The sequence below is a fragment of the Cyprinus carpio genome, chromosome A19, assembly GCF_018340385.1.
Source record: "Cyprinus carpio isolate SPL01 chromosome A19, ASM1834038v1, whole genome shotgun sequence".
In the NCBI taxonomy this organism is placed as follows: Eukaryota; Metazoa; Chordata; class Actinopteri; order Cypriniformes; family Cyprinidae; genus Cyprinus; species Cyprinus carpio.
This window is the reverse complement of record NC_056590.1, coordinates 20,587,998-20,837,027: the sequence shown is the minus strand read 5'-3', so window position 1 is coordinate 20,837,027 and position 249,030 is coordinate 20,587,998. Positions and strand designations below refer to the sequence as shown.

Here is a 249,030-nt window from a genome sequence, read left to right as displayed (position 1 = left end):
CATTTTGAATGTTTCTGAATCTGACACACTCAGTTCAGTTCATGGATCTCTCTTCTAATGAGCTGATGATCTGAATCAGGTGCGATAAATAAGGGAGACAAACAAAATGTGCAGAGCAGTGGGTCCCGAGGACTGGAGTTGAGAACCACTGTTCTAAGTGATCAAGGGCTTAGGACCTTCCAGTTCAGCCCACTGCAAGGGTTCCGCCAGAAGTAGGCACTCAATGACGTAGGCTACATCCGAGTAAAAGAGACGGAGGGAAGTTTGCCAGTGAAGGGCATTAAAAACTTGACTGGAATTCAGCCAAGGCCTAATTCGTGGATTAATCATTTGGTGCGATTTGCAAACCGATTTAAAAGGTTCATTGAAAAGAATCCATTCGTTCTTGAATCAGACACCACTTCTGCATGTCGGAGCACGTGATATATTAAGGAGTAAAGATATGTTTTATGAAATGTAGTGAAGTAAAAAGTATGATCTTATGCTTTGGAATGTAGTGAAGTACAAGTAAAAGTTACTCAAAATAAAACTACTCCAGTAAAGTACTAATACTTGAAAAATGTACTTAAGTACAGTAACAAAATAGAACTACTTCGTTACTGTCCACCACTGGCTATACGTATGCAAGTAGGCTCGATTGACCTGACCGGACCGACTGCAATGATTGGATGAACATTTTATAATCCTGAGAATTCCACAGAAGATTATACAATTTAAAATAGCTGTTTTACATTTTAACATATATTTAATTTTATATATTTATATTTGTTGTTTTCTGTGATGGGGTGCATAACAAGAATGATAAAGTTGTAAAAACACTAGGCTTGCTGCGGTAGTCAGTGATACACAGTGTTTGGTTGTACAATGATTACATTACTTGCCCACCCAAGTTTATAGCCCAATTCCATAAAAAATGCTGACTTGGCAACCCTGCATCCAACACGAGTTAGAGAGAGGAGTCAGATGTGACTGATCATGGGTCGAGTGTAAGGAGAGGTGACTGACAATGGTGGATGATTTGCTGCTCAACAACAGATCCTGAGCTCACTGACAAATATCAGATCTTTTAAGGTCTGCTCCCTTTACACAGAGTGCGCGTGACCGCAAAATCGAAAGTGAAAGTGAACAGCGAACAGCAAGCGCTCATTCAACAGTAATTTAATAATCCGAATATTTATAGTGTCTCCCTGAAATATCACGGGAGCAAAACACATACGTTGCAGGGCTCTAATATAAAAATGCACACAATGAATGGCACACGAAATGTAGAAAGCAAAAGATGAATCCTGGACATTTTGGGCGATTTAGAAATCCCTGCCGGGCGCATTTTTTAGGTCCAAAAAGAGGACATGTCCGGGAATAAGAGGACGTATGGTTATCATATCTAATATGCTGATTTGCTGCTCAGTTGAAAACACAATGACACTTTTTTTCAGAATTATTTGATGAATAGAATGTGCAAAAATATATATTAAGTAACATTTATTATCAGTGTTAAAGACAGTTTTTCCTGCTTATATATATAAAGCAGGAAAAACTGTCTTTAACAATGATAATAAATGTTACTTAATCACACCAAATCAGCATAGGATGATTTCTGAAGGATCATGTGACACTGAAGACTGGAGTAGCCAAATGATGCTGAAAATTCAGCTTTGCCATCACAGAAATAAATTGCATTTCAAAATGTTTTTATATAAAGAACAGTCATTTTAAATTGTAATATTACTATTTTTTTTTTTATCAAATGTAGGCTTGGTGAGCATTAGAAACTTCTTTCAAAAACATTACAATTCAAACTTTTGACTGGTATGTAATCACTAATACAAATATATAATAAGTATGCTAGAATAGAAATTGCAAACAAATCTAATAAACAAAGCAGCTAAATAATTTGGAAACCAGCTGGTTCTAACTAAAAACTCTTTGGGACTTGAATAATACTACAAAAAGAAGACTTTGCCTCCCACTGCCAGCAGCTTACATACCGGAGACAGGAAAACAACTCGGAAAATTCCTCCTGTTGAATATACTTGTTGCATGAACTGCTGCAAACTTCTACAAAGGATTGTGGTTCTTGAAACAAAGTTACTTGCTGGACTTCCAAAACAGGCGGAACACTCAGCAGACCGTCGTCATGGACCCTCTCAGCATACAGCCTTCTGAATCTCAACAGTTTATACCAAGTGTAGAGGAACAAGTCGAAACTGATCTCCACACTAATCAATGGCACAAACAGAGAGCGAGACCCAAAGGAACACGAGACATCAGATTGTCACAAGTTTCTCGTATTGCTGCCGTAGCATCCTCTACCCCAGATTCGACTATGACAAGGCTTGTGAATACTGGTATTCTGCCACCCCCTATACATCTTGAGAACAGATTTGAAGCATTAATGAATGATGGTGAGGAATCCCCAAATGTGATTAAACATGTATCGGATCAGCCAGCAGCTAACACTGCTACTAACAGGCACTCAAGGTCGAGCAGACAGCGGCATTCAGCTCAGAGAGCAGCCGAGCCCAGGACTCTGATAGTGGGTGACTCTATTATCAGAAACGTCAGTAGCAGGACTACAAAAACATGTTGCCTTCCTCAAGCAATGGTCTCTGATGTGAACAAGGAACTTCAGAACATTCTGATGAAGCACAAGTCTGCAAATCGAATCATCATCCATGTGGGGAAAAATGATATTCGGAAAGAGCAGTCAGAACTCCTTAAGAAGGACTTCAGTGAACTCTTTGAAACACTTCGAAGATTCAAAGTTCAGTCGTTCATCAGTGGACCACTCCCAGCAAGGGGAACAAATATGTTTTCACGGTTGCTTGGGCTGAACACATGGCTACAAAGATCTTGCAATATAAAAGGAGTGACAACTTCAATCTTTTCTGGGGCCATAGACAACTGCTTAAACCAGATGGCCTCCACCCAAACAAACATGGTGCTAGAGTGCTTAAGGACAATATCTACTTTTCCCTCCGTCATCCTTCAGCAGAGTGTGTCAAATCATTCAGCACACACACACCAGGTCCGAGTCATCATGTGGTTGACATGTCCCACAAGGACACTGATAACACCATGCAGCCACAACAAGCACTGCTGATGGACACTATCCCGGCTGAGCCCTGCTCACAGAGCTCCTCTCAGACAGACTGTGATGTATCAAAACAGCTACAAGACTCAGCACCCAAGGACTACTTTCTGGAAAACAGCCAGGGAAGCCAGGACAACATATCACAGTCACTGGAAACACCAGAGACACAGCCCCACTCACCGGGCACATTATCCCTCTCTCCAGCATCTCTACTTCTGTGCTTCTCACAGAAAATGGAGGAATTGGTGTATGCTGGGACTAAACTCTCCCACTCATTCGCTGCAAACCCGCAGATATCAACAAAAAAAAAACGGCGGGCCCACAACCACCAAAGCCTGTGGGCCCTGCTCCTGTGAGAGCTCTCCGACCGCTGCCACAACGCCAGGGCCCAAACCCTCCATCTGCTGTAGGTGAACCAAAAACAACTGATAGCAGCTCTCAGTGATATGTGTCGGGTCCCCGCTATAATAGCAGCAACATTCACAAATGTTTACAGAACAAGGGGGAACCCAGTGTGCCTGTAGCTTTCTCTATTTCTGTTTTATCACATGATAGAAAGTCTAAGGCCTTTTCAAGCCAAAGGGCAAACTCATCTAATCTGCGACCTATTATGCATCAAACTAAGATTGATGTAAAGACACAAAGCACTGCCATCAAGTTAGCATTTTTAAACATTCGATCTCACTAAAAAATAAATTATTTCTAATCAATGACTTTATAACCACAAACAATCTGGATTTTATGTTTCTAAATGAAACATGGCTAGAAGACAGCTGCAGTGCAACAGCCCCTCCTAACTTTACATTCATGAGTGTCTGAAGGACTGTTAGGAGAGGTGGAGGTGTAGCTGCTCTATTTAAAGATGTCTATCAATGCAAGCAAGTGTCATTTGGTCAGTACTTGTCTTTTGAATATCTAGGCATTGTGCTGAAAGGTGCTCCACGCATTCTGTTTATCATTATTTACAGGCCTCCAAAATACTCTCCAGCCTTTGTTGAAGAGGTCACAGAAATGTTATCAATGATTTCCTCAGAGTTTGACTATTTTGCTATTGCAGGGGATTTTAATATTCACATTGATAATGCAGAAAACAAAACTACAAAAGAAATTATAATGGTTCTAAACACTTTTGACCTGATTCAGCATGTACGTGGACCCACACACAAAGGTGGACACACTCTAGATTTAATCATCAGTAGGGGTCTAAACATTTCATCCATTGTTATTAAGGACATAGCACTATCTGATCACTTCTGTATTTTCTTTGATATATTGATCTCTGCTACCACTGAATCTAGATCTGTCTCTGTCAGAAGGAGATGCATTAACGAGAACACTAGTGTGCTGTTTATGGAGGCTATATCTTTAACACCAAGCATTTCTGCAGACTTTGTTGATATTCTCTTTGATTCCTTTAACTCAAAAGTTAAGAATGTTATTGATGATATTGCTCCAATAATAGTCAGTAAAAAAACAGAGAGAGACTGACAAACCCCCTAAGTCAGATTCCCAGTGAAATGCTCTCAGACAGAAGATCATCAATATCAGGAAGGCGATTAGCACATGCTCAAGCAATACAGAGGTCAGACAGATTTGGCCGCAATATCAAAAAGATACTATGTCTATTTTTGAAGCAATTGATAGCAACATTTTGGAAGAAATAGTGCAGCACCTAAAATCGTCAACCTGCTATCTTGACACACTTCCCACATCTTTTTTCAAAAGTGTGCTTAACTGTTTAGAAGCAGATCTCTTAGAAGTTGTGAACGCCTCACTTCTTTCTGGGATATTTCCAAACTCCCTGAAAACTGCAGTTGTTAAGCCCCACCTGAAAAAGAGCAATCTTGATGACACCATTTAGAGCAATTATAGACCAATATCTAATCTTCATTTTATAGGCAAAATTATAGAAAAGGTAGTTTTTAATAAGCTGAACAAATACTTAAACTCAAATGGATACCTGGACAATTTTCAATCTGGTTTCCAACTCTATCACAGCGCAGAGACAGCGCTCATGAAGATAATAAATGATATTCGCTTAAATTCTGACTCTGGCAAAATATCAGTGCTGGTATTGCTATAGATCTCAGTGCTGTGTTTGACACCGTTGATCATAACATACTACTAGAGAGACTGGAAAACTGGGTCGGGCTTTCTGGGATGGTACTCAAATAGTTCAGGTCATACTTGGAAGGGAAAGGCTATTATGTGAGTCTAGGAGAGCATAAGTCTAAGTGGACGTCCATGACATGCAGAGTCCCACAAGGCTCAATTTTCACGCATTCGTAACATCACGACTAGACTACTGTAATTCACTTTACTTTGGTCTATCTCAGTCTTCTCTTTCTCGCCTACAGCTAGTGCAAAACGCAGCAGCTAGACTCCTCACTGGGACACGCAAGTATGAGTCGATCACCCCTATTTTATTTAAACTCCATTGGCTACCTGTTAAATTTAGAATTGATTTTAAAATTTTACTTTTTGTGTATAAAGCTCTTAACAATTTGGCCCCTCAGTACTTGACTGATCTGCTCTGTCCGTACACTCCTTCTCGTACTTTGAGATCCAGCGATCACTGCCTTCTCATCGTGCCTAGATCCAGGCTTAAAAAACGAGGTGACCGTGCTTTTGCGGCTGCTGGTCCAAAACTTTGGAACAGTCTGCCTCTCTATTTCAGACTGGCTCTCTCAGTTTCCATCTTCAAATCTTCTTTAAAGACTTTTTTTGTTTTCTCTTGCTTTTCATGCTTATTGACTTTGATACGATTACTGCTTATTTTTTCTTTTGTTTTACTTTTTTAGTTGTTTCTTTTGTCCTGTACTGCTCTGCATTTTATTCTCTGCTATGTACAGCACTTTGGTCAGCCTTGGTTGTTTTTAAATGTGCTTTATAAATAAATAAATATTGTATTGTATTGTATTGTATTGTATTGTATTGTAATTCTTGCACCACTCTTGTTTAGCCTGTATATGCTCCCACCAAGTCAAATAATGAGTAAGAACCAAAGAACCTAGCCTTGTCGCCAAATGACTACAACCCCATTGACTCCCTCTGCCAATGTATTGATGAAATTAATAGTTGGATGTGCCAGAACTTTCTTCAGTTAAACAAGGAAAAAACTGAAGTTATTGCATTTGGAAACAAAGATGAAGTTTTCGAGGTGAATGCATACCTTGACTCTGGGGGACAAACAACTAAAAATCCAGTTAGGAATCTTGGTGTGATTCTGGAGACAGACCTTAGTTTCAGTGGTCATGTCAAAGCAGTACCTAAATCAGCATACTATCATCTAAAAAACATTGCAAGAATTAGATGTTTTGTTTCCAGTCAAGACTTGGAGAAACTTGTTCATGCCTTTATCACCAGCAGGGGCGGCGGACTTACCCATTAGGCAAAGGTAGGCGACTGCCTTGGGCCCCCAAAAGCCAAGGGCCCCCTAATGCTTTTCATATAGGAGATGCGCATTAAGCGCGGACACGCGAACGGTTGCTGTTTACGGTGTTTATGCACGACAATCGTCTGCGCGTCCGAGTTGAACGTGCTTCTTGTGTATCCAGCTTGTAGCAAAATAAATTTTTATGCATCTAAAGCTGACTGCCGCACGAGCGCGAGGTCCCTCTTTCCCAGCGCGCGCACACTTCTCTCTCTGCGTTCAGCGCGCGGCTGAAAGGAGCTGCGCTTTCAGTTAAAACACTGATATGTTGCTTCTCTAATTTTACATATAAGTATAGCTGAAATCACAGCACAGCTATTGTCTTCAAGCTATTCTGTAGCCTATTTGATTTTTTATCAGACGACGGCACGATTATATATTTTTGTGCAGATTAACTTCTCGGAAGGGAGAGCTGGTTAGTCTTAATGGGTCGCGTTTCAGTTACTATTTCATATTCATCCCGTTGTCTGACAACAAACAGTCAAATGTATCAATGAAAACAGTTTTGAGAATTTAGCTGCATCAAAATACAGTATGTGGCACAGAGAGGCAAACAAATGTAATAATAAATAATAAATGTACATTTTGCATGTTCAGAAGTGAGCTGCCCTGTCATGAGAAAATGCAAACAGGTTTGTGTAAAGTGCTCAGTGCAAAGAAAGAGAAGTAATAGGAAGCTAGTATTTCTGTTTTGTTTTTTTTTCATGTGTCTAATAGACATGAACAAGTTCTTTGAAAAACATCTATGACCTATGAAACATGTCTACTCTTCATGCTCTGTTAACTGGTTTCACTAATAATAAACATTTATTGCATAAATTAATTTTTGCATTACAAAAATGCCTTAAAAGAAAGTGTTACAGGTGTGCATATTGACACAGAACAATGAGTTTTAAGATATGTCAGAGCAAGATAATTTTCAGTTGAGACAGCTCAAACATGCATTTTAGTCTGGGACTAGCTTAAGCCTTGTCTGTGCAACCATGGGGAAAATATTCATTTAAGGTACATTTAGAACAGATAAAAATGTGCAATTAAGTTGCGATTATTCACAAGTTAACTCATGACAATCATGCCATTAATCGTGATTATATATTTTAATTGATTGACAGCCCTAAGTTAAAATGACTAAAATAAAATGTAGGCTTACGCTGGTAACTCACATTTTCATTTTACCTGATAAAGTACCATTTATGAGCTGAGCTGTTTTGTTTAGAGCTGTTATCCGGGGAAACCACTATATTTCTGACTCCAAAAGCACCTCCTACTGGCAGAGAATGAATGTGCATTTTCAATAATCCAGTCTGCAGTTTTTGTTCAGACCAATGCGAATATTCACTCACATAAATCTGTTTTAAATAATATTATAATTTATACTTCTGACTCATCCCAGAAATATAAAGTTTCAGTTGTGAGGTTTATCATTTTATAATTTATTTTTGTTTTATGTGAAAAAAAAAAAAAAAACGGTAAATCAATTGCTACTTCGTGGTCTACAACATGACATAATAAAAGTATCTGCTAAATGAATAAATGTAAATTAAAGAATCCCATTAGAACATGTACATAAAAAATGTGCAGCAGCAAGCATCACGACAAAAAAGGACCTCGAGGGTTGATCTAGGTAAATGTGTGCAAATGTATAGGGCCCCATTCCTATATTTGCCTGGGGCCCCCAATTCACTAAATCCGCCCCTGATCACCAGCAGGGTGGACTATTGTAATGGTCTCCTCACCGGCCTTCCCAAAAAGACCATTAGACAGCTGCAGCTCATCCAGAATGCTGCTGCCAGGATTCTGACTAGAACCAGAAAATCTGAGCATATCACACCAGTCCTCAGGTCCTTACACTGGCTTCCAGTTACATTTAGAATTGATTTTAAAGTACTTTTACTTGTCTATAAATCACTCAATGACCTAGAAACAAAATATATTGCAGATATGTTCACTGAATATAAACCTAACAGACCACTCAGATCATTAGGATCGAGTCAGTTAGAAATACCAAGGGTTCACACAAAACAAGGGGAGTCCACCTTTAGTTACTATTCCACCCACAGTTGGAATCAGCTTCCAGAAGAGATCAGATGTGCTAAAACATTAGTCACATTAAATCTAGACTCAAAACTCATCTGTTTAACTGTGGATTTATTGAATGAGCACTGTGCGATGTCCGAACTGATTGCACTGTATTTTACGTATTCACTGTATTTTATGTAAAATAATTTTCTATTTTTAACTGTTTTAAATTCATTTTAAATAAGCCCATTTTTAAATAATTTCCAAAGTTTTTAAATTGCTTGTTTTATTTATGTTATTATTTTTCTTCATGATTATTTTACTTTCTTTTATGTAAAACACTTTAAATTACCATTGTGTACGAAATGTGCTATATAAATAAACTTGCCTTGCCTAACTGACCACACTAATTCAGTTTGTATTAAAAAGTGAAGTGTACGGGCTGCCAGTTAGTGTTGAAATCTTGTAAGGAAGCTATAAATTTTGCATAATATGTCTTTCAAGAGCTTTAATGGCAAATTCTTATTCCTATTTATGGGGAAAAAAATTAAAAAAGTATAAATGTTGAACTGATCAATTTATTGAATGGATGAAGTCAGAAAGATAATGGGGTTTCACAACCAGATCCTTATAAAATGTTATGTTTAATTCCCAAACATAAGCACTGTTGGATCGTACAAGTACATTAACAAATATTATTAATCATTCGATATTTCAATATTTTTATTCATACGTATTTTCCCTGGGAGACATTTAATTATATACTTATAAAAATATAAGTTTCGGGTCAGGAAGAAGAAGATGAATGATGATGATGATGATGATGAAGAAGAAAGAAAGAAAGAATCAAAAGATAAATTATACAAAATAACACTTTTATTCAGCAGAGACAATTAAATTGATATAAAGTGACAGAGAAGATGTTATGCTGATATTTTGTTGATATAATATTATACAATGTTACAGAGATTTCTGTTTCAAACAAAAGCTTTTCTTTTGAACTTTCTATTTATCAAAGAATCCTTAAAAAAATTATCACAGTTCTACCAATATATTAAGCAGCACAACTGTTTTTAACAGATATTAATAAGAAATCTTTCAGCATCTTTCAGCAAATAATTTTTTGAAAAAATGCATTTTAAAAACTAAATGACATTTATTTAAATTGATATATAATCACATAAAGTCAGCATTGCTATAGGCATGAGATACATTGGAAACATGGGGGGGGGGGGGGTCTTACTGAGTTTGCAGGACCAAATAATCTTGAGTGTTAAAGGTAAACAAAAGTTAAAGTGTTAGTTCACCCAAAATATAATATAACTTATATAACTTAATTTAATATAACTCTGATTGGATTCGTCTAAAAGAAGAAAGTCACATAAATCTAGGATGTTTTGAGGGTGAGTAAAACACAGGCTAATTTTCATTTTTGGGGGATCTAACCCTGGGGTCAAGTTTCAAGTTTCAAGTTTGTATTTATTTATATAGCACATTTAAGAACAGCAAGCAGGGCTGACCAAAGTGCTGAACAATACACAAGATTAAAAAAGAAGACATTTAAAACTTTCATGACATGATATCACAATGAACTAAAAGCTATAGAAAAAATTTAAAAACAGTTAGAGATTGAGCCATTCGGATGTAAGCCGGAAGGCTGTTCCACAGCCTAGGCCCAGCAATCGCAAAGGCTCTGTCTCCTCTTTTCTTTAGCCGTGATCTGGGGACAGCCAAAAGTCTCTGATCACCAGACCTCAGGTTTCGTGTGGGATTGTGTGGACAGAGAAGCTCGGACAAATAGATGCTGGGTCATATGATGCTGCTACAAAGAACATTATTTTGTGTATTTGGTGTAATGAAATGTGTTTATGTGGTTTAAGGTTCAAAAAACACATTATTGTCCACATACTGTACATTATTGTTTCTCCTCTATGGCCCGCCTTTCTAAAACGTGTTGTTTTTTACAAAGCTCATCGATGTGAAAAGCGAGGTGTGCTCTGATTGGCCAGCTATCCAGTGCTTTTTGATTGGCTGAATACCTCAAGCGTGTGACGGAATGATGCGTGTCCCGGTCAGAACACCGGTACGACAAGACAAAAACAATAAAACCAATTACAAACGAGCCATTTGTTGCATCCAGTGGGGTCATAATTACAGATTATAATGACTTATAGTGTGTTTTTACGCATTGCGTTACATTGTCTGCATTATCTGCATTTGTGATCGGAGAAACAACAAACAACAAGTGTTACTCTACACCAGCGGTTCTCAATTCCAGTCCTCGACAACCCCCAGCTCTGCATATTTTGCATGTCTCTCTTTGACATTCAACAAGGACTCCGTAAACAATGAAAAACACCCTGATTCAGATAATCAGCTCATTAAACAGTGAGCTCCGTGCATGAACTGTGTTCCCATTGACATGGTCCCTACACAGTGATGGCTCCCCTTCATTGCTCCCTGGACCCTCCCTGAGCAGGGGAAATCTGTTGAAGTTTACCTCACTTCGGAACATTCAGGTTTCACAGATCTTTGTGCTGCCAGGGTAACGTCTTCACACACGGACAAGTGTGACATCATATACCTCTGACAAGGGCACCGCCTCGGGAAAATAAATACAATTCCGGAACTGTAAATAAATACAGTTTTGGAATTTAGTTGGTTTGCTCTACACGGCTCAAAACTCGTGTTTGAATCATCAGTGTCAAATCCTTTACATATGTAAACGTACTTACAGACTGTGAGTCAGAAGAGCCGGCATTGTAGTCTTCTCTCCCAGGATCAGGATCAGACCAAACAAGTTTCGTTTTCACAATAAAACAGCATCTCCACAACATGGCACCTGCGGCAACAGCGAGAATCAAAGTTATGCATCTCCACAACATGGCACCTGGCAACGGGCACCGCCTTCTTTTTTTTTCGGGCACCGCCTCGGCAACGGGCACCGCCTCGGCAAACGGGCCACCGCCACTTTGACATTGCATCGGAACCTTTCTTTTTTTTTGGCGGCGTTATGCAAATCTTCCCACATCGTGACGTAGACATGTGGGGGCGTGTTTAAATGAGGTGTCTTAGGAGGGCGTGGACAAGTCTTAACTTTTATAAAGAATATCTCTTTGGGTTTGAGACTTTAGTCTTTGCATTTTTAGGGATCTTATCTATTCACGAACAGCTTGTAACACTCCAAAGAGAAAGGAAAGCTTGAAATCGTATGACCCCTTTAATCCTCTTTGCTGTATGCAGTGGTGAGACACTAGAGCTGTAGTCAAGTCCAGGTTTGTTGAGTCCAAGTCAAGTCCAAGTCCAGGACTAGTCGAGACCGAGTCAAGACCAAATCCAAAGAGGTTCGAGTCCAAGTCAAGTCCAAGTCCAAAAGTTTCGAGTCCAAGTCAAGACCGAGTCCAAATGAGAGAAAAAAGGATCCTCTTCAAGACCACATACTTAACTACTGATAATGTATGTGATTCTAGAGACAGCATATCTTCTATTCTAAGAAAATAATTTTACATTATTATTTGTAATTATCAAAAAGCATGTGCAAAGTAACAACTCTATAGGACAAGGGTCTCCAGACTAGATCCTGGAGGGCCAATGCCCTGCAGAGTTTAGCTCCAACTGGCCTTAACACACCTATCTGGAAGTTTCTAGTGTGTCTAGTTAGAGCTTGATTAGCTGGTTCAAGTATGTTTAATTAGGGTTGGAGCTAAACTCTGATTAGCTGGTTCAAGTGACAGTGACGTGACATACAGCCAAGTATGGTTGGTGACGCTGCGTACTCAAAATCGTTGTGCTCTGCATTTAACCCATCCACAAGTGCACACACACAGAGCATCAGGTGACCAAACAACACACACACACTGTGCAACACACACGTGAACCGGAGCAAGTCGGGCAGCCATTTATGTCTGCGGCGCCGGGGAGCAGTCTTTTGGGGGTCCGATGCCTTGCTCAAGGGCACCCCCTTTAACTCTTTGCTCATGGTATTGAAGGTGGAGAGAGTGAGTCCAACTGTACATGACACTCCCCCCACCCACAATTCCTGCCGGCCCGAGACTCGAAAAAAGGAACTGATAATGTATGTCACAACCCTTCGATTGGGAGTCCAACTCTCTAACCATTAGGCCACGACTTCCCTAGTTGGACCACTGGCCCTCTAGAACCGAGTTTGGAGCTGTAGGTTTGGAGCTGTAGGGTCAAATTATTTTTATGTACTTTATTTACATTTTATTTACTTTATAATGCTGCTGTTGCTGACATTATGTCTGTGGTCAAAAATTAAAATGACTGATGCCTTGGCACAGCGCACACGGACGCAAAGCTCGGGATATGACAAATGCGCGCGGTTAAGGCTAGAAGGGATACGTTTGGCTCTACAGGGCATGCGCACATAAATACAGCGAAATTTTTTGTTATATACTGTACTAGGGCTTGCATAGACTAGTCGAGCGCTGTCGGAAACAATCGACTACTCGAGCATGTATTAACCATAATGCATACAAAGAGTTTGCAAGTACGACCTGAATTTTAGTATATATATTTTAGGAATTTTAGGACAATATTGCGTGGAGCTGTTACTTTCTATGACCTTATCTATGTTGCATGTAAAAATAAAATATGTAGGCTAATGTAATAATTAGGGTTGTGCCTGAAGCCGAATACCTTATTTGGAATCGCACGGATAATGGCTTCAAAAACGAAAAACGGACAAGGAATAATTCTCCCTGAGTGGCTGAAGCTGGCACAGTCTGATGTTTGCTAGATAACAGCTGAGCCAGGGGATCAGATTCAGCGCAATATTATACACAGACCTCTAAAGTCACGCGATAGAGTGAATGTAACTTTATGAACGAAAAGAGCGCAAATCAAACACCGCATTGCTGTTGCCTCTCCGTGCATCTCTCTGAAATCAGAGCATTGCAAGAGTAATTTCACCTATAATAATACATCATACGCGTTATATTATTTGTATATATTTAAAAGGCAATGATTTAAAGGTTAGGCTACGATATGAAACGAATAAATGGAATAAGCACAGCGCGCTCACCAATCAAACAGCCGCGTTGCGCGTCTCACAAAAACCAAACCAGTTCTCTCTCAAGAGTAGGCTAATAATCAGCTTAGATACAGATATATTTTTTACTTGTCCTACATGTTTGCATCTTTACCTTTTGCTAGTTTGCGCGGCACACGCACATTTGTTAGGTAAAGTTCACTAAACATTAAGACTCGCTTAAAGAGTTCTGCGTAATGAAAATGTGTGCATTAAATTGATTCAGTCGTGTTCAAATTACTAAACGTTTATGACATCTCTCTGCTTGCATGATAAATATTATTTTAGAAATTAATAATTATTTTAGTTTAACACGACATACTTGTTCAGTGATAACTACAAAAAAAAAAAAAAAGATAAAAAGTCATAACGGTCTTGTCTAACTGTACGACGTTGTATCCGAATGGAGATACGAAAAATGTTGTGATTGTTACAGATACAAATACTGGCTGTTACATGAAAATTTAAATATGTAATGTCATAATTATAAAGTTTTTAAAATTTACATATGTAATTGTTGCATAAGGCTATACATTAAAGAGAGAGAGAGAGAGAGAGACCGGACTCGAGTAGAACAGCCCTATGAGACGCTACGATTGAGACTTCATTTAAGCTGTGTTTGGATTAATAATAGACAAAGATTAAACATATGGCAGAAAAATCTTAAATAAATTTTGCACTTGATGTACATGAGGTTGCTTGACAGACTGACAACCTCAAGACAGTAACCATGGAAAACTAAAGGTTTAAAATACCCTCTATGTGTCATATGTCCCTGTATAGAAGTCAAAGAAAAAACAACAACAACTACAATCTGCATTAAAAAAGCAAAGTTAAAGTGTAGGCAGTTGGTGTGGCTTTGAAATATATGTTTATATTCCAAACATTACACAATAAGAGAATGGTAACCTCGGTTTAAAAATATCCGGTTTGCAAATGTTGTGTCAGAGCTGGGGAAATTTTATTTTAGAAATCATTTTAATGCAATCTTCTCAACTGCCTTAGCATAAATGCAAAATAAATATTTGTTCAGTATTTTCTTGCTAGGACATTTTAATAAAACCTGGAATTTTATGACACATGCAAACATATCTCAGGATCAAATACTATATGATGCCAAGGTAATGGAAACAATGCAACCAGTAACACAACCTATCATGTTATAATGACCTGCATACTTGTACTGTACATACTTATTTAAAAAAATCTGATTGCATTTTAACTTACACCATATGATTTAATCTCATTTTCCGGCTGTATTAAAACATGATCGAATATTTTCAAGCTGCAAATAAACAGTGTACAATAAAAAAGCATATGACAATTATTTTAAACAGAAAAAATAGGTTCAAAACACTCCATGGCATGTTCTCGATTACAGTAAAGTCATTTCAATTTCTCCCAAAAAGAAACAATAAATCCAACTGAACATGTATTTCACCAGCTGAAGAAGAAACTATAAGCAGGAACTCCCCAAAACATGCAACATTTGAAAATGGCTGAATTTAATTTTTTTCTAAGGATGAGACCAAGAACTTGGTGATATCTATGGGTCATAGAGTCACTGCTGTGATTGCATGCAAGGGATTTGCAGCTAAATACTAGCTTTCAAACTTTTGCTTTAAGTTAAATTGTCCCGATAATTATGATCATAAGACAGAGGAATGAAACTCTAAAAGTGCCTTTCTTCTTGTTAAAACAAGTATAAGCTGAAATAGCCAATAATAAAACATCACATTCTGTAGTTTTGCCTAATTTTTTTATCATATTTACTGTTGTCTTGACTCCACAGCAAAAAGAACAATTTTGCCTTCACTGTCCCAATACTTTTGGAGGGCACTGCAGATATAGATATTAATGATTGTAAATTAAATATACAAAAAACTCAGATCTGTCACTTTATTTTTTATTTTTTTAAAGAATTTAATACTTCTTTCAGCAAAGAAACATTAATTTTTGACAAAATGATTAGAATTATTTCTGAAGAATCATGTGACATTGAAGACTGAAATAATGGCTGCTGAAAATTCAGGAGTAAGCACAGGAATAAGTTACATGAAAAATATTAAACAGTTATTTAATTGTAATATACATGTTTAATTGATTGATTGATGTTAATTACTAATAACAAATACATTTTTAAATATATGTGCTTGGATGTGAGGAAGTGATCCTCTCACTACCTCTGTAAGGTTCTGCCTTACTCTCATTCCCTTTCTTTCATATCTGATTACATTATGATCATGCAAAAAACTTCTGTATGTTCAAAAATTCAGAAAGTGGTATCTAAATGTCCTGGTTAAAATCTGACTGAACATATTTCCTGTATTTACAGTAGGAGGAGCCATGCGTACATATATAAGAGGTACAGTCAGAACATCACAGGACATTACAGCCAGCAGCAAAACAATCCACACCAGAGGAGACCCAGACAGCAAGGTACATGTTCTTATTCTTACTGTCAGGGAAAAAGAAAGAAAGAAAAAAAAGCTATAATAATATAATATTAAAAAAAAATCCTTTCATGTTTTCAGATGGTTCCAGTGTTGATGTTACTCATGGCAGCTCTTGTAGCTGCAGATGAACCGATGATGGATCTCTCAGGCCCATTAGAGTCTGATAGTCCCTCTGTTTCTGTGGTTTTCTGTGATGCTGGGATTACATGCCCTTCCGGAACGACATGCTGTCGGAGTCCTTTTGGTGTGTGGTACTGTTGCCCATTCTTAATGGTCAGTGAATCACAGTAAAATGCATAACTCTTTTATACTCTATTAAGTTTATTATGTTTCATATTTAACCTTTGCTCATTATTCCCACTCTTTCAGGGTCAGTGCTGCAGAGATGGACGTCATTGCTGTCGTCATGGTTATCACTGCGATTCGACATCAACCCTTTGTTTGAGGGGGTGGTTGAGACTGCCATCTTCTGCTGAGCCGGCCACCAAAGCTATCCAGAAAACTCAGGTGAGTCAGCACTCTGTATATGACGCTAAAATAATGCAAACTATGCAACCAGTAACTTAAAATATGCGACTAGTAATGCAACCCATCACAAAAACAGTGGTTTTCAATCCTGGTCCTGGGGACCCACCGCTCTGCATATTTTGTATGCCTCTCTTATCTGACATACTCAGTGCAGTTTATGGAGTTCTCATCTAATGAACTAATGATCTGAATGAGGTGTGGTAAATAAGGGAGACACACAAAATGTGCAGAGCGGTGGGACCCCAGGACCAACATTGAAAACCACTGTGTTACAATGACCTATATGAATGACAGACAAAGACTTCATATTATATTATATTATATTATATTATATTATTATTATATTATATTATATGATTCAAACATATTTATTTGAGCTGCATATTTATTTATCTTTGTTGCAGTCTGTGCCCTTTGACCAGGCTCTTAAATGGCAGAGCCAGACTGAGACAGTTCATTGTGATGGAAATCTCTACTGCTCAACTGAGCAGTTCTGTTGCAAGACAGCAGCAGGCCAGTGGGGGTGCTGCAGCGGGAAAACATACTTTATGTTGCTATCATAATCATGACGTGTATATAAATTTAGACAAACATAAGGTTTTAATATAACCCATAAATATAATTAAAACTCATGCAATGTAAAGTTTTGTGTTTGCTCATGTTATTATTTGTATTTCTTTCTTTTATAGAGATGGTGTAAGTGAACAACCCCCGTGACTTGGGTGCAGCTCTTGTTAAAGACTTACAAAGTGCAAGAGGCTTTTGTCACATTTTCACTCCACATGTGCTTTTGTTTTCAGTCAGCACCATTTTCCCTTTGTTAGTTTGTTGTTATGGACACTCATTAGTGTCAGCTGTCTACTATCAGTCATTTCATTATCACCCCATTTGCTCATGTATTTAAATTTCACTGTTTCACTTCTTGGTTGTCAGGTCTTGTCTCTACTTGTTACCCTTCTACGTTGCATTTAGCCTGTTTGGATTATTAAAAACTGCCTGAATCATCATGTGTGTTTATTCTAACCAAGTGTGACAACTTTCAGATGTCAATTACTGTTGAGGGAAAGGATTTATATACATTCAAGCTGAATTAATGCAAAATAAAACTTTAAAGAACTGCAGTCAAATGTCATTGTCATTTAATAGCTGAACCGTTTGTTTTTGAGTGTTTTTTTATTTGTTTGTACTTTTTATAATTTATCATTAATGAATCAGTGTTTATGACTGAATCTTTTAAGGGGACAAATGTTGCTGTAGCATGTAGTATGTATATATGAATAATATGCATCTTTTCTGTATGCATAAAACATAAAAATAACGCAATAGTAGTGGAATAAGCTCATGTGACCAAACACTTATCCATTCTTGGTGATTCTGTGACTCGCTCAACACACAACACTCTCACTGGTCACCACGTAGTGGATCTTAAAACAAATAATACTACTGCATTATAAGGCTAAAAATGTAACAAAAATACATGTATGGCGTTCAGGTCTACCTGGGTTGAAATCATCATGGGCCCCCCAAAAACCAGGGTCCTCAATAATCGCCACCACCTTTCTCCCTTCTAGCAATGGCCCTGATGGCATTGAACTTTTTTGAGGTAATTTTATCAGTTGAATAATAACATAGTAATAACATAGTATATTAGATCGTCCCACATTAGTCAAAACATTCTGTCGCACTTTTGAAACAACCTTTTCTAAAGTGGCATGACAAAGATTGCTTCAAATAGAAAATATGCTTAACACATTTAATATTATTGCAAATTTTGATGAACAAATATATCACATATATAATTTGATCATTTAGAACATTGTTTTATTTATAACTGATTTATATTCTTAACATTAATTTAGTCTAAATCTATGCCACTGACCACTGAGTCGACTTCACAAGAGGTACTTCCTGTTTGAGGATTTTCATAGCCACATTTATGGCATAATTTCCAGAAAGTCCAGTAATTTCAAATTGACACACCTGCTTGAATTCAGCACCAATCCTGTTAACTGTAATGTTGTAAAAGAAGATATAAATGCACTGAAGCTCAGATGTCCCACGTTATGGGGAAGTGGTGGCCTAATGGTTAGAGTGTTGGACTTGCAATCCAAGGGTTGTGAGTTTGAGTCTCGGGCCGGCAGGAATTGTAGGTGGGGGGAGTGAATGTACAGCGCTCTCTCCACCTTCAATACCATGACTGAGGTGTCCTTGAGCAAGGCACCGAACCCCCAACTGCTCCCTGGGCACCGCAGCATAAATGGCTGCCCACTGCTCCGGGTGTGTGTTCACGGTGTGTGTGTTCTCTGCTGTGTGTGTGCACATTAGATGGGTTAAAAGCAGATCACGAATTCCGAGTATGGGTCACCATACTTGGCCGTATGTCACGTCACATTAGCCAGTATCCCACATTACACTAATCCACCCTCCCTGCCCCCACAATAATCAGATATGCTGAAGTTGTCCCTCTAGTATTTAATATTTTTGATTCTGCTCTGCTGCGTTCCATTAAATTCTGCTGTGTGTTGTTAAGATGAAAAAAAGTTTAAAAAGTAAAATTTCTAGGCTGGTCTGCCTAAGTGGTAAATTCATCATCCTCAGACGTAAAATAGAACATGGTAAAAACAAGTGTCTTTGACAACTGTTTAATTAAAGCTTGTGGTTAAGACAGTCATTTAGCCTATTAAAATAAAAATATTTGCAAATAGATCAAATGCATTAAGGCCCGTTCACACCAAGAAGGATAACTATAAAGATAACTATAAAGATAATATTAGTGTCCACACCAGCAAACAATATCTTCTATTTATTCTAAGCGCATGCTCGTCTGCCACTTTAAATTCTCGAGCTCGTTACAGCAGGATGGATTCTGATTGGCTGTCAATTTTTTATCGTTCATCAGCTGAAAAAAAAAATAGTTTTGAAAGTGATTCCAACGATATTGTTTTTCTTTGTCTTTATCGTTATAGTTGTGATGTGGACTCTGCTTTTCTTTAATACTGAAAACGATTTTTAGAACTATATCTTTATCGTTATCTTAATAGTTATCGTCCTTGGTGTGAACGGGCCTTTAGATTGCAACAAATTGTAGTTATTTAGCTACTTTTCTTTGTTCATCTCCTCATAATGTCTTCCTGTATGATCTGCAGGCCACTGTCCTCCAGTTCAGCCACTAGAAGAAATTGCAGTCCAAACTGAATTTAAAGTGATGTTACAGCGTCGTCATCAATGACTAATATTTGACATCAAATTAACATCAAGGTGCCGATGGGAAACACCTTGTGTAAGGTTATGGCTAGAAGGGATACAGCAAAAACTACTGGGCAGGCGCACATCAATATAGCATAATTTTTCTTACACTGTAGAACAATAATTACTGTTTTTGCATTGTAAGGGGTAGGTTTAGGTTTGGGGTAGGTGTATACGTTAATAAAACACAATCTAATAGGTAGAAAATTCAATTTATTGTTAGCTTCCGGTTTTAGAGGATACGATGTAAATCAGCTTCCATGTGTTTAGCTGTGTCATCTCCTATACAGTATATGGTCATCTCGTGCCTACTGGCCTCCTCACAACCCTGTTTTTATCCACCTTTTTCTTCAACGTGGAAGTAAGCCTATGGGTGAGACTTCCGGTTCATTAGCCGCTATAGGTAAATAATGAGGAGAATAACAACGTGCAGTAAACGGTAAAATTGTTTGCACTACAACCCAGTGTGTTCATAATTAAGATACATTAAAATAATATGGCAAGACACATCAACTTTCAATATCAAGCAGCAAAACGAATTTGAACTATTATAGGTCACAACCTATAATTATAGGCAGCAACCTCCCGCTCTTTCTCGTGAAGCCCATACGGAAGTGACTTAAACTGCAATTCATCGACAGGCCGCTAGAGGCTGGCTGCAAAAGGGAGTCAATCCCATAGACTTCACATACCCAACTTTGCAGCACAAAAAATACGTTTACAGCCTGGTTCAAAAAATGATTTTGTTCTATATAGCTAATTTTGCCCTTAATGGCAACTGTGAGGGGGGTGAACTATTTTATAACTAATCGTTTAAATTTTATTAAGCATTAAAGTTCTGCATAATTAAGGGCGCGCAATGTCACAATGAACAGGAAATTAATCCAAAACCTCACTGACACTTTATGCAAGCAATTCGAACATTGTACGTTATCTGCTAATTAATGTGTTTTTTTCCCTTCTAAAATGTCAGTTAATATTATTATTTATAATATTATTCTCATAAAACATTTGCTAGCAGATATTAGTTCATTACCCGACTGTTTTCTGCATTAAAAATCTGAAGAAAATGCCTGTTTAGTGACTGTTTGTTCATTTGACAATAACTGTGCTCATGCTGTAGTTGATAAAAGAGAGACGGAGTGTCTAATAAGGCTGTTCAGCGGTCTGCTGGAGGGCAGACAGAGAGAAGAGCGGCTCATGGACTGAACACCGGGTCAGGTTTAGAAATAAACTGCACAACACATTCGGCATGACCGAAGATATGATGATGGACAGCGGTACGTTTCTGATTTGGATGAGGACGATTATAAACCTAGTAGTCAGGTCTGAGTATTGAACCCTAGAGACAACCAATAAAATAATACTTAAGTGGACAGTACAGTCGTGGCCAAAAGTTTTGAGAATTACATAAATATTGGAAATTGGAAAAGTTGCTGCTTAAGTTTTTATAATAGCAATTTGCATATACTCCAGAATGTTATGAAGAGTGATCAGATGAATTGCATAGTCCTTCTTTGCCATGAAAATTAACTTAATCCCCAAAAAATCCTTTCCACTGCATTTTATTGCTGTCATTAAAGGACCTGCATGAGATCATTTCAGTAATCATCTTGTTAACTCAGGTGAGAATGTTGACGAGCACAAGGCTGGAGATCATTATGTCAGGCTGATTGGGTTAAAATGGCAGACTTGACATGTTAAAAGGAGGGTGATGCTTGAAATCATTGTTCTTCCATTGTGAACCATAGTGACCTGCAAAGAAACGCGTGCAGCTATCATTGTGTTGCATAAAAATGGCTTCACAGGCAAGGATATTGTGGCTACTAAGATTGCACCTAAAGCAACAATTTATAGGTTCACTCAAGAACTTCAAGGAAAGGGGTTCAATTCTTGTAAAGAAGGCTTCAGGGTGTCCAAGAAAGTCCAGCGAGCGCCAGGATCGTCTCCTAAAGAGGATTCAGCTGCGGGATCGGAGTGCCACCAGTGCAGAGCTTGCTCAAGCGGGAGTGCTCAGTGGAGCATACGAAGCGCAGGTTGGGGGTTCGATTCCCCAGGAACACATGATAGGTAAAAATTGATAGCTTGAATGCACTGTAAGTCGCTTTGGATAAAAGCGTCTGCTAAATGCATAAATAAAAAATAAAAATGGCAGCAGGCAGGTGTGAGCGCATCTGCATGCACAGTGAGGCGAAGACTTTTGGAAGATGGCCTGGTGTCAAGAAGGGCAGCAAAGAAGCCACTTCTCTCCAAAAAAAAACATCAGGGACAGATTGATCTTCTGCAGAAAGTATAGTGAATGGACTGCTGAGGACTGGGGCAAAGTCATATTCTCCGATGAAGCCCCTTTCCGATTGTTTGGGGCATCTGGAAAAAAGGCTTGTCCGGAGAAGAAAAGGTGAGCGCTACCATCAGTCCTGTGTCATGCCAACAGTAAAGCATCTTGACACCATTCATGTGTGGGGTTGCTTCTCATCCAAGGGAGTGGGCTCACTCACAATTCTGCCCAAAAACACAGCCATGAATAAAGAATGGTACCAAAACACCCTCCAACAGCAACTTCTTCCAACAACCCAACAACCAGTTTGGTGAAGAACAATGCATTTTCCAGCACGATGGAGCACCGGCCATAAGGCAAAAGTGATAACTAAGTGGCTCGGGGACCAGAATGTTGAAATTTTGGGTCCATGGCCTGGAAACTCCCCAGATATTAATCCCATTGAGAACTTGTGGTCAATCCTCAAGAGGCGGGTGGACAAACAAAAACCCACTAATTCTGACAAACTCCAAGAAGTTATTATGAAAGAATGGGTTGCTATCAGTCAGGATTTGGCCCAGAAGTTGATTGAGAGCATGCCCAGTCGAATTGCAGAGGTCCTGAAAAAGAAGGGCCCAACACTGCAAATACTGACTCTTTGCATAAATGTCATGTAATTGTCAATAAAAGCCTTTGAAACGTATGAAGTGCTTGTGATTATATTTCAGTACATCACAGAAACAACTGAAACAAAGATCTAAAAGCAGTTTAGCAGCAAACTTTTTGAAAACTAATATTTATGTAATTCTCAAAACTTTTGGCCACGACTGTACAGTATATAGAGAAGCCTGTTAAATACAAATACATACACACATATAAACACATTTATATGATATGTAGATTTATATGATGTTTGCAGAGTAATAAATATGATGATATAGTAAATGACTAAGAGTTGTGTCAATTTAATGTGGTGATCATGACTATAGGTCCTTCTCAAAAAATTAGCATATTGTGAAAAAGTTCATTATTTTCCATAATGTAATGATAAAAATTAAACTTTCATATATTTTAGATTCATTGCACACCAACTGAAATATTTCAGGTCTTTTATTGTTTTAATACTGATGATTTTGGCATACAGCTCATGAAAACCCAAAAAAATCTCAAAAAATTGTAGTGCAAACAATTTTACCGTTTACTGCACGTTGTTATTCTCCTCAAAAAATCTCAAAAAAAATCCTCAAAAAATCTCAAAAAATTAGCATATCATGAAAAGGTTCTCTAAACGAGCTATTAACCTAATCATCTGAATCAACTTATTAACTCTAAACACCTGCAAAAGATTCCTGAGGCTTTTAAAAACTCCCAGCCTGGTTCATTACTCAAAACCACAATCATGGGTAAGACTGCCGCCTGACTGCTGTCCAGAAGGCCATCATTGACACCCTCAAGCGAGAGGGTAAGACACAGAAAGAAATTTCTGAACGAATAGGCTGTTCCCAGAGTGCTGTATCAAGGCACCTCAGTGGGAAGTCTGTGGGAAGGAAAAAGTGTGGTAAAAAACGCTGCACAACGAGAAGAGGTGACCGGACCCTGAGGAAGATTGTGGAGAAGGACCGATTCCAGACCTTGGGGGACCTGCGGAAGCAGTGGACTGAGTCTGGAGTAGAAAGATCCAGAGCCACCGTGCACAGGCGTGTGCTTTTGAACCAGAAACAGCGGCAGAAAGTGCCTGACCTGGGCTACAGAGAAGCAGCACTGGACTGTTGCTCAGTGGTCCAAAGTACTTTTTTTCGGATGAAAGCAAATTTTGCATGTCATTCGGAAATCAAGGTGCCAGAGTCTGGAGGAAGACTGGGGAGAAGGAAATGCCAAAATGCCTGAAGTCCAGTGTCAAGTACCCACAGTCAGTGATGGTCTGGGGTGCCATGTCAGCTGCTGGTGTTGGTCCACTGTGTTTTATCAAGGGCAGGGTCAATGCAGCTAGCTATCAGGAGATTTTGGAGCACTTCATGCTTCCATCTGCTGAAAAGCTTTATGGAGATGAAGATTTCGTTTTTCAGCACGACCTGGCACCTGCTCACAGTGCCAAAACCACTGGTAAATGGTTTACTGACCATGGTATTACTGTGCTCAATTGGCCTGCCAACTCTCCTGACCTGAACCCCATAGAGAATCTGTGGGATATTGTGAAGAGAAAGTTGAGAGACGCAAGACCCAACACTCTGGATGAGCTTAAGGCCGCTATCGAAGCATCCTGGGCCTCCAGAACACCTCAGCAGTGCCACAGGCTGATTGCCTCCATGCCATGCCGCATTAAAGCAGTCATTTCTGCAAAAGGATTCCCGACCAAGTATGGAGTGCATAACTGAACATAATTATTTGAAGGTTGACTTTTTTTGTATTAAAAACACTTTTCTTTTAATTGGTCGGATGAAATATGCTAATTTTTTGAAATAGGAATTTTGGGTTTTCATGAGCTGTATGCCAAAATCATCAGTATTAAAACAATAAAAGACCTGAAATATATCTGTTGGTGTGCAATGAATCTAAAATATATGAAAGTTTAATTTTTATCATTACATTATGGAAAATAATGAACTTTTTCACAATATGCTATTTTTTTTAGAAGGACCTGTATTATGTAGATGATATTTATATACTAACATACATATATAGTCTGTTTTGATGTATACAACCTGCATACAACCGAGGAGATGTTACAAATGCTGAAAGACAACCTCAAAAGACAACCCACTGAAGAGGATCCCGATGAGGGCAATAAAGATATTGTGGAGATCGCCTTGAAGAAAATGGTACTGCTATTTGTGATAAAGCTTACATTATTTTACCATGGTTAAGTATAAAATACATGTATTCTTTTTTCAGGATTATGATCATGATGGGAGAGTTTCTTATTCTGATTTTGAGAAGACAGTCAAAGTCAACTTTTTACTAGAAGCTTTTGGCAACAGCCTACCAGATGCAAAGGTAGAAATCACAAGCAACTATATAAAAATTTATTGTAATTTTAAATGACAAACTCTCAAATTGTTCTTTCATTGTTTGGCAGAGCATACTGGCATTTGAGCAACATGCATTCCAGGAACTACATGGACATTGAAAAGAATCACTTAATTTTTTTTATGAAAAAAAAAAGTTAAACAAATTTTTTTGGGTGAAACTGAAATAAATATCTAAAATATTGTTCAATGTGAGACCATGATTGTCTTATTAAATTCTTCTGCGTGGCTTTGCAGTAAGGGTCTTTACTTGTACAGGTTTGACATCTGGAACAGATGCAACCTAAGAAAAGAAAAGAAACCACATTTTAACAACATATCACAATATACCATGATGAAATATATGTATATTATTATTAAATGTTTTATTTTCAGTTTTAGTTATTTTAGTACATTAAATTAAACTAAATTACAACAAGGTGAAAAAAAGTTTATATATATCTTATTTTAGTTAATATTTATTTTATGTCATGTAATGAAAATGTTATATATATATATATATATATTTTTAGTTTCAGTATTTCCATTTTTTTTTAGTTTAATTTATGTATATATACACATTTTTTTTTAGTTTCAGTTTCCATTATGATATTTACAACAGGAATGAAACAGACAAACTAACCTTACTCATAGTTTGACGGATCAAACTGGCGGTTACATTAAGCGACTGATCCTCCATATCCACTTTGGGCAGCTCTGGTAATTTTGGACCAATCAGAGTCTCAGTTTCGGATGCTTCATTCAAAAAGAATGTTTGTCCCTCCAACTTTCTTTTTCTACTCTCTAAATGTGTAGTCCTCGGCATAAATCTAACAGAAGGTGAAAGGTTCTTCTGCACATGACTCAAATCTCTCTCTTTAACACTTGAAGATGAGCAGGATGCACTCTGCTTTGATGTTTCTGGGACAGGAGGGATGGAATTATGTAGAGAGCCCATCTTATCCTCTGTGGGTAATGTTGTATTGGTGGTCCACTGCAACTGTAATGGCTGTGCAAAACCATGAATTCTATAAGAAACATCCTCCACTGGGAGTGAAGGAAGCACAGGAAAGCCCATGTCGTCAGAGTTTACATTCTTCATTCTGGCCTTTTCAGAGTCTTTCTGGACCTCAGGAGCTGCAGCTGCTCGTGTGTCTCTGCTTGATGACTCTCTGCTTTCTTCTGGTTTCTGATTGTGATGTTTTGCTACAACAAAAAACAAGTTATGTCGATTTTCTACAGATGTAACTTATTAGGAGACAATTGATATGATTTAAAATACCTGTATTTTGGCTTGCTCTGTTAACAAATCTTCTCCTGTCCTGTAACTTTTGCCTTGTATCTTCCACAGTTTCATACTCGGGGGCATAGCAGACATGTAACTGACCCCCAAAGAAGCTCCTTTCATCAGTGTGCCGTTTAGCTACCCTGCAAAATTCCACATTGTAACATATGCAAGTCACTCCATGAAAAAAAAAAAAAAGTGTCCTTTGAGTCTCTCAAGAAAAAATTCTGACACCCTCTTTTTAAAAAGTTTTATTATAGGCATAAAAAAAAATCGTGCCATTTTTACAGAATTTTCAATTTTAGATAAAATAAACTTTAGCATAAAATTCTCTTTATAATAATCATCTTGCAGTGTCATGACCTTGAGCAAAAAAAAAAAAAACAACCTTGTAAATTGCTTAAATGAGCTTGTCAAATAAGCCTTACATTGTACATTATGAATATTGCTGGCTTCTTGACAAATTGCTTTTAGAAGTCGCTTTGCATAAAAGCATCTGCTAAATGTGTACATGTAAATTAAACTGTTTATATATTTCTTTTTAACAGACGTTTGATGCTTATTTAAAAAGGGACATATTAAACTACTGAAAACTGACATTAAAGATATTTACAATATAACAAAAAAAAAAATTACATTTCTACTTTGTATTCATTATGTGTCAGTTTCCACAAAAATGTATAAAGGAACAAGTGTTTAAAACACTGATAATGATAAGAAATATTACTTGAGCAGCTAATCAGCATGTTGAAATGATTTTTGAAGAATCATGTGACACTGATGACTGGAGTAATGGCTGCTGACAATTCATCTTAGCTATCACAGGAATAAGTTATATTTTAAAATACATTATTTTAAATTGTAATAATGTCACATTATAACTGTTTTAGTGTCTTTTTTTCTGATGAAATAAATGCATAAGAGACTTCTTTCAAAAACATGAAAAAAAATTAAAGGGATACTCCACCCCAAAATGAAAATTTTGTCATTAATCACTTACCCCCATGTCGTTCCAAACCTGTAAAAGCTTTGTTAGTCTTCAGAACACAATTTAAGATATTTTGGATGAAAACCGGGAGGCCTGTGACTCTCCCATAGACTGCCAAGTAAATTACACTGTCAAGGTTCATAAATGGTATGAAAGTCATCGTCAGAATACTCCATCTGCCATCAGACGTGCAATCTGGGTTATATGAAGCAACGGGAACACTTTTTGTAAGCGAAGAAAACCAAAATAACGACTTCATTTAACAATTCCTCTGTCAACAGTCTCCTCTGTGTGTCTCCATATCACCGTATGCTCTTCTGCATCATCTGCGCCAAAATTTTCATTTTGGGGTGGAGTATCCCTTTAAGTGTGGCACAAGCTCACTTTAAACATGTTTACCTTGCACTCGTCAGCTTCTGGAATTGAATTAAGTAGACTTCAGTGAACTGCTCAGCCGGGTATTCATCCAGCGCCCTGTACTCCTCGATCACTCCGTAGAGAGCAAAGAGCTGCACCAGCTCTGTCATCACTCCAATAGCGGGCACTCCTTGAACTATCAGGAACCGAGACTCCAAGTTGATGGTATACACCTGAAATCAGAGATTCAGTCAAAAATATTATTTACTTTGGCTGTGGCTCAAAACCTAGAGAGGTGACTTAGTATATAACATCTTCGTGCACAAGGCGCACTAGTTCGACATGCTTGAATACGGTGCTCACATACACTAAAACATTTTTTAAAATAAGCCCACCTTGACAGCTTTGAGGCGTCTTCCCTCCCTGTATTTAGGACGTGTTTGGGCAACATTTTGTTGCTCGTGGTGCTTATACACTTTTTGTGTGTCCCACACAGAAGGATTAGCGACCGAACGGTCCATTTGTGAGGTGAAGTCAGCGACCAAAGAAAACAATTCATTGGTTTTCAAAATACAAGTCTCGTTTTTTTAAACGAACATTTTAATTGTTATTGTGGTGGTTTGCAATTGCACAGTTAATTTGACATATTAATTTATAATTAAGCAGGTTATGCACCAAAATTAATGTCATTTTATTGAAAATTTAATAAAGATAACTAAAATGTAATTTAAAATATAATTAAAAGTTTTATTAAATTAACTTATTCAGCCACTCAGGTTTTCTCGTCTAATTGTGTTTCCAATCATTTAAATTTTGTACTTCACTGGAATGGTATGAATGAGGAAAAAAAAAAAGAATCTACAGACAAATGTGATTCCCAAATTAACAAAAACAAAAGGTTAATGTAATACATATAATATCTAGCCTATGAATATACATTTAGCAGTGAACTGCAATATTGCATTTATGCTGTTATTGATTAATTTGTCAAAGATCACAGGACTGTTTAACTTGACTTAATTTAAACCTAAATATAAGATGATTCCCTTGGCAAAAAATGGACCAACTCAGAGAGGTCCTGCAGTTCAAAACATGTAGGCTATAGCTACCCGTCTTTAATATACTTCACATATATATTTCACAAGATAATGAAGTTCCACTTTTCAATAACTTCTCATAATTTGCTGATACAAGCATTGAGAAGCATCCTTTCTGAATCAAAGAGAAAAATGTCTTAAGACGTTGTATATACTCTGAGGTCATATTGTGAAGCAAAACAAAGTTGACAAGAATGATCCAAATGAGTTTCATTTAGTTGAGTTTTCATTGAGGGCGTTTTTCTACTCCTATATCCTCACATAACAGCATTTTTGCAGATGTACCTGTTCAAGTGAAGAGTGGCACGATGTTGTGATATTCTTATGAAATCATGGTATCGTTGGCACATTAATAAAAGGGTCCCACACGCAGCGCTGGGTGCAAAGCATTACTAAACATTTAATTACAGTAATTTAATTACTCTTCCCTTGAAAAAGTAAATGAAGGGATTACTCTTATTTATTTATTTTTTTGTAATTAGTTACTTCTGATGTAATTGCATTAAATACTGTAAAGGCTACGGAACAATTCTGTATAAAACAATTAAATATGTTGTGATTTAGCACAGTGAAACACTCTCTGCTATCAAATCTTGTTGATTCTTCTCGAGCTCATAAAAGACCAAACCTTGCTGAGACTGTGTTCGACTGGTAGACTACTGATGTTGTTCTGTACTCTCCTCACACTTTAGATACAGAGAAAAAGCTTGAAGATCTTGACAAAATACGCTGAACGAAACTTAACAGGTAATGACTCTTAAACCGAATTTAAAACGGATAAAATCACGCATTATGAATATACATACAAAGTTTCGTTGATTTCAAACAGCATTTTCAGTGGCGCTTCAAGACATGCTTCACTGAAGGACAGACAGTGGTGAGTGAATATTACACAACTTTTGTCACCATGAAAGATGTAACGTTAACGAATTTATCTTTCAAATGCAATAAACCTATAGCGTGTCCAAAGGACTGGGAGTATCATGCGGGAAAATGTTACCTTTTCTCCACAAATGAACTAAACTGGACTGATAGTCGAGATTCCTGTATAGATGGCGGTCATCTGCTGATCATAAACAGCAGAAACGAACAGGTTTGTCCATGTATTTACCAATAAATAAATAAAATAAATAAAAAAATAAATTTGCCCATCAGCCTGTTCCTGATGGGCATTTTAAAAAACCAAATATAACGATTTCTTCTGAATCGGTCTGAAAGATGAGAAGTAAGAGGCTCGATGGCCATGAGTAGACAACACCAAACTTGATGAAGATATAAGGTATTTACACTCTTAGCACTCAAAATGTTTCATTTATGGTTCTTAAAACCTAAACCGTAAATATTTGACCCTTTTGACAAGTGTTGAGAAAATTCGCACAATTACTTGATTAACTTTTTTAAGTTACTGAACTGCAAAGGAACCAGATAACTGGACAGGACATGAAAGAGTACTCCAGTGGAGAGAACTGTGCTCACATATATAAAACATCCAGGAACTTAATTCCTGGTTTATTGTAGTCTGCAATAATGCACTCAGAAGAATATGTAGGACCAGATCCTCCAGACAGACAAAGTGGCCGTTAAGTAATGTCAACAAATTATTTGGAAATAGAAATGTGGCTTATGCGTTAGTCCTGTATATCTACTTAAGGCCTGGGTATACTTCACTCTCTGCATTCTGTTCCTGTGTCTAAGCCATGAAAAGAGGTTATATTTTAAATGTACCACACCACTTCTTTTCAGTCTGATGTATGTCAAAGTCTTTAAAAGATGTATGATGCTCCAAACCATTTTTCTCAGTAAAAAGGTAAAACAACTGATGTAGCATCTATAACAGAGTTTTTCTAATTATTTGTGAAACGCACTAGCAATTTCTGAGTGAAAACGGTTTCAAAGTAAATTTTACACCAATTGTTTTCAGTGTGAATATATTTGCTGCAGCATAAAATCTATTTTGCTTGCCAAGTAGAAAATTAATTAGAAAGAAACCGTACAAAATGCTTTTTTCCTACCTTTTCAGTCTTTTCTAATTATATTGACATGGTTATAGTTATAAGTACATTATTTCTAAAATCACCACCTGGTTGTCATGACAAAAAACATGCAGGTTTATGCATCAAGTGTTTCTGTGCAAGTAAAAAGGTGATGTTTGTACCTCTTTTCAGACAATAAAGATGAAAGACTTGCAGAATCTTTTTTATCTATAAAAAAATAAATCAAGAGTCAATTTCAGGAACATTCCATCTATTTGGACCAACATGGCTTGCAATGAAAAACAACAATTTCAAAACCTTTTTTTGGAATGATGCTGTCAATGTCATTAGTGTTTAAATATAATACAAAGGTGGCGACTTACAATAATCCCACTGTAATGTTGTATCTCCTTGTAACTAAAAGAAGATTGAAAATGAAAAGGAAAAAAAATATTGACAAACCACTTGCTTTCCAGCATTCAGAACAACAGTCAAAATCCCAGAGGATGCATTCAGGTTTTCTCATTATTGCGGTACTAATACGGTGTGAAGTCCGAGTCACTGTCTGAATCGCTCTCATTGGGTGATTGGTCTCTCTCCAGGTGCAGCTCTCTGACAGTAAGGATTCGTGTAAGCATGCTCTCCAGAGCCTCATCACTCAGCGAAGTGGTTGAGAACCATGTGGGACTGCTGGGTACACAGGAGCGCTCGGGGCTCAGGTAAAGCTGGGTTGTGTCGTGTCTTATGCCAGGTGAACTGGAAGAAACAACATAGTATGACAACCAAATACACCAGGACTCGTTTTATTAAACAAAATGCTGACGTACCATTTTGAGAGATAGAACTCGTACAGTCTGACAGGACAGTGGAAGGGATTGTCTGAATTCTGCCGTATTTTTAGCACCCTTTGCCGTTCATCTTCCTTCTTCTTTAGAGGGACACCGTCTAAAATTAGACAAAACGACTAAGTAGAAAAATAATTAACAAAAAACACACTATGAAAGGTATAAGTGACCACTGACCTGTGCTTGCATCCTCTTTTGTGGGATAGAAACGCAGGAAGGACACTTTGTTGTTGGCCTGTCCTCGAGAGTAGCGTTTGATGTGGCCAAAAGAGAGGCGGCGGTGCTGCTCCGCTGTCTTGTAGTTGAAGTACTTGGTGAAATAGAGCAGCGTGTTGAGCAGCACACCAGGTGAAAACGCCCCCAGCTGCTTACAGTCCCATAGATGATACTCCTCCACACGAGAATGAACGTAACCTGAGCAAACAAACACACACAAACGTTTGTGGAGCAGCAGCAAAACAAGCTAGTCACACATTTGTGTTTTAAATTGCTCACCACTGGGCAAAATAGTTGGTTTCCACCCTCTGAGTAGGTTGCTCAGTTCCTGGCAGAATTTGGTGTAGAAGACGTCTGCGAAGATGTTCTCCATCCGATTGTTCTCAAACAGGTACTACAAAAATGAACGACATGAGATAAAATAAACTATGTATAATGAATGAATGTATTCAGTTTGTGTGGTTTCTTTTCCATTTACCTTCTGGATTCCCAAGCAGAGATAAAAGATGCTGTCAGGGCTGTATTTCTCTCCGTTGGGTCGACGGACTTCAGAAATGAACTTGCAGAGGCCGTAGCTTAGTTCAGCTGTGCAACACTTCAACAAGTCCTCCTTTAGTGTCATACTGCGCGCTAATGATGATGAAGTAGTGTTTAATGCTTAAATGGCACAAAATCGGTCTCATAATTAAAAATGACTAATTAATCCAAATTTTTATTGTTGATTTATTTGATTATTCATTTTACCCAAGATAATGTAGTACAATATTGCTTCTGAATAAAATATTTTAAAACACAGAACTTGTTTTTGGGATGAAATGCTGGATAAAATGTAAACTGAGGCTTACAGCCAAATTTGAGAGTCTCCATGTTGGGTTGAGCGTTGCTCCAGCGTACCCACTTCTTCCAGGCTTTGACTCCGTATTCATGTTGCAGTTTGGAGAGGCTGTTTAGAGGCTCTGATGCACACTTACTGCCCTACATTCCAACAAAACACGCAATAATCAGAAACTTAGCTTTCCATAATGATATGATACGTTTAGAGTTGGGTTGGTGGTCAGGAATAATTCTGCTTGAATTCTTACTTGTTTCTTCTCAGAGAAGCCAACGTGTCCTCTCTTGCGTGATCTCTGTTTGCCAGAATTGATCTCCTTTTGCATTTGCTTTTTGAAAAGTTCAATGCTTTCTGAAATGTGAAAGGATAAAGATGCATGAAATATAAATGGAAGATGATAAATAACCTGTTGGTGTATTTTGACCTCTTAGCCACAGCAGAAGCTCTTACCGATTGGGAAATCAGCCTCCAAGTCCATCTGTGGCTCTTCTGCTGCGGTGGAGACAGGGGTCAGTGTGGCAGATCGGGACGGAGGCTGCCTCTCAGGCTCTGGAGTTTGATCCCATGTCTGGGCAGACGACACAGAGTCCTCCTCCCAACTCAGATTGCTAGACAGATCTTCCAAATCAAGGCCCTCCATTATGCTACCAGTCTGATCTGAGCAACAAAACAGGTGGCTTTGTGACCAAAACAATTAAATGTGCATTTGCAGATGTATTATACAGCCTAAAGAGCATGACCCTAAAATTGTCCATGATTTACCACTAGAGATGATTTGTTTCTCCTCCTCTGCATCCTCAGCCACCATCTCTGCCATCATGATGAGGTCGGCCTCCAGAGGGTCATCAGGGATCTTCTCTTTGATGTCCTGAATGGTCTTCACAATGTGCTCTGCATTGTCCAGAGTTGTAGGGAAGAACAAGGGCACCGGAACCTGCATAGAAGCTATAATTACATCATAGACTACAAAACTAGATTGAGCCAGAGAGGCAACTGTCTACATATCTACTTTTAACCAGTTTAAAGGAATATTCAAAGCTAAATACACTTTTGTGATATGCTGTTAACACAGAAAATAATTCTGACTCTAAAAGTGAGGAGGAGGAAGGGTAGACAGTAGATTTACCGGAAGTGGAAGCCCCACAGACTGTGGAATGTATTGAGTGTAGAGATGCATGGGAACTGGCACATACACTGGCACTGGCACTGGTAGCACTATAACTTTAGGAGTTCCATCTGCAGGATTAAAAAAAAAAGAAAGAAAAAAGAAAGTGTCAGGATATGCAACAGTATTTGTTTACTAAAGGGAGAAACCCAAATTGGGAAGATATGTCCAGAACAAGGTTGCTAAAAAGTAAAGTCATTGTCACACTGGAGCTGGTTAGTACCTATTTGTGTCTCAGCATCACAGATTTGGGGTTTACAGGACGTGGCTTTGTTTTTGCTTATGGATTTATATGGCAAGTCCTTGTCATTCCGGGTTTTGGATGGTGAGACAGGAGCTTTCACAGCACGTTTCTGGGAGCAGAGCAAAGAACAAGATATTTGTTTACAGCAAATCAGACTGATACAAACCAGAAAGCACTAATGAGAAAAAAAAAAGAAACACCAGAATTTTGAATCCAGATTCTTCTTTCAATAAGTATAGAATTATTTTAGTTTTTAGACTGTGGGTATAAATACGATTTTTCCTGAACTCACATTTCTTGTGACTTTTTCAGAAACGGAGCCTGAGGAAACACAGGGTTCAATATGAATGATTTGAGCAACAAACAACACATCTAAGTCTTCAATCATATGCATAAGTGTTTTGTTCAGGTTGACATGAGGGTTTAGATAGTTGATGCTTCTGAGTATAATCACCTTTTGGATTTGTGCTTCCCAAAACACCTGGCTGTTCGTTGGATGTGCCCTCTTTAGTGCTTTGAGGAACTGCAGAGGATACTGGGGTCACACCTGTGGAGACAGTGACAGCACAGGACTCCAGAATAAAGAAATTGAAACTTTTAGGATGTAATAACCCTAGCCAGCCAATTACAGAATCTATAGAACAAAGACAATACACCCAAATATCTGTATGAAGACATACCGTGTGTGGATTTACTTGTAGCTTTGATAACGGCTCCAGTGATGCCCTGCAGACTGCAGAAGAACATCAGGCACCGCACGCTGCAGAAATGCTTCATCTCACCCAGCCATTCCACAGTCTCAGTCATCTTCTTCATCTGCCTGCACATTGAGCACTTTATTACCTGTCAAATTTGTGCAGCAGGAACATTTACTGTTACTTTCAGAAGCCACATCTGCATTATGCCTAAATAACTAAACAGCTTCAACTACATAAGTTAACAACTAAATAAAACATTACCTGACGGATCAATAAATTATGTTTTAACAAGCAATCCTTCCCACAGAACTCCTCTTGCTTGCCATCAAAGACATCAGTCACTACAGTCTTAGAAGTGCTGTTACAGTAGAAGCAGTTGCAACAGTGTTTCTTTCCCCAGCGTTTGAAGAGGCTATTCTCAAAGAGTGTCTTGCATCCTGAACAGAAAGGAAAACCACAAACACAGGGTCACATATACAAATTGATATGTTATTAATTTCATATTAAAATACCGCCAAGCAAAATAATAACAAGGTCCTAATTATGCTTATAGCTTACTCTCGCTGCAGAAAGAACGGTCAACCTTGTTTATCCTTCTCACTATTTTTACAATTTTATCAAGCTTGCAGTATTCACAGCGAGCCTCCATGCGGTAGATCCTTTTGAACTCTTCAATACAAGTGTTACCACAGAGAGCGTACATTTTCCTCTGAAAGATCAGATAAAAAAAAATATGTTACAAGCATGTACTCAACCAGGACCTCAGGCAACTGAAAATAAAACTGTAGGTTGGTTAAGAGTAATAAGGAGAAACAAAAACAAAGTATTTGTAATGGGGCTAATAAAACAAGTAGGTCTAGTGAACAGGAGTACCCTAAACTCCAGCAGCTGTGGTCTGTGAAAGAACGAGTTCAGACACTGAGAGCAGGGGATCTTGGTGAATGTCTGCACCGGACCACTGGAAGTGCTAGTCTTCACTGATGAGCTGGAGTCTGAGGAAGCAGGTTTGGGGGTAGATGTGTTGTTGCTTGTAGAGGTTACAGTTTTTACTGGCATGTTAGGTTTCGTCTTACTGAAGGACTCCTGAACCAAGCAAAACAAAAACCAACACAAACTGACATCATTCAAATCAATCAATATGTATGACTACTATAATATTTTAAAGAAGATCAGTGGCAGACATGACAGAACTGTACCTGATATGCTAGTACACAGGAATAAGAGCAGAAGTTCTGAACAGATCCATCAAACATGGATATGTGGTATTGAGGCACTAGTTTCAGCTTGCAGTTGTTGCATTCCACTGCAACATCGTTTGCATGCAGATAATAAAGACATTCAAGTATCATTTTCCAAACAGAACAAAATGAAACAGTTCTGAATAAATGCATAACACTTTATTTTAGAGACCAATCCTCACTATTAACTAGTTGCTTATTAGCACGCATATGACTAGCATATTGGCTATTTATTAGTACTTACAAGGCAAATATTAATGCCTTATTCTGCATGACTATATTGTACATCGTTCCAAACCTGCATGACTTTCTTTTGTCTGTGGAACACAAAAGAAGATATTTAGAGAAATGTGTAAGTGTTGTTTGTTTATACAATTAATGTCAATGGGGTTTGATATTTTCTGTTGTGTTCCACAGAAATAAAAAAAATCATACAGGTTTGAAATGATATGAGAGTGAGCAATGATGAATTTTCTTTTTTAGTTAACATTTCATTTATATTATATACATACATACATTATATATATATATATATATATATATATATATATATATATATATATATATACACACACACATGTATATATATATATATATATATATATATATATTATATATATATATATATATATATATATATATATATATATTCAAATTCAACTTTGCCAACACACAAATAAATTACTTTTTAAAATAGATTAAAATAGAAAACATTTATTTTACCACACACTTTTGGATGGTAGTTTATGTATTGGCTAATGTCTAAAAAAAGTACTTGTACTCATACTCTGACTCTAAACCTTGTACCTGCGCTTCACTACAATTAAATACACTGGGTTGTGTTGCAAATGTGATCACGGTACCTGACGAACTGCCAGTCTGGACTTTACTTGCCATGACACAGGAAGTGGAGCAGAAAAGCTCCCTGACGCCCTCTGAGTTTGGACTGTCCACTGCATCTGCAGCTGGGCGCAGGGCATGACACATTTTGCAGGTGACAAGTTTCAGACTCCTCTATAAGTAAAGATGAGTTTATCCAATTTATTTATTTATACTTATAATTCACCTTAAAAAAGATATTTAAAAAAAAATGCTTTATATCTTAATGAGTATTATTACTATTGATTTACCGTCACCTTTTTGTAGGCTGTGAGGCAGTTTTGACTGCAGAACTTCATAACTCTGTCCTCCATCCGCAGAGATGGACACTGACCATCTGTGCCATAACAATATCCTCCACAGTTCACACAGCTGTTCATGTTCAGCTTATGCGAGAAGCGGAACTGGCTGAAGCAGCTGTCACTGCACAGCTTATGGATAGAGCCCATGTAATTCACCTCATGACTATGAGTCTATGAGAAACAACAATTTTGGATCTTTAAAAACTCAGACAATTACAGCAACAAAATATGCATTTATAATTTCTGACTGAGCACACAAGAATATTCTTCAGCACAGATAGAGATGTCTACTCACCAGTCCTGTCTTCTGACACACACTGCATTTGAAGTTTAAAGCACCGCGGCATTTCTGACTGCAGAACTCCTTTACAGTTCCTGACATGTCTACCAGGGCAATGTTGATATTCTCATCACAAATCTCTCTGAAAAGAAAGAACATACATTAATTCAAACCATTCCAGTAACATACAACTATAACCGAATGAAATGTCATAAACATACTTCAGGCAGCAGTGACATGTTTTCTTCTTGGAGCCGCAGAGACATTGAGGTGAGCAGTAGAGTTTAGAAGAGCCACTACGCTGAAATGCTGTATGTCCCTTCAGCATGACTTTATTACAGGCTGTGCACAACACACCATGTCGTTTTAAAGGTGGAATGGATTTTGCTGGGTTTGATGCTGCCTTTTCTGTGTCATGAAGATGATGTAAGAATGCAAAAACTGATTTCAGACACTTAAAAGAACAGCTCGCCCATAAGGTGTTTAAAGGATGGTTACTATGAACTGTACGACAGAAAGTCATACAGGTTTGGAACAAATGTATTTAAAAAATATAATGCTTACGACCACCATAATGCTTATACCGATGGATGCAGCATTTACTCCAACTTAAAACGCACCTTTTATCCTGACATCATCTGGTGTTTGGTCAAAATCCTGAAAGCATGAACATATTGGGATAATCAATAATTTTTCATTTACAGAAATGTGTGTAATAAACAGTGATGGATAATATATGGTCGACATCAGGGAACAAATAAGGAAAACTAAAGTTCATATAGTTCACATACTTTTTACTCTAATTAATTGCTATATATGCTTTGTCACATCTTTTATAAAATATACACTACCATTCAAATGTTTTGGAAAGAAGTCCATGTAATTTAATCATGTGATGGCAAAGCAATTTTTTCAGCAGCCATTACTCCAGACTTCAATGTCACATGATCCTTCAGAAATCACGCAAATATGCTGACTGCTGCTCAACCATGATACATTTTTTTTTATGGATTATTTGATGAAAAGAAATTTCAAGAGGGGGAAAACAAACAATTTACTGACTCCAAACTTCGGAACAGTATTTTATGTTGTATATATTATGTAATTTATTGACCAAAAAAAAAAAAAAGTACTTTAACTTATCATTTGGTTAATTTAAATTTCAGTACAGTTCAGTAACTTCTTCAGAAAGCACCTCATCATCCTTAATGTTTCCCGTCTGGGAATGTTGTGCTTTCTTGCACTCCTCGTCCATAGGTTCATCCTTGATCTTTAAAGGCATTATGACAGAGGGCTGTGTTGCTTTAACTCTTTTGTCAACAGCCTGGATAGAAGAAAGAGATATTATTTTTAGAAGTGTATTGCTCTGTGGGTTTGCGAACAAACTCAAACTCGTTTGCCTTTAGTGGTGAACTTAAAACGGTGCTGTGCTCACCATTACAGCAGACGATTCCATAGTCCTGCTTTTTATGTCTTTGGCTCTCTGTGTTTCTGTACAACACAAATAAACATTATCATTATTATTGTGAATTTACTAATATTGTTTGATGTATAGATAAAAGGAACAGAATTTTGAATCAACTACCAGCAAAGTCCAGGCTAAACAGCAAAATTGTGACCCCTTTGATTAGGACAGAGTGTTAAGTACACTGTTTTACGAAGAACACCGGTTCAATTACCTGAATCTTCTGGTCCATCTACTTCCGTCATCCCAATGTAATCCTCATTCTGGTCCAGTGCCATTTCATTAGTGTCCTCAACTTTAGTGATCACAAGCTCTTCTGAACACTGGGCCATGTCCTCCCCCTGGTACACGTCCTGATATCCTTCGGAATCCTCACTGGCCATAAAGACACCTGCTGCCGACATAGAGCCCAGCCCAGAGTTTTCACCTGAAAGTCGGAAATGATGACATTTATCCATTTCAAATATGAAATTTAGGTTACCAGACACAGAAAAATAAGTTATGTTCTAACAATAATTTCTAAATGAGAACTCATAATATTTCAATATAAAACACAATTCACATAACAGTCTAAACTCGAAGGAAATGGAAGACAGGCAGTTACTTTATGTCTACTTCACCATCAGGATACAGGATGGCAGCTAAATTTGGAGAGGCTAAACTCACAGGAACAAAACTAAAATCCTTCTTGCCTTCTGAATAAGCAACAGAATCCATGTTGGCGTTTACATCATAACATTCTTCCATTTGTAGCACAGCCTCAGCAGGATCATTCTGTCAGAAAACATTTAGTGGAGCTATGATTTAGAAGTAAAACGGCAAAACATGTTCATTTTCAAATTGTGTGACAAACTATTTGAGGACTTGCCATTTGGTAGTGCCGTGTGGGTGGAAGAGCATCGTAGGACCCAAAAGTAGATTGATATGTAGATGGTTCTGTAGTTGGATTTGTAACATTCAAAATGAGTTGTTCATGTTGTTCAGGGCAGGTTCTGGGGTTCTTTTGCTTTCCTGAAGTTGACTCAAAATCATCTGCATAATACACCTCATCATCTTCCTCTATATCCCAACTGTTGTCTGCTGACAGGGCGTCTGGTTCAGTCACAGTCTCCTAAAACAGGAGCAGACAGTATTAAAGGAATCGTTCACCAAAAAATGAAAGCTTGCTGAATGTGTTTGTTTCATTATCAGAGCATTATGAGAAATTTAGCATTACATTGTTTCCTTACCAGTGGATCTTCTGCTGTAAATGGGCGCTGTCAAGAGTGAGAGTTCGAACGGCTGACAAAAACATCACAATCAATCAATTAACATTTTGTGAAGTGGAAAGCTGTGTGTATGTAATAAATTCAACATTAGGATTAAGAACCATCTTTCTTTCTTTTTTTTTCTTCAACTTCAACCATTGCGTTCAGCTATAACACAATAATACTGCTCTCTCCAGTAAAAAAGTCACCTCATCTGAATCAGGAGAGAAATATGCACACAATCAATCAAGCACCGTTTACAAACAAAAACAATCCAAAAAATTTATAAACTAATGCTGATATAAGAGGACAACAGGAAAGAGTTTTTACTGGAGGAAGCACTATTATTTCACTTCACAAGACACTGATGAATTGTGGGTTTGTGCGATGCTTTTATCAGCTGTTTGGCCTCATTCACTGGCACCCATTCACTGCAGAGGATCCATTGGTGAGAAAATGCCTAGATCTTGGATACCCTGAGGGTCAGTAAATTAAAATTTTGGGGTTGAACTATTCCTTTTGAAATAATAGTTCATCTAAATACAAAAAAAATTCATTATTTACATACTTTCTCATGCCGTTTCAAAACTGTATGCTTTTATTACAGCCACTGAACACAAAAGAATAATTTATTTTCCATACAACGGGGAAGTCATGGCCTAATGGTTAGAGAGTCGGACTCATAACCCAAAGGTTGCGGGTTCGAGTCTCGTACCGGCAGGGACTGTAGGTACAGTGCTGTCTCCTACCTTCAATACCATGACTGAGGTGCCCTTGAGAAAGGCACTGAACTCCCAACCTCTCACCAGGCGCCACAGCATAAATGGCTGCCCACTGCTCCGGGTGTGTGTTCACGGTGTGTGTGTTCACTGCTGTGTATGTGCACTTTGGATGGGATAAATGCAGAGCACTAATTCCGAGTGTGGGTCACCATACTTGGCCACGTCACGTCACTTTCACTATCAAAATATGTAAGAATAGTCTGTGATGACCACGGAGTCTGTTAAACGTTCAAAATGACTGAACAAAGTAGGTAGTCCATATGACTTATGCACTGTATTCCAAAACTTCTGTAGCCATAGTACATGTTTATGAGACAGGTCATTCTTCACTGATGATCGTCACCTCTGCTGCAGCTGGACAGCATCTTACACTCGCAAATCAGATATTGACTTTTGACCCTACATGACAGAATTTAATTTTGTGTGAACTATCCATTTAAATTGATAAGATAATTCCGAATGCAAATGATTAGAAGAATAATAAAATCAATATGCAATAAGCAGCATAACAATAATTTTTTAATTGTGAACATTAAACCAATGTAAATGTTTGAGAGCGAGCAGCCACAGCTTCAGCCTCTCTGGAACATGCAACGGTAATGTGTGGAAAGTCAAACTTTCCTCCTGTGATGATAAAGCTGGACGGAGTCGTTCCCTGATTGCCGCTAAATCGCCATCACCTGCTTTCAAATGGAGCGGCATTTAATAGACAGAGCCGTAGATCATTGACAAGCTACGCAATATCGCATTCATTATCGAAGGCGATTCATCTTCGATAATGAACGCGATATTGCGTACCTTGTCAGTGAACTATGGCTCTGTCTATTAAATGCCGCTCCATTTGAAAGCAGGTGATGGCGATTTAGCGCTAATCAGGGAACCGGCTTTACTGACTAGATACGCATGATCATATTGTTCGATATATCGCCCAGCCCTAAAAAATATATATACCTCAATGATCTACCCATGGCTTCCACTCAAACTTCTGCGTTTTGTAAAAACAGGTTGCGCACAGCTGTTGATTTAAGAAATCGTCGTGTTCCTTGACCCGGCGTTCTGACAATTTGTGCTGACGATTTGTGCTACCCTGTCAGATTTTGCTACCTCCCATTAAAACAGATGGTAGCATAATTCGATAGTGAAAAGTGCTACCTATCAGATTTTGCTTCCAGCATGATATTAATATGGTGTGAGGCTTTATTAACATGTACACCTACCCCAACCCTAACCCTACCCTTACAGTACGATAAATACAGTGTTAATCTGATAGGTAGCATTATTTGTCAGAACACCGGTTTGAAGTCGTCTGGTGAAAAATGATCACTGCACAACCTCATTAGCTTAACGTATCGAAGCAGTAAATCAAAATCCCGCTGAACAGCCAGCAGCCATAGCTTCAGTCGCTCGGAATTGTTTACTGGGAAAGAATGAAAGGTAAGCCTTTCATCCGTCTGCGTTGGTAATGCGCTTTTATGTACTCTCACTGGTTTCTCACAATTCGGGCATCCAGGAATTGCACATTTTTTATTACCATTTTAAAGACTACTCCAAGACCTAAAGCACAATCAAAGTAGAATTCAGTAGCTTGCATACAGCGGTCCTGTCCCAAATCGCACCCTAAACCGTCGCGGCCTTCCTCAGAGTCTACACTTTCGTGACGTAATGCCGCTTTGACTGTCTATGACAAGATGGCGGCGCGAACACATCGCGAGGCTCAGCGTCTTACCAGATTTCCGATAATAGTGTTAATTTACCTGGTTATTTCATTCGTGTTCGCGCGATTCAGTTATGCGAACTACAGCTATAGTAAACAGTCACTTTTGGACATCAACAAACGGTGTTCCAACGTAGTTTTAGACCATCCTTTCGACTTCAGCGAACTTCCGCCGGAGCTACTGAGATCACCGCGGACAAGCGGATCACTCGCACCGACCGGAAGTGCTCGCCGTCGGCGTCGGCGTCGAGACCGTAAACAAAGACGGGGAAAGCTTGGAGGGCTGCGTGCTAAGCTAAGGCTAAATCCACATCGACCAGCTCTGCCCAGCATCTTCCTTGCCAATGTACGGTCTCTGATGAACAAGATGGACGAACTAAAGATCTGGACCCGTCACACAGAAATGGCTTATGGACTGTAATGTTATGTTTTTCACTGAAACATGGCTCTGCAACGATGTCCCAAACAGCGTGGTGCATATGGATGGTCGCTCTTTCTTCAGGGCTGACAGAGTAGCAGCAACCTCTGGTAAAAACAAGGGTGGTGGAGTATGCATTTATGTAAACAAATCATGGTGCACAGACTCTGTCATTGTTGATACCTACTGCTCTGCTGATCTGGAGTTCCTGATTATCAAGTGCAGGCCATTCTATCTACCACGTGAGTTTACTTGCATTGTTGCTGCTGCAGTTTATGTACCTCTGGATGCTAATGCTAACGTGGCTATGAAAGAACTTCGTGCTGCTATTAGCAAGTTACAAACCCTGCACCCGGATGGAGCCTTTATTGTTGCTGGGGACTTCAATCACTGCACTTTAAGATCTGTTCTCCCTAAATTTCACCAAAATGTCTCCTGCACTACAAGGGGACATAAAACATTGGACCCACGTTTATACTAATGTGACTGATGCCTACAAAGTCACACCCCTCCCCCACCTGGGTCAGTCTGACCACCTCTCTTTGTTCCTGCTCCCCAAGTATACCCCCGGTCATCAAATGTGTGAAACCTACAATAAGGACTGTTAAAATCTGGCTGGAAGGGTGCTGACTCCACTCTTCAACATCAATTCCAGCACACAGACTGGATGTGAGTTTGCTGCCCAGGCCACCACAGACTCTCAGATTAACATTGACACTTACACTAACTCTGTCTTGGAGCACATCAACAGATGTGTGGGCAGAGTGACCACACACAAAAAAATAAAAATTTTCCCCAATCAGAAGCCCTGGATGAACAGAGAGGTTCACCTCCTGCTCAAAGCAAGAGATGCAGCCTTCAGGTCTGGAGACCGGAGGCTTACAGCTCAGCCAGAGCCAACCTGAGGAAGGGTATCTGCCAGGCCAAACTCGCATCATAAACAGAGGATTGAAGAACACTTCAATTCTTCAGACCCCTGGCGTATGTGGCAAGGCACACAATCTATCACAGATTACAAACCACCTAACACTGTGCCACCCTCCAGCTCTGCCTCCCTCCCTGATGAGCTCAATCACTTTTATGCTCGTTTTGATAAAAATAATAAGGAGATCTCACTCAAAGCTGTGCATCAATCCAGTGAACTGCCTCTCACACTCTCCACCTCAGCTGTTTACTCCACTCTGTGTAAGGTGAATGCACGGAAGGCAGCTGGCCCTGACGGAATACCTGGTCGTGTGCTTAAAGCCTGTGCGGAGCAACTGGCTGAGGTCTTCACGGACATTTTCAATCTGTCCCTGGCCCAAACAACTGTCCCAACTATCTTCAAAACCTCCACCATCGTACCAGTACCGAAACACTCCACTGCCTCGGTCCCTAACGACTTCCGTCCTGTTGCACTTACCCCCATCATTGCCAAGTTCTTTGAAAGGCTGATTGCATCCCACTTAAAATCCTGTCTCCCTGCTACACTAGACCCATTTCAATTTGCCTATCGCCGCAATAGATCAACAGAGGACGCCATCTCAACGCCACTTCACTCTGCCCTCACCCACCTGGACAATCAAAACACACATGTGAGAATGCTGTTCATTGATTTCAGTTCTGCTTTTAATACTGTAATCCCTCCCAAGCTGATCTCCAAGCTCAGCCAGCTTGAAATCAGCACATCCATCTGCAACTGGATTCTTGACTTTTTGACTAACAGACCTCAGTCTGTTAAATTAGATAACCTCTCCTCCTCCATCATCACCCTGAACACCGGCGTGCCACAGGGCTGTGTACTGAGCCCTCTCCTGTACTCCCTATTCACCCATGACTGCGTTCCTGTTTATGGCTCCAACACCATAATCAAATTTGCAGATGACACCACGGTGGTAGGTCTGATCAAGGATGACGATGAGTCAGCCTACAGGGATGAGGTGCAGCACCTAGCTGTGTGGTGTGCCACCAACAATCTAGAACTAAACACCCAGAAGACAAAGGAGATCATTGTGGACTTCAGGCGGACTAGGAGTCATGCACACACACCCATCTACATCAACGGAGCTGTAGTGGAGCGTGTGTCGAGTTTCAAGTTCCTTGGCATCCACATCTCTGATGACCTCACCTGGTCCCATAACACCTCCACCCTGGTCAAAAAGGCACAGCAGCGCCTTTACTTCTTAGTGGCCTTAAGAAAGTTCACTTGAATCCCAGGATCCTTGTGGAATTCTACCGCTGTACCATTGAGAGCATACTCACAAACTGCATCTCAGTATGGTACAGCAATTGATCCTCATCTGACCGCAAAGCACTCCAGCGAGTGGTGAAAACTGCTCAACGGATCACCGGCACCCAGTTAACTTCCATTGAGAACATCAATCACAAGCGCTGTCTGGGCAGGGCAAGGAACATCATCAAGGATGCCTCTCACCCTAACCATGGACTTTTCACTCTCCTTCCATCCGGCAGACGTTACAGAAGCCTACGCTCTCGGACTAGCAGGCTCAGGAAGAGCTTCTTCCCCGAGGCCGTGACCCTTCTGAACGCCACACCACCAATCTAACCGGCACCTACTTTATTACTGCACTGGTCAAAGTACTTTATATACATGTATTTGCACTACCCATATTTTGCACATACTGCACGCTGTTCTAGTTATCGCACTGTAAACTAAGTTGTTACTGTACAAAGCACAGTAAACTATTCTATAAAAATATAATTGCACTACTGTTAATTCATTTTAACAATACTTTTGCACATTCATCCAACTGTATTTATTACCAGTGTTCTCACGTTGCTGCTGTTCATAATGTGTATATATAATCCTACATTGCTCTGTTCATAATGTACATACAATCCTACACTGCATTCCTATTTATTTTCTGTATAAACTCTGCTCAATACTGTTTATAGAGAATGCTTTGTTAATTCTGTAAATCATAGCTTCACTTATTCTGCACTTTTATGTATATAAAACACTATATTCTTGCACTTCTGGTTAGATGCTAACTGCATTTCATTAGCTCTGTACTTGTACTCTGCATAATGACAACAAAGTTGAATCTAAAAAAAAAAAAGTCTGCCGTGGAGCTCGCCTCAGTGCGCATTGAAATAGATGTACATATTCTTCTATTAAATCATATTGATATTCACAATAGCATTTAATGCCACAGTTTAATGGATACATGAACTTATAAGAGATAGAAATTCAACAAACACACACACAAACACTCCAGGGTTTATTTGTGCACTTAAAGGGTTAGTTCAGCCGAATATTAAAATTATGTCATTAATGACACCCTCATGTCGTTCCAAACCCGTAAGACCTCCGTTCATCTTCAGAACACAGTATAAGATATTTTAGATTTAGTCCGAGAGCTTTCTGTCCCTCCATTGAAAATGTATTTACAGTATGCTGTCCATGTCCAGAAAGGTAATAAAAACATCATCAAAGTAGTCCATGTGACATCAGAGGGTCCGTTAGAATTTATTGAAGCATCGAAAATACTATGGACTACTTTGATGATGTTTTTATTACCTTTCTGGACGTGGACAGTATACCGTACATACATGTTCAATGGATCTTACTAAATCTAAAATATCTTAAACTGTGTTCCGAAGATGAACGGAGGTCTTACGGGTTTGGAACAACATGAGGGTGAGTCATTAATGACATAATTTTAATTTTTGGCTGAACTAACCCTTTAACATGAATCGATCTATGGAATGTGTGGCTGGTTCTTCCCATTCTTTCACAGGCTTTTGGCTGCTTAATTTTTTTTTTTACTAACCACCAGATGGCACTGTTAACATGACGTTAGAACATCTATTGAATAATGCAAAGGAATAAACGTTAGATTTGCTTTGTTAAATTCTAGAAGATACAAGAAAATATATAAGAATATAAAGACAATTGTTTATTTTTTTGTTTAATTACTTTAGTAATTTCATTAGTATGAATTTTCACTGTAAAGTGTATGTAATTATGTATTGTCTATAATACACTTCTGCATCGGACATACGCCGTAGGATGTGCGTCAGTTTTCATTTACACTTCTGCGTCGTTGTCCGCGTCGACGTGCAGTACACATGCAAACCGCTAGTCTGCAGTGTCCACGGGCATGTTCCTTGTGTAACCCGCAGACCACGGCAAAAGATGAAGAAGAAGCTTGTCTGAGAAGCATCAGCCGTGATGGTGGCAAGTAAATATCAAAGAACAGATAATTTATTTAAAAAGAAACTTGTTCTTTGCTTTGTTTTATTTTGTAACATTAAAATATATTAAAGTGCAAAACACAAAACTCAAATACATACGGAGGGAGGGGTACTAGCAGACCAATCACAGTGCTTGCAGTCTGCCTAGATTTGACATACTGTGTCATTTTTGGAGAGGTGCACGTCAGGCTACGCCACATACTACGCACAACCTATGGCGTAGCTACGGCTAATAAGATAGTCTGCCAACCACCAATAAACAGTAAAAGAAGAAGATGCCACTGTTTTGACACTCTCGAAGCTTTGACTCTTTTCCTGGAACAGTCAGAGGAAAGCCTCAGTGCTTCACGAGGCTTCATTTGTCCATCATTAGAAGACATTCTTGAATAAAGTCTTTTTTTTTTCTTCTTCGTGCACAAAAAGTATTCTCATAGCTTTGTAAAAGTATGGTTGAACCACTGATGTCACATTGACTATTTTAACGATGTCCAAGCTCTCGGATTTCATAAAAAAAAAATCTTGATTTGTGTTCCATAGATGAATGAAGGTCTTACAGGCTTGCAACGACATGAGGGTTAGTAATTAATTACAGCATTTTCATTTTTGGATGAACTAACATTTTTTACAATGATTTTAAATGAAACTAAAAACAAAAAAAATAAGCCAAAACAACTAAAACAAAAAGCATTTCTTTCCTATCTAAATCACCCCACAACAATTTTTATATTATTTATTTAGTTATTTTTTTTTTATCTTGCCTTGAAAAATCAATTTTAGTAAGTGTGATTTCTAGACCTGGAAAATTAGGTGAACTATCTCTATCAGACCCAGTTGTTACAAATAAATTACAAATTCAATATATACTCTTGATTGCCTTGTTAGTTGAAGGAATAGTTCACCCCAAAATTAACATTTTCTGTTATTTTCACTTTATCAAGAGTCTGCGAGGTAGCAAAATCACGCGTGAACTGACGCGTTTCGCTCCTGACCCAGCTGCTGATGATCTGTCAGGTTTACATACCTCAGCTCGTTGTGAAACAAACATGGGCACCGCTGATGATTTGAGTAAGACTTGATTCCCGCTGATGGCTTTGAAATCATCAGAGGAAAAATGTTCACTGCAGACCCTCCATACTTTGAGTAACCTCATGGGTGTGTTAATATCCATCTGAAGAGCAAGCAACCATAAATGCAGTCGATCTGGCTCAAACGTTGGGAATCGGTGAAAAGTCAATTTTCCAGTTTGAGTTGACGCGCGTAGTCTTACGCTTTTAAATAGGTTGCGGCATCCAGGATAAGCACACGTAAGCACCATTTTGAGGAACAATACAATTAACGTTACAAAAAAATTACTAAAAACAAGCCACCTTCTGCACAAGCCTCCTCCCTCTCTGTAAACAACAATGGCGTCAGTTCACGCGAGATTTTGCTATCGCGCATACGTAATCATGCGACAGAAAGCTTGAGCGCCAGACTCTTGTGAACGCAAAGTTTTGTGAAGATGTCTTTCTGCAAAGAGGGAAACGAGAACATTCTTAGTTCTTTATCCACAATTATAAATGGTAATTGAAAAAAAATCCTAATTTTACTGTATAAATCAAAAGAAATGAGAAATATTTTTTTTTACCTTTAGATTTAAAATATGAATGATTATAATGCACCAAAATGTATATTACCTGATTAGAAATATGATTTTTTAAATCTTTTCTTTATTTTTCCATTTTTATTTTTAATATTATTGTATTTTTTTCCCCTAGTAGAGTTGAGTAACTGATTTGTTATTATTGCCTTTCAATGTTCATTGTTTTTTTTTTTTTTTTTTTTAAAGACTCTTGGGAATGCACACAGGACCATTTGCCTGAGTCTGTTGATTACAGTAATGGTATAGATCAGTGTGACTGTAAGGGCCCCCTGGGCTTTGCCTCGAGTCTTGAAGGGCCCTTCATCCACCAGAACTACAGCCTACATTCACTCAGTCTTTATAATCACAAAGCACAAGTTATCAGCCTTTAATTTTGCAGTAATAAATGCCTAAAAAAAAAAAAAAACATCCAAACCTATAATAGGTCTGCCATATAAAATATACACAACCATCACTGCATGAACTACACATATTCACAGTCAGACATATTACACAGATATCTACATATAAAAACGTGTAGCATTAAATTGTGCGTTAATGTTGGTTAAATGCATTAACATTAAATAAAAAATAAGTTAGTCAAAGTAAGTCTACACCTTTACAAAACATTCTATGCACATTGATTCACGCCTTCACAAATATGTCTTTCTGATTGTGGATCTTTCTATTGGGCTGGCAAGTTCTTTTTCACAAATCTTACTCTACACATACAATTTTTGAAATCACTAATTTATTTTAATTAAACTGAAATAATTGATCAAAAGAAAGAAATAAGTATAAAATAAGTATCAAAACCAAGTTACAAATCAAATTGAGAAAACTCCAAATCTGAATCTAAATAAATCCAAACCTGGGCCAAACAAAAAGAGTCAACTAAACAAAGAAATCATAACCTTACAAGCATAACACCCCAAATGAAACACAAGTGACATTTATACAGGTCCTTCTCAAAAAATTAGCATATTGTGATAAAAGTTCATTATTTTCCATAATGTAATGATAAAATTAAACTTTCATATATTTTAGATTCATTGCACACCAACTGAAATATGTCAGGTCTTTTATTGTTTTAATACTGATGATTTTGGCATACAGCTCATGAAAACCCAAAATTCCTATCTCAAAAAATTAGCATATTTCATCCGACCAATAAAAGAAAAAGTGTTTTTAATACAAAAAAAGTCAACCTTCAAATAATTATGTTCAGTGATGCACTCAATACTTGGTCGGGAATCCTTTTGCAGAAATGACTGCTTCAATGCGGCGTGGCATGGAGGCAATCAGCCTGTGGCACTGCTGAGGTGTTATGGAGGCCCAGGATGCTTCGATAGCGGCCTTAAGCTCATCCAGAGTGTTGGGTCTTGCGTCTCTCAACTTTCTCTTCACAATATTCCACAGATTCTCTATGGGGTTCAGGTCAGGAGAGTTGGCAGGCCAATTGAGCACAGTAATACCATGGTCAGTAAACCATTTACCAGTGGTTTTGGCACTGTGAGCAGGTGCCAGGTCGTGCTGAAAAACAAAATCTTCATCTCCATAAAGCTTTTCAGCAGATGGACGCATGAATGCTCCAGAATCTCCTGATAGCTAGCTGTATTGACCCTGCCCTTGATAAAACACAGTGGACCAACACCAGCAGCTGACATGGCACCCCAGACCATCACTGACTGTGGGTACTTGACACTGGACTTCAGGCATTTTGGCATTTCCTTCTCCCCAGTCTTCCTCCAGACTCTGGCACCTTGATTTCTGAATGACATGCAAAATTTGCTTTCATACGAAAAAAAGTACTTTGGACCACTGAGCAACAGTCCAGTGCTGCTTCTCTGTAGCCCAGGTCAGGCGCTTCTGCCGCTGTTTCTGGTTCAAAAGCACACGCCTGTGCACGGTGGCTCTGGATGTTTCTACTCCAGACTCAGTCCACTGCTTCCGCAGGTCCCCCAAGGTCTGGAATCGGTCCTTCTCCACAATCTTCCTCAGGGTCCGGTCACCTTTTCTCGTTGTGCAGCATTTTTTGCCACACTTTTTCCTTCCCACAGACTTCCCACTGAGGTGCCTTGATACAGCACTCTGGGAACAGCCTATTCGTTCAGAAATTTCTTTCTGTGTCTTACCCTCTCACTTGAGGGTGTGAATGATGGCCTTCTGGACAGCAGTCAGGTCGGCAGTCTTACCCATGATTGCGGTTTTGAGTAATGAACCAGGCTGGGAGTTTTTAAAAGCCTCAGGAATCTTTTGCAGGTGTTTAGAGTTAATTAGTTGATTCAGATGATTAGGTTAATAGCTCGTTTAGAGAACCTTTTCATGATATGCTAATTTTTTGAGATAGGAATTTTGGGTTTTCATGAGCTGTATGCCAAAATCATCAGTATTACAACAATAAAAGACCTGAAATATTTCAGTTGGTGTGCAATGAATCTAAAATATATGAAAGTTTAATTTTATCATTACATTATGGAAAATAATGAACTTTTATCACAATATGCTAATTTTTTGAGAAGGACCTGTATATGCTACAAGGACTAGTCCATTACACACACAGGGGGCAACACAAAACACATTATTTAACACAGTTAAAATTTATCAGTTAACTCCATTTAAGAAAAGAGTAATCACAACACACACACACAAATCTGAAAGAAAATAAACAGTATCAAATGCATAAAATAATAACAAACAAATAAACAAGCAAACAATTCTACGCCCTGATGAAATCCTTCGCGGCCTGACAAAACTTACCAATTCGCAAAACTAACATAATGCATAGCTGATATAAAAAACTGAATGACTAGTGATTTCCTACTGCTAAACTCTGAAAAACAAAACAGAGGTGTTAATTATCGGACCAAAGTTGAGTGAATTATGGGGTAATTTTCATTTTTGGGTGAACTATTCCTTTAATTCATGCGTTCATGACATCAAGGTTAGATTATTGTAATGCTTTATTTGGTGGTTGCTCTGCGGGCTGCTTAAACTCCAGCTGGTCCAAAATGCAGTAGCTAGAGTTCTTACTAGAACCAGGAAGTATGACCATATTAGCCCGGTTCTGTCAACACTGCACTGGCTCCCTTTGGAACTTCATATACATCTTGCTAATAACTTATAAAGCCTTGAATAATTTAGCTCCTAAGTACTCGAGCGAGCTCATATCACACTATAGTCCTTAACATCCACTGTGATCTCAAAACTCTGTCCAACTGATAATACCTAGAATATCAAAATTAACTGCGGGTGGCAGATCCTTTTCCTATTTAGCACTAAAACTCTGAAACAGATTGTTGTTCGGGAGGCAGACACACTCTGTCAGTTTAAATCTCGATTAAAGACCCATCTCTTTAACCTGGCATACTCAAAACACACAATCACTTTTCTATAATTCAGATCCGTTAAAGGATTGTTAGGCTGGATTAATTAGGTCAACCGGAACTGGGAACATTTCCCATAACACCTGATGTACTTGTTACTACGTAAGAAGAATGGCATCAATGCTAATATTAGTCCGTTTCATTTTTATTCCGAGGTCAGCTTAGCCATCTACACCGCTTTTCCACTGGGACTGGTGCCGGAGCCCAATTGATCTATCCGTAAGCCCCTCCCCTCGAATGCAAATGAGACAATGGCAGTTGAGTATCAGTTGCATGGGGAGTGGAACTTGGACATCTTTAGGTTTCAGCGCCATAGAGAAACACTGGAAGCTGTTATGCTACAAAAATGGAAAAACGATGTGCACTTGTAACACTGATTCCAGGTATCCTGAGAGGATGGGCAATGGAATTTATTTTATTCCATTTCCTAAACCCAAACAAAACAGAGCAAATGTTCAACCCCAATCCCAATGAAAAATCGTTCATTTTCTGGTTGTCATGCTCTCATGACTAAGTTACAATTTTCAACTGCTCAAGCACAACATACTGTGTGTTTCCAGATCCCTACTATCACTACCACTCGCAAACAACGCATCACACACTGTAGGCAGCGCAATCCTAACAACCTGCACACTTTGCCTATGTCTGCTAATACACTACTTTCTTTTTCTATTGGTCTCTGGAATTGCAAGTCTGCTGTAAACAAAGCCGATTTCATTACTTCTATTATTACGCATTCAAAGCTACATCTCATGGCCCAAACCAGAGGACACTGCTACACCTGCAGCACTCTCCAATAATTTCTCATTTTCCCACTCCCCTCGTTTGACTGGAAGAGGTGGAGGTACTGGTCTGCTTATCTCTAATGATTGGAAATTCAATCCTTTACCTTCTTTGGGTATCAACAGCTCCTTTGATTCTCATTCAGTTGCTGTTACCTACCCTCTTAAAATCCATTTTGTAGTTGTTTATTGACCCCCAGGACCACTAGGTAACTTTTTGGATGAATTAGATGTGCTGATCTCAACCTTTCCCGAGGATGGTACAGCCCTAGTTATGTTTGGAGACTTTAACATCCACCTAGAGAAACCTCAATCTGCAGATTTCCACACTCTGCTTGCCTCTTTTGATCTCAACCAAGTGTCAACTACTGCTACTCACAAATCAGGCAACCAACTGGACCTTATTTACACACGACACTGCTCCACTGATCATGTACTGGTTACTCCACTGCACACCTTGGATCACTTTCTCCTCACTCTTAACCTCAACATGGTCCCTGACACATCACTTACCCCTCCACATGTCATCTTTCGACGTAACCTATGCTCACTCTCACCCTCTCGGCTATCTGCTATGGTTTCATCTTCGCTTTCTTCCCCTAAACTGTTAACATCTTTTGATGCTAACAGTGCTACTGATACTTTCTGCTCTACTCTTACATCTTGTTTAGACACTATTTGCCCCTTGTCTTCCAGGCCAGCCCGTACCACCCCTTCTGCCCCTTGGTTATCTGATGTTCTATGCGAACATCTTTCTAAGCTTAGAGCTGCTGAAAGGGTGTGGCACAAATCCAAAAAATACTACTGACCTTAATGTGTATCAGTCACTCCTCTCTTCCTTCTCTGCTAATGTCTCCACTGCTAAAAGAACATACTATCATAACAAAATTAACAATTCGTCTAACTCTGGCATGCTTTTTAAAACATTTTCCTTGCTCCTTTGTCCCCCTCTTTCCCCTCCTGCATCAACTCTAATAGCTGATGACTTTGCCATGATTTTCATTAATAAATTTATAAACATCAGTGCACAATTTTTTCCACACCCCAATCCATCAAGCACATCTTACCAGCAAACATACACTCATTCACATCCTTCTCTTCACTCACTGAGGCAGAAGTCTCCAAACTCATCCTTTCTAATCATCCTACTTCTTGTCCACTTGATCCTATTCCATCTCATCTCCTTCAAGCCATTTCTCCTGCAGTTGTACCTGCACTCACTCACATCATTAACATATCCCTCCACACTGGTATTTTTCCCTCAACAGTTAGACAGGCTCGTATAACTCCACTACTTAAGAAACCCACCCTCAAACCATTTCTTTTAGAGAACTACAGACCAGTTTCCCTTCTTCCTTTCATTGCAAAAACACTTGAACGAGCTGTGTTTCTCAGTCTCTGCCTTTCTCACACAGAACAACCTCCTTGACAGCAACCAATCTGGCTTCAGAAGTGTACATTCAACTGAGTATGCCTTGCTCTCAATTGTTTAAGCCCTAAGACTGGCAAGAGCGGAATCCAAATCTTCAATACTTATCTTGCTTGATCTGTCCGCTGCTTTTGACATGGACAGATCAACCACCAGATCCTCCTGTCATCCCTACTGGCAAAGGGCATCTCAGGAACCGCACTCCAGTGGTTTGAGTCTTACCTATCAGATAGGTCCTTCAAAGTATCTTGGAGAGGTGAGTTGTCCAAGTCGCAACATCTAACTACTTGGGGTGCCTCAGGGCTCAGTTCTTGGACCACTTCTCTTCTTTGTCTACATGGCATCATTAGGTTCTGTCATTCAGAAACATGGCTTTTCATACCACTGCTATGCTGATGACACTCAATTCTACCTCTCATTCCATCCTGATGATTCGACAGTAGCTGCTCGCATCTCAGCTTGTCTAACAGACATTTCTTGCTGGATGAATGACCATCACCTTCAACTCAACCTTGCCAAGACAGAACTGCTTGTGGTTTCAACAAACACATCGTTTCATCACAATTTCACCATCCAGTTAGGCACATCAACCATAACTCCTTCAAAAACAGCCAGAAACATTGGAGTTATGATGGATGATCAGCTGACTTTCTCAGACCACATTGCTAAAACTGTCCGGTCCTGCACATTTGCTTTATTCAACATCAAGAAGATCAGGCCCTTTCTTTCGGAACATGCTGCACAACTCCTTGTTCAAGCTCTTTTTCTGTCCAGGCTGGACTATTGCAATGCTCTCTTGGCAGGTCTTCCAGCCAGTTCCATCAAACGTTTACAATTAATCCAGAACGCGGCAGAAAGATTAATTTTTAATGAGCTGAAAAGAATACACATCACACTTCTGTTTATCAATTTGCACTGGCTACCAATAGCTGCTCGCATAAAATTCAAGGCATTGATGTTTGCCTATAACCACCACTGGCAAGTGAACGTTGCTTGATTGTGCCATCCCAAAGAAGCACAAAGTCACTTTTACAGACTTTTAAATTAAATGTTCCCTCCTGGTGGAATGACCTGCCCAACTCAATCTGAGCAGCTGAGTCCTTAGCCATCTTCAAGAATCGGCTAAAATCACATCTCTTCCATCTTTATTTGACCCTCTAACTTTAGCACTCACTATTCAAATTCTATTCTTAAAAAAAAATCTAACTAGCTTTCTAATCTTTTTGTATTCTATGCGTTTTCTTTTCATTTATTCTACAATTAATAAAAAAAAGACCTCTAACACTAGCTTGCTCTATTCTTTTTCTATTCTATCAGTTTTATTTTTATTTATTTTATTTAAAAGCCCTTGCTATGTGCACTGCGTTAAGCTAACTGAGACTTGTTATAGCACTTGTATATCATTGCTCTTTTGTTGATTTTGATTGCTTCCATTGTCCTCATTTGCAAGTCGCTTTGGATAAAAGCATCTGCTAAATGACTAAATGAAAACCTTAATGTCATCATGTGCTGCAAGGTATCTCTGGCTAAAACTAGGTAACGTTAAAGTTAGTGAGTCCATGCTAATGTACAAATCTAAATAGCTAACTGTTCTTATGTCATGTAGTGTAGGTAAAAACACATAAATGAAGGTCTACATTTCAGTGCCTCTCCATATCAAACTGGTTAAATGTAAATTAGTTTAATCTTACCCTGTGGTACATAAATCCAAGATGCTGTCATCTGTGATCGTGACAACCATAAATAGGCTTCTCCCGCTTGCATTGTGATCTGTAAAACCTTGCTTCCAAATTAATCATCTTGTTACCTACCATATTTATTTTAAAATATTTTACCTCAATCCCTCCATGTTATATTTAAGTCCCACTTGAATGGAGGTCCTTCTGTGTCCAAAATTCATCAAAAGCATCTTGGGACAAGGTTTTCACATTGACAGCTGTCATTGTAAGACAGTTAGCAACTCCGCTTGTTTGTCCAAGTAAGCAACAGTAACTAAGGGGGGCGGAGCTTACCGATAGGTCAATTGGGAACTGGGCCATGCTTTTCCACTCAAAAAAAATCTAGGTTCCGAACCAGCCCTGAAACCTTGCTGGTCTCGAACAAGGGAACCTATGACATCAGTAGACTGAGCTTCCACTACAGACAGCAGTTTGAAAAGAAACCATTAGGCTTGTTCGAGATGTACCGGTGATGCACAGATCGATCAGCATATGAAATCAAAGTACTGCAAGAGCAACTAGAGAGCAGATGACTCTTTATGCTTTTGAATTGCTCTCGTGGTACTTTGATGTCATACACAGACGTGCCGATGCATCTCGAACAAGCCTATATTTAAAAGTTAACAAGCGATTCCGGTCAAAGGTTGGTAACGTAGAGGGTTTTGCTCCCTGATCCAGTCCATATCCAGATTATATGGTCACTGCAGTTACCCAGATCCAGCCTCTATCTAGACCAGATGGTGGATCAGCACCTGGAGATGACCTCTACAGCCATGACACCATGTCAACTAGATGAGCCCCAGAGACAGATCCACTGCGAAGACCTTGTCAACTAGACGCCCATTGGGACAATACCAAGGGAACCAGACGAGTCCTCTGCTCAATCCGACATATGTTGCAGCCTAAAATTAAACCACACCATGCTGGTTATGTCTGGCTAGAGGAGGACTGGCCCACACCACCAGTGACACACAGCGACAGACACATAATCCCATTAATTTCCAATGGAGAGCTGGCGACTTCCGGCCACACGAGCAACAGTGACCGTTGGCGAAGTAATGTGGGCGTGTCAAGTGATGCGAATCAAGTGACAAAAGTTCAGAATTCTTCAACTTTATGCAAATAAGCAGCGAATTTCGCGAGAGACAACCAATGGGAGTGAAGTCAGTAGAGAGCATGTCTCTCATCTACTGTAGTAGAGAGTTACAGAGTAACTAGGCAACCAGTAGTGAGAACGCCCAGTGGCCACAAGCGACAAGCAGTGAAAAAGTTGCTGGCGGTGTGAACGGGGCTTCAGTGTAGACCGAGTGGCAACCTCCTGCTCTCTCTCGTGAAGCCAATAAGGAAGTGACTAAAACTGTAATTCATCGACTGGCCACTAGAGGCTGGCTGCAGAAGGGAGTCAATCCCGTAGACTCCCCATGTTAAAATGGCCAACTCTACAGCAGAAAAAAAAAAACATGTTTACAGCCTGGTGCAAAAATTTTTTTTTGGTTTATATAGCTAATTTTGGCCTTCATGACAACTGTGAGGGGGGTGAATTTTTTTATAACTCATCCGTTTAAATTATATTAAGCCTTAAAGTTCTGCATTATTAAGGGTGTGGCCACGTGAGTGACAGGTGGATTGATGCTGCTGACAATGCCGTCGCGCTAGGTGGGCGTTGCTTCAGCAAACAGCTCCTGCCTTTTTGCCCATTTTTGATTATCCGGGAGAGTCGCGCGGTGACGCGCTGCCAAGATGGCGACGGCCCGCTCTGCACACTTTGAGCTTCAAAACCGTTCTTCAGGAGTCTATGGGTGACGTCACGAACACTACGTCCATGTTTTTATACAGTCTATGGTGTAGACCAGGGGTCACCAAACTCGGTCCTAGAGGGCCGGTGTCCTGCAGAGTTTAGCTCCAACTTGCCTAAACACATCTGCCTGGAGGTTTCAAGTACAGGTGCTGGTCATATAATTAGAATATCATCAAAAAGTTGATTTCACTAATTCCATTCAAAAAGTGAAACTTGTATATTATATTTATTCATTACAGACAGACTGATAGATTTCAAGTGTTTATTTCTTTTAATTTTGATGTTTATAACTGACAACTAAGGAAAATCCCAAATTCAGTATATCTGAATAGGTTCAAAATTGAAGACACATGGTGCCACACTCTAATCAGTTTATTAACTCAAAAGACTTGCAAACCCTTTAAATGGTCTCTCAGTCTAGTTCTGTAGGCTACAGAATCATGGGGAAGACTGCTGAATTGACAGTTGTCCAAAAGACGACAGTTAACACCTTGCACAAGGAGGGCAAGACACAACAGGTCATTGCAAAGGAGGCTGGCTGTTCACAGAGCTCTGTGTCCAAGCACATTAATAGAGAGGCGAAGGGAAGGAAAAGATGTGGTAGAAAAAAAAGTGTACAAGCAATAGGGATAACCGCACCCTGGAGAAGATTGTGAAACAAAACCCATTCAAAAATGTGAGGGAGATTCACAAAAAGTGGACTGCAGCTGGAGTAAGTGCTTCAAGAACCACTACACAAGGACGTGCAAGACGTGGGTTTCAGCTGTCGCATTCCTTGTGTCAAGCCACTCTTGAACAACAGACAGCGTCAGAAGCGTCTCGTTTCAAAAAGGACTGGACTGCTGCTGAGTAGTCCAAAATTATGTGCTCTGATGAAAGTAAATTTTGCATTTCCTTTGGATATCAGGGTCCCAGAGTCTGGAGGAAGAGAGGAGAGGCACACAATCCACATTGTTTGAGGTCTAGTGTAAAGTTTCCACAGTCAGTGTTGGTTTGCTGTGCCATGTCATCTGCTGGTGTTGGTCCACTGTGTTTTCTGAGGTCCAAGGTCAACACAGCCGTATAGCAGGGAAGTTTTAGAGCACTTCATGCTTCCTGCTTCTGACCAACTTTATGGAGATGCAGATTTCATTTTCCAACAGGATTTGGCACCTGCACACACTGTGCCAAAGCTTCCAGTACCTGGTTTAAGGACCATGGTATCCCTGTTCTTAATTGGCCAGCAAACTCGCCTGACCTTAACCCCATAGAAAAATCTATGGGGTATTGTGAAGAGGAAGATGTGATATGCCAGACCCAACAATGCAGAAGAGCTGAAGGCCACTATAAGAGCAACCTGGGCTCTCATAACACCTGAGCAGTGCCACAGACTGATTGACTCCATGCCACGCCGCATTGCTGCAGTATTTCAGGCAAAAGGAGCCCCAACTAAGTATTGAGTGCTGTACATGCTCATACTTTTCATTTTATACTTTTCAGTTGGCCAAGATTTCTAAAAATCCTTTCTTTGTATTGGTCTTAAGTTATATTCTAATTTTCTGAATACTGAATTTGGGATTTTCCTTAGTTGTCAGTTATGATCATCAAAATTAAAAGAAATAAACATTTGAAATTTATCAGTCTGTCTGTAATGAATAAATATAATATACAAGTTTCACTTTTTGAATGGAATTAATAAAATAAATCAACTTTTTGATGATATTCTAATTATATGACCAGCACCTGTATACCTAGTTAGAGTTTGATCAGCTGGTTCAGGTGTGTTTAATTAGGGTTGGAACTAAACTCTGCAGGACACCGGCCCTCCAGGACCGAGTTTGGTGACCCCTGGTGTAGACATAAGCTGTTTGAAAGAGAATACCCAAGAAGTGTCACTCACAGAAAATCTATAAAATCGACCCATATTTTTTAAAAACAAACACAGGGTTATGCTTTAAATAAATACTATACTTTTGACATCCTTTTTCTTAATAAAGTTTTTTATTATTTAATAAGAACATTTAAAAAAAAAATTTAAAAACTGTACTTGGGGGACGTTTATGTAAATTAAGTACTAAGCAATAAGAAAAATTTTCATTGGAGCATTATCTTTAGTATTATAATACAAAACAAAACAATCGTCCCATCCCCTACATTGAGAGAAGTGCCACCACAAAGAGATTGTAAGTCTGTGGGAAAACACTAAGGATCCCTTGTGTACAACAATCCACCATATAGTTGCAAATTTTAAATTGCGTTTAGAGATTAAAAAAATAATTTAAAAAAGACTTACAATCGTTACATAAGCGTTTACTTCAAAACTTAATATAACAATCATATTACAGTATGGTTGCATGTATTATAGCATACCTCATTTGGCTGAAACAACACCGCAGGCAGCGGCACAGCTGATGATTTCAGCCGCCTTGACTTTCCCTTCTCTTCTTGATAATCCTCGGAACTGAAATGTTCACTGCACAGCACGCGTCTAGTGACTTTTTCCATGGGTGTATTTACATCCCAGCGAATAGCCAGCAGCCATAACTTCAATCGCTCAGGATTATTGATAGGGAATGTGTGAAATGATAAAGGTTTATCTCCCTTTAATGTCCGCGCACGTAATCTTAAGGGTTTAGCTATGTTGAAGCATCCCGGATATACACACGAAAACACCATTTTAGGACTAATAAAATGTAGAGGATAGCTAAAAAAACAATTCTCTTCTTCACGAGGTTTTCCTTTGCTTTAAACCAGAGCCACTGAGAGATAGCGAGAGCGCCAACGGAAGTTCAAAATGCTGGATCGTCACGTGTTTCACGTAGACTTCAAGGGACAGTTCATCCAAAAATTACACTTACACCATGATTTACTCACCCTCAAGCCATCCTAGGTGTATATGACGTTCTTTTTTCAGACGAATCCAATAGGAGTTATATTAAAACATGTCCTGGCTTTTCCAAGCTTTATAACGGCAGTGAATGGGGGTTGAGATTCAGTCCAATAGAAGTCCAATAAAGTGTGTCCATCCATCTTAAAAAAAGTCCTCCACATGGCTCTGGGGGGTTAATAAAGGCCCCCTGAAGCCAAAGCTAGAGATAATGGTTTATAAGGTTTTAAATATGGATGTTTTCTTACAAAAACACAAAGATTCGCTTAAGAAGGCCTTTATTAACCCCCAAGAGCCACGTGGAGTAGCCTACTTTTTTTATGATGAATGGACACACTTTATTGGACTTATACTGGACTATTGAATCTCAACCCCCATTCACTGCTATTATAAAGCTTGGAAGAGCCAGGGCATTTTTAATATTACTCAGACTGTATTCGTCTGAAAGATGATATTCATATACACCTAGCATGGTTTGAGGGCGAGTAAATCAAGGGGTAATTTTCATTTTTTGGGGGAATTATCCCTTTCAGATGGTTACAGGAAGTTCACGATGAGCAGTTGGAATACACTGACAGGACTGCAATTTTTGGTAGTTAGTGGTCAATAAATGCCTTTATTTACAATATTTATAAAAAACATCAACATGTATATGTAGTTATATCAATGCTGTTTTTAAAAGAGAAAACAAGCTAATATTTGAGGATTAATGTGGTCAACTATCATTACCTGCCTTAACATATTTTAGGCTGAAGTCACCTTGGGTAAAGAACGTTCAAATCATGCAGTTAGTTAACATCATGTATTCAGCAGAAACAATGAACACATGAAAGCAATGATTACATGATGTGATCATCATCATAACAATGCAAGGAAAATTTGAAAGTTTTGTATATTTATTCAGAATTGGCATCATCTTAAATCCTCTCAAGGGTTGGCGTCATCTCTTGACAGGTGTTGGGTCATCTGAAGACTTCGTAAGTGGCTTGATATAGTCAGCAGAAGCAAACTAAATATAGCTGTAAATTACAACAACAAAATGTGATGTAATCATACTTGGGCACTTTTTCACAAAGAACTGGGAAAGACCCAGTGAGCGGACACTCATTGTGTGATGCCTCATCACAGGTAATCTTCAGTTAGCTCTGATTCTGAAAGTGAGATAAAGAAGATGAAAAACTCAGGAGAAATGGTTAATTGATGCTCCATCACATCAGTCCTGTGACATCACTGCTCCTCCACCACACAGTGCTTCTACAGTAGCTAACAAGTACAGGTTTACTGCAATTACTTCTATAATAAAGTAGTGGTATATAATACATTTTTGATAATTAGTAAGTTTCAACATTTAGTCAAGTATGATTCTGAAATGAAAACTGCTCGCCTATTTTAAACTTTTCATTCTCACATAGGTCCATCATCTCAAAGAGAATTGGTAACATCCCCTAAATCTAGCTGTTTTAATGCACATGGTAATTTGATTAGCTGTGCTGATAATGTACAATTTTATTCTATAATTGTCTTACCTTTTGAAAGTTCATCACAACAGTCTCTTCTGCTTCTCCTGAACACGCGCAAAACAGCTAGATTACTGTTTATAAAGTTGTAAATATGGACATTTTTCTTACACAAATGCATCTCTACACATCAGAAGGCCTTTATTAACCCCCCAGAGCTGTGTATAGTAAATGTTTTATGATGGATGGATGTACTTTTTTGGGCTTTAAAATCTCAAGTCCCATTCACTGCCTTTATGAAGCTTGGAAGAGCCAGGGCATTTTTTTTATATATATATTTATTTAAGGCATTTTTTGCCTTTATTACAACAGGACAGATAGACAACAGAAGGTGAAGTGGAAGAAAGAGAGGAGGGACGGGATCTGGAAAATTTCATTAGCCAGGACTTAAACTGCCTACGAGGCTTTCAGTGCTGACACAAGGACATTTTTTAATATAACTCCTATTGTTTTCATCTAAAAGATGAAAGTCATGTACACCTAGGATGGCTTGAGGGTGAGTAAATCATGGGGTGATTTTGATTTTTGGGTGAACTATCCCTTCAATTTCTCTTCAGCTAAAATTCAGTAATATATTTCTTTAATGGCCTGGGGGCAAAGGAATGAAGAGAAAATTTCTTTTTTGAGTGCACTGTTCCGTTAAATTGTATCTATGAATTTTGTGAACAATTTTTTTATTTTTTTTGTCCATGTTTGGCTTTATGTAAAAACCATGTAGTTACTACCATTGAATACATTAACATGAAATTTGTATGTTTTATTTGCTAATAAGTAAAATATAATTTTATTTTATTCTGTAACCCTTATTCATTTATGCGTTACAAATGACAGTACTTGTACAGCATTAAAACAAAAACATTAAAATAATGTTTTAAGGTCTTTGATTCAGATCTCATCTAATCTCTTACCAAGTACTTGTTCTGAGTTAAGTGTTTGTTTACTTATAATACATATAAACAGAATATCAATGTGACTATAACTATTTCATTTACATTTACTTATTTTTTTTTTTTTAGATATTTTAAAGCGAGACTGCATGCACAATTTATTTATTTTTTTTGTGCAAAATGCATATTTTAACTGATTGTTTATTTTATATCTCATATTAATATACAACTTAGTATATTTAAAAAAAACAAAAAAGGACTCACAGATAGTTTCATTGTCTTTTTATATCCAAAGAAATGCAGCCCTGTCCATACAAGAATTAAATCCTGCAGTGGTCAGGTTGCAAAAAGAAAAGAAAAACCTTCAAAATTAATTTTAATGGGTACATACACCAACCATTGTTTTAAATGCCTGTTTCACAAAGATGCCGTCAATGTCATTAGTGTTTCATTTTGATACAAAGAATGTGCAGAAACCCTGTTAAATATTACTTGTGTGTAATGTGGCATTGCATAAACCTCCGCATTGTCCTCCGAACAAAATCCATACAGCCATATGCACCTTTTGAAATGGTTTTTTTTTTTGACATCAGCTCCTTTTGTCAAATATTGTTTTTCCATACACTTGATCACAAAAACAATATACAGCCTCATAACTACAATCCAATTAAACAAGAAAAATACACTGACAAAACATTTGCTTTCCATCCATTGGAATCACTATCAATATTCTTAAGGCCTATTTAATGGCATCCAGATTTTGTCAGCTTCGGAGAAATACTCAGAGAACCATCTAGGAGAAACCCGAGATACCTTCTTCACTCTGCAAATTTGGTGTGCGCTTATGCTGTACGTCTCATTTCAAAGTCAGGGCCTGAAGTCCGAGTCACTGTCTGAATCGCTCTCATTGGGTGATTGTTCTCTCTCCAGGTGCAGCTCTCTGACAGTAAGGATACGCGTGAGCATGCTGTCCAGAGCCTCATCACTCAGCGAAGTGGTTGAGAACCACATGGGACTGTTGGGAACACAGGAGCGCTCGGGGCTCAGGTAAAAGTCGGTTGTGCATTGCCTCACACTGGATGAGCTGGATGGAATGCATTTATGAAACTTTTTAAAATAGAACATCACATTTATTGAGCAAGAATGCATTAAATTGATCAATAGTGACAGCAAAAAATTTATAAAGTTCAAATTTTAGTTTCAAATAAATGAGGTTCAAAACGGTTATCACGGGAAGCTCAAACAAACATACCATTTTGAGAGATAGAACTCATACAGCCTGACAGGACAGCAAAGAGGATTATCTGTATTCTCCTTTATCTCATATACAGTGTCACTGTCATCCTCTTCCTTCCTTTTCTTTGCAGGGACACCATCTGAAGTAAACAAAACAAACAAGTGATGCAACAAGAACTCAAACACAGTCAAGCTAAGACCGTATAACTGACCACTGACCTGTGCTGGTGTCCTCTTTGGGGGGATAGAAACGCAAACAGGCCACTTTTGTGTTGCCCTTGCTCTGAGAGCAGCGTACAATGTGGCCAAAAGAGAGGCGGCGGTGCTGCTCCGCTGTCTTGTAGTTGAAGTACTTGGTGAAGAAATAGAGCAGCGTGTTGAGCAGCACACCAGGTGAAAACGCCCCCAGCTGCTTACAGTCCCACAGATGATACTCCTCCACACGAGAATGAACGTAACCTGAGCGAGCAAACAAACACACACACACGTTTGTGGAGCAGCAGCAAAACAAGCTAGTCACACATTTGTGTTTTAAATTGCTCACCACTGGGCAAAATAGTTGGTTTCCACCCTCTGAGTAGGTTGCTCAGTTCCTGGCAGAACTTGGTGTAGAAGACGTCTGCGAAGATGTTCTCCATCCGATTGTTCTCAAACAGGTACTACAAAAATGAACGACATGAGATAAAACAAATAAACTACATAACATGAATGAATGTATTCAGTTTGTGTGGTTTCTTCTCAATTTACCTTCTGGATTCCCAAGCAGAGATAAAAGATGCTGTCAGGGCTGTATTTCTCTCCGTTGGGTCGACGGACTTCAGAAATGAACTTGCAGAGGCCGTAGCTTAGTTCAGCTGTGCAACACTTCAACAAGTCCTCCTTTAGTGTCATACTGCGCGCTAATGATGAAGAGGAAGTGTTTAATGCTTAAATAGCATGTTAAAGATTCTGTAGTTTAATTAGTAGAGCATGATGCATACATAAGGCTAATGCTCAGTTCCCTGTGAATGCATATACTCAAAATCTATGCCTTGAAAAACACAATAAAGGAATAGTTTACCCCAAAATGAAAATTTACTGAAAATATACTAGACCAGAGTTTGTTTCTTCATTGGGACAGATTTGGAAAAATGTATCATTACATCACTTGTTCATCAATGGATTCTCTGCAGTGAGAATGAGAGCCCAACAGCTGATAAAAAAAAAAAATCATCACAATCCACAAGCAATGTGTTTGCAAGTAACAAATCCCTCATTAGGAATTAATCCATCATTGATTCATAACATCTGAATCAGGAGATAAATATATGTAGGGATTACCGTTTACAAGCTAAGAGTCCAAAACAGTCTTGATATGTTGGTGGATTTTTGTGAAGGAAACAGGGGATGGACTTTTTCAATGGAGGAAGCATTATTATGGATTATGGACTTGTATTTATTTGGCTTAAAATGTTCAATTGATGGCTTTGTTGCATACAAAATGCAGCTTGTAACTTCACAATATGCACAATTGATGGACTGGACTAATGTGCATCACTTATGGATAATTGTGGTGTATCAGCTGTTTGGACTCATTCTGATGGCACCCATTTACTGCACAGCATCCATTGGTGAGCGAATCTGTTTCAATGAGTAAACAAGGTTAATTTTATAATTTCATGTATAATTATTCATTTTATATGGTGGAACTTTCTTTTAGGAAGAAATACTGGATAGAGAGAGACCTACAGCCAAATTTGGGGGTCTCCATGTTGGGTTGGACGTTCCTCCAGCGTACCCATTCCTTCCAAGCATTTACAGCGTACTCGTGTTGCAGTGTTGAGAGGTTAGAGAGGTTGTTTAATGCTGATTTGACTGGAACAACAGCTGCACTCTTATGGCCCTACACGACAACAAAAAACAATCCACAAAAATATAAATCAGGAAAACTGTTTTCAACAGTTTTAAAGCAATCACATGACAGTATTGATGTTTGAGCTCATGCATTACGATAGTAACAGTTTGCATAACTGTCTCTAAGTCTCTAAAGAGATTTTTAATGAAAGACAAAATCAGGTTTTCAAATTTAGCATTTAATCAATTAAATAAAAATATTTAGATGCTGTATACTGGTTTTGTCTTATAATTTGAAAGCTTGTGGCCAACAATGTTTCTTGGTGAGTATAAGAACTCATTGACTATCTTTGATACGTTTTCATTCACTGTTGGTTATGGGATGGAACCTCAGAGAAACAGTCTTAATGATAAAGTGCCATAGTTTCAAAGGCAGTTCAATACCCAGTTGGTATTGGACACCCACTCCTTATACTTCTTCTGGGGAAAAACAGCACGGAACAGCAAGCAACCATAGTCATCTGGCTGCCTCCGACTCTGCGCAAATAGGAGCTCCAGCTCCTTTGAGGAAGCGTAAAACTAAAGATCAGGATGTCAACATAGATCTATTTGCTGACTGCCTGCATTGCTAGTCTGGGCAACAGCATCATCGCTCTTACAGTCCATTGCTGGGATTTGTGCGGAGTCAAGATTGCTCCTCAAAGTCTGTTTTCACCTGTGCCTCTCTCAGTTGCAAACTGACAGCCTTGTGGGCCTCAATAAGCCCCTTGTGAGTGCTTTCCAAATCTAATAGAGCAGCCTTGGTGTCATCATAAACCTACTTGCAGTGAAGCTTTAGCCCTTCAATCATGCATCTCAGTGCCATAATGAAAGCTTGAGTAAGGGGATGCACTTAGTAGAGTGTCAGTTCTAACACACTTATTTATAACAAGTGCCTCCTCTCATTTTCACCTTTGTGATGCTTGATGGACACCTTGCTGCTCCACCTGTCCTCTGAAAATGACATTTTGGCTAAATGCAAAATCACAGGAACATTCCTACCATGTAGTGCCATTTTGCATACCAATAAAATGCTTTTAAAAAGCAGTAGAAAAAAATAAACTGGTTTATATCACAAAACAGGAATATGATATATAATATAATATAATATGAATGATATCCCATATTCCAAAAGTAAAAGTGTTATATAGTGGACATTATGGTGGCAAGTCAATAATAATTCTGCTTTAGCTGTCCTTACCCGTTTCTTCTGAGGGAAGCCATCATGTTTTCTCTTGCGAGACTTCCGTTTGCCAGAATCTGTTGTCTCCTTTTGTGTTTGCTCTCTGAAAAGTTCAATGCTCTCTAAAATATGAAAGGATAAAGATTCATGAAATATGAATGGAAGACATTGTGTTGGTATGTTTAGACCTCTTAACCACAGCAGAAGCTCTTACCAATTGGGAAATCTGCCTCCAAGTCCATCTGTGGCTCTTCTGCTGCAGTGGAGAGGGGGGTCAGTGTGGCAGCTCTGGACAGAGGAGGCCTCTCAGGCTCTGGGTTTTGATCCCATGTCTGGGCAGGAGATACAGAGTCCTCCTCCCAACTAAGATTGTTGGATAGGGCTTCCAGATCAAGGTCATCCATTATGTTACTAGTTGGATCTGATAACAGAAAAGGAGGCTAGTAAACAAAACAAAAACATGTGTGTGTGCACCTGCAATATTATTATATCTCCCAAAGTATAAAGCCTGTACAATGTCCAAACACCAAACTCAGTTTTGTTCAATCAGTGTGTTAACTAAAAATATAAGAAGCTTCAGCAATATTAAAAAGCTACCAATTGTCCCTAATTTACCAGGAACAGTGATGCTTTTCTCCTTCTCTGCATCCTCAGCCACCATCTCTGCCATCATGATGAGGTCAGCCTCCAGAGGGTCATCAGGGATCTTTTCTTTGATTTCCTGAATGGTCTTCACAATGCGCTCAGCACTGTCCAGAGTGGTGGGGAAGAACAATGGCACCGGAACCTGCATAAACAGACAGAGACCCATGATGGTGCAAGTACATACTAATGGTGTAATTAGGAGAGTCTTCGGGATGCCTGTGAATCTAATCTATGATCCGCAATTCATTTGAAATGATTTGATTGATTCAAGATTATAATACTTTATACGTGTAGTTTTATTTTCATTTGGACTTGGTTACATTAGCTTTCACTACTTTCCTGAGTTTTCTAGTTTCAGATTTTAGTTTTTGTTTTAATGAGTTATCATTTAAAAATGTATTATGGTGTTAAATTTCTAAGTCTTATTTTAGTCATGATACTAGTATTTTAGTTTATTTAAAATTTTGAGTGATACATATTTGTTTAGAGTTCTGTGTTAGTTTTTCCATTTTAGTTCAGACTTTCATTAACAATAAAAATATTGTAACACTCATTAATATATTAACATACTGATTCTGATAGCAAATATGTACATAGCTTTAATCGCTTCAATAATCAAAGATGAAGATAAGGACAAGCAGGGAATAATAATGAAGACAGAAAGCGGTAGATATACACACCGGAAGGGGAAGCCCAACAGACTTCGGAGTGTACTGGGTGTAGAGGTTCATGGGAAGTGGAACATAGATTGGCACTGGCACAGGCAGCACTATCACAGGAGGTCCATCTAGAGGACAAAAACATCCAAAACATTTATAACAAGTGCCTCCTCTCATTTTCACCTTTGTGATGTTTGATGGACACCTTGCTGTCCCACCTTCATTCTCCACCAGTCCTCTGAAAATGACATTATGGCTAATTGCAAAGTGACTGGAACATTCCTACAATGTAGTGCCATTTTGCATACCAATAGAAATGCTTTCTAAATAAAGCAGTAGAAAAAAAACTGGTTTATAACAAAACCCTAATATGATAATATAAATGTATCCTCAGGGCTCAATTCTTGGACCACTTCTCTTCTCTGTCTACATGGCATCATTAGGTTCTGTCATTCAGAAACATGGCTTTTCATACCACTGCTATGCTGATGACACTCAACTCCATCCTGATGATCTGACGGTAGCTGCTCGCATCTCAGCTTATCTAACAGACATTTCTTGCTGGATGAAGGACCATCACCTTCAACTCAACCTTGCCAAGACAGAAATGCTTGTGGTTCCAGCAAACCCATGGTTTCATCACAATTTCACCATCCAGTTAGACACATCAACCATAACTCCTTCAAAAACAGCCAGAAACCTTGAAGTTTTGATGGATGATCAGCTGACTTTCTCAGACCACATTGCTAAAACTGTCCAGTCCTGCAGATTTGCTTTATTCAATATCAAGAAGATCAGGCCCTTTCTTTCGGAACATGATGCACAACTCCTTGTTCAAGCTCTTGTTCTGTCCAGGCTGGACTATTGCAATGCTCTCTTGGCAGGTCTTCCAGCCAGTTCTATCAAACCCTTTACAATGAATCCAGGCCAATTAAATGCCAATTAAAACGTGACAGCAAGATTAATTTTTAATAAGCCGAAAATAATACACTCCACACCACTGTTCATCAATTTGCACTGGCTACCAATAGCTGGACGCATAAAATTCAAGGCATTGATGTTTGCCTATAAAACCACCACCGGCTCTGCACCCCTTTACCTAAATTCATTACTTCAGACTCGTGTGCCCTCACAAAGCTTGCGTTCTGCAAGTGAACGTCACTTGATTGTGCCATCCCAAAGAAGCACAAAGTCACTTTTACGGACTTTTAAATTAAATGTTCCCTCCTGGTGGAATGACCTGCCCAACTCAGTCCGAGTAGCTGAGTCCTTAGCCATCTTCAAGGATCGGCTTAAAACACATCTCTTCCATCTTTATTTGACCCTCTAACTTTAGCACTCACTATTCTAAAAAAAAAAACTAGCTTTCTAATCTTTTTGCATTCTATCTGTTTTCTTTTCATTTATTATACAATTAACAAAAGCAAAAAAAAAAAAAAAAAAAAAAACCTAACACTAGATTGCTCTGTAGATGTCTAGATGTGTACTAGATGTCTGCTAAATGACTAAATGTATTCCAAAATTTAAAGAGTTATATAGTGGACATTATGGTGACAAGTCAAGAGACACATGATGACGCATTATTCTGATGCAATGTGAGTGTCAAGCATATACAATGCCCAAAAGAAACATGTCTGCAACAGTGCTACCTAGTACCTGTTTGTGTGTTCATGTCGCAGACATTGGGTTTACAGGATGTGCCTTTGTTCTGACTTAATGGTTTACACAGCAAGGCTTTGTTCTTCAGGATTCGAGGTGCTGGAGCAGAAGCCTTCTCACCGTCTGTCTGTGTGCTGGCCACCTGGGAACAACACAGAGAACAATTGACAACTGGTTGATTTTTATTCACCTTTCAAAAGGAACCTCAGCTGGATTATTGATATTGTGAAAAACTCACATTTCCTGAACTTTTTGTTGTAGCAGCTGGAACAGAGGCTGAGGACACAAAAAGGTTAATGTGAGAGATGCGCCACAGAAAATAGCTGATTCATTCCTCAGTTCACAAAATAATTCAGAAAAAATGTTGACAACAGATGTCAAAATTATGTAACTAGCAACATATTGTTTAGGCACTGATATTAAAATTCTGACAGATCTGTGGCGTTCACAATTACTTTCATGTTATGGCTGATAAAATTCTATAAAGTGTTATCCAAATACAAAAAGAAAAAAAAAAAAAATCATAGTAATCAGTATTATAGTATGATAACAAATATTCAGATAGCTAAAGATTACATTTATAGGTTCTAGTTAGTTTATTTTTAGTTATTAAATGAAATAACTGCTAGACAATGGCAAAAGAAATCCAAATGTAAAAAGAGAAATGTGCATGCACAAAATCCATTATAATCGGATGGTATATATAACCAATAAATTCAATTTCTAATAATAATAATAATAATAATAATAATAATTTTAAAGAATAAATACATTTAATATACATTTATAATTTAATAAGGTAAATATTATATATAAATTAAAATCTCATAAAATATGGAATACACTGTGCATCCCTCAAGGTACAGAGATGATTAAAGCGGGATTTATAATTTCGCCTGGCTCCGCTTCGTGAGCCTCTATTGACTGCGCACACACCTTCACAAATGGACGAGGCTTTTATACTTGTCACGTTTGCTGTTGTACTATTCTTTGAAATGACAGGGTGCAACGAGGAGTAATTGTTCTCTAAAACCGTCGGGAATCATCGGCGAGAAGTCTTGTGATGAATGAGTTGATGAATTAATCATTTCTTTATGTACAAACTTAAAACAATCTTAAACTATTGGCTTTATTTTGCATCAAACACAAGACAACTTTAAGCAAATAGTGTATAATTAGTATCTAAATTAATTCTAATTAAATTTTTATACAATAAAAATAAAATGTACTTCAAATAAAAAGCCTTGGACAAACAATGCAAAAAAAAAAGAAAAAGAAAAGAAGAAATGCTTTGTTTTTTTTCGTAAAGAAGCTGATGGTGTTTTTTGAACATTAAACTGCTTCTGTTTCACACAAATGCCGGCACAGACGTGCATGTTCGGCTAGAATAGCCCCTAGCTCGTGCATCTTCAGCTGTGCTGAAAGTTACAAAAAATGCTGTGCACACCGCCACGCAATATGAGTTCGCGCGCACTCAAGCAAACTTGCAGACGCGTCGAGTATAAATCAGCCTTAAGAGGTAAATAGTTAGTCACCTTGCAGAACGCTGTTCCCTAAAACACCTGGCTGTCCACTGGACGCACTTGAGAGTGATATAACATTGGCAATGACCGGCGTGGCCTCTTTAGTTAGTGATGTGCGATTAACTGTAATTTGAGGGCCTGGAGACGGTGCTGGGCTTGTCCCTGAGGAAAAACAATCACAGAAAGATTAAATACAGACATAAAAAGATAAGACTCAGAAGAGGGACAAATAAAACCCACTTAAAAATCTACATACCTTGTGTGGACAGAGGTTTGTTTGCAGGTCTGACTGCCCCAGTGGTTCCCTGCAGACTGCAAAAGAACATCAAGCATTGCAAGCTGCAGAAATGCTTGATCTCACCCAGCCATTTCACAGTCTCTGTCATCTTTTTGGCCTGCCTGCACATGGAGCACTTTATTTCCTGTCAGAAATATACTCACTATTAGAAAGCCACATCCACGGCATGAAGTCTTAAAAGTAATGTTGCAGCACAAAACCGCCTCAAGCATTAAATGATGCACAAATCTGTACATAAATCTTCTTCTCCAGATATATACCAAACTATTTATTTTTTCCCTTAGTCTCATTTAATTGTTCTTTCTGTTCTCAATGTCATATGTATGTATGTTTGTACCAAGTGCTCCTAAAAAACCCCCACAACGAATACCTTGTAAGTTTTCACACACTTGGCGAATAAAGCTCATTCTGATTCTGACACTGTTTCTTAGAATAAGCCAAAAGAGATAAAATATTACCTTAAGCATTAATAAGGTGTGTTGTGATAAGCACATGTTGCCACAGAACTCCTCCGCTACGTTATTAACAACTTCAGTCACTAGAGTCTGAGCAGATCCGCTACAGTAAAAGCAGCTGCGACAGTGTTTCTTCCCCCAGCGCTTGACCAGGTCATGCTTATACAGTAACTTGCATCCTGTACAGGGATAAACAAACAAGCAATTGTGACATCATAAACCACAACTTGAGATCAAGACATGCATGTATGATGCAAAAAGAAGAAAACAAACAACATGCTAATAATCTCTTAATTTTGCTTTTAGTATTTACCCTCACTGCAGAAAGAGCGGTCAATCTTGTTTATCCTTTTCACCTCCTTGACAACTTTATCAATCTTACAGTATTCACAGCGAGCCATGACATTGTTGATCTGTTTGAACTCCTCAACACAAGCGTAGTCACAGAAAGCGTACATTTTCCTCTGAAAGATCAGGAAAACAAGCAACCAGTTAGGTTTAGAGTCAACTGCTCATCAGACAAATACAAACTACTGATTAGATTATTAATGAAGCTTTTGAGAATGTTAATTATAAACTTTACAATACAAACATACATGTGTTATATATCAGGACTCAACATCAATTTTGGCCAAATAATTAGACTTTTTAATGTTTAAATGATTTATACTTTTCTAATAAGTAAAATATGTTAATATATTTAAGACCTGTAATTAATAAATTACATGCCACATTATTTCTAATTGGAGAATGCAAGATTTTGTACTTCATGCCACAGACTTTTTAACTCGACTTACAGATTTTTTTCTTTCTTTTTTCTTTTTATTTTATTAGCTTCACAAAATGTAGACTGCTGTCTAACAAATGGCCAAATATTGCCTTTAAAATAATGATTATCTGTATCTGCAAATTTTGCACATATTGTTGCACGTAAAATTATAAATATAAATCCCCCCCACCGAATTATAAATATTAAAAAAAAAAAAAAAAAACTTTGATTTTAATTTAAAATTAATGCGATTAGGCTATACCAATTCATTTTTTTTTTTTTTGTAATCAGTAATCAGTATATCAGTTATTGGCTTTAAAATAATTATTGGTATATTTAAAAAAATGTGCATATTGTTGCATGTCATCAAATCATGAACACAAATATCACTGCAATTTACAATTAATGGGATCAGGCTATACTACAAAAATTAAGAAAGCCTCCAAATCATGTGTGGATGATGTCATGCGTCTTAAGCTAAGCTTAATGAAAATCCATTTGAACTTTTGAATTCCCCTAATCAGAACATTCTTATGTCTAGTACTTATGCCTGTAAAACACCCACTATTACAGTACCAGTTCTAGTACCATATATTAGTGCCTATCTGAACAGGAGTACCTTGAACTCCAGCAGCTCTGGTCTGTGAAAGAACGAGTTCAGACACTGAGAGCAGGGGATCTTGGTAACTGTCTGCACTGGACCACTGGAAGTGCTAGTCTTCACTGATGAGCTGGAGTCTGAGGAAGCAGGTTGAGGAGTAGATGTGTTGTTGCTTGTAGAGGTTACAGTAGTTACCGGCATGATAGGTTTCGTCTTACTGAAGGACTCCTGAAGTCAAAAAATAAAAAAATAAAAGCTCAAATATAACAAAATACTCTACTTCTGTGAATGACATATCTTGAAAGGGGACATCAGATGCCCATTTTCCACATGTTGGTATGATTCTTTAGGGTCTTCATTAACTGTCTGGAACATACTTTGGTTAAAATTCCTCAATGTTCGTGTAAAAAAACACTCTTTTTACCTTGTCAAAAACAGCTCTGCTCACATGACCCGTTTCGGTGCATGTCTCTTTAAATGATAATGAGCTGCTGCTCACCCCACCCCTCGCTTTAGTAGGGCTGTTAACACCACTCGCCATTCCCAACAAAAAGCCTTTTCATAAAGTAATGCATTTTGGACAAAATAACTATTTCACAGAAATAGCGAGTCGCTACCATTAGGTCACTATACATTTAAATATATATACAGTGGTGTTTAATTGTTATCTTTTACTAATATTTAAATTTCTTTGATGATCTGAAACATTAAAGTGTGACAAACATGCAAAAAAATAAGAAATCAGGAGGGGGCCAACAAATTTTCACACCACTGTATAGGAAAGACGACTTGTAAATAATCATAAATATAAAGTGTGAGACTTGCTACTTCTGGAGGTGCAGCTGAATCACGAACAGTGGGTATTGATCCATCCTTGAATCTAAACCTTTTGGCAAAACCTGCCTTGTATTGTCCCTCATTCAGAAAGCAGTCTGGAGTAAAATGATTTGCGCAGACATAACCTAATTTAGGTGTATTCGGTGGGGCGTTACCATTAAAAATAAAACAAACCCACTGCGTTCTCAGTGGCTCTGAGGTAGGGAGAATATGAAGACTACTATGTTCACTTTTACATCCAATTAAAGAAATCCAAAGAAAATGGCAAACAGCGTACAAAACTGGCCAAGGGCAGAGCCTGAGCAGTGTGACGTCATACTGCTCAGGAAATCAAAACACTTGATAATTGACAATATGCACAGAGTCTAGGGCTGTGCTATATGGACAAAAAAACCTATCACGATTTTTTGATCAATTTTGCGATTTCGATTTTAATCACGATTTTGACACACACAGACATGCTTTACAGCCATAAATGCATTCAGTATAAATTTGAAACATTTCCAAAAGAAAACCAAAGAGAGCTTTATCAAAAAGTTGTAACATGTTTCTAGAACAGACATAGGTCAAGTAAAGATGTCAAACAAAATGTCTAGACATATGGCAAAATAAAGAAAAAATTAAAAAAATAAAATAAAATCCGTGTCCAGGGCTTTTTTTAATTTTTTTATTTTTGCCATGCATTGGTCATAGAGGTTTTTTTAGCGGTTCCTCAGGTGCTGAAATATATTTATTGCCCAAGGTTCACACGTACTCCGTCTGCAGTGCGTATACAGTATGTGTGTGCGGTTCAGAAGCAGCAGCGAGTGCACGTTATTGTAACGCGAAAGCACATTAAAATAATGCGCGAGCGCGAATCTCTCTGTTCGCACGCAGATTTCCTTTGCTTCGTCACAAAACCAGATGCGCATGCTCAGATACACACTGCTCTTGTCCGGAGAGAGTGCGTGCACATAAAACATGTCTCCTCTCACTCACAACTCTGTCTATGCTCATGCGCTAGATATTCATTCTTTTCGCACCTTACGATTTCTAACCTTTTTTGTTCACATCTTTTACGGCCTGCAGTGTGAAGCTCTGATCCATTAACATGGGCTCGGAAAAAATACGCATCAAAGACAGAGTGTGTGAACCTGGAGTTTGTTCTGTTCTCGCGCTCCACTTAGGTGCGCTGGATTCTGATTGGATCGAATAGCATACTGCGGGAGGTCGGGACCGTGGAAAATCGTGCTATGAAGCGATTTAGAAATCGCGCACGCTCAAATCCTGATTTTATTACGATTTCGATTAATCGCACAGCCCTAACAGAGTGTTCTTTAGAAGATAAGCCAGCTCGTAAACTTCAGGTGAAAGCGTCCTTTGATGCTGTGGTATATACAGTTAGATACTCAAAAGACCCTCACAGAAACATCTCCTGCCTCATTCTTGTCAGAAACTGAGAAACAAAATAATTGCAACACCGTAAATGATGATAGCGACATTAACATACAGTGTCATGTTATTTAACAACATATATTTGTATATGCTGAGCCTGGTAATACCAGGAAAGTACCTAAACACATAATTGTAAATTAAAGTGCTGACAACTAAACACGATTGTAACCGTTTAGGCTAATGTTAGCTAGCTAGCAAAGCTATCTTTTGTAAGTTAATGTGCTGACAACTAAACACGATTGTAACCGTTTAGGCTAATGTTAGCTAGCTAGCAAACTTTATATTTTAAAGCCTTTATTAAATGACATGAAATTAGCATTATATCCAGTAGATGGCAGCAGAGGATCACTCATTGGCTCAGCTGCCATGTCAACTCCCTATTTTTTTGTTCACTCTTGCTTTTGGATTTATTATAAAATGACAAGTATAACAAATTTTAGTACTTTTACTGTACTTTAGTATAAAGTATAGGAAGTGCAGGAAGTCACAAAGGCTCATGGCATTTAAAACAATTAATTAAATAATTAACAACAAATTAAACACGTTAATTATTAATAACAATTATATAATGCATTAAATATTTGGAAATATTTTTACATTTAATTTAAAAAATACATTTTAAAGTTTAATCCATTGCTACAGCTATCACTGTCAATCATAGCAATGACTCGCTTAGTTTCACACACACGCAGAAAGAGAGAGCAAGAGAATTGATGCGCTACATGTAAACGATATTCTTTGTTGTAGTTTCCTGTCAAAATAATGGCATTCCTATGGAATTCTTCAGCTTTTAAGAACTTCCGGGTTTTCCGGTACTAATGCGCAAACGTCAATCTTATTGGCTGGCGCTCATCTATTATCGTCCCTGTTCAGTTTTTAGCAAATCAGTTCGAGTGAATGCACAAAACCTGATTTAATAATCATGAATCCAGCAGCTCATTAATCCTTATAGCTCTTAATAGTAGAACTCGTATCATTATCTTATCAGTATTTTTTTAGTTCCTCACCCCCCTTTTTTTTTTTTACAGAAACACTGAATGACCAAAAAAGCACCACCACCAGTCCAGTTAAGTTTTTCTGGGGTTGAAGAAAAAAAAAAAGGAAAAAAAAAAAGAAAAGAAGAGTGAATGGATTTTTTTATTGTTGTAGGGTAGTTGTGTCCACACACTGCTAAGTCACATTTGTATGCAAACACCATGTAAAAGTGAATTTTGCATCCGATGTCCCCTTTGAATTAGAGGTCAGTAAACTCTACCTACCTGATATGATACTACACATGAAAAGGAGCAGAAGTTTTGGATGGTTCCGTCAGACATGGCTAGATGGTACTGAGGCACTAGTTTAAGCTTGCAGCTGTTGCATTCCACTGGAGCACCTGTAAGCATGCAAACAAAAAGGACATTTGAGTATACTTCCAAAAAAAAAAAAAATCATTAAGAATGCAGAATCTTGGTAAACAACTGGTTGTTACCTGAAGAACTGACAGTCTGAACCTTATTCGCTGTGACACAGGAAGTTGAACAGAAAAGCTCCCTGATTCCCTCTGTATTCGGAATATCCACCATTTCTGCAACCGGGCGCATGGTACGACAAATTTTGCAGGTGACAGGTTTCAAACTTTTCTGCAAAGAAAGATCAGTTTATTTAATAATGGCTTTCAACAAATTAACTGAACATTATTTAGTTATTTGCCATTACCTTTTTAAAGCCTATGAGGCAGTTTTGTTTGCAGAACTTTATAAGACTGCCCTCTATCTGCAGAGATGGAGACTGACCGTCTGGGCCATAGCAATATTCTCCACAGTTCACACAGCTGTTCATAGTCAGTTTATTGGAGGAGCGGAACTGACTGAAGCAGCGGTTGCTGCACAGCTTATGGATGGAGCCCATTAAGTTCACTTCGTGAGTGTAAGTCTATGAGAAATACAATTACAACATGCAACATTTTAGATATTTTAAAGATTTTATTTCTATATGTGACCCTGGACCACAAAACCAGTCTCAAGTGTAATTTTTAATTTTTTTTTAATTGCGATTTATACATCATATGAAAGCTGAATAAATAAGCTTATTTGGATAGGACAATATTTGGCCGAGATACACCTATTTGAATATCTGGAATCTGAGGGTGCAAAAAAATAAAAATAAAAATAAAATATTCTAAATACTGAGAAAAATCGCCTTTAAAATTGTCCAAATGAAGTTCTTAGCAATGTATATTACTAATCAACAATTAGGTTTTGATATATTTACGATAGGAAATTTACTAAATATCTTCATGGAACATGATCTTTACTTAATATCCTAATGATTTTTGGCATAAAAGAAAAATAATTTTAATTTTGACCCATACAATGCTTTTTTTTTGCTATTGCTAAAAATATACCCCAGCGACTTAATGTTTTTTTTTTTTGTCCAGGGTCACTACTTAATCAACTGAAACATTTAAATAATGTTATATAGTGCCAGAATAGGCAGCTATACACAACTGTCACACAGGATACTGAACTATTTTTTTTTCCCAAATCTAACCCTCCATTTAACTGATTGACAAAGCAAAAAAAAAAATAAAAGGACTTAAGCACTAAGAAATGTTCTTGAGCACACAGATTAGAAACTTTAAATTAGAATTTTTTTTTTTTTACTTTAAGTACTAAAAAGAAAAGTCCATATGCTTTTCTACTGGAAGTATTACACATTAAATAAAGAAGATTATAAAAATGTCAGAAGAAAAATATCTTGGTATGTATTAGACTCTCAGTTACATTTTAAAACATGCGTAAAACAATTAAAGCAAATCTTACTAGCTTTAGAATAATAAAGAAATTGTTTAACATATGATCAATCTTTTTTGTTTTCAAAATTTCACATATGTATTTGGATTCGTTATTTGGTCCCAGACAAATCAATCCATAATTAATCAGGTTAAACCGTCTTTACATTACAGCTTTGAAAATTGTAAGAAGAAAGCAAATAAGATACCATAAATGGTACAAGTTGCTTTTGCCTATGCCCTTAAAAAGTTTGTGTTTAAATGTTTAAATGGTGTTGCTCCTTTGTTAAATTTTTCGAGAGATTGCAGGGAAGCAGTAGATCCACTAGAGCGGTTTATAGTGGAAACTGTAAAGCTATACATTGTTAAACATAATTTGCTCAGACTGTTCTCTCTGTGAAATTCTGGAATTCATTGACTATTTAAAACCTACTGTAAATTATAATAATTTTAAGAAAGCCACAAAATCTTGGTCGATGCATCAACAAACCTGTAGTCATGTTTAGTGTACTTCTATTATAAATTTGTGTACTACTTGTTTATTGTAATTTATAAAAGCCCTCCTAGGGACAAGTGTTGCAAATTAGCTTCAGCTACAAGCACTATGGTACATACATGGAATGACTGTTGTTTCATTTTCATCTATGTTTATTGTATCTGTCCCTAACAAATAAAACATGAAATATATAATAATTTTATATATATATATATATATATATTTTATAATTATATTAATAAATATTAAACCTCGTTCACCAGTTTTTATTACTGGATTTTGCGAAAATCATCTTGTCCTTTCATTCACATAAAACAAAACATTTAACTTATGTGCGACACTTTTCTTTTCTTCTTTTTTTTATGTATTGCACATCAGGTAGGTAAAAACCTATCAATGTGGGATGCAACTGAGGAAACCAAAAAAAAGAAAAAAATGTGACAAGACTTAAAAGAAATGTTTTTTTTTTTTTTTTGCAGTTTATTTACAACAGTCTACAACAACGCAGACAGACAGAAAGACATCAAATAAAAGACAGAAGGTCAAAACCACATGTCACAGAGCTTTGTGCCATTCCTGGAAACAGTTCCTTGTCAACTGAAGACACAAGTGCACATCGCATGCCTGGCATTTCCAAGGAGTTTGCTGCTTCTTTCCATGCGCCGCTTTGCAGTGCACACAGATTCGCCGACCACTAGAGGCAACTTTCCTGGTATCAGTGCTCAGCGGAGCTCCTGGAACGGGAACATGGCCACTTTCGGCTCGTTTCTGTGGGATTTTCGGTGACACACCACAGAGCTCTGCAATAAGCTGCTGCATAAACTCCTTGTGGGTCATGTTGCCATATAGCTCTTTGTGAATTGTAAAAGAGTTGGTGGCAGCAATGTCCAAGAAGTGTAGGAAGATCTTTCTGTACCACTTCAAAGTTTTGTGCTGTGCGGTGTAGTACTGCAACAGCTGATCGGACAGGTCAACGCCCCCCATGTATTGGTTGTATGCAGTAACGGGTGCAGGACAGGGGAAAGTCTTTAAGCTCCATGTATCTTGTGCTTTCACTCTCCTCTGCACAGTGTCTCCTGTGTAGGCAGGATGAATAGTGGAACACACAGACACCTCTCGTGTGTCCATCCACTTCACAAACACAAGCGGACCATTCCGAATCCATCTAATGGATCCCCTGGGGGAATTTTGGGTCAGTGAATTAGCTGCATTTTGTGGGCTATTCTTCCTGTAGTCTCTGTAAGTCCCACAAGCACCATACCTCATGTCTAACAAGTCTGTTAGGAGCTTTGGACTTGTGTAGAAATTGTCCATGTACACATGGTACCCAGATCCCAATTTTTCTTTGTCCAAGAGATCCATCACTGCATCATATGGCAGTCCATTGCCTGTGGCAATGTTGTTTTTTCCTGTGTACACAGAAAAGTCAACAGTATATCCATTCGATGAGTCTGTGAGGACAAACAGCTTGAAGCCCCACTTGGTTGGCTTGGCTTTCATGTACTGTGTCATTCTTGTGTTGGCTTTGCATACCACCATTCTTTCATCCACAGCTAAATTTCTTCTAGGATGATAAATAGTTTTGCACGCAAGACGGATCGTGTCCATGAGGGGTTTGACCCTGAAAAGCCGGTCATATTCATCTGTGCCCTTCTTTTTGTCATTCTCCTTGTCTGCAGCTGGGTGACTCATGTGCATATTCCATGAAATGGTACGGTATCTGTCCCTTGACATGACTGTGGCGGGAAAAGGCACAGAGAAAAGACTGCCCTGCCGCCAGTAGTCATTGATGGAGCTCAACTTCACCATGCCCATGTAGAATATGAGTCCAAAGTAACGGTACATTTCGCCAACGCTGACATCTGTCCACCTGTATTTGCGACCCCTTTCAACTGACCTGGCGGCCTGGGCATTTGTGTTGTAGCATAGAGTTGAGACAGTGCTTTCAGAGAAAAAGAGTTTGAAGAGACTGAGGGGAGTGTACGCATCAGTTGACCACAGCTGCGGTCCGGGATCACGTGCGGGCATGAATCTCAGACTCTGTGGAACCAAGTCAACTTCAGTCTCTGTTTTCCATGTCAGAGCAGACTGCTTGTTTGTCCTGGCTTTCTTTGCAACAGGCATCTGGTCACTGTCGTTCTCCTCATTTCTGTTTTGTATAAATAAAAATAAAAGTAACCTGTGAGCATGATGATAACAGGATCAAAGCTATTTTTTTTTTTTAACATAACTAATCGCCAATATTGCACTCGTAGCAAAAACACATGCACATTTAAACCTAAAAACATTAATGGCTGATCAAATATTCACAAACAAGCTAAACTGATAAGGCATTATTTTACAGTAAAGTGTAAATAAATTTGAAATAATTATTTCAATATACACAACCTTTCAAAGATTTGGGGTTACTTATGCTCACCAAGGCTGCATTTATTTAAACAAAACTACAGTGAAAATAGTAATATTGTGAAATTTCATTATAATTTAAACATTCTATTTATTTTGTAAACGTAATTTATTCTGGCAAAGCTGAATTTTCAGCAGCCATTACTTCAGTGTCACATGACCCTTTAGAAATCATTCAAATATGTTGATTTGGTGCTCAAGAAACATTTATTATTATCAGCACTACTCACTTTTAGTTCAAACAGTGATACATTTTGGATTAATAAATAGAAAGCTAAAAAAAATGCATTTATTTGAAATAGACATTTTGTAACATTTTCACTGTCACTTTTGATCAGTTTAATGCATCCTTGATGAATAAAAGAATAAAAAAAACTGATCTCAAACCTTTGAACAATATTATTATACAGCACAAAAGTTACATAAAGTTACTCATTTTGTACAACATTTAGACGTAACGACAAGTTGTATCATGTCCTAACCTATATCCATGAGAGTCATATATTACTCAATTTTGTAAACTAGTAATATATGTGCATGATTATTTAAAAACAACATGGCAACTAAAGAAAGTTTGAACGACTTACTCATCAGAAAGGACATCCTCGGCTGGATCAAGTCGCTTTTCAAAATGCAACCATTCATCATCAGACTCCTGCTCTTCTTCTGAGGAAAAGGCAAATTCTTCCTCGCTGTCCAGGACCTTCCCGAGAGCTTCCTCACACGTGCAGTGTGCCATTTCCAAAAGCGATGAAAAGTGAATGAATCGGATGATGCTTGAAGCTATTTTTATCACATTGATGGGGTAGCTTTTACCATGTATGTAACCGTATAAATAGCGCGCTCTGCGGGTGGGGATGAGGCACAAAAATGATACCTAACCAACATTTAATATCGGTTAGGGTTGGGATAATATTGAATCGATCATAAGCTTTGTTTTTAAAAGCAGATGGCACTGCGTGCTTTAGAAATAGACGTATTCTGCTTGCTACAAGTTCCTTACATACGCATCACTTGAACCTAAAATAATAATTCATAAATTTTGAAAAAATTGCAGCGAATTACAAGGATGTTCACAGTGGGCTGTTTACACAAATTTTGCATCAAAAGCCGATGTGCAAGTACATTTAACCACTTACATTACTCAGCCGAATGCACAAGTGCTCTTCTTCATGAGCATTTTAGTGTGCAGTTAAAAACAAGCCTAGAGTGCCATCTGCTGTTAAAAACTAAGCTCCGAATCGATCTGAGAGAGAATCACGATGCATTCCGAACATCTCAGAATCGATCCACGAACCGCGATGCATCGATTTATTGTCCCAGTCATAATATCGGTGGATTCGCAGTGTAATTTCTATTGTGCAGGCGCCCTACTCACAGTCATTTGCCTGACAGTGGCAGTGCTCTCTCTCCTCACACACGAGAGAGAAAACAAGAGTCTAACAAACCACGCAGTCGTAGAACTGACGAAATGATATTTCCTTTTTTCTCTATCAAAATGACAAAGGTCATTTATTATTTAAGCCGTTTGCATCCTTCAGCAGATGGAGGATAAGAAACAAGCTGTAATCCCATTGGCTAGCGCTCACCAACCACTGGCTCCACCAATCAGCTCCGGCGAACGCAGACAATGGAATTAATATTCATGAGCCGGGAAGACTGTCAGAACTCAGAGCGACAATGATCTACAATATACAACCTACCTGAGAAAAGATGCGAGCAAAAGTCGTTTTTGACAGTAAATTTGTTAAACTGATGAAAAGATTTTACATTTAAGTGTATTTTTATTAGTTGTATTATTATTCTTTTTGAACAATGCACTTTTCATACATTTACATTCATACACCACCTTTTAGTTCTAATTATTAATCAAGAATCTATCAAAAATGCTAACAAATTGATCTAATAAATGAATGTATTGCTTTGTCAAGAGACATGAGATTTTTTTTTAAGATCATTCCAGAACCACTTGCATAGCTTATATATATATATAGTGTGTGTGTTTTTTTTCTCTTGGATGTGCTTCTGAATGTTCACAGGGACAAAGATGGCACAAAGTGCACCTTTCTGCATTTCACAAAAGAAAAACTTTGTGTGCGTGTGTGTTATTTTGAGTGGCCACAAATGACAGCAGACCTATTACAGCTTTGCACAATGTCTTCCTTATATCTGCATAACCATAAATACCAAGAGTACTTTATCAATACAGTTAATCAGTTTAATAATAATAATAATAATAACAACGTTATCACACTGGAGCCTCAAGGGGGTTAAATACACTAAACAGTGTTTGCTTCATTTCAAGTTAAATGTAACTGAAATTAAAGACCTGTGGTTCCTTGAGCTAGCCAGATGTTACCTGATTTAATGAGCAAAAAAACTGAAGACTGGATCAAACCAATCAAGCTATTTTTGTCTTGTTGTGAACAGGCCTTTAGGGGCAAAACATAATTCAGTTTATGGGCCGCATTATCAGTAGCGGCGATCCAGTGCAGGAAACACCTGCACAAATAGAGATGGCCACTTACCATTCCTGTCTTCTGACACACACTGCACTTGAAGCTTAAAGTGCTGAGGCATTTGTGACTGCAGAACTCCTTCACAGTCCCTGACAAGTCCACCGGGGCATTGATCACATCCTTTGGGTCAAGAATGTCTCTGCAGGGAAAGAGAACTTGTTAAAAGGCATTTGTATTCGTAAAAGGGTATGTAGAAAAAAATGAAAGCAAGACTTGTAGGCATACTTGTGGCAGTGGTGACACTGTTTCTTCTGAGGTATTTTGACCACCACATTAGAGGTGCTACAGAGACACTGAGGTGAACAGAAGAGTTTAGGACAGCCTTTGCGCTGGAAAGCCGTCTGTCCCTTTAAGAGGACTTTATTACATCCTGTGCAGACCACACCAACTGGATTGGCAGGGGCCAGAGAAGGAAGGGATAGTGTAGGGAGTGCTGTGGCCTTTGCTGGAACTGCAGTCACATGAAGACAAATATGGAAGAAATATAACATGCAACTTAAATTTCATTGAACCATTTATCATCATGTTCACCCATGTAGTAAATGGTAAAAGAACATTATAATATATTTTCAGGGCTCGTACCGATAGATGTTGCATTTCCTCCTACGGAGAAAACTGCACTGATCTTGATCGCATCAGGTGTCTGGCTAAACTCCTGAAAACATGAACACAATGAAAAAAATAATACAAAATTCCATGAAACATTTTATACCTTACTTAACAGTTCTGCTTATATAACCTGAAGAAGCATTGTAAATTTAGCTCATGTTTTCAATTCCTGTCACATGCTTTGGCTTGTTGCAATTATTTAACTCATCTAATTGATTATTTTCCATTTTAAATTCCACTTTGCCATTCAAATAAGGGAATTTTGGGTTCATTTTCCAGCTCAGTAGTGGAGTAAAGAAAAAAAAAATATTTAGCAAGACTGCATTAAAATAACCAAACCAACAACACTGACGTGAAAATCTGGAGAAACATTGTAATAACAATCCAGTTAGAATACTTTTAAATCACCAACATTTACAATGGGTTAACTGTAGTAACACTAACTGTACCACTAACGGTGATATTGTGGCAGAAATGTAGGATATTCATATAGAATTTTACTATATTAATGTAGACATGTTATTAAATGTATTAAGGGAGTAACAAAATATAGGCCAAATTACAGATATTTGTGTTATAAGCAGTTTTGTATATAAATGTGTTTATAGACTACATACCATGAAGACGTTGTATATATTAGGGCTGCACAATTATGAAAAAAAAAATCATTGTCGATTATAATTACGATTATCACAATTTACATTGAATGATGTTTATGCCATTGTTTGATAACACTGCATGCCGTATTTTTATGAAAATAAACAAGCTGAAAACACTAACTGAAAACTTAAGGTGCTTTTATATAGTATTAAGCCTCAAATGTCAAATATACATCGGACTGGTTTCTTCTTTAAATTATAAAAAAGTAAAATTATGAATGGTATTATAATGTCATACTAAAACTAAAATTTAAATAATGAGAAAAATCCTTAAGATAACATGTAAAAGAAAAAAAGTCATGTGGACTGCAAATCAACATATTAGAATGATTTTTAAAGGATCATGAGACACTGACAACTGGAGTAATAGCTGCTGAAAAATGTATGTAAAATTATTAAAATAGAAAATTTGAAATGCAATATTTCACAATATTACTGTATAATTTTTGATCACATAAATGTAGACCTAGAGAGCATAAGAGAGAGAGAGAAACATACCAGTATCTTAAACTTTATTTAAAATAAATAAAAATCGCTTGTGAAACTTACAGCTGCTGTGTTGGGCTCATCTTTAATGTTTCCCACTGGGCCCAGTGGCTCAGACACTTTCTGATACTCCTCATCCATCGGCTCATCCTTCACCTTCACTGGTAGGGCACCAGAGAGCTGGCCCACTTGAGGTTTCAACTCCGTTTTTAACATTGACTGTGTTAGATAGAGAGGAGTTTAGTTTAAGGAGTTTACTTCCTACATGGATTATCAAGCAAACTCAATGAATTTCAGTGGTAAACATAAAATAATGACATTGCTCACCACAACAGATGGTTCGGTTTTCTCCCTTTTTATGCATTTAGTCAAAGAGTTTCCTGTTAAATGAAAAAATTAAGCAGAAAAAAACTGTCAGGTCTGTTCCTCAGTTCTATTTAGTTAAATGGCAAAAAAATAATATTAAATAATATTAATGATACAGCAACATTATGCAAAAACATATTTAGGGATTCAATTACATTCTGAATCACATTGGAAGCTTTTCAATGGCTGTGAAATAATGTTCAGTAATGAACATTTATCAGAACACAGAATCATCAATCAATATCAATAACTACCAAAATGTGTTTGAAAAGTCATCTCAACAGGACACATCAAGTAACAGGCAAAAAGGTCACACCAACCTGCATCATCTGATCCATCTACCTCCATCTTCCCATCGCGATCCTCAGTCTGGTCCACATTTACTGCCATTTCACTGGTAAAGTCCTCGACTTTAGCGATCACAAGCTCTTCTGAATACTGTGCTGCATCCTCTGCAATCTTCCCCTCTTCATTTTTCTCTACTTCTTCAGCATTCTTCTGCTTAGATTGTCCCAGTGCACAATGTTCTTCTTCTTCTTCTTCTTTCTGGTCAGTTAGACTGGGCTTTTCTGGTCCGCTTTCATGGTCCATACCCGCTTGTTGTCTTATATCCAGATCTTCCTCCATCTCCCCTTGAAGCTTCTCTACTTCCTCCTGCTCCATCTGATGGCTTTCCATCAGGCTGTTTTGAAGGTCTGGTTCATTTTCACCAGCATCAGTGGCATCCAGCAGCCATGACTCCACTGCATCTGGCTTCACTTCTGAACCTGCATCTCCTGGAAGTTGTTCTGTGGAATCTTCACTGGCCATTGGGACACCTGCGGCAGATGTTGAGTCCAACGTTGAAACTGCCACTGTAGACTGTGAGGGGCCAGACTTCACCCCTGAAAGTGAGAAATGATGACAATTATCCATAGGGCAGAGTCCAACAATAAGAATGGCCTGAGGCTCCCTATCAGGCCTGTACTGTATTTTCACAATATTACACATCTAATCTTGCATAAGTGCAAGTGCAATGCATTGCAAACTTTTGGATTAATGTTATACATTTTTGAGAAATTCTGCAAGCTCAAACATGAAAACTAATGATCTCCTTGAAGCACGGGTTAAATGGGTAGAAAATTAAACTGTTTTGCTTCATACGCCCTTGTTTTTCAACAACATTGTTTTTGAATTAATTAATAGCATTCACAGATATTTTTAATATTCATGCAAAATAATATTACAATTAAAAACTTTTTTATGAAAAAATAATATTCATAAAAAAGTTATAATTATTCAGTCGTTTTTAATGAAAAACACATAAAAATGTTGCAGTTAACTGTAAATCGTATTTGCGGAAGCAAAAAGTTAAGATCCTTATATATCTTCCACAATATTAGTGATTGAAATATGCCCATTGCTGCGATATTTTATTTTACATAATTCCGATAATTTAGTTGTTTTCAAACCATTTCAGCCTCCACAATGGACTTTAACCTACTGTCTGCTGCAGCGAACGCTTCTGTACAGGACTATAAACATGCATCTTTGGCTAATATTGTCACAGGCTGATCATACATACCATACAATACTGGCAAACCTCAACACTGCATTAATTCTGTTTTTTTTTTTATATACGTTAACGTTACATATGCACCGTTCTATTGTCGTTAGCTCGCTATTCGATAGAAATGAAAAAAAAAAAAAACTCCAACATGAGGCTTTAAAACATGAATGTTGTAGCCAGACTAAGCGTATAAAGGCGAAACACGCTGCAGGGCATGCATGCTTTGCAGCGAATCTCTGCAGAGATGATAAACAACACGCGGGGCAATCTTTTCAACAGTTTACGGACTCACCTTTGAACGCCTGACGTTTTCTTTCAACAATCCCTCTCAAATGATAGTCGACCAACAACCCCTGCAAGATGCACGGTTGATCACTTCTGAATTAAAACATCAAAATACTGCAAAGGTTGCTGAAATATAAACTAGCTGGATGGTCTCGCTAGCTCTCCCGCGAAAGCTCTTCCCCTGAGCATGCAGCAGTGCATTATGGGTGAGGCGCACAACACGCAGTGTTGCCAGATTGGATTGAATATCTCCAGCCCAACTACGGCGTAAAACCATTGACTGTAATCCCGCCCATTTAATAAAATACCAGCCCAAAGTATGCAGTAACAAAAAAATAATTAAATAAATAAACCGCTACAGAAATTCTCGATATATATATATATATATATATATATATATAGAATATATATATATATATATATATATATAATATATATATATATATATATATATATATGTGTGTGTGTGTGTGTGTTTGTGTATGTGTATGTGTTGTGTACATATTTATGTATTTATTTATTTATTTTTTTTTTTTGGGGGGGAATTTTTTTTTTTGGAATTATTATTATTATTTGTGGGGGATTTTTTATTTGAAGTGGGAGTTTAGGCCCAGTCATACTTCAAACGAAGTTCGTTTTCGTTCTTCGTTTGCGGGCAAAAAGAAGTTCGAAAGGCTGAGCGACACCCCCGCGCTGCTGGAGGCGGGTGTAGATTAATGTAAACATGACTCGCGACTCTCGCGCGTATCCCCCCAAACACAACAATGATGAAATGATGAAGTGTAGGCAAGGTGTGAGACGGGCCCCAATGGTCAGAATATTACAGACAAAAGAATAATGATTAGCAGCAGTTCAGAGTCAAGTATCATGTTTGCAATACAAAAGAACCATAATCAGTCCTTAATGAGAAGTGTGAATGTCTCATAGTTTGTAAAACTTTGGCATGATGTGGAAAAAAAAATATTGGAGTCAGTTTGTCACTTTATTTCATTTGTGTTCATTTATTATATTAAACTGGATAAATTGTTACACCTTTTTATATTTTATGTGGTGTCATGGTTTACGTTTGATAAAAACAAAGGTTTATTATTGTATATTCGTTTGGCATTTCATTTATTGTATACCCTTTACATTCGCTTATTGAAAGAGCAGCAGCAGTAGCAGTATGGTGTAACATTTATTTGAAACACTTGTATTTGGTACTTGCTACCTTATATATCTTTACTCTTTCCTTTCATTCTTTTCATGGCTTTGGAAAACTTGTCTCGGATGTTTCTCTGCGTCTCTTTTTGCAGAACTCCGGGTCATCGACACCAAGCTTCGTCTGAATCTTTAAAGTCTTACAGGTGTGGATATATTTGTGCCAGCTCAGCTATTTGACTCTCCAGTGTATTCACGTTGCTAGTGACTAGGCCGGAGATATTGTTCTCTCTTGCCTGACTTCCGCTGAATAAGAAACGAACCGAAAAAAAGAAAAAAAATCGCACGTCAAAGGTAGAGTTTCAGAACAAACCAACTTATTGCATAACCGCCACGGACCAACAGAAACTCAAAGGTGTTTAGGAGCCGAAACGAACTCCCCCCAGAAAGTTTGCTTTGGTGAGCTGTTTCGAACTGCCGGAACGAACTCAAAACGAACTTCGTTTCAGCCTGATTTTGTTCGAAATTACGTCATTTGATTGATAATTTCGTTCTTCGATTTTGTTTGAAGTAAATCAGGGCCTTTATGAGCTATTTCGAACTGCCGGCGCGCGTTTCCCCCTGAACAAAACAACGATGAAATGAAGTGTAGGCAATCTATGTGTGAGAGGGGCCCCAATGGTCAGAATATTACAGGGCAAAAGAATAATGATTAGCAGCAGTTCAGAGCCAAGTATCATGTTTGCAATACAAAAGAACTATAATCAGTCCTTTATGGGAAGTGTGAATGTCTCATAGTGGAGATATTGTTCTCTCTTGCCTGCCTGTTCTGAAAACTTTAGCATGATGTGGAAAAAAAACAATGGAGTCAGTTTGATACTTTACTAGTGTTCATTTATTAAACTGGATCAACTGTTACACCTTTTTATATTTTATGTGATGTCATGGTTTACTTTTGATAAAAAAAAGTTTATTGTTGTATATTCGTTTGGCATTTTATTTATCGTATACCCTTTAAATTTGCTTATTGAAAGAACAGCAGCAGCAGCAGAAACACATGTATTTGGTACTTGCTACCTTATATCTTTACCATTTCCTTTCATGGATTTGAAAAGCTAGTCTCAGATGTTTCTATACATCGCTTTTTGGATAACCCCGTCCCCGGGTCGTCGACACCAAGCTTCGTTGCAATTTCTTTCAATGAATTAGATGCTTTCTCTGAATCTTTAAAGTATCTCCGCGAGCGATCGTGTGTGGATATATTTGTGCCAGCTCTGCTATTTAACACTCTATGGTTTTCAAACCAGTCCTGTGAGCACCCCCAACACTGCACAGTTTCTGTGTCTCCATCATCTATCACAGCTGATTCAACTCATCAGCTCATTAGTAGAGACTGCAAGACCTGAAATGGGTGTGTCAAATATAAGGAGACATACCAAATGTGAGGTAATATGGGTGCTTGCAGGACAGGTTTGAAAACCACTGCTCTAGTGTATTCATGTTGCTATAGTGACTAGGAGATGCTGTTCTCCTGCCGGACTTGGACCTCCTTGGAATGAGAAACGAAAAAAAAAAAAAGTGACTAGGAGATGCTGTGGTGGAGTTTCAGACCGATTGCGTAACCGACGGACCAATGTAAGCTCAAAGGTGTTTAGGAGCCAAAACAACTCACCCAGAAAGTTTTGCTTTGGTCAGCTGATTCGAACTGTTGAAACAAACTCAAAAAAACTTAGTTTCGGCCTGATTTTTGTCCGAAATGACATCATTTGATCGAAGTATATATCAGGGCCTTTAGGGTATAAACATAACATTTTTAAAGTACAATCATCTAACCTAAATGTTTTGTCACCCAGTGTATTTGTGTTTTTCAATTTATAATGTTGTTGATTTTTATTTTTTTTGTGAGGATAATTATTAAGAACTTTGATTTCAAACTCTGAATTGAATTAATTTTAACTAAAAAAGACAAGTAAACAGTCATTAATAAAATAAGAATATATAAATGACAAGCAATGGTACAAACAAATACAATAACAAGATACAAATAAAATAAACTGAGCTTTAAGTTTTTCAGGTAGGTATAACAGTAATATTCAGGTACAGAAATACTACAGAAACTGAATAATCTATTTAACTTTAAAATAACACTGGTTAGTCTTTAATGTATAAATAAACATTAGTGGAAGACAGCAGCAGGTTTATTTACGTTGCTGTCTCTTTAAGACCTCATGCATGGCTGTAACTGTTACACATAAGTTTTGTTTCTCAGCTGTTTAAATTCACTTAATAACCCATATACCGACAATGTTTAGTATAAATCGACTGTTTACGTGAATACTCATCAAGGCATTTTGACATAATTTGGTATGTATTTCGCCATTTACGCGCAATAGGGCTTGGGCACTGTGTTGCATTCTGGGACGTGGCGGCCATGTTGATGGCCTCACGAATGTAAACAACTTGAACGACTTGCTGAATGTGCAGTTCACAAATGGATGGGTTCAGGAGCTGCAGATCATAAAGCCGGTGTTGTGTAATATTCAGTTCCTGTGAAAAACTGATCCCGTGGGTGGAGTTGACATGAATATTCATTAGTTCCCTTGTTGTGGGCGTGTCCTTGAAACAACATGCAAATGAATGGAACGGAATATATCAGTGCACGCTCCTCAAATCGCTACTTGTTTAATGGATTATTTTGAACAAGTAATGAAGTGTGAGTGTTAAGCATTAATTAGCATTAACTGCAACAGTGCCAAAACAATGCATAGTTTGTGTAATATGATAAACTGTCTGTAAAGTTTTGCTTGATCGATTACAGGCACACAGCAAAACAATCAATAAGCTAATAACTAATATAGTTTTTTACTATATTTGGTGTATTTCGCTTTTTATATATTTCATTTGTGGGGCTTTATTTTTAATAGTTTGCTTTGATTTGCCTACCTAGTTGTCATTAAAGACTAGTACAGTTTGTATACAACTATGTCTGAAATAAACAATTTTTTTTTTTTTATGATTTTTTTTCAGCATCTTTTTTTTTCCCCATCAGTATATATATATATCTTTTTATATATATATATATATATATATATAGATATTATATGTATATATATATATTATATACTATATAAAATTATTTTAAGTCACAGGTAAAATTATAAAGTCACACTAAATGCACATTTACTTTTGTCACATATTTTCTCCTATTACTACTACTACTACTATTATTAATATATTGGATTTTTTTTTTCAACATCAAAATCTTTCCACATAAGCCTCTTTGGGAACCACCAATTTCCGATTACTTATAGATTATAATATACTGAAGGTAGAAATCCACCCCAAAATACCCATTTGAAACCAGTATGAGCAAAAACTAAAAGTATCTTCTACAGAAGGAGTCATGCAACATTGAAACAACATGAGAGTGAGTTAATTTTTATATTTAAATTAACTGTCTCTTTAAAACAGATTTACAAAGTATGTCATAAGTATAGCACATCACATTTTCTTTATTGTATTTGGTTAACAGTCAAATACAGAGCTTAACAGTCTAGAGCAGAGGTCTCAAACTCAATTCCTGGAGGGCCACGCAGCCTGCGTTTTAGCTCCAACCAGCTCCAACTTACACCTGCTTGGAAATTTCTAGTAATCCTGAAGACCTTGATTAGCTGGATCAGGTGTGTATGATTAGGGTTGGAGCTAAACTGTGCAGAGCTGTGGCCCTCCAGGAATTGAGTTTGAGACCACTGGTCTAGAGCATGGTTTTCAACCTGTGGGCCGCGGCCCCCTAGTGGGTTGCGATGGTATTGAAGGTGGGCCGCCAATTACTATTAAAATAAATAATAATATTAATATATGTAAAAATGTCTAAATCATAACAACACCATTTCATATATATATATATATATATGTATAAAATTAAATAAGCCCGAGTTATTTTCTGTTCATTGCCAGTTCATTCTAGGGCTGTGCGATAGAAATTGTCATAAAATCACGATTTGAGCGTGCGCGATTTCTAAATCGCTTTATAGCACGATTTTCCGCGGCCCTGACCTCCCGCAGTATGCCATCCGATCTAATCAGAATGCAACAGAACAGATGTGATGCGCCTTTTTTCCGAGCCCATGTTAAAGGATCAGAGCGTTCACACTGCACGCGGTAAAAGGCTAGAAATAAAAACGTGCGAAAAGAATTAATATCTAGCACACGAGCATAGAGAGTGTTGTGAGTGCACAGGACGCAGTTTGAGCGAGAGAAGACACGTTTTAAGTGCGCACACTTTCTCCGGGCGAGAGCAGCGTGTATCTGAGCAAGTGCGTCTGGTTTTGTGACAGAGGAAAAAAAAATGTGCGTGCGGACAGATTCGCGCTCGCGCATTAATTTAATGTGCTTTCGCGTTACATTAATGCGCTCTCGCTGCTGCTTCTGGACCGCATACACATACTGTATACGCACTGCAGACTAGACTAGACATAGTAGGCCTACGTGTGAACCTGTATAATGTATAACAAATCTTTTTCACACCTGAGGCACCGCTACAATTAATGAGCTCTATGAACAGTGTATGGCAAAAAAGAAAAAGTCCCTAGACAAGGGATTTATTTATATATATATATATATATTTTTTTTGCCATAAGTCTAGAAATTTTGTTACACCTTTACTATAAAGATTATTTTGACTTATGTCTGTTCTAGAGACGTTACAACTTTTTGATAAAGCTCTAATTGGTTTTCTTTTGGAAATATGTTTCAAATTTATACTGAATGCATTCATGACTGTAAAGCATATCTGTGTGTCAAAATTGTGATTAAAATCGAAATCGCAAAATTGATCAAAGAAATCGCGATAGGTTTTTTTTTTTTTGTCGTTATCGCACAGCCCTAGTTCATTCAATAAATACAGTTAACAATCTAGCTTCTGAGTACTAAGTTATTAACCCAACAATAGCGGGGTCAGTTAATTTTTTTGCAGTGGGCCGCGCAAACATATGTGTTTGGTTGTGTGGGCCGTGAGCTGAAAAAGGTTGAGAACCACTGGTCTAGAGAATCTGATTAAGAACTACTAATAATAAATACTTCAATAATGAATATTATATATAAGCATACATTGTGTCTGTTCTCTGATCGTATGTTGCACTGAAAAACAACCTCATCATGTCATGTTTAAGAATAGTGTGTGAAAACATCCACAATTTCATAATCCATTATGTTAATAATGTTTAACATTTGAACATCTTATTCAAATAATCTTTTGCACATTTTTCAACTATTACATACAATGAAACCCAAATGTTTTTGTCAGCCAAACTCTGTTCTCCTGTCTCCTTAATTAAAGTTAATATTTCTATAATTGAACAACACACTTTAATGTTGACAGTTCTCTGATGTGGGTTAATAGTAACATGACATGCAGATTAACAAATAACATGTTATCTTTATAGTAAGTGTTTTATTTTTACTGTTTAAAATTATACTCAAAAATGATATGGTAGATCACATAAAAATTAGTTACATTCATTAAATGCTACTATGACAAGTACAGAAGTAATTGCTTTATGAATATAACTCAAATTGAAAAGAAAGAAAGTTGTGTGAAAGTATGCATAAGGAATGAAGCAATGCAAAATTAAGTGAGTGTCTGAGATATTAATTGGCACTCGAGAACAGCCTCCATGAATGTCCAGTTCATACAATGTTCAACTACTGTACAGTGACTTCAGCTCTCTCATCCAATCTGAGACAGACAGGGACTTTACATGATGATCAGTATATGTGGAAACATCACAAAAGCAAATCATAGCCATATTATAACATTGGTGATGATGAGACACATGATTTCTTATCCAAATGAAGAATAATATTCTTGGAATAGCTGCTGACCTATGTCCAAGAAGACTGCATCAGAACAATACTTTAAGGATTATGCACTGTTTTATATAATCAATTTTACAAATAACATTACATATTACCAGCTTAACTGCAAGAAAAACAAATGAATGTATGTAGCTATAGGTAACAGCTTTCTCAGTATGTATGTAGCTTATTTAGGTAACAGAAACACTGGCTACATGCAAACTAAACAAGCTTTTATAAATGACACAAGATATTTATATTTTTGGTTTTTTTATTCATTGAGATTTATAAACTGCAGTAATAGTCACCAGTAGTCTAAGGCTATCTAGTCACCAGTAGTCTAACTATAGGCTAATCAAACTATTTAAACAGCAATTAGCTTAATCCCCCACAAATGAAATCTATACAAAGCTAAACACATCAAAAATAATTATTTGTTTTTTGTTTATGTTGTGTTATTGTAATCAATCAAGCAAAACAGCTTACAGATGATTTATCATATTACACAAACTGGATTGTTTTGACACTGTTGCAATACTTCAGTGCGTAACACTGACACTTCATTACCTGTTCAAAATAATCTATTAAACAAGTATTGAGGAGCGTTGATTTTTTTTTTTAGTTTAGTTTGGTTTTTGCTTTGTTTGAAGGGCACGCAAAAAGGGAGGTAATGAATATTCATGTGAAATCCACCCACGGGAACAGTTTTTCACGGGAACCGAATATTACACACAGGGCCGCTGTTGGCCAAATGGGTGCCCTAAGCAGGATTGTATTGTTGTGCCAACCCCCAAATATTAAGAAAGAAAAAAAAACAAAAACATCTACTATATCCTCCTGATACCCAGCTATGGAGTTTTTGCCTCTGTAGTGGACATTATATTTTAGCATGTTTACTGTATTATGCATTTCGGGAGACAAAAGAATTGCATAGAAAAACAAATTATATAGCAATATTCTTATGAAATATTACATATTATTATAAAAATCTGGCCAGTTACTACTCACATTATTACACTTCTTTTTTCAACATGCTGTTCCAACAAGCACTTTAATGTGCAAATTAGATACAGTGTATAGATAACATTGTGCTTAATGGAAAACCCAGTTTCTGGACTTTTTAAACACATATTGTATAAAGCAAAATGGTATATCAAATCATTTTGTCATATTTTATAACATAGTTGAGAACCATCCTTAAAGTTTGGTATAAAAAAAATCCTGAAACCTAAAAAATGATTGATTTAAAAAAAACAAAAAATCCCATTGTTTTTGCCCTTTCATGTCTATTCTTGTCATTTTATTTTTTAGAAATACTCAGTTCTGGTTTTCTCTACAGATGACAGCATAACATATGAATAAAATATAATTTTTCAAAAATGTTATTTTACTTTTTTTTCTCTCTCTTAAGCTCTAAACAATGTAATGACATCCAAAATACAAAATTGACAAAGCTTTTTATTTCTGTTTCTCAGGAGGATAGGGGTCAAAATTTTACTATAATTAAATATAAAAGTACATAAATAAATTGTATTATTTACAAATTGCAATTGTAGCTCTAGACAGTTACCTATGGCTATGACTTTATTAATACAGTTGTCTCATTAATTTTATAGTCTCAAGCATTCAGAAATCATACAAAAGAAAATTAAGTAGTTTTACTATGATAAAAAAAAAAACATGGTTTATTTTTGTAAGGGTTGTGATGTCCACACATTTCTGCTGAAGAAATTATAAAGGCTGTGTCATCATATAGCAAAAAGCTGGCCAAAAATTAAAGATTAAGTAAATATTTGGATTAAATGTTTGGCCAACAAGGATTTCATTGTCCTGTAAGTGTAACAGCAGCAATAAACAGGCATTTGGCTCCCTTTGCAGGCATTTGTAATAACATGTAATGTACATATATTGTTTATTTTTTTATTAGCCTACATTATGTATTTTAACAGCCTTATTAACCAATCATTATTGCCTCATTGTTTTTATATAATGCATTTTAAAGGCTATTGATGGCTTAGGTCTGTTTTTATAACCACACACACACACAAACACACACACAAAAAAAATCTTATCTTAATACTTCTTTGTAAATTATTATTTGAAGTAACAAAAACATGGTTAATTTGCAGTTACCAAAGCTAAAAGAATGATAAGTTTTGGTGTTATTTGTCTTAAAACCATGACTAATTTTCGTAAAGGAACATGGAAACTGAGAGAGAATATTAGATGCGTTGGTGATGGTGAAATTATTTCCGACATTAAAACACGCTATTAACGTCAACAGCCAAAAAAGTTTAGCAGGGCCTGAAAGTTATGCACGGGCTTCGTTTTCATCTTTTCTTTCTTTCTTTCTTTCTTTCTCTGCGGCGGATTGCTGATGTCTTTTCACTGGCATAGATGTCCATCCATCATTTGTGATCATTTGCATTCAGCAGCAAACATGAGGCGCAAGCGGTCGCGAGCGCGGATGGGGGAATTGCGCGTCAAGGTTTTTTTTTTTTAACTCCCCCGGGAGTTTGTGCCCTTGGGAGCGGCTGTACTGATTACACAACACCGGCAAACAGTGGGAATATAGTAATCCGGACAAAGGTAAGCTGCGCTGCACCTAGCTGCTAGTTTAGTAACCGTTAGTGCTAACAACCATTCACACATGTACTTTTAACTATGCGTTTCAAAAGTGTAGTTAGCGGTCAACCCTCCCGTTTTGTATCTGCTGGCTCCGTAAGGCTTACCTGGTGGAACAAGGTCATCAATAACTGTCTCATCCATCGCAGGTTTACTGTCAGTCCTTTGCCGTTTTCTCTTTTCCTGTCTCTCATAGCGTGCAGTCTTTGTGGCCTTCGTCTCAGTGTGACCCAGGTTTAATGATGGTGCCCAATCCGGATGCGAGGTATACATTTCATTTGCTGGTTTTCCTGGTAACACAATCAAAATTATCATCCCATAGCAGAAGTGTTGAAAACATATAGAACCATAACGTTGTGTTATGTTTGTGTTTCATGTGTATGTATGTGGTGTCGCGGCTGAAGGAAAGAAACAATGTATAAAAAGAAAATCGTACACCATCTCTAACTCACCAGAATGAAAATGCAGGGAACACACTCTCATCGACATCGGGATACTGTGGAATGTAATGCTTGGTCGTCTTACAGCCGCGATCCAAGCGAGCCGACGACTCTTTGTAATCTCGGATACTTGGTCTCCGTGGTCGCGCCTCCAAGCAGGAAAGCGGTGGAAGCTTAATCCATTTTCATTTCTTTTCCCATGGCGATTATGTGTTGCGCTTTTACACCCCACAATACAGCAACGGTTTACCATGGTTGAAATAGATTTTTAATTAAATCAAATTAAGACACGGCTGAGAGGGAGTACGTCTAAACACTGCGCAGTAGTCCGAGTAGCAATAAAGGAGGCCATCAACATGGCGGCCACGCCAAGTAATGACGTCACGACGCCCAAGCCCTAATCTTCATTCTTTTGCTATGGCGGGTACTCCGTGCCAAAATCAAACATCTGTATGGCGGGTACTCAGTGCCAAAATCAAACATCCGAACGACCGACCGATCGAACGTCTATCCGAACGTCTTGAACTTTCAAACGGCTGACCCACGTGACGACTTGACGTGACGTCAGCGTCTTGAAATTTGCAGCTTTTTAACCATACAAGTATACAAGCTGATGTGTGTAAAGGCTATAAATGGACATGATAGGCACTAAATATGCCTGCAGATGTTATACCTAAAATAATACTCAACCATTTCCTGCACTTCCCTGAATAAGCCTATTGTAGGCTAAGTGATGAACTGACCAAATTACCACCTGTAGGCTATATCATGACTTTGTGTATTTCATGACTCTAATGTTTCAAACACCAGACTCACCTATTGTAACTGTATAGGCTACAGTGGTAGGCTTTTAATTAATGTTGTTTTATTTTTCCTTTTTTTTTTTTTATTTGTCAAATTGATTAATTGTATATTGTCTGATATGTTGTTTTACAAGTAAGAGTTAAAAGTTATAAGATAAAGGGTTTTTAATTTCGAAGTCTTCAATGCCATGGACCATGTTGTCATTAGTTGGCCATTGACTTTTCATGGTAATAACACATTGAGAAAGACACAGTTAATATTATCCAATATAATCTATTGCCTAGGCTACTTTGTTCATTTTTACCATGATTTCATCTTCATTCTGAAATTTACTTTGCTGACTCCGCTGACTCTTGGGCTACAAGACAGTGAGTTCCTCTAACATAAGATGTTGATGTTTTTTTTTTTACTCTGATGAACTCTGATATATAAATTCTGTCTTAGAGAGAGGTCATGTAAACAGTAAACACTGTTTCTAACATGCATTTTCACTGTCTCTTGTGTTCTCATTTTGTAAACATATTATTAAATAAAGTGCTAAAGGGGCATAAAGGGGCGTTTTCTTATGTAGTAAATGCATCTTGATTTAAGAATGTTTAGATATTTTGAATGGATAAAAGGGTAAGTAAGAAAATCATTTTTTTTTTAAAAGTAGGCCTACATTCATTTATTGCACATTTTTTTTTTAATGTAACATCGGAGATGCAGAGCACATTAGTAAGGCAACTGTATCAGAGCAGGAAGGAAAGTGTGCAATTGCTCTCAACGCTCTTTTGGAGAGTTTTGTGTTGTTTCCTGAACACAAACCAGTGAGATCCATCAAAGAGGAGATTCACAGATTGCAGGTCAGTGGTTGAGAAATCGGGTTTAAATTAGAATAATCTGATAAATGATGTTCACTTGATAACATCTTGTTGTGACCTCTGAAAGTAATAATTATAATTTGCTTTATGATTTCAGTGTGGTTGGATGCATCGATGACACACATAATCCATCATCGCACCTTCCGAAAATGAACCAGATACTGGATGCCTGGATTAATGGGAGGATCCCAGATGGAAGGGTAGAGATATATAAGGACCGCAGCTGTTAAATGAACACAAAATTATTCACAATGTATTTGGTCATTTTTATTTACTACAAATACAAAAGCAAAATTACAAAAGCCATTTTAATATTCTTCCAATATTGAGTGGTGGGACAGGGTCCAACCTCTGTTAGAAGTCAAATGTTAATTTAACTAGCCTGATTAAAACATTTAACAGGTTGAAGAGAGCATTTTAATTGTGTGAAAATAGATATAGGCTACTACATAGAAACAGCGAGGCACATTGAAATAGAAACTGAATTATATTTATTTAATATGTGAAATGTTTGTAAAGTCATGTAGTCTAGAGCCATGAACCTTTTATGCTTAACTGATTGAGTTATCTGATTTAATTTGATGAGTATAAGTCCACTAACTTACCTTCATGTGCAATAATAATAATAATAATAATAATAAAAAAATAATAATAATAAAGGAAAATTGTTAAAATTGAAAGTAGATTACATCTGGTCTAGGCTATTTTTTTTTTAAATTTGGCTTTGTTATTTATTTATTTATTTTATTCATGTCGGTGAGGCCATCTAATTTGTAACTTTCTTAATATAAGAATGGGGTAGGAGTTTATAAGATTTTTTTTCCTTCATCCTACTCCTGTTCTTCTTGTCATGGAATGTATTTTTGTTGTGTTTGTTGGATTGTTGTTGTGGCATTTTGTGTTGCATTACCATGAAAAGAGAATAAATAAATGAAATGAAAAATGAAATGAAATGAAATGAAATGAAATGTCAGTTTTCACCTGATAATATAACAGTGATTAAGAATAATACTTGTGTATTGACTCGGAAGTATGCAGACATCTTTTTGTCTGTGTTGACAGCTCCGTAAAAAAAAATAATTCACAATTTAATCTTCAAAGAATGTGGTGGTCTTAACTTTCTACTTGCTTGGTGATTTTAAATGTACAAAACTCCTAAACAAAGTGGTCTAACTTTCACAAACAAGCTTTGAATGCATGGAAAATATTTTACAAACAATTTCTCTCCCTATTCTTGTATTGGAATAACCAATATATATTATTAAAAAACAAGACCATTTTTTGGAACGATTGACGATTTTTCAATCGTCAAAAAACGATTTTTTGTTACAGATTTGATAAATCAATCAGCTGACCTATATAATTACAATGAATTTGTTAATTATCTTGGGAAAAATTTGTCTTCAAAAGATTTTCTTAAACTTATTCATTGTATCTCCCCGAAATTACTTATCTTATAAAAAAAAACGAAAAGATGTATAATCCTATAATTGGTTCTCTTCCCAATCTGACTATTGAGGGCCTTTCCATTAAGGATAAAAAAAAGAAATAATATATTTATCAGAAAAGAATTTTAACTAATGAAAAAAGTTCTTCACCCAAGGCAATGGGGGAAATGGAAACATTATTACCACTTTAGTGTCTTTAAGAATTTGTGGTCCGATATATATGTAATTCCTAATAAAGTCAAAGAAACTCACTTTAAAATAATAAACAGATACTATCCATGTAATGACTTTATTAGTAGCCTAAGTTTAAAGAAGGGTTTCTCACCATTTATGCAGTTTCTGTGTGAAGAAGAAAATGAAACAATTGTACACTTATTTTTCAGTTGCAAGTATACTAAATTATTTTGGTCCAAAGTTCTTGGTTTCTTTTTCTGTTATTTTATAAGTTTGTAACAATAACTGATGTAATGGTCTTGTTTATGGATTGTGATTCTGGCTTATTGGAAATGGATAATATAAATTACATTTCTTAAAACTATTTGGAAAATATACCATATACATAAACCGAAGTGTATATCGACTGTACCAAATGGTATTTCCCACTGATCTGAAGATTTTTATGACATAACTTCAATACCGGAACAATCGAAAAGCTCTCTAAAGACATGTACAATGCTGAAAAAGGATACTGAATGTAATAGAAACATGATTGATTTGTGATATAGAATGTAGAAAGTTTGTTATTTGTGTTTGTGTTGGATTCAATTGTCTCTGTATTCCCCTTTGTTTTGTTATTTTGCAAAAAAAAAAAAAAAAACTCCGTAAAAATAGACTCTGGCCCGCCTATATCGGATAACCGATGTGATTGGTGCAGCTCAGATAGAGGGGCATATATTTAATGAGCATTACCAGAGCCCGTCTGATTATACCATAGGGATTGTACCAGGATTGTACACGACTGTCAATCATAGGCGGAGTTTCACTTTTCTGCTTGGGGGGGCACCCACTGGCAGACGAGCCACGAACACTTTTTTTTTTATTTGTTCTATATTTCATATATTTATATAATATATATTCGACAGTAAAATACACAATAAATAAATAAATAAAACATTTTTTCCCGAGGGTACGCACAGAGTTTTTTTTTATTTATTTTTTATTTTATCCTATTTAAAAAAAAAATTATTATCCATTCAGCAAATGCTTTAAAAACAGCTTTAAAAACACTTTATTGCATTCCAGATGCTTTTAAAGTACTTTTCACTATAAATTTTATGGGCAGCTTGAATTTTAAATATTGTCATGAATTATTTGTATTCCCATTTGTAAAATAGCCAACAAATTAATTGTTGCGGGCTAACCCGATCTCATGATGAAATATAGCAAGGTAAACAACACGTTGGGAAGACGATCAGTTACTCACGCTTCCGACCGGTCGCCATGGGAATGCGTTAACAACACTTAAGTACATGTAGGAACGTGTTACATATGATTTTATTTAAATATTTCACCAACAAGTTTTACTTGCTTGGAAACTGTGTTATGTGCACAATTTTTCTCCCCATAAAGAAATTCTGTGGAATAATTTGAACATTTTAATCCGAAACAAATCAGTTTTTATGGCTAAGTGGTATGATAGAGGTATTGTTTTTGTTTTGGATTTATTTAGAAATGATGGCAGCATATTGGGATTGTAGAAGTTTTTGACTTTGTATAATTTTCCTCTGCCTGCTAGAACTTTCAATTCTGTCATCAAAGCTTTGTCTCCAAGTTATGTGCATTTATTTAAAACACACCTTTTCTTTAATGAGAGAAAAACTATTTTGCCCAAACTTTTATTGGATGGAGTTAGTATTCTTGATAAAAAATGTAATAGTAAACTTATAAAGTTATTGTTACATTACACTGTTTACACATCCCCTCGATGTAAATTTTTATGGAATAATTTTTTGACTGTATTCACTGGAAGAAAGCGTGGTTACTCCCTAAGAAATATTGTATGTCCAATAAAATAAGAGAGGTACACTTTAAGATTCTTCATAATGTTTACCCAACTAACTCACAAATTTCCTCTTTTGTTGATATCTCTGACCTTTGTGTATTCTGTAAAGTTGAGAAAGAAACTTTGTTTCATTTATTTACCACTGTAATCAGGTTAAACCTCTTTGGCAGAGCTTGGGTCTTTATCTTTCTCATTTTGTCAAATGTGATTTAAACTTTTCATGAAGGATATATTCCTCTATTTTTCTGGGAGTGGCTGTGCTATGATAGTGTGTGTTAATTTCTTTGTGTTGCATTGTAAATTTTTATTCACAAAAACAAATTTCTCAAGACTTTGCCTAGACTTGAGGCCTTTATTGCTGAGATTTCCCTTGTTGTTAAATCTCTTAAACTCATTGATAATAGTAAGAACAAGAAGTTTCTTAAGTACTATGTACAGTTTTTTCCTATTTGAGGAGGCTGTTGTCTTCTTTTCTTTTTTTTATTATTATTATTATTATTAATGTTTTCATTGCAGTGCTGTATGTTGTATTTCTTTGTTAAAGGAATATTAAAAAAAAAAAGATTTTATGTAAATGATCACCTTACATTTTTTTTTGGCTCATTGTTTATACGTTATAAGTTGCAGACATAAAAATCAACGAACCTTAATTACAAAATAAGATATATTCAGCTGATCTTGTCTAAATATACATATGTTTTTAATAAACCTTTCCACTTTAACATTTACATTGGTGTACAAGATGGCGCCGCCGAGTTCGGTCGCCGTCCAGGTCGCTCCGCTTAGATTGTGTTTTTATTTCCTCTTTTACCTACTTTTGCTTTTCTCTTTTTGCACACATAACCTCTGCACTGATCACTTATGACAAAGGAACACTTTTGGACATTGGATACCGCTTCACTAACCTGTTTCAGGACACTTTATCCTCCAACCCATCGTGGCCATCTGAGATTCTCCGGAACACCGAGAAGAACAATGGCCACCTGAATAACCACCGAGGCGACGGATCAAGAAACACCGCGGGAAACGTGCTGGGGTCCGCAACAGACTGAGAAAAAGAGCTCACAGTCCTCCTCTACCGAGCATTCTGCTCGCCAATGTCCAGTCTCTGGAGAATAAGATGGACGATCTTAGAGCCAGGATAAGTTTCCAACGGGACATTAGGGACTGTAACATCCTTTGTTTGTCTGAAACATGGCTCACGCCCTCGGTCCCGGACGCTGCTGTAACGCCGTCTGAAAACTTCTCTGTTTTACGGATGGACAGGACAGCCGAGGCCGGGTAAATCCAAAGGTGGAGGAGTGTGTTTCATGATTAACAAGAAATGGTGTGACCCCAGGAATATCTCCACTCTGTTGCGCTCCTGTTCGCCTCATCTGGAACATTTATCCATTATTTGCCGCCCATTCTATCTTCCCCGGGAGTTTTCATCGATCATCGTATACTGCTGTCTACATCCCACCACAAGCTGACACCGGTTTGGCTTTGTCCGAGCTCCACGATGCGCTCAGCGGCAACATCAACAAACATCCTGACGCTGTTGTTATCATCGCTGGGGACTTCAACAAAGCCAACCTCAGGCAGGTTATGCCTAATTTTTATCAACATGTATCCTGTTCAAACCAGAGGACCGAATACACTGGATCATTGCTACACTCAGTTTAAACATGCCTACAAAGCTCGCTCATACCGGCTTTCGGCAAATCGGACCATGCCGCCATTTTCCTCACACGGAATATAAACAAATGCTCGTTCAAGAACCCCCGGTGCAGAGGGTGGTGACGCGCTGGTCCGCCCACTCAGAAGCCATGCTACAGGCGGCTCTTGATGACGTAGACTGGGACATGTTTCGGGCAAGTTCATCTGACCTCAGCGAGTTCACGGATGTAGCATTACAGCTTTGTAAACACGCTAGCGAAAACAAGCTACGGATACAATATCTATAAGGACCTTCTCTAATCAGAAACCTTGGGTGGACAGTACAATCCGTGCAGCAGTAAACAAACGCACTGCTGCTTACAACGCCGGTCTTTTGTCGGGAAACATGAGTGAGTACAAAGCATCGTGCTATGCTCTCCGACGCGCAGTAAGAGCCGCCCAAAACTCCGATACAGGGAACGAATAGAGTCACATTTCCAGCTCAATGACTCCCGACGCATGTGGCAAGGACTAAGAACCATCTGTGCCTTTGGAAATAAATCCTCTGCTGAGGTGAGAGCAGATCCGTCGCTGGCTGACGAGCTGAACACGTTTCTACGGCCCGCTTTGAAAGCAATCTGAGCAGCGCGAGTCTGCCGATCAGCGCGTCAGGAAACAGCAGTCAGAGTAGCGATAATCATTTGTGATCACCGTGTCTGAGGACGAGGTTCGGAGGGCTCTAAAGCGAGTGAATGTCAGGAAAGCAGCCGGACCTGATGGGATTTCTGCCCGTATTCTGCGGTCCTGTGCTGATCAGCTCGCTGGTTTGTTTACATCCATTTTTAATGAGTCTCTCTTGCTACATCGGTGGTTCCCACCTCCTTCAAAAAAATCTGTCATCATCCCTGTGCCTAAGAACAATAAACCCCTCTTGCCTGAATGACTATCGTCCAGTTGCCCTCACATCAATAGTCATGAAGGTCTTTGAGGGACTGGTGGTTAAAAACATCATCTGCTCCTCCATCCCGGATACTTTGGACCCTCTTCAGTTTGCTTATCGCCCCAACAGATCCACTGATGATGCCATTTCTCAAAATCCGGCACTCTTCTCTCACACACATTGACAGCAATAACAGGAACTATGTAAGGCTGCTATTTATGACTATAGCTCAGCTTTCAATACTATAGTCCCCATCACGCTAGCTTCTAACTCATGGACCTCGGCCTGAATTCTTCACTATGCAACTGGATTCTTGATTTCATCACCGGCAGACCTCAAGTGGGTGTGAAAGTAGGCCAGTTCACCCTCTAAAACTCCATCACCCTAAACGTAGGAGCTCCACAGGGCTGAGTCCTGAGTCCTCTGCTCTACTCGCTCTACACACATGACTGCGTGTCTTCCTACAGCTCCACATCTATTATCAAATTTGCTGATGATACTGTGGTTCTGGGCCTCATTTCCAACAATAATGAGACCGCATACTTGGATGAGGTAGAGAAATTAACATCATGGTGCCAGGACAATTGTCTCTCTCTGAATGTGAGCAAAACCAAAGAGCTGATTGTTGACTTCAGGAAGAGACAGCAGCAGCCCTATACTCCTCTTATGATCAGCGGGACCCCTGTGGAGAGGGTGAGCAGCTTCAAGTACCTCGGTGTAAACATCTCTCCGAGGACCTGACTGACTTGGACTACACACATTCAAACACAGGTTAATAAAGCCAGGCAAAGACTGTACCATCTGAGACCAGCTGAGAAAATTCAGGGTTTCACCTGCAATCCTGAAAACTTTCTATTCGGGGCCATAGAAAGCGTATTGACTCAGTGTATATCAGTGTGGTATGGGAACAGCTCCAGTCATGACTGCAAAGCCCTGCAGAGAGTTGTGCGCTTAGCTGAGCGCATCTCAGGGTCTGCTCTCCCTCTCTGCAGGACATCTACCTCAAAACGCTTTTGCAAAAGCAGAGCTGTTACAAATAATCAAGGACTCCATTCACACCCAGTAACCATCGTTTCACTTTGCTGCCCATCTGGTAAGCGTTTCCGTAGCCTGATGTCAAAAACTGAGAGACTTAGGAGGAGTTTCTTCCCCCAGGCTTATCAGGCTCCTAAACTCAAAACCACCTATTAACATCTTCATGTCTCCACTTAATATTCACTTTATCAGTAAGATATTCATCATTCACTCCTCACATTGACATACTGAAAGTGTCAACCTGTTTGCACATGTGCCTCTTGTACATTCCTGTGTATCTTAATATTTAGACTACAGTTTACTTTCATGCACCTTATTTTCCACGATATATTTAATTCTACAGTATACATCTCTTTTATATATTTATATTTATTCTGTATATTTTTATTGTTTACTTTTATCATTGTTTTTTATAGCTATATTTATGTATAATTTTCATCTGTGTTGTATTCTTTAATAATTGCACTGTCCATGGAGCGGACCTGACTCACATTTCACTGCTGGTTATATATGCTCTATATAATTGTGTATGTGACAAATAAAAAATCTTGAATCTTGAATCTTGAATTTATGATGATTATTTGTAAAAGATTATGATAATTTAGTAATTTTATTAGGATTGAGTAAGTGTTGAGATCTCTAAGTTCTTGAAACAAAAAATCATGCTTGATTAGATTTACTTTTTATTAGGCCTGCTTTATTTGTTTGATATTATGTATAATAAATAATGCATGTTTTTAATCTATAGGACAGTTTTCCTGACTTGCTAAAATACATTTCTTGGAACCATCACCCACTTTCTCAAAAATTTAAATACAAAACCAAATCTTCAAACCTACATTCAGAGACCATCTGATGCTTTTCAAAATAAAGAAATTTACTCAAAACCATTTTATTTGTGCTCAAAATCAAACAATGCTTTCAGATCATACACAGCTCAATATCATAAAAACACTGCAGAGCATTCATTAGATCATTCAGTCCAAATATTATAAATCTAATATGAAAACCTTCTGGATCAAAAAGTAAAAAATAAAATAATAGACTACATTTATTTTGAGTGTTTTTTATGGACTGTGGGAACATTGTACATTGGGCAATAAAATTAACAATAAAACTAGTTAAAATGATTATACTGGTCAAGACTATTGAATGTCTGTAGCCTATAGACCAGGGGAGCCCAACCCTGCTCCTGGCGATCGACTGTCCTGCATTGTTTAGCTTCAGCCCTAATCAAACTACCTGCCTTAATTGTTTAAGTGATTGTCAAGACCCCTTAATTAGTTTGCTTCAACTTCAGGTGTGTTTGATTAGGGTTGGAGCTGAACTTTGCAGGACAGTCGATCGCCAGGAGCAGGGTTGGGCACCCCTGCTATAGACTATAGGTAGTATTTCTGCTCTTTGAAAGTAAAACAGCACAGGATTCAGGAAAGTTGTTTTTGGGGTACAATATTTAGGCTATATGTATTGCCTATCATGTCCATTAAGATCGGTCGGTCGGTCGTTCGGATGTTTGATTTTGGCACGGAGTACCCGCCATATTTAGCAGGCGGGAAGGAAGTCGACCGGAAGTTGAAGTCGGCCGTGTGCCGCCATCTTGTAGCAGAACTTGACTCCCATTCATTTTGGCGTCACTTTGACAGCGAATAAATTTACATCTGAGGCGTTTAAAGACTCCATTTGTCCATTATTTATTTCTAAAGATACACGACAATGTATAAAGGGCTCCATTACCTTCTATGTTACATTATGGCCCCCGTAGAAACAGTTTTTGTAAAAATAGGCTAACGATTGCGTCATAACCACTCGACTCTCTGTCGCACAGTAGAGAAATTACCGTACAGACAGGAGGAGAAGCTCGCAGGCAATCGGGGAGACGTCAAGAGAGAAGCGCATAGATATAGAGTCCATAAAAGCAACGGGACAAAATATTTCAACAACGTTTTTGGGGAATTGGAAATAATTCGGTATGTGGCAAGTGAATACATATGAAGTAGCTTTTATCCACGAACTTTAATAATTTAATCTACTTCATTAAATAATGAAGTATGAGTAAACGGCCGGTATATTGACGGGGAATGGAGAAATTATCAGGAAATTATACAGGCAGTGTAAGAAAAATCTCAATGTCAATCGCGGTTAACGTTCCTTTATTTATTTACAGATCTACGCTTGAAGATGAATGTAATCCCTTTCATCCTGGTCGGAAGCCATCTACAAAATGTCATGGCCTACATAACGTGAAATAAAGAAAAAAGTTTTTTGTTCAAGTGTTTTTGACCATGATTTATTAGCCAAAACTGCATGATTTAACACCTAGCTCACAATTATTTGAATATTAGCCTGGGCCGTTAAATAACTATTGGGTATGAATTCATATCAGTTCTTGAAAATAATTTTACATTACTTCTTAATAGTATGCATTAACTTAATATGGCGTACTGGCGTTACATTTTAAAATACTAGACAAAATAATTAATCAGAATACTTACTCCTGCGCACTCACGCCAAAGAACTCCCCGCTCAAGCTCGCCGTCTCTGCAAGATTAACGATGGCAGTTTGCACGCACAGCTACTAGAAGATTTACATCTGTCAGACAGGTTGCTGACGTCATCAAGCTTAGTTTGAGTCTGCGCGTCAGAAACGGAAGTGCTAAAAATCGCTAAAAATGGGCTTCACTTGTCTCAATTGAGGCTAATTAGTAACTTACAATGTTTTTATTAAATTCACATTAAATACAAAGTCTATCGTATTAAAAATATTAATACGACACACACACCTTCACTTGTGCCCCCTCAAAAATAATGAGTGCATGATGCCCCTGACAAAACATGATGAAACATTAATTTTAGTGAACTATGATGTCACTTTGTAGGCAAAAACCCGGAAGCCAATTAGCATTTTAGCACTTCTGGTTCCATAGTCCCAGAGTCAATGGGTTTTTTGAGTGGGATTTTGGTTAAATCCCTAAAATAAGGTCCGTGGTTCACACGAGCTCAAGATACTTTCACGTTTTATTCTACGACATAAAACACACCAGTTACACCCCACTTGTGATTTTTTTTTACACTGTTACGTTTCCTAAAAAAGACAGTTGCTAACAAGTTTCTAAATGGGACTACAGGCACTGTCAGAGACATTCAATGTCATTACGCTGAACAGTTTATCAATTTACAGTATTTTCCAGTCGTAGTATTATTTGTATTACAATTAACTGTAGAATTACCAATTAATAGTTTCCTGCATTTTATATTGTTGTTCGACAATGTTATTTGTTTTGCCCCGAAATGCAACTCAAGTCTTCGGATGGAAGATGCTCTTTTTTTCGCTTTCCTGCTGATGCAGAGACTCTGGGTTCATACCATCAGGTAAACTCATATGATTATTCCATGTAAACACCATGTAAATGTTTACGGCCACATGAAGCTGTTAGAAAGCATATGAGGATTTTCTAGAAGCAAGGATAAAATAACATTTTGTGTACCCACCCTAACAAAGCTGAAATGTGGTACTTTATTCACTAAAATGTGTTTAATCTTACCATATCCAAAAACTCGCTCACTCTGCTGTTATTAAATAGATTTAATGCACTAGAATTTTATTGAATAGTATGTTTAGTCACGTTTTTAATTAAAATATTCATATTAATCAAGGATTTATTGACTTTTAATTCACCTTATTTTGAAATGTACAGAAATATGTGCTATCAAATGTCCTTTAGTTAAGATTATTTCATTTATTCACTATACTATTTACCATTAATGTCTTATTTAAGTTTTAGTTTGGCTCTAGTTTTGTATTTATTCCAGTTTATATGAAAAGGTTCATGTAGTGTGGGTTAAAATTCATATAAAGACTAAATCCTTTTCACTGAACGTGTTAAAAAGAAGTTTGAAAAGTTGTCGGTGGTGACATTGAAGTGTGTATATAAGTACTGCATTCACACCATGTTGTAATTACTGTAATTTCGAGATGACAACACGCAATCTTCATCTACTTGGAGCTGTTCACACCCTTGGACTCAGAACTATGGTATTATCAATGACTACACATAGTGCCAGCAACTTTTTGGTTACCTAATAATGAAGGTAACCAGAAAGTTGCTGGTCCACATCGACTCCATTAAAAAAAAAAAAAAATCTAAAGAGAGCAAATTTCAATATCAAAAGAATAGTTCATCAAAAAGAAAATTTACTCCATGTCACTGTAAGGCCATCCATGATATAGGCCATAAGACATTCTTCATCTGTAAAGATCTTCTCTTTTTTTATTTGCTCTTGATGTAGAAAGAAATCTTATACGGCATATACACCTGGATCAGCAAATTTACATTTTGGATGAACTATTCCTTAAGTGTCGCGTGTGTGTTTATTTTTTAGGGGTTGGAATAACAACAATACTGCAAGTCAGTTCCAGGGCAGTTGCAGGGCTGTGTGTCTCCAAGCACTTCAGGAAACACACCGGCACAGGATGCTCTAGCAGCAGTATTAAACCCACTTTGGACAATGCCCTTGTGCACTTATCAGCCTTCCTGTAGCTCAAACAGTAGAGCATGGCATTAGCAACACCAAAGTCATGGGTACAGACAGCAAGAATTGAAATATGAAATAAAATGTGTACCTTGAATGTACTTTAAGTCGCTTTGGATAAAATAATCAACCAATTACATAAAAATGTAAATGTCAGGGTGTGCTGTTTGTCAGATTTTGAGAAAGCTGTCCTGAACTTGGAGGCAGATCCCCGTACCAGTGTCATTTGATCAGAGCTACCACTTGCTTACACTGAAAACAGGGCTGAGTATTCCTTCTGAAAGTACAGTGAAGGTGGTCAGATCAGATGAGCCCGTCATCATCAGGGAAATCCGTCAGAGTGCCCTTCATCAATCAGTTTGTTTAAGCAGTTTGACAACAGCCAATCCCATTAGTTTTCTGTTGTTGTATGAACACGATTGGCTAGCGTCTGCACCAGGGTATTTGCATAAGGCGATGTGATTGGCTGACACCTATGTTGGCGCTTGAAAAGTAGAAAGGTTTTCAAGTTCTGCTGTGAGCAACGGACCCAACGCGATGCGATGGACCCACAATTAATTTCAGCAATGCTTGACATCACTCCATTTAAAGTAAACGAGAGGCATTGACGCAGACCCCATGTGTGAATGGGGCATTAATGCTTCTCATTTACTTTGAATGGGTGACTCTGTGTTAATGTACCGTAATAATTGCTCCAGCAGCCTCGTTTTGCTTCCATGGCTTTCAGCCCCACAGTGCTTCATAATACAGTGAAGTTTTTAAATCTTTAATACATTAGCTCATCCATGAATATGATTTCTGCCCGAGTCCCGTCAGACTGCATAAGCTGTGGGGATGAAGACGACAACTCCCATGATTCCACACTTAATCACAGGTCATCAAACTACACCTTTTGTCTGTTTCTTTGTTTGTTTTGAATATGTGCCCTGTAGCGCGAAAATTACATACTGTGCCTTTAAGTCAAAAATATGTTTACTGGAGAAAGAGAGAAGCAGAAAGACGTAAGATGTCTTGTTTTCTGGAATTGATCAAAATGAACTGAGTTCATGATTAAAACAAGAACAAATAACAGCCAAATTTATGTTAATTAGGATAAGTGTAAGGTTTGCAGTGTCAGGAACTACAAAAATAAAGCATTTACCCTTTCACACGTCACTCCTCCCTCAAATCACCAACACAGCTCTTACGGGTCTATAAATGTGAAAACATGTCTCAACAGGTAAAAGTTAGGCACTTTCAATAAACAAAGGCTTCAACATATGTACGACTATGTTTTAACTTGAAGTTTAGCTTACCTTTTTTTCTTCCTGTCATGTTTTGTTTGAATCATCCACCACACCCACGCCTAAAGTGGCGAAAAATTACATCTCTGTGCCTTTAAGTCAAAATATGTTTACTAGAAGAGAATCAGAAAGACATAAGATGTCTTGTTTTCCTGGAATTTAATCAAAATGAACTTAGTTTCAATGATTTAAAACAGAAACAAAAACAGCCAAATATCTGTCCAATCTCAGATTAATTAAGCTAAATTTGTAAGGTTTGCAGTTTCAGGACTAATAAAAATAAATGCATTTACCCTTTTCCACACCAAATACATCACTCCCTCCCTCAAATCACCAACACAGCTCTTACGGTTCTACTAAATGTGAAAACTGTCTGCAACAGGTAAAAGTAAGGCTACTTTCAATAAAAGGTTCAAACATATTTTCTACTATTTTGTAGGCAAAAACTTGAAGCAAATAGCATTTTAGCTTACCTTTCAAGAATTTGGTCATATGAGTGATTGTTAAACCCAGGTGTGAGCCGTGGTTAACAACGAGCTCAAGATACTTTCACGTTTATCTACGACATAAAAACACAACAGTTACACCCACACTTGTGATTTTTTTTTACACTGTTTACGTTTCTTAAAAAAGACAGTTGCTAAACAAGTTTCTAAATGGGACTACAGTCACTGTCAGAGACATTCAATGTCATTCTGAAAACAGTTTATCGATTTACAGTATTTTCCAGTTCGTTAGTATATTTGTATTACAATTAACTGTAGAATTACCAATTAATAGTTTCCTGCATTTTATATTGTTGTTCGATAATGTTATTTGTTTTGCCCCGAAATGCAACACAAGGTCTTCGGATGGAAGATGCTATTTTTTTTCGCTTTCCTGCTGATGCAGAGACTCTGGGTTCATACCATCAGGTAAACTCATATGATATTCCATGTAAACACCATGTAAATGTTTAAGGCCACATGAAGCTGTTATAAAAGCATATGAGGATTTTCTAGAAGCAAGGATAAAATAACATTTTGTGTACCCACCCTAACAAAGCTGAAATGTGGTACTTTATCACTAAAAATGTGTTTAATCTTAACCATATCCAAAAACTCGCTCACTCTGCTGTTATAAATAGATTAAATGCACTAGAATTTTATTGAATAGTATGTTTAGTCACGTTTTTAATTAAAAATATTCATATTTCAAGAATTTATTGACTTTTTAATGCACCTTATTTTGAAATGTACAGAAATATGTGCTATCAAATGTCCATGTTGTTAAGATTATTTCATTTATTCACTATACTATTTACCATTAATGTCTGATTTAGTTTTAGTTTGGCTCATAGTTTTGTATTTATTACAGTTTATATTGAAAAGGTTCATGTAGTGTGGGTTAAATTCATATAAAGACTAATCCTTTTGCACTGAACGTGTTAAAAAAAGTTTGAAAAGTTGTCGGTGGTTGACATTGAAGTGTGTATATATAGTACTGCATTACACACCATGTTGTAATTACTGTTACAATTTCGAGATGACAACACGCAATAGTTCATTTACTTGGAGCTGTTCACACCCTTGGACTCAGTATGGTATTATCAATGACTACACGTGCCAGCAACTTTTTGGTTACCTAATAATGAAAGGTAACAGAAAGTTGCTGGTCCACAATCGACATTAAAAAATTAAATTAAAAAAAAAAAATATATATAGAGAGAGTTTATTTATATATAGAATGGTTAGTTAATAAGAAAGTTTATTTACTCCGTAAGGCCATCCATGATATAGGCCATAAGACATTCTTCATCTGTAAAGATCTTCTCTTTTTTTATTTGCTCTTGATGTAGAAAGAAAATCTTATTGGCATATACACCTGGATTCAGCCAAATTTACATTTGATGGAACTATTCCTTTAAGTGTCGCGTGTGTGTTTATTTTTTAGGGGTTGGAATAACTTACTGCAAGTTCTTCCAGGGCAGTTGCAGGGCTGTGTGTCTCCAAGCACTTCAGGAAACACACCGGCACAGGAGCTCTAGCAGCAGTATTAAAACCCACTTTGGACAATGCCCTTGTGAAATTATCAGCCTTCCTGTAGTCAAACAGTAGAGCATGGCATTAGCAACACCAAAGTCATGGGTACAGACAGCAAGAATTGAAATATGAAATAAAAATGTGTACCTTGAATGTACTTTAAGTCGCTTTGGATAAAATAATCACAAATTACATAAAAATGTAAATGTCCGGGGTGGCTGTTTGTCAGATTTTGATGAAAAGCTGTCCTGAACTTGGAGGCAGATGCCCGTACCAGTGTTTTGATCGGGGGGGGGGAGCTACCACTTGATTACACTGACAAACAGGGCTGAGTATTCCTTCTGAAAGTACAGTGAAGGTGGTCAGATCAGATGAGCCCGTCATCATCAGGGAAATCCGTCAGAGTGCCCTTCATCAATCAGTTTGTTTAAGCAGTTTGACAACAGCCAATCAATTTAGTTTTCTGTTGTTGTATGAACACGATTGGCTAGCGTCTGCACCCGGGTATTTGCAATAAGGCGATGTGTGATTGGCTGACACCTTGTTGGCGCTTGAAAAGTAGGAAAGGTTTTCAAGTTATGCTGTGAGCAACTAGGGGACCCAACGCGATGCGATGGACCCACAATTAATTTCAGCAATGCTTGACATCACTCCATTTAAAGTAAACGAGAGGCATTGACGCAGACCCCATGTGTGAATGGGGCATTAATGCTTCTCATTTACTTTGAATGGGTGACTCTGTGTTAATGTACCGTAACAATTGCTCCAGCAGCCTCGTTTTGCTTTCCATGGCTTTCAGCCCCACAGTGCTTCATAATACAGTGAAGTTTTTTTAAATCTTTAATACATTAGCTCATTCCATGAATATGATTCTGCCCGAGTCCGTCAGACTGCATAAGCTGTGGGGATGAAGACGACAAAACTCCCATGATCCCCCACCCCCAACCACTTAATCACAGGTCATCAAACTACACCTTTTGTCTGTTTCTTTGTTTGTTTTGAATATGTGCCCTCTAGTGGCGAAAATTACATACTGTGCCTTTAAGTCAAAATATGTTTACTGGAGAAGCAGAAAGACATAAGATGTCTTGTTTTCTGGAATTGATCAAAATGAACTGAGTTCATGATTAAAACAAGAACAAATAACAGCCAAATATCTGCCAATCAGATTAAGCTAAATGTAAGGTATGCAGTTTCTGCGCTACTAGAGGAACTACAAAAATAAAGCATTTACCCTTTCACACGTCACTCCTCCCTCAAATCACCAACACAGCTCTTACGGGTCTATAAATGTGAAAACATGTCTCAACAGGTAAAAGTAGGCTACTTTCAATAAAAGGTTCAACATATTACTAATACTTTTAACTTGAAGTTTAGCTTACCTTTCAAGAATTTTGTCATATTGATTGAAACCCATCCACCCACCCACCCACACACACAATAATTAAAGTTGTGTGTGTGTGTGTGTATGTGTATGTGTGTGTGGTCTATTATATTATATATATATATATATTAGATATATATATATATATATTATATATAGATATGTATACAGTACAGACCAAAAGTTTGGACCATTACTAATTTTTAAGGTTTTTGAAAAGAAATATCTTTCTGCTCATCAGCCTGCATTTATTTGATTTCCAGAAAAAAAAACAGTAAAATGGGTGAAATATTATTACACTTAAAATAATAGGTCTTCTATTTGAATATACTTTAAAAAAAATAATTATTCCTGTGATGCAAAGTTGAATTTGCAGTCAGCATCATTACTCCAGCCTTCAGTGTACATGTACATAAATTCATCACATGATCATTTAGGAAATCATTATAATTAATTTATTATGCGGTGTGGAAAATGGCTGTCTAACATACTTGATAATAAAAGGTACAAAAGTCATGCATTTATTCAACTAAAAAAAAAAATTCTAATAATATATATTCTAACAAAATATTTTCTTTACTATCAACACCTGCTGACTAAAAGTATTGATTTTATTGAAAAAAAAAAGAACAAAAACTCACTGACCCCAAATTAATGACAGTAGTGTATATTGTTTATATTACAGAAATTTATTATTTTAAAAACAGCTTCTTTTTTTTTTTTTTTTAACTTTTGATTCATCAAAGTTCCTAAACAAAGTCTCACATGTTCTGAACAAAAATATTAAGCAGCAGCAGTTTCCTGCTTTGACTTGAAAGAATCATCATATTAGAATGATTTCTAAAGGATTCATGGATCAGCTTTGCATCAACAGAAATAAATGATAATTTTAAAAAGTATAATAAAATTTAAAAAACAATTATTTTAAATTGTTAATAATATATCACAATATATTAATTTTTTTTTCTGTATTTTTGATCAAATGAATGCAGGCTTGATATTCTTTCAAAAACATTAAAAAATAGTAATGTTGAATTGTAATGTTTCCAAACTTTTGGTCTGTACTGTATATATACAGTATATATATACACACACACATACACACACACACCACTTAAATGATTGATTTCCCAGATATTCAGATATTTGTAAATGCATCTTAATTTAAGGGTGTTTGGATATTTGTGTTGGAAAACAAAATAATGATGCTTTATTTATTGTTTTAATTTATGTTTTTTTAGATATTAATGTATTTTAATTTAGCTGTATGTCACGTCACTTTCACTATCACTTTCACTTAACACAACATTTAAGGCCATAGCTTTTTAAATTTGACTTTATGCTCTGATTTAAGACTTTTTAGGCCTTAATTTGTGGAAGGGCGATTTAAAACTTTTAGAGACCTTTTAATGATTTTTAGTGATCCTGTTTGTGGATGTTTTTGTGGGTAATGTTGGTTTATGTAGATTTTTACGATGTTTTACGCTGTTATTTTAGATTATTTTTGAAATAATTTTGAATTATGTGTTCAGCAAAAGCACATGCCATCGATTAACAACATAGGAGCTCACAACAGTACTTGAAAGGATTGCCATCGATTAGGATTATAAGTTATCATATTTTGAAATTAAGTTGGGGTTTTTAGAAAATTTATGGGACTTTTTGATTTTAGTATATTGTGTTTTGTGGTGTTTTAATTTATCATTTCTTCAATGTCATACTAAGCATCACTTACAGATACAAATACAAGACACAGATAAACATTGTAAAAAGAAACAAATTCAAAACCTTTGCTTCTGAAATGACTTCGTAGAGTTTCAAAGGAATGATCCGTGTCCACAGTTTTGTGGTTTTCCGGGTCTGTTTTCATCCCTACGTGACTCTGAACAGCATGTGATGCTCTCTGAAAAGATTTACAACATGCAAGCAAAGTAAGACTTCCTCCAAACACACTGCACAAAATTAATAAAAGCTTTTAAGGTTAATCAACTGGAAAAGCAACATAAATATAACCAAATGTCTATATACAGATTACTGTAAACAAATTTCTTAAAAGGAACCCTGGGTATCAACTCGAGACTTATATTGCTTAATATAACATAAATAACATCTCTTACTGAAATATGTAGTAGAAAACCTATGAAAGATTTACGTTATTTTAAAAAAAATATTATTTTAATGAAATATGTAGTAGAAAACCTATGAAAGATTTACGTTATTTTAAAAAATTAACATTGTTTCATGCACTAAAAATTCAGAGACCAACATAACTACCTATCAGGACGATTTGTATGGGTGTGTATCTGTGTGCGTGTGTGTTTAGTGTAACTGGGTGAGGGTTTGTGCTTTTTTTGGAATGTGGTTGGTTGGTTTTTGGGGTTATAGCTGTCTTGTTGGTGACTTTCCTCAATAAATTCATCAGCTGAAAGGAACAGATCATGGGACTGTTCATCCTAGTGTCCCATCCTAGTCTACATCACCTTGCTCAACCGCTTCAGCAGGCACAGCTGCACTAATATACTGTAGTCAGGCCAGCCTCCACTTTGAAAAACACTGTCCTTCTCACCCACATGTTGTTTTGTGGTGCACACATATACTAGGCATTACGGTAAAAGTGTGTAAAACAGTTCAAATGAAAAGCAATCATTGACATTAATTTATTAATTTCAATAATGAATAAATAAGTAAAAGACCCCCCCCCCCCAAAAAAAAACAACAAACAAACAAACAAACAACAAAACAAAACAGATAAAGACAAACAACATCAATAAATATAAAATAATACATGCCCCTTGATGTAAAATAAGTCTGGGGTCTCCAGAGTGTGTATGTGAAGTTTTAGCTCAAAATACCTCACAGATCATTTTTTATAGCTTGTTAAAATAACCACTTTTAGGGTATGAGTCAAAATGCGCTGTTTTTGTGTTTGTCCCTTTAAACACAAATGAGCTGGTGATCCCACCTCCCTTTTCAGAAGAAGGTGGAGCTTCAGTGGTGCGACTGCCATTTGTAGGACCGAATTGCAATTCCATCAATCTGCTGTGCTGTGATAACAGCAAATGGCTTATTTACCAAGAGATGTGGATGTATGAGATTATTTTTTTTTAAATATATCTCGTAAGCATAGATGCGTTTTTACATTTTATTATTTTAGTTAGCAAGTTCATAATGAAACTTGCAAAAGGTTAAATTTGTGTGCAAGACTGCTGATTTGCTGGAAAACTTTAGTCACCAATTATGATATAAATTACCGAGATGTTTTTGATCTTTGATCTAAGTACAGTTATGCGAGTCTAGAATGTTTACACTGCACTAAACTTTGAAGAACAACACTCTGATCCGCAAACAAACAGATGAAGAAGAGGAGGATGATGACGGTCCAGTGCATACAAGGAGAAAGGTTTGTAGTTTAAGTTCCACATTTTTATTTTTATGAATGCAACTGAATGTAATTACTTCAAGGATGTCAGAGTGAAGAGAATTTGTTTGTACTATTACTAGAACGTTCTTTTCTAAATAATCTCAGTTAACTAAATATATAAGCTAGTTGCAGTGATTTTTAGCATGACAATGTACTGCAATCAAATATATTATGCATCAATATGTCTGAGATCATTTGCAGTGGCTGTGTCCTGCTGAAGTTGGCAGAAGTTCCTCAGACACCTGTGAACACTGAGCAGTTCTTGGAGATAGTGGACATCATCATCATTATTAAACTTCACTGACTGGACTAGCAAGGAGCAGTTAAAAGTCGATGAGAAAGTTCAAGTACATTTCCGCACTGAGCATGATTTTACTATGTAATATAATGTTTTCTGCAACAGTTCATAACTGAAGAGACAAACTGACCAATAGGAAGCTATGGTGTATTTTTCAAGCATTTTATTGTGGCATTCACTGTTATTTTTCTGCAGGGATGACTAGTGAAAAGTGTTTCTACTAGTTTACTTAAAAGTATAGTTAACCCAGAATTCTGTCATCATTTACATTATCACACCAATTCCCCCTATTTTTTTTTCAAACCCCTGCCTTTTTTTCTGATTATACCAGGAGGCTGTGAAACTACATGATTAAAGTTGGTTTATAATATAACTGAATATAAATTAGTAATGTAAATAGTACATGTAGCACATTTATCAAAGTATATCTGTGCATTTTTAAGGATACAACGTCATCAAAATAATTATAACAGTTTCATTTTACAGAGAGCAAGGAACATTTTCATTCAATCTAGCCAGAGTTCAGGCACTCTCAAAAACTCCCGTTTAAAATCACTGAAGCTGTTTACATTGTGAAATGAATATCGTATTTACATTCATATGCACATCTGCACTTTGTTGTTTCTGATGAGAGAATTCGCCAGATAATTCAGTCAGCCAGCAAGTGAACAAAACACTGCGATTCAGCGATGACTCATCTGAACGCCTCTTATTGGCCATTGCATCCATAAGCTCAACAGAATCGTGTCTGATTGGTTATCATGCAGCGCTGTACGAACGCGTCTGTCTCTTTAAATGGGCATCTGATCAGGGGCCCGTTGCACAAAAGTAGAATTAAGAAATCCAGGATAAATGACTGAGCTGAGCTCAATGAAGCCAAAACAAGTGTGTCCAGGCTTAATTGGTTGCACAAAGACCAAGCCAGGATGAGCAGACACGGATTCATCAAGCCAGGTGAAACCAATCCTGGATAGGTGCGCGCTCACGGCTCACTCAAATAGACCCGCCACCGATCACAGATTCACCATGGCAACTAGAGCGGCGTACTTTTCCCCGTCGGAGGCACAAATCCTCATGGAGGCATACGAGGAGGTAAAAGAAATAATTAAGAAGAAAGGCAACACCGCCACAGTGATAAAGCAAAGAGAAAAAGCGTGGCAAAGTATTGCAGACCGAATGCATAAGTAGTGCACAATTACACACTCACCGCTCCGCTGAAACATCACAATTACAATCCAAATAGTTAATTCACATCTCCAAAAACGCAGTTGTACTCTGATTATGAAACAGTTTAATTTTTTGTTGAAATGGACTGCAGATATGAGTGAAATTGTGTAAAGTAACTCCATCAGACTGTATAAGGCTTTGATAAATTATTATCAAAGCCTTACATTATTACAACGCTCACTAGTAGCCTATGGTTTAATCTTAGCCATTGTACTCTGCTTCTTATGTTGTCCACCAAATTTTTCTGTGTGTTCTCCTGCTTTTATTAATGTAAAGCTGCTTTGAAACAATGAAACATTTGTGAAAAGCGCTATATAAATAAAATAAAATAAAACTGAATAAATAGATGAGCTAATAATAATAATCACTTTAATTTATATAGCGCCTTTCAAATGGCCCAAAGTCGCTTGCTCACTGACTCCATTGAATGTTCTTGTGTGATAAAGAAAGTGTCTCTTTTCGTGTGTGTACGTGGTGTGTGTGTGTGTGATTTAGATTAAACATGACTGGGCCAAAACGGACATGGCAGCAAGTCAAAATCAAATACAAGAACATTCTGCAGAATGGTAAGGGCCCTGACTAATACTTAACAATGCACAAGCATATATTGTACCCAGAAGGTCCCTGCTCACACATTGTCTTTACTGTTTTAGCAGTGAAAAAGAATACCCACAGACAAGGCACGGGTGGTGGGTCACCAAAAGCTGACCTTACCCCAGCAGAGGACATCTAAATATAGGCAGGCCCGTGTTGGAGGGGATCCCTGGGGGGAAAGAGACAAGCATAGGTCCATCCCAAGATGCCACGCGCTTCATACAAGGTATGTCCTTCCATCTCTACATAATTTTTTTTCTCCCAGCAATCAGTACAAATAAGCATCGTTATAAGGCACCGCCCCCTTTTGCCCACCCCAGCGCCAGGTGTGGCCACTAGCCTATATGAAGGCCCAAAATGGTGTGTTCCTTTCTACTCTGACAATGGCGTGCCCATTCTTGCGAGATGTGGTGGATGAAGAAGCACTTGTGCTCAGGAGAGCATTCAGGCGAGAGAGGGTCTTCAGGGACTGGTTGGACCCACTGGCCTTCCCTGATGACCATCTATATGAAAGATACAGATTTTCTGCAGATGGCATTAGGTATCTGTGCAGAATGCTCGGTCCCAGGCTTAAGCACCGCACAGCACGGAGCCATGCACTGAGTGTGGAGCAAATGGTTTGTGTGGCCTTGCGCTTTTTTGCTAGTGGAGCGTTCCTGTACTCAGTGGGATGCAGAACAGCTGAACAAGGCCAAATTTGCCGCACAATAAGGAGTGTGTGTCTGGCTATCAAAGCATTAGCAGATGTCTTCATCTCCTTCCCTGGCCACAGAAGACTCTGTGACATCAAAGAGGAGTTCCATAGGATTGCAGGTAAGAGGATCTACAAATTACAGGACAACTGTTAACACTCATAGTAGGATACTCATTACTTTGTGTGACAGGTTTCCCCAATGTCATTGGTGCACTGGACTGCACACACATAAGGATAAAAGCCCCCTCAGGTGCCCATGAGGCGGATTTTGTGAATAGGAAATTCTTTCACAGCATTAATGTTCAGGTGAACATAACTTTTTGATATTGTCCATTGATGAACACTGTGCATTGCCAGTGATTTGCAGTGATTGGTTTAATATTCCACATCTTATGATTTCAGATGGTCTGCAATGCTGACTGTGTGATCAGCAATGTTGTGGCAAAATGGCTTGGCTCAGTCCATGACTCCAGAATCTTTCGGGCCTCTGAAATCTATCAGTGCCTATCACAAGGTGAGCCACACAACCCCTATTAATAACCACTTCTTACATCATGGCTGTGTCAAGAATATCACTGTGTTTATGAGGTAGTAATGATGAGATTTTGTTGACAGGTGAATTCTCTGGTGTGTTGCTGGGAGACAGGGGGTATGGCTGCCAGCCTTTTCTCCTGTCACCTTTCACAGACCCATGCCAGGACCAGGGCCAGAGTTGAAATGACCTTTGGCCTCCTGAAGGCACGCTTTCACTGCCGTCACAAATAAGGGTCAGCCCTGTGAAGGCATGTGACATTACTGTGGCTTGTGCTGTCCTCCACAATGTGGCGTGCCTGAGGAAGGAGAGGGCCCCCAGAGTGCCACCAGCCATGGACTGGGACAATCCGGCAATCTTCCCTGATGACGACACTGGTCGGCTGCTGAGGGACCAATATGTGTTGAATTATTTTCGTTAGTATGTGTGCTTAAAATTTTGGTTAAATATGTCCTGCGGTGGCAGAGGAATTTGGGTTTTTTTGTGTTCACTTTTTTTTTGTTTTGTTTTAATTGATTTGGCCTCTTATGATGATTGTGCTGTATATTGTGTGTAGTACAAGCTTGCAGGGAGGCTACTGCATCCATTCATTTGTCTGTTCAGTTGATGTGTATGGATTTGTCCTGCATGTATTTCAGTGTGCAGACATGAGGGGTGTGTTTTATACAGACCTTTGAATGTGTATTTATCCTTTTGTTGTATAATATGCTTTGACTCTGTGCTTTCCATCTTGAAGAGTCACTGTGTGACTTCAGTTTCGAAAGGAGCTGATGGTTTACCGGCTTTGTTTAATCCTTCTTCAATAAAGGAACATAATGTTACACTTTGTGTTTTAATATTTATATAGAATGTGTATTTTATACGACAGAGTATTAGGGCCACGCTGAGGAAGATGGAAAAAGTCATAAATTTATGAGGCTGGTTCTTTCTGCGGAAAAGATGCATATTCTTTTTACAGTCCTGATACTTATGACAATGTGATGCTGATGTGCCAAAAGATTAATTATGTCCTTGTTTGTGAAACCATACTGAAGAACAATTCCACGAAATGCCCCACAGCTGTCATTTTAACAACTGTCCTCCTCTAAAACAACGGGTTACAATATTATGACTTCATTCTCAAAGTCTGTGAATTTTCTTTTTTTTCCTCTGTGGCCCTAATATTCTATCATTTTATATATAGCCTTATAGTTTATGGCAGGGATAGGCAACTCCGGTCCTGGAGGGCCACTGTCCTGCAGAGTTTAGCTCCAAACCTAATTAAACACACCTGAACAAGGCAATCAGTGTTTTCGGGATTACTAGATAGATACAAGCAGGTGAGTTTTTATGAGGGCTGAAGCTAAACTCTGCAGGATAGTGGCCCTCCAAGACCGGAGTTGCCTATCCCTGGTCTATGGGAAACTGTAAATTATCTAATGATAGCAACATCATCTAAAAATCATAATTTATCCAAAATGATTGAAATTAATGATCACAAACGTTTAAATAATGACAGTGGGTCTAGTTATATGTGATAACAATGTTTAGTGGGCAGTGGAATAACTATTGGTTTCTGTTTGTGGTGACTGCTGACTGACATAAGGGATGAGATTCAATAGATCCTGGAATTTAGCCTGGTCTGGAGCAGGCTAGCTCCACAGAATAAATCTCCATGGTAATTTATACCATAACATCCTACTGCCCCCTATCCAGCTTTAGTGCAACCGGATCACGGATAAATTGAGCCAGGATCACCAAGATATCCCGGCTAAATCCATTATCCTAGTTTTGTGCAATAGGCCCCAGATCTCAGTTAATCGTGATCTCATAAAGCTCTGTTATAACACAATAAATACACTCACCTAAAGGATTTTTAGGAACACCTGTTCAATTTCTCATTAATGCAATTATCTAATCAACCAATCACATGGCAGTTGCTTCAATGCATTTAGGGGTGTGGTCCTGGTCAAGACAATCTCCTGAACTCCAAACTGAATGTCAGAATGGGAAAGAAAGGTGATTTAAGCAATTTTGAGCGTGGCATGGTTGTTGGTGCCAGACGGGCCGGTCTGAGTATTTCATAATCTGCTCAGTTACTGGGATTTTCACGCACAACCATTTTTAGGGTTTACAAAGAATGGTGTGAAAAGTAGAAAAATATCCAGTATGCGGGCAGTCCGTGTGGGGCTAAAATGCCTTGTTGATGCTAGAGGTCAGAGGAGAATGGGCCGACTGATTCAAGCTGATCGAAGAGCAACTTTGACTGAAATAACCACTCGTTACAACAACCGAGGTAATGCAGAACGAGTCAATCTTTCGTTCGTTATCCTGCTCGGCTCTGTGTTCATCTTCAGTTCTCTCTTGACAGCAGTTCAGTCAGTGTACTGGAGTAAATGAAATTACTCCGGGATATTTGTTTATTTTGACCCAGAGGGAGTGTCAGCCACGTTAAAAAAAAAAAAAAAAGTTAACAGCTTAAGTAATTTGTGGATTAATGCTTATTGGAGACGCGAACCGTTTCAAACGATTCAGTTCGATTTGGTGAACTGGTTCAAGAAGATCCGGTTACATCGAGTGATTCGTTCGAGAACCGGAATCACTAAACTGCAGTGCTGTGAACGTGCTCATAACAGAGGGGGAGAGAAGACAATGCTGAATAAAGTCGTAGTTTTTGCTATTCAACCAAAATGTATTTTCGATGCTTCAACAGATTCTAACGGACCCTCTGATGTCACATGGACTACTTTGATAATCTTTTATAATGTGGACAGTATACCGTACATAAATTTTCAATGGAGGGACAGAAAGCTCTCGGACTAAATCTAAAATATCTTAAACTGTGTTCCGAAGATGAACGGAGGTCTTACGGGTTTGGAACGACATGAGGGTGAGTCATTAATGACATAATTTTAATATTTGGGTGAACTAACCCTTTAATATGAATTAAACTGAATGAGCCATTGCGTTGTTGGTTACAGTACAATGCTGTTTCCGAGGGTGTATTAAAAGTTTCACAGGGGGCTTATATGTGTGCATTCTCCATTATAATAAATAAATAAAAGAAAATAATACACACACACACACACATCTTTACTGTACCATTTAGAAGATGGACCTATAAATATGACATATGTTGACTATACAGTTGAATGGGCCATTGCACTGATTGCCCTATTGGAGGCGCTATATCTCAGCTGCCTTTGAGGGTGCGTTAAAAGTTCTACTGGAACCTTATTCCCAGGGCCCTTGACTGTTACCATGCAAATTTTCAGACATTTTTACTGTAGCATTTTGAAGATATGGACCCATAAGTTTGGCAGACATGACAATACAGTAAGTAACTGCAGGGCATTGCATTATTGGCCCAGTTGGCTCTGGGTCAATGGACCTTTTTCACATTTCCGTGTTTCTTAGCAGTGCAAGTCTTCATAGTTGGGTTAACTTGAAGAGCAGTGAATGGGAGAGTACCACAAATATATTTTTTGCATTCCCATTTGCTCAAATGGCAAAAGAAAAACTCCATGATAGTGTTTTCATGACTTTCAATAAAAAGGCAAAAATTGAGAGAGACTGATAAGGACAGTTATCACAGTCTTGTGAGAAGGGTCCATTGCGCCACCAACTGGGGTGGAGTGTGAAGCTGTGACGTCGAAGGGAAAAAAAGTTCCCTTAAAGGAACACTCCGACTTTTTGGGACTTTAGCTTATTCACAGTATCCCCCAGAGTAAGATAAGTCCATACATACCCTTTTCATTTCTGTGCGTTCTGTAAGTGTTATTTGACGCACCCACCGCTAGCCTAGTTTAGCACAAAGATTGGATGTAAATGGATAATGGTAGCATAGTAATCCCAATAAGTGACAAAATAATGCAAACATTTTCCTATTTACATGTTGTGATCTGTATAGTCACATCGTGTACAAATAACAAGGCTATATGAGACAGAGACCATTTTAATCGTATAAATACTGGGAACTATATTCTCACTAGGCGTAGGAGCACAGCTAACGTTACTTGGGCGGAGTGGCTACTTGGGCGTATAATACAGTAATGTTGGATAATTGCATTACAATAGCCAAGAATATGGGGAAAGTAATAGCACAAGGCAAATAGTTTTTGCACAATGAACCCACAGACAGTAACGTTAGCCTACTATTTCACAAACATTTTCTCAAAAAAGAAAACTGCCCATCCCCCTCCAATTCATTAGCAAGTTGAATGTATAAGTCCTGAGAGTTGAATGTATAAGTCCTGAGAGAGCGATACAGTGTGTTCATGACAACACAATAATAACAATAAAGGGGATACACGGAGCAACTATTCACGTAATAGTGTCACTACTAAGGTTATATTACATTAGCATGGCACTGTTACAGTATGGGCTAATGTTAGTCATCTCAAAACATAACGGAACACTTACCGCAGCAAGAGGTGATCCAATTTGTCCTGTCTTTTTTATCGATGGGATGGCTGTATCCTTTAGCACACGTTTCATGGTCCGGTGTGGCAACTTGCATTTTTTCAAAATAGTCGTCTACAGTAAAATTGTTCAGAGCAAATGAAATACTTCGTGATGGTGTTTACAGGTGTGTTTGGAACTATACCAGAACAAGTAGCCATCGATTCATCAGGTCAGCGTTTTTTGGTTGGAATTCTATGAAACATCATAGTATTACCTGGTCTCCCCTGTTTATTGTCGCAGCTCTTTACAATACAGCGAACACCCATGATTGTACACTATAAATTTACTATCTAGTAGTAATTGCTGACTCTATTACTCCAACTCTGACCGAACTCTCTGCTCCTCACCACGGCGCGTCTCGGGTGCTGCGCTAATCACTCCGCCCAAGTAACATTAGCTGTGCTCCTACGCCTAGTGAGAATATAGTTCCCAGTATTTATACGATTAAAAATGGTCTCTGTCTCATAATAGCCTTGTATTTGTACACGCTGTGACTATACAGATCACAACATGGTAAATAGGAAAATGTTTGCATTATTTGGTCACTTATTGCGGGATTACTATGCTACCATCATCACATTACATCCAGTCTAGATGTCGAAATAATAAGCTAGGCTAGCGGGTGGCCTGCAGTCTTTGTGCAATGAAAAAATTACACTTATATTTAAATGAAACAAATATTGTAAAGTGAACAAGATAAGTTTAGAAAAACATTTTAGTATTAAGACTTATTGTTATTTCTGCATCTGAGATTAATGAGTTGGTAGAGCTTTAACAGCAGCCAGAGTTGCTTGTATCATTGCTGCCAGAAAAAACATGTTTTATACAGAATGTTCTGAATAAGTTAGAGTTAGAAATGAAAAAGGTCACCAGTGTCAGACCATAGACGAGTGGTCACGGTACTTAGTATACCGATACCAGTGCAAATCACGGGGGTACCAAAGCAAAACACAAAATTATGCAATTAAAAAAAAAAAAAAAAAAAAAATTTTATCACTAAAAATAAAACCAATGCCAGACTTAAACTTATTTACAATAAAGTTTTTCTACAACTTAAGTAGCCAAAAAGTAAACAAGTTTCGGTCTTTTAATTAAGAACTTTAAACATCTTTACTGGTATTTGCTATTAAAATAAAACAGTTTATTAATTTATTCTAACCGTTAGCAGTAACAACATTAATTATAAAGGCTTTATGTAAAACAGTATAACATTATATTATTCTTTATATGCATTTATTATTTTATTTTGACGGGTTTGCACAGTTACAAGCAGGAGGGCTTTAAGAGCGGGCAGAGATAATTTCCGGTAACGGCTTTCACAAAACGCTGCCTTATCAAATCAGCAAAACTAAATACAGCCGGTTCCATCTAATACGTGATATTAATTGTGCAAATTTCATGTTTATGTAAGCCTTTTTAAAAAATTTGTGGGGTCAGTTTTGATATTGTGATAAATCATTGTGTGGGAACCCTGGGTTGCAGTGATACGCTTTTAAATTGACACTGGTTTTACTCAAATGAACACGGTAAATGCTTGTGAATTGACTCAGACTAATGTTGTTTATGTATTTATGTTCCTCACTGAGACGCAGATGCAAGCGTTCACGCGCTTCAAAATAGTAAACAAACCCGCACGTCTCTGCCACTCATCAGACACGCGCAGAACATGCACGATTCATATTTCAACCGATACAAACACATCTAACATTTACAGATAATGTCCATATGGAGATTTGATTTTAATTTAAATGCTAACTTGACAAATTCCGTGACTGTCCATATTAAAAGATTCCGTCCGCGTTTTGCTTCACGGAGATCATAGCACTGGGGGGGGTAAGCGTCAGAACCGGGTTTGTACCACCGGTACTTAAGAAACCTGGTACCGTGACATTTTCATTTTTTTAGTACCGAATTGGTACTGAAGTACCGTGTCTTTTGACACATACCAGACTGTAAAAAAAAAGTAGCAGACATTTTGATTACCCTGACCTGAGCTAATATACCCTGAAAACCGGCTACTCAGTAGAACTTTCAGTGCGTTACACTAGAGTGTGCACGAGACGTCCCTGCCTGTACGCGGACGCGCGCATCGACACAGACAGGCAGGATGTCTGTTCTGCTCGGTCCTGCTCCTCCGTGACGATTAACGGCGCGCGGTTTAAAAAATAATACAAACTAATTTGAAAGTGGGGGGGACACGAACTGATTTTGAAAAGTGGGGGGGGACATGTCCCCCCTGTCCCCATAGGAAATTACGCCCATGCGATTAAAAATGGTCTCTGTCTCATATAGCCTTGTTATTTGTACACGCGGTGACTATACAGATCACAAACATGTAAATAGGGAAAATGTTTGCATTATTTTGTCCCTTATTGGGATTACTATGCTACCATTATCCATTTACATCCAGTCTTTGTGTGCTAAGCTAGGCTAGCGGTGGGTGCGTCAAATAACACTTACAGAACACTCAGAAATGAAAAAGGTATGTATGGACTTATCTAACTCTGGGGGATACTGTGAATAAGCTAAAGTCCCAAAAAGTCGGAGTGTTCCTTTACGTAATTTAAAAATGTATATCCTTTATATGAACAGTTTACAAGGAACATTTCCTTCCTTTTATACATCAGAACACACCATTAATCATAATTTTGATTTATTGTAATTACATAAATTATGATTTACATAAATCGCTTGAGAGCAAATAAACTAGTGTTCAAACTGGTAAATACAGAACTTGTCATTTCTGTAGTTATCAGTGTTAGCATACAACACACATCAAAATATGAAATGCTACAATTAAAAGCATGACACTAGGAAGTTAATTTTACCATTTGACCTGTCAGTGATTTTTCTATCTGTTTGGGGGTCTTTGGATCTTGTTGAAGTCTCAGGTTGGTGACTTTGTTATCCAGCTCATCCATGAAACCCTCATCAACAGACTCACTGTCCCTGTCTTCCTCCAGTCCAGCACCCTCGGCAGGCAAGAACACGTGCAGCTGTGTGCGAGATGCGCTAGATGAAGATGTGGGTAAATGTTGTGTGGGAAGGCAAGTCTTTCCTCTGATAGATGAAGTCTCTATGTTTATGGGCTGCCTGCGCTGCCTCACTAACGGCTGCAGGCCTCTGTTCTCTGTGGCCCGCCGCTGACTGCGAGTAAAGGCCGGTCCATCCTTTGGTACAGGCTTCAAGGGCTGAGAAAAATGCATGTACACTTGATGATAGCTCTGCTGAGGCATCTTTGGTTTCTCAAGGGTCTTGCAGGAGGGAGACGGTGCAGGTTTGTGTAGAAGGAGATGCTGGTTTTTTGAAAACCTCTCAAAAACCGCTCTCTGGCCTGGGGTGAACAAGCAGGGCTCACTAATACTGTGGGAATTAAAACAGAATATCTTCAATTATAAAGTTGAAGGAATGAACGGATAACGTTCTGACAAATACCTTTCAAAGTTTGTTGTCTGTAAGATTTATTTTTGAAAGAAATTTATATTAATTCAGCAAGGACACATTTAACTAATCGTTAATTGATCAAATTAAGTTGATAGTAAAGAAAATGTTAAAAAAGATTTCTATTTCAAATAAGATTTTTTTAACACTGATAATAAGACATGTTTCTTGATCAGCAATTCAGCATATTAGAATGATTTCTGAAGGATCATGTGACACTGAAGACTGGAGTAATGGCTGCTGAAAATTCAGCTTTGTGGAAAAGCTGGAAAGCACAGCAATACTTTTTTGAAATAACAGAAAACAGTCATTTTAATTTGTAATAGTATTTCACAGTATTACTGTTTTCACTATTTATGATAAAAGAAACGTATCCTTGGTGTGCATAAGAAACTTTCAAAAACAAAAAAATGATAATAGAAAAAAAAAATCTCTAACATGTTAAATCCTGACTGAATAATTTTTTGAAAACTTCAATCAATCATTTGAAGGTATAACATGTTCATTAGTTAGTTCAGGTGAAAAATTAATTATATTATTTGAAGGTTTTACATGTTCATTGACTTGAAATAATCTAACAAATCAATCGGGACTAAAGCGGTTTCATAAACTAATTTGATGTGCACGTGTATTAAGCAGCCCTTAATGCCGATCATGGATCAAATCGATCCCTCATGGCAAACAGCGAATATTTGTGTTGTTTAATGAGTTTGAGACATTGTGTTTTCCACAGTGCAAAACTGACACGTCACAGGTATATTTTTCATCTGTAAATGTTAGAAAGTCACGCAAAATATATATTTTTTTGCTGTCAGGAGTGGGCGAGGCTTACATCATGTGAGTGAAGGAGCGTCGCTGCGCGCTAAACAGATGGAACGCATTAGAACAAGAGCACAATACTTCTGAATAAAATATGCGTTCTGCAAAAATATTTGTTGTTGGACATTAAATGTGACAATTTTAAACCTACATAAGTGTATTTTTATGATAGCAGTAACTGTAAATCAAATGTAAGTTAGCAAATACAGCCCTAATTACTAGCTCAAATGAGTTAATGTGTAGGCTATTCCTCTTATCATATAAAAAAGTGGCTGTTTTATTTTTTATTTTTTCACATTTTAATTTAGTGTTTTTAATTCTTTAAAGAGCAATTTTATATAGTGTATAAAATCTTATATTTATAATGTTTTAATGTTCTAAAGTACAGCCGTCATAAAACCAGAGAGAAAGGCTGCATGGCTAGAAATTGCTGATCAACTGAATGCGCATAGCAGCATGTTAAAATGTTTTCAAATATCTTAAAACAAAGTCATTAAGTCTTGGGCACAATACATTAAATACAGTCGGTTGTAGCCTATATTTTTAAGTATTTCATTTAAGTTACATTTTCTGTATACTTTTATTTTTGGACTGATAACTGAAAAATTGCCAGCGACTGAGCTTAAGATATGGTAATTTGCTTTATGAAACCAAATCAAGTAAAAATAAGTCAGACTAACTGAAATAAGCCTGGCTTATTTGGTAAACTTGTTTTATGAAACAGCCCCCAGGTTGTAAAATGTGGTGTCACTTTCCTCTGCTGATTTCATAATATGGCCAGCACAGCATATATTGTACAGTTTGGGAAACACTGGCAACATTGGCTGCTGTCATGGATAATCTACGTAATTTAGCTGTTGTTTTTCCCCCGTGAGCTGTTTGATTGTGTTGCCATGCAAGCGGAATGTTTCTCAGGTTTCTAAAGCATTTCTCCATTGTGCAGAGGATTTGTCACTTGCTGTTTCTGACTGATGAAGAGCTGTATCTGCACTCACATTTGTACAGGTTTGAAGTTTAAGGCAAACCCCAACACATTTAAATCATCCTAGGGATCATGTTGCTGTAAGTGTTTACTTATTTTCAATATTAAAAACAGTTTAATTAAATGTAGTTTCTTAAATTTAGAGCATGATTTATTAAAACTGCTCAGAAATTACAATACAACTTCGAGGCCCATTTTTTTTTTTTACCATGCAATTTTGACCTCACATACAGTAGTCAATTCTCTATTGCTGAGGCTGAACATCAGGCTTCAAGGCTCCAGATATCAGCTTACCTGAGAGGCACCGCGGTGGTCTCACCATGTGTTGATCTGGACAATGATGGAAGTCTGAAATTATCTCTGCTGCGTGAGCCAGAAAGTGAGAGCACAGAACTGGAGAGCAGGTATGTCCGGACCAGAGTACGATTTCTCTGCATTGCCCACTGATGCTTTAACTCCACAGTGTTCATGTTCAGTCCAGAAGGACCCCTCGTCACACTCATATCTACACCGACAGCACCAGACTGCAGCCGCCCCTTAAGGGGAGCATGTGTCCACATACAGTGATCAATCATTCATGTGCATTAAAAATACATCAGGTAAGCCCATTGGTTGCACAAATTCTTCCTCCCGGTCTCCCTTTCCCTCGTTCCATTGTCATCTTACAGCACACAGAAAGGCTCAAGCATTTCTAAGATATCCTGGAACATGGGGATAATCTGAGGATTGTCTTTCCAGTGTAATCTTCGATCTGTCTCTCATATAACTTGCAACTTTTTCTGCTAACATGTTAGTAAATTTTGATTATTAAGCAATCAAATTTATCAGTCTGAAAAGACATGAATTTCATATTTTACTGACAATCATATAACGCTAACAATCCCTGTGAAAATCCTTTTAAGTGTAAAAAACACTGGCCAAACTCACTAACTCACATTTATTGCACCACACTTCTCAGACTGCAGGTTTATTTTCCTTTTTGAACAATTTCCAGAAGTAGCTGTCAGACAATAGGGCACAACAGTGATAAAACAAGAGAAACATAGCACCCTGACCTTAACTGATACTGGACAGCAGCCTGGGCGCTATTGGGTAACAGAGGTCTGTCTGTGTTTATAGACCTACAGAACAAGCTCTTAAGCAGACAGTGTCTTTTTCCTCTCTGTATTTTTTTTTTAAGGCTTACCAAGTAAGTTTAATGTATATACATGAAATTGTGCTAAACCAAAATCTTAATATTTAGCAAGAACTCTAAAACATACATTAAGTCAGCTACAAGATAACGGTTCTGCAGTTCCATGTAATATGCAATGGTATCATCTCAAAAAATTTTCTCAAAAACCAGACATAGGGATCTTAACAGTTTATTTAAAAATTGGATATAATCATGACGCATCCTGTGCTGTACTCAAGATTTCCCAAGCTGCCACATCACATCACACTCCAACAGGACTAAATAGAACAAACAGAAAAAAAGAGAGAAAAAGAGTGTTGCATAAATATTTTCTCATCTTTGATTAAAAAGTTAGATTAACACCAAGTAGCCTTTTCTTATATATAATAAAACAATTAGGCACTTTTCCCACATTGTCATTCTTATGTTAAATTATTTCACAGACCTGCACATTATTGTCCACTGTGCAGGAACATTTAGTGCCGATAGTGCTCAATTGCTGAGAGAACAGGTTCCATGGTTGACCTAAAAAAAAAAAATTTTTTTTTTACCCTATCACACAAACATGCAAAATCATCATTTTCTTGTCATAGTGAAGTGTTTGGTGAATGCTTACCCATATTTCAAAGTGTATGATGCTGCTTAACCTCCTTCAATCACCCGAGGCCCCTGCGAGAGAGAAAAAGACAGTGAGGATACAGAAGTAAACCAGTATACAGAGTACTACCTAAACTGCTTTCTGACTTACAGCAGGCTATTATCAACAATAACAATATTTTGGAAAACATTGGGTGAAAGTTTCAGTAGTCCTTTTTAAAATAAATAACTACTTTAGTTCTCTTTCCAAAAAGAAAAATCCCTCTACCATGGAAACTACTCAAGCACATAATGTTCAAGTAAATGGTAAATGGTATATTGAAGTTAAAGAAAAAAAAAGTCATTTTGTTTTTGTTCTTTAATATACAGCTGAAGAGCAAATATTACTTCATCTCATGCAGAAACACTTTGTTACAGTTGCTGTACAGCTCACTAACTGACAAGGTCAATGACACTTGAACTCCAAACAGACAGCACCTCAAACACAATCCCAAATTTCTAAAAGATAAGGATGTTGTGTTAAAGACCTGCCTCTCTGAGGCAGCCCCTAAGTCACAAGGTTAGTTCTGGCATCACACTCCATAGAGCTAAAAACCCATGGCCCATACTAGGATTATTAAAATGACAGATTGGGGCCAAGATGAATGGATCACAGTGCAGATAAACAGACATGTACACACATCCAGACGGTCAAAATGCTGATCCAGCACTATAAATATGTTGTACAGAAGCACTCCGATCATCCACAGGAGCAGGAATACACACACGCTCCATTAATACAGTCTGTTCAGTAACATGGCTGCGATACACTGCTGGAGAACGAGTCAATGGCATGAGTGCAAAACTTGTGTGAAGAATAAAAGATCAGAGTAGATTTGGGGAAAACACCAAATAAATGTACTTTAAAACACTGTTTCATTTCACAGAGTATTTCCCACCCCAGTCCACATTAGGAAGTTTGTAAAGAGTGGAGGCAGCATTACTGTGATATCCATGTAGGTATGAAGCAAACAGACTAGTTAGAGTGCCAGGACTGAGAAGTGAGAGAAGGAGAGAGAAAGAATACCTATTTACACTGCCATAAATAGATTTTTGCAACATCAAGACAACAAACGTAAAGACTATCCAATAAAGGGGTTTGTTGCAGACTACAACAGATTTGTTGCAGGCTAGAACAGTTGATAGACAAGGTCTAAGCACTCAAGAGTTGGGAGGGTATATGAATGGCAAAGTCTGCTGTGTTTTCATGGAATCTAATATGCTTGCCCTTAACAAAAAGCACTCGTCAAAAAACAAATATAAAATTGTTATATGAACCACCCAAAATCAGAGCATCACTGGGGTACCTGCTAAATACAGGCAAATAAATGTGATACAAAGAGACTATTTTATTTTAAAATTCTATTTGAAATAAATGCTGTTCTTTTAAGCTTTCTATTCAAATAATCCTGGAAAAAAGGATAACACTATTTAAAGGTGCTGTATGTAGGATTGACCCCGAGTGGTTGAACTAATTATTTCAGTCCAAATTTTTAATATTGGAGAGGGTTTTTTCACCTGGCCCCTCCTCCTCAGACTTGATGCACACACAGGTTGCCAGATTGACGACAAACAGAAACAAGTGCACTTGACGATGAACAAAATGAAATATGCTGTGTTTTCCACCAACTGGCAACCCGGGGTGCCGAAATACAATTGGGTAAACTGGCAGTGGGAGGTTTTCACAAAACAAACACCAATATTCCGGGCCGGAACGCACATTTTCAAAGGAGAATAACTGACTGTAGCATTGTTTGTCAGATAAACAAGCATGTTAGCTTAGCATGTTTCTTAAATACCTGCAAACATTATGGTGTTTTTATGCTTTAGTAGAGTCAAAATCTTACATACAACACCTTTAACAGTGACATGTACTTGCTATACTTAATATAGAAATAACTAGTGCTGCCCTCGGACTAAACATTTTTCTTGTCGACTAGTAGTCGTTAATTTTAAGCATTAGTCGACTATTAGTCCTATTTTTATTAATAAACCATATAAATCATAATAATGAGCCTTTAATTGCCTACATAGCCTAATAAGCGCTCAATCGCACAAAAAAAAAAAAAAGAGGCTTGCCACAGTGCACCGGCAAATATAATTAAGAATGTGTTAGGGAAAAACAGCAAGTACACTGAATTACCGTTTTAATAATTTATTGTTACACTAGTGCTTTCTGTTTTCGATTTAAGAGATGAAGTTGGCAACACGGACTCGTCATCTCCGCAGTATGCACCTTTATGCATGTTTTATACGGATTACAATCTGAGAATATTTGTTTTGTATTTAAATTTGTTCATTTAAATGTTTCACTCTATAAATACATTTTTCATGTCTGTAATAAGGCAAGAATACACAGATTTTCGAAGTAACGCGCTCAAGTTCACAGACCGAGACGGCAGAAAGCGCATCCTGTTTGCGTTCATTATTTTACAAAAGTATAACGTTTTGTTGTTATTCTGAGTGCACACGGATAAACATAGTCTTTACAGATACAAAAGATGCATTACTGTTATCTGTATGACCAAAATGCCGAAGTATTTTAAGACCAAACGATTGCACCGGTGCCTCCATCTGTCATGGAGTAACCCAAGCGCGCTATTGTTCAGCTTCCACACTCCGCATAAAACACGTGAACAGCACACTTTTTTCTAGGCTAACATTAGATTGAGCTGGCATGTAAAGTTGCTACTGCATACATATTTCAGATGATAAGCCATTTTTGAGGTTGATGAATATTAGATGAGCATATGGATGTTCTGCCCGACGTACTATATTGCCACATAGACCAGCCGTTAACGATTTGTTCACCACGGACAATTTCATATGGAATTTTTTTTTCTGCAACTAAGTGACTAATGAAATTTTGGTCGACCAAGCCTCTTCTCATCAACTAACGGTTAGTTGACTATTAGGGGGCAGACCTAGTAATAACAGTAAATAAATTATGCATAATTACAAGCAACAAACCCTAATCCTAACCCTATAGAATGTACATGTTAATTAAAATTAATCAGTACTTATTTGTATAATTACACAGCAACAAGAATACCTTAAAATAAAGTGTAACCAATAAAATACCACTTTCCACAAAAATATTAAGTAGAAAAACTGTTTAACATTAATAAGAAATGTTTCTTGAGCTTCAGATCAACAAATTAGAATGATTTCTGAAGGATCATGTGACACTGAAGACTGGAGTAATGACTGCTGAAAATACATTTTAAAGCAAGTAAAATAATAATAATAAAAAAACTTCCCAACCCCAAACTTTTCAGTTTTTGTATGTAAAAAAGCAACGAACCAGCAATTGTGTCATAGATTTTGCTGCTTAAGCATAAATCATGGATGAAAAAAAAAAAAAAAAAGTTTAGAAAGCCCCACACAAGTATCATGAAAATTGAGTGCAGTTTAACTTAAATCAAAAACTGGACTGAAAAAATAATTCTGAACATTTCTATTCAGATTTAAGTTCTCAGGACCCTAGCCTTCACCATAAACAGACCATATTTTGTTTTTTCCCTGCCTAATCAGAAAGAAAATCTCAGTACATGAAGTCAATAGAATGCCACCATCTCCCTAATGAGGTCTTTGAATTTTTATTAGTGTGAGGTGCTTAAATACATGGTACCTGGTGAAGTAGCGATGCTGCTGCTGTCCCCAAAGACAGCTACTGTGTGGAAGATATTACAGAGCAGCTGAAATACATAGAGAGCCAAAGTACCAAACACATTTCAAATACTGCTTACAAAAACAATTTCTGCACCATGAATCCATTTTCAGGAGTGTGATGCCAGAACCCTGGTAGTATTTCAACACGGCTGATGAAAGTAGTACTTTATTTGCATGGAACAAGACAAGATCACTTACCTTTTCCGGTGATATGCAAGCATACCTCTTGATGCAATTAAGTCCAGGCTCAACTGTCCACTGATTTGTAGAACTAATCCTCAATGTTACCAACTGCTGGAGTCTGTGGGTAAGTTGGACACTGGCCCCTAATGCTCAGCTACAGCACCACCATTCACTCAATACACAGTACAGACAGAGACAAGCTCTTGTCACACCTGCTAAATTCTCAGGAGCCTGAAAAGGCAAGTTTCCACTGTATTCTGCCAAGGGGAAAAAGAGTCTTAACCATAGAGTCTGGTCACACGAACAATAGCACATGGAAATATATGGCCCCAGTGTATACAGCACTACCTACATGCAGGTTGATGTCAAACAATTGGCAAATGTTGTGTGATATATTCTATATAAATTCCTACTAGCCTATTGAAATTTCAGAAATGAATTAAGATGTTCAAATTAAAGCAAGGAATTTATTACATTTATTAACTTAAAAATGTCTTGAATTTTACACTAGAAAAAAAAATTATTCCAATGGCTCTAAGCTGGGAATAAATCAAATGTTCAGCAAAATAATTAGAAGTATGTCATTTACTAACCCTTGTGTCACTCCAAACCCATGTGACTAAAGGTAGGGTGGGGCGATATGGCTAAAAAAATTTGCTCTATTTTTTTTGGCTGAAATGCCACATGCGGTATATATCTTGGAATTCTCTACATTTTCTATTTGGATTAAAAATATATATTAAATTTTCTTTTTAACATCCTGCCCAATTGTGTCCAATAAAACAATGCTTATATTAAAGGGGTCATATGATGCTTTTTTAAAGATCATTATTTTGTGTATTTGGAGTAACATAATATGTTGACATGCTTTAATGTTCAAAAAACACATTTTTCAAATACTGTACATTATTGTAGGTCCTCTATGCCCCACCTCTCCCAAACGCGTCATTTTCTACAAAGTCCCTCCTTCTGACAAGCGCAGTCTGCTCTGATTGACCAACTGATCCAGTGCATTGTCTGTCTCTCACACAGACGACGTGCAAAACTCTGCATTTGAACAGTCAATAGCAAATTCTTTAATAACAAAACATACAGTAGCTGATTTAGAAGCACCAGATTGTCTTAGCAAAGTCTGAATTTCCTCCTTTCCTAGGTTCACGAAACGATCGTCCATAAAATGCATTGCTGTTCTGTTGTAAGTAACCTTAAAGCTTCCTAAATGCATCTACTTTCGGAAGACCAAATAAAGTGCTTTTTCTTTCGCCTAGAAACACAGCATCTCCCTGACATGGCTGCTTCAACACTAACTGCGGTTACTGAAACCACGCCTTCTTTCTTTGCATGAACATCTGGGCGATATTACGCAAATATTGTCACATAGTGACCTAGAGATGTGGGGGTGTGTTTGAATGAGCCGTTTTAGGAGGGCGTTGCACAATCTTAACTTTGATAAAGAATATCTCTTTGGATTTGAGACTTTAGTCTTGGCAACTTTACAGATCTTCTTCATGCACCAAGAGCTTGTAACACTCCAAAGAGAAAGGAAAAATTTAAATCGCATCATATGACCCCTTTAAGGCAATGAAAAAGTGAAAGTAGGCTACGCTATCCATTGTGCGCAAAAAGGGGCTAAAATGACGTTACATTCTAACATTGTAACATCCCAATCTAAAAACTAAAATGCATTTTAAGGCAGAAGTTAAATTCACTAAAATAAAAATGAAAGTAAATAAACAAGAGCACAGATTAATTGCATTTTATTTTTGATTATTATACTGCTATCATAAAATACAGTTACTTGTAGGATTAAAATTACATGACAATTATTGCGCTCTTATTCTATTGCGCTCCATCTGTTTGGCGTGCATGTGGTGGCGGTTGTTCACTTAAGTCTGTAAAGTTTAGCAGAGAATCGCATGCAAAAGGCTCCTGACAGCAAAATGGAAATATTTCAATGACTTTCTTAAATTTACAGATGGAGAATATACCTGTGAAATGTAAGTTATTCACTGAGGAAAACCGCACATCTTATGTGCATTAAAGAGTGCAAGTATCGTCTCTGTCAGCAGCACATGAGACTGTCAGAGCATCTGACGGGACAAGCCGCTTTAAACTAGAAATGTTAACTATCTTACAAATTATTTTAAAGCCCTTAATATATAAAGCACATCTCATATTTAGGACAAATTGAATTATGCACTTTTCCCCGCAGCAGCTTACTCTGTGTCCTCTGCTTATTCAGATGCGCTAGTATCAAACTACTGTATATTAATATAGGCAGTGTTGCCTCATACCATATCACCTATTAAAAATATATATCTTACAAACTCGATATACTGCTCAGATCTAACTACAGATGTGGTCATATTTCCCATTGCTATCTTTTTTTAGAGCCATCTGAACGGGATCATTTTGAGGCAACCCTGAGCAGACTATGGAAATTTTATTTTTAATCTCTCATTGAATTTTACTACTTTATTAAGAATTTTGTAAAGAAAAAGGATAATTTTATATTTAGTAAGGATGCATTCAATTGTTCCTAACTGAAGGTAAAGGACAATATTACAAAAGTTTTAAATTTCAAATAAAGGTTATTTTGAACTTCTATTAATAAAAAAAAAAAAAAAAAAAAAAAAAAAAAAAAAAACACTTTTTCCACCAATACATAAGGTAAAACCTTTTTCAACATGAATATTTTTTCAAGGATTGTTTACTGAGCACTAAATCAACATATTACAATGGATCATGGTTTGGAATATACTGTTGATTTCTAAGATTTGTATGGAGCTTTTGGATGGTGCTTGAGAAATGCGGAAAAATCTGACAAATCATACAGGTTTGGAATGTTATGATGGCTAGTATTTTTTTTTGTTTGGTAGTTGATTTTGAATGTGTTTTTTAGTTTTTGTGTTATTTTTTTTTGTTTTATTGTTCTTTTGATGGTGTGGATATGGATTGAAATGTTGAACAAAAACTATGGTAGTAAACTGTGGAGCTAAATTAAAACAAAACAACAAACCCCCATTTCCCCAACACTATCAAACAGGCACAATTAAAATTGGTTTGCTTGCAGGACTTGGCAGACTGTAAAGTAATCATGCGTTGTGCACTTACCAAGCCTGGAGGTGGTGTGGTGTTCTTGAAAATTGAGCAGTCAGTTAATTTTTTATCTTTCTCTTCCTTCCTGCTAAAGTCCAAGTAACTAGCTACACATGCTTCATGTGGGAATGATAACACACTTCCCATACATTCAAGGCTTTCATCAAGAAGGTCAAAATAATTTGAGAAGGCATGAAGACAGGAGAGAGATATAAATATTCAGATTATCTTTCCCATTCAATTTCTAGCCTCCTGTTGATCCTAAATATGCCTCCTGCCTTTGTCTAAACACTGAATATTTAAATTTTAAATAATCTGACTTTTTGGTTTTGATTAATCTTCCCAAATTACATAGTTTTTTTTTTCTTCCTGACAATGCATAGCAGCTTGAAAGCAGTTAATCTTCCTCAATGCTTGGAAACTTAAGTATTATGTCATTGTGAATTTACAACTCTAAAGGACAAAACAAAATCCAGTTGCCAACATCAAGGACAGTCCAGAGCAGTTTTCATATGGTAAAGCACAATTCTTGAAGAAAGCAGAATCTGCAATTAGATTAAATTGATAGATTAAATTGATAATTCATTTTGAATTACTGAAAGATTCCTCCCTTAAATCAATATTACCGAAAGTAAAATAAATATATAAATTATGGATTGCAATGCAATCTAGGAAATGTAGTCTGAGCAAAGTTGCTCACAGAAAGAAGCACAGAATAGCACATTTCAATAAAAAACACAAAAATAACAAAATAGAGGATATTCTGCAATTATAGATTACATTTAATTACTGAATTTAGAACTATGGCCAGATTCACAAAAATCTTATATTAGACTGTTGTCACTTCAAGACCTAAAGCACAGATCTATATTGAAACACCTGGTTTTCTCCTTAATGTTTGTTTACTCCGTAAACTCATGACCATGAAACATTTCCAACTCTGTTTACCTGAACACTTGCAGAGACAGGCATTTTTGTGTGTATTTGATGTAAAAGAGAACTAAATGTCGCTATTGTGCACAATCTGAATGGCTGCTTTATGTGCGTACATCAAGTGTGTACTAGGGATGTCCATTTTTGATCATTTCCATGATCGATCGTCGTTTAAATGTATGATCAATTAATCGATTAATCATTAACCTTAATGCTGCAAAATGCGTCTATTGCAGCAGCATGCAGTCACCGGTATGACAGGATGTGCAAAAGGTGCTCGTTGTTGTATTTTAAAACACAATTGAAAAACAAAACACTTTTTGGAGTAAGATATAATCCACAAAAGTGTTTACTTTCATTTGTGCACTCACAATAAAAACAGAAGATTTGTGCTCTTGTAAAATAAAGCAAACAAACAGAATGCGTGTTGTCATTTTTTTTTTTTTTAACGAACTTATGGAGTGCCGCCACACTTCTGTTTTAAATTCGTTATCTTAATTATTTAAGTCTGACATATTTCGCTTTTTTTTTTTTTTTGAACAAATTGTTATTTTTATGTTAGGCCTTTTACTTATATAGGCTATGCATTTTCCTTAAAGCATCCCATTTGTCCCAGAGCTTGAAAACCTGTGCCTAGGCTAGTTAGGTCCATGCAGAATATTGTGAACGATGCTCAGCGTCACCATTTAGTGACATAACTGAATGCTCCGGGAAACCTTATTGTCTGTGTCGGTCACAGCACCTTTTAATTGCTGTTTTGAATCCAGCATTTATTTATTTACAAATTATAAGCTCTGATTATGACAAGTGTGGTATAAAAGCTTTGCTTATTACAGGAATAATTGGTTAGCTGGAAAACGTTACATCGTGACCATGCTTTTGGATGCGTTCCAGCCCATAGCCTACATTTACACGCCTTTGTTCTGGTTTGCCGGTTGGTCACGAATTTCCACAAATTCAATAATATTTAGGCACTGTTTCTTTTGATGAATCCTCACCGTCTAACCCTCTAATTTCAGAGGTTTATTTTATTGTCTTTCACTTTAAACTGTAAACATGCGGGAAGGGAAATGAAAGATTTCATAAATTAAGAATTTGTTCAATTTATTCATTTGTTCCCTTATTTCAGTTAAATCATGGGTTAAGGAACAAATTAATGAAACATGGACAGTTGCCACAAATTAATAAGTTGATAGCCTTTCTGTCCTGTGTCCCGCAGCCCTGCAAAGCGCATGATATGAAACGATTATCTGGGGAAATGACTTTGTTACTACATTTCTATTGCTTTCCATGTTGAATAACTTTGTATTGTTTCTATTTTAATGTACTTTTAAAGTTTAAATCACATTAAAAGCTTAATTTGTACATTGTGAATGAAAGTTGATGCGTCACACTTGTTTTGCGCACAAGCTGCACACAGCCCAAAATCAAACAGGTTAATCGACCATGATTGCTTTAATCGATTGCACCTCTTATCGACAACTAATCGATCATCGATTAATCGTTGAAATCCCTATTGTGTACCCAATCGAGCCAATGACAACTCAGTCAACTGACCAGTGCATTTTTCATGCTGGGCCCCAGGACATTGGGCAGTCCTTACTGTCGAGCCCTGGAATGCATCCTGTATCTATGAGTGTGCATGCTGCCATTAAACATCTTACCTTTGGGGATTTAAGACAAGTTGAATTTATCCTAATTTCAAGATGTTACTGGGATTTTATGACCATTCTTTTCAATTTCAGCTCCAATTTTTTTTTTATAAGTTCTGTCATTAGAATCTAAAGAAAAAAGCTAACATTCTTTGAAAATGTTTGTGTGAATACAAAACATTTCTAAATTTTATTAAATTTGAAAATAAGAAAATAACAGGTAAGAAAAAAAATGTATTCTTGTTCTATGAATCTTGCCCTAGAACTTTAAGCTAAAACTGGTATTTGAGTACTTAGCTTTCTAAAAACAGGGTTCTTGAAATGACATTTAGAAAATGTACTGTTAATTAATTATAAAGAGATGACAACTGTAATACTTACTCTAATTTTGGGACACAAAAGATGTAAGAAGCAACAGTAACTAGTAATGATGCAACGCTAGTAGTGATGAAGCAAAATAAAAAATAGTTGTTCCAAGTCGGACAACCAGGCCACCAAAGATTTTGTAAATAGTAATAGAATAGTTACATGCCAGAAGGTCATATTTTGTAGCAAATTTGTTTCATTATTTATTCTGCCCAAAAACAGAGCACTCAAACCGAAGGAGGTGACATGACAAAGTGACCGACCATGGTATGTTTTAACACATGGTGTTTAAGAGATATAACTCTAAGAACAAGGTGTAACATACTGGCAGGGTCAAAGATTAATTGTCTACTTGCTACCAAGTGTCTTAAAGCTCTTGAAGATTTAATTCTTTGAAACTCAAAAATGATGGCAAATCCAGCGACTAGCTCTTCATTTGTAGTTCTCGCTGAAGAAGCTTGGGAACTTGTTAAATACTTCCAGGTGGACTGATAAAAACCTAAACACCCTGACTCCTGGTAAAAAAAAGTTGGTCAATCAAAGTGAGGGATGGGACGGGACGTGTAGAGCTACGTGTAGAATCAGACTAAAGCCTTGTATTTTAGATATTTTTGAGATCATTATGCATTAGACCGCTGTTGAACAGTCCGTGGGCATGCCGTATAAAGCTGAGACTAATAGTGGATAAATGGCTAAAATCCAAAACAGTTCCAAACTTGAAGATACTTCGGAAGTCACGAACCTGTTAAGAACCTGTTAAGGAAAAAAAAAAATGTATAGAAAGCCAACACAATAAACAATAACATTTCTTCCCACAATGTATCTGGGAATATTTGCATGTGAAATTACCTTTTTCCAGCTCCATTCTTGATGTTAAAATTACCTTAATTACATAAGCCATGTGATTCAACTAAGAAAAAATACATATTGTATACTAAGAATTAAAGTAAAATTACACATGGCCTTCAAAGACAAATTTGTTTTAATCATGCCACCAAATTTTAGTAAAGTAAGAAAGAAAACAATGTAGAAGAAAATCAAATTAGTAGCCATGTCACTGAAGGAAATACCAAAATAGTTAAGATTTTTTTTTTGTTGTTGTTGAAAAGTGTAAATTCCAAAACAATGTAGGTCTCACATCATGCAAAGTGAAATGAAATTTAGTTAATATTATTAATATAGATTAATTACTAGCTATAAATCCATGGTTAATCCAGATATTTGATAACTGTCAAGTACAAATACAATACAGAAGTCAAGCTTTAATATAAAAATGCAGTGTGTTATAATTAAGCTAACATGGCAAGTATAGAAGTACAGCGGAAAACCTTTATTAGCTGTTACTGTTAATGGACCTAGAATGTTTTACAAAGATATTGTAAAATATGTTATACTAATTAAAAGGTGTAAACTATTTCTGAAAACAGTTATATTAGTGTTATGTTACATGATGAAAATAATAAAAAAATAGCAAATCCCAAGCTTACTTTAAAATGATGGTTATTAAGCAGTTTACAGCTTAATACATTTACAGAAATATTACATTCTATGGTGCACCTCTCAATCACACAAAGACAAGGAGGATAAAGCAAAGCACTCAATTTCTTTGTCTTGGCATATAGAAAAATAAATTGTGTAGCATTTTGTTTCAAATGCAGAACAATGAATCCATAATCCAATACAAACAACTGAATCCATAAGATGGTGCTGTGGAAACTACAAACTAAACAGAAATCAACAATTTAAACAATTTATTTTTTTTTCAAGCAGAGATAAGTAGCAATTATTTTGAACTTTTTATTGGAGTCAACCATCATAACTAGAAATGGATACACTTTTAACATGTAGAAATTAAATAACTATAAGAAACATGCTACTTAATGAACAAGTGTCTGTGTGCCCTGTAACCTCAACACAGCACTTGTTGCATAAGAACTAGGGCGGGGCAATATGGACCAAAAAAAATCATATCTAAATTTTTAATCAGGAGAATTCTATTAAAGTTCCAAGTTTCCAAGGTGTCTTTCAAGAGCCAAAATGCTGTATGCCAATTAAGTGAAATACATATGAACAAATAAATCACAGATTTGCTGGCTTACAGTTGAAATGTGTCATCTTCTCCAGGGTTAATAGCATCTTAATGGGGTTCCTCCATCTCATCTTAAATGTACAAAGACAACCAAGTAAATCTACAAAAAGGCATGTGTTCATTTCACCCCAAAAAACTGCCATCTCTATGGCACATTCAAAATGTCAATGATGTGAGTTTGTGGTAGGATTATTGGTTTGATCAAGATGCACTGGAAGCATATTTGAAGTCTTTTTTTGCCCAATTCCATTTCGTGACACTAGTGGCATCAAAAATGCACTTCACCATTGACCGCAGATTAAAGCAACTATATGCAAGTTATATCCTAAATGTAAGTTTACATCATTGAAATATCAGTTCTAAATCATTCTGATGGTACACACTTCTAATAAGGCAAAGGTTTGTCTTGTCCAAATGTCTATTCTGGAAGTATTTTGGTGAGCGGGTACAAAAGTCTGTGAAAAGGGAAGATTGCTTTATGGTTGCAACAAATACATGTTAACTGCTATCCACTGTAAAAACGGCAGTGATATATATGCTTTTTTGATATTAAATAAAAATAAAAAAAACCTACAAAGACTACATAAAGTTGCTTTAAATTCAAAATCATCAAATTCATTTATAGTTGGCAGCAAGAAAACACTTAAAATAAATCAGTCACAAAATAGCCTAAAACTGCTGCTTTTTCAAGTATAAACTATACAAAATCAGAAAAGAAAAATTGACGTTATAAAACAGATTTGCAGAATTAGATTTAAACAGAGCACAGACATTTTTATGTAATTCTGTAGAAAAAAATAAAAATAAACTGCATAAACCTTAAAATTTGTTGACTATACACAATCCATCAAGTGGCTAACAGTGTCCTATCTACATGTGACACCATGACACAACAAATCGTTTACCTCAGATCTTGAAAATCAATTAAATGTATGTTAAAACTGATAAACTGATGCGAACCAACAAGTGTATTCCATAAAGATGGTATCAGTCACTCAGTATGTACTTTAAATTATGTTAAAAAGGTTTGATATTTATGAATTAGATCATAAACTTGTTCATTTCGTTGGGAGTGCAGAGCACTTCTGCACTTCTGAATGGCTGTGATATTTGAGTGATTTGGTCGCATCTGGTGTGGGGACAGACATTGTTTGTCACTGGAATCTTGTCACTTCTGGTTAAGAAGGTGTTGCGATTGCAGTTAACAGTTAACTTGTCTTCTGCAGTGTTTTTAAATATGTTAATAAAAATGTATTACTATAATTTATGATGGAAGTAAGAACAATGTGTGTTCTGGGGAAGTTTCTGGAACATTTCTGCACAGTGTTTTTTTTTTTTTTGGCTGTGCTGCATGTGCTGAATGAAAAGGGCCTTTCGCACTGCTTTAGTTCCAGAACTAAATGTACAGTACTAAAGTACTGGGACGATTTTGCGTGAACTATTTCCCAGCACCATTTAAAGGGTTGCATTTGCACCGACAGTAGCCCCTTTCACACTGCACGTTGGACCCGGAAAATTGCCGGAATACTGCCGGGTCACCTTCTTTGTGAACGCAAACACATCCCGGGATTGATTCCGGGTTGGGGACCTAGTAACATTTCCAGGTTCAGTCCCGGAACGAGCTTTGTGTGAACAAAAGCCAGAACTAATGCCGTAAAGGGTGTGTCATAGTGATGACGCACGTTATTGCGTGACTCTTTTACCAGGTTGTTTTGAAGGCAGAAAAAAAAAAAAAAAAAGTGCGAACTGTAATATAGCAGAGATCAGTTAGCTCCTCCCTATCCGTGCTGAAGCTGAGATCGTTCGCCAGCTACGTTTTCAACTCGTACATTACACGTACCATCCTGATGTCACGTGTCATTACAGGACCTTTAAGGGTTGTGTGTGAACGCACGCACATATTCCAGGTAATCACTGGCAGTGTGAAAGGGGCAAAATGTAGCGACCCGGGAACAATTGCCGGGACACATTACCCGTGTATTTTCCAGAATCACAGTGTGAAAGGGGCTAGTGTGTACTAGGAAATGACATAAGCCGGTCGACAGTGACGTCATTTGTACAAAAAGTGGGTAGTTCCACAATTAATTCTGGTACTATGAAAAGGTTCCTGTGGTGCAAAATGCCCTGAAGTGACAGGGCATTGTTCACAGTAAAAATTAACATGGATTTTTACAAACATTTAGTAATTCCAATCCTAAATGCACAAGTCTACAGTTTCAGTCAACACATGGCTTTTTGGCTAGGTCTACAGCAAGAAAAAGTGCGCAACAAGGTGACGCAATGGATGGCACTCGTGGATATAGCAAATACAAAACTCTTTATGACTGGCAAGATTGCTTATGATAGTTTTAATTGCAAATGAAAAAAGCATGAGTCAACTGCTTCTGTTAATGATAAGTTTTAATTTAAAATGTTTGTGATAGCCTACTACCTTTGAACATAAAAGTAGGCTATAGGCTGTTTAATTGTTTTGCCACTTGCTCAAGCAACTTAATATATAAATCTACAAGTAAAATGGATTGAATACGCGGTTTATATTTATTGTGTTTAAACTATCTATGAAAGATTGTATTACTGTACTGTGATTTTGAGATTAAAATAATTGATAAATGCACAATGTGCCTGTGCTTCTGCACTGCATATGTGCCACACACAGCAGGGTTTCCCATACATTGATTTATTTGTGGTGGGCGGCCCGCCACAATATCCACGCTGACCGCCACAAATAACCACCGCCCCCTGCCATCAGGTCCCGCGTCTCACACACACACAAGCGCGGCTTTAGCACTATATTTTGCAACTTTCAGACCCTTTTAGCAACTTTTTTCCATAAAAGGTACATACTGACAAACCTAGTGACTTTTTTGGATAAACATTAGCTATGGTTCTGTTCAGCTGGAAGATTTCGCCATTGCTGCCCCGCGAACGTGAGGTCTGACTTCCCCAGTGCAGTGTAGTCTCTGCGTCTGTTCTGTGCAGTGAGCGGCAGAGAAGCAGCGCGTTCAGGTGGCCGTACCACAGCAGACTCATCAGTAAATGAGTATAAAATGGCGTTTCCAAGCACCTGTCGCTTACTGACTGTCTGGGATTATAAACATGAACATAGTTTGTTACTCAGACGCAGGCTGAATAAAATAAATTATTGTAATATAGCCTAACCTACTGCATATAATCACTCTTTAGTATAACAGTTAGAGGTATGTGGATTTTCTCAGACGATGTTGTTCTTATAAATCAGGATTTAAGGAGTAAAAGTGAGAGTGACTCCTGGATATTAATAAAATTAAAATGTATTTATATTTGTTTTATGTATGACAACAGAAAAAAATGTGCACAGCTTTTTTGGGCATTCAGTTGTATACAGTATGTGAAAGTAGAACAGATCCGAGGTGCTAAACACAAAGCTGACGTCATAAATATGCTAATTAATGTGATGTCATCTGCCACAAGTCTCACAAAATCCTGTGGGAAACACTGCACAGGCTGCATATGCACTACAACCGGAATATGTAGTACTTCCAACAGGTCTGAAATATACTTGGGGTGGTAGCCGGGTGGAAAATTCTCCTATTACCCATAGCACAAAAATGATCTACTACATGTGACAAATAACAAATACGCCTAATGTGTGATTTTTGACAATATTTTTTATTTATTGAAATTCATTTTAATTACATAGGCTACTATTACACTTAATTGCATACTCATTATGCATTACTATGCATTGTAAATTATGCAAAATTACAGCATTTAAATGGTAGGGTTCTCCTTGCTTTCTCATATAGTGTCTCTCTCAGTGAATGGGACACAGATTTTACTGATACTAGTAAAATCTATATATTGAATGTGGGTCAAATAATGTTCTTTTGACCTTCTTCCTGTGGGGAAGCATTCCAGCCAGAAACTACAATAGTTTACTATGAATTAAATGGAAATTAAATACAATGAATTGTGTACCAAAAAATACCAATTATGCCCAGGAAAACAAAACAACTTGTGACTTTATATAATAAAAAAGTCAGAAATACACCAGAATACACTTATTTTGAAAGGTCTATACTATTGTGGACTCATCCTTCAGAGAAGAGAAAAATATGCATTCTTACAACCGTCTAAAACATATAAAAGGTCAAAGTAGACAGTCATAATTCATCTACTCAAGCTCATAAGCAATCGCTTGGCATAAATGTGAGCTATTCATTGATTGAGAATCACCTTGAAGCAGTCTGAAGCACTGTTGCGCGAGCCTGTAGAACATGCAACAGCGCCGCCTTTTGACACTGCAACGTGCAGTGCTAGTTTTTATTTTATTTTTTTATTAACTCATAGCCTTTTGAAGTTTAGTAATCAATAGGCTGCATCGCGATTTATGTTTTTCCATCCCCAAAATATAAGTCATCTTAAAATGATCATTAAGATGTTTGTTTTACCATCCTAGTATAGAAGACTTTGACATTAAATTCAAGAAAATTCACCCGGAGGGATTTTGCTTTATTTGCACGTGCTCCTAAATATATTTTCCAGTTTGCACATCTATTTTTAGTTGCAAATGTGACTAAAGCTCCTGCACTATCAAGCCCTGTGTTTGTCTGTGAAATATCCACTGCATCTCTGCAGCGCATGTGGGAATGTCAATGGAAGTAAACCGTTCTCACATACAGAACAAGCAGATACAAAACGTGTAGGGCAAGGGGAGATTTTTCACTAGGTAATCGATCGGAGTGTTTAATTATTTCGGGTGGATAAAAAAAAATTTCTCCAAATATACCTGGGCGGCTTGCCCAAGTAAAGTCTATGTGTGGGGAAACACTGGTATGAGTGAAATGGGGGTAATTTGTAAACCAAAGTCAAATTTTAAAAAAACCCAAGTTAAACTGTTATGCTATATTCCCAAATCAAAAGAAGAAAACTGATATAGGACCATCGAACCATACTAATCTTAATAGCCAAGTTGTTCAATGTCAATGATAAATATGAGCATTAAAGGGGTGGCTGATTATGATTTAAATTTTTTAACTTTAGTTAGTGTGTAATGTTGCTGTTAGAGCAAAAACAATGTCTGCAAGGTTTACGATGCTCAAAGTTCAATCCAAAGTTTGGTGTGTTTTGTTTGTTTTAGGTTAAATACAATGTATGAATGGTTTGCTTCTTCCCGGGTTGGTGACATCACTAACTCGATGTTTACATAAACCCTGCCCCCGGGAACATGCAACTACCCATAATGGTAAGGGGACGTGATGTTTCTGGACAACGTGATTAGCGAATCACAACACATTGGGCCAGCTAACCAATCTAAGCCCACTGTGTATTTCTGAGGGAGGGGCCTCATAGAACCAGGAACTCAACAGTTAAAGAAAAATGAAAATGCAGTTTTAAAAACAAAGCATGAAAACGTTACACTGCACCCCATGAACACAAAGTCTTCCAAAAAACGTGATCAACCACCCCTTTAAATTTTAATATAAAGGGGTCCATACGCAACAACTTTTAAGATGAAAAAAATGCAATAAATGCCAAGGTCTTATATATGTGTCTGGTGTAAGATGCCTGACACTTCACAAATGTAATCATTGTGCCAAGAACACCTGATTGGGGTTTTGGAAAACCAACTGCACTCTTTATTGAAAATGTACATGTAGTATTTGAAAAGTGAATGGCACAGAACACAGCCATAGTAAGATCAGAACAACTTACAATATTTACCAGTATAACACAAGTAACATGACAAGATAAAGACTAGTAAGAAAGGGGATTACATGTTTGTAGCACTAAGCCAGTGCTAACTTCAATGGTTTTATTATTAAACCTATTAAGAACACAAAATAAAAATAGGATGAAAAAAATCTTGCCACAAAAGGGATGAGTTTTCAGGCTAAAACTGCAAGAAAATTCTTTAAACTTAAATACATCAATTGGGACACCAGAACCGAGCCTCTGGATTTCCACATACAAACTTTGAGTTTAAAGTGCCAGATCAGAAGCGTGGCTTCTTGGCAGATCCTTCATATTCCTCACGGACCCTGCCAAATCCTGGGTTTCCACCACCCATGCCCCTTGGACCCCCTGGGCCACCTTGCAGGAAACGCTCATTGCGCTACATGGACCATTTTCAGTTATATATCAGTTGGGTATTAAGTTTTGTAGAAATTATGGAGTTTATGTCCATGGGTAGGGGAGAAAAGCAACAAAGGGGTAACAAGTTCCATGAGTTCCAAGAGTATTTTGAGCAAAGTATTATAAAATTGGGATCCAAGGAAAACAATCGGCGAAACCGTTCCAACACGCAGATCCACAGGTGCCACAGGTGACATAGGAAAAGGAAGAGAGGGTAATGTATTCATTAGTCAAATCCCATTACATTGCATTCCAATAGCGCTGATATGATAAGTACTGCAGAAAACGAGTACTAGCCCCAATTGCACGGGGATTTTGAAGCAGAAACGCGTTGGATGCCCCGAACTTATTATTATGGCAGAGAGGTTTGTACTTGGATACAAAAATCATCTGAGCCATATGGGCATCTATCAACCCCTACATTATGAACACAAATTAGCTTTAAGAATTAAAGGGTAACACTTTACAGTAAGGTCAATTAGTTAACATTAGTTAACTACTTTAGTTAACGAACTAAGAATGAACAATAATTCTACAGCATTTATTAATCTTAAATGTTAATTTCAACATTTACTAATGCATTATTAAAATCAAAAGTTGTGCTTGTTAACATTAGTTAATGCACCGTGATGTGAATTAACATGAACTAACAATAAACAACTATTTTCATTAACAAAGATGAATAAATACTGTAAAACATGTATTGTTCATGTTAGTTAATACATTAACTAATGGAACCTTATTGTAAAGGGTTACCGAATTACGCTATTCTGTTTCCTAAAATCCTTAAATTAAGTATTTATGAAGGGTTTTACTTAAATATTATACATGTATATTACATTTGAAAATGTGATAAATGGTCACTTTTTCATTCAAAGAGATTTGGTGATTTTAGAACTATTTAGCCATCAAATGGTTCTATATTTGAGGTGTTAACCATGTTAAATTTGTCAGTTCAGTTCGTCATAAACAGCGTTTATCTGGTACTTGTCAGCACATGCAGTAGTGATGCTGGTTAACTGTATGAAATGGAATATCTGCAAATGTGACAACACCTAAGTTTGCAGTAAAAATGCAAGCAGCATTTTACTAATTTACATCTAATTTCAAACTATTCAAGATTAGCCCATCTAGACTGACAAGAGAAAAAAAAAGTGATGCAGTGAACTGAAAAACTTTCAAAGCATCTGGCTGTTTAAGTTTAAATTAAACACTGCAACCGCACATTAAGAATTTCCTAAACTAACTACAATTATATCAGCTTGAGTCCAATTCTTTCAGCAAAACAGGTTGACCACTTAAAGTCAACATGAAACAGCACTTGCAACCCCCCTTTTTTTTCTCTCTGTAAAGCAACATTTTAGCGAAACAGTCAACAAGGGAAAAAAATTGCATGGCAAAGTCAGATTTGAAGGTGAGTGGTGGACTATTTCCCACCTAAAACACAACCAGCACTCATGTGACAATATGTAGGTGGCTGTGGTGCCAACGAAGACTATTACTTTACTTGGAGCAAGTAATAACATTTGATAAATATTACAAAAATAAAATTTAAATAAAAAAATAAGAATAACATGCACAATTAAAAACACTAACGTGTATTGAAGGAAGTAGAAGGGGTATATTTTGATTTCATGTTGACTTTAAGAGTTAAAAATGAGAGATCTACTTTTAACAATCAGATAAACGACTAAATGTTTACTTAAGACAAAATACTTGCCATCATAAAACAATTCATACAATTTCAATACAAAATCAAGCCTATTTGCTTTGCTAATAGTATTGTATTAATAAAATCATAATAAACTTGTTGACATTATACCAATATTAGGTTTTACATTTACAACAAAATGAGACAATGTCCATATAAAAGGTTTCTCTTACACATTCTACTCATTAAAAGCCCTCTGAAAGTTGGAGATATATTATTGATACTTAAAGCCTATTGGAAGGAAAGGCCAATTCCCATATTCCTAATAACACTGCCTGTAACTAATGCATCAAAAGTAGGGCCCTATGATTTCCGTGATGCAGAAAACGTGGATGGAATCACGGAAAACAGTCATAAAAATGGAATTTACTGAATAATGCGAAAGGTCACGGAATGTCAAATTTTGAATGAATTAATCAAAAATAGGTTATTACACTTAATTCAAACCACTATATGGACTAGTACCTGTAAATATTAAGCTGCAAAAATACTATTTAAATATGAATCTTGCATGTTCTGTGTGATTTCGTTTACTACATACATACGCGTGACACTCACAGTGATTTCAGCATCTGTCGTCTCTCTAAATGAGGACAAATACATGAACATCTCCAGAACTGTTCTGAGAGTCACTTCATGAGCATTTTACAATTTAATTTGGCGTCATATCATATACAAACAGAACTGTAAAGGTATTCACGGCAACCCGTCAAAATAAAAATCTGGTTTAATTTGAAGACATCCGTACCAGAAATATTACTTTTGTTCAGGAGATTGTACATAGACTACTACTACTAGAATGAAACATATATTCTTTTTTTAATTAAAATTAAAACATTTCTTCCATGTTTTAATTTTAATTGTAAATCTCCTTTGTTTGCCAAAAATAAAGTTTGCTTAATTTTCAATAATTAAAAGATAAAAGAAATTAAATGTTATATGCCTTCATTTGATGACCAGAAAAATTTAGATACACAACACAGAATTTCTGAGGGGGGAAAAACATTTCATAACGCCATTTTAAGAATAAGTAGGCCTATGCATTCAAATATTTAGACATGCTAAAAAACAGAATTTGATAAACATATTGTGCGAAAAAATTTCATAGGGCCCTAAACATGTAATTTTTGTTAAACTTAAGAAAATCATGTGAAATTGTGTTTCATGATTTTAACTAAACAAGCTTTTTGATTAATAAAATTTAATTTAACCATTAAAATGGAGTCCAGATAAAAAAAAAAAAATAAAAAAAAACTGAATCCAGAAAAATTAAACTATTAAAAATTAAAAAAAAAAAAAAAAGAAAAAAGGAATTTAGAAAAAAATAAAACAATTTTGGGAAAAAAATAACACTGATTTCATAGGGCCCTATAAAAGGTTCAGCTATTAAAAAAAAAATACTGATTCAACAAATTCAACAATGCAACAATCTGTAAAGGCACTGGCCTTGCTGCTGAATTACTTTGCTGCAACCCTTCCCAGCAAGGTCTCAGGACAGGTAAACGTAGTACAAATTCACTATGTATGGACTTAAAAGGCTTAAACGACAAGTCACAGTGTAGCTAAGTCGTTAATGCAAACTGCTGTAGTAATTTTGAGACAAATGCTTAAACTCTTAAATTAAAACAGCAATATCTAAATGCACACTAGATAAGACACATTGAATTATTTCTTGGTGATTAGAGAAATGTGTGCCATGTTCAAGGAAAACTCCCCATCTCTTTTCATTACAGTAAATATGGGTCAAACCCAACCCCACTCTCACCATTCAATATCAACAAAATGTAAGTATGTTTGCCAACCAACACATCTCCAACCAGCTCCTCGAAAGCTCAGCCACATCATTTTCAGTCACTGTAACTTTATGTCACATTCATTTTGTGATTAAGTTGCTTTTAAGTCTATCTGCACTAAATGCCCACAGTCTGTCGACACTACAAAAAAAGAGCTCAAAGCATGGAAACAGCATTTCCACTTGTGTACCATCGCAGCACTGACTTGACTTTGTCATGGATTCGCAACAATAAATAAAAAAAAACCTTACAAAAGTATTTCACCACAAAACAAGCACAGCATGTCATAGGGTATTGTATCACCAGGCTTTGTGTTTGAAAAGATGGCACATTGCTACTATAAAGACTACACATCAAACAGAGCGCAAACATGCCTGTCTAGACAGGACTTACAAGTATGTATTTGTAATCAAACAGTTGTATAAAAATTATTGGGCTTTAGTACAGACAGACATCCAAAGTAACAAGAGAAGGAAAGTGAGGGCAGCTGAGCTTGAGCGCTGACAATGACTGCCACTAGATGGAGACAATATAATCGAATCACAACAGGGATCAAAACACACTGCCCACTGACAGGTCTAGAAATAATCCATTCACACCTAACTTCCACACTAAACCTTCAAACACAAAATGGCCTTGGTTCCTATGAACCACAACAGCTCAATGCAAAGATTATCAGGCATACAAAACACACACACACGCACCACATTCACTCTCGATTTCAACTCAGGAATACATTACCATTTCGTTGGGCACCATGCCCCCTGATGCTTGTCCCCCCATTCCCTGGTGTCCTTCAAAATTCATTCCTGCCATTGGGAACTTTTGGCTGGGTGACCCAAATGCCATATCTGTTTAAAAAAAATGCATACATTAGTATCATTAAAATAACCCTGTAAAATAAAAATAAAAAAAGAATTTATGGTTCTGTGGTATATTTGATAAATCAGGCTTTTAATGGCCTTTAGCAGGGGTTTTCAACCTTTTCGGATCTTTTTTTACTTGCTATAAAAAGCATGCACCAGTGTTTCCCATTCATTAACCAGACTGTGGCGGCCTGCCAGTCTAATCTGTCATAATCATAATCGGTCAGTTTCATACAATTAAAATACATTTATTCTTCATATTACTACATAAAAGTTCTTTAACATTGTGTTTTGCGGCATTGCTTCAGGTAAGAATCTGTCAAACAAACTAAAACCGAAGCACAGTATCGAGACTGTTTTCTATCAAAGACCATCAATTTTCTATCTGTTCCAATCCAAACGTATTTAGATCATCTCTCAAAAGAATAAAACAAAGATATGTGAACAAAATGCAAGTTTTGGCCACCTGTTGCAATATTTCAATCACTAAAAGCAGCGGTACATTCTAAAACGTTTAATGTGAAAACACTTAAAATGCCTTTAAAACAGTGATATTAAAAGATGAAATTAGTACACACCTTATTGATGATGCATGCTTTATGCAGGCAAACAAATGAGCTCGGAATATGAGCACCATGTGCGCAATGGTTGAGTGTCTTCTTTATAATGGTGTTCTATGTGAAAACTTTTAATATTGATCTTTGTGCATTGTGTTTATATTCTGGTTTCATCTGCTTGCCTGTATAAAGTATGTATCATCAATTAGGTGTATACCGAATTTGGCCTTTAAATATCAATGTCTTACTACATTACTACTAAATGCAATCCTCCTAAAAATAACTGGCGGTCAGTTGAGGAAAGCCTTGTTTTGCCCTCCATGTGGGCATTCTTGTAAGGGTGTGATGTCATGTGAAAACAATCGATGGGCAAATGATTACAGTATTTCACTAGCTTTGTAACGAGATGCGTTTGTAATACTGTAGCGACACACCACTGGTTATTGAAAGAAAAATATAAATATTGGGGTGGGGGTTTATATAAATGTATTTCTGAAGGGAACTGACGGTCTTCAGAAATGTTTCGATGGCATTTTTTCCCCCTCTTACCTTCATATAATGCACATTAAACTAGTACATAATTGCAGCGCTGCTTTGTGTACAGCAGTAACCAGAGAAACGCTGTAGCGCTGCTGTTCCATAAGTGCCACCTGCTGTCAGAGAACGAATTTTGCATTTTCATTCAGCCGGTCTGCTGTTTTTGTTTTGTGTAAGTATGTTTTAGTATAATTTCACAAAGCTAAAGTCACACTATTCTGTTTTTGCTTCAAATGTTGAAATGATACAATCATATTTCAATATGTGTGCAGTATCTTTGTTTATCATGATTAAAATGCAGTGGTTGGCTCAAATTTCTTTTTTAAATATTAAATGTGTAGTTATAGGAACTACCTGTTTTTGCAAAAACAGTTTCATGACCTGGGAAAAAATATTTATGGCCAGTAAATTTTCATTGAATGTGTGAGAAACTGTGCTATCAGCAAAGCTACGGCGAGTCGTGCACCTTCACACTACTTTAGGGTGCGTCAAATACAGGTGCGCTGAGCATCCATTGAGATGAAGTGAAATAGTACAGATCGCTTGGAGAGTGAAACAGTGAAGCACTCAGTCAGTGTTCAGCAAGTAAAAATATATCTGTGCTAAACTTATAACTAGCCTCCAACCCACACACTTGTGAGTAAAATCTAAGAATTTATTAGCCAATGGCTAATGATAGACGTCATTTAATTGCCCAGAGTATGATTTAGTCGCATTTGCGAGTGATTTACTCAATGTAGAGGGTTGACTGCACTGATTTTATTGATTTTGAGTTTAAAACCCAGGACTAGTTCACAAAAGCAGTTTTTTTTTTAATAATCTCAAATATTTAAATAACATTTTAAATGAGATCAGACAGAATCGCCTGCGATAATGAACTCGATATTGTGTAGCTTGTCAGTGATCTACGGCTCTGTGTATTAAATGCCGCTCCATCTGAAAGCAGATGATGGAGATTTACTACTAATCACGGAACCGGCTTTACTGATGAGATGCGCATGACAATCGCATGCGATTAATTGCACAGCTCTAATGCAAAGTTGTTCACAATGAGTAGATCTAACATATGATATGAATATTGTGTGTATGTGTGATACTTTGCGTGATATATAGGGTCTAAAACATGATCGTGCTACTCAGTGGCCGTTTTCTTTCAAACTTCGCACAGACCTCTAGGGCCATGATTCAAATAGGCCCACCGAGTTTCATCCCCATCAGCCTCTGTTAACCTGGTCTAAGAGAGACTCAATTTATAGGCCGATGGCAGCCATGTTTTTCGAGACACACGAATGTCATCATAAATCATTAAGGTAACTTGGACAAAGAGAGTGCATGCAAATTTACAAGTCATTTGGACTAACAGTTATGCAGTTACAGCTGTTTTTGTGGTTTTTCGTATTATAGCGCCACCAAGTGGTAAATCTTCAGGTTTTTTTTGGTATGACCACAGAATGAACTTGTACGAGTATGACAAGTTTGGTGAAAATATCTAATTTCGTTCAAAAGTTATAACCATTTAAGTGAAAATGGCCCTGCCTACTTCAAACATTTTGGCATCCTGTCACAAGAGTGAATCACCGATCGACATTCTTTTGATAACTTTTTGCCAGGAAGGTCTCTAGAGGATGTATATCAAGTTTTGAGTGAATCGGACAAACAGCCTATCAGGAGTTCAAAAAAGTAGATTTTTCAGAAAATTCAAAATGGCAGAAAAAAATTAATGGCTGAAATGAAATCGGAGATATACTCTGCTACATGCTCGAACCCCTGATTATTATTATATTCTAAATACTTTGCAGGGGTTGTTTATAATTTTGAGTGTATTTTTTTATTAGTATATTTATATTTATTTGGATTGTTGAGTAGTGTTTAAATTTCAAGTAATTTTTAAGTCAATTTACCAGTTTTTTTCTTTTAGTTTGAACATGGGTTGGAGCTCTTTATTTTAAAATCTTGTAAAATGTACAAAATTCACTTGGGGGGAAATGCCACCGGACCCCACTAGAGGGACTAAGATCCACCCACTAGTCTCACAAAATCATGTGGAAAACATTGATGAACTATAAATCAATGATCAGAAGGCATATAGTAGATTGTACACAGTTTTTTTCAGCAAAGTTTATAGAATTTTTCCATATAAGTGTGGAAATACTGAATTTCTAGACACTGAACCACCAAGAAAAAATAAGATGTCTTACCAGCCAATCCCAGGCCTCCACTAGGATTCCCTCTCATCTCCCTGTCTCTCTGTACAGAAACAAAAACAATTTTACTTGAACGGATTTAACCAACACTGTATTTAAACGCTAAGAGCTTTCTAAATGCATTACTTACATTATCCATAAAGCCGCCCATTCTGTAAGACTCCTCACGTTTGCGCCTCATCTGTTCTTCAATTTCTCTCTGCCGCATCATGTCCTCCTCTCTCCTACGGCGTTCTTCTTCTTGCCTGAGGTTGAGAACAACCAATCGGTTGACTACTATTACAGCGAGGGTTTCCAGAACCACAAACATTACATCAAACATACCTGAGCTGCATCTCTTTACGTTTCTGCATCTCCTGACTGTGCATCTCTTCCATGCGACGAAGTTCCTCCTGACGTCTAAGAAGGTCTTTTGAAACAAAATGGTCACCCAAATCTATTATTCATCCCATAATCTTAATTTAATTTTTTTTTAAAGTAGCAAAAAGGCCATACATAAATACACTAACTCAGCAGACACATCACTCACCCTGTCTGAGCATGTTTGCTTGATGCTCATGATAGGCATCTTCCATCTCTCCTTCTAGCTTCTCACGGGCTTCACAAATGTTTTTCTCCACTTGCTGCCTCTGTTGTTTCTCCATCTCATCAAGGGACTTCCATCGCTGGGAGTATTCAAACTCAAAGGTTCCAGGACGGGCAAACCGAGGAGGCTGCTCTCGCTCCCTGAGGTCAAACCAAAGCCGTTAACAATTATGTCTATCATTATGACCAATAAACCATGAGGAGGGAAAATAAAATGATTAATATGAAAAAAAAAAAAAACTGTGCTGAACCTACAAAACTAGGCATGTGGTGAATAATATCTGTTACAGCTGCCAAATGACCCCACTTAAATGCTTGTCACACCACCTTCATTTAGGCTACATCATAAGTCTGTAAATTGTATAACCACCTAATAATTTAAACTTGATTGCTAATCCCAAGAGACTTCGATTCTAGTCACAGATTGCAAATTTATGTGAGCATTTGGAACTTACTTCTGATAACTTGGGTTCTTCTGTGCAAGTTTCTCTGGCAAACCATCCTCATCATCGTACTGCTCTAACAATTCAACCACAATTGGACGAGGAGACCTAGAAAACAAAAAATAAAATGGTTATGCAAAGCAAAATTCTATAAATCTTCTCCCAAAAATAGCTCTTCTGCCAAACTGTACAAATTAGGAGAATTTCATCTTACGATGTGAGAAGGAACACTCCGTCACTGATCCGATCAATGGCCTTCCGTGCAGCTGGCTTGGAAGAAAACTCAACAATGCCCTTCCCTGTTGAGCGGCCACGGTCATCTACGATAACTACAGCCCTCTCCACCATTCCAAACTGAGAGAAGGCTTCTTCCAGCAGTTCATTGGACACAAAAGGAGACAAGTTGCGCACAGAAAGTGCAGCAGAATGAGTGGCAAAACGAACTCTTAGTGGTCTGCCTTTCATCGGAATATCATCCAGTTCAGCTTTTGCGAGCTCTGCCAGGGCACGGGATTCCTAAAAACGTAAATATATAATATAAATAAATGTATGCATCTATTGATAATGTGTGTGTATAAATTTAAATACATATTAAATAATACTCTTTAACTAAATTACGTGTATTTACATGCTATTTTACATAGTACTTTGCTTTGATTGATGAAAATCTCACTGGGCTCCCCATACTTTGCAAACAATTTTCTGAATTCAGGTTCAGTGATGTCGTTTGGTAAATTCCCGATGAACAGACGGCAACGTTGAGTGTAGGTTTTCTCCCCGGGCTTGCGCAGCAAAGACAGCGTTGCCTTCAATTCCTAAAATCAGACATTTACAACACAAATACATAAATCTTAAGGCAACCCTATCGTGCGGCTACATTAAAGCGACAAATGGCTAATCACTTTGGAAACATTCGTAGTGCGAACGAACTAAACCCAAACATGACCTACTTTTATCGAACAACTTGGGCACAAAAAACACCGGAATATTAGCAAAATGAGATAAAAGACGTTCTTAACGTAAAAAAAAAAAAACCCCTTATAATCTGTCACGTTTTACTGTATCTTTATACGGACAGAGACGCCAGGCGGACCAGTATGGAGCGCAACCTTTGTTTAAGCGTCTACAAAATGGCGGATGTGTCTCAGTAACCCTGTACTACCGAACAAACGCGTGCTAAAAGTGATGTTTATAAATGTAACTTATTCGAATACCTCGCTTTCTTACGAAAAACAACACTACTGTATTAAGTTATTTTACCTGAGGCTGAGAGTGGTCGGCGCTCTTGATAATCTGTTGTTGTTGCTGTGGTGGTGGTGGTGGTGTCTGCTCCGCTTCTTTCTTCACGGGAACAGGCGGTTTTTGGCCATTTCCCACCCCAACTTTGGGTTGGTTCTTTCTGGCCTGGTTCTGCGGGGACCCGAGGTCCGGAGTCTTCACGTTATTCTGTGGCGGCGGAGATGGGATCTTCGGCTGAGCAGGGCTGGCGGTCTGCTGTGTCGACGGGCCTTTGTTGCTGCTCTGCTGGGCCAGACCTGGGCCTTGCGCCGGAGGTGACTGGACCACTGGCTTGTTCTGACTGGGTTCCTGGGGCTTCTGTGGCGCAGAGGCCTGGTTGGGTTGGTTTCCCAGATTCGGCTTAAACCCGCCACCCATTTGGGGTCCTCGGTTTTGATAAGGATGCTGGTTTTGATTTCGAAAGTTAGGGTTTCCCATGCCACCGCGCATCCCGATTCCTCCGCGGCCTCGGTGCTGGAATCCTCCACGGTTACGAGACATTTTCACACAGGCAGACTAGAAAAACCGTAAAAATATTTCGAGAGTAGTAGATAAAGTGAAATAACGCACTATATTCAAAAACTATAGATGAGCTGGTAACCTGCACTCTCGAGGCTGGCTGCTGTGTAAAATGGCCGCTGGTTGCGCGAGAGGAGCAAAGAAATGGGAGGACTGACGTGCTCACAAGCCTCCGCCCAAAGTCCGCAGGGTTACTAGTATGGCAAGCCGTTGTAACATTTAATCTATAAACTGTACTAGCGCGCTCTAGTGGCACTCATGTTCTCACGCGATACTTTGTGTCGAAGATGAACAGTGGCAAACTACAATGGGTAAATGCAGTTGGGGCTCAAATTGAGGGGGGATGGCATCCCCCTGGGGGAATTTTTTTTTGACAAAAACCATCCCCCCTAACCATCCCCTTTAGATTAATAATGTTGTGTACTATGTAAAATGTATCGTGCAAATTACATCTACTTATTAAAATTCTCTACATATGATAATTCACAAATAAAATAACGGTGATTGGCCAATCAGAACTCGTTTCTGCAACAAGCTGCGCACAAGCGGAAGCAAGTTTTTGTACTTTTTCATGCAAAATTTTTCAAGCGCAGCTTTTGAAGTTCTTTAAAAGGAAGACAACAGAAGATATGATTTTTCCTTGATTAGCATTTTAAAGATATTCCCCTGACATAATGTCATTGTGCTGTATGTGACTGAGGGACTGAGAGACGATAGTAGAGTATGTCAGTGACTTTGCAACAAACAAACAAACAAAAACAAACACATCTTGAGAGTCCAGAAGCATTCACTGTGCGATGAAGCCCATTAGAATGCAGTTAGAATGCCCTTATAATTCAAGCAATGAAAGAAAAAATACTAATGTATGATTTTTTATGCTTTTATATTCATTGCACAAGCAATGTACTTTTCTGAATATCAGCACATAAATATGCTAATAATTTTATACAACAGTGAAGAGCAATGCCGTGTTTCATTCCTTGAATGAATCTGTTTTTGAACGAACCATGTGAGCCAGTAGGTGGATTCGACTTGAAGCACGGCTACAGATGGCGGTTAATGAGAGTAGCCGCTTGCAGTCAGGGGCGGAGTTGAAAACAGACACGTCAAGCCGGACACTTTCTGCTCCTGTTAGTGACACTCACGCGGTGTTTGCATACTTTATCACAGATAAAGTGAATTAAATGCAATATTTGTCAAATACAAAGACGTTTCAGAAACATTTTCATGAACAACAGAAAACTTTTTATATACTGTTTAATACAGTGCCTTCTTTTCAAGAATAAAGTTCAACATAATCATATATTATTCAAATGCCGAGTAGAGGTATATATGCTTTTTCAGTGTTGTATGATAAACGTGACTCAATACAACAGTGCGACTACAGTAAAAAAAAAATAAAAAAAAAAAAAAACCTTTTACCGTTCTAAAAACACAGATTTGTGGCCATTGTTGGAATTGAAAAGGTTAGAATAAATCCTAAACACACATGATCGTTGTCATGTGGTGAATCTGGCCAATCGTGAAACAGATGTGTGGTCATCAGTGCTCTTGCAGCCGCTCTGGAGAAACTGCTGCGGCTGAGTCAGCTGGCTGCTCTCGAAATGCTCTTGTGGTACTTTGATGCCACACATGACAGTCATGTGGCGCTGGCACAGTCTTAAGTCGGACAAAATTTCTAACCGGCATGCACTGCTTCAAGACAGTTTTCCAGTTTCCCTTCTTCCTTTCATTGCAAAAACACTTGAATGAGCTGTGTTCAACCAAGTCTCTGCCGTTCTCACACAGAACAACCTTCTTGACAGCAACCAATCTGGCTTCAGAAGTGGACATTCAGCTGAGACTGCCTTGCTCTCAGTTGTTGAAGCCCTAAGACTGGCAAGAGCGGAATCCAAATCTTCAATACTTACCTTGCTTGATCTGTCCGCTGCTTTTGACACGGTTAACCACCAGATCCTCCTGTCAACTCTACTGGGAAAGGGCATCCCAGGAACCGCACTCCAGTGGTTTGAGTCTTACCTCTCAGATAGGTCCTTCAACCTATCTTGGAGAGGTGAGGTGTCCAAGGCACAACATCTAACTACTGGGGTGCCTCAGGGCTCAGTTCTTGGACCACTTCTCTTCTCTGTCTACATGGTATCATTAGGTTCTGTCATTCAGAAACATGGCTTTTCATACCACTGCTATGCTGATGACACTCAACTCTACCTCTCATTCCATCCTGATGATCCAATGGTAGCTGCTCGCATCTCAGCTTGTCTAACAGACATTTCTTGCTGGATGAAGGACCATCACCTTCAACTCAACCTTGCCAAGACTGAACTGTTTGTGGTTCCAGCAAACCCATCGTTTCATCACAATTTCACCATCAAGTTAGGCACATCAACCATAACTCCTTCAAAAACAGCCAGTAACATTGGAGTTATGATGGATGATCAGTTGACTTTCTCAGACCACATTGCTAAAACTGTCTGGTCCTGCAGATTTGCTTTATTCAACATCAAGAAGATCAGGCCCTTTCTTTTGGAACATGCTGCACAACTCCTTTTTCAAGCTCTTGTTCTGTCCAGGCTGGACTATTGCAATGCTCTCTTGGCAGGTCTTCCAGCCAGTTCTATCAAAACTTTACAATTAATCCAGAACGCGGCAGCAAGATTAATTTTTAATGAGCTGAAAAGAATACACATCACACCTCTGTTTATCAATTTGCACTGGCTACCAATAGCTGCTCGCATAAAATTCAAGGCATTGATGTTTGCCTATAAAACCACTACTGGCTCTGCACCCCTTTACCTAAATTCATTACTTCAGACTTATGTGCCCTCTAGAAGCTTGCGATCTAACTAGCTTTCTAATCTTTTTGTATTCTGTCTGGTTTTTTTTTTTTTTCATTTATTATACAATTAACAAAAGCAAAAAAGACCTCTAACACTAGCTTGCTCTTTTCTTTTTCTATTCTATTTGTTTTCTTTTTATTTATTATATAATTTAAAAGCCCTTGCTACGTGTACTGTGTTAAGCTAACTGAGACTTGTTATAGTTATAACACTTGTATATCATTGCTCTTTTGTTGATTTTGATTCCTTCCATTGTCCACATTTGTAAGTCGATTTGGATAAAAGCGTCTCCTAAATGACTAAATGTAAATGTAAGACAGATTGCGATCGGTCTGCGCAGTGCTGCGTGAAGTCGAACGCACCTATTGATTCAACGGTCTATTTATTTTTCTAACTGAATCAACAGTTTTGAACTAATCTTTGATTTGAATGATTCAATAAATCATTTATAAAAAACAAGGATTTGCTGCCACCTACGGGCGGTTTTATTGTCATCTTTATTTATCCATGATGGTCCTAAACCAGCCAAGGTGCCAACACAAAGACACATTCAGCAAAATATTGTTTAATTAGCAGTATTTATTGTTAAATTACCCCCCCCCCCCACACACACACAAAGAAATTGACCCCCCCCCCCGAATTTCTTTTACAATTCGACCATTGGTTATACTTAAGTGCCAACGGAATGTAATGTTTTCAGACACTTAATTGCATGCTATAAACTTAAGAGTGCATTTTAACCTAATTAAATAGGGCTTAAGTAGCCTACATCTTTATTCATTTAGGCTACATCTTTACTGTCTAAGAAAAAGTGTGATGTCAAATATACTGACAGATATTTAGACATTTTCTAATGAAACTTATATGGTATGTATTTAAATAATTTGTGATTACACATTTGTAATGAAGTTGCAATTTAGTAGCCTACATTTAAAACATTTAAACTTTAAATGTGATCTCAAATAACACAAAAGTTTAAATGATAATTAAAATTAAATACTTTACACCTGCACCTGAGCTCAATTTTGAGTGTCATGGCAAAGGCTGCGTTTACTGTACATGTGATTTTCCTTATTTCTTTTATTGTTAATAAATTTGCAAAGATTTCAAACCAACTTCTTTCACATTGTCATTATGAGGTGTTGTTTGTAAAATTTTGCGGAAAGTAATGAATGTAATCCATTTTGGAATAAGGGTGTAACATAACAAAATGTGGAAAAAGTGAAGCGCTGTGAATACTTTCCGGATGCACTGTACATATTTACCTCGCTGTCTACAGGTGCATCTCAAAAAATTAGAATGTTGTGGAAAAGTTCATTTATTTCAGTAATTCAACTCAAATTGTGAAACTTGTGTATTAAATAAATTCAATGCAAATAGACTGAAGTAGTTTAAGTCTTTGGTTCTTTTAATTGTGATGATTTGGGCTCACATTTAACAAAAACCCACCAATTCACTATCTGAACAATTTAGAATACTTCATAAAACCAATAAAAAATTTTTTTTAGTGAATTGTTGACCTTCTGCAAAGTATGTTTATTTACTGTACATGTGCTCAATACTTGGTAGGGGCTCCTTTAGCTTTAATTACTGCCTCAATTCGGCGTGGCATGGAGGTGATCAGTTTGTGGCACTGCTGAGGTGGTATGGAAGCCCAGGTTTCTTTGACAGTGGCCTTTCAGCTCATCTGCATTTTTTGGTCTCTTGTTTCTTATTTTTGACTTATACTTACTCCTGATCACCAACTAACGGAATACTTAAAACAGAAAACAAAAAGAGAGCTGGATGAGGTAGATATGTACCTAGAATCCAATGTAATGTAGGTAACAAAACTTACGAATGACTTATATTGTCTGCAAATAATGGTTAAGAGTAGAGGCATAGTAATTGTAGGCTTTTTACTTACTAACTATATTACTGAAGCAGGTGTACTACTTGAATAACAGAAAACTTTTTCTCAACTACATTTCCTCAAAGAAAATTAATACTTTTTTCTCCTTTAAGCTGGGCAATTTTGTTATTGTTTAAGGCTCAGGACCTTAAAATTTTCATCCAATTATTGCACTTGATCCGAATGCAATGATAGGATGTCCTGCTGTCAGCCAAATTATGTACTTGCATACCTCCTGTGCTAAGCAAGAGGGTGTTTAGCTGATATGGAAATATGACGAATTCAGTCAATACAACGAACTTGCAGAGTTTGATCTTGAAAGGTATTTCTATAATTCCTAAATTATTACTATAATGTTGGACCATTTATTGAAAGCCTTTTTCACTTTTATAGACCCGTAAGTGCTGTGTTTGTGATGTTTGAGTTGAGAGGCCTGACGTGCAAAAGAGGCGATTGCAAATGTTGTTTGAGAACATGCTTTTAGTAATTGTACTTCCAAAGCAAGGTGAGACTAGTGCTGAAATGCTAATGCACTTTTTTTAAGCTATAATGTTTAATGTATGTGTATTTCTGTCTACCATGTAGGCTTTTTCTGGTATCTTCAGGAAAAGTTGAAACAAAGTAGCCAGGTTTATTTTTTAGCATTTGAAATATTTGATACATCCCAATATGCACATTTCTCATTTAGGATGCAAGATTAGAAGAGTTAAATCACAGCAGCTACACTGGATAGCAAATGTGTCTGGTACTAATATAGTGAAAAGAGTATTAATTAATGGCTGAAATTTTTGAACCATGCCTAAATCATACAGAAACATATGTGGATATACCACCTACTTGTGTCTTTGATACAATGATTTAGTACAGTGCATCCCCATTCTGTACCTGCTTGAACCATACTTTAGTTTAGTACATATAAGGCATTTAGATCTTCTTACAGATCTTCTTATAATTTATAAAGGAGACACTTGATTTTATTCACAATTCACTGGTGTAATCCAGGGGTGGTTAGTCCTGTTCTTTACACATACGAATGAATGCTATTCTGTGCATTCTCAAAATTTAATGTAAAGACGCAATGCCACAAAAACACTTTCTTAAGCTTGAATAAAATTTGTTTTGTTTTATGGATATAGTCTGAACCTGCCTGCTGGGTTTGTGGTTCATTTATTTAGTGCATAAACCTTCTGCTTTGATTTTTCTGTACACTAGAGGTCAGTATCAGCCTTCGTAAGAACTCTGATTTGTCTCTTGCCTGTACTTTTCAGTAAGGATCTATTTATTACATAATTGTTGGATTTTTTTTTTTTTTTTTTTTTTTACATTTCACCCTTTTAAAAACAAGGTTTTATGGTTCCATGAAGAACCTTTAACTATCATGGAACCTTTCCCATGCACAAAAGGTTCTTTATAGTGGAAAATGTTCTTTAGATTATTAAAATGTTCTTTACACAAAACATTTCTTTTAAGATATATAACTTAAAGGTTCCTTGGAGAAGCACAGGAGAGTTTTTCATTTCATTTCAACAATGCTTTAACAGTGCTACATGTTTTAAAGGTGCAATTAATTAAATACTTAAAAAGACAAGATCATATAAAGCATGGGGTGATCTTGTCCTTCTTTCTCCTTCCCTTTTTGTATAAAGTATTATTATGCAGTACTTTTTATGGATCACAGGATTTGTGTTTGTCATTTCATTTTATGAGATACCTTAAGAAACGTATGAAATGAAGGCAGCTGTTGTTGAGCCTTGGCATTTGAAATGACAAGAATGTGCTCTTGGTTGTTACTAATGAGTTTTGCTTGAAACATTTGATTGCTTCTGACACATTTGAGAAAATCAAACAAATATGATTACTGCCATTAGTAACTAATACAGGAATAAATATATGTTAAATACAAACGTCAATTAGTGTGTTTTGAACAAACTGTTTCTGCTCAGTGCACTCCGAGTTAATTCCCATGATGAGAACACATTCATTTGTTGGTGCTTCAGAGCAAATCCACTCAATTTAAAAGAGGGTTTCAGCATCTTTAAAGTGTCAGCACTGTCAATTTAAACTATTTTTTTTTTGTTAATTACTTCAGCATAAAATTTAGTTTAATTCATTATGTGTTGTGTTTGTCTCGACACTCAAATCTTCAAATGAAAGTTTGTTGGCCTGAAGCTAAACATGCCCCAAATCTTTTCAATTTTAGGTTTTTGACTCTAAACTGTAACTCTGCTCTAAACTGAAGTGTGTGGAATCTAGTTTCTGACCTTCAATGTGGCATTGCCTATTTCAGTTTGATTGTACTCTCATTGCACTCAGTACACTCTGTAGTACTTGTCCCGAGTACCTATACCAATACATTTCAAGTAGATTCCTAATATACACTTAAAGTAACCTACTTACCTATCTTAAAGTAACCTACTCTTCTATAGCACTAACATTTCAAGCACTCTCCAGTATATTATACTGAACATTACTGAACACTAACAATTCAATTTCAAGTACCTTTTCTGGCCTTAAACACTGGCTTGCACTTCATTTCATCTGGATCACTTCCATTACCATAAATGCATTCATATTATAGACTGGGTACACTCCTAGGCAGAAGTTGTTACATTAAAAACAAGATTGTCCAGAATATTAATGTAAAAATGGATGCACATTCAGATTGATTGCAAACAGATATTCCCATTCTTTGAATGATAAGAAGGGGTGCATAGGGTGAAGGTCAGTAGTCCTAGAGATAATAGATCAGGATTTAAAAGTTAAACTAGTAAGACTATGTTTATCAGCCACTTGATGGCTCTAGTGTTGCACCATTGAGGAGAGATTTAGGGCCAGATATTTCGAATCAAAAATTAAAATTATGCAGCTTCAGAAGACACTAAATGAACGTAAAATACCCAAGAGAAATACACGTTATCTTACCTATTTATAGCCATCAAAATAACTTTGGATGTATTCAGTCTGTTATATAATTACATGATTGTGGTTGATGTGGTTATTTTCTTACCATATGTTCTCATGTTATTTGACACCTCTCTTTGGTTACTGTGTTTTAAAGTGTTGTCTTGTATTTGTTTGATGATGGCATCTGTATGGCACAAAACGGATTTTAGGCAATATTTTGAAGATTTTATTCATCTGACTATCTGGCTATTAATGCTAGAACACAATAACCTCTACATATAACACATACAACACTGAATAACAGAGAATAAGTGTCCCATTTAGTACATACATATACAAAGAACAACAGTGACCTGTGGGTTGTATCTGTGTGGAAAAAGCAATCAGACATAAAGAATTATTCACAGAGTGAAGAAAAAAAGTATAGGCCTAATATTTAAAACAAACATCAACACATTCAGTGAAAATATTTAAATATGTTAATATTAACTTGCTGTGCAGATAAATGACAACTTATTGCTTTATTATTTTGAAAGTTTAATCAAATAGACCAATTCCACTTTGTTTTGTTTTCATCTCAAGTTAGAATGCCATTACAGCTTTAATCTTTGTACAAAGTTTTATTTTTTACTCTGTATAAAATTTTATTGGCTGTTGTCGAGAAAAAACAAATAGTTTTTGCTAAACCTTGGAGCAACCATTTACAATTTAGAAAATCTATTCACAACACCGATAATAATAGATATGAGGGACACTAGACTAAACAACAAAGTAAGAATAAATCAGCTCTGGCAATATCCTGTAATATAAAATCAATTGCACGTCTTTTGTGTCAAAAGTTTGTAAAGCTGATTGTAAGAGAGAAATTATTAAATGTAACGTGCAATAAATATGATGTGATGTGTAATTTATTGGCCCATATAATCCAGATAAGTCTGTATGTGGGTATGTCATGTATGCATGAAAAAATGGAGACTTTTGTGAAATATATACTGCCTACATAGTGAAACTGTTGTCTTTGTAGTGTTTGGAAGGATCTTCACCCTCCACCCTGTGGGTGGTCGAGTGCACATGCTGTGTGAGGGATGAGTGAGCTTCTTCCTGATGACAGTGGACAGTGTAGATATCTTCAATGGCAGGGAGGTGGGCCCCAGTCATAGTTAAAACGGCCCACTGGGTCTATTTTACCATGATCTGCAAGACCTTTCTGTCAGAGCTTCCATGCCAGACAGTAATGTTGTTTGTCAGAAGACTGTTTATGTCACATCTGAAGAAGCTGACAAGGACAGGGGGTCTTCTGGCAAGTCTTTTTCCATGGCCCTCTGGTATGCTTTATTCTGACTGGTCAGTTGCAACATTCAGCAGCCAGATATTCTCCATTGTCAGTTGCTCAAATCAGCAATACTGTCTCTTGTATCACACTGCAGACTCACACTCTTTAGGCCTAGGGTAGTGGCAATTTTTTGACAGGGATCAAAATGAGGCTGTGAGGGATAAAAGCACAATGAGTTCAATGGACAATGGATATTGTTGTTTAACAGCATACTGATTGTTCAGCTGACTAAATATCCTTCAGGAAAATAAAAAGTGATCTAATACCTTTATACAGTGCATACCTGTTACGTGTTGAGGTGTGTAAAGCAAAGTGTACGACAAAGTAGATATCAAAATAGCTCTTTTAATAATCCACAGGAGAGAAAGGGCACAACCAAACACAAATCCAAATGATCAAACACCAATAACGGACAAAGGAACCGGGAGAACACAGGACTTATAAACAGTGAATATAATCAAGCAGAACAGAAACAGGTGTGGAGCTAATTAATCAAAAACCATGGAAACTAACTAGACAGGATGATGGAGACACAGCAAACTAAACCAAAACAGATCATAACCGTGACAATACCATTTTAACTAGTTTAAGTCTATCCCTCACAGCCTCGTTTTCATCCCTGTTAAATTCAATATGGCGTCTAAACTGATTAAGGACTCATATAAATAGAAGCGATGCCATCTTGCATCTCAGTTATCCGTTGTGATAAAAACAAGCTCAGAGGACTTCACTTCAGAATTAATATTACTGCATTTAAAAACAAGAGACCCAGGGGAGTGGTACAAGCAAAGGCTGGAACGCTGTGTTCTAAAAGCTGAATCAAATCAAATTTAATTCTCCATATATTTATTTGGTCATTAGCCACTAAATAATATAAGTACATATTGCTGCAGTCCTATCTAGTTCCTCCACTCCTGAGTTGTGTAACCAACCAGGCAGTGATGGAGGGAGATAGCAGCACACTTTCTTGTCCGCTCTGTAGAACTACAGAACTCCTCTCTTCTACACTCCAACATTTTGAGCTAAGATAGGATAAGGAGTCTCTAGTGGATGTTCTTGACAATGTAGGTAGAGGTGATTTTTAAGAAGAAGAGGAAACTTAAAGAAAATAGTTCACCCAGAAACGAACCTCTCACCGTTGTACTTAGCCTTAAATCTTTCAAACCCTGTAAGACTTACTTTGTTCCATGGAATACAAGGTATGAAATTTAAATGTCTTTAAAAATAAAAGTGAATGGTGACCTAAGCTAGCAGTTTTGGTGACTTAATTATCTACTGCCTTAATCTTTTGGCCAATAGTGGTATAAGGAAAAAAATCCACCACCTCTCTTTGAAAATCATAAATAGGCTTTTTAGTTTTGGGGACATTGTGTTAATTGCTAGGGTTATTACTTTTTTTTTGCTGGTGGTATTATGTTCTTATTATAATGTTTTTTGTAAATAAAAATCTTGAATCTCTTGAATCTCTTGAATCTTAACTAAGGTCAAAACCCAAACGAAGTGATCAGCTCTGCAGGCAATGAAATAATGACAACAGACTTAAAACATGTTGGGATTAGCATTTGCATTGCAATTAAAAATATCAGTTAATACTGAGGCAAGGTCATCTATAATGTTAGGGCTGCAGAAGAAATCGAACCAGGGTCTATTGCTTTGCTGCTGTTCTGACATAACAGCAGTTTCCCGTAATGTTCCTTTAGAGAGAATGATATATTGTAGGCCTGATTGTTTGTTGATTAAGCAGAATTTGCTGAGGAAAAAGACAAGCCGCACATTAAATTTCTATCTTGATTTCTATCTTCTATTTCTATCTTCTATTGCATAGCTTCATAACATTATGATGAGAAGTGTCTAAAAAACAGCTTTTAAAACATGCATATGTATTAGCTGTTTTCACCATAAAATGAATTTGTTAATATAATAGCATACAATTCTGAATTTATGTAATTTCAACATAAAATAGATTTGTTTGCATTTTACAATAACAAATGCATTTTTTTAGCACATTTGCTTGTCCCATTTTGGTGCAGTATGCATAAATTTTGAATCACAAGGAATTTTTAGTTAATAGCTTTATAATAGCATTAGTAATATATGTATTTTTATCTACTTTAGTGAAAATGGCTAATCTATAGTGTATTGAGAGATGTACAAAGTAAGCAGTCAGATGTCAGTGATAATGCACTGGTTGAAGGTCATTGGCTTTGGCTTTTGTCCACCCACAGTATTCGAGTGGGCCCACACAGTCGAGTGGGTATCCTTAGAGAAAAAGAGACAACGCTTGAGCTGAATGATGGGTGCATAATCCTCAAGATCATGGGCCCATAGTTGGGAGATCAAAGTGCTATTTACTTCTGCAGTTGAATAAGGCAACATCGCGCTTAAGTGAGTCAATTAGGGGATAAAAGTGAGTGAGCAGAGAATGATAACAGGAGATCAGAGCACTCATTACGTCAAGAGCCATCTAACCTTGGATATTAAAACACACAAATGCTGAGAGGGGTGAATGCTTTAACATTGCCTTTAATTATAATATTACACATTCAAGGTCATATCTTGAATGTATCCCGGGAGCATTGTATGTTAATCAATGATGTAGTATACTGAACTTGGGTGCTAAAGGTTTTGAACTGAAATGATTTAAAGGAACACATTAAATGCATTAATGTAGTGCTTGGAAAATCTGCACACAGAAACATGATGCTAATGTGCACTCCTCCGAAATCTTATGAAATGCAGAAAGATTAAAGAGGTTTTGATCACTATGTTTATTTCTTGATGAAATGGGCAAATTCACCCTATAGAAAAGAATGGATGTCTCAAGGGGAGTTATCACACATTTCTGACTTCCTGTTCCTGCAAACTTTTCTGAATTTACTGAGATTTATTGAAATGCTTTGGTGAAGTGCCCTGCCCCCTTCATTTGGAAGGCAAGCATTTCTCCCACTTCCCTAATTCTGATCAATCAAGAATTGCTGGAGAGCTTAACAAGTTTAGTTCACAAATGTGCAAATTTAGTTATGCTGCTCATAAAAACTTTGCAGTTATCCTAGACTCAGTTGTCACATTGAACATTAAAGTGCCCTCCAAAAATGTCCTTTATCATTTCTTGACGTAAATGCTTTTTATTTTATTTTATTTATTTATTTATTTATTATAATTATTGTGACCCGACCAACAGACCAGGTTATGCTGGTTTTAGATTTCATTCCCAAAGTTTTTGAAGCTGTCCTAGAAAATATACAGTGCCCTCTAAAAATGCCTTTTAAAGTTGAGATTTGAGCATTAACATCATACAGGTTATGGTAGTTTTAGATGTTTTTTTTTTTTAAGTTCTGAATATATATATTTTCATTAATGTATTCAGTTATTTGTTGCATTCAGTGATCATTGATAGCTAAGATAGCTAAGAATCAATGCCAGGCTTGACTACAGAAAACCATATAACAGGGGATCTGTAAAAGGGTCGAGTTGCATCAGTCACCCCGATCCCCCAAATTTTCTTTTTAAATTCTGCAAATAGGTTTGGGGTAATACTGTATGGTCCCGCCCTGTGGTTCACCCTGTTTCTCATATGGCGTGAACAGTGAGGATAAGTTCTAAGGTGCTGGGGAAAGATAAATGGTGGCAGCCATGCAGATGTACAGTAGTCTCATATAAATGTTGTGCATTTCCCCTTGAGTCTGACCTTCCCTGCATGGCAACTGGCATAGATGATAATGATTTAGGAAGCAATTTTCTTTCTGAGGTCACAGGGGAGAAGAATTTGAGATATTCGAAACTCAAGAAGACCTCAGGGACTGCGCAGGAGATGCTAATAGGGGTTTGCAAGTGTGTGTGTCCAATATAAACGGTCTTACACTGAGGTTTTGAGCCTGGTTTAATTATTATCTCATTTCCTTAAAGCAATAGTTCCGAAAAATGAAAATTTGCTGAAAATGTACTCACCCTCAGGCTATCCAAGATGTAGATTGGTTTGTTTTTCATCCAAACACATTTGGAAATATTACATAACTTGTAGTGGATGCTCGGCAGTGAGGTTTCTTACAAATACACAGCTTTTCACTTCACAAGATATTAACCGATGGTGCAATTGGCAGATTTAGGAGCTGGTTTTAGTGCTAAAGTGCTTTGTGAAATACTCTTAGAGCAAAAATGTAGGACCCCTAAAATTAGGACTGACAAACCCATTATTATTATGAGTTTCTCCCAAATTTGACAAGTTAAGAGTTACTTTTAGTCTTAAGATGTATTGTGAATATGACTCCTGTTTTATTTACTCAGCCTCCATTTTTTTGTGTGATGTCAGACACTGATGTTTGAAAGAGAAGGACTGCAATCTTGCAGTCTCCATTCCATTTCATCCCAACGTTGTTTGATGAGTTTGATGTCTTTATGAACCTTGCTTTGTGCACTTCATGGGGCACAGTCATGCTGGAATAGAAAAGGGTCTTCCCCAAACTGTTGGGAGCATAGCATTGTCCAAAATGTCCTGGTATGCTGAAGCATTAAGATTTCCCTTCACTGGAAGTATAAGGCCTTGTCCAACCCTTGAAAAACTTCTCCCTACCATTATCTCTACGCCACCAAACTTTACAGTTGGCAAAATGCAGTCAGACAGGTAACATTCACCTGGCATCCGCCAAACCCAGATTTTCCCATTAGACTACCTAACAGAGAAGCGTGATTTGTCACTCCACAGAACAGGTTTCCACTGCTCCAGAGTCCAGTGTCAGCATGCTTCACATCACTCCATTTGATGCTTGGCATTGTACTTGGTGATGTGAGGCTTGCATGCAGCTTCTCGGCCATGGAAACCTATTCCATGAACCTATTCCATGAATGCTGATTTTAATGTCAGTGTAAGTTTGGAATTTGTGGTCTTCCACTTCGTGGCTGAATTGCTGCTGTTCTTAAATGCTTCCACTTTCCAGTAACACCACTTACAGTTGACCGAGGAATATCCAGCAGGGATGAAATTTCACAAAACTGACAAAGTTGGCATCATATCACATAACCACACTTGAATTGTCTGGGCACTTCAGAATGACAGATTTTTATTTCAACAAATGTTTGTAAATACAGATTGCATGTAGGTGCCTGATTTTAGACATCTGAGGCAATGGGTCTGATCGAAACACCCGAATTCTATAATTAAGAGAGTGTTCCACTGCTTTTGTCCATATTGTTTATGTGTCCTTACCTAAGATTTAAAATAATCAATATTTTCCCAAGATTCATAGTGCAGTATAGTCAGATTAATGCCATGAATTGTTGGGAACTCTGCATCATTTCTCATTGTGATAAACTCCATCAGGCATCTATTGTACCATTGCCATTGTAAATAAGATGATATATCAGCTAAAACCTGATTCTGCAGTACAATCCCCATATCAAATTTAAAGTCTGTCTGACAAAAACAAAAAACAAATAGCAAACTTGCCTGTGATATTTATTGACTGCAGAAATACTGGCTTTAATATATTTTCTTTTGTGCACTGCAGATTTTATAAACTGTGTACAGTGTGGATACAAGATGTTTTCCTTTAGTTGATATGATGTTGCAGAAAAAGCATGAATCAAAACTGATCACTTGGGACAGAGTGTTTTCAGGCAGAAGGGATTTGGTTCAAGCAAGGCCACAGTTTCCCACTGCTTCTAACAACAGCCCAGATACAGTTCCTTACCTTATGATCCAAAAAGGATTTAAAGTCTTCTCTCTCTCTCTTTGTTCAGCACTTCTCTGGGTGAACAGATAACCGGCTATTTTTTCTCCCAACTTGTTTGTTGAGTTTAAATCAAGCAGTGACATGTCCAGATTAATTCAAAGTATTAATATAAGCATATCCACTTTATTTCACCTGTAAGAGTGTGTGCGGCCATTTGTTAATATCAGCTCATTTTCCTGATTGATATTGCAAACTGGTGTGTCTTACTACATTATTTTAATTATGAACACACTGGTTGTAGTGCATACGGTTTTACCGTTTACTGCACTTTTGTTATTCTTGTTTTTTTCTCTATACAGCAGCTAATGAACAGGAAGTCTCGCACATTCAGAGAAAACGGCTTACTTCCATGTTGAAAATCAAGGTGGATAGAAATCAAGATTTTTATATACAAAATTGTTATTATAAAAAGCTCCATCATTTATTGACACTAACCAAGAAAATGTATAAATTGTGAATTTTATGAAAGCAGCACACAACCCCACATTTTACTGTATAGAATTCCAGGGCCTATGAGTCTGTCCCTTTATGATGTTCAAAATAAAGTACCTTTTCTGATCTGTTGGAAAAGAAATAAAAAGCTAGCATAACGTTCCTGTAATTATTGTTTATTTACTTTTGCCACTGGCACCACCAACAAACAGTCTCACGTAAATTTGTCCATTGATTTGTATCCAAACAATCACCATCTGCAATTATACATTGATTGTATCATTGACCCTCAAGCACTCCATCAAGGATAATCCAACTTTCTTGTAGCAACAGACAGAGGGACATCTAGAAGGCAGATTGATGCTGCGAAAGAACTGTGCTGAAGGAGCATCAGTGCCACGAGTTTAGCTTTTTCTCAGTGACAGGATTTCATCTCTCAAATGAATGTTAAAACGATGCACCGGAGCCACCTGCTTCCGTCTCATGTTTGGCTTCCTCAGATTGTAAGCAGTGGCAACAAACAAAACAGCTTGAGTAGAGTGATACATCTGCCTCTCTTTGTACTTGGAGACATATTGGTCTTCCCAGTCGAACGTAAATACAAATACCGCATTTACATATTTTCTCAACCTGTGGCCCAGTGTGGTGAATTGTTCTGTGGTGCAGCTGGATGACATGCATGAAAGCCTGCTAAAAAAATCTGGTTCACATTCCCGCTCAGTCCACTGGATACACTATAACCCAAGTTAATGCAAAGCATATGATAATGATTTCTCAGTGCCAGATATTCGATTATACATTCAGAAATGATTCCATAATTTAAGGCTAATGCGTGACTAATAGCATCTTCCTCCATCTTTATCACCAGGGCTCTTGTTTTTAATAGCCTTCTATTGTGCCGATTTCAAGAGTTTGTAACGAGTTGAGATGATGGAGGAAAAAAAGCAACCAAAAGATGGAATTCATGCTGTCGTTCAGCCAAAAAAAAGTTTTAATTGGTACCCTGGGGAGAGGCACTCTTTACATTTGCAAATTTCTGCCTTTGTAGCAGAGACGAAGACTTGAGCGCCCATTGGGGACAACGAACATTTATGTTGACAAAAAGTTAAAAGGGCTTAGCTGGGATATACATATGTGTTTGTTTGCAAGTTCAGTACGAGGCTGAAAATTTCCTCTGAAGGTTAAAGGATAAGGTGTTGTTGCCTTTAAACTTTTCTTTTTCTTTTTAACTGTACTTGTAAACACTGCTTGCATTAATCACCTTCTAAAGTGAGTGCCGCTGTGACCTGGTACATTTTTATAATATTGAGCTGTTGTCTGCAAACAGGACAAAGGACCAGGATGTACATTTCAAACCCTAAAGAAATGTACATCAAGGAAGGTACGTGATGTGCATTGGGCTGAAATAACAGCTTAGGGAGGCAAGATTGACAGGCAGCCATAACACATGAGTAATTACCTGCCACTTCACATTTCGCTTCTCACTCAAAACCTTGAAAGGTCATCTGTGCCATTTGTGGATGTACAAAAATGGTATTAGAGGTTCATGCTTAGGGAGGCGTATGGAACTTTTGCACCAGTGTAAAATTAAAAACCTGAAAAAAAAATTTGCATTTTTATAGAGCTTGTCAGCCACCACTTGTGAATAACCATCTGATCATGAGTTTTCTTTCCATGCCTCCTTCCAGAGGCATCATCACACACATATTGTTATTAATGTCCTGACTTTGTGTGCAAAATGATTTATATTTCTTTAGTTGTCTTATCTGACCTAACAAACAACAACACTTAAAAGTTCATAGTGAAAGCCCAAGATAAGTGGTACAGTTTTTGTTTAGTGTCCAGGGTAAAAGAGAAATATATCAAGTTTATTAAATATTTATATTAAATAAATATTTATTTTTTTCTGTAGCATATATATATATATATATTATATATATATATATATATATATATATATATATATATATATATATATATATATATATATATATAAATAAATAAAATAAAAATAACATAGTTGACCACTGAGTTGTACATAAAATAATAAACAGTTAAATTAATTAAAAACTCATTTAAATGTGTAAATGTTATTTGTATATGCATTATACCGATAGTAATACACAGAGAGGGGTTAAAATTACATGTATAGTCTTTTATTTAATTATTTAAATAAAAAACATTTAAATAAAATGTTTCAATTTGCTAAGTTAATGCGTCACGTCTGAAATTAAACTAAAATAAATGAACATTAATGTATTCTGGATGAAAAGTATTTATAAACTAACATTAAACTACTTTTTTAATTTATGATGTAAAAGATGCATTAGCTATATGTGTGTGTGGTAAAAGTTGTTTTGTTCATTTTAAAATATACTATATATGTCTTGTATAAATATGTAGAATTTTAACCTCATTATATACAGAGTGGAAGACAGGTTAAAATTTGATGTATTTAACTCAATGTTATATATATATATATATATATAATATATATAATTGAGTATATATATAAATATACATTTTTGCCACATAGTTATACTTGTAATTTTGTTTATGGGTTCACATACTTCTGCCTCCATCCTTTCCCATGCTGCTGAAAAAACAACAGGTGGTGTTTTCTTGCACTTCTAACCTTTTCTTTCAATCAAGTCCTGTGCCCCAAATACCTCTCCCCTGCACCCCCTCCCTGTGGGTTTCTCCATGCTGTGTTTAATAATAGATACTGCACTGGGATGGGTCTGCACATAGATCAGTAATGTTATTCATGGCCGCACAAGTTTTTAGACTCGATGATGAGAGGTTTTATTTTATGAAATTTAGCAGTGGGAAAATTCTAAAAATGCGAATAAAATGTATTTTGGGTTATTGGTCTGACCGTATTTACAGTGTAGAGATGTATGGCGACTCATGTTAATGAATCATTGTTTATTGTGCTGCCTACAGAAATGTCCATCATTTTCGCTCTACATATTTTCATGAATAGAGTGGAAAGAAATATTTTGAATGGCTTTGGCTAATGGGGTCCACAATATTGTGACAGGCATGGCACTTACATTTATGCATTTAGCAGTTGTTGAATGGATTGTATTTATATTTTTGTAATGACTTTGGCTAATGGTTCAGTATGTGTGTTCCCTTGGAATTGAAACCAAAATCTTTTGCACTGCTAATGCAAGGCTCTCTCACTGAGCCACAGGAACACCACCTAATGTCTTGAGGCTGAAATGATGATGTATCAACTAATATAATTCCTGGCAAGGCTTTTGCATGATGGAAGCTCATGGATTTATTTTTTTTCCACTAAGAAAATGTCATCCAGTTGTCAAAAAAAGTTTGTATGACTGACTATATTAATAGTTTTCAAGTCGTTTAAAATAATTTTTCCCTAGCAGAACCGGGCTAAAGTTAAAAGAATAAATTGTAAAAATGTTACTCATTTGGTTATTAAATTAGCTAAATTATTAATTTATTAATTATTATAAATTATATTTGTTTTGTTGCCAGTTCCCTAAGTTGCGCTCAATAATTGTTCGACACTGATTGAAAAGGCAGATACCTGACATCTGGTGGCACATGCAAGAGCAAAAGTTTAATCTTGTATAAATCTTTGATAAAACATAAAAACATACATCAACACCTCACAATAATGTTGAACTATTTGTTAGTTAATAAATTAGATATCATAAATGTACAATAAACAACTTTTTTGATTTTTCATTATTGCATTTACATGTTAATTTTTACATACAAACACATTTTAACATATTGAATTCTATAAATAACATTAGTTTATGTATTTTGAGGGAAAAATTTGTATTTTAATAAATTAACATGAACCTGCATTCAGCTTATAAATACAGCAATATTAATGCTGTAGAAAATGCATTAACTAATGCTAACAAATTGAACCTCACTGTGTTACCAACTAACTAAGGGGCAAGTAACTATAGAAATATAGTCGAATTTCATTATGCTAAAAGAACAATGTATCTTATTTCCTCAGTATCTGAATTTACTGTCTTTAGTTTATACACTTCCTTTGTTTTTTGCTAAGCAAAAAGCAAATGTCTTATGCATATGATTTGTTTTGTGGCCATAAATGCATGTGTCTGTTCTCAGCTGCCTACATCTTGAGTCATAAACACATCTGCATAATTCCTCTGTGCATCTGTCAGTTTCAATTTACACTGGATCCTGTTCCTTTAGCCTGTGGCCATGTACCAATTCCATTAGTTACAATGTTTATATATTTTTTTCTTTTCTTTGTCCCTTATTGGATTGCAGTGGATGAGAATGGCACAAAAGTTTGAGACATTGCTCTCTCTCCCTCTGTCTGTCTTTCTCTCTCAGTATTATTTATGCATCAAGAGTCCTGAACTTTAATGGACATCATTCTTAGTATGTCACCCATGCCAGAAACAAATCTCATGAACACATCCTGTTGTCTGCTGGGTTTATCTGAGCTAACAAGAGCCAACTCATTCACTGTCAGACCATGATCATTTACAAACAACATGAACCTCCAGATAAAACAAAGGTAAAAAATAGCCTCCAAAGTTTTACTTTTCCCTTTTTAATTAGAATGCATACAGAAATGTCACGGAAGTTAAGAAACCCATTGACTTAGGTAAACTACAGTTTGTGTAACCTAGGCAACTAGATTAAATGTGCTGTTAATAGCATTCCTGAGATCTTTACCTTCTTATGCCTGGAACAGCTAATAGATTTTGTTACAGAGCTGTATTGATTTATCCTGTATATTTGCATAAAGTCCAGCTGCAGAAGATGATCAAGATCAGTCCTACTGGTCATGGCCATCTCAAGTTGGGGTGGGGCCCAGTGCGAGGTAGGAAGCAGGGCCCCTCTCTGTCTGTTCACAATCATGTTCTGAGCAGGGGAGTAATCCTCATCATCCACATACAATATTTATGAAAAGGCAACATGCATTAACCTATCAAGTCAGGTCACTCGTATTTATATAGCAGTATACAGCACAGATTTTGGTAGATTTGCGGTGATAGAGAGGAAACAATGATCATGGTGCGGGTGGAATAATGATAACGATCACAGTGCGGGTGCAGCTCTGCGGAGAAAATGGTTAGCAGGCATTGTTTGGTGAGGTTGGTTCAGCGTTGATTCTGTTCGAGTATTGGACACTGGACATTCTAGTTGTATTGGAAACATGCTTATTCCAGTGCTGTCTGGTTGTTATTGGAGCATGATTGTTCCAAGGGTATCTGGTTGTTATTGGAAACATGCTTGTTCTTAAAGCTATAGTTGTATTGGGAACATGCTTGATCTTAAGGCTGTCTGTTTTCTGTTGGAAACATGCTTGTCTAAAAGCTATCTGGTTGTAATTGAGAACATGTTGTTGCTTAAGTTTTTCAGGTATTGGCAACATACTCACTAGGTCATCTGGTTCAGGGCAACATGCTTGTTGCTATGGCTTATGCGGGTTTTGGCAACATACTCGTTGGGTCATTGGGTAAGGGCAACATGCTTGTTGCTTAAGGCATTGAGATTTTCAGTCAGTTTGTGTTGCGGGGTATCAGCATTTGGTTTCGTTTTGGGGTGTTATCACTGGTCTTATACTAGGCTGCGTGGATACACAAGGAGTTCATGCCCAGAACAGAACCATACCACCAATCCAAACTGTATGCTAATTGTTGATCATCTTTGAGGATAGTGCTCCTGACAGAAATGATTTTTTATCAGAATAGAACCATAACAAAAATCACAAAGTTAGAATTTTATTTTATAAATAAATAAATTACTTTGATGAAGAAAAATGTAAAGTTTATTTTTTTATGAGACTTTGATGATGCTGACTTTATTTTGCTTTATTTACTTATTTATTTGTATTAATATTATTATATTTTATTTTTATTTTTTTGTTGTGCACCTGTGTTAGTTAAACGGGAGACTGCTTTAATATCTGTAACTTTTTGCTTTCCAGTATAGTAAATGAGGAAAGTCATGTTACAACCCTTGTCGTCTGCTCAAACATATTTCAAATTAAAGGTGAAAATTTTAGTAAATGTTATATCTGAAATTAAACAACTGAATCGGCTGATTCAAATAATGCCAACATATTATATCAAATCAAATATTATAACCCGGAATCAAAATTGTTTTACTTAAATTTGAAACAGAGACATCTGAAACATTTGAAATAGAGACCCTTGCATTAAGAATAAGAGGTCATGTGATCAAATCCCAGGTGAAAATACTGCCAAATACATATATACACACATAAAGGGCAGTTCTAACTAAGTTATAGGGAAAGTCATTGTACGTTTCCTCTAGAAGAAAAACCTTTTCCTTTACAAAAAGAAGTCTCATGCTATTTGTTTAGTGTTTTTTTTTTTTTTTTTTTAAAGAGAGGGCTAATCATCTGAAGCCTTTCTTGAAGTTTCTTTAATATAATGATGATTTATTCGCATCCTCTGTGTATAGAAGAACCTCACAATGACAAGAAAATGCTATGGAAATCATTCAGCCTTCCATAATGAGCTGCCAAGAGAAACGTTCATATTTCACCAATTTATTCATGTTTTCGGCCCAGCATATTCTCCCTTCCCATCAATGACTCCGTTTGATGGTGAGGTTGAATGTGCTGCTCAGGGCAGTTTTAATAAAGGCTGTGTACTTGACAGAAGTGTTCCATGGGGTGAGAAATGGGACTGAACATAGAGACTTACCTCTGTTCTGTTTTTGGGTCTTGCCAGTTCTCCACTGACTTATACTGACGGGCTGTTTGTCAAAATGTCTAAATATTTAGCGCACTGTGGAAAATATGAGCCCTTGAAATGAAAGCAGTGTTGGCCTTGTGCTCTCTCACTATATTTTGCTTTAACTTGATTTGAACCCAGTGCTTCTAAATATTTAGCGCACTGTGGAAAATATGAGCCCTTGAACACTCTCAGACTTGCATTCTCAGACACTTGCACTTTCCGGTAGTGACATCAGTCTTTTTTATTTTGTTCTATTTATTGAATACTTTTTGTTTGAATCTCTCAACATTTTACAACCGTAGCCAGGTGGTGAAGACAAGAAAAAAATAAACTAAATTACTAAGTCACTTGCAATCATCACTTGCACTCTCAGCTACCTGCGAAGTCACTTGCAATCGACACAAATTGTGTGTGTTGCCAATGGAGACAAGAAGCTGTGGTGATTGAACAATTAAAACTAATTTAGTACCATAACGTACAGGGTCCTGCAAGAAAAAGACAAGACCCGCAAATCCGCGGCTACAAAACAGCAGAATATGAACGCAATGCACAAAGTCTCTCATTAAGCGTTTCATTCCCTCCTGTAGAAAATCATTATAAATAAAACACAAAATGTAGCTTAATGGACAAAGACAATGAAATAAAAGAGCTGTAGACAGTTATTCCATATGGAAAAATGCTTAACGCGAAACTTTGCACGTTGCATTTATTCTGGGCTCACTTGATTGCCTGTACATATATTTTAATAATGAAGAGGAGCATATTGAGTTTCTTCTTTATCATCTTAGTCTATTATTATGCCACATTATGCCATGTTTTGTGCATGTTTTGCCATGTTTTATACATTATTCATTATATTAATAATAACTATATTGAATTTGAATATTTGAATAGCATCTTAATACATTAAGTCATATTAAGTTTTTATGGTTTTCTACGGGGAGGGAAAACGCTCAATGAGAGACTTTGCGCATTGCATATAATATTCTGCTGTTTTGTGGCCGTGGATTTGCGGGTCTTGTTTTTTTTCTTGCAGGACCCCTGTACGTTACGGTACTAATTTAGTTTTAATCGTTCAATCACCACAGCTTCTTGTCTCCATTGGCAACATGCACGATTTCTGTTGATTGCAAGTGACTTCGCAGGTAGCTGAGAGTGCAAGTGATGATTGCAAGCGACTTCGTAATTTAGTTTCTTTCTTCTTGCCTTCAACACCTGGCTGCTGTTGTAAAATGTTGAGAGATTCAAACAAAAAAGAATAAATAAATAGAACAAAATATAGAATAAAGACTGCAAGTGATGTCACTACCGGAAGTGCAAGTGTCTGAGAGTGCAATTCTGAGAATGCAAGTCTGAGAGTGCAAGTGCAAGTCTGCAGCCAGACCCTTTTGGTACAACCCCAAAAGTGACCTTAACTAGAACAAATGTCTCTTACACCTGGTGCTTGAATGAATCCCTGTCAGAGATTAATAGTGTTTTTGGTCCAACATTTGGTCACACTCAAGGTTCAATTCTCACTATTAACAAACCATTAACTATGACTTTTGCTTCAATTAACTCCTAATTTTCTGCTTAGTAATAGTTAGTAAAATAGTTGTTAAGTTTAGGTAATGGGTAGGATTAGGGATGTATAATATGGTCATGCAGAATATGTGTTTTATAAGTACTAATAAATAGTTATTATGTTTATAGGCATGCTTATAAGCAACTAGTTAATAGTGAGAATTGTTCCCCATACTAAAGTGTTTTAACTGTTTTTATGTTTTTTTGTACCTGAAAGATCTAACCTCTTTTTCCTCTCATCTTATATTGTGTCCTAACCAGAAGCATCACAATAAAGCAACAACCCATTAAAACAAATAAAATGTTTCATGGCATTGTTTGTACAAACATACTGTGTGTTTGAATGTGTGCACTGTTAAAAAGTTTGGGGTTAGAAAGATATTTACATTTTGAAAAGAAGTCTATTGTGCTCAAAAAAGCTGCATTTATTTGATCAAAAATACAATAAAACAGTAGTATGGTAAAGTATTATAATTCAAAATAATTGTTCTCTATTTTCATGTATTTTAAAATATAATTTATTCCTTTGATGGCAAAGCTGAATTTTTCTTTAGTGTCACATGATTCTTCAGAAATCATTAAAATATGGTGATTTGGTGCTCAGAAAACATTTATTTATTTAATATTATAATCAATTTTAAAAACAGCGTGCCACGTAATATTCTTGTGGAAAGGAATCTTTGCTAAATATAATGTTTTAAAGAGCAGCATTTATTTAAAATAATATTTGTAATATTATGAATGTCTTTACTGACCTTTTTATTAATTTAATGCATCCTTGCTGAATTAAATTATTTTTTTTTTATCATTTTTTGTATTCATCTTAGTTTCTTAAAAACAATGTTTTGGCATCTTGTTTCAATTCATAACTGATGTTAAATGAGGAGATAACCACATCTTAATGTCTCTTATAAGATTTAGAAGAATAAATGTACAGCAAGACTGCAAAAAAGTAAAAACTTTTGACAAAATGAAAAAGTTTTCCGAACATTCTCTTTCAGCATATTCTTTACAAAAAGACTTGACTCTGACTTACAATTTAACAGTTGAATTGATTCATTTGCTAAATTGAAGGTCAGAACAATCTGTTCAGGGGCTAAAACAAGTATTATTACAGAGTTCAGTGTGTTCTTTTAAACACCATACCTAATAATAGTTTTCTTGTGTTTCAAATGCACCTATTGAATTCTATTTCAGCTGCTTGTGAGAGAATAACTCTTTTAGTAGGTGTAGAAAGTCACATGATTTAGATGAGTGGGTTTTTGTGCTTGATGAAATAGTCAAGAAACAAAAGTAAATGATTATCTTGCAGAAATCATGAACATATTGTTCGCCTTTGTACTAGTTTGCCTTATATCATCCATTTTGTCTCTCTAAAGCATGTTGATATCTTATATGCAACATATTTAACACTTAACGTCACTAAAAGTATTTTTAGTAATATATTCTGACACAGTTTCTCCTGTTTTCCCTAACAGTGCATGTTATCAAGGTATTATTGCTGTACTGTGACTAGCAGCCTTGTTTCTAAGAGCCATATTTGGAATTATGTGTATGGTAACATTAAAGTGGTACATGGTTTGATATAGCAGTGTAGATGAAATAAAACATTCATGGGGCGTTGTTTTCTCATACCTGTCATGTCCAGACACCTTTTGGCTGTATTAGCATGTTCGTCTTCCTCTGATGTTCACGTGAATCCTGTAAAACAGAAAACAGTTCTCAGTTTAGTATCATAAAATATGTTAATTTAGTGTGAATTCATCATCCCTAAACTGTCAGTGTTGGTGTAGTTGTGCTACTGTGTTGACACGGTAGACAAAAGTGTGAGAGAAAGCACTGGCTCTCTCAGAGACAAGCTAATGGAGCTTGAAATGAGAAGTGCGTTGTGCTGCATTAGCATGGTCCTCAGTATTACCCAGCACATGTTGCTTTGCCACGGTAACACGATTTACCAACTACAGGGATCTCCTGCAAGTTCCATGCCCTTGATAAGAACCCTCTCCATTAGCATTCTCTTTGTACCTTTGCCCCTCAATTCAGAATGAACACATTACAATCCTACACATTTGGATTCCTGTCATATGAAGCAAACAACCTGCCCCTGAGATTTTTTTTAGGGTGATTGCCAAGTAAATTCTGGTTTGCTATTAATTTTTCTCATGTAGTGGGCCTTACTCAGCTATTTTCATCAGATAGCATAAATATTTCAAGTGTAGAACAAAAATATCGCAAAAAATGTTGTTTTTTAAGTGCAGGCATTCGTGGGCCTCATAGGGGTGTACTAAACATACTAGTGTAACTATTCTTGTTTGAGCAGCACAAAATAGTACATTAAGTGAAAACAGAACAAAATAAATTATTTAATTTCCATTTTATACACATAGGCCATATCATGGCATAGATGGCCAGGATTTAGTAATTTCACTTTTATTTACTCATTAATTCAAGGGCAAAATATCTTGACAGTTTATTTTAAGACATTTTCTGATATTTTCTAATATATTAGCAACATAACTCACAGGCTCATACAGCCGCACTGATATCCAAACCAGCAAACATGATTGCAAATTTGATATTGCTTTTATATAGCAGTTGAATGAACAAAAATGTAATTTAGTGAATCATTTAGCCCCCACTTTAGACACAGTTTTCAGCTACTTTTTCTTTTTTTGCTTTGCCAATGAAAATAGTTCCAAACGAACCCACATTAGAATGAACTGTTGAGCATTTAATAAATGGTTCAATGATTTGCACATAAAGACCGTCACTTGTTTCATTTCCGAATGAATCAGTGCTGATCAAAGAATCGGTTGAGTGAATGATTCACTGACTCATTCAGGAATGAAACAAGCAACTGTAATTATGAGTGACATGTATGTCTTAATTAAAACAAGAAAACAATATCTGCCAATGGGGTAGGAATAATAAACTTGTTTTCTGAATTAAGCTTGTTTGTCTTAACCCATTGGCACCTATTTTTTTCTTGTTTAAACTAAGCTTAAACATTTTTTCAGAAACAAATTTTTAGAAAACAAGACTTTATATCATATTTCATTTCACTTTTCAAATGAAAATATCTTGATCTAAGAATGTTTAGAAAATTGCACTGGAAAACAAGACAAAAATACTGTGTCAATCATTGAGGCCATATAAGGCCATATTTTAATGATCTAAGCACATGGTCTAAAGCACCCGGCACAAGTGCACTTAGGGTGTGTCCGAATCCACTTTTGGACATCTCAATAGTTTAACTACTTTTACACTGACACTTTAAAAACGTGGAGCTATGGCTTGTTTACAACTAATGCAGACAGAAGGAAAGAACACGTCCTGTGTGAATGACCCATTAAACTGTATGTGAATTGGGATTGCAGCTCCCACAGATGAAATTTATCCACTATAGATGGCTCTAACTACAGTCGAGGTGACCTTGTCTTTACTCTGTAACTCTAATTAAATTAAAAGGTAAGAATTGAAAAATGTCTCAGTGGAGTGAATTTCCTAAATGGCTTTATTGTTGAAGTGGGCACACACAGCATGAGGTTAATTAGACAATGCTCAAACATATTTTAAAAAGCACAAGGAGGAATTAAAATGTATTCAATATCCTCATCTAGGTGATCTTTTTTTATTATGTTCATCAGCAACTATCATGCTTCCCCTGTTCACTTGATGCTAACTTTGCAGTTTAGAGGTGCGTGATTTACTTGAGATACATTGTGAGAAATGAAGTCACAATTAAGAGAAAGTTATTATGACATAAAGTAACATCTGTGAGATATAAAGTTAATTTTGATATATAAAATGGCAATTGTGAGAAAGTCATAATTTTTTATAAGTAAATGAGCAATACAAGACAATGAGATATAAAGCCACATTTAAAGGGATAGTTCACCCCAAAATTAAAATTACTCCAAGAAGTCATCCTAGGTTATTGCGACTTTATTCTTTCAGACAAACATATAATCGGAGTTCTATTGAAAAATGTCCTGGCTCTTCCAAGCTTTATAATGGCAGAGATTGGGTGTTGAGATTTTGTAGTCTTCTGAAGCAAAGATAAAAAATATCCATATTTAAAACTTTATAAACTGTAATCTCTAGTTTCCGCTAACTGTAGTACACGGGTACATGAAAGAGTGGTATTTCATGATGTAGGACGTAGGCATAGCGTAAGCTCTGGTGAGAAGTGACGAATGCGAAAGGAGAGAGCAAACACCTTTACAAATCAGAAGAACAAAACGAGTAGCCTATAGGCACATATTACTAACACGCTCTTTAAATAAGAAAGACAAAATATTGTGCCAGACTTTAGACCAGGTTTTTGTTGGTCAATGGGACAGTCTATTTCAGTTGCCTCAAAATAGCAAAACCCCAGTATTGCGCCTCAACACACCTCATTTTCAGACCAGCATGCCCATGGGCACACAAATAGGCGCAAATGCATTTGCTATTTAAACAACATGGTGCAGGACGTGAAAATAATAACTGCGTCGGGCTGAAACTAGCAAAAAATACTTGCGTCACACCTGGCGTCACATTGTGCCGGGCACATGATAGGGCCCATAAAGTCACAATTGTGAAATATATAATTACAAGAAAAAAAGTGACATTGTAAAATATAAAGTCACATCTGTGAGATATAAAGCCAAAATTTGATATATAGAGTCACAAATTTGTAAAAATAATACTGCTAATAATAACAATCAGAAAGAAATATATCCATTTTATTTGGGAAGTTTATTCAGGGAAGTATTTACGGTGAATGTGTGAGATTTATTAGCTACTATAGATAAATATCTAAAAGAATAACAAAATGCAGTAAATTAATTTATGATAATACATTAAAATAATATAACAAATCCCAGTTTTCAGTATCAAGCATCATAACACAGTCATATTGTACAGGTCAAATACCAAAGTGACTGAAAGCCTTGCACATTGAAGTAAAGTGCTTATGTTAAAAAAAGAGGTGGATGAAGTTGCAATGAAAAAAGCCACCATTGTGGGATAAAAAGTCTCCCATCCACCCTGTCTAAAACAAAAAAAGTCTTGCTTGGTACCTCCTGCTCAGTGTTGTCAAAGCTCCTCGCTGTTTTATGCAGATATTACCATACCTTTGATCACACCACCGCCACCTCCTCTTGAACGTAGATGTTTTTTTCCAATATCGTAGCCCTAGTCAGCAGTTAACAATGTTCATTTAACAATTACTTTAGATGGAATTAGAAATAAAAGCGGCTTTGATATGCTAATGCAGGGCACACCGAGCCCTCTGCTCTTGATTCTCTTGATGAATGAATGAGGATTGTAGCTCTGACAGAGGGGAGGAACTCCATGCAGAAGTAAGCAGCGTTCAGTCGCAGCAAACATATATCTGGTTCCCTGAAGGCCATGAAAGTGTTCCTCCATCTCTTTCTCGTGCCTGCCCTCCTCTGCCTCTGGAGGTGTCGAGATTGTCTTGTCATATTTCTTTCCTTTCTTCCTCTTCCCATCCAGCAGCTTCTCCGGGTATGTAGAGTAATTATTTACCATTCATTAATTTCAAAGGAAATTATGTCTGCCATCGTCTCAGTATTGTCACCGTCGGCGAGGTGATTGTAGCAGGCCGAAGCAGAAATGCTGTAATCATGGATCCTCCCTGCGGTAGTGCTGAAGAGCAAGACTGATGGAGGATCATTACTCACAGTGTTGCTGGGGAGCCTGGAACACATCCGGTGAGAGATGGGCTTCAAATACCTGTGAGGGGTTTAATATTGAGTGGGAGCGCGGTGTAAATACAGAAAGGTGACAGTAAATCAAATCCCAGCTCTGTGTGCCTTGTAGATCAGGTTAGCACCCTTTGTAATATTCGATTTTGCAGCAAACCGAGTCACACGATTCTCCTTTCCTTGAGTTTTAATTACTGTATGTTCATTAATTAGGCTCATTTGGCATCTCAATTATGCTTTTTAATGCACTGACCTAAATCTGAGGCTAAACACATTTCACTGTCATTACAAACAATAGCCCTGCTGATCTTTGAGTAATTATAAGGACAATGCTAATTAATCTCTCACGGTCAGTTGATCCTATAATGACTGAGAGACCTATATCCTTTTGACAAGTCATTCATTATAATTCATATTCAGCATAAAGTCATTAATGGGAGTTTGGTGAAAGTATACGCTTCCTCGTTGTTAAAGGATGAATGCTTCATAAAAAATGCTACATATCTGTATCAGGGATTGCCAGATTCAGTTGTGAGATATTAGTTTACCCAAAAATGTAAATGCTGACATAATTTACTCACCCTCGTGTCATGTTGGAAAATAAAATAAGGCATTTTGACAGTAACTGTATGGACAAAAAAGGCCTGAAATTTCTTAAAATATCATCCTTTATGTTACATACAGAAGAAAGAAAGTCAAGAGATAAGTAACGAAACAAAACAAAAGTTGCTATTGTGAAATATAGTCACATTCATTGTTATTTTAATATTATTTCTGTGCTATTATAATATTTATTAATATTTTCTTTTTCTATTTTCATTTGTATTATTTTTATGTGCTTTTGTCATTTTTTTATTTTTAATATTATTACTTTTTAGGTTGCATTTGTTTTATTTCAGTTTTTACTTTCAATTTTATTTATTTACAGTTAGCAATTTTAGTGCTTCAACTTATTCCAGTTTGTTGCCAGAGCAACATTTCTGAATTTTGTTTAATTTAAGGTTTCATCTTATGTTTATATTTCATATTATTTCAGTTTAAAAATAATATGAAACTATTAAAAACGACTATGTTTTTAATAGTTTTAGTTAATGATAATTACCCTGGCTACATTAAGTCGGAATTACAAGTTACGATTATGAGAAAAACAAAGTCAAAATTAAAATTAATTTTTATTTTTTCTGAGACTGAAACAGGCTTCTAGAATCAAATAAAAATATTTTAATAAAAGATGTGAACATTTCAAGTGAGCTGCATTATTACGTGAAGTTGTGTGGTTAACAAGCCAAAGGTCTGACCAATCGCAACGAGAAAATAAAGATGGTTTGTGGTTACCTTCTGCCTATAAATAGTCCGAATGGAAGAGTGACAGATTTTAAGTTTCTTATAGTGTGGGAGATTCAGTAAAGCTTGCAGAAGGCTTCACCTTGTCTATAAATAAGTAGAGCTGTGTGCTTTCCGACTTCTCTCAGTTGTATCCCACAGCATCACAATCACTGACAGTAGCCTTTGATTTATTTGTCACCATGCATACAATGTTAACTTTCCTCAACTCCACATATGACTTAAGTCGGCCGTTTCTGTTAAATGGAAAATGGATAGTGATGCAACAAACACGAACCATTTCATCAGTATGATTTTGAGAGGTATCTCTGAAGGTTAAACAAACAAGAAAAAAAAAAAAAATACCTATTGCAATTTGTTGGCCTCTTGCACCTCTGGCGAGGTTTATTATGTTCTTTCAGTTTGTCTATTGATGAAGACATTGCTCAGAAAAGCCATTAACAAGGAATCGATTGGTGTTATATGATAGTATATTAAGCTAAAACTTTGAAATTGTGTCAGCTGTGTTGTAAAATGAACTCTGCCATAGATTTCCAATTACCGAATTCCAAAGGGGATATTAGTTTGGTCTGAAAGCAGACAGCTAGGAATGGGCTCAATAAAACCAACACTGTTGTGCAAATGCATTATCCTTAAAAAAAGAAGGATATATATATATAGACTTGTCATTTCACTTACATATTGTTGCTCTTTTGTTAGTTTTGATTGCTTCTATTGTCCTCATTTGTAAGTTGCTTTGGATAAAAGCGTCTGCTAAATGACTAAATGTAAATGTAATATGTATGGAGATTCATTTAAAGATTCAGAACTGAGCATTTTATAAAATCAACAGAGATTTTTCAGAGTTTCTCTGTATCTTTTGGTCGAGGGGGCGTGAAACTTTCTCAGTCATCCACTTCACACAACTGAACTATGAATACAGAACTCTACCGTGAGCAGCATTTCCTGCTTCCACACGTCAAGCCTTTGCTGTGTTTGACACATAAGGTTGGTGGTCTTTAAAAGGACGAGCCTGTGCAGAAATCAGCAGTTCATCGATGCAGAAGTCAGATGCTCAGCACAGCGTCAGTCAATATTGAATCAGTGACTTGTTAGATTCCTCTGATGTTAAGCACGATGAGTCCTGCAATCTAACCACATTCTTTCTCTGTTAATTAATGCTTTGAGAGGGAGAGGATCTGATTTCACAGCGGCCTTTGCAACCAGCTGAGCTATAGATTGCAGAAACAAATAATTGATCATAATTGTTAGCAGTTTTGGATGGACATTTTCGATGACAAACATTTTCAACCTTCCATTGGCATTACAAAAGTAAGCCAGTTACGGTCTCATATGCTCACCAAGGCTCAAAGTTGTGCTGCTTATTTTTATTTATTTTTTGAGGAAATTTACTATTTTTCTTCTTTGATGAATAGGAAGTTCAAAAGAACAACATTTATTTGAAAAATAAATCTTTTCTAACTATGTAAATATCTTTAATGTCCCATTTGATCAGCATTTTATGGTGAATACATGTATTTATTTATTTGTTTGTTTGTTTATTTTTATAAATTCTACTGACCCCAAACTGAACAGAATCAAGTCTAAATGGAAAATGGTCTGAAATAGTTCCTGACATAGTCCACATACTTTCAGAGCACAATGGCACACAGAATTCTTTCTGTAAAGCATTCCTGCAGCTAAAATAATTAAACAGCATTAGCAAAACCAAGGTCCTGTGTTTGATTCTCAGAAAACCCATGAATGCATAAAAAGTGAATCCAAAGTAAATTCTTTTGCATAAAAACACCAGACACATTCAATGTAAAAGTAATGTCTTAAAAAAAAACAAGATACTTCATTTGTACCCACTTTGTTTTTAAGTTATAAAATCACACACATTGTGAAGTCTGATATGATGCATTTCCTGTAGAGCAATCAAATGCTTGGAGTTTTTCTCCATAGAAATTAATCTTGTTGGAATGCGAGTGCCACAGCATCACCATGGTAATATCAGACAATGAAACTATTCACTTTCCAGGTTTAGCCCTATTGGAACCTCCACAGATCCATAATCCAGACTGACTGATTTAACTGCAGCAATCCTGAAGCTGCTGTTATTTCAGGGCCCCTCTGATGTGCACATTCAAGATGTCATAAAAGTGCTCTGAATGGTAACAAATATATCTGAAGAGAAAAGATTGTCTGGCTTATAAAAGCAGCGAATATTACTGAATGTGATGTTATTTACAGTTGAGGGTGGACTGTAAAGAATTACAGGTTTAATCCAATCACTCAGACCTCACACTGTCACTTTTCTTCCTTAGCTTTGGCTTCTATAATGCTTTTCAGTTTTAGATTATACTTTTTTTTAGTGCACCTGTATGTTTAGCCGGTAATGGTAACATTTTATCAGCCAATCATGTGTTCAAAGCAGCCCTGTGGATCCTTTGTCAAAATTAACATTGTTAATCTAGCAGTTTTTTATTTTCTATACTATACTTTGTTTACCTTGGCATTAAATTACATAAAACTAGTCAGCGCTGCTCAGTGAGTATTTCTGATACAAAGGCTTAGAGAGTGACAGCAAAACACACACACACACACACACACACACACACACACACACACACACACACACACACACACACACACACACACACATATATATATATATATATATATATGACACACACACACACAGTGTGTGTGTGTGTAAATTAAACAAATGGATATATAAATAAATTGGCTCAAATATATACTTAGTTTATAAATTTACATAATCTAATTAATTTTATGATATTTATATTAATAATATTTATACTTTTATATTTAGCCTTTTATGTTTAATTGTTTCTCTGAAATATGTACATATTTACCATTATTTTTTCACTGTTACAGTGAGCTGACCCCACCTACTGTACTTATGCTTTACATGTTTAAGCAAAGATGCTGTGCATCCCAATTAGCAAAAATGTAAATGATTTGCAATCTCTGTCACATGCTCTGTCTTTGCTTTTCCACAGATATTCTTTTCTAATCCAAGTCCATTAATTCAGTCACAGTGTATGCTTTAAGATCAACACAGCCTCACTCACTCTCCATGAGAACCAATCAAGCAAAAAGGAGAATATAAAGTGGCTTTTAATAAATTCTTCACCCCATAAATATTCATCCCTCTCCTGATCTGGGAAAATCTATTATTTCTTAAGTGACAACAATCTATGATGGGGAAGCCTCATAGGCTGTCATTTATATGCTACCTCTATCACCACCCGGGAGGAATTAGGGCCTGATTACTTTCACAAGGAGAATTGGGGAAAGCAGCTATGCACTTAGTGTGATTTGTTGATTATGTGACTTGTGAATATATGTGTGCAATTTCCTCCATTAAAGTAAATATTTAACCAGGAGAAAATGAAAAATCATTCTTGTATGGCAGAACGAATAATTTAAATTTTTATTTTTTTTCCCCCAGCAGCCACCAGTCGTATCAACGGTTTCCGCAGCCAGATTGAGTCTTTGGAAAATATGACCCTCTTGGAAGGTCTAAGGGTGATGCCATCAGTATAATGTGAGTGATTTGGTCGAAAGATAATGTCATATTTGGCAAGTGGGCTTCAGAGCATTATAAAGAGAAATATGCATAATTTACAGCCATGACAAATAAACACCTCACAAATTTTGAAAGAGATGGACATGTTTTGCTTGATGCTCCTGGGGAACTGCAAATTGCTTTCATTATTTTCCCTGAGCTCTAACAAATGTGGGTGGTGGGCATGGAATGTCCAGTAATGGACTTTTATTTTCATTGCCGTGCGTCAGTTTGTCATCATCATCATCATCATCCTCATCCTTTTTTTCACAATTTGAGTACACACTCAGAGTACTCAAATTTATAATAGGTGCAATATATGGACAGTTTTGTTTTAGTAATGCTGTTGTAGTAAACCCTGTAAGACACATAAAGCTCTTTGTCCAGCTGTGTGTTTTGTGCTGTGGCGTCTGGGTTATTTCAGTTGCAAGCTGCTCTGTGGCGTGTTTCACACTGCAATTGTCAGCGGCACATTTATTGACACAAGTTAACAAATTATAGTATAGTTTACAGATTTTAGAAACAATATTGCCACTCACTTATTTTATCTATTTTTGCTCTGCTAAAGAAAATGGTTCCAAGGAAAGCCAAAGCAGGTTTGACTGTTTACTGTCTGTGAACAACAAGCAGCAGTCTTCATTTGTGAATGAATCATTCCTTTGAACGAATCATTACAATTAGTCAAATGATTCAGTGACTCACTCATAAAGCCTCTTGTATCATTTCTGAATGAGTCAGTGTCCTTGAATGAACAGTTGAGTAAATGATTCAAACTCTGTTTTATTAAGAAAGCGGAAACCCCGCCATTGTGGGCAGCAAACTAAACCAGTTTCACCTATTTACCCTTATCCTTTGAATACAGAAACGTTTTTCTAAAGCAAGGCTTAAAAAGGTTAAGTAATAATTAAAATAATTGCTATTCAAATAGAGTTAATGCGAAGTAGCCCAATTCCATTAGAGAAAGCAATTAGCAATTGGTTTTTCACTAACACTCATGTGGACACTGCCAACACTGTTAATTCTGTGTTAATTCTTTTTCAAAACATTCCATTCGAAAGTAAAGTTTGCAATTGAGTGAGGGATTAAAATGTTCATCATGCTGTATTGTTTGACTCTCGAAGCTGTGCATGCTAGAGAAGAAAGAACGCTAATAAAAATATTCTAATAAATGGAATGCATATGTCGCTAATGGTGCTTAGTGTGAATAGAATAATCACAGTGTGTGAATACTCCTCATTACAAAGCTTACCAAGTCATTATCAGCAGAATGACCTTCATAACCTCAAAGGTGCAAATACACAAACAATTTCATCTACAGATTAAGCTGTGAATTTCTGATTTATATCTTCATGATTTGCTGCTGGAGTGTTTGTTTTGCTTACGAGACAGAGAGGAACTTCATATTGTAACAGAGCACAACTAGACTTGACTATTTGTGGAGCTCCGCTGAGGTCTACGCCCTTGGCTGAATGCTCATTTGGAGTCTTGACAAGATGGCAGCTCAACTGCTGAGAGCTACGGGGAAAAGCTAGTCTTTATTCTAGAATCCACTGCTGTTTTGGAGAGTTTAGTCTGAGAGAAAGTCCCAGTGGACGTGATTGCTATTATGCTCAGTGCCTGAGGAGACGGGTTTGGGGAATAAGAGAAAGACGGGGCACTGGGACAGATGTGTCTTGAATACTACGCTGCTGTACTATATTCAAGCTGGATAAAAAAAAAAAAACAGATTATAAAAGTAAAAAGCAAGTTGATTCTGATTCATTTGGGTATTTTCACTTAATGTATAATGTATAGCCTTATGTTATATAATAAATGCGACTATTGCTACAAATGAAACAGGGAAATGTCTAACTTGGTACATTGCAAAAATATTCATTTAAATATTTAAAATGAACATCAGGGCCCAAAATATGCAGTTTGATTGCTATTTATTTAATAATAAATAGCAATCGAACATAAATTAACTCTTTACAGGAAAAAAGTATCAAAAAAGTATCAAAAGTATCAAAGGAGTTTTTGAATTGGTTACACTGTATGGTTGTGATTCACAAAAAATAAATAAATAAATAAATAAATAAAAATAAATAAATAAATAAAAATATTAGTTCACATGTGTCATTTGTTCTTGAATCAGACTACAATGGTTCTGTTGTGTATGTGTTTTTGTGTGCGGTCCTTGAGAACAATCAAACATTTCTGCAGTTAATTTGCAATACACCAAATCTTATCTCATTACAGTCAATTCAGACTGCAAACTCAGGTAAAATACGACTCATTTGCTGTGTGGCTTTCAACTCGTATAATGTGACGTTATAAAAAAAAAAAAAAAAAAAAAACTGGAATAGATTTCAGATTTAGTCCTGAGATTTTCAGAAACAATATCGAGAACGCAATGGAGATCACAATAAATTGAAAAAAAAAAAAAAAAAATAATAATTTACCCATCCTTAATAAATAATGATTATAATCATTTTGTTTTGATTTATTCTTTTAAAATCATAAAGTTTGCTATATATTTCCATGTATGATCCTAAGGAACATATATGTGGGTGCTGGCATGTATGATTTAGTGTATATGCCCCTGCTTGCTTGCTTGTGTTTAATATCTTATCCCTGTGTGTTCATCCATCATCCGTCACTTCTACTCTCCCGCAGCGCTGGGTCACATGACTCCTGTACTTTTATTGACATATCATTAAAGAATTAATTCCACCGAGAAGACCGTGTACTCCTCAATTTGAGACGTGTTAAGTTTGACATGGGTGTAATTGGACAGCAATTAATGAATTGCATAAATCAATCTTGTCAAGGTGCCATCAACTTCATCAAGGCTATAAAATATGGTATCCTTCCTTTAGAAGAGAGACAGTCTTTATTCGTCGGATTTTAGGCTGAAATATAAACAAGCTCACAAGCTTAGTATATATAAATTTTCCTGTCTTTTATTATCTGTTACTGCAGTTCCAGTTCTTTAAACTGATTGACCTGATGAACACTTCAAGCAAGAGTATATGAGCAGAAGCAGGGCAAGAAATGGTCTTCAATTACTAAAACATAAATGGAACCCAAGTAAACATTTTTATACCTTACAATGTACAGAGTAGAAGGTAAGGGTGTCATTAGACCAGCCATTTAAGTTTAACACAGATTGCACACAGCATGTTGTGGTTCCACACTGTGGGCCAATAAAGGAGGCAAGATGGTGTTAGGAACAGCAGCAGTTTGACATATATAGCTGACATATTGGAGGATGTGTGCACATGTAAGAGATTGTCCGTCAGAGCTAATGAAAAATTAAACTCATGTTAAACACAGACACTTTACGCTTGGGTGATGAAGCTTTAGCTCAAACAGGGTGGTGGAGGCAGTAACATGCTAGCTTGTAATGAAAGCCAAAAGAGAGGTACACAATGCTCTTGGATTGACAGTCACATGTCGGGAGGCCATGCATGGTGTCAGGCTTGTTTTATTGGATGTTCAGCTAAGGTGCACTAATGAAACCTGTAATATTCACATATCAGAGGCATTAGAAGGGATCAAGAATCACTGCTAGAATTCTTGAGTAGGTGAAATTAATTTCAATAAGGAAGTAAAAAAAAAAAGAAAAAAGAATACCAAACCGTTTTTTAATTGAGTATTTCTGAAAGTTTTTGAACTACTGTTCAAAAGTTTTCAACTGTTTTCAACATTGGTAATAATAGGAAATGTTTCTTGAGAACCAAATCATTTTAGAATGATTTCTTAAGGATCATATGCCACTGAAGACTGGAGTAATGGATGCTGTAAATTCAGCTTTGCCATGACAGGAAGAAATTACCTTTTAAAATATATTAAAATAGAAAACTGTTATTTTAAATTTTAATAATATTTCACAATATAAAAGTTTTAGTGTATTTTTGATCAAATAAATGCAACCTTGGTGAGCATACATTAAAATATATTAAGATATAAAACTGTGAAAGTTAGTTTAGTTTTAATTTTTATTTTTTTAATTTTTTTTTTGATTGTTTATTTTTTTTTTTGTTTATTTATATAAACTATGTATGTTTATATTTACTACTGTTTAGTAATAAGAATATCTATAAATTGGACACTCATGTGTAGTCATTAAACATTCACTATTTGACATAAGCATGTTATGTGCTTCTGAAAAGCCAAAAGGTTAAGGTATGTTCTCTGTGTCAAAGTAATTGCCAAATAAATATGCACATAATGCTTTTGCATATACATAAACAAACATAAATGCATGAATTTGTTCAAAACAAACTTACAGTGGTCTCATTTTGGATATATTGCTGTACTGCTCTATTTTTTATCATATGCAGGCAGCTAAACTCACTTGTGCACACTATAGCTATACAACCCAAACTGCTACATCAACTTATTAGAGAGAAAACCCTCTTCAGTTTACATTTTTGTCCACCTTCATCTTAGATGTAATTACAGTTTTTCAATATTGGCAACACAAGCAATGTATCATGAAAAAATATATGACAAATAGCTAGACAATAAATATTGATAGCGCTATCCAGAATGCAGCTTGCCAAAGGCTTCATTAAAGGGTGCAGTGATAAATAAAGTGAACATGAAAAACAAGGGGAGGCACTATTGAATATGCACAATCTGATATAGAGTAAACTACCCTATGTTGCCCAAATGAAATGCCATGTTTGAAGAGACAGACAACTTTCCAATTGCATAATAATAATGAAAACAAATGTACAGCCTGATGGACCCTGGCCTGTTTGTTACTCCATTCTTCACTTTACATTTCTATTCCAAACATGTGGATACATGGTGTCATTTGATAAGATGATTAAGTGGTTACACATAACAATTCAAAAAAGGTTTCATCTCACTATAAAAGCCCAAAACAACAGAAATAACAATGAAAATGTCACTGGTACCCCGGACACAAAGGTGATATGTGGGTCTATTCATGAAAAGGGCTATTCTGATTAAAATGTCAGTCACTTTACAGCCCCAGTGCTTTTTAGTTCTTCTTAACTCAAGTGTACACGCTTACACTGCCTAAACTTACACATAAATATTTCATACCATTGGCTCGAAGATATTGTGTAGTTGAGTGTTGTACCATCTCTCATAATGCATAGTAGGGCATTTAAGTTAGGGGTTAGTAGTTGGTATGTAATAATGCATTCAGTTTACAAGAACTGTATCTTTAAGTTTCCGTCTTTGACTTTCAAGCCTGACCCGCTTGCATATTTGAACAGTCGTAAAATTGCACAATAAATCAAACTATATTGTAAAAGCTACAATGTCATCTGTCAAAAAAGCACATTATGCCTGCAGTCACACTCATTTTATGAAAGCCGATCAGAGAGAGGTCATGAAGAAACCCTTTAGCATTGTCATATTGGCCAGGGACAGTTTGATTACACAAGCAGCCATATATAAAGCCTGAAACCTGCTGTTCTTTAGTATTGTTGCCCACAGAGCAGGGCTGAAGCGAGCCTCCTCACTGCATGGTTGCCTGAGGCACAGGGATGCACAGAGGACCAGCAGAAGCCACAGACTTAAGACAAGGACTCAGAGGAGACTTTAGAAAGGAAATAGAGAGAGCAGGGCACAAAGAGAGAGAAACGTTTCTGTGCACTTGTCCTTTTTGCTTTGACTCTGCTCACCCACACTGATCTTATTTGTATTACATTTTAATATGTCTGGATATACATTATGCATGCATGGATATACTGTTCAAAAGTTTGGGGTCAATAAGATTAAATAAATAATTAATTAATTAAAGTCTTTATTCAGAAAGGATGCACTACATTGATTTTAGTATGTTATTGATAAATTTTTGTTTTTGTTAGAATTTTTATTTTTTATGATTTTTGTTATTTTGGTGTTTATGTTGTTGGTAGGTTAGGGTTTTTATTATTTTTTTAACAAGCACAACCGTGTGTAATGATAATAATTAGAAGAATGACTGATTCTTGAGCATCAAATCAGCATTTAACAATGACAATAATTTTAGTTAGAGTATTAACTTTTATAGACAAAGGAATAAAAATAATTCAAAACCAGGTGAATGCCGTATTTCAGGCCCTTTTTAGTTCTCTGAATAGCAATTTAAATTTGCTTATTAGGCTACTGGAGTCTTCATCTCGTCTAAGTACATGATTTTAAACATTTTTCAAAATTACTGTCCTTTTTATCAAGTAAAAATTAATGTGTGCAGCTTTCTCATCTTTTTTATTATGTCCTTATTTAAGCATGCTATTACTTAGCATCCTTCTGTCAAATTCTTATCATCGTATTAAGGTATTCAAGAGCTTGAGGAGAGATGTGATAGAGAAGCAGGAGGGTGTCTGACAGACCAAAAGAAAGCAACAAGAGCACAAGCCTCCAGGCAGGAACCACTGAAATCCAGGAAGGGAATAGTGTACTTTCATCTTCATTTGACCCCTTTAAATGTTCCTTTCAGATGCAAATAGGTGCGATTCAGTTGGAGGTCAAAATGTTCGGTGTATGTTTGCAAGTTTTACCTGATGAATAAAGATCTAATTGAATAAAAAAAAACAACAAAAAAAAAAACAGAAATGGTTGACTAAGAAATTTGGCCTTAAGTGTATAGTCTGAAAGCTCAGCTGGACTCTGGAGTAATTCATTTCATGTTACAAAGCTAACATCGTGGCAAACCAACGTTTCACACAAAAATATTGAATATAATCAGTTTTAATTAGAAAATGACTATTTATTATAAATTATTAATTTAATTCTTGAATAAAATATAAATATTTTAAATATTTATTTTGCTTTGTCCACCTTTTCATTATCTCATAATTTTATTATCATAGGATTGGCATCAAAAGATGCTGCCTTTGAATTCGGCCAAAAACAGGTTTCTATAAGGAGCAGCCTATTAGACCAGGTTTTGCATTGTGAGTGTTCATTTCACAATATCTATAATTAAAATGTACATTAATATAAATAAATCTGCAAATCCAAAGTCTGTCACACTCACCCATTAAGAATGGAAGAGCATTGACAGACTGAACAACGATTTCAGAACTTTCTCTCTGTTTTCTTGTCACGCATTGCAACGCCCCACGTTGGCAGCAAATCAGTGTGAAGCTTGCCAAAATAACAGGAATAAATACATAAATAACTGTAGTAGAGTGAATTAGCATGCGATTCAAAGAGTAATTTGTGAATGTGTGTGATGTGTATTTCTTCCTTCAGGGCAAGGTAATGGGCAGTTTCACTGTGAAAAAGTTTCACGTTCAGTAAGCACAGCTCAGCTTTCTTATTTTATTAACCATTTAAAGGTATAGTTTACCCAAAAAATTGTAATTTGTTGAAAATTGACTCCTAGGACCATCCAAACTGTAAATGAGTTTTATTCGTCATCAGAAGTTTTGGAGAAATTTAGCATTGCGTTGATTGTTTAAAATTTGATGGTTTTTTGTTCGATGGAACTGATTCAAAGAGAGTCCAAACAGCTGAGAAAAACATCACAATAATCCAATCGACACGACTCCAGTCCAGCAGTTAATGTCTTTGTGAAGTAAGAAGCGGCATGTTTGTAAGAATCAAATCCATCAGTACAACATTTTACTTTAAACTGTCCCTTCTGGATAAAATATGAGTCCATAATATGTAATAATGCTTCCTCCTTTGAAAAAGTCCATTCCCTGTTGTCTTCTCACACCACAATCCATCAACATATTTGTTTAGAAATTTTTGTGCTTGATCTGAGCATATTTCTCTCCTGATTCAGATATTGTTCCATATTTTCAGCAAGTTTAGATTTTTGGATTAACTATTCCTTTAAAGGAAAGAGAGCCTCACAAACTCCTGAATGGTCAATTGCTGAATGCCACAAGCGTCTAGATCACCAACTGAGCAATAATATCAAACATGCTGGATGCTGTCAGAGAATCAGCAGCGCTGTTAACACCCCCTGCTGAGCGTCTTCAGACTTCCTCTGATTCTCAAACGAATGTAAATTCAGCTTATGATGGAAAATTGACTGAAAAATGGCTAGTGGGATGCTGGCCTAAGCTGAGGATGTCTGGTTACACATGGAAAATACTATACATACAGCTGCCTAGTTCATTCAGCTATTATTAACCTTAGATATTACATTCACAATGTCTGAAGCAACATTTGAATGTTTAGTACAATAGGAATTTGAATGCTTTGTACAACAGGAAAGCTGAAAATGTGCTTTTTGTGCAAAATCTGACTTTTTTCCTCTCTAAAGCTTAAATTTCTAATGTATTTTATGATTGTGAGGTAAGTGAGGATAAGAGGTAATATTCTTCATCACCACATACTACACTGGAACTCTTTTAAGTATATGTTTAGGCTGTTGGAACTATATCAACTTATATAACCTTATCACATTTCAGTACAGGAAATACTAGACATGAGGGAGCATATGAGCTCACACAGTTGGTACCCATTGAAATAAACCGTTGAATCAGATTTTTATACTCCAACCAAATATACAGTAATTCATGTGTTTTAATAGATTTCTTGGTTAATATTTTTACAGTTTATGGTATGTTTAAAAGTGTGGTAAACCCAATGAAGGCACTTGGGTGAAGTAAAATTGATGAGAAATGCTTTTATTTTCATATCCATCAGGTGAATTTAACAACTATAACTTGCTTCTGTGAGAAGATTCATATTTCATAACCTGTTTTTTTTTTTTTTTTTATTCAAAACACTATAGAAAATCACGCTGGTGTAGTGTTTTGTATATTTTTTTTTTTTTTTAGTTTTTTTTATTAGGTGGTTGATTTTTTTGGTATTCTTTATGAGTAAGGGTTCTGATTCACTAATTGGCATATAATTGGGTTTAGCAGGCTTCCAGTAAGAGCTGCATGGATGTTCTCAATATTAATTTATATTCTGTTCATTCCTAAACAGTGGTTTTGAAAACAACAACAACAACATAAACTTTATTCTTAATAGTCATTGCAGTTATTTTAACTAACAGAGTCAGATTTTATGGAGTATGATTAATGATCATACTTAACACATCGTCTTTTAAGTGATTTTGTTATACTGCATTAGTTTAAAAGAGCAGTATTTTGCTGCACTACAATCCATAGGTTGCCATAAGGAAACCTCAAGATTATTTCATAGAGAGAAGTCCATGAGCAAGGCTTTTTAATGGTTTTCAAAGCCTCCATTTTAGTTATTTTTATTATGGCCATTCCTTTGTTTGTCAGAGATCCCAGAGATCATCCAATTCAAATATTAAGCTCCCCAGTGCTGTGACTGAGAAAACCATTACAGAGTGACATGCTAGCTTTACTCCTGTCCTGTTAGCACTCCCATCTGTCCTGATGAATCCCTGTGATACCTTTGAATGAAGGGAGTTTGTATAAGTGTATTATTACTTTAAATAGTGTTTCCAAATCCAGCCTGATGTATGTAACATTTTGCATATATTTTTATACAACAGTATTTGTTCTTGAATCTGATTGGTTGAGTAGCATCAACAGCCCATCAGCACTGGGACATTTCACTTTTTGCATCACTCCACGTTTAATTGTTTAATCGACATTTTAATTTTACTTTTAGTTTTAATAATTTTGTTTTCTGCATTTATCATGTTTATTTTGTAGTTTTAATACTTATATTTAGCTTTAAATCAGTTTTAGTTACTTATATTTAGCTTTAATTGTGTTTTTGTTTTTGTATTTTTTTTTATTTCACATTTTACAAGGTTTTCATCTAGTTTTTTTTAGTAATTTTAATGCTAAATTTTATTTTATTTCACATTTTACAAGGTTTTCATCTAGTTTTTATATATAATGAAAATATATATTTTGTATTATAATACACACTTGTCTACAGTTACCAATATATATTATTATATAGATATATTATTATTAATATAATATATATATATATATATATATAAATATATATATATATATATTTAAATTGATATTCTGTATGCAGGTAAAACTGAAATCAGAAAATCAGCTTCAAAAAGAGCTTCCTGTGATGAGAAGCGTGTTCTGTGCTACAAAACAAGTTAGTATTTTGAGCAAATTGTGAATGTTATTCTCTGTTGTCAGTGGTTGGGACTACATAAGGACAAAGCACAGTTACATTCTGGCACCCTGTTGGCTACTGGAGTTATCAGTAAAATTTGCATATTTGTCTGCACGCAGCGTGTGCCCAAAGGCCTCAAAGCCCCATTGAAAATAGATGCTGTTGACTGGTTATCAGGGGACCGGCTGTGCATTTGAGCGTGAAGTCCAACCTTTTCTGGGAGAACTGTACAAAGAAGACAGCTTTTGAGTCTACTGATAAGTGCTCTGTAATTGTTCCATTATGCCTTAATATTCAAAGCATCTCTTATAGATGAAATGGAATGGGCTATTTGTTGTCCTGTGCATTTGGTGCAAAAAGAGAAATACACTGATGACACTCACTGCAGTGCTTTTCTAACACATTGATATGGGCTCTTTCAAACAACACTCCTGTCCTTTGCGATTACACTCACGAACCATTTGTCATGGTAACAGCAGCTCTCTGGCCTGCTCCGCTCTCCATTAGCAGACTTTAATTTAGGAGTGATCAAGACCCATCCCATCTTTCTAAATGACATAGAAATTCTTCAGACAAACTGAAATAGCTTTGTTTGGCCAAGCTGTCAACATTGGTTTGTGCTGGAAGATGGGGATTTTTTGTGGTTACAGCTAAGGAGTCCTCTGATGGCTTCATCGCAGCACTGAGAAATCATTCTCTCCTTTGTATGTCCGACCAGGAAGTCTGATCTTTTTGCTTTCTTTCATTTTCTTTATGAATCCACTCACAATAATTCAAAATATCAATATAAAGATAAAGTGTGTTTGCTATAAATGACTGTTTTCCTCAAACTTATTCTTCAGAGCTGGTCAGAGTGGGATGGCTTTCCTCTTCTGTAAAGCTTCCTTATTAAAATGACAATATTTTTAGCACTATTCATGCACAAAAGAATTGCTGAGCTGAATTACAACCATTATAGATTTGAACAGCATATATTTTGCTGTCCAAAAGTCTTTTGGGCTGACTTTACTCCTGAAAAGCCTATCATATGTATTAATAGTAAGATTTTTTTTTTTTTTTATAGTAAACAGTTTTAAATAAAACAGTTTATTGAACCTTTAGAAAAAAATATTAAAAAAGCATATGTGTTTTTGTTGAGTATCATATTTGATACTTCAGGCCTTTATGGCTCATACAGTATGATGTCAGAGAATATGCAGCTCATACTTGTGGAGGAAAAGAGACCTTAATGATATTCAGCGGCCCAAACTGAGCAGAAATATGCAATTTGGTGCAGCTGCTGGTATTTACATGGCCAAAAAGTGACATTATGATAGTTTGTAATGCAAATCAATGAGATTATTTATAACAATAGCAGACTACCATATAATAATATATACTACTACATAAAATACATGTACATTGCAGTATATCTCACTCTGTCTCCCAATAGGTCTTAGTAAAATTATATTTCAATGCTTGGTTTTATGATAAGGACTCTGCAGTTTTAAAGGATTAGTTAACATCCAGAATAAAAATTGTCTGATAATTTACTCACCCCCATGTCATCCTTCAAAAAGAATTGAATGATTTTTTTTGAGGATGTTTTTTGAGGTTTTTTCTATATATTGTGTTTTTATGTGGGGAAAAGGTTGAAGGTTGAAGTTTCCATATTCAGTGCAGCAGCTCTTCAAAGAGCTCTACACCGAAAACCAGCAGAGTAATAATTATGGTCTTGTCTAGCAAAACGAAAGTCAAATACCCTTTACAAAAAACAAAAACACAAAACATTTTCTAAAAAAGGAAAAAAAGTTTACTTTTTTAGGTAAAGCACACGAGCTGCGTACACCAGCCACGCATTTGTTAGGAGTACACAGATCACGTAATACGTTTTGTAGAATTAAAGATTGTTTGGGTTGGTAATAGACTTGTTTTTTTAGTGGGATCATGTAGAGTCCTTTGAAGCTGCATTGAAACTGCAATTTGTACCTTCAACTCCTTGATCTTCATTGAAATCTTATTCTGGAAGCGAACTAATCCTTTAATTGTGGACGCAAAACATATAATGCAATTCAATACAGTGGTGATCGAGAGCTCTACAAATAAACATTCCTCAAAATCCTGATTTATGGATAATCAAGTAAACAAAGTAAAGTTGCTTCAGTCCAGTAAGTATTCATCTAAAAATATTACTAACAATATAAAAAATGTACATTAAAGGTATCATTATGTTTTGAATATGGATATTTTTCTTACAAAAACACATCGATTCGCTACAGGAGGCCTTTGTTCACCTGTGTGAGACACTTTTTTATGGATGGGGGCTTTTTATTTAACTTCTTTTGGATTTACCAACTTGAAAGATCAAAGACAATTTTTAATATAACTCCGACTGGATTCGTCTGAAAGAAGAAAGTCACATACACCTAGGATGATTTGAGGGTGAGTAATTTATGGGCTAATTTAAATTTTTGGGGGAACTAACCCTTTAAGCTTAAACTTTATTTCATTTAATTGCCAAAGTAACATTTCAAATGTTTAAGTTACAGTTTTACATGTAATATTTATATTTTAATTGATTTCAGACTGGCCTGGGGTGCATTTCCCAAATAACAATGTACAGTACTGTCGCTCGCTGCCTAACTATCATAGTTCCATGCACTGTTGAGAAGAAACTAGCAATGACTGTTTCCCAAAAACTTGGGAACTTGGTCACACATCCGTTGTCTGATCAGTGTTTGTAAGATTTGTCATTTATGATGCCAAGCAGGTGTGAAGTGATAATTTCTGCCAATTAATCATTTCGAGATTAAATTAATGTCATAATATTGCTATAAATAATGAACATGGCTTCTGTGGGTTGCGATGTTGTTTGCAAATGTTTATTGGAACTATGGATTCAGGAATCACCAAACTGTTGAACCAAATTGGTAATGATGGAACTTGTGACCATAGCTGGCTAACATTGTTTTAGTTTACTGGACTGCAATGGTGTGTCATGATACTGTAGTTCTGGTAAAGTGTTTCATATTGCAGTAGTCTGCTGCATCATTCATGAAGCAGATTGATTTTGTTACTCTATTTTCTGATCTGCATACTTAATTTATGCTACAATGCTAAAACAGGCACAGCACATTGAAATATTCACCAGTTAATTCCCCTTAGTGTTTTGTCTACAGGTGTGCAGTCCAGTAGAAAATACCTTGAAATTATTCAACCATTCACAAAGTTCACAGTTTGGATACTTTCCATTATCCATTGGATGCACCTGTCATCCTGTGAAGGCCAGGCCTATGCTAATAAGGCTTTATTCTTGAAAACCTTTCACTGAAAGAAAAGACATGGGGTTTAATGTATGCAAGTCTGGTGCATTCTTTGTCAGAAACATTATGTTTATTTTAATTAATAAATCCCTGCAGACAATTCTCTTAAAATCTTGGAATCTGTTTACTCTCTCATTATGTGTATTCTATATAAACTGAAAAGTAATTTTGAATTTACAAGAGTATGATTTGTATTCAGGTGTGGTGTAAAAACAACAGTTTGAAATGTAAATGTGCCATTTGAGAAAGCAGAAGATTTATGAAATAATGCTGTTGTGATTAGCGAAACAAATAATTCTTGTTGTGTATTTATTTAAAATGACATTCAGATGCTCATCTGTGCAAACATGTAGCTGTCATTAGGCATGTTTTCATTCTTTTTTCTTTCTTTTTTTTCTCTTTAGGGTGTGCAAGACTTAACTGGTGGGGCTGAAGAGCTTGCAGCGAGCCTTGTGACAAATGACTACCGAACAGGAAAAGAGGAGCAAAAACATCTATTCTCACAATTAATGAATGGTACAGAGGCATAAGCATTTACTACTAACAGCTATTTTGACCCCAGCGCCTAACAGCAATCTGCACGTAATTTGTTCAATTATCTCAAATGTCTGGAAAACATGGCACAACTAACCCAGAGGTCCTTTCATATTTGCAGGCGGATGATATAAAGTGGCACAGTGTCTTTTTTAGTTGTGTTTGTGTCTATGTGTGTGTGTGCTCTGCACAGTGTATTTCAGAGAATCCGCAGTGCCATGCAGGAAAACATTTGCTTTTAGCTGAATAATTTATTCAACATGTACATAACACTGAAACAAGGACATGCACACTAAAAACGTACAGAAAGTTTATGGTTTCAGAGTCTTAAAGCACACTAAAATGTACAGAAAGTTTATGGTTAAATTATTTACTCACCCTCACGTCATTTTATTTTTGTACATACCACGAAAGTCAATAAGGTCCAAAACAACATTGTACCACAGTGACTTTTTAATGGACAGAATGAAACATTTTAGAGACATAGTTTATGGTTTCAGAGTCTTAAAACGGTTTCAGAGTAGACAGAGGAGCCAATGCATATGTGAATATTGACCAAGCAGTTGTTCCATGACTGTGAGACTTAACCCGCCAAAGTCTAAAGCGAGAAAGTGAATAAATTTTTTTGCAAACACATATTAATACTTGGAGACAAAAAATATTTTTATTGAATTATTTTCTTGTGTTTGCAGTACATCAGAGGAGCTCATGTTTTATTCAGTGAAGCTGGGAGGCTGTGCACAAAACCCTAACATAAGAAAACTGGACAAGAGCAGGCCTGCTGGGCCATGGCCAGATGTTCAGAAAGTGCAGTGGAGCAAAGAAACTGTTTGCCTGGCTCAAGGACCAAACAATGAACAATTAGATGGAAATGATTGTGAATCTGTAGCACACATGGAACAGTAATCTAGAAATGATACAGAGGCAGGATTGCTTGACTTGTCTGGCTTATACACAAAATAGAACAAAGTCATTTTAGACAATCAAGTTTGCTTATTTAAACATAAGACTTTAAAATCCTGCAAAAGTTGCTGGAAAATATAAATCCAAGAGACAAAAATCATGATACATATTTTCAAAAATCAAAAAGAACATTCAGTACATACTGCTCAAATAAATAGCAGGCTTGAATTGCACCAAAGGATCAGCTGTAGCCTGTTATTATGAGAATATCCAGAAGAATTTCTCTGAATGCTGGTCTGTTCATTGTGGTCTGAGAGTGTTGAGTGTAACTGCAATAAATGCTAAATTTGGCCTGCTTTTAAGATCTTAAATGGATAGTTTGCCCAAAAATAAAACACTGAGTGCTTTATTGTGTTTATGTCTTCACTGGAGAATTACATCCACACCCATTAAACAGAAAATTTAAGTAATTTGTATTTCAGAAATATTATATGGATATGAAAAGAGATTTGGTGTGAGTAAATAATATAATAAAATTTTTTGGGTGAACTATTCCTTCAATGTCTCCATCATATTACTCACTTCAATTATAAAAAGTGTTGTTTTTAAACCATGATTGGCTGAATAATCGGAGAACTCTGAAGAATATAATGGAAGGAATTATGTTGATATGTTGGTTTTGGTTGTGAAGATGGGATGATTGGTTGAATAACTTGCCTAACTGAAATGAAAATAAATAAAAAGTTAAATAGAAGAATGAATGTAAAAAATAAATTAAAATAAATAAAAAATAAAGCTTAATGTAAATATAAAAAAAATCTAAATCTATAAAAAATTAAACACACACTTAAAATAAAATTCAAATGAAAATTTAAAATAGATAGAATAAATTGAAAAATAGATTTTTCAATATTGATAAACATTATCAATAGTATATAAATAATAGTCAAATAACACTGATAAAAACATATTTAATTATATTCACTATAGTTACAGTTTATTAATTGTGATTATACCACACCACCTGTTGAAATCCTTGTGTCATAGCATATGCTGCTTGTGAGTCAGAGCTGGGACCGGCCCTCATTGTTTGTCAAGCAGAGATGCCCTTTCTATTCATTGTCCTCTCCTCCTTCTCTATTCTTCTGCCCTACAGGATTCTCCTATCATCAACAAGTGCCAAACAATTATGCAGATCACCCCCGCTACCTGCAGGCCCTGAGCGACTCCGTGAATCAGACCAGAGAGTACATGCAGAGGGGGTATCTCATTTCTCCTGCAATAAACTTGCTTAGTGAGACATGAAAACAGAGCACAAGACTGACTCATCTGGACCAAGGCAGAAGCCGGTCTGCCAACCAGCAACATCTCTGCAGTAGACAACAGACACAGAATACATCATTATGGTTATTAGTGTTCCCTATGTTTGGGAGCTTGGCCCTTACTTTTAATTACTTTTAGTTCATTTTGAGCGTTTGATTCAGATCTTGTGTTTTCTTTAGGTTTGGTTCCTTAGAATGCAACCTGGCAAACAACCAATATCCCTGTTGGTCTCCTTCAGTGAGATAAGTTGATAAGTGATAGATATGTTGATATCCATAAGCTAATCTTAATGGATCTTTGGAGATAAAATCAGCATGTCAGCATGTCACTGCAATTCATAATCTGAACACGCCCTTTCTCTAAAAACAAGCCTTTTAATGACTCTTCTGTGAAACAGATGCATGGCAATATTGCTTTCCAGACTCAGCCTTGATTCCCCTCAAAACAATACGCAGAAATTATTGTGATTAACAGAAAGAAAGCCACAATATCCATCTATACTACTGTTCAAATATTTGAAAATGGTATAAGATTTTTTAAATGTTTTTGAAAGGAGTCTCATGCTCAGCAAGGCTGTGTTTATTCAAATTTTTAGCAGCCATCAATCTGGTCTCCGGTCTTCATGTGTCACATGATCAGAAGCATTTATTATTATTTCAGGATTCTTTGATTTAAAAAAAAGTCAAATAACTTAAAGTGGTGTCAGAAATATCAAAAGCAAAATAAACCAGCAAACATGGAAAAAAGCATGCCCCAGTGCATGCAGGGAACCATGTAGAGGATAAAAGATTTTTCAGCTTTTTCATGGCGTACTTTTGTAAGCAGTAATAGGTGTACATCATTGTCGAGAATTATGTAATAGGTGCAACCAGCAAAGTATGGTCATCCGAACATTTGAGTAGATGATTCAGAGTCCCTCATGGTTGCTCCGGCTGGTAGGAGAGCATCAGCTTTTCAATTCTACCACAAGCCTGACTGTACTGTACTATTATAAGCATCTTATGTGTTTGAAAATGACTAAAAGCAGTCTCTTTCACTATGCATCTAATCTCTTGTTTCTTCCTGTGCCAAAATGTCATGCGGAAGAAGTGGATCACCACACTCCAAAGCTGTAAAATTGCATTTACATCACCACCAGTAACTTTCATTCACAACTGCACAATATGTAATGCATATATCTTCGGTAGAAGCTTTTATCCAAAGCAACTTATAGTGTATCCAATGCATCCATTTTTTTCAGTGCACGTGTTCCCAGGGAATGGAACTCATGATCTTGATCTTGTTAGATTCAGCTACATTATAATGGTCGATATGAGGAGGACGCACTTTTCCTAAAAGAAAAGTAACATGAATATTTTTTGATCTCACTGTGGCTTTTCATGTCAACTGAGCCATTTCATTGTTCTGCAAGCACGCTTCCCTTCTGTTTCAGACTCTGCAATTACATCTGCTTGCATTAGAGGTGGCACTGTTGATTCTGACGGTGTGTCAGAGATAGTGAAAAGGGTTTGGAAGCAGGGCTGTCACGGGGAGACTGTCATCTAGTATCCAGGCATATGCGACACCATTCTGTCACACAGCTACTGCATCTGGTCTGCATGTTTTCTTCAGAATTACTCACTTTCAAACACACAAATAAACAAAAACACAATCACAAGGACTGTTCACACAGAATGCATTTTTGCATTCCACTGCACTGCTTTTCGGTAGTTTTTCTATATAAATGCACTAGGCAGTCATGTTAAACAAAACTCTAAATAAATCACTTGACCTTGTGCTCTTTAATTCCACTGCCATGCATATCACATTTTAAACGTAAAACATGTTCTGTGTGAACATCCCCTTATGCTGTATTGATCTATTGTCAAGTACCCGTCACGTCTGTCTAAGGGTATGTTTACAACGTTCCTTTGCGTTTTTGAAAAGTTTTGCCTACAGAAGATAATATAGTTAAAATGATCCCCGGTCACATGGATCCACAAAAATGGTTCGGGTCTAACTAGTCATATCTTCAATAGTTCATTGTCTTGTTATTTTGTTTTCGTTTTGCCATTGGTTGTTTATGTCATGTGACTAACCCATAGTCTTGTATTTAAGCCCTCATATTTTCTATGTTACTTTGTTGTGTATTGAAGTGCGTTTAGCTGTTCCATGTGTCAGGGCATCATTTACTGATTACGTAACAAGACAATGAACTAATGAAAACATGACACAAAAAGCGGGAACACTAAAACCAGAGTAAAACATGACTAGATAGACCTGAACTGAAAAACATGAAACATGAACAAAAACATAGACAGATGTGACAGTATACCATGCTTGATTGATTGATTGATTGATTTTTTTTTTCGCGATTAGCCACCATATTTTTAACATAAAAGCAGGTGCAGCCATTTGTAACTTGAATGTGCAAGGCTTCCTGTATCATTTGCTTCCAGTTTTCCAGTCTCCCGATTACATGCATTCCTATTGATTTCACTGACCACACCTTAACTAACATATTAGGCACAGGATTTTCAGTTACGCTGTCTGTTTTTGCATTGCCAATAAAAATAATTCAGAACAAATGTACAGCAGAAGAACTGCTGAACATTTCCTCGCAACACACTTTAGTGCCATTGCAGAATGAATCAGTATTTTTGATCGAATCAGTTGAATGAATGATTCATTGACTCACTCACAAAGATGGTAGCTTGTCACCACCTGTTGGCATATCTGTGTAATATCTTGTAAGAGTCACTTAATCACCATTTATTTATGCGGCAGCCTGCTGGATCTCACAAACACAGACAAGCACAGTGAAAAGTGGACTGCATATTTCCGCTCAGCTAATCAAATTTGAGGACAGATCTAAATGTATTATAAAATGTTATAGCACTGCATAGCATTTTAAAAGACCATGGAGACTTGTATTGGTCTTATTTCCTGGAACTGGATGATGGAATTTTTTGAACTCGTGCTCTTTTTGCATTACCTTACCAAAAGAGTCAACTTAATTTGACCTGGAAAGCTTTTAGTTAATAAGTCGCTGTAAATGAATTTCTCTGAGGCACAGGAACAGGTGTATGCTCAAGGAATATCACACACCTTTCTTTGCCTAATACATTTCTACAAACGGGTGTACAGCATGGCTGCTACTCAAATAATGAAGCCTTCCAGTCATGTCTCTGTGATCAGCATGTAGTGGCAATCTGTGACAGAGGGGAAAAAAGGAGAGAAAAAAAATTAACCTGTGTTATGTCCTCCGTATTACTATTGAGGCTCGAGGAACCCACCCACATAGCAAACGGACTTGGCCCAAATGTGGCCTCAAGCTGGCACTGCTGGCCTCCTGTCGGCAATGGCATGTACCCTTTCAGCCAGAGCTGGGCCATGTGTGGCAATGACGGCAGGGCGGGGATCCGGCCAACAATATGAGGGCCCGATTGTTGGTGGGAGGAGTGTGGCCCAGATCAGTCAGGTGATATGTGGCCCAAATCAGGCTATGATCTGGCAGCATATTATGTGACCCATGATAAACAAGATGCATGATAATGGTTAAATGATCACATACATTTTTAACAAAGTGTAGTATTGTTAATATGTAGTCTTTGAAATGGCAAGTCAAAACAGAATGAAACATTATCATTAAAAAATTAAGCAAATTAGTCAAGTGCAACTGCACTTAGTCAAAATTTTATTAAATTTTATATTATTATTCTTGGTACAAATAATCTTAGAATCCTTACATGAAAAGAGAGAGAGAGAGTGAGAGAGAGATCATTTAACCCTCATGTAATAATTATTTGGTTTACCATGAGGCACATCATTATTATTAGTATGCTGTCATGCACAAGCATTAAATAAAATGATCATGAAAGTATTTTATTTTTTTATTTAAATCCTCTGTATCCATGTGATGCTTGGTGTGAGGAACAGAACAGATCCAAATTCAAACCGCATTCATCGGCGATATGTATCTCCTTCCTCTGTAGCTATAGTAACAATTGAAAAATGTGCGGTTAATAAGTTTTACAACAAGTTTTACGGCAGCGATATCAAACGCTCATTGGCTCTCGCCGGTTTCGTCATAGATTGCGACATGACGTGTTTCCGGTGATGCGTGTTTTGAATGAGAAACGCGCGCCTTAACAGAGTGGATCGGGATAGTATTTTCAGCGTTTAACAATTTAGATTATTCCCTGCTCCTCGCACTACTATTATATTCTGCCAGAGAGGACTGCGACTGCAATGTATCGTCATTTGGACTACTGTGGTACCGCTCTTTGACACACCTGTAATAAATTATTATGATTAAGTTACATGTGTCTATCTGTTACGTTTCTCTTATAGAATGCATTCTTTATATACTCACTCTTTATTGGTTGATTTGTTCTTTATAAAAAATAAATAGAAAAATCAATGCAAAATTTTTTTTTTTTTTTTTTTTTTTTTTAATTGCACAGTTACATGATGTGTGAGTTTTAAGTCTGATTTTCTATTCAGTTCAATGTACTTTATTGGCATAGTTTGTGTGTACATTAATGTACAGATGTGGGCTGGATCTGGGCCAACACTATGTTGCTGTCTGGTTTACCAAAGCATGTCACAAAATAAATAATTGTGATTATAGTAATATACAAGGCAATAATCTGAAATATTAAGATTCTGTGTTCCCAGACAGCAATATAGTGTTGGTCCAGATCCGGCCCACATCTGGCCCGCATGAAATCCAACAAACTGCTTGCTGTCTGGGTTGGGTCTGGGCTATATAAGGCTCAGGTGTGGCTCAGATTTGGAGATTCTGGTTTACTTAAGGCTGAGAATTGGCACCAATAATAAAACCTGTTTTGGCCCAGTTCAGGGACAGTTTAGGGTGATTAACTGGCTGAGATTCGGCCTGGTTATGGCCCATGTGTGGCCCTTGTCTGTAATCCAGTTCTGGGCCACTTCAGGGCCGTCATTCTTTGCGGCACTTGGGCAGAGGGAAAAGTGATTGTGTGGCCCGGATCTGGGCCAGAAGACATTTGCTATGTGGGCATCTAAAAGAAACGAAAAACACCGGGACCAGGGTAATAGACTTCCCCAGTCTCAGTTCCCCACAGTCGGAGATTGCATTTCAACGTTTTGGGTACATAACCTAGTCTATTAAAAATGTAGCCTAGGTATAAAAGGGTTTTAGCCAACCCCTTTCAAATTTTCATCTAAATTCTGCGGGTGGAACAGCATTATACATTGTTACATGACATGACTAAATAAGCGCCATGCACGTTTACTTTCCAGTTTATCTTTTATTTTAATTTCCAACTCCAGTGTATCTGTGTGTGTGGATATTTTATCAGTGGAAAAGTCTTTTAAAAAGAGAATTCAATAGTTTTGTTTTATTTTGCACTATTTCTAACATTTTAGAGCTGTGCATTTCATATGTAGGCTAACAATTTAAAATGCTGTATTTACAATGGTTATTTATGTGCTGCGATGCAGTGCAGATATTTGTGATATTGTTTATATAGGCTAAAATGTACATTGTATTTTTTTTTTGTTTTTTTTTTTTTTAGAAAGCTTACACTGTTCACTGTGCTTTGATGTACAGTCATTAGCAGTTCAACATCACCTGCATGAATCATGAGTTCTCAGAAACCCCAATATCTTTTCCTTGCATCTCATATTAAACTGTTTTCAGCATTGATTCAAGAAATGATGCAGTTTCCAAAAATCCTGGGTGGTCAACATTCTCACAGAACACGGTAGAGTAGAAAATAGTTGTGATATGACTGGGCATACAGTATATTACATATGTTGTCCTTGTTATCAGTGATAGAAGTCTATGTCAAAGGCATATTAAATAGATTAAATTAATTTATCTCTTTTGTTTCTCTCACTTGACTGAAGGTTTGGAAGCAGAAGAATTTATTTGCAGTGTTAAAACATCGGTGGCAGAGTGATCAAAGTTCACAATCACATGTGACGTCTCTCCATCTGTCTCTCACCTGCTGTCTAAATCACCCTAGCCATGAAGCATATTTCTCTGCTTTAATTGCTGATATGTTTGGCCTGCTTCTTGCCAACTGCTCATGATGCAACAGTTCAAGTATGTTGCAAATGTTGTTGAGAAAGGCAAACACAAATGCTAATCAAATGGATAAACAAATTTTAAATTCTTGATCTTGAATTTTCTTTAAGTAGCAGCAAGACTGTTGTACTATAGATGTTGTAGGGCGGTATTTGTTTTTTCCCCAATAATAATAGTAATACTACTACTGCTACTACTACTACTACTACTACTACTAAAATACTACTACTACTACTAATAATAATAAAAACAGAAGATAAATGTATGTTTGAAAACTTTTTGTAAAACGTATACGCACTACTGGCCAATGAACTGGATATGCTCAAGAAATGTTTGTCATCATTATTTCTTAATATGTTGATACTTTTTAATATATATATAAATATATATAAATTATATATAATGAATATATTATTATTATAAAAAAATATATACATAAATACAAGTGTGTGTATATATATATATATATATATATATATATATATATATATATATATACACACTCACTGGCAACTTTATTAGGTACACCTTGCTAGTACCGGGTTGGACCCCCTTTTGCCTTCAGAACTGCCTTAATTCTTCATGGCATAGATTCAAGAAGGTGTTGGAAACATTCCTCAGAGATTTTGGTCCATATTGACATGAAAGCATCGCGCAGTTGCTGCGGATTTGTCAGCTGCACATCCATGATGCGAATCTCCCGTTCCACCACATCCCAAATCTGCTCTATTGGATTGAGATCTGGTGACTGTGGAGGCCATTTGAGTAAAGAGAACTCATTGTCATGTTCAAGAAACCAGTCTGAGATGATTTGAGCTTTGTGACATGATGCATTATCCTGCTGGATGTAGCCATCAGAAGATTGGTACACTGTAGTCATAAAGGGATGGACATGGACAGCAACAATACTCAGGTAGTCTGTGGCGTTTAAATGATGCTCAATTGGTACTAAGGGGCCCAAAGTGTGCCAAAATATCCCCCACACCATTACACCATCACCACCAGCCTGAACCGTTGAGACAAGGCAGGATGGATCCATGCTTTCATGTTCTTTACACCAAATTCTGACCCTACCATCTGAATCTCGCAGCAGAAATCGGGACTCATCAGACCAAGCAACGTTTTCCAATCTTCTGTTGTCCAATTTTGGTGAGTCTGTGTGAATTGTAGCTGACAGAAGCGGCACCCGGTGTGGTCTTCTGCTGCTGTAGCACATCTGCTTCAGGGTTCAACGTGTTGTGCGTTCAGAGATGGTATTCTGCATACTTTGATTGTAACGAGTGGTTATTTGAGTTATTGTTGCCTTTCTATCATCTCTAACCAGTCTGCCCATTCTCCTCTGACCTCTAACATCAACAAGGCATTTTTGTCCACACAACTGCCGCTCACTGGATATTTTCTCTTTTTCGGACCATTTTCTGTAAACCCTAGAGATGGTTGCGCATGAAAATCCCAGTAGATCAGCAGTTTTTGAAATACTCAGACTAGCCGTCTGGCACTAACAACCATTCCACGTTCAAAGTCACTTAAATCCTCTTTCTTCCCCATTCTGATGCTCGGTTTGAACTTCAGAAAGTCGTCTTCACCACATCTAGATGCCTAAATGCACTGAGTTGCTGCTATGTGATTGGCTGATTAGCAATTTGTGTTACCAAGCAATTAAATAGGTGTACCTAATAAAGTGGCCGGTGAGTGTGTGTGTGGTGTGTGTGTGTGTGTGTGTGTGTGGTGTGTGTGTATGTGTGTGTGTACATACATATATATATATATATATATATGTATATATATATATATATATATATATATATATATATATATATATATATATATATATATATATTTTTTTTTTTTGGAAACTGTGATACACTATCAGTAACAAAATATTTAAAAAACAATGCTGTTCATTGAACTTTATATAACACACACACACACACACACACACACACACACACACACACACACACACACACACACACACACACACACACACACACACACACAACCATATCACATAGCTACAAAATATAAAAATCATATTAATAAAGATTGATATTAAAGTCATTATAAAAGTTATATGAATTATGCATTATCCATCAATATTAAAGACATCAGATCAAGTGCAATAAATACCAACTGCATTTACCCCCTTTCAGACCATGTGTCAGAAATGGATTCCCTTAGAAAACTGTTTGCACAGGCTATTAATTCTTCCTAATGATAATAAATAGGTCACAATTATATACCTGTGCAAAACTTGGCAGCATCAACTCAAGTTGTGTTTTTTGTGGTTTCTGTTCAACATTTTGGTTCTGCATTAAGTACAAAGGGACAATTAAATCACAATTTCATATGCGTTTGTTTTTCAAGATTTGGTAGCTTTGTTTGCTTGGAGACGCATCAGAGGTTTTTCAGCAACTTTACTGAATATGAAAAAATCCCAATTGATTTGTTTTAATGGCTTTAATTTACATTTGAATTATTAATAAAACAACCACCAATAATTTATGCTTGGCAAATAATGATTTCACCCTTCCTTGACTGCTTAATTCCAGTCAGTTTGACTTAATCTTTGAGCCCCTCTGTTTTTATGTGAATGTAATTGTTAAACTTCATACACTTATGAAAAGCATCTTTAAATAGACTTGCCATTGTGGTGATAATGAGAAAATATTTGATTACAGTCACAGCAAATGCACCTCAAAGATGAAAAGAATTAACAAAGCCTTCATAATCACTGTCAGGATGTCCTGACCTTTCCGAGCAAGTTCTTTAATTAACATTTTGGACCATTTGGACTGTTTAATTACCTATTGGCATCCGTTCATAATATGACCGATAAAGTATTGATTGTCCTTGTAATTAGTCACAGTTAAATGAATGTATTCATTAGTGTGTTGCGTATTTGCTCTAAAAAAATGTTTGTTGCTTTTGATCTTCAAATCTATCTTTTTTGCCTGACTGCCTGGGATCATCAGAAATGACTTGCACCCCTTATGATGGAGTTTCTCCCATCCATCATGCTATATGGAGTTATTTTCATTTCCCTCTTTTTAAGAGCAGCTGTGGCTGTGCAAAGTGAATCAACCTCTGTCTCGTCCATGGCCTTCCTCTCCCACCCGTGCATACCTCTAACCAGTTAGATCAGCTCTACCCTGCCAGCGCTCTCTATATTTAGACATTAATCAGATACTATAATCATTTTTTCACTGTATTTTCCCTCTGTCTCTCGCCACTGTCCTTTGTGAAGCCTTAGCTACACAGAAACTCTTCTCTGCACCAGCATACGGAAGTCGTGAGGGACTGGGCAAAAAAACGTTTGATATGTGAATGATATGAAAATGTATGTGCTAGTCGAGTATGCGTATACCCTGATGGATTGTGCTTCCACCATAATGAATTTTAATAAATGAAGGTCCAAAAAATGCTCTCCAGTTTTTGATAATCATGTTCTAGCTGTGGGAAAGTGATTGTTGCTTCTAATGCTGTACGTGGAATAAGTAAAGCCAAAACAAATCAACTCTCAAATCAACTAGAGTCAGAGAAATCATCAAACTCTCATGTCTTGAGTATAATTATGCTGGATTTTTCTTCATGTATCTAAAGAATATTTGATGTGTGATTTTGATTTGATTGATCTATCTATCTATATAAGCTGATCTATTAATCTAACTATCTATCTATCTATCTATCTATCTATCTATCTATCTATCTATCTATCTATCTATCTATCTGTCTGTCTGTCTGTCTGTCTGTCTGTCTGTCCGTCTGTCTATGTTCAGACAATCTGTCTGTCTCCCTCTCTTACATTACCTGTCTCTCTCTCTACTCTTCGACATGCATGCACTCTTTCTCTCCATTATTCCTTCACACCCTTTTCTTGTGGGTAATTTGAAATGTTTACCTGGTCTCATTCATCTCAATTTCACATTTGCAGAGACAAAAGACAGAACTGAGACATCTCCCTCTCTCCTTCCTCACAGTCATTGATCACCATCACTGTCTAATCTCAATGAACAAATTCTTTGCATGGCATAAAACCAAAATAACAAATAAACAAAAATGTTTGATTGAACACGTGCCACATGGACAGAACACATTCTTACAGTATGAATTCGTTGATTTGAGTAGGTGCTTTTGGTTTTTCTGCAATTTTCAAATAATTGTGTATTTTCTCTAAAAAGAGTCACTACTGAAAATGCACCGAAAATTAGTTTCTTGTGTGAATCAGTGCTGTTTTCCAACAAGGACATATGGGAGAGGTTATTAAAAGAAAGGGAGATTTTGAAAGGCTTTACTGACGTCTTTGTACTTTCAGTCATTATATGCAGGATGCAATGTTCCATGTACATGTCTGCAAAATGTAGCAACTCATTCAAAACATTTATTTAAAGAATTTAGGCATAAGCCTGTAGATCTAAAAAAGTTTAATGCTATGTGAAAAATAAATTCAGTCAAGTGTATCTAACCTTTTCACTCTTAGCGTATGTATTTGTCTCATTTTGAGGATGTCTGGTTGTCGTTGTGTTTTGGCATCTATACCTTTTTGCTTCAGGCATTGATTCAGCACCTTACCAGTGACCTTATGTCACCTTACCTGGCTGTGCACAGAAACACATCATTCTGTTTCAGTCATCACTTCTGTCTCTCTCAAAAATGCCATTGCCTTCGTCAGTCTGCCATCAGTAATAAACCTGTTGAGCATGTCCTCTCCTTCTCTCTTTCATTCCTCTCTTTATCACTCAGTCAGTCATCTCTTTTGACAGTTTTTTTTTCCCCACAGGTGTTGACTTTAGATCACTCAACATAAGCTTGCAGTCATCACTGGCTAACATTGTGCTATATTGAAGCTCCTTCCCAACCTTTGCATGAAATTAAGCATAATCAGCTAATTTATAATCTGTTATGCTCATATGTCATGCCAATTGGTACATTTAAATGACCTCCCATGTATATATAAACACCTGTTCAGTATTCAGCAATTGTCCTATGTTAATGAATGGCAGTGTGAAGAATGCCAGTTAACAAAGGTAATCGTAATAAATAGACAATTTATAGATTTTTTAAAGGTACAGTATCAATATCTGTTTAGGGTCAGAGAAAAATGGTCATTCAAATAGTGCAAAAATCTTGACTAGCATTATAAGTGGAAAAAAAGTGCATAATAGACTTTTTTTATTTGATTATATGAATAAGTAGCTGTCGTGCCTTGAGGGAGAAATCATCTTACAGTTATATTCACACGTTGCCATACATTTTGCATTAGATATCTCTCAGTGGGCGAATTAATAGATAGCACTGAACAGATGGTTTAATTATTTCATCAAGAGGAATATATTCAAATATTCTTTTTGCATCTGTTATAAATGTTAAACTGGAGATTATTTTAAAACCTTCTACTTACAATATGCATAATTCCTGTTCCTTGACTAGATTGCTTTAACACAATAGTCTACAAATATGTTAGTTTTAATGAAGTAGGTCTATAATCCCTAGAGAAAGCTGTCTAGGATTTCCATTAGTCTCAGTATGTCTATGAGCCTCATTGTTTTAAACAGATAATAGCTTACTTTTTTGTACCCATAGTCATAATTAATATTTATATTAACATTCCTATTTTCTTTCTTTGATCCTTATCATACTGCCTTTTTATTGGTGTTGTGCCTCTACAACTGTGTAAACACTTTTGGCATTTGAAATGAGCATCAGCACAGTGCACGAGATGCAGCTTTGTTGTCCAATTTAAGTCTTTTTGCAAAGGCCTCTGTATATTGTGACAGGTTCAAAACTTTCAGGACAAACAATCCATCCTGAAATATGACACTTTAACTGTTAAGAAGGATGTCCTCCAGAAGGATATCTGAACTTTCTGTGTGTTTTCATATAGTAGGCTACAGTGGACTCTTTTATCTCAAAAGATAAAAGGAATATCTGATTCCTTATGATATAAGACACCTTTAAAGGCCAGAATCAATTTGAATCTTTGCATGGAGATATTTACTGTAAAAAGACTAAACTAAAACATTGATTCTTGGAATTTCTGCTTATTTAATTATTAATTGTAACTCACACAAGTGGCTTAGTGTGATTAATTGAACTTAAGTATGGCCTGATAAGAGCACGCATTATGGCACTCTGCTATTCACAGACTTTGACATTGTGTGCGAGTTTTATGTTCTACTTGTGGCTAGTGGGGATTTTTCCTTGAATCTTTTGCGGAGTTACATAGCCAGTACAATATGCCAGTAGACAATACACCAGTAGATGGCAACAAGGGACTGTGTGTTAATGAGTGATTCATTAGAATCATTCATTCAACCAATTAGTTCAAAATGTTGATTCATTCAGGAAATAAACAAGTGACTGTTGTTATAAGTGAGTTATTGAATCATTCATTCAACCGATTCTATGGCCGATCAAAAACAGAGATAGCAACTGGTAATTTTGTGTCTTATATATGTTAACAGGCTATTATATTAACTTAGTTTTTAATAACTTTTTTATAAAAGTGATAATACACTTTCACTATGTTGTTAAAAAACAGCGCTGTTTTTACAGCAGCAGTCTCACTGGTGTGTGATATTAAATTTAAGAGTAATTTTACATATACAGCACATGTTTTACCAAAAGAATGTTCATGTTTAGTTTGACTGATCACATGATATAGCCAATCAGATGCTTTAAGAAACCTGTGAGGGTGGGGACAAGGAAGAGCATGCACACAAGTGTCAATTAATGCGAGCTGGTCATGAAAATAAATTAAATATATATATATATATATATATATATGTATATGTTTTTTTCATATTTTGTGCATGCATATATGAAACCCTCCTCATGCTCATACTATATGTGATTTTTAATTGATCCATCTGGTATGTTGTTGTTGTGTGTGGAGTGCTGCTTTTATTTTAGTGAACTGTTTGCATTATTTAGTGTTTTGAGTGCATGAACTTGTGAAAGACTAGAACAGCGTGTGACGACGGAAATGGCCTTGTGGCTTTAACAAGGACTCGGATTATAGCTGCTGAATGCGTAGGCCTGGAAAATGTTCAGGAACATAACAGAACATGATCATCTGCACTGGATTTCTTTACCCCCCTTGTGTGATTCATTGTTTGCACCATGGCGTGATTAAGCTATTGCTGCCTTGAAACAAACATTATAGTCTAGCCTACTGTATCATTCACTTTGTGTGCATTAGCAGATTCAACAGCTCTTACTGTAAATTGCATTTAAACAGAGTATTTTTCAAGTACAACAAATATGATTCCAAACCATTTATAATAAGCATATAATGGATAGGGTTTGATACTGATTTACTTAAGTCTTTCAAAATCGTCTCATTTGATTGCTGAAGACTGTGGTTTGTGAAGGAGACGGCATGTGAATTCACTGAAGACTTGATTTGTTTGAGTTCTGAATAGGAACCATTTGAGAGCCATTAAAAGTGTGATTAAAAGCATAATTCACTATTATTTTTTTCTTGAATATTTAATTTGATTTTCATTTGCATTGCTTCATGGGATTGTAGTTCTTTCCCTCATTAAAGCTGGTAAGTTCACAGTTTTGTAGCTTCATTAGTTTGTTTGAATCGAACCAAATATTGCTTCATATCAAAGTTTGTAATGTTGTGCTTTAGCTGGTTGATTTAGTTCATGGCTTATAATGCTTTAACAAAGACTTTTTTTTTAATCCCTATGGGAAAAATACAGCTAGAATCAAGGCTGCTGAAAAAGTAAGCAGGCACTGTTTCATTTTATTGAAGTGAAACAAAAGAAACACAGACAGTTAATTTACAATTATGAGTTAAACAAGCAGTCAATTAATTTGATGTTGGTGCTTTGCTTCTATTGGAATTAATTTATTTAGGTCTTTTTAATTTTGCATGTAATTCACCTCGCAGATCATTTGATCGTTCAGCTTGAAATCATCTGAAAACACTGAGGTAACTGGTTGAAACACACTTTTAGTTCCAAAGCACTGCTTATATCACAAAACAACAACAACAACAACAACAACAAGAAAGAGACATACAGTACACTCTTTTTATCAGTGCTTATCAGCGTTCCCATGCTGTCAGACAGAGATGTCAGAGAAAACATGGGCCTGCAAGCTGCAACTTCGCTTGGAGCAGTAGGCGTGAACTTTGTCTGTTTCCTGATCTGCCTCTTTATCCCATAATCCCCTGTGGGGGCTGTGATGGAGACACACTCCTCTTAGGTGAAGAATTGGGATGAGCTGATGACAGGCAATTGTTTTAAATTGGGGGTAAAGGAAATGAGACATAGAGATAGAAGAAGGGAAGGGCTCTCTCAGATGGCTGATGGACTGTGCAGAGAGCCAGAGAGGGGCGTTCAGCCACACAGGAGAAAGTGGCTTGAAAAAGACATTTAAAGCAACAGACGCAAAAGGGCTGACATTTTCTGTCCTTAGGGGGGTTGTAGAGATTTAAAAAAGCCATAGAAGGAAAGGGGATGAGTATATCTTTGTGAGGTTTAGCAGAGAGGTCAAATAAACCTTGCGTGTCTTGGTTTGGTTTGGTCTGCTGTTTGTTTGTTTGCATGTAAATTTGTTTTCATACATCTATCATTTCTGTAAATGCCCACAATGTCTGTTCCAAACATAGCACAGAGGCGTTGTAATTATGCTGCATCACATCTATCTTTGACTGAGAAAGCAATCCTGTAATGCACTGCAACAAGCTCAGTGGAAAAAATAAATCCCATATGTCAGAAATATTGGCTATATTTATCATTTGTGCAATGATGGAAAGTATTAAAAAAAGTACTTAATTGCATTTAAAAAAGACATTTTTTTATACAAAATTTGTTTTTATTTTAATTAGCGTAATGTGTTATTTGCTTAGCAACATCCTGACATCAAACTGTATTAAAAACTATTTTTATAATTAATTTTTTAATGCTTAGTGCCTTTTTGTGTGTTGTGTAGAGTTGCTTACACTAAGGTTCAAACCTTCGGGATTTGTAGGAATTCTTTTAATATTTTTGACACGTGTCTCATGCTCATCAATGCTGCATTAATTTGATCAAAAATACCCGTAATTTTGTGAACATTTTTTACAATTTAAAAGAACTTGATTGATTAAATGCCTCCTTGCTAGGGCTGGCGGTATATCGAGTTTGTACGATATATCAATAGATTTTTTTTTATAAATTATATGGTATGAGGCAATACCTCCTATATAACGTATAGGAGACGCTATCCGTTTGTCAAGTGCTGAAACGTCACCTTAAAGAATGGCTCTTAACTGTAGTAAACGATAGTTTATTGACGTTAACCTAATGCTGCGTTTCAGACAGACAACTTGGATATAATAACTATAATACAATACAATACAATATTATGGGCCCTATCATACACCCGGCGCAATGCGACGCAAGGCGCAGCGCAAGTGTGTTTGCTAGTTTCAGTCTGGTGCCGTTCGCATTTTCCCGTTCAGCATCACGTCGTTTAATTAGCAAATGCATTTGCGCTCATTTGTGCGCCCATAGGCGTGCTGGTCTAAAAAAGAGGTGTGTTCAGGCGCATTGCTATTTTAAGGAGCTGAAAATAGACTGCGCTATAGACCAACTCAAACCTGGTCTAAAGTCTGGCGCAATGTTTTTTCTTTGTTATTTAAAGAGCGCGTAAGTATAGGCGGGTCCACACCGCGCGTACATGCTGCTTATTAAACACAGGGATGCACAGCAGCACACAAACATGCCGAATATTAAAAATTAAAGGATTACAATGCATACGATTTTTTGTAGGTTAATTAAATAATAAATAAATGTAGAAAATAATATATGTAGAAAATACTGAGATATATACCGTATATCGCAATTCAGCCCAAAAGTAGCAAAATATGTTTTTTTTTGGCCACATCGCCCAGACCTAATCCTTGCTAAATAAAAGTATTCTGAGATTTAAAGCAATTTAAATCCATCTTTTTAGGTAAATTTGAAAACACACACACACACACACACACACACACACACACACACACACACACACACACACACACACACACACACACACACACACAAAGACAAACAAAACACTAAACAAACACGCAAACTATAATGTCATTGACATTATAGTTTGTGACATTATGTCAACTGATGTCTGACACTGATTTTAAATGGATAATTTGCTTATGCACACAAACGTGATCAGGCATGAGACACTGATGTGCAACACGCATGAATGTGTAACACTGACCGTTTATGACATCTCATAAGCCCTTTTTTTTAAATCATAACTGTTGTCATTGAGATGATGCTCTGATTTTTTGTTTTGATCACTTTATTGCTGCACTCAAGGTATTTGCTTGTTAGCATGGCCTTGTTAGCCCCTGTTTTTTTTCCATACAGTACAAAAAAATATAGAAAGGCAATCCTATGCAAGTGGATCATCATATTTTGTTGTCTGGCAAATCAAAAAGTAAACTAAAATACTTTTTCCAATCTTGGCTAATATAAGCCATTAGTATGTAATTTTGAGCAGCATGATACAGGAAGACTGCTATTGACATGAGTTTGGGGGTGGGACTACCTGGTTGGCTGGCCAATGGCATACAAGAGGAGTGTTCAGGAAACCTATTTTGAAAACTGCCATTGTTTTAGCAGTTTCATTTGGTGATGCTAGTCATGCAACTATTACACAGCTGTTTCAGACTGAGCACACCTGCAAATAAAAATATGCAAGTTCCTGTCGTTGTTCACTTATACCTGTTTTTAGAGCTGTTTTGGGTATTATCTATGGCAACAGGTGCAGTCTTAGGACTTAGAACTGTCTCCAGTTGAGTCTTTGACCTTTCCTGGTAATGTGCTTTCTTATACTTTGGTCTCAACCTTTTCTGTGTGGTGTACAGACTGCAGAGACCTCCAGCAACAAAAGAAAGTTCCTTTCAATATCTTCTGAGAGTTATTTCCTCCCCCTTCAGTCCACCTGTGCTTAAACCAAGCAGTATGCTAGAGAGACTGAGGAGGGTGGACAATGGGGTTACTAAGTAAATAACAAACCTAGAGCTTGGGCACAAACTCACAAACACACACATGCAACTCGGAGGCAAAGCATCATCCACTGACAGTTGAAATATTTTTGTAACAGTTTGGCACACCGTTCCACACAAACACACGCAGCCCATTTCAGAACTGCCAAGAGGACAGCTCTACTATTATAGGTTTGCACAGATCATCAAACATTGCATGTCTGGCCGCTTTGTGCATTACAGAGAAATGTTGTTGGGTTACTTTTTTTTTTAAGCAAATACTGAGATGAAAATTCAACTTGACACCTTAGCCTCTTTTTCTATTATGAGAATTCATATAGTCCCTGCTGAAACATTCTAACGTGTCCTGGTAATGTTTGCTTATTGTCTCATTGGGTTCTAATGAACCAATTCATTTAATAAGAATTTGATGATTGAGGCATTTAAGTTCTTGTTTTTATGAATAGATAGTTAATATGGCATAGGCTCTTTCTGCTGTTATAGTAAGATGAGTTTATTTCTCTATTAGTTAGTGTGGTCACATTTATTTTAATAAATATGTCCATTTCTTGCTATTAATTAAATATTACACATGTAAACTCCTGCTTAGCAAGGTGGTTGTTAAGTTTAGGTATTGGGTAGGATTAGGGATGTAGAATATATTCATGCAGAATATGCGCTTTATAACTACTAATAAATAGCCAATATGTTAATAATATTTTTATGCTTATAAGCAACTAGTTAAGAATTGGTCCCTATACTAAAGTGTTTCCATTAGTGCTTATAAATATCTGCTCTATGGAACTTATTGCGGCTTGACAGTATTTAATGAATGAAAATGAGGAATGTCTGAGAAGGTAGTGTAGTCCATTTAGTAGGTTGTACAGTTTGTACCTTCATATGAAGTCAGTGAAACATAAAATGTCTTTCTGAAAAATTTCAGAGAGAGAGAGAGAGAGAGAAAAAAAAATCCTTAAGGGGAAAAAAACTAGACATGGTATAAATTCCTAAGACCTTTTTTTTTTTTTTTTTTTTTTTACTTTATTTGTATTTATAAGTAATTCATTGTTAACAAATATGACAGCTATTTGCTAGACATTTACTCTAAAAAATATAGAGATTAAATTATTACAGTATTACAGACATTTTGGTTAATTATTAGGTTAATTTAAGATCCTAACTGGCAACTTTAATATTTGAGTTGTCACAAGTTAAATATCAGTCATTCTAATGCTAATTTTTAAGTTGTGATAACTAATTGTCGTAATTATTTTTTTTTACAGTGTAATAAAATCTTTTTTCTGTAAAGTTTAAAATGATATTTTACTGTACAAGCATATTTATGGACTTGTACAGCTCTTGCTTTACATTTATCAGTAAATACATTTTTAAAATAATTTTTACAAGGTTTTTTTTTAATAATAATATTTTACAGAAAATGTATTTCAATATATTTTTAAAGTATGTTCCTCATGGCATTAAAGCAATACCGTTAATATGGTGTCCGTCCTGACTTTTTTTTTTTCCTAATCAATGTACCAAATCAGCACCGCCACAATTTTAAAGCAAATTCTGGGAACAAATCAATATTGAAAATGAACAGGAAAATGATTTTACAGATTTTGATGTATGAACATCAACACAGAGTCTGGAGCTGAACAGGCTGGCAGAGGCTCCTGATTATTTTTGTTTTGATGCGGCAGCGTTCGCAGTAAATTGATTTAGCATTTCTGGAAGCCTGTGGAAGAACAGAGTTATCAATGGCTTTACAGCACTGAGCATCCATCTCAAACATACAATGTAATTCAATCTATTTCCAAGAATAAACAAAGGATGCCATTTATTAAGTGGGAGACTGACAAATGCTCAGTGACTGCTTCCAACACTGCTGCACCGATCTCTCATTTTCAACTTGCTTTGATTAATTCAGGTGGTGTAACAAGGCCTGATGGATTATGGGGCTTGTCAGAGATGCCGCAGTTACCAATCTGTCTGATCCTGGATCAGGTGGAGGCATCTCCATATCTTCGCACGGCCTGCTAAGACTGATTTGGAGATGGATTACAGAGGCTGCATCTTGAAAGATCCATTTTTCACTTCTGGGTTACGTCTCCATTTGATAGTGAAGGGTGACGGTAGATTTGTCTATTGCTATATGCTTGATGTATTATGGCATTGCCAGGAAGTACCAGGGTTGAATGTGTTGTGTTTGGGTCAGGGTCAGCAAAGGTCATGGAAAGGTAGGGTCCATTTTGCCCCCTTCCATCAGGCTGGCTATTTGTCTGGGAGATTTTATTGTGGGATTTCTCCTCTCTGTCCCTCTCCTTTGCATTACTTTTCCCTCCCTCTCGCACTTTCAACTCTCTCGTTCTTATCCCCCCTCTTTTCTCCCTCTCTCTCTTTTTCCATCAGACCAGGCAAGAGGCACAAATTTAGCAATTGCCTTCAAAGTGCACTGGTTGCCTTGGGCAACTGTATATTGCTATGTGCCTCATTTTTATTTCTGCGCTCCCAGAAGCTGACTCTTTGTCCCACGATCAAAGGGAGGCACAGGGGGGCTGGAGGACATTTAAGATTACAAGCACTCTGGGAGATGATCTGAGCCTCATCCTGTAGTCAATGTGAAGGATTAATAGTCTGCCATGGCAGCCCAGCCACGTGATGCTGTCTTACATTAGCTCATTCTCCACAGTTGTATTTAAAGTTTGCAACCAACAACATGGCACTGTTTCCTGATCTTACTCATTTAATCTTGTGTTGAAGTGTCTGCATGGACTTTATGTGCCCTAATACATATATATATATATTTATGTTTGTTAATAATGTATTTTTTTGCCTTGTTTTTTTTAAAAATTATATATATATATATATATATATATATATATATATATATATATATATATATATATATATATATATATATATATATATATATATATATATATATATAATGTGATATTGGATATTAGACTCATATATTGTTATGTTTTCCTACCCACTGACAAATATTTTGTTCTTTGTGATATAATTTCTAATTGTACAATAATGTTAACATTATAATTATAAATAATCATAAATGTTAGCTTAAATTTCGATAAAGAAAAACTTAATTTAAGATTCTTATTATAACAAAATTTTTCTGGTTCTATAGATATTTAGATATTTTATATACAATTTTTGCAACATAACATCAAGTTTGTTTTTTTCAAAGCATCAAGTAATACTGTAATATATCAAGTTCTTATCATAAGAAAAAAATATTTCAGTTTTGTCAAGTTTGTGAAACACAGAAGAGTACAAAAAATGACATCTGAGTAAAGAGGATTGAAGTGATGCAAACAATTTAGTCCATGGTGACTTTCCCTGAACTCTCATAAGCATTTTTAGATGAAGGCACTTGAAGTGCTTGAATATCTTGAATATCTTGAAGTGCTTTGTTTGTTGGTGTGACATTTTATTGATTTTTGCTAACAGCTTTGCCATTTACCAAGCCTGTAATACTATAGAGTAGTAATACAAACTTTTAAAATTATTTTTCTTAATGCCTGTTTTCCTAAATGCAAAGACACATGGAGGAGAACAACACTTAATTTATGTTCCTACTTTCCACCTGTTTTTGTTTTTCATCATATCTGATTGAAAAGTTTTGCATTAGTACTTTTGTGTTGTTTCCACTTAAATTCTAACATCATTTATTTTTCTTAACACACTGGTGATTTTGTTTTTTCTTGTTTTAACCATGAACCTTCCTTCATTTTAAATAATTAAAACAAGATATCACCAATGGGGTAAGATAAAGAAACCTAATTCAAAATTTATTCTTTGTAAACAAGTTTTAATTTCTTATGCAATTAAGATTTTAAAGTAAATGCATCTTGTTTTAAAGATGTTTAGAACGTTTTACTAAAAAGACGAGACACACATACTGATTAAGCACAGTTTTTTTTTTTCTGCAGTGCATGTCAGTTCATGCTATTGTGCTGGTTTCTTTGGCAAACAATGGCTTTGCAATTGAAAATGGCAGACTGTTGGTGCCCCCCCCCCCCACAATATTCTAGCAGATTCAATTCTGGTCAACTTGATGTGTTTCTCTGTAGTTTTGATATTTTTATATTAATATTTTATATTTAGCTTTGATTTTTTTTTTTTTCATTTTCTTTCTAGTTTTTCATCTACTATTCATATTTTATTTTATTTCACCTTTATTTCAGTTACCAAAAACTTTGTAATAGGTTTTAGATTTAGTAAACAAGGACTGGCTTTGCAGAATGTGGCTTCCTTTCATTAAAGATCCCAGGAAGTGCTTCCTGTCAGTCTCTTCCTCCCTCTGTTTTAGTCAAAATCACTTTCCCCAAAAACAATTTCACACCATCAACGTTTCCATTACACCCACACATCTGCATTAAAGAGAGAGTGAGATTGAGCGTCGGCCTGTGAACATAAAAGCGAGAGATAGAAAAAGTGGGAGACTGAAAAAAGAAGGGAACACAGACACTAAAAAGGAAGGGATTGGTGAGTGTTCCCCGGCGCTGATAGAAGTGACACACATGCTTTAATTAAACCTTTCACCTCCACTCAAAGCGTTTGAGATGTGCATGGAGTGCTTTGAGATGTGTAATGGCTGCTGAGCTGACTGATTAGAGTAAACAGAGCGATAAACCTCAAGAGCGCTTTAGCTGCTACATGCAGATGATCCCCGGAGGTCTAGCGCTGCAGGCTCAGAGAGGCTGTTTGAGAGTGCGAGCGGGAGAGTGCCCAAAGAGGCCCACCTTAAAGGCCCTCGTCTCCTCTCCTTATCAGGCTCGTCAGCTCTTGAGCTTGCAAACACAAACAGCATCTGAAAATGAGCCTGGCTGCATGTGCTGAATTTGTCAGAGAGCGAAAGAGAGAGAATGAGTGGGTAAGAAGAAAAGCCCCGAGGAAGGAAAGGTGGAGGGGACTGGAAAGGCGAGTACAGCTACTGTTGTTATTATGATGCTGCTTGCTTAAAAAAACATGGTGGTTATGGGTCTTCATTGACTGTCAGTGACTTCAGTAATGGAGCGGTGGAACATGGGAATGGTAGATGGGATTTTGGATTATGCTTAAAGGAGCAGTTCACCCAAAAATTAAAACCGTATGATTTCTGCAGAACACAAAAGAAGATATTTTGGAAAAACTAGCCTAATTGTCCATGCAATGAATGTGGGGTTTACTGTTGTTTTGGACCACATTGACACATTGACCTAAATGTTTTAGATGATGCCCATTTAGTGTATGTAAAATAAATGCATGGAAAAAGGTTATGCTTCTCATCTTTCTCCAAACTTGTAGTTTCTTGCCATTTCTGAGAAAAAATTGTTTATACAATTATTATTTTTTTTTTACAGTGTGTGAACATACATTACTGTTCAAAAGTTTGGGGTCAGCAATATTTATTTTAATGTTTTAGAAAGAAGTCTCTTATGCTCACTAAAGTTGCTTTTATTTAATTAAAAATCAAAGCAACTGTGAGCAATTTATAATATATAATATATATAACTATAAAGCAATTTATAATCAAAATAAAAATTGTAATATATTTTAATAATTTCTATTAATTAATTTCAATTTAAATATTTTGAAATTGTAATTTATTCCTGTGATGCATCAGAATTTTCAGCAGGCATTACTTCAGTCTTCAGTGTCACATGATCCTTTTGAAATCATTCTAATATGCTGATTTGCTGCTAATGAAACATTTTTTTCTTATGGTTATTAATAATGAAAACAGTTGTGCTGCTTAATATTTTTGTGGAAACGTTTTGTGGAAACTGAGATACCGTTTTTAAAGGATTTTTGATGAATGGAGAGTTCTGAAGAACAGCAGTTATGTGAATTAGAAATCTTTTGTTGCATTATCAATATCTTTACTCCCATTTTTAATCAAGTTATTGCATCCTTTTAATGCTTAAAAAAGTATTAATTTTAACATTGAACGTGGTTTATTAAATAACTTTTCCTGATATCAGTGTATGTATATTTTAATAAATTAAACCAAATTTGTTTCATCCATAAAGAGATTATGCCTATTCCCCATTTTTGAGTTATAGCAGCCCACCCAGTATTGAATTTTGATAGGTTGACATGGGATTTACATTGTAATGATTTAAAATGATTCATATGATTTATAGGGAATATGTCAACAGTATATAAATGTTATGTCTCTCATTTGTTCATTACAAAATATCTTTGTACATTTGTACATGGATTAAAAAGAAACCAGTAATTTACAATCCATCATGCTCCAGTGGGGTTTTATACATTTGTACACATTTATATAAAATTATTCAGAAGAGTGCTCTGACCTTCGTATCCAGCATCAAATTTTCATAGCACATCTTTGAATACTGCGACATGTCATGCTAAATAAATATCTCACTTTCTCTCTCTTTTTACTTGCTTTCCCTATTCTGCTAATGTTTGCCAACAACAACAACAGAAAATGTTTCAGTTATCGTAGGCTGAGATGGATTTTGAATCCTCTATATTGCTGGATGTATAGCTTTAATATTTAATAAGGTGACATGATTCATTCAGTCTCGCAGCAGGAAGCGCTGGGCCTTCATGCCTCTGAGCAGAGTGTGCGACAGAAGACATGATGTGTGTTAGTCTATTAAACCTTCACTCTTTCAGACAGATTCGCTCTGTGTTATGCCTGACACATGCTGCCACTCAAATCAGTGGGGTTTTGACAGAGCAGCATTGAATGATTTTATTATATCCATACCATAAGCTCCTGCAGATACTCCACTAAAGCTGGACCCATGTGTGAAGCGCTGGAATCTGCCATCTCTCTGAGTTGTGATGGATTACACGATAGATCGGCCAATTATAGGGGTTGGAGAGACAAAGGCTGTCCCAAAAGAACTCAGATGTTGTCTGGAGGGGCGTGTTAGGATTTCAACAGAAAAGACAGGGGAGGTTGTCATTTATCGTTACTGGAAGATGGCAATCCACATTCAGTGACACAATCAACTTTGCACAAAATAATAATTCAATGGTTTTATATTAAGGTACATTACACTATATTGAAGATTTATTTGTTTTTAAAGAATTCCTTGGTAAAAATGGCATAACACAGCATTGTACAAAATGTTTTCATTGTACAGGTGTGATAAGGGATGTTTTTTCTCAGGTGGCTGGAATGTCTGGTCTATAGAGAAAAATTGGAGGGAACATTTAGGGGTGTACAAATCACGATTTTTGATCGTAGACAATTAAAATGACTCCATAATCTGCTTTTGAAGAAATATTCTAGTATTTGCTAAAGCTCACATTCTATCAGTTGCAGTTCTTGCACCTCCATCTCAATGTACTGTACAACGCGACGTAGATTTACATTAAATGTTACCTCAGTGATAGAGTTACACTCACGGGACACTTCACTTATTCGCAATCACAAAATTACGTTATTTGCATGTGCTTTAAAGCCTTTCCGGTTAAACCTTTCATTTATCTGCTGTTCTGACATGCGCTTTTTTTCTGAGTGTGTCCACCTGAAACATGGACACACTAAAAAGCCTGTCAAACAGCGCCTGATTACTGCGAGTTATCCCTTGCATCTGATTGCGCTAATACTGTTAGGTAATACTGTTAATTTAGACTTTCCGAAAAAAAAAAAAAATCATGATATGATATTTTTGCCATTGTTTGGGAGCACTGACCTTAGCTTGAAGAATTGCCTTAGATCAGTTGGAAATAACTGAAAAAAGTATAAAAATTAGTAATGTATCCAAATATAAATGTTGTAATCATTTGAACTTGTTTGTAAGTTGTTCTTGTTGCAGAACAGCATTTATGTCTTTTACCTTTCTTTTCTTTTCCTTGCCTTGCCTTCTCTCTTCCTCTTTCTTGTTTCCTTCCAATACCTTTTCCTCTCCTCTTCCTACTTTGTTCCTTTTCATTACATTTTGTCTTCCTAGTCTTTTTACTTTTTCCCCGTTTTTTATTTTCCTTTTATTTTTCTGTTCCTTTGTCTCTTCCTCTTTCATTTCCCATATTTTTCGTCTTTCTTTTCTGTACCCTTTCTTTTTTCATCCTCTTTTCTTATGTTTATTTGTCTTCTTTTAGTCTACTCTTACTTTTTTGCTTTTCCTTTTCTTTTTGCTTCTTCCCCTTTCCTTTTATTAAAATCCTTTCCCTTTTCCAAGTCATTGTCCTTGTCCGTGTCCATGACCTTTTCTTTTTCCTTTATCTTACCTTTTCTTTTCCTTTTCCTTTATTGTTCCATTCCTTTTTATTTTTTTCTTTCCTTCTAGTCCATTGCACACTAGTTCTTTTTCTCCCTCTCTTTTCCTCTTGCATCAGTGTACAAGCACAGATACATATTTGCAGAGGCAAGTCCTGCCACATTCTCTTAAATCGCACCCTCTTTTCCCCACTTGACCAGCCCAGTTATTTTTCCAGCCAGGACTTGTGGATGGTTGGAACATGTGCTCCCTGTAGGTTGCACCCTGGGGTCTTAATAAGCAGGAGACAGTCCTGTATGCATAAATAACCTTCATCAGACCAGCCAAGTTAAAAGCAAGACAGGCTGGGAGGGGTTGTCATGTGACTGCAGACTACTAGCAGATCAGGATAAGGCTCCTAAATCACTGCTCCCTGAGAACCAATGCTTTTTGATCCTGTTAATCCAACCATTCAGGCGCGATCAATGCCCCTCCTCAAGGCATTAGTGTCTGATTGCATGGGGCAGGTGTGTTTTGGAGGGCTCTGGTCCAGTAAAGTTTTTTCTTCCCTTTTGAAAGCTCTCTGGTGTTGAAATTGATTCTGCAAAGCTAGACTGGATGCCTAATCACCCAGGTGGCGAGCGTAGCATGGCTGTCAGCACATGCTTATGTGGCGTGAATTGGGCTCTCCTCCACATTGGAGAACAACACGGATGGCCATGTTTTTTTTGGGCCTCCTACAGAGAGGCCCTACATGATTAATTCCGGCGAAAAATCAACACTTCACACTTATTGATCCAACCATTGTTTGCTTTTGCTGCTCTGTGGAGCTTAACTTGTCCATAGCAGACTGTTTATCCAACTCTCAAAGTCTTTCAACTAATCATTAAGATCCACATGTTGCAAATGTGCTGGCTTCCCCAAGTTTGCCAAGGATATATATATATATATATATATATATATATATATTTGACTTTGTTAGTATGCAAATATATATATATATATATTTGCATACTAACAAAGTCAAACAGGATATATATATTATATATATATATATATATATATATATATATATATATATATATATATATACATATACTGTTTGACTTTGTTAGTATGCAAATCAAATCAAATATTAAGGACTATAACTTGGTTAAAAACCCCCACCAATCAACAACAATAACATTCATTGTCTATTCTATTTGTAATAACTCTTGAATGACTTAAGGTGTTTGATATTTTGAAAGTGCAATAAAGAATGTGCTATGCAAATCTCTGGGTGTGTATTTATGCGATTGTATGTTTTTGTGAAAGTGTGGGGGAGGTTATTGTGAAGAGATTACATTTGCAAGCATTGAAGAATAAATTGAGGAAAATGATAGGAATATACAGTGAGTCATTAAGAGTACCACATACACTCTTATACAAACACATACACACAAAACAGTCATGTTTTATTTCTATTATACATGATTACACATTCAGTTATACAGTATTTTCTATATGTGTATATATACAGAGATGAAGGAAAGGTAAATGTTTCCGTCAGGAGCACGGCTCCAGCGGTTTGCCTCCCTCCTCTCGGACAGAAATGGAAAGGGGGATTTACCAGTCAGTCTCATCCTCCGCACAAAAGCAGAGGGCTAAGCAGCTTCCGCTCTCATCCGAGCTGAATCAGGACTCTATGGGAATCCCACACTAGCTCTCCAAAAGCAGCCCTCATCCCTCCATCTTTCCACCACTCCACACTGCTTGCTGTCCCTCTGTAAAGCAGCTTCAGTCACTATCAGCCTCTGTAGATTTTCAAGCTCTTCCTTCATTCTTCTGTATTTTCTTTGTGTTTAAACATGGTGAAGATTGCAGTTTTGTTTCTTTCAAGCTGATTAGTGAAAAAACATTTGCATTTGTGGTTCATAGTAGTTTTAAAGTATGCATAAGCATTTAAATATGATGATATTTAGGGATTTACCTTCTGAGACTTAAAGGAGAACAGTGAGACAAAACCGCATACTGTAAAAATTCTTGAAGCACCATGAAAGAATCCTCAGGAGAACATCTAAGCATGCTTTTGAAGGTGTCTCAGATATAAAGCAACAGCAGTTTATATTTCAAGTACCTGAAAGTCTTTCTCTTATGATGGAGCTACTGGAGAAATTGTTGACATTTTTAATACTTTCGTTCCATTTTGTAAAGTTGTTCTTTATGAAAAGGTTCTCCAACACGTTCTGTCAGCATGGAAATCTGAGGAACACCTTAAGGAGGTTATTGCATTACTGCATTTATTTGATCAAAAATACAGTAGTACTGAGAAATATTCTTACATTTTAAATAACTATGTTTTAGTAGATTTTAAAATGTAGTTTATTCCAGTAATGGCAATGCTGAATGTTCAGCAGCCTTTACTCTACCTCTTTGTGTCACATGATCCTTCAGATTTGGTACTCAAGAAACTTTCAAATAATTGTTTTTTTATTAGTAGTAAATTTTTGTGGAAACCTTGACACATTTTGTTTCATGAGTCTTTGATTAATAGAAAGTTTAAAATAACTGAATTGATTCCTTTTTAATGATTTTTTTTCTTAAAAAGTCTTTAATGTCACTTTTGATACATTTGATTTGATGCATCCTTACAAAATAAAAACATTACTTCTTCTTTTCTTTATTGATTGGCTTGATGGCTTGACTTTGAGTGGCAGAATATTAGCCAGCCTAAAATGCAGACAGAAATTAAGGTGTGGCAGCTTTCAATTTATTTACTACTTGAGAACATTTTGAGGTACTATGAAGGGTTAAAGGTTTTTAAAGAATGTCTTGTTTTTGTTAGGTGTTTTTTCCCCATCAACTCCATGAAGCAGTTATGGTCTCGTAGTTAAAGGGATAGTTCACCAAAAAAAGAAAATTCTTCATTTACTCACCCTCCACTAATTCCAAACCTGTATGAGTTTCTTCTTCTGTTGAAAACAAAAGATTTTATTTTATTTTGTTTTGGTATTTATTCTGTTTAGGTTAGCCATTGACTTGCATGGTATTTTTTTTTTTTTTTCTCTATACTGTGACCTTCCATTCTGTGTTTACCAATCTGGCCTTTTGTAGGCCAACATGTCTTGGTGGTCATGCTTTCATAAATCAGGGACACAAGTAATGGGATTCTATTAGACATTATTTGGCCCATTCTAACCGGCCAAACCATGACAAATCCTAGATCTCATTGTTTGCTTATATGGATTCATGTGTAAAATGAAACATGAATCAGAGTGACTCATCTGTGTGATATTATCAGAACATCAAGCTGGCTTGAACTCATGCCTCCAGCCAAGATGCTGCTGAGCTTATATTGCATTCTGTTGTATTACAGTCACTTTCACAATCACAGCCATTATTCAAATCTCACTACACGAATGCGTGGCTTGATGTGCACCACAGGCCCTCAATCAAGATTTGTGTTGCTTCAACATTCAGCATGCTTGCTACTCAAGAGTCTAATTGGGTTACACAGAATTTTGCAACATATCAGACCCTTTCAAAACTGTTTTCATGTTGTTCTCCTCACCAAAGCTAAAATTTGGTCAAATTAGAGTAATATGTGAAAGGCAGAGGCATTGGAATAAGTTTCCTGCCTCGTTGAAAGACATTTACAGTTATTGCTTTATGTTGACCAAACAATTACATAAATTGAATACCTTTGTGCAAACGTAAAGATATTTCAAAGAACTTGATAATGTTTGACCATCTTAAAAATCTCAAAAAGTTGATATTTTAAAGACTACTATATTTTGACATTAATACCAAAATTAACGCGCTGTGATGCAAGGTTGTGAACATAAGGCATATGAAACATAATACCATTTGGGAACAGAACTGAGAGAAAACCAAAGAAGCTTTACAAACTACAGATTCACTTTAACAAGCCGGCTAGCGAGTATGATACTCCCACAGCATGCATGCGTAGACGAGCCAAATCAACAACGACTCCTAAGCAGCTAATGACAGAGAATGAAATGAAATGATGCAAGCAATCTTCACTATCTGATCCTCCCTATAGGTATATTGTCTACTTGGAGAATTGAATTCTCGACACTCTTAGACTGCAGTATTATCAAAGACAAGATGTATAATGCATGCAAACTGTCAGTGAAGGCTTGGAGGTTGTTTTCAAACTTGGTTCAAGTGCTCAGTCTGTAGCCAAGTTCTCTTTCCTGCTGCCCACACTGGAAAACTGTTGTGCTGCTTTATATTTTTCTTAATATTTTTGCTTAATGCTTAATATATCTGCTTAATATTTTGGGGGAAACTATGAATTTTATTTAATTTTTTATAAAAAAAATTTCAGGAGTCTCTGATGAATAGAAAGTTCAAAATATCAGCATTTATATGAAATAGAAATCTTTTGTAATGTTATAAATGTTTTTACTGTTACTTTTGGTCAATTTAATTAATCATTGTTACAACGGGTAATCTTTAGTAAAAATCTCCAAATAAATATAAATTTTTCATCTAGTGGTGTGAATGTGATTCCTTCATTTTCCACTAGTTGGTATGATTCTTTAGGGTCTTCATGAACTGTCTGCAACATACTTTGGTTAAAATTCCTCAGTGGTCATGTAAAACAACATTCTTTTTACCTTGTCAAAATAAGCTCTGTTCACAGCGACTCGTTTCGGTGCATGTCTCTTTAAATGATAATGAGCTGTTGCTCAGCCCACCCCTCTCTTCTGTAAAAGAGAAAATGCGATTTGCAAATAATCATAAGAAATATAAAGTGTGGGACTTACTTCTTCTGGAGGTGCAGCTAAATCACAAACAGTGGGTATTGATCCATCCTTGAGTTTTAACTTTTTAAACCTGCCTTGAATTGTCTGCGTTTTCAGCGGCTCAGATGTCGGGAGTAAATGAGACTTCTATGTTCATTCTTACATCCAACAACAAAACACCTCAATCGCTTAGGAGTCATTCTTGTCTACACCTGCTGTGTCTTCGAAACAATGGCCCACTGTTTACAGCTCACTCAGGGCGGGTCTATGCTAAAACGTCAGAATCGGAAAAGTCATCACTTTGCCCAGATTCTGTGAATGGCTTGTTCTGAGAAAGTGCTTATGATTTGTGGGGATTGAAAAAAAAAAAAAAGCACTGGGTGGATTTTTTTCATTAAAGGATGATTGTGTACACACACTGCCAAGACACATTTAAGTTCAAAATTTAAGTTTAATTTTGCATCCGATGTCCCCTTTAAAATTCTTTATTTTTATTTATACAAAATTGTATAGAATAATAATATCGCCCATTTGTAGGTTATCATTCATTAAATTCAAATAATTACTGGCCTATATGTACAGTATCAGTCAGAATTTTTATACTGATGCATCCATAATGCATATTAAGGGTATTCCTGAGAGACAAATATGGCACATGTTTTTTTTTTGCGGCACATGTTTAGAGTTTAATTAGTGCAAAACTACTTTCAACATAACTCATGGGAGATTCTTCCCATGATGCTTATCTTTGTAATTGTGGACTTTAAGGGGAAAATAAACATTTCTGTAAGATTATTCTGGTTTACTGTACATCAGATGTCCCTGGTGATAAAGCTACAGTATGAGAGAAGACTTCTCAAAAAGATTCTCAAAAGATTCTCAAAAAAAAAAAGTTATTTATTTATTCTTCTTTCTTACTCAGACAGGTGGAAACGAGTGCTTCATAGTTACTTTTGACATTCTTGGGGCACTTATACACTATAGAAAGCTCTGATGGAGCATTTGACGGATAGAGAATGCTGGGTCAGTTTGAAATCTAGCAGGAATACAGAAAGCCAAACCTGTATGACTTTCTTTCTTTCATTCTTTCCTTGCTGAAACACAAAAGGGGAGATTCTAAAGAAATCAGTCTTTTCTATACCACGAATGGAGACCGGAAGGATGCACAAGCAAAAGAATCATAAAAGTGGTCTCTATGACTCATGCATTATACATGCATTACTTTAGAGTCTTCTAAAGTCAGAATGTAAGCTGTTATTCTTGGAAAAAAAAAAAGCTTGACATAAGCCCTAGCTTTTCCTCAGTGCGGTTTATGAAAGAGTTACTGCTTGCTACAGTTCACAAAAAAAAAAAAAAAAGTCAGAGTAATTCAGTCAAACTGATTTGATTCTATCTATCTATCTATCTATCTATCTATCTATCTATCTATCTATCTATCTATCTATCTATCTATCTATCTATCTATCTATCTATCTATCTAAGCTGTAGATATATTGTTTCATTGCCTGTTTTCCTTGACTCCTGTGTTTCAGATTCTCTGCTTCCTCTTAAAAATGCTGGCCAACTAAAAAGTTTCTCCGTTATTGAATGGGAAAACAGCATGGTGAAACAGAAGACAAGCAGAGGGTGACACAGCACTGTGGATGCGGCATGGTTTTCCTTGTGATCGAGATTTGAGCATCTGTAAGTCAGCATCTCTGCACACCACAGCCCCCTTTCACCACTAATGGCTGTTTCTGTGGAGCGCTGGGCCAACCTCACCCGCTTACTAGCGTATCCCATTCTATACAACTGGGAGTCAACGCCAGAGGAAGAAGAAGGAGAGTGGGAGGAATTAAAGGAAGAGCAGAGCCGGGTAAGAAGGGTCCATCTCGCGTCTTCCTCCACCAGCTCTGACGGGCACTGTCAGGCTTTTTCGTCAAGGTGAAGACAAGGAGAGAGCTCAGGGGCAGAGCAAGTATGTGTCAGTTAGAGCCCGGCTGACATGTAGCCTGGAGAACAAGATCCAAGAGTGGCACACTTCCTCGTTACAGCTGAAGTAGTTTGTCTGTTCGATGAAAATGCACAGTATTTATTGTGTTTGCTAATTCTTGCTGTGATGGCATGCCCTTGGAGTAATCAGTGCATGTGATGGCTGTGTTTTGCTGATTGTGAAAGCAATTCTTCCTCTGACATGACCTAAATTAAATAGTGGCATAGAAACTTCTAGTTCTTACAGATTGAGAAAAGAGATAAAAACAGCGTGTCGGATGAACCAATGGAGAATATTTTCTTTTTGTGAACACAATAAATATCTGCCAGAATAAAACACTCCAAAAGTGAGCCAAGAAAATAAAAAAAAAACAGAATTAGTTAAGCAAAAACAAACAATCAAAGGTTGAAAATCACAAATCTTCGCATTTCCACAACTTAACAGTTGTCTATGCAAATTAATTACAGACATAACTGCATGCTATCATACTAATTATTTGTGTATTTGTGATTTGTCCCTAATAGAGTTGTCTGTAAATTAGAGTTGTGCTAGTTATATAATGCCCACACATGGTCACCAGAGCCCTACACAGCATTAATGCATAATTATTATTAAGGAAAAAAATAAAATAAATAATAATAATACAAATGATAGTAATTCTAATATATGTATAATATATATTAAATAATAAATATATATATATATATATATATATACAGCATTAATGCATAATTATTATATATATATATATTATATATTATAATTATATTGTTATTACATTATTATAAATATATAAATATAAATACAATACATTTTTATAGTAATATTCCCACACAGTTATTTTTATTTGTTTGCATGTAATTTAAGTTGTTGTATCCTTAATAATCATAATAACTATCATAGTAATCATCATAACATAAATTATTATTATTATTAACGTCCTGCACATAATTAATGTGTATTTGTGTTTTACATTTAACCTAAATTGCTATATCATTCATAATCAATAATAATCATAGTAATAATCATAATATAAACAAAATTAACAACTACATTCTTATTGTTGTAAATGTCCCACACATGGTTGTTAGTGTTTATTTTTGTCATTGCATGTCACCTAGATTGCTGTACCCTGCATATGTCAGCGTAGAGTTTTCACTCTGTATAGATGCACTTAGTTTGGGTCATTTTCCCATCGCAGTTTCAACTTCAGTTTGACAATTTCCAGAAACCATACAGTGTCACCCTGAATCTTGAAGCCTTATCTTTCCGCTCATGGATCAGTATACACTGTCAGCATCTTGTGGACAGTTGGGAAGCTGGAATTCCACCTGTTAATGATGTGTGCGTGGTATGTGTGTCTGCTGTGTCACAATCCAGTGGCCGTCACCTCCCCTCCTCTGTGTAGAATGTTGAATATTTCAGATGTTGTTTACCTGTCACTTTCTCTGAGCAGCTGCAGGTAGATATTCACTCTAGTGAGGCTCTGTCAATAAGACAGCCTCCTATCTTAACCCCAGCAGGACTGCAGAGTGAGAGATACAATTATTGATGAATATTTCATTTGTGAGGGCTCTTACTTGGGTCTAGGAACAGACTCTGTTCATTATGTGTGCAAGTACATGTGTGGGACTTTGAAGGATGTATCTAGACAGAGTAACTGGGTACAAAAGAAAGGCCTACTTTAATTATAACGACATTGTCGGCTTATAGTACTTAAAGTGATCTCCATTCAAAAGAATATAGTGCTTGGGTCATATGCCCATTTTTATGATGATTTAGTGGTGCTTTGTGTCTCTGTTGAAGCTTGAAATCAGTCTCCATCCATTGTACAGCAATTGCATGGAACAGAGTGACCAGAACAATATTCCAAAAAAAAAAAAAAAAAAAAAAAAAAAGGAAAAGAAATGTCCACTTACATTCAGCTGCATTTATTTCAGCAAATTTCTTAAAGGCGTCATATGACATTGCTAAAAATCATATGACTCCTTTTTGTGTAAATATTGGCATGAACATAAATAGATTAAACAAATGAGAAATAAACTGAACAAGTTTCACTGGCATTTGACAGACAGAAATTGAATAAGGAGTCAGTATTCAGTATCGGTTGTTGCCACCAGCTGCTTTAAGTGTATCTCATTCTCATGGACTGTAACGGATTTGCCGGTTCTTGCTATGAGATGCTGCCGAAGTACAGAAGTAATGTAGCAAAAGATCCAATAATGGTAAAAAATTAGATTGGTACTTTGGAGAATACTCATTCTCAGGGCAGAGCAATTCATTTACAAAATACAGAGTACGGACTAACATAATTTCAACACATCTGTGTTCTTATTAACAGTGCATAGACAGATTAGCCTTCATTCAAGTCATCTCTTCAAAATGATTGAAATCCATACTTCTATTTTGTTTTATCAGGACTGTTTTGGATCTTGCATTGAGTACAGTGTTTGTCTTGTACAGCCGAGCTCTGAGCTTGCCAAGGCTTATACTGGCTGAAATCTGTTCTCCGACTAAGCTTCATTAGTTCAGTTTGAGATGTAGTTGAATGTGCATTCTGAATAACATATGGAGGGGCTTGCGAGCTGTTCACAATAAAAAGTTTTGCTTCTGTGGGGCACAAAAAAAAAAAAAAAAATATAAAATAATATCAATCAATATATATATAAATATCATATAATATAAATATATACAATATATATATATACTATATATATTTAAATCTATATTTAACTAACTTTACTGAGGACAGACAGAGAATGCATAGGCTTACATGATACTTGCCATAATGGTAAAAAAAAAAAAAAAAAAAAAAACATTCAGAGAATCAAAGGTCTCATTGCTAATATTTCCTTTCATTCATCTGAAAAATCAGCATTTAAGAACCAGAGGTAGATCAGAGCGCATGACACCTGCCTGTGCTTGCCAAGCAGCATGGGGAATGAGGGTGCCGGCACCAGGCAGAGCGGTTTCACCATCTTCACACTGTCCCTAAGACCTGCTGTCGTTAGCTGCACAATTCAGCATCTCTGTAGGGGCCACACTCCGCTCCACTGCATGCCTGCACAAATGAAATGACTTCAATAATGGAATGGCTGATTTCACAGCACCGGTGCCGAAAAGAAAAGAGATGCTAATGGTTTGCTTTGATGTTTGATGGATTTTATGAAGCAAGACAGGAAAATCACAGTGATTACAGAATGCATTTTTAGCCCAATGAGACGCTAAGTGAGATATATTACCGTATAAATTCAATTTAGCATGTGACAGATTCGCAATCCCAGAATTCCACTTCCACATATTGTTTGGACTCAGTGCATGTTTGGATTTCAAGGACGTGGGGAGGGCTGTGCTTTTGTTCTTACAGAATGAAGCCAAATTTTTGTTACCATCTTGTTGCCATCTTGTTGTATG

At 36.7% G+C, this 249,030-nt stretch overlaps 7 protein-coding genes, 1 long non-coding RNA gene and 1 pseudogene across 11 annotated transcripts; 4 read left to right on the top strand and 5 right to left on the bottom strand.

Annotated features, from left to right (window-relative positions):
• The first annotated feature begins 15,927 nt into the window (after positions 1-15,927).
• LOC109060267 (progranulin-like) lies at positions 15,928-17,701 on the top strand. The gene is made up of 5 exons (XM_042776959.1): positions 15,928-16,035; positions 16,131-16,325; positions 16,422-16,559; positions 16,985-17,114; positions 17,270-17,701. Exons 1-5 carry the CDS (start codon positions 15,943-15,945, stop codon positions 17,278-17,280), a joined length of 567 nt encoding a protein of 188 aa, XP_042632893.1. The 5' UTR covers positions 15,928-15,942; the 3' UTR covers positions 17,281-17,701.
• Positions 17,702-25,092: 7,391 nt separating this feature from the next.
• LOC109060268 (RNA-binding protein 48-like) lies at positions 25,093-29,834 on the bottom strand. Of its 2 annotated transcripts, none has more exons than XM_042776958.1 (5): positions 29,816-29,834; positions 27,761-27,951; positions 26,371-26,516; positions 25,732-26,294; positions 25,093-25,392 (listed from the first exon to the last, which is right to left on the bottom strand). In XM_042776958.1, the coding sequence occupies exons 2-5, from the start codon at positions 27,886-27,888 to the stop codon at positions 25,321-25,323; spliced, it is 909 nt and encodes a 302-aa protein (XP_042632892.1). In that variant the 5' UTR covers positions 27,889-27,951; positions 29,816-29,834; the 3' UTR covers positions 25,093-25,320. The 2 variants fall into 2 exon arrangements, with proteins under 2 accessions (XP_042632892.1, XP_018932971.2); XM_019077426.2 differs by lacking the exon at positions 29,816-29,834 and adding an exon at positions 28,114-28,275.
• LOC109060260 lies at positions 29,271-30,200 on the top strand (annotated as a pseudogene).
• Positions 30,201-30,996: 796 nt separating this feature from the next.
• On the bottom strand, positions 30,997-60,792 carry LOC109111767 (zinc finger MYM-type protein 4-like). 2 transcript variants are annotated; one of them, XM_042776955.1, is made up of 29 exons: positions 60,394-60,792; positions 39,821-40,063; positions 39,645-39,726; positions 39,167-39,379; positions 38,923-38,978; positions 38,683-38,811; positions 38,108-38,144; positions 37,709-37,895; positions 37,503-37,629; positions 37,163-37,378; positions 36,891-37,040; positions 35,985-36,101; positions 35,662-35,871; positions 35,347-35,497; positions 35,050-35,225; positions 34,771-34,933; positions 34,545-34,637; positions 34,383-34,411; positions 34,070-34,199; positions 33,808-33,917; positions 33,444-33,615; positions 33,132-33,338; positions 32,932-33,032; positions 32,695-32,824; positions 32,328-32,479; positions 32,129-32,243; positions 31,811-32,047; positions 31,616-31,733; positions 30,997-31,544 (listed from the first exon to the last, which is right to left on the bottom strand). In XM_042776955.1, the coding sequence occupies exons 1-29, from the start codon at positions 60,697-60,699 to the stop codon at positions 31,325-31,327; spliced, it is 4,377 nt and encodes a 1,458-aa protein (XP_042632889.1). In that variant the 5' UTR covers positions 60,700-60,792; the 3' UTR covers positions 30,997-31,324. The 2 variants fall into 2 exon arrangements, with proteins under 2 accessions (XP_042632889.1, XP_042632891.1); XM_042776957.1 differs by lacking the exon at positions 60,394-60,792 and adding an exon at positions 48,332-48,766.
• Positions 60,793-63,581: 2,789 nt separating this feature from the next.
• LOC109060269 (zinc finger MYM-type protein 4-like) lies at positions 63,582-98,947 on the bottom strand. 2 transcript variants are annotated; one of them, XM_042776953.1, is made up of 28 exons: positions 98,707-98,947; positions 98,362-98,544; positions 87,120-87,683; positions 86,761-86,813; positions 86,497-86,652; positions 85,262-85,334; positions 84,905-85,130; positions 84,689-84,818; positions 78,184-78,399; positions 77,957-78,107; positions 77,745-77,860; positions 74,233-74,442; positions 73,158-73,308; positions 72,848-73,023; positions 72,348-72,513; positions 72,104-72,253; positions 70,807-70,844; positions 70,566-70,710; positions 68,931-69,037; positions 68,221-68,392; positions 67,820-68,026; positions 67,624-67,727; positions 66,279-66,432; positions 65,298-65,449; positions 65,095-65,209; positions 64,770-65,009; positions 64,567-64,690; positions 63,582-64,398 (listed from the first exon to the last, which is right to left on the bottom strand). In XM_042776953.1, the coding sequence occupies exons 1-28, from the start codon at positions 98,945-98,947 to the stop codon at positions 64,182-64,184; spliced, it is 4,737 nt and encodes a 1,578-aa protein (XP_042632887.1). In that variant the 3' UTR covers positions 63,582-64,181. The 2 variants fall into 2 exon arrangements, with proteins under 2 accessions (XP_042632887.1, XP_042632888.1); XM_042776954.1 differs by lacking the exons at positions 98,362-98,544; positions 98,707-98,947 and adding an exon at positions 88,641-88,844.
• On the top strand, positions 98,016-98,800 carry LOC122148826. The gene is made up of 3 exons (XR_006162654.1): positions 98,016-98,218; positions 98,451-98,519; positions 98,659-98,800. It is a non-coding gene; the product is annotated as an uncharacterized LOC122148826 (long non-coding RNA).
• Positions 98,948-122,565: 23,618 nt separating the features above from the next.
• LOC109051591 (putative nuclease HARBI1) lies at positions 122,566-123,621 on the top strand. The gene is made up of 4 exons (XM_042776952.1): positions 122,566-122,995; positions 123,067-123,182; positions 123,279-123,390; positions 123,492-123,621. Exons 1-4 carry the CDS (start codon positions 122,566-122,568, stop codon positions 123,590-123,592), a joined length of 759 nt encoding a protein of 252 aa, XP_042632886.1. The 3' UTR covers positions 123,593-123,621.
• Positions 123,622-130,346: 6,725 nt separating this feature from the next.
• On the bottom strand, positions 130,347-136,465 carry LOC109051377. The gene is made up of 4 exons (XM_019068940.2): positions 134,884-136,465; positions 134,713-134,792; positions 133,388-134,545; positions 130,347-131,214 (listed from the first exon to the last, which is right to left on the bottom strand). The coding sequence occupies exons 3-4, from the start codon at positions 133,666-133,668 to the stop codon at positions 130,662-130,664; spliced, it is 834 nt and encodes a 277-aa protein (XP_018924485.1). The 5' UTR covers positions 133,669-134,545; positions 134,713-134,792; positions 134,884-136,465; the 3' UTR covers positions 130,347-130,661.
• A 16,021-nt stretch (positions 136,466-152,486) lies between these two features.
• Positions 152,487-163,652, bottom strand: LOC109051057 (splicing factor, proline- and glutamine-rich-like). The gene is given in 10 exon segments (XM_042776951.1): positions 152,487-152,991; positions 157,257-157,366; positions 160,674-160,722; positions 160,810-160,924; positions 161,004-161,088; positions 161,209-161,405; positions 161,720-161,815; positions 161,922-162,262; positions 162,355-162,522; positions 162,968-163,652. Coding segments are annotated over 10 exon segments (1,800 nt in total). The 5' UTR covers positions 163,487-163,652; the 3' UTR covers positions 152,487-152,871.
• Between the last annotated feature and the right edge of the window lie 85,378 nt (positions 163,653-249,030).

What these genes read in the sequence shown, in the direction of transcription:
- LOC109051377 (XM_019068940.2), bottom strand. Translation starts at nt 133,668, where the DNA reads ATGATTGATCACTGTATGTGGACACATGCTCCCCTTAAGGGGCGGCTG. An exon ending in ACCACCGCGGTGCCTCTCAG is followed by an intron (nt 131,215 to 133,387) that starts GTAAGCTGATAT and finishes TAATTCCCACAG; the next exon opens with TATTAGTGAGCCCTGCTTGT.
- LOC109060267 (XM_042776959.1), top strand. Translation starts at nt 15,943, where the DNA reads ATGCGTACATATATAAGAGGTACAGTCAGAACATCACAGGACATTACA. An exon ending in ACTGTTGCCCATTCTTAATG is followed by an intron (nt 16,326 to 16,421) that starts GTCAGTGAATCA and finishes CCACTCTTTCAG; the next exon opens with GGTCAGTGCTGCAGAGATGG. An exon ending in AAGCTATCCAGAAAACTCAG is followed by an intron (nt 16,560 to 16,984) that starts GTGAGTCAGCAC and finishes TCTTTGTTGCAG; the next exon opens with TCTGTGCCCTTTGACCAGGC.
- LOC109060269 (XM_042776953.1), bottom strand. Translation starts at nt 98,947, where the DNA reads ATGGTAAACCGTTGCTGTATTGTGGGGTGTAAAAGCGCAACACATAAT. An exon ending in TCAGACTGTCAGTTCTTCAG is followed by an intron (nt 77,861 to 77,956) that starts GTAACAACCAGT and finishes GCATGCTTACAG; the next exon opens with GTGCTCCAGTGGAATGCAAC. An exon ending in CAAAGAGGACACCAGCACAG is followed by an intron (nt 64,691 to 64,769) that starts GTCAGTGGTCAG and finishes TGTTTACTTCAG; the next exon opens with ATGGTGTCCCTGCAAAGAAA.
- LOC109051591 (XM_042776952.1), top strand. Translation starts at nt 122,566, where the DNA reads ATGGCGTGCCCATTCTTGCGAGATGTGGTGGATGAAGAAGCACTTGTG. An exon ending in TTCACAGCATTAATGTTCAG is followed by an intron (nt 123,183 to 123,278) that starts GTGAACATAACT and finishes TTATGATTTCAG; the next exon opens with ATGGTCTGCAATGCTGACTG. An exon ending in CTATCAGTGCCTATCACAAG is followed by an intron (nt 123,391 to 123,491) that starts GTGAGCCACACA and finishes TTTTGTTGACAG; the next exon opens with GTGAATTCTCTGGTGTGTTG.
- LOC109060268 (XM_019077426.2), bottom strand. Translation starts at nt 28,239, where the DNA reads ATGGACCGTTCGGTCGCTAATCCTTCTGTGTGGGACACACAAAAAGTG. An exon ending in CAGAAGCTGACGAGTGCAAG is followed by an intron (nt 26,517 to 27,760) that starts GTAAACATGTTT and finishes GGAATTTTGCAG; the next exon opens with GGTAGCTAAACGGCACACTG. An exon ending in CAGAGCAAGCCAAAATACAG is followed by an intron (nt 26,295 to 26,370) that starts GTATTTTAAATC and finishes TTTTTGTTGTAG; the next exon opens with CAAAACATCACAATCAGAAA.
- LOC109111767 (XM_042776955.1), bottom strand. Translation starts at nt 60,699, where the DNA reads ATGGTGTTTTCGTGTGTATATCCGGGATGCTTCAACATAGCTAAACCC. An exon ending in GCCTCACAGCCTACAAAAAG is followed by an intron (nt 37,041 to 37,162) that starts GTGACGGTAAAT and finishes CTTTACTTATAG; the next exon opens with AGGAGTCTGAAACTTGTCAC. An exon ending in GGAGACTCTCAAATTTGGCT is followed by an intron (nt 32,480 to 32,694) that starts GTAAGCCTCAGT and finishes CATCATCATTAG; the next exon opens with CGCGCAGTATGACACTAAAG.